This window comes from Dama dama, chromosome 23 (genome assembly GCF_033118175.1).
Source record: "Dama dama isolate Ldn47 chromosome 23, ASM3311817v1, whole genome shotgun sequence".
Taxonomy (NCBI): Eukaryota; Metazoa; Chordata; class Mammalia; order Artiodactyla; family Cervidae; genus Dama; species Dama dama.
Window position 1 is genome coordinate 2448217 of NC_083703.1, and position 257579 is coordinate 2705795.

A 257579-nucleotide genomic window follows, 5' to 3' on the forward strand; every position below is an offset into this window, starting at 1 on the left:
CGCACAGTAAGTCTCAGCATAATTGAAACAATGTTTGAATAAAAACTAAACAAAATTAGCATAATGGAAAAGTCAGAAATGTTTTTCATTTAAACTAAATGCCATGTACAAATTCTGGAAAAATAATTAAACATGACAAGTGGGAGGAACAATAATAGATTTAAGATTGAGATTTAGTGTAATACTACCTTAAGAAATTGAAAAATTATGTTTGTCATGTATTCTACCATATAATTTTAATAAATCATTTGTCACTATATGTGTGTGGATGCATGTTTATTCACATATGCCTAACATAAATACTTAAAGCCATTTATTTTTCAATTTTTCTAGGGCCTCTTTCACATCCTTGTTTCATAGACTGTAAATCAGAGGGTTTAACATGGGAATCACAAGGGTGTAAAACAGCTAGGTCATTTTGCTTGATCTAGATGATAGGAAGAACTTGGTCTGAAATACATAAAGAGCATAGTTCCCTGGAAAATTGCCACAACAGTTAGGTAGAGAGAGCTTTGAATCTCCCCTCAGGAGAGTGGATCTTCAAGACTGATAGGATGATATAAAAATAAGAGACAAGGACTCCTGAAATGGTACTCAGTTCCATGAAGCCAAAAATCATGAATATCACTAACTCATTGACCTGTGTGTCTGAGCAAGATGTCAACAAGAGAGGAGGAACATCACAAAAAAAGTGGTTAATCTCATTTGACCCACAGAAACATAAGCAGAAGGCTAATATCGTGTGTTATCAGAGCATCTGTCATTCCCACCAGGTAAATCCCAGCCATGAGCAGGGAGCACGCCCTGCTGGACATGCTGACCGCATAGAGCAAGGGGCTGCTGACGGCTTTGTACTGGTCACAGGCCATCACTGCGAGCAGGAGACACTCACAATCTGCAAAGGTACAGAAGACCAAGAATTGCAGAGCACAACCATAGAAGGGGATTGATTTGTTTTTGACTAAAAGGTCTATCAACATCTTGGGACCAATTGCTGCTGAATAGCAGAGGTCACAGAAGGAGAGGTGGCTGAGAAAAAAGTACATGGGTGTGTGCAGCTGGGGGTCCATCCTAATCAGGGTTATCATTCCAAGGTTTGCCAGAAGATTGATGAGATAAACAAGGAGAACCATGGTAAATAGGGTCACTTTGTTCACAGTGTTATTAGTAATTCCCAAGAAAATGAATTCAGTCACAGAGGAACAATTCTCTCCTTCCATTCTTTTTAGATCTTGTATCAAACTCTTGAGAAATTGATCAAGAAAAAAAATAAATGGCACATTCATGTGTAACACTTCTACACATCTGTGAAAAATCATAAGGCAGAACATGTTTTATTTTTGTTTGGCTATTCTGTTTTTATATTCAGAAAAATATCCAGTCATGCCTCCACAAATTAAGGAGGCATAGCCCTCTATTCTGAGAGAATAAAATGAATTTGAGAAAAACCTTTTTGAAAGATTGATATAAATCTAGATGCCATCCACAGGGTTTGTCACTTTCTACCAGCTCTTTTCTGAGCCTTACTTTTTCTTTTTTTAACCTCAGAGAGTAGATCTGGAGAAATATACCTTTTTTTCACCTCTTGCAAACCATATGAAAGAAACTCCAATGATAGAGAGGTTAGTCTCTAACACTTAGGATGAAATATTTTCAATGCTTGAAAATATTCACTTGAGTAAAAAACATAAGATTACAATTTTTGTGTTTCTCAAAAAAGCATGATTGGTTAAAGAGTTTTTGACTTAGTTCCCTACATGGTGAGTATATCAATGACTAGTAATAACAACAGCAACAAAAGAATTATGTTACTTATTTTAATTCACGTTGTGTTTAGTCTTTGGTGAGACATGAAATAATCATTACTGAGTTGTTTTCTAGAAATTTGCTATTGCTTTCCCACAATGCTCATTATCTCTTTGTGGTGTGGTTGTTGTCCAGGGATGAATTTTTTTACCAGTGGGAAAAAAGAGCTAAGAGGAAGTGAAAGCAACAAAATTAATCACATACATTTGTATCACTTTCGATTCTAAATGTCTTTTCTATATAATAAAATGGAAATGATAGGAGAGACAATGTTGTTCATTGCTTAGTTGCCACATCATGTCTGACTCTTCACGACCCTATGGACTGCAGCAAGCCACGCTTCCCTGTCCCTCACCATCTCCTGGAGTTTGCTTAAACCCGTGTTCAGTATGCCATACAGCCATCTCATCCTCTGTCGCCCTCTTCTTCTGCCTTCAATCTTTGCCAACATCAGGGTTTTTCCCCATGAGTTGTCTGTTCGCATCAGGTGGCCAAAGTATTGGAGCTTCAGCTTCAACAACAGTCCTTCCAGTGTGTATTCAGGGTTGATATCCTTTAAGACTGACTGGTTTGATCTCCTTGCTGTCCAAGAGCCTTTCAACAGTCTTCTCCAACACCACAGTTCAAAAGCATCAATTCTTTGGCACTTTGCCTTCTTTATGGTCCAGATCGGACAACTGTATGTGACTGCTGGAAAAACCATAACTTTGACTATACAGACCTTTGTCAGCAAAGTGATGAGTTTGCTTTTTAACACACTGTCTAGGTTTGTCATAGTAACAGAATTTATCACACGTATTTGTGCCACTTTAGATTCTAAATGGCTTTTTATATAATAAAATGGAAATGAGATTAGGGATGATACATATTTCTAAAATACATAGACTTCTCTCTCTGTTATACATTTGTATTTATGTGTGAACATATGTATATATTTAGGTTTATGGAGAAAGAGTAGAAGTTATGGACTTTGTCTTTAGACCTAAGTTAACATGGCATGTGTTCACATGGGGATACATTTATACATATTTTTATTTTTATTGTGGCACCTACACTATTTTTCAATACAACAAAACATATCTTAAGCTCATATATACATGCCCAATGCTATAGGGAGTAAAGGCTTTTGTGTAAACCAATAGTAAAATAAGATAAAATGTTGTATTGTGGATATTAACAAGCGCAGACAGATCTTTTCAATTATGAGAAGAAAACACTATTTCTAGCCATTAGATGCAGATTTTAGTGAGTAACCAAGCATAAAATGCTTCATTTACATATTTTTTTCTTTTTTTATCAAAAAGTTAAGTATTTTCTCTTACATTTCTTAAGATAGGATTTAGGAACATACCTGAAACAAGCAGGTATTTGTTAGCTGAACAATAGGCAGATGGCTTTTTTTTTTTTTTTTTTTTTTGGATGGCTTTTTATTTAACCAGATTCATTGGGATTTAAATCCCTGTGTTACTGTCCTTTGGCTTTGATGTTATTCAAATATTTCCTTTACTACGTTTCTGCTTCTGTATATTCCCACATGCATTCAGGAACAATTTAGCAAAGGCTAAGCTTTTTTGCTTCACTATTGTCAGCAAATTGATTCATGGTAGAATGAAAACTGCAAATTGTCTTTGTGGTGTGCCTCACAGTTAGCCTGAAACTATCTCCTTCTCTAGTCAAAGAGGAAACCTAATGAAACTGAAAAATATTCTCCCTCCATCATTTCCAGCTCCTTTTGATTGTTCGTTTTGTTTCTGAAACACTATCTTTTACTATCTCATTTTGGAGTATTATTACACTTTGCATTACCTTTTTAATTAAATTATAATGCATATAAAATAAAGTTCACCCTTTTAATGTATACTGTTCTTTAGCTTTTAGCATATTTTCAAGATTGTTCAGTTGTCACTTAAGTAGATACCACTATCTACTTCAGAACATTTTCATCACTCCAATAAGAAACACAAGCTTATTAGCTGTCATTCCCCGTTCTTCCCTCCCTGAGCCCTGGAAACCACTCCTTTCTGATACGGCATGGCTTCCTTTTCTTGGCCTTGTGTATAAACAGAATCATGTAGTATGTGTTTTTATTCTGTCAGGCTTCTTTTCTTCAGTATGCTGTTTTCAATGTTCATCTATGTTCTTGAACATATAAGTTTGTTTCATTAAGTGACAGAATAATAATTCATTTTCAGGCTATAACACATTTTATTGACCCATTTTTCAGTTAGATGATCATTGGGTTATTTCTATTTAGTTATGAATAATGACACTATAAACATTCCTTCCAATGCTAACTTTCTTTTTTTTTTTCCATTTATTTTTATTAGTTGGAGGCTAATTACTTTACAATATTGTAGTGGTTTTTGCCATACATTGACATGAATCAGCCATGGATTTACATGTATTCCCCATCCCGATACCCCCTCCCACCTCCCTCTCCACCCGATCCCTCTGGGTCTTAACTTACAAGACAGCCCTCATCACCAATTATCATCTTATTCCCATCCTCCAACCACATATCATCCAAGGATATTTCACTGATTTTGTGACTCTCTCACATTCTCTAAATTGTGCACTCTTTTTTGAGTTATGTTTATTTTGTTCATTTGAGAATCTCTCTACTACAATTAAGGCCTCAGAGATATGATCAATGCTTATTTTGCATTTCCTAAGCTCCCTGATACAAGAAGATGAAAAGTAGGGTTTTCTAAACAGTTATTATTAAGTATTTCTTATTATCAAAGTGATATAAAATAAATAAAATATAGCTGGTTGGGGGATTTAATATAGATATGGCTCATATGTGCAAAGATGACCCATTTAGAAAATTGCACAGGTATGACAATTTTTTCTAAATCATCAGAGTTCTATTTTATTCCTAAAATAATGTGTTCCCTGGGGACTCAGATGGTAAAGAATCTAAAATTTGATCTAACATCTTGGTATCTCTGATATGACTGGGCTATTTCCCAGCATCCCAGAACTAGTCCTCTTCACAATGAGCTGAATGACCAAAATGTCAGTCCCTCTCCCTCTATATGTGTGTTGTTTCAGAAGTGCTTCATAAAGGCACTTTGTGTACATGTATGCACAACAAAATTAAGAAGAGACTGCACACCTGCTCACAGATTTAATAACAATAACATTAAAAATCATCAATAGCCAAATCAGCACTTAGAAATTAAAAGAGTTCTACAATGAGCTCATTGATAGTTTGGGAAAAATAAAGCAAATTGTACACTTTTCCCATATTTTCCTCAGAGATACAGTACCTCTTTACCTTTTCTTTTTAAATTTTTGCCACACTCTAACCGCTTTTATGAATAAAATTTGTCAGAAATATTGTAAGTCACTTCTGAGTCAAGTCTTTAAGAAGGCAGTGTCTAAAAGTCATGACTTACAATACAGAAAGTCCGACAAATCATCTGAATAACAGATTTGACAAGTTCTGAGATAACATGGACTGGGAAGAGAAGAATTTGAGTCCATTTTGCTAGTCATTTACATCCTGTGCAGTTAGGAAAGACCTTGCAGTCTAACCCATCTTTCCATGAATATTTCATGTATCCTCAGTTAACACGAGAAAAAAACAAGATAATGAATCAATGGTCATTACTTTAAGTTATTTAGGTTTGAAATACAGTTTTATGTAGTGAGGGATAACAGGAACTGTGTGGGGAAATAAATCAGAGAGAAACAAATTTTAAATGTATTATGCTGTGCTTAGTCACTCAGTCATGTCTGACTCTCTGTGACCCCATGGACTGTAGCCTGCCAGGCTCCTCTGTCCATGGAATTCTCCAGGTAAGAATTTGGGAGTGGGTAGTCATTCCCTTCTCCAGGGGATCTTCCCACCCAGGAATTGAACCAGGATATCCTGCAGAGAAGGCAGATTCTTTACCATCTGAGCTACCAGGGAAAGTATATATGAAAACCATATATTTATCTGATGGAGAGATAATGTCTTTTGCAGTATAGGTCCATGAATGGACCCAAAGATTTTCATATTGAGAGAAGAGAGAAGTCAGACAGAGAAAGATATATATCATAAGATAGCACTTATATGTGAAATCCAGAATATGGCACAAGCAGCTTTTTTACAAAACAGAAACAGAGTCACAGTTGTTTGGGTTCCTTTTCTGATCACTTCTTTTATTCGTTTCTTGCTCTCATCTACATTATTTTCTCTAAAACTACGAAATTTAGCAGGTTAAAGTTCATTTAATTAGTCCATTTTTAATTTGGAGGAAAAGATACCTAGTGAAAAATTGTATTGCTTTTTTAATTGTTATTCCCATTCTTGGTATAATAATCCCAACTGTTGTTTATTATTTTAGTCATTGTGTCATGTCTGAGTCTTTTGTGACCCCATGGACTGAAGCCCACCAGGCTCCTCTGTCCTTGGGATTTCCCAAGCAAGAATACTGAAGTGGATAGCATTTTTCTTCTCCAGGGGATCTTCTCCCAGGTATCAAGCCTGTGTCTCCTGCATTAGCAGGCAGATTCCTTACCACTGAGCCACTGGGAAGCCAAATCACACCAATACTAAGGTATCAAGTATAGTACTCTATGGAGATATTTTTGAGGCAAAGATCAAACCACATAACTGTTAATAATTTCTCACTAAAATCAAGAAACTGATGCATTTGTATTACAAAATAGTCTTATTATCATTATTTACTTCACTCTCACACATATGGTATACATAGAATTGTTTTAGTCAAGTCATTCTATTCCTATGCATTTTAATTTTCCCTTCAGCTACATTCTTGTCTTCTGGGAAGAATCCCTTCTGTTGCATTTCATTCATCCAGAGCCCAGCTTTAGCTTTTTAACAGTGCTGTTATCAAGACCATGTTGACTAACACTTTTCAATCTACTCTCATCCAACAATTTAAACCTGAGTTTGGGTAGATAAAATTATTATTTTAAATTGAATAACATAAAATATCTCACAATGGGATTTGTGTTTCATTAAAAATGGAGATCTTACATAATTGAAAAACAAATCTTTAAAAAAAAAAAAAAGAAAGAAAAACAAGTCTTTAGAAGAAAATGTCTTCCTCATATATAAGCAAGTGGAAAAAAAAAATCTCTAGGATTTTCCTGGTACTCCTGGTAACATTAAGACAGTCCTCTATTGGTAAATGTGTACTGAGGAAGAAATTACTTTTTTCAGGATATAGTTTCTATTCCTCAAACCTAGAGTACTATGACACACAGTTCATTGGATGATACTGTACAAAATACATTATGTCTCACTGCAGCTAAGAGAATGACTGGGAGAGCCAGTGTGTGAATAAAGGCAGTGTTTTTCTATGAGTAAGGCAGCATTTCTAATAACATAAAAATGAATACTGCACTGAGATACTCTGTGGAATTATGCATTACACTAAAATCACATATATACACTGAACATTCATTTTGTACAATAGGCCTTTAGATTAAAAAATACAAACAAGATTTCTTACCGTTTCTCATTGAATCTACTTTGCTTAATGAAAATCAGAGTCTAATATGCATACAGAAATTTTCACCTACAAAAGTACACTGCAAGAACATTTTCAGAAATGAAACTATAACCAGATCCCCAAAAAAAATAATTTGTTGCTTCTTGGCAATTTTACTCATACCCATCACAAATTAATGTTCAATACCATATATCACTTAGCTTGTTTACTTTTGAGGTATATACCAGAGAAATCATATTGCCTTTACACTATTATGTCTGGCTTCTTTCACTCAGTATTATGTCTATGAAATTTCTCTACATGTTGTTGTATGCAGAGGTAGTTCATTCATCTACATTTCAGTCTACTTTTTCAACATACAAACTTGCCATAAAGTAATTTATCTAATCCAGAGCAGGAGTCAGTAAACTTGATCTATGACATTTTACCTAAACTAAGACATACCATTTCTATGTGTATTACAGATGGTTCCTTTTGTCATATAGCAAAAAACTGTTTAGGTGTGGCTAAGATTTTATGGCCTACAAACCCTAAAATATACATTAAAGAAAAGCTTATCAAGTCCTGTACTAATGTACTGGGAAAAATTGAGTTATTTTAAATGTTATAGTATTTCAAATACTACTATGGTGGATATTTCTGTACATGTCTTTTAGTGAAGATATTCATTCTTCCCTCTTGGGCTTAATTCCAGGCATGGTATTTTTGGTCCTAGGACATTTGTATAGCCAGCTATAGAAGACTCAGCCATGGAGTTTTACCAAGCACTGCGGCAATTTTCCATCTACTGTCAATGTGTGAAGGCCATGGTGCTTCACAACTTCACCAGTAGTTGACATTTCAATTGCTTATATTCTGCCATTCTGTAGGTGATAAAATATGACTTTACTTTTTGTTTCAGTTTTATTTACCTGAGCACTAGTAAGGTTGAATATCTACTTCTATGAGGAATCTATGAAATTCTGAATTTGAGTAACAGGCCACACAATTCTTTGTTTAAATATGAAGTGCTCTTTTTTCTTTCATTTTTCAAATCTGTTCTAATTATAGGGATGGCTTTACATAGAAGTAGAGTCATATTTTATAGGGGCAGGTTGTATCATCTGGAAAGGACCTTACAGGTAATCTGGCTGAAATCCCCACTTTACACAGGGGGATCTGAGGGATAGAAAGGAAGAGTGATGAGTTCCATTTAGAGTGGCATCGCTACCTGGTCTGGAGCATGTTTCTAACTAGGGAGAGAGATTTCCAGTGAGGATAAAAGTCATTCCCTCCAGCTTAAACAGAAACCCTCTTATGTATTGGTTTATTGAACATTACTACTGCTCTCTTTCTATCAAATGTAGTTACACAGCCTATGACCACTCTACATCCCTCTCTTCTCTGTCTTAGATAGATAACTGAGTCTACTATCATGCCACATTTACAGATAAGAATTCAAATTCAAGGATGGAGAAAGGGATTATAGAATGGAAATTTGACCACTGTCACTGGTAATACTGCACTTGAACAAATACATTTTCCATCAAGATTGGCGATATGTCAGAGGGATGTAATGTGGAGTAAAGGAAAGATAGTGATGAAGACTGAAGTAGACTGGCTAGAATACATCAGAGCCTTTGGATATGTTGCTCCCTATTTCTGTAAAATTCCATTATAGGAGAGTCTTTACACACCATGCCCAAGCTTCTATTTGAATTATATATTCCCTAAAAAATATTCCCATAATTTCATCTTTAACATCTGTAATTCCAAACATGAAAGCCAGACATTATCTAGATGTTGTTTGCTGCAATTCTATTTTTGGCTATCAATTAATGGGCTCAAATTTTCTTTCATTTTCATATCACTTACATTGGATCCAATAAAATGGACCAATATGCAAATCATGTCAGTCTTTAGATAATGTAACAAATATCTGTCATGTGAATGGAGATAGATTAATTAGATAATATGTTACATCACAATCCATTGATGCCCCATTTTTCTTAGACTTTAATTTTCAGACAGTGCTTTGATCAAGCTGCTTTTCAGAAGCAACAGTTCCAAAAGAGTTTGATAAAATGATAAAATATGCTAGGATTAGAAACCTATAAATCTTTTATCTAAAATAAAAATTCTTTGCAGTATTTTTCCACCATGAGAATTTTCCCTAATATGCCATGCATGTTTGTGAGCTCAGTCATGTTTGACTCTTAGCAATGCTATAGGCTGTAGCCTGCCAGACTCCTCTTTTCATGCGATTCTCTGAGCAAAAATACTGGAGTGGGTTGCAATTTCCTCCTCCAGGGGGATTTCCTGACCCAGGGATCAAACCCATGCCTCCTGCATCTCCTGCATTGGCAGGCAGATTCTTTACAACCGAGACATCTGGGAAGCCCAATATGCCATAAAGTCTCACAAACGAAATTTTGAATAACAGAGTAAGTTCTTTGACTTTACTTCCATTCTGAAATACATTCACATAAGGATATTGTAGAATGGGAACTAGAAAATTTAAGACAATCCTTGGCTTTTAGCTTTTAAAATTTTAATGGATAATGAACAGTCTTTCCGTAGCTTATGGCCCTTCAAATATATGGCCATATCTTCACTTTCTCAACAAACTGATTCAGTGCTTAACCTGCAGGAAACAAGAACAAAGGTAAATAGCAATAATTCATAGCTGTTTATTTCTAATGTAATCATTATGCATGTCTTTATAGATCCATTATTAGTGTCCACAACTAATTCATCTGCATTCCTCCCCCCCCCCAAAAAAAACTGTTGTATACATGTATAAACAATATGTATATTCAATTATGCTGTATATATATGTGTGTGTGTGTGTATACATACATGACCTTACATATATTAACATGGGCTTCCCAGGTGGCACTAGTGGTAAAGAACCTGCCTGCCAATGCAGGAAACATGAGACATGGAGTTCCAATCCATGGATTGAGAAGATGCCCTAGAGGAGGGCATGGCAACCCACTCCAGTATTCTTTCCTGGAGAATCCCCATGGGCAGAGGAGCCTGGCGGGCTACAGTCCATGGGGTAGCAAAGAGTCAGACATGGCTGAGCAACTAAATACAGAACAGCACTTGTATGTATACATATACATATACGTGTGTGTGTGTGTATATATACATATATATATATATATATATATATACACATATATCTTTCTTTTACAATAGTTTTGGACATTTTGCCTTTGGATTTACAGCTCTCAATTTTTATTTCATAATGATTTTAAGTCTTATTATGAATTGCTTGAATGTTTAGTTCCTTAATGTTTAATATTAACACTAACAACTTTTAGTACAGAATCTACAAGATGTACTACAACATATAAAGAAAATAAGTCCTGAAAATGCTCAGTAAATGCACAATAAGTCTTAGGGTAATTGAAATAACATTTTAATGAAAAACTGAAACAAAAATTACCATAATTAGAGAAGTCAAAAGTTTTTTAAAAACAGTTAGTGCCACATTTAAATTCTGGACACACACTAAGCAGACTTGTGAAGGGAATTGCAATATATTTTAAGACTGAGATTTAATACAAATACTTCTTTCTTTAGGAACTTGAGAAATTTATATTAATTTCTTAATTTTTTAATTAAACAAGTACTATATTTTTGTGTGGGTGTGTACACATACATATGATATAAATATTTAAAAATTCAATTTAGTTCTCAATTTTACTAGGGCCTGTTTCACATCTTCATTCCTTAGGCTGTAAATCAGAGGGTTTAACATGGGAATCATGAGGGTGTAAAACAATGAGGACATTTTATCTTGATCTAGAGAGTAGGAAGAACTTGGCCTGAAATACATGAAGAGCATAGTTCCCTGGAAAATTACCACAGCAGTTAGGTGGAAGGTACAGGTGGAAAAACTTTGAGCCTCCCCTCAGCAGAGTGGATCGTCAAGACTGAAAGGATAATATAACAATAAGAGACAAGGACTCCTGAAATGGTACTCAGTTCAATGGAGCCAAAAACCGTGAATATTACTAGCTCATTGACCTGTGTATCTGAATAAGATGGCAATAGGAGAAGAGGAACATCACCAAAAAAAGAGGCTAATCTCATTTGGCCCACAGAAACATAAGCAGAAGGCTAATATTGTGTGTATCAGAGCATCTGCCATTCCCACCAGGTAAACCCCAGCCATGAGCAGGGAGCACACCCTGCTGGACATGCTGGCCACATAGAGCAAGGGGCTCCTGACGGCCTTGTACTGGCCATGGGCCATCACTGCCAGCAGGAGACACTCACAATCTGCAAAGATACAGAAGACCAAGAATTGCACAGCCAACAGCCATAGAAAGGGAAATAGGTCTTAGAATCTTGGAAAATAGGTCTAAGAGCATCTTGGGGTGAATTGAAGTGGAATAGCCGAGGACACATAAAGAGAGGTGATGAGGAAAAAGTACATGGGTGTGTGGAGCTGCAGATCCATCTTAATTAGCAATATCATCCCAAGATTTGCCAAGTGGCCAATGAGATAAACAGTTAGAACCATGGTAAATATGGTCACTTTGTCCTCCGTGTTATCAGTAATTCCCAAGAAAATGAATCCATTCATGGAGGAGGAATTCCCTCCATCCATTTTTCTTTGTTCTTGTCTAAGCTTTTAGAAAATGATCAAGAAAAGGACACATGGATGTGTAACACTTCTGCACATCTGCAGTATATCATAAGATAGAACACAGTTCCATCTGCATTTGTCTTTATATTCAGAAAATTATACATTCATGCACCCAATCTTTAAAAAGGCAGAACTATTATTACTCAATAATAACAAGCACCTGGAACAGAACGTTGAGAAACTGAACCTAATCTAAATGTCATTTGTGAGGCATGTTACTTTCTACAAGCTTGTCTCTGAGCCTCCCTTTCTTTACTTCAGAGAATACCTTTGATGAATTTACCTGTCTTCTCCTCTTCAAAATAATGTGGGTGAGACTCTAATGTTAGAGATACCTGGCAGTAAGAGTCAGGACTAAGCATTTTCTTCGAATATTCATGTGGATACAAAACAAGATAGCAATTTTAATATTTCTCAAAACCATGATTGTTTTAAGAGTATCTGTATCAGTTCCAGGAATAATGAGCATATCATGTATTGAACATAATAAAATAATTATGTTTCTGGTTTTGGTTTATGTTATGTTCAGTATTTGGTGAGACATAAGCAGGTATTAATGAGCAGTTCTCTAGATGTGTATTTTTGTTTTGCCATAATATTAATTACCTTTTTGTGGGAATTGTCTCCTGCCAAAGAAAGAATCTCTTTACTCATTGAAGGGAAACATTTCTACAAACTTATTTAACACATGTATTTTTATCTCTTGAGTTACCATGTATCTCAGCTGGTAAAGAATACAGGTCTCCTGAAAAAAAAAAAAAAGAATACAGGTCCCCTGCAATACAGGAGACCCTGGTTCAATTCCTATGCCAGGAAGATCCCTGGAGAATGGGTAGGCTACCCACTCAATATTCTTGTGCTTCCCTGGTGTCTCAGATGGTAAAGACTGTACCTGCAATATGGGAGACCTGGGTTCGATCCCTGGGTTGGGAAGATTCCCCTGGAGAAAAGAACAGCTACTCACTCCAGTGAAATATAAAAAACTCTTTTTCTTTATAAAATGGAAATGAGATGAGTGATAATAAGTGCCGTGGGCTTCCTTTGTAGCTCAGTTGGTAAAGAATCTGCCTGCAATGAGGGAGACCTGGGTTTGATCCCTGGGTTTAGAATGAGCTCTTGAGAAGGAAATAGCTACCCACTCCAGTATTCTAGCCTGGAGAATTCCATGGACTGTATAGTTCAGGGGGTCACAAAGAGTCAGACACGACTGAGTGACTTTCACTTTCAGTTGTTTCTGAAATGTATAGACTTATCTCCATTGTGTTTACATGCATTTATGTGCGTATCACATGTTTACATGTGTGTGTGTCTTGGATAATATGTGAAAATTGGAATGTGAGTGATGTGTATATTTTTTAGACCTAAACAATATGACATATTGTTCACATGAAGTTCATTTTTTCACATGTTGTTATTTGTAAGATGGAATCTCAACTACCTTTGAAATAAAGCAACAAGAATCTTTTTTTTTTTTTTTTTCATTTATCTTCATTAGTTGGAGGCCAATCACTCTACAATATTGTCATGGGTTTTGTCATAAATTGACACGAATCAGCCATGGATTTACATGTATTCCCCATCCCGATCCCCCCTTCCACCTCCCTCTCTACCTGATCCCTCTGAGTCTCCCCAGTGTACCAGGCCTGAGCACTTGTCTCATGCATCCAACCTGGGGTGGTGATCTGTTTCACTATAGATAATATACATGTTTCGATGCTGTTCTCTCGAAACATCCCACCCTCGCCTTCTCCCACAGAGTCCAAAAGTCTGTTCTGTACATCTGTGTCTCTTTTTCTGTTTTGCATATAGGGTTATCATTACCACTTTCTAAATTCCATATATATGTGTTAGTATGCTGTAACGTTCTTTATCTTTCTGGCTTACTTCACTCTGTATAATAGGCTCCAGTTTTATCCATCTCATTAGAACTGATTCAAATGAATTCTTTTTAACAGCTGAGTAATATTCCATGGTGTATGTGTACCTCAGCTTCCTCACCCATTCATCTGTTGATGGGCATCGAGGTTGCTTCCATGTCCTGGCTATTATAAACAGTGCTGCAATGAACATTGGGGTGCACGTGTCTCTTTCAGATCTGGTTTCCTCAGTGTGTATGCCCAGAAGTGGGATTGCTGGGTCATATGGCAGTTCTATTTCCAGTTTTTTAAGAAATCTCCACACTGTTTTCCATAGCGGCTGTACTAGTTTGCATTCCCACCAACAGTGTAAGAGGGTTCCCTTTTCTCCACACCCTCTCCAGCATTTATTGCTTGTAGACTTTTGGATAGCAGCCATCCTGACTGGCGTGTAATGGTACCTCATTGTGGTTTTGATTTGCATTTCTCTGGCAATGAGTGATGTTGAGCATCTTTTCATGTGTTTGTTAGCCATCTGTATGTCTTCTTTGGAGAAATGTCTGTTTAGTTCTTTGGCCCATTTTTTTGATTGGGTCATTTATTTTTCTGGAATTGAGCTGCAGGAGTTGCTTGTATATTTTTGAGATTAGTCCTTGGTCTGTTGCTTCGTTTGCTTTATTATCTCCCAATTTGAGGTCTCTCTGCAACAAGAATCTTTAAACTAATGTTTATACTTGGTTGTTGTTGTTGTTTAGTCACTAAGTCACATTTGACACTTTAGCAACGCCCTGGACTGTAGCCCATTGGGCTCCTCTGTCCATGGGATACTGTATGGTTTGATACCATCTGATCATGGTCAACATGAAGAATAACAGAATACAGCCCAGTTATTTAACCTGTGCCATTTTGAGATAGTGTTTATATAGGGAAAGAAAACTGAAGCAGTATGAATAGAATATAAGCAGAGGGGAAAAAAATGTTTTGTTGATTATTAACTATTCCTGTCACATAATTTTATGAAATCATTTTTAAAGTTTTGTATTATTAGGTAATGTTATGTATTATTATGTAATATAGATAGATGTTAGATTTATAGATGAAGAAAATATTTGCAAAACATTTTTGCAACAAAGAATTTGTAGCTAGACTATACAAAAATGTTTATAAATAATAAAAACAGGAGGAGGAGCAAGATGGCGGAGGAGTAGGACGGGGAGACCACTTTCTCTCCTACAAACTCATCAAAAGAATAACTGAACGCAGAACAAACTTCACAAAACAACTTCTGATCGCTAGCTGAGGTCATCAGGCGCCCAGAAAAGCAGCCCATTGTCTTCGAAAGGAGGTAGGACAAAATATAAAGATAAAAAGTGAGACAAAAGAGCTGAGGACGGAGATCCGTCCCGGGAAGGGAGTCTTAGGCGGCATTGCTTGGGGTAGGGTCCGGGCCTGAGTGCCCTGAGGACAATCGGAGGGAGCTTCTGTGAGTTGCCAACTTGAACTGTGGGGGTCCAAAAGAGAGAGAGAAAATTAACTGGCCGGAACACACTGCCGGCGTTTGCAGAACAAAGGGACCGAGAAAGTCCAGAGAAGAGCTCGCAGGCTACGGACCGACCCAGCCCCGCCGGAGGCAGGAGGCAGGGGGGAGGGGAAGGTCGCGGCGAGACACAGGGCGCAGGCACCCGACCGGCGCGGGCGGGGACCGGGGCTGGGGACGCGGAGGGCAGAAGGTGCAGGCACCCGACTGGCGCCAGAGGAAACTGAAACTGGGTCCGCGGAAGGGAGTGGGTCCACCACACCTGGGGATAGTGCGCCCATCAAGCCCCTCGCTGCCTGGACCGCTCTGACGGGGAAGGCACAGAGAGCAGGCGCAGCTTTTCGTTCCGCGCTTTTGTGGAACACCCGAGGGCTGGAACCTCATGCAGCGCGGGGCGCGCTCCATATAGAACAGTCGGGAGCCTGAGCAGCGCAGACGGAGAAAGCAGCGTCAGCCCCTCCCGGCAGCGCCAGCCCCTCCCCGCGGCGCCAGCCCGTCCCCGCAGAGCGACGGAACTAGCTACCTAAATAAGAGTCCACCTCCGCCCGCCCGTGTCAGGGCGGAAATGAGGCTCTGAAGAGACCGGCAAACAGAAGCCAAATAAACAAAGGGAACCGCTTCAGAAGGGACTGGTGCAACAGATTAAAATCCCCGTAGAAAACACGGACTACACCGGAAGGGCCCTATAGATATCGAGAAGTGTAAGCTGGAACGAGGAGCTATCTGAAACTGAGCCAAACCCACACTGACCGCAACAGCTCCAGAGAAATTCCTAGATATATTTTTACATTTTTTTTTTTTCTAAGTAAGGAAGGAAAAAAAAAAAATTTTTTTCTTTTTTTTATTTTTTCTTTTTTATTTTTTCTCTTTTATTTTCCTTTAAAATTCCCTATTACTCTCCCATTACGCCTTCACTTTCATTTTCATAGATTTTTACGATTTTTTTTTAATTAGGAAAAAAATTTTTTTTTCTCTTTTTTTTTCTTTTTCTTTTTTTTCTTTTTTCTTCTTTTTTTTTCTCTTTCCTTTTTCTCTTCTTTATTCTATTTTTCTTTTTCTCTTATTTCTTTTAAAGTCCTCTAGTACTCCTCTACTACTCCTTAATTTTCATTTTCAATACACTATAACCTTACAAAAAAAAAAAAAAAAAAGGAAGAGAAGCCCTATTTTTAAACCGAAGATTATTCTCTCCCAATCTTGACTCTCTGTTTTCTACCTCAGGACACCTCTATTTCCTCCTTTCCCCTTCTCTTCCCAATACAATTCTGTGAATCTTTGTAGGTGTCTGAGATACGGAGAACACTCTGGGAACAGACAGCTGCATAGATCTGTCTCTCTCCTCTTTAGTCCCCCTTTTTCTCCTCCTGCTCATCTCTATCTCCCTCCTCCCTTTTCTCCTCTTCATGTAACTCTGTGAACCTCTCTGGGTGTCCCTAACGGGGGAGAATCTTTTTGCCATTAACCTAGAAGTTTTATTATCAGTGCTGTATAGTTGGAGAAGTCCTGAGACTACAGGAAGAATAAAACTGAAATCCAGAGGCAGGAAACTTAAGCCCAAAACCTAAGAACACCAGAAAACTCCTGACTACATGGAACTTTAAGTAATAAGTGACCGTCCAAAAGCCTCCATACCTACACTGAAACCAGCCACCACCCAAGAGCCAATAAGTTTTAGAGCAAGACACACCACACAAATTCTCCAGCAACGCAGGAACATAGCCCTGAACGTCAACATACAGGCTGCCCAAGGTCACACCTAACACATAGACCCATCTCAAAACTCATTGCTCTCCAAAGAGAAGAAATCAAGTTCCATGCACCAGAACACTGATGCAAGCTTCCCTAACCAGGAAACCTTGACAAGCCAATCGTCTAACCCCACCCACTGGATAAATCCTCCACAATAAAAAGGAACCACAGACCTCCAGAATACAGAAAGCCCACTCCAGACACAGCAATCTAAACAAGATGAAAAGGCAAAGAAATAACCAACAGGTAAAGGAACATGAAAAATGCCCACCAAGTCAAACAAAAGAGGAGGAGATAGGGAATCTACCTGAAAAAGAATTTAGAATAATGATAATAAAAATGATCCAAAATCTTGAAAACAAAATGGAGTTACAGATAAATAGCCTGGAGACAAAGATTGAAAAGATACAAGAAATGTTTAATAAAGACCTAGAAGAAATAAAAAAGAGTCAATTAAACATGAACAATGCAATGAATGAGATCAAAAACACTTTGGAGGGAACCAAGAGTAGAATAACGGAGGCAGAAGATAGGATAAGTGAGGTAGAAGATAAAATAGTGGAAATAAATGAAGCAGAGAGGAAAAAAGAAAAAAGGATCAAAAGAAATGAGGACAAACTCAGGGACCTCTGGGACAATGTGAAATGCCCCAACATTCGAATCATAGGAGTCCCAGAAGAAGAAGACCAAAAGAAAGGCCATGAGAAAATACTCGAGGAGATAATAGCTGAAAACTTCCCTAAAATGGGGAAGGAAATAGCCACCCAAGTCCAAGAAACCCAGAGAGTCCCAAACAGGATAAACCCAAGGCGAAACACCCCAAGACACATATTAATAAAATTAACAAAGATCAAACACAAAGAACAAATCTTAAAAGCAGCAAGGGAGAAACAACAAATAACACACAAAGGGATTCCCATAAGGATAACAGCTGATCTATCAATAGAAACCCTCCAGGCCAGAAGGGAATGGCAGGACATTCTGAAAGTAATGAAAGAGAATAACCTACAACCTAGATTACTGTATCCAGCAAGGATCTCATTCAGATATGAAGGAGAATTCAAAAACTTTACACATAAGCAAAAGCTGAGAGAATTCAGCACCACCAAACCAGCTCTTCAACAAATGCTAAAGGATCTTCTCTAGACAGGAAATGCAGAAAGGTTGTATAAACGTGAACCCAAAACAACAAAGTAAATGGCAACGGGACCACACCTATCAATAATTACCCTAAATGTAAATGGGTTGAATGCCCCAACCAAAAGACAAAGATTGGCTGAATGGATACAAAAACAAGACCCCTATATATGCTGTCTACAAGAGACCCACCTCAAAACAAGAGACACATACAGACTAAAAGTGAAGGGCTGGAAAAAAATATTTCATGCAAACGGAGACCAAAAGAAAGCAGGAGTCGCAATACTCATATCAGATAAAATAGACTTTCAAATAAAGGCTGTGAAAAGAGACAAAGAAGGACACTACATAATGATCAAAGGATCAATCCAAGAAGAAGATATAACAATTATAAATATATATGCACCCAACATAGGAGCACCACAATATATACGGCAAACACTAACGAGTCTGAAAGAGGAAATTAATAGTAACACAATAATAGTGGGAGACTTTAATACCCCACTCACAACTATGGATAGATCAACTAAACAGAAAATTAACAAGGAAACACAATCCTTAAATGACACAATGGACCAGCTAGACCTAATTGATATCTATAGGACATTTCACCCCAAAACAATCAACTTCACGTTTTTCTCAAGTGCACACGAAACCTTCTCCAGAATAGATCACATCCTGGGCCATAAATCTAGTCTTGGAAAATTCAAAAAAATTGAAATCATTCCAGTCATCTTTTCTGACCACAGTGCAGTAAGATTAGATCTCAATTACAGGAAAAAAATTGTTAAAAATTCAAACACATGGAGGCTAAATAACACGCTTCTGAATAACCAACAAATCATAGAAGAAATCAAAAAAGAAATCAAAATATGTATAGAAATGAATGAAAATGAAGACACAACAACCCAAAACCTATGGGACACTGTAAAAGCAGTGTTAAGGGGAAGGTTCATAGCGTTACAGGCTTACATCAAGAAACAAGAAAAAAGCCAAATAAATAACCTAACTCTACACCTAAAGCAATTAGAGAAGGAAGAAATGAAGAACCCCAGGGTTAGCAGAAGGAAAGAAATCTTAAAAATTAAGGCAGAAATAAATGCAATAGAAACTAAAGAGACCATAGCAAAAATCAACAAAGCTAAAAGCTGGTTTTTTGAAAAAATAAACAAAATTGACAAACCATTAGCAAGACTCATTAAGAAACAAAGAGAGAAGAACCAAATTAGCAAAATTAGAAATGAAAATGGAGAGATCACAACAGACAATACTGAAATACAAAGGATCATAAGAGACTACTACCAGCAGCTCTATGCCAATAAAATGGACAACTTGGATGAAATGGACAAATTCTTAGAAAAGTATAACTTTCCAAAACTGAACCAGGAAGAAATAGAAGATCTTAACAGACCCATCACAGGCAAGGAAATCGAAACTGTAATCAAAAATCTTCCAGCAAACAAAAGCCCAGGACCAGATGGCTTCACAGCTGAATTCTACCAAAAATTTAGAGAAGAGCTAACACCTATCTTACTCAAACTCTTCCAGAAAATTGCAGAAGAAGGTAAACTTCCAAATCCATTGTATGAGGCCACCATCACCCTAATTCCAAAACCAGACAAAGATGCCACAAAAAAAGAAAACTACAGGCCAATATCACTGATGAACATAGATGCAAAAATCCTTAACAAAATTCTAGCAAACAGAATCCAACAACATATTAAAAAAATCATACACCACGACCAAGTGGGCTTTATCCCAGGGATGCAAGGATTCTTCAATATCTGCAAATCAATCAATGTAATACACCACATTAACAAATTGAAAGATAAAAACCATATGATTCTCTCAATAGATGCAGAGAAAGCCTTTGACAAAATTCAACACTCATTTATGATTAAAACTCTCCAAAAAGCAGGAATAGAAGGAACATACCTCAACATAATAAAAGCTATATATGACAAACCCACAGCAAGCATCACCCTCAATGGTGAAAAATTGAAAGCATTTCCCCTGAAATCAGGAACAAGACAAGGGTGCCCACTCTCACCACTACTATTCAACATAGTGTTGGAAGTTTTGGCCACAGCAATCAGAGCAGAAAAAGAAGTAAAAGGAATCCAGATAGGAAAAGAAGAAGTGAAACTCTCACTGTTTGCAGATGACATGATCCTCTACATAGAAAACCCTAAAGACTCTACCAGAAAATTACTAGAGCTAATCAATGAATATAGTAAAGTTGCAGGATATAAAATTAAGACACAGAAATCCCTTGCATTCCTATATACTAACAATGAAAAAACAGAAAGAGAAATTAAGGAAGCAATACCATTCACCATTGCAACAAAAAGAATAAAATACTTACGAGTATATCTACCTAAAGAAACAAAAGACCTATACATAGAAAACTATAAAACACTGATGAAAGAAATCAAAGAGGACACAAACAGATGGAGAAACATACCGTGTTCATGGATTGGAAGAATCAATATTGTCAAAATGGCTATTCTACCCAAAGCAGTCTATAGATTCAATGCAATCCCTATCAAGCTACCAATGGTATTTTTCAAAGAACTAGACCAAAGAATTTCACAATTTGTATGGAAATACAAAAAACCTCGAATAGCCAAAGTAACCTTGAGAAAGAAGAATGGAACTGGAGGAATCAACCTGCCTGACTCCAGACTCTACTACAAAGCCACAGTCATCAAGACAGTATGGTACTGGCACAAAGACAGAAATATAGATCAATGGAACAGAATAGAAAGCCCAGAGATAAATCCACAAACCTATGGACACCTTATCTTCGACAAAGGAGGCAAGGATATACAATGGAAAAAAGACAACCTCTTTAACAAGTGGTGCTGGGAAAACTGGTCAACCACTTGTAAAAGAATGAAACTAGAACAGTTTCTAACACCATACACAAAAGTAAACTCAAAATGGATTAAAGATCTAAATGGAAGACCAGAAACTATAAAACTCCTAGAGGAGAACATAGGCAAAACACTCTCTGACATAAATCACAGCAAGATCCTCTATGACCCACCTCCCAGAATATTGGAAATAAAAGCAAAAATAAACAAATGGGACCTAATGAAACTTAAAAGCTTTTGCACTACAAAGGAAACTATAAGTAAGGTGAAAAGACAGCCCTCAGATTGGGAGAAAATAATAGCAAATGAAGAAACAGACAAAGGATTAATCTCAAAAATATACAAGCAACTCCTGCAGCTCAATTCCAGAAAAATAAATGACCCAATCAAAAAATGGGCCAAAGAACTAAACAGACATTTCTCCAAAGAAGACATACAGATGGCTAACAAACACATGAAAAGATGCTCAACATCACTCATTATTAGAGAAATGCAAATCAAAACCACAATGAGGTACCATTACACGCCAGTCAGGATGGCTGCTATCCAAAAGTCTACAAGCAATAAATGCTGGAGAGGGTGTGGAGAAAAGGGAACCCTCTTACACTGTTGGTGGGAATGCAAACTAGTACAGCCGCTATGGAAAACAGTGTGGAGATTTCTTAAAAAACTGGAAATAGAACTGCCATATGACCCAGCAATCCCACTTCTGGGCATACACACTGAGGAAACCAGATCTGAAAGAGACACGTGCACCCCAATGTTCATTGCAGCATTGTTCATAATAGCCAGGACATGGAAGCAACCTAGATGCCCATCAGCAGATGAATGGATAAGGAAGCTGTGGTACATATACACCATGGAATATTACTCAGCCATTAAAAAGAATTCATTGGAACCAGTCCTAATGAGATGGATGAAGCTGGAGCCCCTTATACAGAGTGAAGTAAGCCAGAAAGACAAAGAACATTACAGCATACTAACACATACATATGGAATTTAGAAAGATGGTAACGATAACCCTATATGCAAAACAGAAAAAGAGACACAGAAATACAGAACAGACTTTTGAACTCTGTGGGAGAAGGCGAGGGTGGGATGTTTCGAGAGGAATCGGGTGGAGAGGGAGGTGGGAGCGGGGACTGGGATGGGGAAGACGTGTAAATCCATGGCTGATTCATATCAATGTATGACAAAACCCACTGAAATGTTGTGAGGTAATTAGCCTCCAACTAATAAAAAAATTTAAAAAAAAATAATAATAATAATAAAAACACAATCCAGTTAAAAATAGGAACATGATTTGAACAGATATCTCACTGATAGATATATAAGTGGCAATTAAATAATGATATAATAAATAATGATGAAAATAATAATAAATAGCAAAAACATAAGTTATAGAAATATATTTTGCAATTATGCATGTCCTTTTATGTCCAGGCTTCAAGTAAATGTTCACTGTGGTGCTTCCCAATGTCATGTCAGTTGACCGGCTATTGAAAACACAGGTTATACACTCAGTAGCTCATTGTGTTTCTGAGATACCAGAGAAGGATGTTCCACACTTTCAGTAATACTTTCAGACATAAAAAATAAAAGATAGGGAGGAAAACAAATACTTTGCTTGCAATTAAACTTTAGTCTACAAGATGCCACCTAGAAAAAACTTTTCAAATTAATTTGGATTAGGTTGGGTATAGAAGGTTCTTGACTTGTTATTGGACAGCACTTAAGAAAAGGTACTTGGTACTGTACTATTGCTTTCCTAGCATCTCTGCCTCACACAATCTTGTTGCACTTTATGTATTTTAATTGATTAAAGAAATGTATGTATTTAAGACCTATCAAGTATTTAAAATGATTCAGGCATGATTCTCAGCATTTAGTCAAACATACAACAGCCACTGATGTAGGTACTATACTCTCCTCACTTTACAGGTCAGACAATTGAGACAGAAAAAATAAGTAACTGATCAAAGTGCAATTGACTAGTTGGGTACAAGAGATAGCACAGAAACCAAAGGAATCTGGCTTCCTCTCTAATCCAGTAATTTTGTAAATGCAATCTTCTTGAGGAGATATTCTACACATGAAAACACACACAGGCACAATCTCTAAGGTTTTTACTATATCTTTTCAGACAACCTAATACAATCTGTTCTAGTATTAACTCCCAGCTCCTAATGGTTGGACGTGATAGACTTTATTTTCTTGGGCTCCAAAATCACAGCATCTGGTGACTGCAGCAATGAAATTAAAAGACACTTGCTCCATGGAAGAAAAGGTATGACAAAGCTAGACAGCATACTAAAAAGCAGAGACATTACTTTAGCCACAAAGGTCCATCTGGTTAAAGCTATAGTTTTTCCAGTAGTCATGCATGGATGTGAAAGATGGACCACAAAGAAAGCTGAGTGCCAAAGAATTGATGCTTTTCAACTGTCACGTTGGATAAGACTCTTGAGAGTCCCTTGGCGTGCAAGAAGATAAAACCAGTCAGTGATAAAGGAATATTCATTGGAAGGAGTGATGCTGAAGCTGAAACTCCAACACTCTGATCACCTGATGTGAAGAACTGACTCATTGGAAAAGACCCTGTAGCTGGGAAAGATTGAAGGGAGGAGGAGAAGGAGACGACAGAGGATGAGATGGTTGGATGGCATCATCACCTCAATGGACATGAGTTTGAACAAGTTCTGGGAGTTGGTGGTGGACAGGGAAGCCTGGTGTGCTGCAGTCCATGGGGTTGCAAAGAGTCAGACACTACTGAGTGACTGAACTGAACTGAATAGTTGGAAATTTATTCAAATATTACTTTGCAGCAATTTTGAAACTTTTAAATGTTTCCTTTATCTTGGGGCTATGAAATGTGTTTGGTTCTGTGAAAACAAGTGTTTGATAAAATGTTTGTGTGAGAAATTGTGTATATGCTGGCAAGGTTGTTGCAGGTTCTTAGTTACACTTTGTCCCAGGCATTGCAAGGGTAAAGAATCTGCCTGTCAATGCAGGATAAGCAAGAGATACAGGTCCCATCCCTGGGTGGGCAAGATTCCCTGGAGGAAGAAATGGCAACCCACTCCAGTATTCTTGTCTGGATAATTTCAAGGACAAAAGAGCCTGGCAGATTATAGTCCATGGGGTTGCAAAGAGCTGGACACGACTGAGCATACACACAGCTGGAGTTTGTAATTGGGGATTTAGATGAATCCTGGAACCTTATGTCTCAGGAGGAATTTATCTTTGGTTTTAAGACTTTTTTTAGCAGTGTCTTTTACGTCTTTGTTTCTCAAACTATAAATCAAGAGATTCAGCACTGGGATGATGACGGTGTAGAAAACTGAGATGATTTTATCAGTGTTGGGGGAATACAGGTAGCTGGGTCGTGAGCAAACAAAGAGCAGAGTCCCCTGGTAGACGGCCACGGATGTCAGGTGGGAAGCACAGGTAGAGAAGGTCTTCTTCCTTCTGGTGGAAGAACGGATCTTTAAGACTGAGAGGAGAAGGTAAAAGTAGGAGATGATGCTGACGATGAAGCAGATAATTTCCACTGAGCTGCCATATGTGGAGAGAGGCCACTCATTAAGTGACGCGTCTGTGCACGATAACTTAAGCAAGGGAGGCAGGTCACAGAAAAAAATGATTAATGATATTTTTATCACAGTATTTCAGAATAAATGCAAAGAATGTGTGCACCAGGGAACTCATATTGCCTCCAAAGTATGACAAGACGATCAACCATATACAGATGCCCCGAGACATCACAGCCATGTATAGTAAAGGGTTACAGATGGCGACATAGCGATCATATGCCATGGCAGCCAAGATAAAGGATTCAGTATCTGCGAAAGTGCAGAAGAAATAGAACTGCAGGGCACAGCCGTGATAGGAAATTGACTTGTTCTGAGAAAGGAAGTTGACAAGCATTTTGGGAACGAAGACAGAAGAATAGCAAAGGTCTACAAAGGATAAGTTACTAAGGAAAAAATACATGGGTGTTTGAAGGTGCAGATCAACCCTGATTAGCATCATCAATCCAATGTTCCCCATTAAAATCATAGAGTACAAAGTCAGAAACAGGAGAAACAGGACAATCTGCAGTTCAGGGCAAGTTGAAAACCCTAACAGAATAAACTCAGTCACTGAGGTATAGTTTCCAACTATAAAGTCCATATCACATGCTGTTTTCTTCTTATGAGAATTCTAACATCCTAAGATGCTATGTTGATGGAAAGAGAAAAAAAATAGATATAATCATAAGGTTATTTTATTGTTTCAACAAACAAGCAATCAAGTCAGGAGTCCCAGATCAAATCTCCTTCCAAATACAAATTCTGAGAAGCATATTTCAGAATTTAGTAGCTTTATCTCTTGGTTGATAGTTTTATTGTATTTGTTTGATCAATAGCTAGTTCTTCCACTGGACAGACATGTGCAGATAACATCTCATATTGCTTACTTTTTTTTAATTCTCAAGTATAGGGCTATAGCTAGTACAGGGGATTAAATGAATAATGAAGTAATGAGTGAAATGATGATAAGAGGAAAAATATATCTGTTATTAAAAGTATGCTAACGAGTACATCTTGTAATGATAACTCTAGAAAAATGTACTCCTTTTGTCTAGTATTTAATAGATATTAATGTGTTGTACTAGAAAAGGCAGAGGAACCAGAAATCAAATTGCCAACATATGCTGGATCATCAAAAAAGCAAGAGAGTTCCAGAAAAACATCGATTTTTGCTTTATTGACTATGCCAAAGCCTTCAACTGTGTGGATCACAATAAACTGTGGAAAATTCCAAAAGAGATGAGAATACCATACCACCTGACCTGCCTCTTGAGAAATCCGTATGCAGGTCAGGAAGCAACAGTTAGAACTGGACATGGAACAACAGACTGGTTCCCAATAGGAAAAGCAGTACGTCAAGGCTGTGTATTGTCACCCTGCTTATCTAACTTATATGCAGAGTACATCATGAGACACGCTGAGCTGGAAGAAGCACAAACTGGAATCAAGATTGCCGGGAGATATATCAATAATCTCAGATATGCAGATGACACCACCACCACCCTTATGGCAGAAAGTGAAGAACTAAAAAGCTGCTTGATGAAAGTGAAAGAAGAGGGTGAAAAAGTTGGCTTAAAGCTCAACATTCAGAAAAGTAAGATCATGGCATCTGGTCCCATCACTTCATGGGAAATACATGGGGAGACAGTGGAAACAGTATCAGACTTTAAATTTTGGGCTCCAAAATCACTGCAGATGGTGATTACAGCCATGAAATTAAAAGAGGCTTACTCCTTGGAAGGAAAGTTATGATCAACCTAGACAGCATATTAAAAGCAGAGACATTACTTTGCCAACAAAGGTCTGTCTAGTCAAGGCTATGGTTTTTCCAGTGGTCATGTATGGATGTGAGAGTTGGACTGTGAAGAAAGCTGAGCGCTGAAAAATTGATGCTTTTGAACTGTGGTGTTGGAGAAGACTCTTGAGAGTCCGTTGGACTGCAAGGAGATCCAACCAGTCCATCCTAAAGGAGATCAGTCCTGGGTGTTCATTGGAAGGACTGATGCTGAAGCTGAAACTCCAGTACTTTGGCCACCTGATGCAAAGAGTTGACTCATTGGAAAAGACCCTGATGCTGGGACGGATTGGGGGCAGGAGGAGAAGTAGACGACAGAGGATGAGATGGTTGGATGGTGTCACCAACTCGATGGACATGGGTTTGAGTGAACTACAGCGAGGCCTGGTGTGCTGTGATTCATGGGGTCGCAATGAGTCAGACACGACTGAGTGAACTGAACTGAACTGAACTGAATGCGTTGTACTCTTGACTGTGATTAGAGTGATGCAATGAAATATATTTTAGCTATTAAAAATAATAAAAGCAAAAATGATATTAGTGAAATGAAAGCAAATGTCAGTAAACATCAGCTGAGAGCATGTTTTAGACAGGGATTTATGGCAAGTCCTTAAATCCTGTCAAGATACTAAGTCAAGGAGATTAAAGTAATTAACTGCTTTTCTTTTTGGCATTCTTTATCATTCTTGGCTTATAGTAAGCACAGCATAAATATTAGATGACTGAGTAAAGTGGGCAAAAAATTAGTATTAAGTTAACTTCTCATCTTTAAATAACACTCTGTATAGCCACCTCACTAATTATATATGTGACAAACACAAATAGCTTCATTTAATTTTTATCCTAGTATAATTCAGGATGTTGAGTCTAAGAATTTTGTCAATTTCTGATTCTGTAATCTTAAAATTTTTCTAGAAGCAAGGAGAATTTGAACATGAGTTTGAAATATAAGACTTTTTATTGTAACCTTGAAGGATGACTTGGAAATCTATGAAACATGCAAGTGAAACCTTCAATGAGCTTTGAGCTTTGTTACTACTGCCACAGTTGGCTAGAACAAATGGTTGGGGTCATTCTCTCACTTATATAAAACTATTGAGACAGCTGCAGGGCTAAGAACTCCGTTGTTGTAATATCATTTAACCACTAAAAGTACGCTATAACATAGGCACAGAGAAGTCTAAGAGAATTAGAAGGGTTAGGATGCTGTCTTATGTTCTTACCTCAAACAGTGTGAGTGAGATGCAGCGCCTTGTTAGGACAGTAGTTAATTTATACTTATTTTGCCTGCTTTCAAGGTAATCAGAGTGTTCAGGAATGATAAGACCTAAATTTAGAGTTAATAAGCATTTTATTAGAATCTCATATTAGCCACGTGGATTGTATGACCTTGTGTGGGGGGGGGGGGAGTGTATGAGAGAGAGAGGGAATCTGCTATACTTAATACATATACTATACATATATTATATATACCATTATATATATTTAAAATTTTACTATAATAATGACAACAGTATTTCACGTGGCTTCTCTGCCAGGTTAAATTAGGAAAACCCTCTATCTATAGTTTCTTGCTGTCTCACTTTAGATAGACCGTCACATAATAGGTAAAGAGAGAAGATTAGTTTCAATTACTCCACTGCTGTCTGCTCAGCAGTAAAGAATCCATTTGCCAAAGCAGGAGATGTGGGTTCAATCCCTGATCTGGGAAGATCTTCTAGAGAAGGAAGTGGGAACCCACTCCAGTTTCCTTGCCTGGAGAATCTCAGGGACAGAGAAGCCTGACGGGCTACAGTCCACAGGGTCACAAAGAGTTGGACACGATTAATGACGAAACAACAACAGAGACAATCCCAGTGCTCTCGCTCATCCCTAGCTAATAGTCAGAACTATGTCACTAGATTTTTTTTAAATAATAGTTATCATTTATATAATGATTGTGGTGTGAAATGCAATATTCTTAACCCTTTACATATAATTCATTTAATTGTCCCACAAAGTATACTAACAGAATTTCACAGCAGTTTCTGTCACTGTCATCTTTCTCTTACAGTTGACGGAGCTGAAGCAGAGAGCTGGAGAGCCAAGATGTGATGAAAATAGGATTGGAGCCCAGGCTGCTGCCTCCAAAACTTCAAGACTGATTGGCTGTGTAAGCTAGATTCTCATTATTGATTCTGTATGTTGCATGGGGACACTGAAGCTTAATGTTCTGAGTCACTCCACAAGTAGTTGACAGGTGTAATTCAAATTCATATGTGTGTGAAGTCACAGTTCATGAGGATAGCCATGAAGGTGGTTAGAGATTTAACAGTGTGGCCTCTGTGAGACAGGCTGTGGTGCAGACTTGCTGAAGGCAGGGCAGAATGACTCAGTTATTTCCTGAAAACACAGTCCATTACTCTCAGGGACTCACAGTGAGCATCCCTTTCTTTTTCTTTTTTTTTTTTTTTTTTTTTTTTTTTTTCATTCATTTTTATTAGCTGGAGGCCAATCACTCTACAATATTGCAGTGGGTTTTGTCATACACTGACACGAATCAGCCATCGATTTACATGTATTCCCCATCCCGATCCCCTCTCCCACCTCCCTCTCTATCCGATCCCTCTGGGTCTTCCCAGCGCACCAGGCCTGAGCACTTGTCTCATGCATCCAACCTGGGCTGGTGACCTGTTTCACCATAGATAATATACATGTTTCGATGCTGTTCTCTCGAAACATCCCATCCTCACCTTCTACCACAGAGACCAAAAGTCTGTTCTGTACATCTGTGTCTCTTTTTCTGTTTTGCATATAGGGTTATCATTACCATCCTTCTAAATTCCATATTCCTTTCAATAGCCTAAGAATGGTTTCCCTGGTGGCTCAGCCCTTAAAGAACCTGCCCTCAATGCAGGAGAATGCCTACAATTCAGGAGACCTGGGTTTGATCCCTGATCAGGAAGATTCCCTGGTGAAAAAAACAGCAACCCGTTCTAGTATTCTTACCTGGGAAATCTAATGGACAGAGGAGCTGGGCGGGGCCACAGTCCATGTGGTTGCAAAGAGTCGAATACGATTTAGTAACTAAATCACCTCTACCACCACCACCACCATGCATGTAGAGAAACGTGAGTGAGAAGAGAAGCATGAGGGGAAAAGTCGGATGAGAGTGAATCTTGGGTTCTTGCTTTCAATGGGAATGACCAAAAAGATTCAATCAAACTGAAGTGATTCACTATCTTTTCTTTCATAAGTATATAGCAAAACAATGTTAGAACAGAAAATAAATTAATTGGAACTATCAGGTAGCCAATTATGTTTCAGTTTACTTCTGTTAACAAAAAAGCTTATTTAAACAAGGTGAGTGTTTCAGATCCCTATAAAAGCTATAGTAGAATGACACAGGTTGATTTGTTTGTGGGTAATATGCTAATGCACAAAATTTTGTAACTATTTTGACACATCAATGGTCTCAGATCCATAAAAGTCTATTTTTGCATCAATAAAGCCAAAAGCCAACCTGGTAAACACAGAAGCGACTTACCAAAGAAGGAGACATTTTCCTATTACCTAGATGAATACTTTCACCAATACAACCAAGGACTTTTATATACATTCTCAAGTCATTAGGGACCTAATACCTGAAGATTCCAAACATGTTCATTTCCAAGATATCCCTAGGGAATAATTAGTAGGTTATTGTGAATTATTATTTTGAAACAACTTCATAATTATAATAACAATTCTGTTAGTGTTAGTTTGAAGAGGCAATTTTTACTCTCAGTAATATTGTGGTGGTTTTTTCCTGACACTTGAAATCCCACTAGAGTCCTACACTCCAATACTGTAGAGGTTCTTTCAAATAATTCATATATGTTAAAATGTAGCTCTCATTTAAATTATTTCAAAAACCACATGGAAGTTCCTAAAAATGCTACTTGACATCCTCAGCACTGAAATGTAATATTTTTTATTGAACTGAAGGGTGAGACCAGCGAAGGCTACTATAGAACATGTTATCAGTAGGTGCTTCCTGAGAAGATGAAAGGACTTTAGTTTTAAAAATTATCTAGCTACCTATCTGGTTACGTTGGCTACGCAGGGTCTTCCTTGCTGTGCATGGGCTTTCTGTAGTTGCAGAGTGAGGGGCTACTTTCTGTTGTAGACCATGGGCTCTAGAACTTGGGCTCTAATATCACAGGTTCAGCAGTTGCGGTGCACAGCTTAGATGCCCTTTGGCCTGTGGCTATCTTCCTGGACCAGGGATTGACCCCATGTCCTCTGCCGTGGAAGGTAGACTCTTAAGCACTGGACCACTGGGAAGTCCCAGAAGGACTTTTAAATAAGAGTCTTATGCTTGAGAGCATCAAAAGGAAGCAAAGCCATCCCAGTTAGTAAATACAGTTTTTCATCATCAACTTGATTGTTCTTATGTGCGTTTTGTATGACAGATTCACTAAAACAATGATATTTCAGCTGCTCTCAGAAAAAAAAAAAAAAAAAACAAAACTTGCAGAACTTTTGTTAATTACACAGTACTAGAGTATCCAAACTGGAAATCTGCATGGCTACAAACACAGAGCTGTCTTCCCTTCACAGCATTTGCCAAATTTCAAATTGCTTGGAGTGGGGGGTTAAAGATATGTCAAAAACCTCTGAAATACAAGAGTAGACAATTCTATATTACTTTTGTGCTGAAGAGACTAAGAAAGCTCAAGTACTTATGTGAAAATCCTAGGTCGTTATGCTCTAGTAAGAGGGGTGAACTGGAGATACAGTGCCTATTGCCAAAACCAAAAGAATCAGTGTTCTATTGAATGGAGCTTATCACTCTTAATTGCATCAGAAAAATAATGGAAGCTTCATTGATTTGAGAAATCCTATAGAACATCTTTGTAGTCTGTATGGCATGTAATAAACAGATTACTAAGCATGATAACAGGAAAGATTTTATACCCATACTAGAGGGGAAATGCCAAAAGCAAATGCACATTGAACCAAAATTGGAGTTAGTAAGCAAGAATTTAAAAATAATTCTAAAAACATCCTAGAGAAAATTTTCAAAAAAAAAAAAAAAAAGAAAGAAAATGACAAAAGTTGGGAGACATTCCGCAAATGATTGGAAACCTTAGAAAATAAAATGGAATTGAAAAATACATCTAAATTAGCAACTTATTGAATGGATTTATTGATACATTGAATTTTTAAAAGCAGAGAATTGGATGAAAAGTGGCAAGGGCAAAAGGGTTTGTATTAAGGATCTTTGGTTTGGAACTTGCAACTAATGTGGTAAAGGAGGTCATCAGGAAAATATATGTTTAATTCAGTTCAGTCACTCAGTCGTGTCTGACTCTTTGTGACCCCATGAATTGCAGCACGCCAGGCCTCCCTGTCCATCACCAACTCCCAGAGTCTACCCAAACCTGTGCCCATCGAGTCTGTGATGCCATCCAGCCATCTCATCCTGTGTCGTCCCCTTCTCCTCCTGCCCCCAATCCCTCCCAGCATCACGGTCCTTTCCAATGAGTCTACTCTTTGCATCAGGTGGCCAAAGTACTGGAGTTTCAGCTTCAGCACCAGTCCTTCCAATGAACACCCAGGACTGATCTCCTTTAGGATGGACTGGTTGGATCTCCTCGTAGTCCAGGGGACTCTCAGGAGTCTTCTCCAACACCATAGTTCAAAAGCATCAATTTTTTGGCACTCAGCTTTCTTCACAGTCCAACTCTCACATCCATGCATGACCACTGGAAAAACCATAGCCTTGACTAGACAGACCTTTTTTGGCAAAGTAATGTCTCTGCTTTTAATATGCTATCTAGTTTGGTCATAACTTTCCTTCTAAGGAGCAAGCATCTTTTAATTTCATGGCTGCAGTCACCATCTGCAGTGATTTTTGAGCCCAGAAAAATAAAGTCTGACACTGTTTCCACTGTCTCCCCATCTATTTCCCATGAAGTGATGGGACCAGATTCCATGATCTTACTTTTCTGAATGTTGAGCTTTAAGCGAACTTTTTCACTCTCCTCTTTCACTTTCATCAAGAGGCTTTTTATTTCACCTTCACTTCTGCCATAAGGGTGGTGTCATCTGCATATCTGAGGTTATTGATATTTCCCCCAGCAATCTTGATTCCAACTTGTGCTTCTTCCAGCTCAGTGTTTCTCATGATGTACTCTGCATAGAAGATAAATAAGCAGGGTGACAAGATACAGCCTTGAAATACTCCTTTTCCTATTGGGAACCAGTCTGTTGTTCCATGTCCAGTTCTGACTGTTGCTTCCTGACCTGCATACATGTTTCTCAAGAGGCAGGTCAGGTGGTGTGGTAGTCCCATCTCTTTGAGAATTTTCCACAGTTTATTGTGATCCACACAGTCGAAGGTTTTGGCATAGTCAATAAAGCAAAAATTGATGTTTTTCTGGAAATCTTTTGCTTTTTTGATGATCCAGCGGATATTGGCAATTTGATCTCTGGTTCCTCTGCCTTTTCTAAAACCAGCTTGAACATCTGTAAGTTCTCGGCTCACGTATTGCTGAAGCCTAGCTTGGAGAATTTTGAGCATTACTTTACTAGCGTGGGAGATGAGTGCAATTGTGCGGTAGTTTGAGCATTCTTTGGCATTGCCTTTCTTTGGGATTGGAATGAAAACTGACCTTTTCCAGTCTTGTGGCCACTGCTGAGTTTTCCAAATTTGCTGGCATATTGAGTGTAGCACTTTCACAGCATCATCTTTCAGGATTTGAAATAGCTCAACTGGAGTTCCTTCACCTCCACTAGCTTTGTTCGTAGTGATGGTTTCTAAGGCCCACTTGACTTCACATTCCAGGATGTCTGTCTCTAGGTTTGTGATTACACCACTGTGATTATCTGGGTCATGAAGATCTTTTTTGTACAGTTCTTCTGAGTATTCTTGCCACCTTTTCTTAATATATGCTACTTCCACTTAAATGCTCACCATTAACCAGCCTTAAGAAAACAGACTTTCTTAGCAAATGCTCTTTCACACGGCACTGCTTGAGAGGAATGAACTTAAAAAGTGTTTCTCATATACCATAGAACCTAGAATTCTTGCATCTTTCAGACAATAGATGGTACCAGAGACAGCTATCTGATCTTGTTAATATGCCTCTAAGTCAGTCCTGAAAAATAAGCTTTCAGTGTTCTTAAAGATTTTTATGTAATTGAAATTTCCAATTGTTAGTACTCTGTTTCTCACCAAGTATATATGCTTTTTCTTTTCAGATTTTTTTTAAGAAATTTTCCCACTAGTTGGCAAATTTATAACATTCCTCTCTGTGCAGGAAATTGTGACTCTCAGATTCTAGTAAACCATCATCAAACAAAAAGTCCTGATTCTTTTCATATTGGTATCAATATCCAAATATTCTTGTTGTTGTCTCTAAGTCATGTCCGACTGTTTGCCACCCCATGGACTGTAACCCACCAGGCTCCGCTTTCCATAGAATTCTCTAGGCAAGAATACTGGAGTGGGTTGCCATTTCCTCCTCCAGGGGATCTTGCTGACCCAGTGACCAAACCTGGGTCTCCTGCACTGTAGGGGGATTCTTGATCACTGAACCACTGGGGAAGCCCTGGTATCCCAATAAGCTGAATTAATTTTACAGCAGGTCAGTAAAATACAATTGAATTAAAGTTGAACTCAAGTTCTAGAATAAGCATCAAATTATTGCTTGTAGTCTCACATATAGGGCTTTTCATGGGTGGCTGTGATACAAGTAGATCTCAACACCCATCAGTCAGAATTTCAAGTATTTATATAGAGGTCTTAATTAGCTTCAAGCATGTATACTGTTCAGATGGTCTCAACAGTAATTTGCTCTCTCAAGACTGTTGTGTGGTCTTTGAAAATATCTCTCACTATAGGAATGATGGACAGAATGTACATTCTAAAGACAAGGGAGAGGGTGAGGAGCACGCAGATCTAGTTTGCCAGTCAACCAGATGTCACCTTCTCCAGATGACCTCCTCCAATGGTCCTAAATGAATCTGTCAAATGAATCCCTTTATGTGAGGGAGTCCTGAGTTGCTTCAGACACGTCCGACTCTTTGTGACGTTCTGGACTGCAGCTCACAGACTCCTCCGTCTATGGGATTCTCTAGGAAAGAACACTTGAGTGGGTTGCCATACTCTCCCCCAGGGGATCTTCCTGACCCAGAGACTGAACCTGCATCTCCACAGCTCAGCGGGCAGACTCTTTACTGCTGAGCCACTGGGGAAGCCCGAATCCATTTATACACAATGTCACACCCATATTTCCAGAAGGAGTTGAATGCAGTTAATATCTTGAAAAAATTGTATGAGATGGCAGAGCTACTGAGATACCTTATGAGCAGTCAAGTAAAGTATCTTGTGTCCCTTTAGAGGTGAAAGCAAACTTCTTCTGAGAGGCAATCAAAATAGGCACTGAGCAGAATATATTAGCTAAATCTATGGCTACAAAATACTTGATATTTGCTATTGGAATGAAGTCGGTAATTTCATTGTTATTGCCTATGGAGCCTTCATAGCTGGGGCCACGGCATTAAGGCTGTGATCATATGGTGCCATTCATTACTTCCATTTTACGGATCAGCCTAATTGGGTTGTAAAATGGAGAAATGCTGCAAGCTAATCCCCCCTCTTCCTGAATCAACTTGATTTGGAGAAAGGGGATGGTGAAGGTGGAAGACAAAGCAAGGACACAAGCCAAGGGCCCCAGGGCATTGTGCGGTTCCTCCGAGCCAGGTGGATGGATGGGTTGGTGGGGGGAAGGAGTCCTTCGTCCCTGCTCCCTGCAGCTCGTACCCCAGGAATGGGAACACGCTGCCTCTGGACCAGCCTATACTCTCTGAGCCCAGACAGCCTGACCAGAGGCAAACCAAAGGTCCTCCTGCTTTCCTGGGGAGGCCAGGGCTGCTGGGGCCCCCATCACCTCTGACTACAGGAGAGTCCAGCTTACTGCCATTCTCTCCCAGATGAACCCCAGCCTGAAGCTGGGGCAGTGGAAGGCCAGCCCCAAGGAGGGGGCGTGCGGTGAGCCTGCGGGTGGACAGGTCTGCGCAGGCTCGTCAGGCGTTGCTCTTTACACAGCCCCACTGACCACAAGCTGTGCATGACAGCCTGGAGGGTCTGGTCCCCAGGGACGGCCTGCAGAAGCTGGGGCGGGTACAGAAGGATGGGGAAGACGGGAAGAGGAAGGCACTTTCTGGCCCTAATTACGAAAAAAATTCCCCTTCTCTTTCAAATGGTTCTTGTATAATGAGTTCAATTCTTAGAGGATCCCATTTTATTTTACACTGGGCCATTTCAACTGTTTCAACTGTGTGCTTTAAAAGCTGTCCACAGTCAAGCATCAAATATGGAGTCAGACATCTTGTTACAAGTCTCTTTGCATGAAACGTAGCATACATGTGCAGCTGAGCAGTTCTATCAGCTTAATTCCTGACAGTAAAATTTTTGGATAATGGCTTTCTTTCATTTTGTAATCTGTCAATCAATACTGTTGTTGTTTAGTCCCTAAGTCATGTCTGACTCTTTCACAACCTCATGGACTGTAGCCCACCAGGCTCCTCTGTCCATGGGATTTCCCAGGCAAGAATACTGGAGTGGATGGCCATTTCCTTCTCCAGGGGATCTGCCCCACCCAAGGATTGAACCCTTATATCCTGCTTGGCAGGTGGATTCTTTACCACTGAGCTTCCAAGGAGGCCTGTCAGTGAATATAAATATATATGAATACATATGCATTGCATATATACTTTTTGTATTTACATATAAATATATAAAAATCTTAAAACTATGTAATAAAGCAACAGCACAAGTAAAATGTTAGAAAACAGTTTGAACAGATAATTCATCAAAGAAGATATAAAGATGACAAATTACACCATGAAAAACTCAGTGTGAAATTACTGAGTTTGATTAGGAAAATCAAAATTAAAAAATGAAATATCACTAGACACATTAAAGTTTAAAAAAAATCTAATGAAAACAAAGCAACAACAAAAATAATGCACAGATAATGCTGCTGATGATTTAGAACAAGTGAACTTCTGTACATTTCTCATAGGAATGGAAAATTGAGACAGCTTCTCTGAAGGTTGGTGGTTCATTATAAAGTTAATTGCACACTTACAAAACACATTTATCCAGAAGTCCCACTTTATAGAGAAAAGAAAACTTGTATTTACACAAAAATCTATTATCAAACATTCAGGGCAGTTTTAACAGTGAAATTCTGGAAATAGCCACGTGTTCTTCACCCAAGGAATGAGTAAACAAGCTCTGGTACATTACATAGTGTGAGACACTACTAAGAAATATAAATAAACAAACTGTATTGAGGCAGTAGCAATATGCTAAATGCTTTATGCAAAGTGAAAATTCAGACTTAAAAGGCTTTATGATTCCATTTATATGACATTTTGAAAAAGTCATATGGATAGAGGACTGGTCAGCTGGTAGTAAATTGGTAGGGTATTAACTAAAGAGACAAAACATGAGAATTTTGGAGATTGATCATGCTGTTCTGTATTTTGATCATGATTTTGGTAACAACTCTGTGGATTTGTCAGACTTCTCAAAAAGTTTACAAAAAAAGTGCATTTTAATTTGCATACAAATTTAAAATATTATAGAATATATTTTAAAATACTATCAATTAATGAAAGCATCTCTATGGTATTATACATGGCCATTCCCTTGAACCAGTCTAAAAAGGACCGTTTACTCTCATTTAACAATCAATTACCTTTGACAACTAGACTGCCATGGTCAGCCTATGGGTTGAAAAATAATCTCAGTTAGATGCTGGCAGGAGGTCTTTGTCGTTCCTGAGTTACTTGTTTGTCACAGACACTCTCATACACCTAATCGATACAGTTTGCAGACAGGGACACACAGATGATGACAGTAAAATTTAATGTTAAAACATGTCTATTATGTCACAGTTGTTTGGATGATACATGCACAATACTGTTAAAATTGTGCTATGTTTCAAATACCATAAAGTGATCCTTTCCAGACTAGAGAACAACCCATTCTTCCTTAAAGGCTATTTATAAATATTTAACTAATTTAATCTTAATGATAAAATTTTAGTCATAGGAACTTATTATCATGATTGGCTGAACATTCAAAGGAAAGATAGATTGAAACATAACTATAGGTCAGTACCAACATAGGTATTGTTAGCCAGAAGCAGAGCATATGATGAAAAAGTGGCACGAATACACAGAACTGTACAAAAAAGACCTTCATGACCTGGGTAACCACAATGGTGTGATCACTTACCTAGAGCCAGGCATCCTGGAATGCGAAGTCAGGTGGTCCTTAGGAAGCATCACTACAAACAAAGCTAGTGAAGGCGATGGAATTCCAGTTGACCTATTTCAAATCCTAAGAGATGATGCTGTGAAAGTGCTGCACTCAATACACCAGCAAATTTGGAAAACTCAGCAGTGGCCACAGGACTGGAATAGGTCAGTTTTCATTCCAACCCCAAAGAAAGGCAATGGTAAAGATTGCTCAAACTACTGCACAATTGCTCTCATCTAACATGTTAGCAAAGTAATCTTCAAAATTCTCCAAGCCAGGCTTCAGGAGTACATGAGCCATAAACTTCCAGGTGTTCAACCTGGATTTAGAAAAGGCAGAGGAACCAGAGGTCAAATTGGCAACATCCGTTGGATCATTGAAAAAGCAAGGGAGTTCTAGAAAAAAATTGACTTATGCTTTATTGACTTTGCCAAAGCCTTTGACTGTGCAGATCAAAACACACTGTGGAACATTCTTCAAGAGATGGGAATACCAGACCACCTGACCTGCCTCCTGAGAAACCTGTATGCAGGACAAAAAGCAACAATTAGACCTGGGCATGGAATAACAGGCTGGTTGCAAATTGGGAAACGAGTATGTCAAGGCTATATACTGTTGCCACCCTTATTTAACTTATATGCAGAGTACATCATGAGAAATGCTGTGCTGGATGAAGCACAAGCTGAAATCAAGATTGCTGGGAGAAATATCAATAGCCTCAGATACTCAGATGATACCACTCTTATAGCAGAAAGTAAAGAACTATAGAGCTTCTTTTTTTAAAAAAATTTTTTAATTTAAATTATTTATTTATTTTACCTTACAACATTGTATTGGTTTTGCCATACATTGATTTGAATCTGCCATGAAAGTGAAAGAGGAGAGTGAAAATGTTGCCTTAAAGCTTAACATTCAGAAAATTAAGATCATGGCATCCAGTCCCATCACTTCATGGCAAATAGATGCGGAAATAAAATCACTGCAGATGGTGACTGCAGCCATGAAATTAAAAGATGCTTGCTCCTTGGAAGAAAAGTTATGGCCAACCTAGATAGCATATGAAAAAGCAGAGACATTACTTTGCCAACAAAGATCCATCTGGTCAAGGCTATGGTTTTTCCAGTGGTCAATGTATGGATGTGAGAGTTGGACTATTAAGAAAGCTGAGCCTCAAAGAATTGATGCTTTTGAACTATGGTGTTGGAGAAGACTCTTGAGAATTCCTTGGACTGCAAGGAGATCAAACCAGTGAATCCTAAAGGAAATCAGTCCTGAATATTCATTGGAAGGACAGATGCTGAAGCTGAAACTCCAATACTTTGGCCACCTGATGCGAAGAGTCGACTCATTTGAAAAGACCCTGCTGCTGGGAAAGATTTAAGGCAGGAGGAGAAGGGGATGACAGAGGATGAGATGGTTGGATGGCATCACTGACTCGATGGACATGAGTTTGAGTAAGTTCTGGGAGTTGGTGATGGGCAGAGAAGTCTGGCGTGCTGCAGTCCATGGGGTCGCAAAGAGTCGGACATGACTGAGCAACTGAACTGAATTGAACTGAATCATAAACTGTGGAAATAGTTTTCCCAAGTTTGGTTTTACCGTTATTTCAAATAATGATGATGGGGTCATATTCTCTGTTAGCCTAATTGTAAATAAAATCTGCAAAGCCTGCATGTTCAATAATGCTTTTTAATGTTAAAATTATATAGGAGTAGCAACAAACTTGATGATAAAATGAAACACTTTTTTTTAATAGTAGATATTCATGCAAAAGTGCTGTCAAATATCTAGCTATGGGATTTTTAATTATGAAATCCACACCTACAGAAACATGGAATGCTCTTCTTTAAAATAAGACCTCTTTAACTACTCTCGCATTGATACCATGAGTATATTAAATCTTTGCAAAGTACTAATGAGGTGTGTCTGTAGTCACAGATGAGGTGTGTCGGTAGTTCACCGAAGTTCATATATCAGATGGAGTTGTGTTGAATACATACACAGCAGAGGAAAGCACTGTTTAAACATTGAAGTGCTCAGTCATAACACACACATTAAAATACCAAAACCTGCATTTCTGAGAAACATTTCCTACCACAAAAGAGCTTCTGCACCAGCTGAAAAGCCACTAAAAAGATACTATCTACCACCACCAAACACTGTGAAACATGAATGTGTATTTTCTTCTTTAGAATCATATTCAGGCCTGTGTAAGAAAACACATTTATTTATTTCACATTTATTTTGTGAAAATAAAACACATTTATTTTATTTATGGTATGGCTAGCCATGTGCTTTTTAATAAGCTTCATACTCATTTTAATTTTGTTCTTTAAAAGAATGAAAGGAAAAATAGTAGCTAAATGACTTGCTCTACATCTGGTAAAGAGAATATTAAAAACCAGTGATCGAACTCCTGAACAGCAGTGTTCCACGATTTTGTAAAATCTTCTTTATTAAGTAATACATATATATAGAATCTAAAAAAAATGATACTGATGAACCTATTTGTAGGAAAGGAATGGACACACAGATGTAGGGAATGGACTTACACAGGGGAGATGAATGGAGAAAATAGCATCAACATGCATACACGATCAGGCGTGAGACGTATAGCTGGTGGGAAGCTGCTGTTTAGCACAGGGAGCCCAGCCTCAGGTGATGACCTGGAGTGGGGGAGGGTGAGGGGAGGGAAGGGATATAGGGATAATTACCACTGATCTGTGGTGTTGGAGACTGCTGAGAGTCCCTTGGACTGCAAGGAGATCCAACCAGTCCATCTTAAAGGAGATCAGTCCTGAGTATTCATTGGAAGGACTGATGCTGAAGCTGAAACTCCAATACTTTGCCCACCTGATGTGAAGAACAGACTCATTTGAAAAGACCTTGATGCTGGGGAAGATAGAAGACTGGAGGAGAAGGGGACGACAGAGGAGGAGATGGTTGGATGGCATCATGGACTTGATGGACATGAGTTTGAGCAAACTCCGGGAGTTGGTGATGGATAGGGAAGCCTGGCATATTGGAGTCCTTGGGGTCGCAAAGAGTCAGACATGACTGAGCAACTGAACTGAACTGAAAATTATAGTACAAAAAGAAGTGGTCAACTTCGAAACTAGGAAATGTAGACATCTTTAAAAATTTCTCTGATAACCCTGTGGCCAGTATTTAAAGCATTTTAAAATAAACTCATCACACTACTTTTTTCAGTAACAATTTTTTCAGTGCTGCAATCACATCCTTGTTCCAAAGGCTGTATATCATGGGATTGAACATTGGAGTCACTATGGTGTGGAGCACAGAGAGGGGTTTGTCAGTTCCTGCAGAATGACTGGATTTGGGCCTTAAGTAGGTAATGGCAGATCCAAAGAATGAAAGCACAACCAACAGGAGAGGCACACGTGGCTTTGGCTCTTCCTCTGGCTGTTGGCGACCTCAGAATACTGGAAATGATTTTGCTGTAAGAGGCAAGGATCAGCATAAAAGGTCCAACAACAGACAACAGAGCTACTGCATAGACTGACAGCTCGTGGGCAAAAGTGTCTCTGCAGGCCAGCTTCAGAATGGGGGAGGGGGGAATGTCACAGAAGAAGTGGTTAACCTATTTCAAATGACAGAAACTCAGAGAGATCTGGCATGTTTGCCCTACCTGCACTGGGATTTCACTCACCCAGGAGCCCACAGCCAGCAGGAGGCACACCTTTGGGGTCACGACCAGGGGATAGTGCAGAGGGTCACAGAGAGCCACACAGCGGTCACAGGCCATCACCGCCAGGAGGAAGCACTCAGTGGCTCTGAGGATAAGGAAGAAGCACATTTGGGTGGCACAGTCCAGGATACATATCCTTCTGTCCTGAGTCCAAAGGTTCACCAAAATCCTAGGGAGAGTGATGGACACATAACAGATTTCCAAGGAGGAAAAGTTTGCCAGGAAAAAAATACATGGGTTTGTGCAGTGCTGGGTCAAGCCTATTTAGTATTATGAAGAGGCCATTTCCAATTAAAATAATGATGTAAGTGATGGTAAACACCCCAAATAATAACCCTTGGAGGTTTGGAAGATCAGAAAACCCCAGTAGTGCAAATTATATCCTGTGGACATGTTGTCTTCTGATTCCATCTCTTCATATTTCATCTGTGGGAATGATTCAATCAGAGGCACTGTCATTTCATTTTTATTGACTCTTGTTTTTTGTGTATAAACTAGATTATATGTCTTCTTACTTTTCATTTCCCTATAAAAACCAAACTTATAATGCCAGGTGCTCTAAAAGTACAGAGGAGTATACTTTTATTTGTCATTAAACCTATCTGTAAGAAAAAACTTCACTCTCTGTTTTCTCTACAGTATATTATTTTATTGCTTTATTATAAAAACATGCGATTGCAATTTTGCTATTCATTTGAACACTTAAAAATTCAAATGGAAAATTATGGTCAACTGTAACAATGATTGCATGTTTTGCACTGACATGCTCTTTCCACCTCTCTCTTCTGTTTTCCACTATTATCAATTCAAAATTAGTTTTATTGTTCCTGTAAATATTTTGTAAGCCACTTAAAATTGTTTTGGGGATAAAGATAGTTAATTTTTAAAATGATGATATTCCAGTGGTATTTCCAAATCTTGTTTGTCTTTTATGTTATGAATATTTAGCTCTTTTACTATAAATCCAAATCAATGAGCTAATCATTGAGTATTATGAGATACTATTTATTTTTTAAAAGTGTGTATTTCAATGTAATGTCTATAAAAGCAACAGTCATAGTTTTTTTAATATATAATTTCTGTTTTTATTCATTTATTTATTTTAGTTTGGCCACAAGGCATGTGGGATCCTAGTTCCCAGACTAGGGATCAAATCCAGAACCCCCTGTTGTGGAATCAGGGAAACTTAACCACTGGACCACCACCAAGGAAGTTCAGTAGTCATAAGTTTTATTCAGATTTTCCAACTTGGAGAAAAGAATCATTAAACTGATATTTCTGTCCAGGAACACCCAAGAGATAAGAAGTAAGTATATCTGGCACTTATGTTCCAGCTAGGAGTTTTGTACATCTAGTGGACATTTAGACTACTTCCGTGTCCTGGCTGTTGTAAATAGTGCTGCAGGGAACATTGGGGTCCATGTGTCTTTTTGAATTATGGTTTTCTCAGGGTATATGCCCAGTAGTGGAATTCTTCGGTCAATGGCAGTTCTTCTTTTTTAGTTTCTTAAGGAACCTTCATACAGGTCTGAACAGTGGCTATGTCAATTTAAGTTCCCACAAACAGTGCAAGAGGGTTCCCTTTTCTCCATACCTTCTCTAGTGGTTTTTGTTTGTAGATTTTTTGATGATGGCCAGAGAGCTAGTGGGAACCTGCTATAAAACACAGGGAGCTCAACTCAGTGCTCTGTGGTGACTGAGATGATGGTATGTCAGGGGTCAGAGGGAGGAGATGTATGCATACATATAGCTAATTCACTTCATTATACAGTAAAAACTAGCACAATAGTGAATAGCAATGATACTCCAATGAAGGAAAAAAGAAAAATCTTGTACATTGATGTTAGATTGCTTCTTTTCTTCCTGTTGATTTTGAGAGTTCCTTGCATAATCTTTCTGTATATTTCTTATTTGAAATGTGTGACTTTCAAATATTTTCCTTTTAGCTTGTATTTTCTATTTGGGCTTCCCTGATAGCTCATTTGGTAAAGAATCCGCCTGCAATGAAGGAGACCTTGGCTTGATTCCTGAGTCAGGAAGAATCACTGGAGAAGGGATAGGCTACACACTCCAATATTCTTGGGCTTCCCTTGTGACTCGGCTGGTAAAGAATCTCCCTGAAATGAGGGAGACCTGGATTTGATCCCTGGGTTGGGAAGATCCCCTGGAGAAGGGAAAGGCTACCCACTCCAGTATTCTGGTCTGGAGAATTCCAAGGCCTGTATGGGGTCACAAAGAGTAGGACACAACTGAGTGAATTTCACTGTCACTTGATATTTGTAAAGACGGTTAGCACAACTTACTCCTCCTTTAGAGACCTTTCAAAAACATTTTGCCGACTTTATCTTAATGATAAAATATTAGATGTAGGAGCTTATTAGGATTGTATGAATATCCAAAACAAAAATAGATTGAAAATAAGTACAGATCAGTACAGATACAGGTATTATTAACAATGTCTTTTGAAATCATTTTTATTTTTGGGCTACTATTTCAAGTAATGATGAAGGGGTCATACTTGTTATGAACCAAGTTATAAGAAAAGTTCAAGACCTGCAGGTTTAACAATGTTTTTACTTGCCAGAATTATACAACAACAAAGCTGATTACAAAATAAAACATTATTTAAAATGTAAGAGATGTGTCTGATAACTGCTTTCAGATCATCCAATTCTTAGCTGTGGAATATCATAATTATGAAAGCCACACTTACAGAAACATGCAATTCTTTTTTTTTTTTTTTTTTGAAATATCAAGAGGTCATTCCAGGGCCTTTCTTACTATTTTTCCCATTGACATTGTGGATATATTAAATTCTTGCAAAATGCTTATGAAATGTGTCTATATTCACAGCTGTCTACATCCATAGTTCAGTTCAGCTTAGTCGCTCAGTCATGTCCGATTCTTTGCAACCCCATGAATCGCAGCACACCAGGCCTCCCTGTCCATCAACAACTCCCAGAGTTTACTCAAACTCATGTCCATTGAGTCGGTGATGCCATCCAGCCATCTCATCCTCTGTTGTTCCCTTCTCCTCCTGCCCCCAATCCCTCCCAGCATCAGGGTCTTTTCCAGTGAGTCAACTCTTCACATGAGGTGGCCAAAGTACTGGAGTTTCAGCTTCAGCATCAGTCCTTCCAATGAACATCCAGGATTGGTCTCCTTTAGGATGGACTGGTTGGATCTCCTTGCAGTCCAAGGGACTCTCAAGAGTCTTCTCCAACACCACAGAAGTTGGATGTGTCTACATCCACAGAAGTTCAGAAATTGGATGAAGTTGTGTTGAATGCATGCACAGAAAAGAAGAGCACACTTCCCTTGGAACATCCAAAATGTCAGTCATAACACACACATTAAAAGTATTAAAACCTGATATTATTCAGCTGCTAAAAAGAATGAAGTGATGTCATTTGCAACATGGATGAATCTAGAGATTGTCATACTGAGTAAAGTCAGACATAGAAAGAGGAATATTGTGTGATATCATTTACATGCAGAATTTAAAAAAAAAGAAAAGATGTGAGGAACACACTGCTATATTTAAAATGGATGTTGAATGAAGACCTACATACTGCACAGGAATGCTGCTTAATATTATGTAACAGTGTAAATGGGGAAAGAGTTTGAAACAGAAAAGGTACATGTATATATATAGTTGAACCACTTGCTTTACACATGACAATTTGTGAATTTAGGGAACGGCACTATTTCCTTGACGCTGTGATTCCTGCTTTCCTAAATTTCCAAAACAAAACTACTATCATCATCCTTATCATCACTATTATAATCCTCATCCTAGATTACATTATGGACTATATATAAAAGTATATAAACATACTAAACATTTAATTAGAAGGTATATATGCATTTAGACACTATGAATAAGATGTATAAATAACTGAACCTAGTACATCATATTTACTGCCTAGATATTAAAGGAAGCAAATGGACTGCGAAGTGAAATATAACTAGCTTCACAACAAGAGCTAACATTGCCTTATGCACATGTGCACAATTACAAGTAAATCAACAAAAGAGCATAACTGTCAGAAGAACTGTCAGCAGAAGTATTCTCTAAATGAGTTGCTGATTGTGTTTATGTGTGTGTGTGCTCAGTCGCTCAGTCATGTCTGACTCTTTGTGTCTGCCTGGACTGTAGCCCACAAGGCCCCTCTGTTCATGGAATTTCACAGGCAAGAAGACTGGAGTGAGTTGCCATTTCCTGTTCCAGGGGATCTTCCTGACCCAGGGATTGAACTCGTGTCTCTTGGATCTCCTGCATTGGCAGGCAGATTCTTTACCATCATGCCATCTGGATGGAATTAGGAGGATACCTGTTAATGATTCTATTGACAGATGCTCATTTTCCTTGAGAATATCAGTTCAAAGCTTTAAAAATTATATCACTTAGAGAAGGTTAAAATTATGGGGGATTAGGCAAGGCACACTAATGTAAATGCAATTGTGGAAACTTTGTGTAATTCGGAAAAGAACTTAAAATATGAATTAGCATTGGGGTAGTTTGTAAGGCAGTGATGAAATAATTCAAAGCAGATTATATTGGGGTCAAAATTGCTACATAAAATATAGAAATATGTACAAAGTAAAAGGGTTGAGAAAAACAGGGAGATTCTTCTACAACATGCAGTTAGGAAGAGTACTCAGTACATGAAAGATTTTCTTTTGTTATGATGACTAAGGTAATTCTTCATGAAGGTACAGTGGGCTAAGTAAACATATTCCTAGTGTCTAATGATTCTTTGAAGTTTCTAGATTTTGCCAGAAGTCTGACATAGGGCAAGGTAATATGCATTTGTTCATTCACTCATTCAATTCCTCCTTCAAATAGTCATTACTTAATTGCTACTGGTCAGTTTCCATGCAATTGAATAAAAAAATGCCAACAATAGAAGTGGAAAAATAGAAGCTGTGATTTAGGTAAGAATCTTGCATGTTTTAAGGTATATTTAAGCCAAAAGTCTTAAGAGCTTGAATTCTATTTTGTTTTACCATAAAGTATGTCATGAACATTGTTTTTTATTCACAATACAGGATTATTTAGGTATGAAATATTGAAGACACTTTGACTAAATATACTGCCAGGCACCTCTGTCTGTGGGGATTCTCCCGGCAAGAATACTGGAGTGGGTAGCCATTCCCTCCTCCAGGGGATCTTCCCAAATCAGGGATCAAACCCAGGTCTCTCGCATTGCAGGCAGATTCTTTACCATCTGAACCACCAGGGAAGCCCAAAAAATATTTAAGCACAGTCAACTGTGGGTTATTTTAAAGTATCTAAAAGTATCTTATAAGCTAGAAATAGTTAAGTTTCTAAGGGGAAAATATAGATATTTAAAATCTTTCTCTGATAACTGTGTGACAAACAGCTAAAACATTTATAAATATATTCATCACACTATATTTATATGTTTTCAGTCACTCAGTGGCGTCCAATTCTTTGTGACCCCATGGACTGCAGCAAGCCAGGCCTCCCTGTCCATCACCAACTCCCAGAGTTTGCTCAAACTCGTGTCCATTGAGTCGGTGATGCCATCCAACCATCCCATCCTCTGTCATCCCATCTCCTCCTGCCTCCAATCTATATTTTGAGTAACAATTTCCTCAGTGCTGCAATCACATCCTTGTTCCGGAGGCTGTATATCATGGGATTGATCATCGGAGTCACTATGGTGCAGAACAAGGAGAGCAGTCTGTCAGTTCCTGCAGAATGACTGGATGTGGGCCTTAAGTAGGTAATAGTAGCAGATCCAAAGAATAAAAGCAGAACCAACAGGTGAGAAGAACAGGTGGAGAAGGCTTTGGCTCTGCTGGCTGTTGGCAGCCTCAGAATAGTGCAGATGACTTTACTGGGAGAGGCAAGTATTAACATAAAAGGCACTGCAGCAACCAGCAGAGCTACTACATAGACTGAGAGCTCATGTGCCAAAGTGGCTCTGCAGGCCAGCTTCAGAATCGGGGGAATGTCACAGAAGAAGTGATTAATCTGGTTCGAAGGACAGAAACGCAGAGAGAAGATCTGGCACATTTGCCCTATCTGCACTGGAATTCCGCTGACTCAGGAGCCCACAGCCAGCTGGAGGCACACCTTTGAGGTCATGACCACGGGATAGTGCAGAGGGACACAGACGGCCACACAGCGGTCATAGGCCATCACCGCCAGGAGGAAGCACTCAGTGGTTCCGAGGATAAGGAAGAAGCACATTTGGGTGCCACAGTCCAGGATAGATATTCTTCTGTCCTGAGTCCAAAGGTTCACCAGAATCCTAGGGAGAGTGATGGACGCATAACAGACTTCCAAGGAGGAAAAGTTTGACAGGAAGAAATACATGGGTTTCTGCAGTGCAGGGTTAAGCCTAGTTAGTATTATTATGAGACTATTTCCAGTTAAGATAATGATGTAAATGATGGAGAACACCCCAAATAGCAGCGCTTGGAGGTTTGGAAGGTCAGAAAACCCCAGGAGGACAAGTTGTAGCACTGTGGATACACTGTCTTCTGCTTCCATCTCTTCATATTTCATCTGTGGGAATGATTCAATCAGAAATACCATTATTTCACTTTTTTACTTTTGTTTCCTTATGTATAAACAGGATGCTATGGCCTTTTATTTTCTCAGTTCCTTATAAAAGCAAAACCTATTATTGATAAGACCTGTGAAAGTATAGTGAAATATATTTTTCATTAATATTAAGTACATTTTTAAGAAAATAAATCTCTTCAGTTTCTTTTATCTATCATGGGTTATCATATATTTTTTATATTTAAGCTCATGTGTTTATAATGTAAGTATGTGTCTTCAATTAAATAATAAAAAATGCAAAATATGAATTTGTATTCAGTTATATCAGTCATTTCCTTATTCTGGCTGATCTCTTTTGCTTCTCACCTCTCAATTCTGTTTTTAATCATTTTCAATGTGAAAGTAATTTGGCTGCACAAGTAAATTATTTGCAAGCCACCTAAGAAATGTTTAGGCGTAACTACCATTAATTTTTTAAATTTCTTTATTTTTTAATTGAAGTATAATAGCTTTACAGAATTTTGTTGGTTTCTGCCAAACATTGACATGTATTTAATTTTGAAAGTGATGATTTCCCTGCTGCTGTTTACTTTGGACATTTGCCTATTTAGGCCATTTTATCTGAAAACAAAATTGACAGGTTGACCAATCAGTATTATGGGATGATAAATATAATGTAATAATAGTTAAAGTGATGCATTTCAACATAGGGTATATAAAAACAGCAGTCATAATTTATATTCATATTTTTCAGTCAGAAGAAAAGAAACTAAACTCATCTTCCTGCTCAGGAATTCTAGATGTAAGAGGCATGTTCATCTATCACTTCTGTTCAAGCAAGAAATTCTAACAAGAATGTTCACCCCTCACACACTTATTTTAAGAGACATCAGCCCAACTCACCTCTAAAATCTTCCTAAATTACCCCCTTCCTCTGTAATTGCTGTTGTTCTGCTAGCCATTTAATACATTCATTCTTTTTGTTGTTGTTGTTATGAGTGTGTCTGTTAGTTCAGGCATGAGAATGTATTGACCTGAGATTGCCCATCTTTATATTATACTTTTCTAATAGCTATAATTAGATTATAAATTTATTTGAATATTCTCTATACATTTTTGTACAAGGCTTAGCATATCTCTTCCACAAAACTTGATATACTAATTGCTTGAATAAATTGAGTGAGTCAATTTGATTGTTATTTTTTGAGAAAAGTCCCCAAGGTGTAAGCAAAGGTTCCTATCCCAGATTCAGACCTTCTCTCCCCCTTTCTCCTGCTAGAGCTCAATCATGCCTTCAGTGGTGTGTGTGTAAGAGAGTTGCTGTTACTCAGTGGCTAAGTCCGTCTCTTTGTGACCCATGAACTGCAGCACACTTCCCTGTCCATCATTATCTCCCCGAGATCCTCAAACTCATGTCCATTGAGTCAGTGATGCCATCCAACCATCTCATCATCTGTCGCCCCCTTTTCCTCTTGCCCTCAATCTTTCCCAGCATCAGAGTTTTTTCCAATGAGTTGTATCTTTGCATCAGATGGCCAAAGTATTGGAGCTTCAGCTTCAGCATCAGTCCTTCCAATGAATATTCAGAGTTAATTCCTATAGAATTGACTAGTTTGATATGAGAGTTGGACTGTGAAGAAAGCTGAGGGCCGAAAAATTGATGCTTTCAAACTGTGGTGTTGGAGAAGACTCCTGAGAGTCCCCTGGACTGCAAGGAGATCCAACCAGTCCATCCTAAAGGAGATCAGTCCTGGGTGTTCATTGGAAGGACTGATGCTGAAGCTGAAACTCCAGTAATCTGGCCACCCAATGCAAAGAGTAGACTCATTGGAAAAGACCCTGATGCCGGGAGGGATTGCGGGCATGAGGAGAAGGGGACAACACAGGATGAGATGGCTGGATGGCATCACAGATTCGATGGGCACGGGTTTGGGTAGACTCCGGGAGTTGGTGATGGATAGGGAGGCCTGGCATTCTGCAATTCATGGGGTCACAAAGAGTCGGACACGACTGAGTGACTGAACTGAATTAAACATATATTTTCCTGATGACCTCCTTTACCACATTAGTTGCAAGTTCCAAACCAAAGATCCTTAATACAAACCCTTTTGCCCTTGCCACTTTTCATCCAATTCTCTGCTTTTAAAAATTCAATGTATCAATAAATCCATTCAATAAGTTGCTAATTTAGATGTATTTTTCAATTCCATTTTATTTTCTAAGGTTTCCAATCATTTGCGGAATGTCTCCCAACTTTTGTCATTTTCTTTCTTTTTTTTTTTTTGAAAATTTTCTCTAGGATGTTTTTAGAATTATTTTTAAATTCTTGCTTACTAACTCCAATTTTGGTTCAATGTGCATTTGCTTTTGGCATTTTCCCTCTAGTATGGGTATAAAATCTTTCCTGTTATCATGCTTAGTAATTTGTTTATTACATGCCATACAGACTACAAAGATGTTCTACAGGATTTCTCAAATCAATGAAGCTTCCATTATTTTTCTGATGCAATTAAGAGTGATAAGCTCCATTCAATAGAACACTGATTCTTTTGGTTTTGGCAATAGGCACTGTATCTCCAGTTCACCCCTCTTACTAGAGCATAACGACCTAGGATTTTCACATAAGTACTTGAGCTTTCTTAGTCTCTTCAGCACAAAAGTAATATAGAATTGTCTACTCTTGTATTTCAGAGGTTTTTGACATATCTTTAACCCTCCACTCCAAGCAATTTGAAATTTGGCAAATGCTGTGAAGGGAAGACAGCTCTGTGTTTGTAGCCATGCAGATTTCCAGTTTGGATACTCTAGTACTGTGTAATTAACAAAAGTTCTGCAAGTTTTGTTTTTTTTTTTTTTTTTCTGAGAGCAGCTGAAATATCATTGTTTTAGTGAATCTGTCATACAAAACGCACATAAGAACAATCAAGTTGATGATGAAAAACTGTATTTACTAACTGGGATGCTTTTGCCTCCTTTTGATGCTCTCAGGCATAAGACTATTATTTAAAAGTCCTTCTGGGACTTCCCAGTGGTCCAGTGCTTAAGAGTCTACCTTCCACGGCAGAGGACATGGGGTCAATCCCTGGTCCAGGAAGATAGCCACAGGCCAAAGGGCATCTAAGCCGTGCACCGCAACTGCTGAGCCTGTGATATTAGAGCCCAAGTTCTAGAGCCCATGGTCTACAACAGAAAGTAGCCCCTCACTCTGCAACTACAGAAAGCCCATGCACAGCAAGGAAGACCCTGCGTAGCCAACGTAACCAGATAGGTAGCTAGATAATTTTTAAAACTAAAGTCCTTTCATCTTCTCAGGAAGCACCTACTGATAACATGTTCTATAGTAGCCTTCGCTGGTCTCACCCTTCAGTTCAATAAAAAAATATCACATTTCAGTGCTGAAGATATCAAGTAACATTTTTAGGAACTTCCATGTGGTTTTTGAAATAATTTAAATGAGAGCTACATTTTAACATATATGAATTATTTGAAAGAACCTCTACAGTATTGGAGTGTAGGACTCTAGTGGGATTTCAAGTGTCAGGAAAAAACCACCACAATATTACTGAGAGTAAAAATTGCCTCTTCAAACTAACACTAACAGAATTGTTATTATAATTATGAAGTTGTTTCAAAATAATAATTCACAATAACCTACTAATTATTCCCTAGGGATATCTTGGAAATGAACATGTTTGGAATCTTCAGGTATTAGGTCCCTAATGACTTGAGAATGTATATAAAAGTCCTTGGTTGTATTGGTGAAAGTATTCATCTAGGTAATAGGAAAATGTCTCCTTCTTTGGTAAGTCGCTTCTGTGTTTACCAGATTGGCTTTTGGCTTTATTGACGTAAAAACAGACTTTTATGGATCTGAGACCACTGACGTGTCAAAATAGTTACAAAATTTTGTGCATTAGCATATTACCCACAAACAAATCAACCTGTGTCATTCTACTATAGCTTCTATAGGGATCTGAAACACTCACCTTGTTTAAATAAGCTTTTTTGTTAACAGAAATAAACTGAAACATAATTGGCTACCTGATAGTTTCAATTAATTTATTTTCTGTTCTAACATTGTTTTGCTATATACTTATGAAAGAAAAGATAGTGAATCACTTCAGTTTGATTGAATCTTTTTGGTCATTCCCATTGAAAGCAAGAACCCAAGATTCACTCTCATCTGACTTTCCCCCTCGTGCTTCTCTTCTCACTCACGTTTCTCTGCATGCCTGGTGGTGGTGGTGGTAGAGGTGATTTAGTTACTAAATCGTATTCGACTCTTTGCGACCACATGGACTGTGCCCCCCCCCCCCCCCAGCTCCTCTGTCCATTAGATTTCCCAGGTAAGAATACTAGAACGGGTTGCTGTTTTTTTTCACCAGGGAAGCTTCCTGATCAGGGATCAAACCCAGGTCTCCTGAATTGTAGGCATTCTCCTGCATTGTGGGCAGGTTCTTTAAGGGCTGAGCCACCAGGGAAACCATTCTTAGGCTATTGAAAGGGATATGGAATTTAGAAAGATGGTAATGATAACCCTATATGCAAAACAGAAAAAGAGACACAGATGTACAGAACAGACTTTTGGCCTCTGTGGTAGAAGGTGAGGGTGGGATGTTTCGAGAGAACAGCATCGAAACATGTATATTATCTATGGTGAAACAGGTCACCAGCCCAGGTTGGATGCATGAGACAAGTGCTCAGGTCTGGTGCGCTGGGAAGACCCAGAGGGATCGGATAGAGAGGGAGGTGGGAGAGGGGATCGGGATGGGGAATACATGTAAATCGATGGCTGATTCGTGTCAGTGTATGACAAAACCCACTGCAATATTGTAGAGTGATTGGCCTCCAGCTAATAAAAATAAATGAAAAAAAAAGAAAAAGAAAAAGAAAGGGATGCTCACTGTGAGTCCCTGAGAGTAATGGACTGTGTTTTCAGGAAATAACTGAGTCATTCTGCCCTGCCTTCAGCAAGTCTGCACCACAGCCTGTCTCACAGAGGCCACACTGTTAAATCTCTAACCACCTTCATGGCTATCCTCATGAACTGTGACTTCACACATATATGAATTTGAATTACACCTGTCAACTACTTGTGGAGTGACTCAGAACATTAAGCTTCAGTGTCCCCATGCAACATACAGAATCAATAATGAGAATCTAGCTTACACAGCCAATCTGTCTTGAAGTTTTGGAGGCAGCAGCCTGGGCTCCAATCCTATTTTCATCACATCTTGGCTCTCCAGCTCTCTGCTTCAGCTCCGTCAACTGTAAGAGAAAGATGACAGTGACAGAAACTGCTGTGAAATTCTGTTAGTATACTTTTGTGGGACAATTAAATGAATTATATGTAAAGGGTTAAGAATATTGCATTTCACATCATGATCATTATATAAATGATAACTATTATTTAAAAAAACCTAGTGACATAGTTCCGACTATTAGCTAGGGATGAGCGAGAGCACTGGGATTGTCTCTGTTGTTGTTTCGTCATTAATCGTGTCCAACTCTTTGTGACCCTGTGGACTGTAGCCCATCAGGCTTCTCTGTCCCTGAGATTCTCCAGGCAAGGAAACTGGAGTGGGTTCCCACTTCCTTCTCTAGAAGATCTTCCCAGATCAGGGATTGAACCCGCATCTCCTGCTTTGGCAAATGGATTCTTTACTTCTGAGCAGACAGCAGTGGAGTAGTTGAAACTAATCTTCACTCTTTACCTATTATGTGACGGTCTATCTAAAGTGAGACAGCAAGAAACTATAGATAGAGGGTTTTCCTAATTTAACCTGGCAGAGAAGCCACGTGAAATACTGTTGTCATTATTATAGTAAAATTTTAAATATATATAATGGTATATACAATATACATAGAGTATATGTATTAAGTATAGCAGATTCTCTCTCTCTCATACACACCCACACACACACACACACACACACATACACAGTTGTGCAAGGTCATACAATCCACGTGGCTAATATGAGATTCTAATAAAATGCTTATTAACTCTAGATTTAGGTCTTATCATTCCTGAACACTCTGATTACCTTCAAAACAGGCAAAATAAGTATAAATTAACTACTATCCTAACAAGGCGCTGCATCTCACTCACACTGTTTGAGGTAAGAATATAAGACAGCGTCCTAACCCTTCTAATTCTCTTAGACTTCTCTGTGCCTATGTTATAGCGTACTTTTAGTGGTTAAATGATATTACAACAATGGAGTTCTTAGATCTGCAGCTAACTCAATAGTTTTATATAAGTGAGTGAATGACCCCAACCATTTGTTCTAGCCAACTGTGGCAGTAGTAACAAAACTCAAAGCTCATTGGAGGTTTCACTTGCATGTTTTATAGATTTCCAAGTCATCCTTCAAGGTTACAATAAAAAGTCTTATATTTCAAAGTCATGTTCAAATTCTCCTTGCTTCTAGAAAAATTTTAAGATTACAGAATCAGAAATTGACAAAATTCTTAGACTCAACATCCTGAATTATACTAGGATAAAAATTAAATGAAGCTATTTGTGTTTGTCACATATATAATTAGTGAGGTGGCTATACAGAGTGATATTTAAAGATGAGAAGTTAACTTAATACTAATTTTTTGCCCACTTTACTCAGTCATCTAATATTTATGCTGTGCTTACTATAAGCCAAGAATGATAAAGAATGCCAAAAAGAAAAGCAGTTAATTACTTTAAACTCCTTGACTTAGTATCTTGACAGGATTTAAGGACTTGCCTTAAATCCCTGTCTAAAACATGCTCTCAGCTGACGTTTACTGACATTTGCTTTCATTTCACTAATATCATTTTTGCTTTTATTATTTTTAATAGCTAAAATATATTTCATTGCATCACTCTAATCACAGTCAAGAGTACAAAACATTCAGTTCAGTTAGGTTCAGTTCAGCACTCAGTCCTGTCCGACTCATTGTGACCCCGTGAATCACAGCAAGCCAGGCCTCCCTGTCCATCACCAACTCCCAGAGTTTACTCAAACCCATGTCCATCAAGTTGGTGATGCCATCCAACCATCTCATCCTCTGTCGTCCCCTTCTCCTCCTTCCCGCAATCCCTCCCAGCATCAGGGTCCTTACCAATGAGGCAACTCTTTGCATCAGGTGGCCAAAATATTGGAGTTTCAGCTTCAGCATCAGTCTTTCCAATGAACAACCAGGACTGATCTCCTTTATGATGAACTGGTTGGAGCTCCTTGCAATCCAAGGGACTCTCAAGAGTCTTCTCCAACACCACAGTTCAAAAGCATCAATTTTTCAGCTTTCTTCATAGTCCAAGTCTCACATCCATACATGACCACTGGAAAAAACATAGTCTTGACTAGATAGACCTTTGTTGGCAAAGTAATGTCTCTGCTTTTAAGATGCTATCTAGGTTGGTCATAACTTTCCTTCCAAGGAGTAAGCATCTTTTAATTTCATGGCTGCAGTCACCATCTGCAGTGATTTTGGAGCCCATATAGTTACAGTCTGACACTGTTTCCACTGTCTCCCCATCTATTTCCCATGAAGTGATGGGACCAGATGCCATGATCTTACTCTTCTGAATGTTAAGCTTTAAGCCAACTTTTTCACCCTCCTCTTTCACTTTCATCAAGAGGCTTTTTAGTTCTTTACTTTCTGCCATAAGGGTGGTGTCATCTGCATATCTGAGGTTATTGATATTTCTCCCAGCAATCTTGATTCCAGCTTGTGCTTCTTCCAGGCCAGCGTTTCTCATGATGTACTCTGCATAGAAGTTAAATAAGCAGGGTGACAATATACAGCCTTGATGTACTCCTTTTCCTATTGGGAACCAGTCTGTTGTTCCATGTCCAGTTCTAACTGTTGCTTCCTGACCTGCATACAGGTTTCTCAAGAGGCAGGTCAGGTGATCTGGTATTCCCATCTCTTTTGGAATTTTCCACAGTTTATTGTGATCCACACAGTTGAAGGCTTTGGCATAGTCAATAAAGCAGAAGTGGATGTTTTTCTGGAACTGTCTTGCTTTTTTGATGATCAAGCAGATGTTGGCAATTTGATTTCTGGTTCCTCTGCCTTTTCTAGTACAACACATTAATATCTATTAAATACTAGACAAAAGGAGTACATTTTCCTACAATTATCATTACAAGATGTACTCAAGTTAACACACTTTTAATAACAGATATATTTTTCCTCTTATCATCATTTCATTTATTACTTCATTATTCATTTAATCCTCTATACTAGCTATAGCCCTATACTTGAGAATTAAAAAAAAGTAAGCAATATGAGATGTTATCTGCACATGTCTGTCCAGTGGAAGAACTAGCTATTGATCAAACAAATACAATAAAACTATCAACCATCAGATAAAGCTACTAAATTCTGAAATATGTTTCTCAGAATTTGTATTTGGAAGGAGATTTGATCTGGGACTCTTGACTTGATTGCTTGTTTGTTGAAACAATAAAATAACCTTATAATTATATCTATTTTTTTCTCTTTCCATCAACATAGCATCTTAGGATGTTAGAATTCTCATAAGAAGAAAACAGCACGTGATATGGACTTTATAGTTGGGAACTATACCTCAGTGACTGAGTTTATTCTGTTAGGGTTTGCAACTTGCCCTGAACTGCAGATTGTCCTGTTTCTCCTGTTTCTGACTTTGTACTCTATGATTTTAATGGAGAACATTGGATTGATGATGCTAATCAGGGTTGATCCGCACCTTCAAACACCCATGTATTTTTTTCCTTAGTAACTTATCCTTTGTAGACCTTTGCTATTCTTCTGTCTTCGTTCCCAAAATGCTTGTCAACTTCCTTTCTCAGAACAAGTCAATTTCCTATCACGGCTGTGCCCTGCAGTTCTATTTCTTCTGCACTTTCGCAGATACTGAATCCTTTATCTTGGCTGCCATGGCATATGATCGCTATGTCGCCATCTGTAACCCTTTACTATACATGGCTGTGATGTCTCGGGGCATCTGTATATGGTTGATCGTCTTGTCATACTTTGGAGGCAATATGAGTTCCCTGGTGCACACATTCTTTGCATTTATTCTGAAATACTGTGATAAAAATATCATTAATCATTTTTTTCTGTGACCTGCCTCCCTTGCTTAAGTTATCGTGCACAGACGCGTCACTTAATGAGTGGCCTCTCTCCACATATGGCAGCTCAGTGGAAATTATCTGCTTCATCGTCAGCATCATCTCCTACTTTTACCTTCTCCTCTCAGTCTTAAAGATCCGTTCTTCCACCAGAAGGAAGAAGACCTTCTCTACCTGTGCTTCCCACCTGACATCCGTGGCCGTCTACCAGGGGACTCTGCTCTTTGTTTGCTCACGACCCAGCTACCTGTATTCCCCCAACACTGATAAAATCATCTCAGTGTTCTACACCATCATCATCCCAGTGTTGAATCTCTTGATTTATAGTTTGAGAAACAAAGACGTAAAAGACACTGCTAAAAAACGTCTTAAAACCAAAGATAAATTCCTCCTGAGACATAAGTTTCCAGGATTCATCTAAATCCCCAATTACAAACTCCAGCTGTGTGTATGCTCAGTCGTGTCCAGCTCTTTGCAACCCCATGGACTATAATCTGCCAGGCTCTTTTGTCCTTGAAATTATCCAGACAAGAATACTGGAGTGGGTTGCCATTTCTTCCTCCAGGGAATCTTGCCCACTCAGGGATGGGACCTGTATCTCTTGCTTATCCTGCATCAACAGGCAGATTCTTTACCCTTGCAATGCCTGGGACAAAGTGTAACTAAGAACCTGCAACAACCTTGCCAGCATATACACAATTTCTCACACAAACATTTTATCAAACACTTGTTTTCACAGAACCAAACACATTTCATAGCCCCAAGATAAAGGAAACATTTAAAAGTTTCAGAATTACTGCAAAGTAATAGGTGAATAACTTTCCAACTATTCAGTTCAGTTCAGTCACTCAGTAGTGTCTGACTCTTTGCAACCCCATGGACTGCAGCACACCAGGCTTCCCTGTCCACCACCAACTCCCGGAACTTGTTCAAACTCATGTCCATTGAGGTGACGATGCCATCCAACCATCTCATCCTCTGTCGTCTCCTTCTCCTCCTGCCCTCAATCTTTCCCAGCTACAGGGTCTTTTCCAATGAGTCAGTTCTTCACATCAGGTGATCAAAGTATTGGCGCTTCAGCTTCAGCATCAATCCTTCCAATGAGTATTCCTTTATCGTTAACTGGTTTTATCTTCCTGCGGGCCAAGGGACTCTCAAGAGTCTTATCCAACGTGACAGTTGAAAAGCATCAGTTCTTTGGCACTCAGCTTTCTTTGTGGTCCATCTTTCACATCCGTGCATGACTACTGGAAAAACTATAGCTTTAACCAGATGGACCTTTGTTGCCAAAGTAATGTCTCTGCTTTTTAGTATGCTGTCTAGGTTTGTCATACCTTTTCTTCCATGGAGCAAGTGTCTTTTAATTTCATTGCTGCAGTCACCATATGCTGTGATTTTGGAGCCCAAGAAAATAAAGTCTATCACGTCCAACCATTAGGAGCTGGGAGTTAATACTAGAACAGATTGTATTAGGTTGTCTGAAAAGATATAGTAAGAACCTCAGAGATTGTGCCTGTGTGTGTTTTCATGTGTAGAATATCTCCTCAAGAAGATTGCATTTACAAAATTACTGGATTAGAGAGGAAGCCAGATTCCTTTGGTTTCTGTGCTATCTCTTGTACCCAACTAGTCAACTGCGCTTTGATCAGTTACTTAATTTTTCTGTCTCAATTGTCTGACCTGTAAAGTGAGGAGAGTATAGTACCTACATCAGTGGCTGTTGTATGTTTGACTAAATGCTGAGAATCATGCTGAATCATTTTAAATACCTGATAGATCTTAAATACATACATTTCTTTAATCAATTAAAATACATAAAGTGCAACAAGATCGTGTGAGGCAGGGTGCTAGGAAAGCAATAATACAAAATCAAATACCTTTTCTTAAGTGCTGTCCAATAACAAGTCAAGAACCTTTTATATCCAACCTAATCGAAATTAATTTGAAAAGTTTTTTCTAGGTGGCATCTTGTAGACTAAAGTTTAATTGCAAGCAAAGTATTTGTTTTCCTCCCTATCTTTTATTTTTTATGTCTGAAAGTATTACTGAAAGTGTGGAACATCCTTCTCTGGTATCTCAGAAACACAATGAGCTACTGAGCGTATAACCTGTGTTTTCAATAGCCAGTCAACTGACGTGACATTGGGAAGCACCACAGTGAACATTTACTTGAAGCCTGGACATAAAAGGACATGTATAATTGCAAAATATATTTCTATAACTTATGTTTTTGCTATTTATTATTATTTTCATCCTTATTATTATATCATTATTTAATTGCCACTTATATATCTATCGGTGAGATATCTGTTCAAATCATGTCCCTATTTTTAACTGGATTGTGTTTTTATTATTTATAAACATTTTTGTATAGTCTAGCTACAAATTCTTTGTTGCAAAAATGTTTTGCAAATATTTTCTTCATCTATAAATCTAACATTTATCTATATTACATAATAACACATAACATTACCTAAGAATACAAAACATTAAAAATGATTCCATAAAATTATGTAAAAGGAATAATTAATAATCAACAAAACATTTTTCCCCTCTGCTTATATTCTATTCATACTGCTTCAGTTTTCTTTCCCTATATAAACACTATCTCAAAATGGCACAGGTTAAATAACTGGGCTGTATTCTGTTATTCTTCATGTTGACCATGATCAGATGGTATCAAACCATACAGTATCCCATGGACAGAGGAGCCCAATGGGCTACAGTCCAGGGCGTTGCTAAAGTGTTAAACGTGACTTAGTGACTAAACAACAACAACCAAGTATAAACATTAGTTTAAAGATTCTTGTTGCAGAGAGACCTCAGATTGGGAGATAATAATACCAAACGAAGCAACAGACCAAGGACTAATCTCAAAAATATACAAGCAACTCCTGCAGCTCAATTCCAGAAAAATAAATGACCCAATCAAAAAATGGGCCAAAGAACTAAACAGACATTTCTCCAAAGAAGACACACAGATGGCTAACAAACACATGAAAAGATGCTCAACATCACTCATCATCAGAGAAATGCAAATCAAAACCACAATGAGGTACCATTACACGCCAGTCAGGATGGCTGCTATCCAAAATTCTATAAGCAATAAATGCTGGAGAGGGTGTGGAGAAAAGGGAACCTTCTTACACTGTTGGTGGGATTGCAAACTAGTATAGCTGCCCTGGAGAACAGTGTGGAGATTTCTTAGAAACTGGAAATAGAACTGCCATATGACCCAGCAATCCCATTTCTGGGCATACACACCAAGGAAACCAGATCTGAAAGAGAAACATGCACCCCAATGTTCATCGAAGCACTGTTTATAATAGCCAGGACATGGAAGCAACCTAGATGCCCATCAACAGACGAATGGGTGAGGAAGCTGAGGTACACATACACCATGGAATATTACTCAGCTGTTAAAAAGAATTCATTTGAATCAGTTCTAATGAGATGGATAAAACTGGAGCCTATTATACAGAGTGAAGTAAGCCAGAAAGATAAAGAACGTTACAGCATACTAACACATATATATGGAATTTAGAAAGTGGTAATGATAACCCTATATGCAAAACAGAAAAAGAGACACAGATGTACAGAACAGACTTTTGGACTCTGTGGGAGAAGGCGAGGGTGGGATGTTTCGAGAGAACAGCATCGAAACATGTATATTATCTATAGTGAAACAGATCACCACCCCAGGTTGGATGCATGAGACAAGTGCTCGGGCCTGGTACACTGGGAAGACTCAGAGGGATCAGGTAGAGAGGGAGGTGGAAGGGGGGATCGGGATGGGGAATACATGTAAATCCATGGCTGATTCGTGTCAATTTATGACAAAACCCATGACAATATTGTAGAGTGATTGGCCTCCAACTAATGAAGATAAATGAAGAAAAAAAAAAAAAAAGATTCTTGTTGCTTTATTTCAAAGGTAGTTGAGATTCCATCTTACAAATAACAACATGTGAAAAAATGAACTTCATGTGAACAATATGTCATATTGTTTAGGTCTAAAAAATATACACATCACTCACATTCCAATTTTCACATATTATCCAAGACACACACACATGTAAACATGTGACACACACATAAATGCATGCAAACACAATGGAGATAAGTCTATACATTTCAGAAACAACTGAAAGTGAAAGTCACTCAGTCGTGTCTGACTCTTTGTGACCCCCTGAACTATACAGTCCATGGAATTCTCCAGGCTAGAATACTGGAGTGGGTAGCTATTTCCTTCTCAAGAGCTCATTCTAAACCCAGGGATCAAACCCAGGTCTCCCTCATTGCAGGCAGATTCTTTACCAACTGAGCTACAAAGGAAGCCCACGGCACTTATTATCACTCATCTCATTTCCATTTTATAAAGAAAAAGAGTTTTTTATATTTCACTGGAGTGAGTAGCTGTTCTTTTCTCCAGGGGAATCTTCCCAACCCAGGGATCGAACCCAGGTCTCCCATATTGCAGATAGAGTCTTTACCACCTGAGACACCAGGGAAGCACAAGAATATTGAGTGGGTAGCCCACCCATTCTCCAGGGATCTTCCTGGCACAGGAATTGAACCAGGGTCTCCTGTATTGCAGGAGACCTGTATTCTTTTTCTTTTTTTTTACGAGACCTGTATTCTTTACCAGCTGAGATACATGGTAACTCAAGAGATAAAAATACATGTGTTAAATAAGTTTGTAGAAATGTTTCCCTTCAATGAGTAAAGAGATTCTTTCTTTGGCAGGAGACAATTCCCACAAAAAGGTAATTAATATTATGACAAAACAAAAATACACATCTAGAGAACTGCTCATTAATACCTGCTTATGTCTCACCAAATACTGAACATAACATAAACCAAAACCAGAAACATAATTATTTTATTATCATCAATCCATGATGTGCTTGTTATTTTTGGAACTGATACAGATACTCTTAGAACAATCATGGTTTTGACAGTATGGAGGTCCCTTAAAAACTAAAAAAAAAAAAAAAAAAAATGGAACTAGCACAAGATCCAACCATCCCAATCCAGGGCATATATTCAGAGAAAACTGTAGTTTGAAAGGATATGTATACCCCAATGTTCACTGCAGTGCTGTTTACAATAGCCAAGACACAGAAGTATCCTAAATGTCTGTTAACAGATGAATGGATAAAGAAGATACAGTACATGTTTATAATGAAGGATTTGTTGTTCAGTCACTTAGTCATTTCCAACCCTTTGTTACCCCATGGACTGCAGCATGCCAGGCCTCCCTGTCCTTCATTATCTCCCAGAGCTTGCTCAAACTCATGTCCATTGGGTCACTGTCCAACCAATCTCATCCTCTGTTATCCACTTCTCATCTTGTATTCGACCTTTCCCAGCATCAGGGTCTTTTCTAAAGAGTCAGTTCTTTGCACCAGGTGGCCAAAGTATTGGAGTTTCAGCTTCAGCATCAGTCCTTCCAATATATATTCAGGACTGATTTCCTTTAGGATTGATTGCTTTGCTCTCATTGCAGTCCAAGGGACTTCATACTCAAAGTCTGCTCTAAGATCTTCATATCTGGTATGACTGGGCTACTTCCAAAGATACCAGGACTATGACTCATTGGAAAATGAGTGTCCAATGACCATGACTGTCATTGGAAAAGACCCTGGTGCTGGGAATGATTGAAAGCTGGAGGAGAAGGGGATGACAGAGAATGAGATGGTTGGATGGCATTACCAAGTCAGTTCAGTTCAGTTCAGAAGCTTAGTCATGTCCGACTCTGCAATCCCATGGACTGCAGGATGCCAGGCTTCCCTGCCCATCACCAACTCCCAGCACTTACTCAAACTCATGTCCATGGAGTAGATGATGTCACCTGGCCCCGTCACTTCATGGCAAATAGATGGGGAATCAATGGAAACAGTGACAGACTTTATTTTCTTGGGCACCAAAGTCACTGACTCAATGGACATGAGTTTGAGCAAGCTCCTGGAGTTGGTGATGGACAGAAAAGCTTGGCATGCTGCAGTCCATGGAGTAGCATAGAGTCAAACATGATTGTGTGACTGAACTGACTGACTGAAAGAGTTCCGTTGCTGTCTAGAAGGGAGAATTTGGGAGGATGTAATATTGAGACTTCTGTCTCATAGAATGAAAGTGGATAGTAGCAAACAAATAACTTTTAAAAAAATTATGAACTCTGTTTATTTAGAAAAATCATTTGTGTAAAAAATTTTAAATGAGTCATCTTTGCATATATGAACTTCATTGGTAGAAAATTCTGAACATGGTTACATTCTTATTTTTTGTTCCTCAGCCTCCATTTTAATAGAAATATTGGTACTATACTTAGTAGTAAGTAAATATTTAGATAGTATTACCTTTTCAAATTTTTGCACTAGAAATTGCAGGAAATGAAAAAAAATCATTGATTTTATTCCTGAGGTCTTAAATATAATATAAATGTTCTTATATAAATGAAATGTAATTCACAAAGAAGAAAATACATTATTTAGGAAATGTGAGGGAGTCATAAAGTCAATGAAATGCTTGTAAGAAATGTGGTAGGATGAAAATAAGACAATGTGTGGTGATGAAAGCTACCTTGAAAGGTAGCAGTTACTAGTGTTATAGCATCATTATTCATAATAGATAAAAAGTAGAAAAAACCTGACAGTCATTTAACTGAAGAGAGGATCAACAAAGTGTATTGTATCTTTAAAATGAAATATTATTTTCCCAAAATGATGAAACAAAATACTGACAAGCAGAGCAATGTGGATGCAACTTGAAAACATTATCTTCAAGGAAAGAAGGCTGACAGGAAAATAAAATAAACAAATGAACAAAACATATTAGAAAAAAAAAGGTATCACATGATTCTGTTTGTATGAGACATCCATAATAGGAAACCACATAGAATTAGTGGTTGCTATGGGCTAAGAAGGAGAACTGACAGGTAGCTGGTGAGGGTTTCTTTTTTTTTTTTTTTTTTTCTTTTTTTTTTTTTTTTTGCAGGTGAGGGTTTCTTATTGAAGTGATGAAAATATTCTGGATTTGGATACTGGAGATAATTGAACAATCTTGAAAATATAGTAAAAAGCAATAAAAACAAGAACTGCATACTCACATAAGAAAGATCAATTTTATGGTGTATGCCTCATATTTCAATAAAAAAGAAATGATGGTCAAAGTGTAGCGATAGTCCTAAATAATGTAGTGAAGGAGACTGTTTCAAAGACACAATGACCAATCCAGAGGAGCTGAGAATGATGGAGGGAGAAACTTTTTGAGTTTCATTAGGTTTCCTCTTTGACTGGACAAGGAGAAGATAGTTTCAGGGTAACTGTGAGGCACACCCTACAAACAAATTGCTATTTTCTTCTACCATAGGTCAATTTGGCAGCAATAGTGAAGCTTCAAAACTCAGCCTTTGCAAAGTTGTTTCTGACTTCACAGGTGAATACACAGAAGCAGAAACATAATTAATGAAATGTTTGCTAACAGCAAAACCTAGGGGCAATACCTCAAGGAATTAAGTCCCCATATACCTGGTAAAATAAAAGACCCTCTGCTTATTAGCATTTAGCTACCCAAGGCCTCCTCATTTCAGGTAGGTTTCCAGGTCCTATCTTAAATAATATAAGAGGAAATAACTTTTTGAGAAAGAAGAATTGTATTTGTAAGTGAAACGTTTATGCCTACTTACTCAATTAACTCTGCATTTACTTGCCAGAAGCAATATTGATTTCTCTGATTGGGAACCATCTTCCTGAATTTCTTAATAACCACAGTATAATTTCTTAATGATTTTATTTTCTTGTTGGCTCACAAAAACTCTTTTACTCCTTTTATCATTGGATAAGTGTACACATGAATTGAAGGTCTGTTTCATTTTGTTTAAAAAATAATACAACTACCACAGTAAAAATAAAAACTTGCAAATTAATTCTCATGTGAAAAAATACCATATCTATTTAGGCTTAAGGAAGAAGTTCATTAAATACATTCTATTCTCATATACATCAAAAACTTATACAAGTCAAGAAGGAGGTAATATATTTATAATTATGGCTGAGTTGCTTTGGTGTATGGCAGAAACGAACAGAAAACTGTAAAGCAATTTTACTCCAATTAAAAAAAAATAGGCATATCAAACATGACACACACACAAAGACACATACATAAGAGAGGGTATGTGTCTATCTCAGAAGAATTTATTGTCTCTCATCTCATTTCCATTTTGTAATATTCAGTTCAGTTCAGTTCAGGCGCTCAGTCGTGTGCGACTCTTTGCGACCCATGCATGAATCGCAGCACGCCAGGCCTCCCTGTCCATCACCAGCTCCCGAAGTTTACTCAAACTCATGTTCATCGAGTCGGTGATGCCATCCAACCATCTCAACCTCTGTCGTCCCCTTCTCCTCCTGCCCCCAATCCCTGCCAGCATCAGGGTCTTTTCCAATGAGTCAACTCTTCGCATGAGGTGGCCAAAGTACTGGAGTTTCAGCTTCAACATCAGTCCTTCCAACGAACACCCAGGACTGATCTCCTTTAGGATGGACTGGTTGGATCTCCTTGCAGTCCAAGGGACTCTCAAGAGTCTTCTCCAACACCACAGTTCAAAAGCATCAATTTTTCAGCACTCAGCTTTCTTCACAGTCCAACTTTAGCGCCCATTTAAAAGCCAAACAGATACAAATGTGTTCTATTGTTTTCAATTCCTTTTAGATCTTTTCTTTCACTCATCAAGCAACTTGATTTTTGACAACTATCTCTGCAAAGGGGTACTGAGTATCATGACAAATCAGTAATAAATTACCAGGAATAAAGGTTGATAATACTTAGATGTCTCACTAACTATTAAACACAACATAAAACCAGTAACAAAATAGTGATCATTATTATTAGTCACTGACATGGTCATTATTTCAAAAATTAATACAAATTTTCTTAAACCAATCATGTAATGAGAAACATTAAAACTGTAATCCCATTTTGTTTCCATGTAAATACTTTCAAGTGTAGAGACTCCTTAGCCCTGTATTACAGCTCAACATCTCTAATACATTAGAGTCTTGTTCATATTATTTTGAAGAGGAAGAGAGAGGTAAATTAATACAAATGTATCCATTGAAATAAAAAAAAGTCAGACTCCAACATGACCTTGTAGGAAGTAACATGCCTCATAAATGACGTAATAGATTTGGTTCAGTTTCTCAACAGTCTATTCTAGGTGATTTTTGTTATTTGGTAATAGATAGCTGAAGACGTGTTAGTCACTCAGTCATGTTGGACTCTTTGTGACCCCAAGAACTGTAGCCCACCAGGCTCCTATGTCCATGGAATTCTTCAGGCAAGAATACTGGAGTGAGTGCCATTCCCTTCTCCAAGGAATCTTCCTGACTTTGGGGTCAAACCTGGGTCTCCCAAACAATCTCTATCATCTCTCACCCAACAGAGAGACCTCATCATCCCTTGGCAGAGATTACCAAATGTCAATCATAAAACTAGATTCCTGACTTTGCTGCTACCTCTGAGAGAAACTCATCACACTGGCACAATTAAATTCTGTTTTTGTTCTTGTTGGGTTTTTTATTTTTATTTTTATTTTTCTGCTTCACGGCTTGTAGGATCTTGGTTCTCCCACCAGGGATTGAACCTGGGCCCTTGGTAGTGACAGTACAGAGTCCTAGCCACTGGATAGCCAGGGAATTTCCTGATTAACTTCTAGTATTAACAGATTGTCGGGAATGCAAGTCAGCCTGGCCTAGAGGTCTGGTGCCCTCCCTTCATGGACCAGCTATGGAAAGGGGCACAGCTCAAAAGACAAACTAGACAATTCACAGGCAGACTTGACCAGAAATCAAAACAAAGAATCAAAAGGAAGAGTGAAGAAGCACAGTTAGCATAGGTAATGTTCTAGGCTTCCCTCATAGCTCAGTTGGTAAAGAATCTGCCTGCAATGCAGGAGACCCAGGTTCAATTCCTGGGTTGGGCAGATCCCCTGAAGAAGGAAATGGCAACCCATTCCAGTATTCTTGCCTGGAGAATCCCATGGACAGTGGAGCATGGTAGGCTACAGCCCATGGGGTTGCAAAGAGTCGGACACGACTGAGCGATTAACACTTTCACTTTTTCCACTTCGAATTCCTTGTATCACAGCATGACCTGTGGGAGAGAGGGGAAGGGAATGGGGAAGAGGTTCAGATTAAGTTGGACTTGAGATGTCTTACTCCATACACATCTGTCTCTTCTGCCTCTTTTGTTCTCTGACTTGTCTCCACATCACTTTGAGAATGCCTTAACTCTCCTCTACTCCCTCCAACTTCCTATCCTGGTCCCTACCCTGAACTAAATACACCATGAACAGTGGAGAAGTTCTATCTGAAATCTAACTTGAGTGATTTCTTTTGAAGTTTCTCACCTGGACACTGAGGAGAAAACTTTATATGGAGGGATCATCAACTCTCATAGTCCCCAACATTCCATTGAACTTTTAGATTTCTTCATGAATCTTCCTCAATTTTCACCTTGGAGGAAGAGATGATGGGAAGGAAATGTATAAGAATAGGGACAATGAAAAAGAAAAAAAAAAGAACAGGGACAATGGACTTCCCTGGTGATACAGTAGATAAGAATCTGCCCACCGATGCAGAGGACACAGACTTGATCCCTGGTCTGGGAATACGCCTCGTGCTGTGGAACTAAATCTATGTGCCACAACTACTGAGCCCATGTACTTAGAGCCTGGGTTCCACAACAAGAGAGGCCACCACAATGTACCGCAATGAAGAGTAGTCCCTGCAACTAGAGAAAACCTGTGAGCAGCAACGAAGACGTAGCACAATCAAAAATAAGGAAAGAAATTTATAAATTATTTTTAAAAAAAGAGTAGGGATGGTGTGCATTGCAAATAAGATGGAGATGGCAATAAAGACAGATTCACCATCACCAAGGATGGGCATTGGAAAAGGGTAGAATATAAACCCTGGAAGAAGCAGGAACTGATGATAAAGATGAATGAAACTGAAGGCAAAAATTAAGATGGAGATGCAGATGGAATGAAGACAAGATAGAGATGGGGATGGGATAGAGTCTGAGGATATGATATGGATCAGAATGAGAATAAAGATAGAAAGAAGGATCTATAGGGATGGAGAATGGAGCTGAGGAGAGGAGTACAGAGATGGTGATAAGAGTGGAAGTAGAATGGGAGTGGAAACAGGAATAGGATGGAATCATGAAACTTCACTTGGTATCTCCAGCACCTTCAGCTTTCTGCGTCTTGTCTGTTTTGGCAGCTCGATTTTTTGTAGGGTTATTCCCATCCTTGCTAGCATCACTCTTTTTCCCTTTGGGTGCCTTCTCTTTCTTCTTTGCAAGTGCCTTTTTAGGCTTGGGATCTGGCTTTGGAGGAACAGGTTTAGCAGATAACCTTGTAGATCTTCTCTGTGGTTTGTCCTTCACCTTGGTTTTATCTCCTGTATCATCCGCTTCAGTCTTTCTCTTGGGCATACTGGTAGACACACATAATGGGCATAATGAGCATAATGGTAACACATAATGGTGTTAGACACACAGGGATGCTGTTATGTACAGGTTTTGTTTAGTCCACAGATCACTCTTCCCTCTTCTTCATTGTCCCTGTTATTAGTAATTCTTATCCAATTACATTCCCACAAATATTTTACCATATGCTTGTTATGCTGGCATTTTCTTTGGGATTGCATTGAATCTATAAATCTATTTGAAGAGACTAAATATATTACTCTTCCAATCCATAAATAAAACTTTCTATCTCTCTAGATCTTCTGCAGTGCTCATTTCGGCACCACATAAACTACTTTGATCTTCTGTAATGTCTATCATTAGAGTTTTACCATTTTCCCTGAAGAGGTCTTGTGCATATTTTGGTAGACTTATTCCTAGGACTTCATTTTTTTAATGCCATTGTGAATTTTTTATTTCAATTTTTGGTTTCTTACTGGAATGTAGAAATAAAATTAATTTTGTTAATGCTGGTTTCATATCTAGAACTGTGCTGTTTTAATTATTTATCTTTACATTATTTAAGGTTTTTAAATACCTAAAATCATAGGGTCTGCAAGTAATGCCAGTTTTGTTTGTTCCTTTCCAGTCCTTTATCTTTTCATTTTTTTCCCTTTTCATACATCACAGACTATGACCTCAAGGACAGTGCTGAATAGAAGTGATGATTGCAGGCATCCATGTCTTGTTCCAATCTCAAAAGGAAAGTTTTGTTGATTGCTACAGGGCTTTTGTAAACAGCTTTTATCAAGCTAAGGAAATGTCATTCTATTCTTAGTTTGTTAGGAGTTTTCATGAATATATATTAAATGTTATCAAGTGCTTTTTCTATATCTATTGAAACTGTCACGTGATTTTTTTTTTTTTTTATAATTTGTGAATGTGGTGAATCAAACATCAATATTTTGAATGTTCAAGCTAAAGGTATTTATTAGTTGGATTTACATATCTGAAATTCTGTCTTGGTTACTGTTGAAACAGCTTTCACACATTTCAGATTATATTTTTTAAATGTTGATGTTAGAGGAGGGACTCTCTTACATTCAACACCAAAATCTGTTTTCTGAAACCTCCAGCCAATCTTCTCCCACAGATTGCTTAACAAAAGGGTACAGATCAACATTTTAGTACTTTGACAATTAAATCACTTTAGGTGTTCCCTTTAAAAGTATTCAGTAAGATTGCAAATCAAAAGAGAAAATTAGAACCATTTGCAGTTTGGATGGATATAGAGCTTATTTCACCTTGAGTCAATACCTTTTAAAACATATTTGGCAGAATTTCTATAAGTCTCAGCAACTTAATTCCACTTACTAAAATTTCACAGAAAAATCCAGTTTTTGAGCATAAAGGGTAATCTTACCTTTTCTTTATTGGTTAGCACTTTTAAATTTTCTAAAAGAATAATTATTCATAATTTCTAGCAAGTACCATAGCTTTTTCCCTCTCTCATTAAAACTAAATCTCAATTGCACATTGTTTCTTCAGTTTAAATAAACAGAATTTTTGAAAGCAGAGATGAAAGCTTCTGGTTGTTTAGGTGAGCTGGCAGAGATCCTGATCCTTCATTCTTTTATACAGAAACCACATTCAGCAGCTGTTACCTAGCCACTGAAACAGCCTTATATCTCTTCAGCCTTGGAAAGACTTTGTATATCTCAAAAGCTTGGAGTCTGTGAAGGGATAAAATGTGGTATATGGCTGAACTATTGTTCAGCTTTAAAAAGGAAGGAAAAGGTGGGGGAATTGAATGAAGGTGGTCAAAAGGCACACATCCTAGTTGTAAGATAACGAGTACTGGGCATGTAGTGGACAACAGGGTGACTATAGTTAACGCTGCTCTGTGGCATGTTTGAAGGCTGCCAAGAGACTAGAGAGGAAATGGCAACCGACTCTAGTGTTCTTGCCTGGAGAATCCCAGGGACGGGAGCCTGGTGGGCTGCCGTCTATGGGGTCACACAGAGTCGAACACGACTGACGTGACTTAGCAGCAGCAGCAGCAGCAAGAGACTAGAATTTCTCAAGGGAAAAAACGTTTTTTTTAAACTATCTGAGGCAGTGAAATTTAACTAAACTTACTGTGGTAATCATTTCACAGTACATGTTTGTGAAGTTACTATGCTGTACAACTTTAAATTATTCAGTGCTACATATCCATTATATCGCAATAGAGGGGGGAAATTAAACTAAATTTTAAAATTCTATTAAATTTTGGGTTTCCTTCATAGCTCAGTTGGTAAAGAATCCACCTGCTATGCAGGAGACCTTGGTTCGATTCCTGGGTTGGGAAGATCCACTGGAGAAGGGATAGGCAACCCACTCCAGTAATCTTGGCTTCCCTTGTGGCTCAGCTGTTAAAGAATCCACCTGCAATATGGGACACCTGGATTCAATCCCTGGGTTGGGAAGATCCACTGAAGAAGGGAAAGGCTACCTACTCCAGTATTCTGGCCTGGAGAATTTATAGTCCATGGGGTCGCGAAGAGTTGGACATGACTGAACGACTTTCACTTCACTTCACAGAGTAGTCAAAGCCATAGAAACAAAAAATAGAATGATTGTTCTATTAAGGGCTGTGTGGGAAGAGGAAATAGGGAGTTGCTTTATGAGTATAGAGTTTCAGTTTTGCAAATTTTGAGATTGGTTGCACAACAATATGAATATACTTAACACTAATGAACTGTACACTTAAAAATAATGAGACAGTAAACTTTATGTTATGTTTTACCCTAATTAAAATTTTTTAAAAATGTAGAGTCTATATCTGTATCAATGTATCTGGCTACTAGTTAACAAAACAGATTTCTTTTTTTCCTTTGAGGAATCATCAGTGTTTTGCTTTTTAAAAGATGCTCATTATTTTTTAAATAATTCCAGCTACTTTTAACAGCACAGGAAATCCATTAGGGGTAGGAGTTTCACTACAGAAGAGGAGGATCTAAGTTCTTTGGGGGGAGCAAGACTGAAAAGATTTTTTGGAGCAGCTGGAGCTATGTTTCTTTAAGAACTGAATTATGGATTATGGAGAAATATACCATGTTCATGGATCAGAAGAATCAATATAGTGAAATTGCAATCTACAGATTCAATGCAATCCCTATCAAGCTACCATCGATAATTTTCACAGAACTAGAACAAATAATTTCACAATTTTGTATGGAAATACAAAAAACCTTGAATAGCCAAAGCAATCTTGAGAAAGAAGAATGGAACTGGAGGAATCAACCTGCCTGACTTTAGGCTCTACTACAAAGCCACAGTCATCAAGACAGTATGGTATTGGCACAAAGACAGAAATATAGACCAATGGAACAAAATAGAAAACCCAGAGATAAATCCATGCACCTATGGACAACATATTTTTGACAAAGGAGGCAAGAATATACAATGGAGAAAAGAAAATTTCTTTAACAAGTGGTGCTGGGAAAACTGGTCAACCACTTGTAAAAGAATGAATCTAGAAAACATTCTAACACCACACACATAAATAAACTCAAAATGGATTAAAGTTCTAAATGTAAAACCAGAAACTATATAACTCCTCAAGGAAAACATAGGCAAGACACTCTCCAACAAATCACAGCAGGGTCTTCTATGATTCACCTCCAAGTGTAATGGGAATAAAAGCAAAAATAAGCAAATGGGATCTAATTAAACTTAAAAGTTTTGCACAATGAAGGAAACTATAAGCAAGGTGAAAAGATAGCCTTCAGAATGGGAGAAAATAATAGCAAATGAAGCAAAGGACAAATAATTAATCTCAAAAATATACCAGCAATGCCTGCAGCTCAATTCCAGAAAAATAAATGACCCAATCAAAAAATGGGCCAAAGAACTAAACAGACATTTCTCCAAGGAAGACATGCAGATGGCTAACAAACACATGAAAAGATGCTCAACATCACTCATTATCAGAGAAATGAAAATCAAAACCACAGTGAGGTACCATTACACGCCAGTCAGGATGGCTGCTATCCAAAAGTCTACAAGCAATAAATGCTGGAAAGGGTGTGGAGAAAAGGGAACCCTCTTACACTGTTGGTGGGAATGCAAACTAGTACAGCCACAATGGAGAACAGTGTGGAGATTCCTTAACATAACTGAAAACAGAACTGCCATATGACCCAGCAATCCCACTCCTGGGCATACACACCGAGGAAACCAGAACTGAAAGAGACACATGTACCCCAATATTCATTGCAGCACTGTTTATAATTGCCAGGACATGGAAGCAACCTAGATGCCCATCAGCAGACGAATGGATAAGAAAGCTATGGTGCATATACACAATGGAATATTACTCAGCCATTAAAAAGAATACATTTGGATCAGTTCTAATGAGATGGATGAAACTGGAGCCCATTATACAGAGTGAAGTAAGCCAGAAAGATAAACACTAATACAGTATACTAATGCATATATATATATATATGGAATTCCATATATATATGGAATTTAGAAAGATAACCCATATAGGGTTATCATTAGACAGAAAAAGACACACAGATGTATAGAACAGACTTTTGTACTCTATGGGAGAAGGCGAGGGTGGGATGATCTGAGAGAACAGCATCAAAACATGTATATTATCAAATGTAAAACAGATTACCAGTCCAGGTTGGATGCATGAGACAAGTGTGCAGGGTTGGTGCACTGGGATGACCCAGAGGGATGGGATGGGGAGGGAGGTGGGAGGTTCGGGATGGGGACACATGTAAATCCATGGCTGATTCATGTCAATGTATGGCAAAAACCACTACAATATTGTAAAGTAATTAGCCTCCAACTAATAAAAAATAATTGGGAAAAATAAAAAGAATTTAAAAAATGAAATCTTAAAAAAAAAAAACCTTTGAGGTCACTGTTAATAATTTTCTGTGCACTCCTTTATGCCAAATCGATTTCAATTAAATCAATTAAAATGGCAACTATCAATCAAAATAAATAAATAAATAAAATCTTTGGGTTATTGCCATCAACTACTCCCACATCTTTCTTCTCTAACCATTTCCTGATTTCTGCATGGTGAAGTTAGGCAAAGCTTCATAGCTCCCAACATACACACACACACACACACACACACACACACACACACAGTGTTTCTTATGGGACTGCTTCCCACACACTCTGGAGACAAACCCCTTGGTTGAAAAAAAAAACAAAAAGCAGAAACCAATTTGCTGCATCCAGTCTGATATTGTGTAAATTCACAAGGTGTCCACTAGAGAGCACTATAACCTCACCTCTGAAGCCAAATTCCCCAAGGGAACTTCCTCTTCCTCTTCAACGCACTCACGTGCTTTCATCTGGTTATTCCTTATGCTAAGCACCTAAGAAGCATTAGGTGACATGAATAAGGATGTAAGTAGCACACCTATCTGTCTATGTCCCTCATCTCGCACCCTTGGCCCTAGGGCAAGATAGCTCTCCAAATGCAGGCATTCTTTCCCTCAAGATGTGTACAACTGACAGCAGATGTGTTACTAGTGAATTATTGATTTGACTGTGCCATATCCCTATCGGTGCTTCAGGAACAGTTGAAAGATTGAGTCCTGCCTTGGGTTATCATCCAAATAAAGAATCTGTCAACATGGCAGTCCTATCTCAGGACCAGGACAGATTCTATCTAGACTTAGTTCTGCTCATCACCAAGGTCCCTTCCTCCCTCCTACCACACCCTTCACCCCAGGACAAGCTCTTCTTGTTTCCTCTCACCAAGAAAAGCACAATCATTCTCTCATTAGCCCACTCAAAAAACCAGATGACTAATGACTAATGCAATTGCTTTATCTTAGAAAAAGAAAAACGAGCAATTCTTTGTAATGAAAATGCTTCTGTGATTGCATCTTATGAACAAATACAATGTTGCTTCTTATTGCACATTTTAAAATAAAATCTGATATATCTAAATATAAACATTGAAGATGGTTGCTGTGAAGGAAGGGTGCATCTTTTTAAACCAAACTGCCTTAATCCACTTTTGGGTTTGCAAGTTACTGAACCACTGGGCATCAGTTTCCTTAGCTGTTAAAAGAGGAAAGTAAGTGTTCTACTCTGGAGAGTTGCCATGAAAAAATTGTGGTTGTTGTTGTTTAGTCGCTAACTTGTGTCTGACTGTTTGTGATCTTATGAACTATTGCCCTCCAGGATCCTCTGTCCATGGGATTTCCCAGGCAAGAGTACTGGAGTGGGTTGCCATTTCCTTCTCCAGGAGATTTTCCTAACCCAAGGATCAAATCTTGGTCTCCTGAATTGCAGGCAGATACTTTACTGCTGAGCCACCAGGGAAGTCCTCTTGAAGAATAGAAGAGTTAATCTATTTATGTGGTGTTCTGCAAGACGTGGATGGTCAGGTGATCCAGGCTTAGCCAATCAGAGACATTTCTTTGGGATGTATAGGTATTAGTCTCTTTTCCTCAGAAATAACTATACCTGCATGACATGAAGAGACTAGCTGAGACCTGGGACCTTGGACCCTTTGCTGCAATACTTACATCTGGACAAACATTCCTCAAGCAACAAAAATACAAAGAAACAATAAGGCACGAGGAATAACCATGCACATGCAGTTAGGGCAAATTATGGACAAGATATAAAAAGGCCAGAAACCCAACTGCCACTTCCAAAGACCTGGGAACAAAAGCGGGGGTCAGGAACAAAAGCAGGGTGTTCCACATGCCACCTGCACTCAACAGAACCTTTGGGTGGGCAAACCACCCAAGCCACCCCTATGGCCCAACCCCTGGACACAGCCCTCACTTCACCCCATATACGGAACCAACTTGCCCTCCCCACTCAGCGAGCCAGCAAGGGAAACATTTGTTTTTGTTTCCCCTTGATGCAGTAGAAGCCCCAGTAAAGTCCTTGCCTGAATTTCTTGTCTGGCCTCTTATTATTTATTGAGTAAGGAAGGTCATTACTTTGGCCAACTAATGTGAAGGGCCGATTCATTGGATAAGACCCTAATGAGGGCAGGAGAGTGAGGTCAGGAGAAGGGACACTGGAGGATGAGATGGTTGGATGGCATCACCAACTCAATGGATGTGAGTTTAAGCAAACTGCAGGAGATAGTGAAGGATACGGAAGCCTGGCGTGCTGCAATCCATGGGGTTGAAGAGTCGCACACGACTTAGGGACTGACCCACAAGGAAGGCCAAGAACCCTGGTCAGTAACTATAAGACAGGAACACTTTTGGCCATGTGGTTTCCTGAGATGAAAGAAGCCTGTCTGAAGTAGAAACTGTAACGAGAAAGGGAGAGAACGTCTGAGTCACTGAATTTAAACCTGCCCTGTTCTCTCCAGGCCTGATCAAAAAACACACCTACTCTGTGCCAGGCCCAATTCCAAACACTTGACAAGAGTCAGCTCAGCAGTCCCAACACTCCATAAGGGTACCGCCTGGGTACTCCACGCTAGACATAAGAAGACTCACCCAGAGTCGCAGAGGGCAGGAGCTAGGATTTCAGCTTGGCAGTCAGGTGTCAGAGTAGGCCGCCACACTTAGGTCCTTGAGGACTGTGGAGGAACATGCTGGCTCTACACGCTACATGCTAATAGCACACCTTCCCCTCAGATGTGACGACCGAAGCTGTGTCCACACACAGCCAAGTGTCCCCGCAGGGGACGGACCGGCTGCCCTAGTCAAGACCCACTGCTGTCACTCGGCTGCCCAAGAACTCGCTTTGAATCGCTCTGAGTCACCAGACCCTGTGTTAGCCACACACTCAGAGTCACCCAATCTGTGTGTCAAGTACGAACAGCCCAACGTCCCTCAACCCTGGGCCACCTGCAATGCGCTGCCACCGAGACCCTGTGCTGTCTAAGGCCTCGTGTCACCTACCAGTCTGTGTCTCCAAAGACTTGCTGTCTCTCACGGCCCTGTCACTGAGGTCTGTGCAGCCCATTTCCTAGTGGTGTCTGTGCCCGTCTGTCAACCCCCCAGGGTTTCAGGGAGTCAGGGCCTCAGAGCTCTTCACAAAGACAAGGCCCGAAATACACGTGGAGTCGGGGAGACCAAAACACAGAGGCACCACACAAGGCCAGGTGGGCAGAGGAGTCCCAGAAACAGACAGACTCACAGAGATAGGGATGCAGAGAAGCCTGACCCCACGGGGCCACAGCTGGTGACGCTGCATGGGTCACTGCAGACCTGTCAAGGCCCTCCCCCGCTCACCTCTGCATTAGACTTAGGGGTGGGGAGGTTAAAGGTCCGAGGGTAAGGAGGTTAGATCCAGTCTGACAGATAATTACCTGCACAAGGCTCTGTCCAGGTCACCGAGCCCTGAGCAGCCCCACCTCGAGCAGACACTCCTCTACTCCTCCCATCAGGTACTCAGTTGATAAGGTCCTATCCCTAATGCATCTCAGCCCAGAGGGGCAGAAGCAAGGGGTCAGCCCCTCCCTGCCTCCCTTCCAGCTCTGCCACCAGAATGCCCAGAGGAGATGCTCACCAGCGTCCAGAGTGCTGGGGTGGGGCAGGCCCGGACAGAGAGCCTGAATTTCCTCCTGGACTGTGCTGGCAAGTCCCTGACTGAGACCACAGAAACTTCCTTCCCTGAGTTGAGAGACACAGTGGGGAGCGGATGGTCCCTGCTGGTCTGGACCCCCAAGTCCTCAGGGCCCCTGAACATGACCACAATGAGAGGAGCAGGCCTATATTCTGAAGCAATAAAAGACTTTAAAGCAGCCCCAACCCACTCCCATCCTGTCTGGCCTGGTTGCTATAGTGATGCCCCAGTTGCTCCAGAGGCGGCTGCTGGTCCTTGAAGTGGGAGTGGTGGGGCTGTGGATCCTGAGCTGAAGAGGGCTGGGGTGAGAGGTCAGCACTGTCTGGGAACATTCCTGGCTGTGGCCGGGGGCCGAGAGCCCAAGGCTCCTCTCCATGCCTGCTTCTCTCGGCTCACACTCCGTCTGTACCCACTCCCCTCACCCTCCAGCCCCCACTTCTGCTGCTGCTGCCTAGAAGGTGCCATTGGAGTCTGAACCCACCCAGATCTCAACTCCAGGAGTGAAGTTCTGGTGTGATGGTGGATCACAGGGCCCAGGCATACAGCATGCAGTGAGGAGCTCAAGCATGTTGCCCCAGGTGAGGTCTCAGAGAGACCACTGGAGAGAATGTGGGGGTGAGGTGGGGGTGAAGGCTCAGCGTAAAGCTTCTGGAAACCGTAAAGCTTCTGGAAACAGTCCAGACAAGACATCATCAGCAGGGCTCAGACATGCTCTCAGCACGGGGTTCTCATGGGCCAGGACCCAAACATCCTCAGGGTTTGGGTGCGGATCTGTGCTCGTGTCTCCCTTCAGTGGTAATTTATTACTAATAACAATTGTTCAAGTACCAAAATTCAGCTGGGCAGCTTTTTGAATGTATGAATTAAAAGGGCTTTCTAGTCATTTCCATTCCTAGAGGCTTCTCCTAACCTTTCTGAGGTTGAGTTTTCTTAACTATAAAATGAGAATCATAGTTTCTAGCCTGTAGAATCATTGTGAGGATTAAATGAGAAAATAAATATAAAGTTAACACTGCTGCTGCTAAGTCACTTCAGTTGTGTCCGACTCTGTGCGACCCCATAGACGGAAGCCCACCAGGCTCCTCCGTCCCTGGGATTCTCCAGGCAAGAGCACTGGAGTGGGTTGCTATTTCCTTCTCCAATGCGTGAAAGTAAAAAGTGAAAGGGAAGTTGCTCAGTCGTGTCCGACTCTTAGTGACCCCATGGACTGCAGCCTACCAGGGTCCTCCATCCACGGGATTTTCCAGGCAAGAGTACTGGAGTGGGGTGCCATTGCCTTCTCCAACTGGTAGTCCTAGTGGGAAGAAATAAGACCATACTCTACCATCAGTTATGGGATCCTCAAAAGGTAAATGATGAAGCCACTGACAGGCTCTAGTATTCTAAAAACAAATATGGTCATTTAAAGGTTTGTAAACAATAAAAAAAATAAAGTTCATCCAGAATTTTAAGATTCTAAGAAAACCAAAGCTGTTGACAGATGAGAAAGCTGTTAAGAGATGCAAAGTTAAAACTGAAATACTATGGTACAGTAATGTACAGCAGTACATCTTAACATCCTTCATATATAGTAAACTTCACTTTCTTTTTGGCTTGAAGTTAACACAGTCCTTAACAAATAATCGCTTTTTTAAAAGGGTCTTTAGAAACAGGAGAGATGGGATGAGAAGGTGTGCCAGTAATTATAAACAACCCAGCCAGACAACTGGCCGATGTCACCGCTTCTGAAGGCAGGAGCTACTGAGGGATCAATTTTTCTTCTCATGAAGGAAGACCAGGCTGTACAGGGCGAAGGTGACAAGGTGAACATTCCACAAGGGAGAGAAAATGCCACTAGGCCTATTGTGAAAATGAGGAAAACCTGTGACTTCTTTGCCTTGTGATGGAAGCAGTAAAATAAGTTTTTTCTCTAATAGTACATTAATAATGACAAGAAAAAATAAAGTCTCCTTTAAAAATAATGAGATATAATTAACATATAACACTGTGTACATTTAAGGGGACCACATATTAATTTGATACATCTATATATTGCAATGTGATAGCCATTGTAGCATTAGCTAACGCCTCATCGTTTTATGTAATCATTATTATTATAGGGACAAATAAGATCTTGTTTCTTAGCAAGTTTTTAAACACAGTTTTGTCCTTTTTTAAGTAAAACTCTAATTCAGTGGTTTTTAAGCTTTTTCGTCTTAGGAACCTTTAAGTAATTGAGGACCTTCCTGTATCGCACCTTAAAGGTGTGTGGCTCAGATGGTAAAGAATCTGATGCCTGCAATGGAAGAAACCCAGGTTCAGTCCCTGGGTCTGGAAGATCCCCTGGAGGAGGGTATGGCAACCCACTTCAGTATTCTTGCCTAGAGAATCCCATGGATAGAGAAGCCTGGAAGGCTACAGTCCACTGGGTCGCAGAGTTGGACATGACTAAGTGATTAACACGTTCTTTCACTGTATAGCACAGGGAAATCTGCTTAATGCTGTGTGGCAGCCGGGATGGGAGGGGAGTTTGGGGGAGAATGGATAGTATACATCTATGGCTGAGTCCCTTTGCTGTCCACCTGAAACAATCACAACATTGTTAATTGGTCACACTTAAATATAAAAAGTTTTTTTTTTTTAATTGAGGACACAAAAATTTTTGTTTGAGTTTTATCTATTGATATGCATATTTATTCATACGGATTCTCATACCTACTTTTCTATTCAATCTGTTGCACTAAGTGGTTTTGGTTGCAAGATGTGAAGGAAACTCAGCCTCACAATATATGTAGTTGGGAAAGAGAGAAGTTAATATCCTTTTCGGGCCTCCCAGGGGGCTCAGCAGTAAAGAATCCACCTGCCAATGCAGAAGACACTGGTTCGATCCCTCGGTTGGGAAGATTCCCTGGACAAGGAAATGGCAACCCATTTCAGTATTCTTGCCTGGAGAATCCCATGGACAGAGGAGCCTAGAGGGCTACAGTCTAAAAAAGTTCACAAAAGAGTTGAACACGACTGAGCCACTAAATAACATCTATAGTCTTTTAGTTTGCTGTGGCTATTCGTCTTTGATACTACACCAAAACTCAACAGATGTCATTTCTTAAACATTAGTGACAGTGTGGAATCTGAAACTATATCAATAAACTGATTATATTCTATTAAAATCCATTGGTCTGTCTTGCTTTTGAATGGCTCTTTTATCTGTGCGTGTTTCTGTAACTCGTACCCTGATCATTCGGAAAATATTGGTTCACTGAGTTAGTTATCAGGTCTTCCAAATGTTGACACATCTCATTACATATAATAACCAACAACCAACCAAACAACAAAACAAAAATCCAAACAAACAAAAAAAATCCTGTACATTCATTAACGTCATTACCAATCTCATCAAACTTGGGAAGCTTTCAAACTCACGGTAGCAGATGGAAGTTTCCCAAACTCTAATTTTCACTTGAAAGCTCTAATTGTATCACTGGCCACAAACACCAATAGTTTTTTTTTTTTTTCCCCCTTGAAGTGACAGGCTCATTTCATTCACTTGAGAAAATCATGCCAAAAACTCAAGTCTGAGTAACTATTTTTGTCATGTACTCTTTTAAGGGAAAGTAGCCAGCCAGTGAGAAAAGTGACTTTCGACTCACTGCTCAATCGTTTTGCGTGTTTTTCCTGGAGGTGACTATCATACTTCTACATGCACGGTTTCCCCTTGTCACACGAAATGTTGAAAAGATGTCCTCAAGAGTCGAGATTTAATAAAATTTATAATTTTGTTGTTTTATCAACAGCAAAATCAGCCTTTTCTTCTTTTTCTGTACTGAGCTCGCACAGTGGCAGAAAAAAGAGAGAGAGAGACTGAGACTGCTCATACAGTTGGGAGCCCTGCCCTGATTCCTATTTGGGTGCCAGCAGCTCTACCCGTTGCTGCTCTGTCATCACTGCAAACATCAACCAAGTGAAAATGGCAAAGAACAATGCAGCAGTATCATGAACATCATTCTGGCTTGTAGATCCCCTGGAAAGGTCTTGGAGACCCCCAGTGATCTGTGAACAAGACCTGGAGAATGAATAAGAACTGGCACTTGAATTCAAATGAAAGAATTGGAATAGCTCTGTTTATTTTTTTGTTGTTGTTTTTTAATGATTTTTAATGGAGTTATCACTCAAAGGTTTATAAAATGCTCACAAATAAAATGTTCACAAATATACTACAGAAAAACTGAAAGCCAATCCCACTGGCAGCACTATTTGCCTTACTTCCTCCAAAAAAAGTAGGGGAGAGGGGAGGATTAAGAACAGGGAGGCCCAAGGGAGTGTATCAGGCTTGTGGAGCCACCCATCAGGAGTGTCACGGTGAGCACAGACAGTGCTGGGGCCACAGAGGCCAGGGGTGCTGGGGACTCAGGGCCCTTGGTCAGCTTCCCCCACATACCCCTCCACAACAGTCACACACACACACACACACACACACACACACACACACACACAGCTGCACTTTGCCATGGCTAACTTCACACAACACAAACGACCAGCCTAACTACGGTTACACTCACACAATACAATCATACAGCCACGCAAAACGTCTCCGTAGTCGAACATCCAACCTCACTGTGCTCAGCACCAAGTCACACGAGTTTGTATTCACAGCTGAAGAATTTCAGTGCACACACACTCAAGATCACTGCACTCCAATTATCAGTACGGCACATGAAACTTTGACTGGGTCACCACATGACCATGTGTGTATGTTGTTCACAGGGTGAGAGCACAGGTTTTGGAGACTGGCCAACCTGTGTTCAAGCTCAGGTTCTACCTCTTATTAGTTCTTTCACCTTGGACACATGATTTAACCTGCCAGAGCCTCAGTTCTAGAAAATGGGGATAGTTGCCACCTTGGAAACATGCTGTGAGGAAGGCATAAAGACAGCACTTGTTTGGACAGACGTGCCCTAAGGATAGGCTGTAACGGCCGAGGATGGATTTTGTCACCAGAGGGCACCAGGGCTCCAAGATGCCAGTGCAGGCTGCTGGAAGAAACCCTGTCAGGAAGCCCAGGATTCCTGGGGAGTCTGCAGTCAAGCGCAGACTGGGCTGGGGTGGGGATGGGGCTGCACAGATTCTGGAAACCCCAGCAAGGCTCAGGCCAGCCAGGAGCTGCTCCTGGGCCAGGTGGGCCCCTGATAGGATCCTGGCCTTCCCTAGGAAGGAGGATGAGCACTTACTATGTACCAGGCCCTCTTCCGTGCCTACTTCACCCTATTTAATCCTCACAACAGTACTGTGATTGGTAGCCACTATTGATAGTCTTCTCTTGAGGAATATTTGAGGAAAGCGAGGTTCCAGTTTACCTGGCTATCAAGTAGAACTCCTGGGATAAGAATGCAGGCAGCCATGGCTGTCTTGGGGACGCCTCCCACCCCCTTTCTGGGGGTCTGCCAGGGCTCCCTGACTCTGGCTGGCTGCCCTGGAGCTCAGCCAGCCCCAGCTGACCCCTTCCCCTCTTCCAGCCTGATCCCAGTCTGCTCCCTGAGCTAGCCCAGGGGTAGGAGGCTATAAGGCATGTGGGGGAGACTGGTATGGCAGGCCCCCCAGTAAATCTTACCCAGCCTCGCCATCCTCAGCTGCTGGGAGTTGTGGGATGCTGCCAGCAGACAGAGATTTACACTCTTGGGCCGCCAGACACCCCCCACTTGGGGCCCGGTGTCTCTCTGCATCATGTCAGAGCTCCCTGTGATGTCATCATTGGCAGGCACATCATGGCTTTGTCCTCCTCGTGGTCTGAAAGGGTTACTCAGACAGGACCTGGGGAGGTGAAGTCAGACAGGAGCCTTACCCAGGCTCCAGGTCAGCCAGCTGGGTGGGCTGGACTGGGAGGAGGGGGTGGTGTCTCAGGATTTCCCCCAGGGTGGATGGCCATTTTTGATGTTGGCTGCTCCACTTATAGCCACTCCTCCCAATCCAAGGAGGCTCTGGGTTCAGCGGGGGCAGGGGCAGTGGGAGGAATCTCTCATCCCTCGACAGGATAGTTCTGGGTGTCAGACTCTAGCCCAGGACTAGCCTCCTGCTCCTCGCAGGGAGGCCCGATCCGACGGAATAGGGGCCTTCCCTCCACCCCTTAAGAAAGCAGCGAGGCAGAGATGGCCTAATGGGGAGACATAGTCAGACCCATCAACTTGCTGACTGTCTGTGCTCACAGCCTGACAGCCACACTCTCGCAGGCCAGCAGCCCTTCCTTCTCATAGCCGAGCCCTTGACTACACGTGGGCCTCAGAGACAGGCTGTCTCACCCCGACAGGGGACACAGGCACATGGTCGCGTTCCCATATAGGGAACAGGAGTTCCTTTCCTCTCAAGGCTGAGTTCCTAGAAGTCAGCACAGTCTCCAGCACAGAGCAGATGTGCATTCACACGTGGAGAGTTAGTGGCCATTCACTTACACAGGTCCTGTGACCTGGGGTGGGGAGGGACTGGAGAAAAGGTCACCAGTCTCCATCCCACTTCAGGACAGGATGAGAGCATCAAGGAAGCATCGCTTCTCCTTCCAGCACCACCCCTGGCCCAGCTTCTGTGATGGCCACTCCTCAGGCAATGCCAGTCACTGAAGGGACCTGGGTCAACAGGGCCAGCACTCCCCCCACTCCAGATTCCTTTCCAGTGAATTGGCACTCTGAGTGCTAAATGTTAGGAACCCCAGAGATCTAGACATGAGGTGCTCTGGGCATTTAGGGCCTCTGGGTGCTGGGAACTCTAGGCTTTGGGTTCCCTGTGGTGTTCAGAACTCTGGCACCTTTGGCATTGGGAATCCTGGATTTTGAGAGCTCTAAGGTATTTAGAAATCTGAACACTGAATGCTCTGGACATCAAGGCTGTACCCCAGACAGGCCAAAGTCAATGTTTCCCATCTCTCCTTCTAATTTTACCGTCAGCTGCTGAGATCCAGCATGGGCCCCTGCTCTGATTCCTGTCACTGGCTCATGCTGACCCTTGGGCCAGGGCCAGAGTAAGCACAGCAGGATGGCCTGAAGGGCACATGGAGCCCCAGAAGCAGCTCTTGGATCTGGAACCAACCTAGATCCTCCCTTGCACTGGGACAGGATAGGGAAGGTGCTAGGCACTGACCACTAGGCATCCAAGGGAGGAAGAATCTAAGAGCAGAGCCCAGGTGGGTTTCTGCAGCTCCTGAGGCCGGGGCTTCAAGCCTGGTCAGGCCAGGCTGTAACTCAAAGCTATGTCCAGCCTCCCCCAACTTCTTCACAGGGCCCCCCAGCACCCCTCCACCAACTGCCCCGTGTTGCCAGCTCCTACAGTGCCTTCCAGAAGTAGCCCACCCTGACCTGATCCCACATCCCACCAGACACACACCTAAGCACACTCTGTGCTGCCCGACAGAGGCCTTGCTTCTTCGGGCTGATGCTGACAAGTGAGACCAGTCAGCACCAGAGCATCTGATGTGGACCCAGCCCTCCCAGGAAATAGCACTGCAACGGGAGGCTCCTGAGACATGCCTTAGACCACAGTGGGTGGGGCCCAGCTGCTGCCTGTCCTCTTGCTGCCCTGCCCAGGAAGAAGCCAGCCAGCGAGATGTCTGACCCCACCGGTCTTCCCCTCTGTCCTCTGGCCTGATCCCCCTCCTCTCCCCATGGTGGCTCAGGCTGGCCATGCCCTTCCCATCCTGTGGGCCAGAGGCCTAGGCCACGGTGGGGGTGAAGCCATCTCGGCTCTGACCTGAGCTAGGCCCAAACCTGCCTCCCTTGGGGCCTTATCCTGGTTGGAAGAAAACAGTCACTTTAGTCTCTGACTCGTGGAGACAGGCAATTTTTCAAACCAGAATCTTTCTCCTAAGCTTTTCCTCAGTACTCACCTCATTGTGCATCTGCTTGAAGCCCTTTCTAGATCAAAATGGGTAAAATGCACAGATCTATAAGTCTCTGTATGTATGCAAATGTAGTTTGTGTGATGTCATCACTCTAGCAAAACCCATGTGGGCAACATCTCCAACTTTCCCAAATCCCCAGGGAGAAAGTGTGAGACTGTCTCCCTGTCCTGGGATTCATCCCAAATGCACCTTCTCCCTGACTCAGGGCTGAGTCCTGAGTACTCCTCCCCTTTGCTTCTTCCAACCCCAGCCCACTCCCCACCCCCACTTCACGTGGAGCCCTTAGAGTGGGGTGGCCACGTTGGTCCCAGAAGCTTCACTGACATGCAGTGCTCTCTTCTCAGAGACCCCCAGCCCCAGTCTACCCCTTCAAGGGGAATGGAGGCCATTGTCCCACCCTCCTCCACTCCATGGAGGACCTTCCAGCAGCCTCCATCCTGTCTTCCCTGTGTAGTGGCCCTTTATGACAAGCCCCAGCGGGAGGGAGGGAGGGAGAGACCAGAAAGATCATTTATGTCCCAGCAGGAGAGGCAGAGGGAGGGAGGCTTGGACCACAGGGGCCCAGTCCCCAAAGTTGGGCACACACGCACACTGAGACCCAGAGCTGCTTCAATGCACAGTCACTCCCCCCCAAACACAGATCCATCTAGACAAGTCCGCAAGGGCGGGGGGCATGGGAGCCACAGTCAGGAAGAGGACGCGCACACGTGAGACACCTGCGGTTCGTTCGTAGAACACAAATCACAAACAAGCTGCAGAACACAAATCACAAACCTGCAAGACAGGGGACAGAGTTAAAACAAAAATAATCTTGCTGATGAGAAGAACGTCTCCAAATCTTCCCGGTTCTGACCAAGCCTCTAAAGTGAATAGGTTGTAAGTTCTGAGTGGTTGGGCCCTGGAGAAGCCTGGTGGAATGGACTGGTGCTCCTCGACAGGAAGTGTCTATGCCTGATACCTGCTTTCTTGCTTAGAGCCTCTGTAAATTAATCAAGTGGAATCTCACTTGTCAACTGATCTTGTTTGAGTTTGTCATGTGTGAATCAGCTTCTTGGAGGCTGACTATCCCAGGGATCAAAGAAAACTGGTTTCCTGGGCAGACAACAGTGAGGACAGACTCAGGGTGCAGAGAAGAGACTGGTCCCTTTCCTGAGCACATGACGGGGCGACAATAGTCCCCTGACAGCCAGTACTAACTGGCCCTTCTCCTTGAAAGCTGGTGGCCTCAAGACAAGCAAATATGGGAGCCCCTTTCCACCAACTGCCAAGCTTTTCTGCTTAGAGGCAGCCTGGAGCAATGTGTTTTGTTTATTTTGTAGAACAGCAAACTGAGGCTCAGCCTTTGCCAAAGGCTACCTTTGGCAAAATCTCCTTTAGCTAGGATTGGAACCTCCGCATGTCTCCCCAGGGTGAGAACAGGGGGCCCAGGTTGGTGTCTGCAGCCCTTGTAATACAACAACCCCTGTGCATGCTGAGTCATTTCAGTAGTGTCCGACTCTTTGTAACCCTAAGGACTGTCGCCCACCAGGCTCCTCCATACATGGCATTCTCTAGGCAAGAATACTAGAGCGGATTGCCATGCCCTCTTCCAGGGGATCTTCCCAGCCCAAGGATAGCACCCGAGGCAGTGTAGCTTTGACCAAACCAGTGAGAGGGTCAGTGGAGAAAGGACCCCCAAGCCCTCCAGTTCCCAGGCCTTACCCAGCTGTGCCCACAGTCCCCAGAGGCACTGATCCAAAGGGAATGGAATTCGCTCAGACTTCTCTCTAGGGTGGAGGCAGTTGCAGAAGGCGGGGGCCTGGCAGGCTAACTCCAGCCCCAGTACCCCAAGTGCCCCAGGCCTTTCTGGCTTCATTCCAGCCTAGCCCAAGGGGAGACATCTACTTCCTCCAAGGGCCCCAGCTGGAGGGCAGCGAGGATGAGGCAGAGCAGTGGGCTCCTTTGTGGAGTCCACTCCCAGAGGTTCATGGGGCCCAATCTTTGGAAAGCTTGGAGCAACTGGTAAATTTATTCCCTGGGAGGAGGAGCCTGAGAAGTCGGCCATGGGTGGGGATGAGAATGGCAGGGTTGGCGGGGGTGGCGGGGGTGGCGGGGGTGGGCAGGGAGGCCGGGGAGCTGCTCGGAGAGGGGAAGGATTTGGCTAGGTCTCCCAAGCCTTCTTCACTCTCCAAACTTTCACCAAATTCTTGTCCCCCGCCTGCCCAAAACCAAAACACAACAAGCTCAGGAGGAGCTAGGAGCAGATCCGCGGGGAAGGCAGACTCGCGGCGGCACAGAGCCTCAAGAGGCTGATGGAACTTTCCCTTTAAGAAAGCCACCTGGGCGCACCGCGGGGCGGATGCAGCTCGCCTGGGGGCCGGGAAGAGGGTAGGGGAAGGGGACGCTGCACCCAAGCCTCTCTCCAGGCTGCCGTTGGTCTGGGTGTTTGGTGGCTCCATGGGGCTGAGCCCCAGGAAGAGCGAGAGAGAGCGCGAGTGTGTGTGTGTGTGATCACGCATGCATGCGGGCATCTGTGGATGAGTGTGGGTACACGCGTGGGGATGTCTTTCTCGCCGGAAAGGTTGGGTAGGTGCATGCGTCTGGGTGTCACCGCGGTCACCAAGGAGCTGCAGTGGGCGGAACGGCAGCGGCGGGGGGTGGGGGGCGGGTCGCGGGGGTCTGCTCCTGGAGGAGGAGAGCTGCGTGCCGAGGACGGTTTGGACCCAAGCGGCAGGCCCGTGGCAGTACCGGCAGCGCCAGAACCAGAGCGTCCGTTAGAGCCGCCAGTTGGGTCTGCGCGCTGGGGGCCTGCAGACGCCAGGAACCTCCAGCCGACCTGCCTCCCTATCTGCCCGCCGACTCGCCGGTCGGGTGCGGGTTCCTGCGCGCCCAAAGGTCCTGGGAAGACGCGCCCGGGAGTCTGGGTGCCCTCGGGCCCTTGTCTGCGGCTCCCGGCTCTGGGAAGGGGCTATGGCCGCGGTGTTCTCCGGCTGTTGTTCTCCCGGGAAGAATCCGCGCCCTCCCCACCCCAACCGTCACTCCAGGTGCGCTTAGGGCGGGCCCGGGCGGCCGCAGGTGAGGGGAGGGGCCCACAGTCCGGGGCGTCCACCCCAGCCGGCGCCCCGCACCCCGCAGACAATGGCCGGAGGGAGCTGATTGCAAGTCTGGGGCCCGGCGGGAGGGGGTGCTTTCCCGAAGGGCCGGGAGGGCCCGAGCCGGTCCGGGGGCAGGGCAAGGGGCCGGGACTTGGGCGCCCCGGTCTGTTCCAAGGCAGGGGCCGGGGGCGGGGTCATCACCCCCACACCCGCTGAGAGGCCCACACGTGGCGGTTGATGTAATGGCCGCTCCCGACACCTCGCACCTGAATTCAGGCGAAGATGCCGGCTTCTAGGAATCAGGGCTCTCCAGGCGGTGCTACAGCTTCGAAAGCGACCTCGCCTTTTCCTGCGGTTCTGGGGCCTCTGCTCAGTGGACTGGCCGCTTCTTAAAGGAGCCGCGCCCCCTTTCGGGCTAGTTCTCTGCAGGCGACGCCCCCTCCCCCTCGCTGGCCACTGTTAAAGGAGCCGCGTCCCTGTCTCTCTGACAGCTCTCATAAGACCTAGTTCTGTTTCTTTGCTGAAATAAGCTGGATGCTGCAGCTGCAAGAAGAAGATTGGGGGGCCAAAGAGTGGAGGAGAGAAGGGCCTGAGAAGTTAAGGAAGCCCAAAGTGAGGGAGTGTCAGAAAACTGGAGGGTAGTGGGGGAGGGGGACTGATTCTAGGGACTAATGCGCGACGCTGAGCATGCCCAGGGGTTTCCAAGCACCGCGAGAAAACGCCCTTAACTCGGCCTACACTGACTGAGGCTCCGTGCCCAGCTCTGAGGATGCAGAAGAATCACACTTCTGCCCTGGGATCTCTCCAGCTGGTGGGGGAGGCAGATTTGGACACAACTAACCATGCTACAATGGCTGCGGGTGAGGAACGTGTTGATCAGACGCACACTGCGTGCATTGGGTGTAACCGGGGGTGCAGTGGAAAGACTGCAAATGCAAGAGAAAGGAAGGCTTCTTGGTGGTAATGACTTTGGAACAGGTTTTGAAGATGGGTGGGGTATATACAGATGGAAATGGGGACAAGGGTGCTCAAGGAAGAGGGAATTGCCTAAGCAACGGAATGAAGGCAAGAACCCTCTGGGGATTCTGGATAGTCCCACACGGCCCGCAGGTGACCATAAGTGGCTGTAGGTAGCTGATTTGGGCTCTAGGCAGAACTAAGGGCCCTTCCCCACTCCCACAGCCCCTCCCCTCCCTCCGTCACAGTGAATGGGAAATTATGCTTCCTCTTCTATCTTTTTCCTAAACTGTGAGGTTCTTGAAGGCAGGGAAAAAACCTTGTCACCTTTCCATCCCCAGGAAGGACTTCAAGGCTTGGCCCAGATGGACCCTTAAAATTGATAGACCTGACAGTCCTGTTTGGAGGAGAGGAAGACTAAGCAATGAGACAGTAAAGATGGACCAGGTCCTGTGACTGTCCTCTCCCTGTCCTCCCTTGGGTGGCTCACTGGCAGCTTGAACCCAGCTCACCCAACCTCCTCATCCTCTCCCCACTCCAGACCTGCAGCATCCCCAGCGTTTGTGTCTCTGGTCTCTGGGACGGGCACTGGCTTCTTCCTGTTATACCATTAGAAACCAGAGACCCCTCCTCATCCCTCACCCCCAAGTCCAGTGGATCACCAAGTCCTACCAAAGTTACCTTCTGTATTTTCCCTAAATCTGTGCACCTCTCCCCACCCCATCATCACCTTCCTAAACCAAACCCCTCATTCCTGGCCTGGCCTAGTCCTAATCAATTTCCTTTCTTCCCCTCTTCCCTCCCTCCAGTCCTTTCTCCTTACTAATCTAGGTTGGCGTTTTCAAAATGCACACACCACCAATTGCTCCTCCTCTCAGTTACAACTCTGGTTTAAAGCCTTCAGTGTCTGTCATTGCCCTCAGGGTAAAGATCAAAACAAGGCCCCAAAGACCCTGACCCTGCTTTTGCATCCACCTTCATCTTTGGACACTTTCTCCCTCACTCTCTGAGCCCCAGGCTGCTGGTCTTTTTCTGTATTATTTCATTTGCTTGAATCTCTCTTCCTCTTCTGTGGCTCACTGTTGCCTAATCATCCCCCTCTGACTCTTAACCAGCACTTCCTCAGGAAAGTCCTCTGTAACTCTCAGACAAGGCCAGGCCCCACTGGTGTAGACTCTGATTAAAGAGGCTCTTTCACTTTCCCACCCTTTATCATAGGCTCTAATTTTATGCATTTGAGTCACCTGTTTCACTGGTTTCTGTTTCCACCCAGTCTGTAAGCTGCAGGAGGCCAGAGACTGAAGAGTTCATGGTGCCCAGCACAGGTCTGGCCCAGAGCAAGCCCAAAATAAATATTTGTGGAATAAATGAACTGTGGTCAGCCCTAACTGCCTGCTGAACGATTTAGGCCATATCCTGTTGGCTGTGGAAGACTATTGGAGTGAATCGGGGTTTTAGGACTTTGGGAAGATGAATGGATTGGAGGGGAGTAGAAAGTGGAGGACCTGTAGAGTTGAAACTTAAACAGGAACTTCAGAAGGTACAAAGGAAGTATAATTAGCCCCATCTTCCAGACTGAGAAAACCAAGGGTCAGAGAGGTTAAGTAATTTGCTTGAAGTCACATACCTAGTGAGTTCACAGTCAGTTCCTGCTTCCAGGCCCCAGAGTCCAAGCTCTTCATCACAAGCTACCCTGATTCTGACCCCCATGGCACAGACAGCTTGTCAACAGTGGTCCATATGTGGGTGAGAGGCAGGCCTGGTTCCTGGGTGATGTGGATGCCCAACCCCTATCCGAGGGCCTGACCTATCACAGGCTTTCAGGTGGTACTTTTTTAATGGATGGATGGGACCTTTTCACAGAAACAGCAGGGGCAGGAGAAGTAGCAAAGCTTTGCACCCAACTCATTGTCCTGGAAGCAGCTGCCAAGCAGTCTTTTTCCCACCAAAAAAGAGAAGCACCTTGAACACAAGGGCCATATTTGCATTGCTCAGGGCTATCACCCTGTAGCCGAAGCTCCAGGACAGAACATCCTCAGTTTACTCCTCTGGCCAGAAGGCATGATGTCCAAGCTTCATTACTGTCATCATTGTCATTATTATCTATTAGCCAGAGAATGGCAGCTTTGAAGACAATAAGTCTAGAGTTTATAGCTTGGAGAGAGGGATGTGGTGAGTGAGAACAGGGGTATGATCACATTCCCTCTTCTCCTGACTGCCCCCAAAAGACCAAAGCCATGAGCAGGGACTTCCTAGAGAGGCAGAAAACCTGGCCTGGGTGACTAAGTGAAGGGAAACGGTCACAAGTCACACACTTGCCTGGCCCTGAGGAGGTTATGCAGGACACCTGCTGGCCAGGGGAAAGGCCAAAGGTAACCTAAGGTGGGATCTGATTTAGGTCATATCTGAATGGTCTAGTGGTTTTCCCCACTTTCTACAATCTAAGTCTGAATTTGGCAATAAAGAGTTCATGATCTGAGCCACAGTCAGCTCCCAGTCTTATTTTTGTTGACTGTATAGAGTTTCTCATCTTTGGCTGCAAAGAATATAATCAATCTGATTTTGGTGTTGGCCATCTGGTGATGTCCATGTGTAGAGTCTTCTCTTGTGTTTTGGAAAAGGGTGTTTGCTATGACCAGTGCCTTCTCTTGCCAAAACTCTATTAGCCTTTGCCCTGCTTCATTCTATACTCTGAGGCCAAATTTGCCTGTTACTCCAGGTGTTTCTTGACTTCCTACTTTTGCATTCCAGTCCCCTATAATGAAAAGGACATCTTTTTTGGGTGTTAATTCTAAAAGGTCTTGTAGGTCTTCATAGAACCGTTCAATTTCAGCTTCTCCAGCATTCCTGGTCGGGGCATAGACTTGGATTACCGTGATATTGAATGGTTTTTCTTGGAAATGAACAGAGATCATTCTGTCGTTTTTGAGATTGCATCCAAGTACTGCATTTCAGACTCTTGTTGACTATCATGACTACTCCATTTCTTCTAAGGAATTCCTGCCCACAGTAGTAGTATAATGGTCATCTGAGTTAAATTCACTCATTCCAGTCCATTTTAGGTCACTGATTCCTAGAATGTCCACGTTCACTCTTGCCATCTCCTATTTGACCACTTCCAATTTGCCTTGATTCATGGACCTAACATTCCAGGTTCCTATGCAATATTGCTCTTTATAGCATCAAACCTTGCTTCTATCACCAGTCACATGCACAACTGGGTGTTGTTTTTGCTTTGGTTCCATCCCTTCAGTCTTTCTGGAGTTATTTCTCCACTGATCTCCAGGAGCATATTGGGCATCTACCACCCTGGGGAGTTCATCTTTCAGTGTCCTATCTTGTTGCCTTTTCTTACTGTTCATAGGGTTCTCAAGGCAAGAATACTGAAGTGGTTTGCCATTCCCTTCTCCAGTGGACCACATTCTAGTTTGTGACATGGTACAGGAGTAAGGGATTGAGACTATCCCCAAGAAAAAGAAATGCAAAAAAGCAAAATGGCTGTCTGAGGAGGCCTTACAAACAGCTGTAAAAACAAGACAAGCGAAAAGCAAAGTAGAAAAGGAAAGATATACCCATTTGACTGCAGAGTTCCAAAGAATAGCAAGGAGAGATAAGCAAGCCTTCCTCAGCGATCAATGCAAAGAAATAGAGGAAAACAATAGAATGGGAAAGATTAGAGATCTCTTCAAGAAAATTACAGATACCAAAGGAACATTTCATGCAAAGATGGGCTTAATAAATGACAGAGATGCTATGCACCTAACAGAAGCAGAAGATATTAAGAAGAGGTGGCAAGAATACACAAAAGAACTGTACAAAAAATATTGTCACAACCCAGACAATCACAATGATGTGATCAGTCACCTAGAGCCAAACATCCTGGAATGTGAAGTCAAGTGGGCCTTAGGAAGCATCACTAGGAACAAAGCTAGTGTATGTGATGGAATTCCAGTTGAGCTATTTCAAATCCTAGAAGATGATGTGGTGAAAGTGCTGCACTCAATATGCCAGCAAATTTGGAAAACTCAGCAGTGGCCACAGGACTGGAAAAGGTCAGTTTTCATTCCAATCCCAAAGGAAGGCAATGCCAAAGAATGTTCAAACTACTGCACAGTTGCACTCATCTCACACACTAGTCAAGTAATGCTCAAAATTCTCCAAGCCAGGCTTCAACAATATGTGAACTGTGAATGTCCAGACATTCAAGCTGGATTTAGAAAAGGCAGAGGAACCAGAGATCAAATTGCCAATATATGCTGGATCATCAAAAAAGCAAGAGAGTTCCAGAAAAAATCTATTTCTGCTTTTTTGACTTGTCCAAATCCTTTGACTGTGTGGATCACAATAAACTCTGGAAAATTCTGAAAGAGATGGAAATACCAGACCACCTGGCCTGCCTCTTGAGAAACCTGTATGCAGGTCAGGAAGCAACAGTTAGAACTGAACATGGAACAACAGACTGGTTCCCAATAGGAAAAGGAGTACGTCAAGGCTGTATATTGTCACCCTGCTTATTTAACTTCTATGCAGAGTACATCATGAAAAAAAAAAAAAAAACTTGGCTGGATGAAGCACAGCTGGAATCAAGATTGCTGGGAGAAATATCAATAACCTCAGCTATGCAGATGACACCACCCTTATAGCATAAAGTGAGAAGGAACTGAAAAGCCTCTTGATAAAGGTGAAAGAGGTGAGTGAAAAAGTTGGCTTAAAACTCAACATTCAGAAAACTAAGATCATGGCATCTGGTCCCAACACTTCATGGCAAATAGATGAGGAACAGTGACAGTCATGACAGACTTTTATTTTGGGGGCTCCAATATCAGTGCAGATGGTAACTGCAACCATGAAATTAGAAGACGCTTGTTTGCTTCTTGGAAGAAAAGTTATGACCAACCTAGACAGCATATTAAAAAGCAGAGACATTACTTTGCCAACAAAGGTCCATCTAGTCAAGTCTATGATTTTTCCAGTGGTCATGTATGGATGTGAGAGTTGGACTATAAAGAAAGCTGAGTGCTGAAGAATTGATGCTTTTGAACTGTGGTGTTGGAGAAGACTCTTGAGAGTCCCTTGGACTGCAAGGAAATCCAACCAGTCCACCCTAAAGGAAATCAGTCCTGGGTGTTCATTGGAAGGACTGATGCTGAAGCTGAAACTCCAATACTTTGGACACCTGATGTGAAGAACTGACTCATTTGAAAAGACTCTTATGCTGGGAAAGATTGCGGGCAGGCTGAGCAGGGCACAGAGGGGTCAATAAAACACATCCAGTCCCTCAGGGAACTGCCCACCCCACAGTGGACAGACATAAGCAAACATGTCTCGAGTGTTTATAAGAACACTGGTAGCAGTGTTATAAGCTCTGGTAGCACAGAGCACAGAAGAGGAGGCACTTTGTTCCTCCTGGAGGAGAGGGGGCCGCGTCAGGAAGAGCAGCAGAGGAGAAGGGACGCTGAAGCTGGGTCCCAGAGGGTTTGTGGGATTTCACCGGGGGAGCAGGAGGGAAGGTGTTCGGCAGGGGCCCACCTGAGCAAGGGCATGGAGGCGTGCATGCACATGCTGTTTGCTGTGCCCAGAGCTTCTGTTCCAAGTGAGTGATGTAACTCCAGATGCCGGGAGCCCAGGCTGAGCAGCATCAGGATAGGGAAGGCCCATCCTGGCCGCCGGGCTGGGGCGAGGTGGGGGAGCAGGTGCTGATCCAAGCTGACTCCCCTTCAGGGGAGGGTTGAGGCCATTCACACAGACGATGAAGGGATTAGACCCTGTCCCAGTTCTGTGTTCTTTATTTTTTTTAAATAGAATTGGGCATCTGGAGAGTCAAAAGTAAACCTTTGCATTGGGACAGGAAGCCTGGAGACCAAGGGTTTCAGGGGAAGGGTTGGGAGGAGAGTGAGGTAGGCACTGGACTGAGGGTCATTCAGAAAGGAACAGGACGGGGTGGGGGGGTGGGGGGTGGAGAGCAGCAGGGGGTCTGGGGCCTGCACTGGAGAGCCTGTCCTGGAGAGCCACACACGCCCTGCCCTGCCTTCCCCAGGCCACGTCCTAGCCTCATTCTCTGCTTTCTCCACTGCCTGCTCTGGAGCCACACACGCCCTGCCCTGCCTTCCCCGGGCAAGTCCTCGCCTCATTCTCTGCTCTCTCCACAGCTCTGGAGGCCTATACTCCGAATGGTGCTAGAAACAAAGCCTGTGAGTGTGATCTGGGACTCCAGAGCCCCTCATACACCACCACCATGGCAGGAAAAGGTGCCAAAGGGATGCTGGTGAGTACAGGGACCAGACAGCAGCAAAGGGGTGGGGGTCATGAGCACCGCCCGTCCCTTCTGGGGCCTGCTGTCAGCTGCTGGCCCCGACAGGAGGGCCTAGGAGGCTCCATAGGGCCCCAGGTCTGGCACTGCCAGGGCTCCTGAGTGCTGGGGCTATCACAGGCCCAGGCAGGCAGCCCCACTCCCAGCAGGTTAGATGCTAACGCTGTTCGGAGCCCACAGCAGGCAGATTCTGCTGCAGAGCCCAAAAGGCATGCTGGAGGGCAGGAAGCACACTCCCCACCCTCATCACAAGATGCCCTGGAGAGCAGGCTGCAGTCGGTCCTGCTGGGAGGGCTGTCCTGTGGCTGACACCCCACACGTTCGCTCATTACAAGATGCCCTGGAGATCAGGCTGAAGTCGGTCCTGCCAGGAGGGCTGTCCTGGGACTGACACCCAGCACCCTCATCCTGTACTCTGCCTGCTGTGGGGGGCATTCAGTAGGGGATGCTCAAGGAGTTCTCAGAGACGGATTTTTCTCTTCTTCCACTCGAAAAAGAGCATACAACATTTCATGTTGAATCCTCTTGTGAGATCTTTCAGGACACATCTCTCTCCCCTTTCCCCAAGTCATGGCTCTTCACTGCCCACTGCCTCAGAGCACAGGAGAGGTGGTGTGAAGCAGAGGGCAAAAGCAGGGCCAGCTCATGGATGGACGGAGCAGGCCAGCTCTGGAATCAGAAGCCAGGGAAATACCCAAGGGCGGTCGTTGTATTCCTTCTCTGGGGATATTGCCTCAAGAAGCAGTGAGACTGGGCAGCCACCTGGAAGGAAGCCAGTGGCTGAGCATGGCCCGCCCTTGGCTCCTCCCTTCCCCACGTGGATTCTCCTGTCACCGTTCTCATTCGGTGAGAGACTGACGACCTCGGGTCTCTTGCTGAGCCCTCCCCAAACAAGCCCTGTCTCTCACCAGGGATTTCTGGGACCCTTAAGTCCTCAGTCCAGAGAAATGCTGTTAGGGAGGCAGCCACACAGTTGTGCCCCAGGCTCAGGACCCTCTCTCCTGCCTGGTCCTGAACTTCCAGTATCCAGCCCCTCAGGCCCACTCTGGTCTGGCCCACTTCTGATTGGACCAAGTCTGAATGAGTAAGCCTTCTTCTCAAAGTATTCCTGAGCCAGCCTGAGCTCTTGAGTGCTCAGGTGTGGGCAGAGATGGAGGTCTCTAGACCCGCATACTTGCTAGGGGGGAGTAGATGCCATGATAGGATCAAGTCTGGCTTCCTTCTTGCCAGAAGTGTTGGAATTGCCATGGGCCTGTAACGGGAAGTGGAGTGCGGATCTGCCCCTCCCTCATGGAGATTCTGAATCCTGTGAAACTTAAGAAACCCTCTGAGGACTCGCTGGCTGCTCTGCTTTTTCTGGAGTGACCCTGAAAGGATGGGGGCGGGCAGGCAGGGATGATGTGGAACCCACCTGGGGAGCACAGAGAGCCTGAATCCCAAGGTCCCAGAACCCCTGCTGCGACTGAGCTTCCCAGACCCCAGGCTCTGCTGGCTAGCCCGTCTGTGGAAGGGAATGCCACCTTGGGACACCTGTTCCCAGCACCAGGATGTGCCTGAGCGTAGTTTCCTTCATGCCCTTTAACCTTTGACATCTGCCCACTGCTGCTGCATCTGAGGCTCCATAGCAGGTCCCCTGGGCACCCCCAGTGTTTGCTCGAGATTCTATTCCTGTGTCTTTCTCAGTTCTGCTTATGGCCCTGGGCTACACTATTCTCAGGACTCAGTTGGAACCAGTGCTGCCTCCATGTAGCGCTTGTCTCTGAGGAGCGTGGTCCCTCTTAGCTAACCTGGGCAGCTGTACCTGGACTTCATTAGCTGCTGGGGTCCCCAAAGGGGAGATCATTAAGATGCTCCTTCTCTAGAGACCACGGTGGGGCAGAACAGAGGGAGCTGAGGGCCATGCGTGTAAACCAGGGGCACTGGGGCCCTCCCAGGTCTGTGACTTCTGCTGCCATTTGTGTCCTGGGATGCAGGAGTGGGCAGCTGGCCCTGGCCACGAGGTCCTCCCTTCCATCCCCCTTTGCCCAGGCTTGGGCGTGAAGCCATGGGCCCCCTGAGTCTCCTCGGTGTCTACCATGTATCAACCTTGGAGCCTCTGCAGGGCTGTCCATGCAGCAGGTGCCCTGTGGAGGGCAACTTCCCAGCACATGCCCAGGCCCACATGCCCACTGCACATGTTCCTCCCTCCACTCCTAGCCCAGATGGTCTCTGCCAGGCCAGCTCAGCTGCCTCCCTCATGCCTCAGCAGCTTCTAGGACAGGGCCATGCAGGAACCCAACTGGCCAGGGTGTTTCCAAGCCTGGGAGCAACTGGGATGGTTGGCAGCACCAGGGATGGGGGTGGGGGTGTTTCCTTTCATGGAGACCTAGTGCCTCTATTTATACACATGTAGGGTCAGTTTGCCTGGGGCTCAGAGGATGGGGAGCTGGTAGAGAGGAGCTCAGGACAGGAGAGCCCCACTGCTGCTGCTAAGTCGCTTCAGTCATGTCCGACTCTGTGCGACCCCATAGACGGTAGCCCACCAGGGTCCTCTGTCCCTGAGATTCTCTAGGTAAGAATACTGGATTGGTTTACCATTTCCTTCTCCAATGCATGCATGCATGCATGCTAAGTCGCTTCAGTCGTGTCCGACTCTGTGCGACCCCATAGACGGTAGCCGACCAGGGTCCTCTGTCCCTGACATTCTCTAGGTAAGGATACTGGATTGGTTTACCATTTCCTTCTCCAATGCATGCATGCTAAGTCGCTTCAGTCGTGTCAGATTCTGTGCGACCCCATGGACAGCAGCCCACCAGGCTCCTCTGACCACGGGATTATCTAGGTAAGAATACTGGAGTGAGTTGCCATTTCCTTTGCCAAGAGCCCCACTGGGTCAGCTTTAATCCCACAGTCTCACATGACGTCCTACTGAGTCCCCTCCTCTGTGCCTGCTCCCCACTGGTATAGTATCTTGGGCAGATAGGCCTTGGTGAGTCTTACTGGTCTCTCCCCACATCTCTGCTGCACTGGGTGCCTCTGCTACTGGGACGTCTCATGATGAATAAGAGCCGAGTCACCCAGGCTAGGTCTCTAGGTGCTGGGGCATCTAAATCATCCAAGAAGGCTTTGAAAGCACCACAGGCCGCCTGGGCCTGTCCCACCCTGACCTGTTCTGTTATTTGACTAAGGTGTTTAGCTGCTTCTTGTCTGCAGCAGCCGTCAGCGCCTGGGGCACAGTGGATGCTCACCCAGCCCGGGTGTGGGCTTGACACATCCTGGGAGCTCAGCAAGCACAGAGTTTGGCGTACACCAGGGCCTCCCCTGGTAGAAGGCTCATCACTTACCAGGTGTCCTGCTAGCATGAGTCCTGGCACATGACCAGGGCTCGCCCAGCGTGACACGGCACACCCTGGGCACCCACCTGGCACAGTGCCAGGCGCACAGTGCCGCTCACCCCGCTCGGGGCTGGCCGCATCCTGGGTCCTCACCTGGCCCGGAATTTGGCACACATGGGAAGACCGCATCCTGGGTCCTCACCTGGCCCAGAATTTGGCACACATGGGCACTCGCCTAATGCAGGACCCAGCAAACCACCAGGGCCCCCTGGCATGGGGCTGGCACACACTGGGTGCCTTCCTAGTGTGGTTTGACACACAGTAGGTCTTCTATCTTAGGCACCAACACACAGTGGGCACTCTCCTTATATGACAAGGACTCGCAGAGGAGGTTCTCTCCTAGTCAGGCCAGCCTGCACAATGACTGGATGATCCTAGAATCACAACTACAGCCTCCCCAGTGAAATGGATAATATCTAGATCCAGAGGGAAAGGCCCAACCTCCTCAGGCTTCCTCTCTGGACCTAGGGCCTGCCCTCCATTCCACTTGGCCTCCCTCCCCACCCTGGCCTCCATGGAGCCCACCGACTCAGCTCTGTGGCCTCCCCTCCCCTCACACAGCTTTCCAGCAGCCCCACCACCCCAGCACGTTGCAGTCCTGCCTCAGCAGGACCTACCCTCGGAGTCACAGGTCACAAACAAAGCCCCTCGACTCCTCGGCCCTCTGGAGGACTGCCCACTCTTATTAAGAAAAGTCAGTAGGCCGCCTCTCCCTCAAATCTTCTCCTAGGCTGCCCTTCATATTGTGACCTGCAGAGGGCGCTGACCAACACATGCCTCTTCTGCCAAACTCCTGCCTCTGTGTTGGTTCGCTCAACAGGCATCAGCGTCAGAAACTTGCCAGGCTCTCAGTCCATGGGGGACCAAAGATAAAGGGATGAATAAACTCCACCCCCTCCTCCCTGGAGTGGCTCCTGGACCCTTGCGGCTGTGCTTTCCAATCTTTTTCCCTTTGGGACATGCAGAAAAAAATTTGGGCCCATGGGGCAAATAGACAAGGTCACTCAAAGCTGAAGACAGCAGGGCTGGAGATTCTGGGCTGCCCAAGCCCGACCGGATTGGCACACTATTTAGGGCACATCGTGTTGGGAGGCTCTGCCTTCCAGAATAGCCACCGGGTCTTACTGCTACAGCTGAGAAGTGATTTACTTTAAGCACCAGCATTCAAAATAAGGAACCCATTCCTTGCTCAAAAGACTCTAAAAACTTCGTTTAGTTACGTATGTTAAACTGGTAGTGCTTTGTATTATTTTTTTATTGCAAGAGTTCAGCATACGATACAAGGGTTTAAAGAGTTTGGAAGGCTAATCTTCTGAACTCTAACTTTCTTTTGATGGCACCTTATTTAATGTTTGGTTTTGGTTTTGGACCATGTGCTTTTGAGACCAAACAACTAACTGAAAAGCTTTTGGAACCACACATAGTTACAAGTTGGCTTTCACATAACGTCTCTGGACTTACTCTGCATTATTTTTTAATTTCCCCAACCAGATGGTAAACGCCTTGAGAACAGGACACTCTCATCTAAATCACTGCATCTCCAGCCGTGGCTCCCACTGTGCTTACTGAGCACCCGTCCCTGTTCTTAGTGATTTCTGCTACATCTTCATAATAACAAGAGTGATGTTGTAACCACTCCCACTTAATGGATGAACAGTTGAGACGGAAAGAGTTTGGTGACCTCACAAGGCCAAGCTGGTATGTAGCACAGCCAAGATCTGAGTGAGGTCTGTGTGGGTCTAGAGCTGGTGTGAAGACACTGAGAGCGGGGTGCTGGGATCCAAGTCCCATTGGGCATCAGGTGTCTGCTGGGAGATGAGGGCATGGTCCTGAGCTTAGGGCCTGCCTGGCAGGCCTCAGACCAGCTCTCAGAAAACTGTGAGGTCATGCTATAAAGACGTGGTGAGGACAGGGAAGGCTGGAGCCCAAAGGGCAGGCAGAAGGCAGACATGGGCTCAGAAATCTGCCCTGGGAGCTCTTCTCCCTTTAAAGGAGTCAATCTTTGTCTTGATTTGCTTTGTTCACTTGTAAAATGGGAATATTTTATAAAACCAGCACACACTAATAGGGTTGCTGTGGGGCTCAGATGAGATTGTGCAGCTTTCCAAAGGGTCGCTGGAGCCTGTGGGCCCAGAATGCCTGCACAGTATCATCGGCCTAATTCACATTAGGCACCAGGCACAGTGGGGCATGCGTATCCTGACACAGCATTGCGGCCTAGCTCCTCAACATCGGGGAATCAGACTGAATCTGAAAATTGGGGTGATGTCATATAATATGCCTAGCATATAGTTCCCTGGTGTCTCAGGGGTAAAGAACCCACCTGCCAATGCAGGAGACTTGGGTTTGATCTCTGAGTTGGGAGGATCCCCTGGAGAAGAAAATGGCAGCCCACTCTAGTATTCTTGCCTAGAGAACCCCATGGACAGATGAGCCTGGAGAGCTACAGCCCGTGGGGTTGCAAAAGAGTTGGACACGACTGAGCAACTGAACCACAATAAGCACATAGTGGGTGCCCAGAAATGGGGGTGCTTGCTCACCTCGTCTTGCTGAAGCCAGCTCGGGCAGCCCTCTCAAAGGTCACTTCCCTAGGCTCTCCAGGAGGGGGCAGCAGGGAGCCATCCTGCCTGGGACCGCCTGCTCCTCAGGGAGGCCTGGCTCCAGCCCCGGACAAGGAGTGGAGTTCAGCGGGCCATCCTGTGGACCTCCTGACCCATGGCTAGTTTTCTTGGAGGGAAATTCCCCTCTAATTGCACTGGATAAAATCTCCTGAGCTTTGCCAAGCAGTAGCCCCACCCTGGAAGACAGCCCCCGGGGTGATAATTTCTGGAGCATCTCCAGGTTTTGTGCTTTTGAAACCTTCCAGAAGGCTCTCCCTAGTCTAGATCAAGTTGCCCAGTCCACACCATGCCCCAAATGTAGCAGAATACCTAAGTAGGTGGAGTCTCTTACTCCCCTCTCTGTCCCTGCTCTGAGTACAGTTCTCGGCACCTACTTGGTGCTCAGGAAATGACCCGTCCAATGACTGAACGACTGAATCTGCCCAGAGGTAATTTTGCCCAAACCTCAGTGGGAGGCAATGGCTCTATGGTCTCCACCATGAGTCTTGAGGACGGCGACCACATCTTAACCGTCTTTGAACATCTATAGCACCGCACAGGGCCTTCCCAGGTGGCTCAGTGGTAAAGAATCCGCCGGCCAGTGCAGGAGGTGCAGGGAACACTGGTTCAATCCCTGGGTCAGGGAGATCCCCTGGAGGAGGAAATGGCAACCCACGCCAGTATTCTTGCCTGGAAAATTCCATGGACAGAGGCACCTGGCAGGCTGCAGTCCATGGGGTTGCCGAGAGTCAGACACGACTGGGCACGTACGCAGCAGCAGCAGCCCAGGGACACTGGGCCCCGAGGCTTAGAGGACGTGGACCTGCTAGGACTTCGAGTGTCACTGGGACCTCTGCCACTCAGCCCCGACTCTCCATCCCAGCCGGGAGAAGGCTCGAGCCCTCTGACCGGCAGGGGAAGCCCTGTGCCTTTTGATGTCCTGGCCTCCTCTGTCCCAATACTCTGTCCTACCTGCTCCCAACCCCAACTCCAGTCTGCCACCTCCTGGCTGCAGCTCATCTGTCCATGTCTCCCAATCCTTCTATACTTCCCTTCTCCCTTCTCTGGGAAGTCTTGTTTTTTGGGTTGTTTTTTTTTTTTTTTTTTTTTTTTATTTTTTGACCATGTCATGCTTGGCATGTGGGATCTTAGTTCCCTGAAGAGGGATTGAACCTGTGCCCCCTGCAGTGGAGGCACTGGAAACTTGGAGTCTTAGACACCGGACCTTGAGGGAAGTCCATGGGAAGCCTCCTCGATCACCTGTTCTTGCCCTCACCACACCCCTGCATACGACTGCACTGAGGCCCCTGCCCCAAATAGCACCAACAACCCATCTCCCTTCTAGACTGTGACCTCCTCGTGGCAGGGACTCAGGGCCGTTCATACCCCATAGGCACACAGGGCCCGGCAGAGCGGACACCATAAATGTTTGTGGAATGAATGAACGAGGCCTGCCCCCCAGCCCAAAAAGCCCTCTTCCCATGAGCTCCCCAACAGGACGTGGGGAATTTCCTCCAGGATGTCCTGTTGTGCCCTCACACCCAAGATGTTCCAAACACCCCCAGCAGCGGCCTCGCTTCAGGCCAGCCCCGGGACTCTGTTCTCTGTCAGCACAGAGCGCAGGGGTGCCAGGCTGCCCTTCCCAAACGCAGCTTGATGACGACAGCCCTGGGCTCAGGGAACTGCCACGGCTCTTCTTTGGTTCTGCAGGGTTAGCTCTATGCTTCATTCCTGCAAGCCCTCCGAGAAGTCTCGTACTCCCTGGAGACTGCCACGTGGCTGGTGAGCTCCCCTCACACCTGTTACCCTCGTCACAACAGCTTTCCCTCCGGCTCATCTGGAGCTAAGGGCCTCTGCTGGCGCTCTTCTGCTCACCAGGAAGCCACCCCTCTTTGCCCCGACCCCCCTCATCTGACCTGCCTGACTGCTGGAGCCTCAGTGCTGCGGTGTAAGGACACACACACACTCACTAAGCCTGTGCGTCAGCCTCTCCTGAAGTGGACCGCGAGCTCCGTGTGTTTCTTCCCACACCCCTGCCCTGCTCCGTTCCCGGCGCCCTCCCTAGACTGCAGACCACTGCCATTCGGGGAATAGGGAGGGCTGAAGATAGGCTCCCAGGGTAACCCCCTAGAAGCCCGGGTCCCATGGGGGCCTCCCCTCCTAACTCCTCGCTGGGGCTTGTCCTGGGGAGGGTCTGGTGGCGCCTGAGAGACGCTGCCAGACAGGGCAGGAAGCTGCGAGCTCTCGGTGATGTTGGGTCATCCAGCACACTCACGCAGCCGGGCGTGCTCCAAGGGTTATTGCAGTAGGGGTCTCGGTGATTTGGGGTCACCCAGCATGCTCACGCAGCTGGGCCTGCTCCAAGGGTTATTGCAGTAGAGCTCTCGGTGATTTGGGTCATCCAGCACACTCACACAGCTGGGCCTGCTCCAAGGGTTATTGCAGTAGAGCTCTCGGTGATTTGGGTCATCCAGCACACTCACACAGCCGGGCGTGCTCCAAGGGTTATTGCAGTAGAGCTCTCGGTGATTTGGGTCATCCAGCACGCTCACACAGCCGGGCGTGCTCCAGGGTTATTGCAGTAGGGATCTCGGTGATTTGGGGTCACCCAGCGCGCTCACGCAGCCGGGTGTGTTCCACGGGTTATTGCAGTAGGCATCTCGGTGATTTGGGGTCACCCAGCACGCTCACGCAGCCGGGCGTGCTCCAGGGTTATTGCAGTAAGCATCTCGGTGATTTGGGGTCACCCAGTGTGCTCACACAGTTGGGCATGCTCCAAGGGTTATTGCAGTAGGGGTCTCGGTGATTTGGGGTCATCCAGTGCACTCTCGCAGCCGGGCGTGCTCCAAGGGCTATTGCAGTAGGGTATTGGTGATTCGGGGTCACCCAGGGTGCTCACACAGCTGGGCATGTTCCAAGGGTTATTACAGTAGGGGTTTCGGTGATTTGGGGTCATCCTGCACGCTCACACAGCTGGGCATGTTCCAAGGGTTACTACAGTAGGTCCAGAACGTCATGGATGAGAAGTAGTAGTAGAAGGCGATGCAGACGACCATGTTATAGTAGATTCCGATGTATGTGGACACCAGCATCATGCAGTAGCCCACACCTAGGGGAGGGGAAGGGCAGGAGCAGCCTCACACCTAGCTGAAGATGCGAAGCTAATTTTGAAGGGGCTAAGGGGCAGGCTTTCGTGGAGGGCCACAGAAGGGGGCAGACCAAAACCTTGGCAGGAGCAAGCTAGAGGCTGAGTGGGGGAGAGGGCTAAGGGCTTTGTGTATGCCTGTGGTAGGAGGAGAGGGTGGAGGCCAAGTAAACAATGGATCCCAGCATGGGTCCCTGGCCTTGGCCATTGATGTGGGCCTCCGGTCAACACCTGGGTTCCATAGGGGTTGGCAGTCTTTATACAGATGAGTGAGTCAGCATGGCCCCCAGAGGCCCTTGTATGTGTGTGTGTGTATCACATCCGGGCCTCACCTTTGAACATGGGGCTGATCCTCCAGAACCCCAGGCAGCCCTGACTTGCAAACTGGCCTAAGGTGAGTTCCATGAAGAAGAGGGGCATCCGGCAGAAGATGGGAATGATGAAGAAGGGGATCATGCAGTCTCCTGGTGGGCAGGGAGAGGGCTGGCTCAGGGCTGACTTTGGGGGATCCCACCCTCTTCCTGCTCAGAACCCGACAGCAGAACCTTTGCAATTGACTGGGCTTCCAGGAGGGTGTGCCATGCCCTGGACTAGAGCCTCAGTCTGAGGCACACTGCTCATGGCATATTTGAACGTGACAGGGGTTCCCAGGAAATCTGCTCTGAGCTGGACCCAGGTCCCAGAGCCACCATGTTTGGGTGGGAATTGATGACTTAACCAAGCAATTTCACACACATTAGCTGATAGGGTCCTCAGATATCCCCAAATCATTTTGGGGTTGGCTGGTGAAATGTAGGGGGTATAAAACTGAGACTTGGGAGGTTGGGTTGCTTTCTCCCTGAGGGCTCAGGCTGCCAGGCTGATCACCCCTAAGCCAGGGGTGGGGGCAAAGGAGATTAGGGCCAAAGGCCAGCCTGTCTGGAGTGGGGTCTGTGCCGGAAGGGGCTGGCTGGGCCCTGGTGGCTGGGCTCTATCCATGTGGGTGGTCCCTGCCCTGTGCCCACTGGGTACCTCCCCCATTGCAATAGCAGAGGTATGGGAAGCAGCAGACACTGCCCAGGCCCACGACATAGCCCACGCTTCTCATCAAGTCGATCCGGCTGCCCCAGGTGCCCCGCTGGCGGCTGTGGTCCTCCTCGGTGGCCTCGCTGGGCACAGCGCCACTCTCTGCAGACAGGAGAAAAGCCATCAGCAAGGCACTGGCATGAGGGCCCTGACCCTTCAGGCCACCCCCAGTGGGGACACCGTGGACCCTCCAGGCCCCCACCCCCACCCCGGGCTTCCCCTCTGCTGGCAGGAGCTGCAGGCAGGCCTGGCAGAGGAATACAGAGGGCAGAGTAGCTGCCAGAGGGTGCCAAGCAGGGCCTCCCTCACCAGCCCCCCAGCACCCCATGCTGGGGGCACCAGCCCACCCGAGGAGCTGCTGCCAGCATCTGAGAGGTGGGACACTGAGAGGGAGCTCGAGTTGAGAGCCCCCAGGCCCAGCCCCTCCAAAGCCTCCCCTCTCCTCTTTGGGTGAGAATCTGGGAGCAGCTGAGCTTCATACCAAGCAGCCAAGCTGGGCTGGGCACAAAGGGGCCTGTGTCCAGACAGCCGCCAACCCGCCACCACCATATCGCCAGGCTGAGCACGCTGCCCATGGCAGGTGGCTGTGGGGGAGGGGGTGCTGGACCCCTGCAGCAGCGAAGGCTTTTTCTAGGGGGTACCTGGTGGTCAGGGCTGTAGGGTATAAGAAGGGGAAGCAACTGAGCTGAGCCAGACCTGAGGAAGGCATTCTGGGACTCAGGATGGGAAGGCCAGGGGAGCCACCTCTGACTGCCCCTGACTGGGGAGGGGATCCCTGGGGAGGCTGACCTGGGCTGGGTGGGAGGGGAGACCAGAGTTGTAGGCACCATGCCTGACTTGGAGGACAGACTCTGGGCAGTTCTAGTTCCAGTTCCCTCGGGGGAACTGGAGGGGGTGACTCCAGAAAAGGGTCTCTGAGCTGAGAGAGCATGGACTGCAGAAGAGGGGGCTGGACAGGAACGGCTGATGAGGGGGTTCGCCACAAAGGAAGGGTGCAGGCTTGCCTGGGGAGCTGTGGGGCTGGACTGGGTGGCCTGAGGCCCCACTGAGGACCCCAGCCCCACAGTTGGGACTAACCCAATAAGTCTGTTTATACGTGTGAGCAGACGCATCCCCCACGAGTCAGCCACCCTGAGCCAGAGCCTGAGGGGTCAGAGGAGTCTCACTAAGAGGCAAGGGAGGACCCTGAGAGTCCCTGAGTGGCAGAGGCAGCCTCCCAGAGGTGGGCTGTTCTGCGAGAAATGGCCAGGGATCCCTGAGGACACCCAGGATCAGAGACACAGCCACACGACCTCGGGCCAGCACGGTTGTGACACTGACCCTCAGTTTGAAGGGGACAAAGCACAGCTGGCCCGCTCAGAGCGCGAAGTCCCCGGGAGGGAGCCGTCCCGGGCCGGCCTGGGCGCTGGCGCACATTCCGCAGGGCCTGTCGCCTCCCAGCTGAGACGCTTGCCCGCCCCCCCCATCCTCACCCACTCTCCCCATAGGAGTAACTGCCACGGCAGACAAGGGGGCTGAGTTGGTTAGTACGATGCCTGGGCACCTCCGGCCATCTCGCCGGGAGCTAGGCCAATGACACAGGGCAGATTCTCAGCAGGCCCTTGGGCCGAGGTGGGGGGCCCTCACACCCCCATTCTCCTCTCCCGTGCCCCGCCACACAGCCAACTCTTCCTGCCCCTTTGCACCCTTGCAACTTTCTGCGTCACTTTTGCTGGTGTTTGCCTCTGGCTGGCTGTGCCTACCCCTCCCTGGCACAGACCACTCAGCCCCTCTTCCCACCCCCAGTCCTGCCTCCCAGTCTGCCTGGCACCAGAGAGGGGGTTCGACCTCCTGGAAAATAACTGACCTGTTCTGGGGAGGAGGGGTCCACAGGTCCCTGAGCCGCCGCCATCCTGGGGTGAACACTTGTAATGGAGTGCGTGCGTCTCCACTCATTCACACCTCTGCCAGCTCCGGGCGACACTGACGCATCCCCTGCCTCTTCCACTGTCTGCTGGGCAGCATCAATTACTCTCACCTCATCTCCTCCCGAAGCTCTGCCTACCCCCTGTCCTGGCCCTCCCGCTCCGGCCGTCCCCATGCCGCCCAGCGCAGGTGCTCCGCAGCTAGAGTGTGGTGTGGGGCTTGCTGTGTTTCTCCATGTTCCCACACACAACCACAGGGTGAGGCAGAGCAGGCAGAGAAAGAGAGATAGGGCGGCTCATTCCCATTCTAGAGTGAGGCGTGGGGCTTGTGTTTCTCCCTCATTCCCACACACACACACACAACCACAGGGTTGAGAGGGTAACAGGCAGGAAGGCCAGGGGTCTCCAAATGGCGGAAATAGGCTGCAAGTGCCAGACGTTTTTATCTCTCTTAAGCGGCAGGAAGAAACAAACTGGTGATATTTTTTTTTTTCCGTCTCTATACAAATTTAAAAGGAGGTTTCTCTTAAAATGTGTTGCCATGACACCTGGTTTCACCTGAAGCTAACTATTCTCAAACCTTGAGTTAACCAATACATTTCTTTTTCTTATGGAAATGTTTGTCTTAAGCTATGTTAATGTACCCCAAACTTTGTCTTCAAGTTCCGCCAAATGGCTCAGAACCTACTTGACAAACCAGTATGTTATACTCAGATATTGTTCCCCTAATCTACGTAAATGAAACTATTTGTATGGTAATCTGCCCTTCTACAAGATTCAAGTCAATCATTTTATGGCCTGGGATGAATTATCTGGTTCCATTCTGAGTTTTAAGACATTCCTTTCTTTTCATTAACAGACTGCTAGTGACTATATAACATCCAGCTGAAGACTAGCAGGAGGGTACTCTTTCTGCCCTCTTCTGATGCCTATGTCAGAAGCTTTATCTCCTTGATACTTTAATAAAACTTTATTACACAAAAGCTCTGAGCAATCCAGCCTCGTCTCTGGCCCCGGATTGATTTCATCTCCTCCAGAGGCCAAGAATCCCGGCTTCTTGTCGTTCAGCAACAACCTTTCAGGGTGAGGGAGAGCAGGCTCAGAGAGAGAGAGAGAGGGCGGCTCATTCCCACTGTAGAGTGGGATCTGGGGCCCAGATGCTTCTGAGAGCACAGGCCTGGCACTGGGTGGGCTCCCGGTAGCGAGGCTGGGTACCACTGGGCAGTAGAGATGGTGAAGGGACAGGAGAAGGGGATGCAGCTACAGGGCCACCAGAGCCTCTCAGACTTTGCAGAGAGCTGTGGTCAGAGGGGTGATGGGCCCTGGAGCAATCCCCCCAGGACTCGGGGATCTCCAGCCAGCTAAGACGGTTAAAAGAATGTGACTGACTGTGCAAAAGAGTTGTGGCCTGGTGAACTACGCTGTCACCTGTCTGAAGACAGATGGCATTAGCCAAGAGGGGAGCTGCAGACCACGTACCCCTGAGGGTGAGCACTGCGTCAGCTGAACCTGAGGAGGGCCCTCTGAGAGAGTGTGCTGAGTGATCTGCGTAGACTGTCACTCAGACCCTCAATCCCTCTTCTCCGAGGCAACACTCACTGGTCAGTCTCCAGAGGGTGCTGAGACACCACAAACCAGTGACCAGGAAGGTGGGCACGAGTGTTCTGGTGCTGGGAAGACACAGCTTCCAGTTTTTGGAAACTGATGGGTGGGCAAAGGGTCTGGTACAGAGTAGGATCTTGATCTAAGATCAAGCATGAATTCTGATGTAAAGGACAGTTTCCCTGTGAGTTTGGTAAGTGTGCTGACCCCAATGGGAACATGGCAGGATGATACTATTTTAATCTTTTTTGTTATTATTATTTTAAAAATATTTACTGGGCTGCGTTGGGTCTAAGTGGAAGCGCATGGGCTCTTTAGTTGTGGTGCAACAGCTTAGCTGCTCCGCAGCCTATGGGGTCTCAGTTCTCTGACCAGCGGCATTGAACCCGTGTCCCCTGCAGTGCAAGCTGGACTCCTAGCCACTGGACGACCACTGGAGTCCCTGCATTATTATGGCAAAGTCTTCAGAGTCAGACAGGCCTGGGTTCCAACCCCAGCCCTGGTGGATCTCCCTCCATGTATCTCCTTAGGCAAGTTACTTTACTTGTCTGGTCTTACTTTCTTTATCTCTAAAATGGGGATCATATCTACTCATCTTTGAAGCTAGTGAGCATTATAAATAATAGTAATAGATAATATATATGAAATGCTTACTGTGAGCCAGATGCTGTCCTAAACACTTCATATTAATATATATTAACTCATTTAATCCTCCCAACAGCCCCTCGAGTTGGGTATGCTACTATGCCCATTTTGGGAGAGAAGATGGGGAGTGATCTTGGCTCAAGCAAGTCTCCCAAGAGAATGGCCTCAGACCCTAGCGACTGAGCTGCTTCCAGGCCAGCCTCATGCAGCCGGGTCCCCAGACACACTCTGCTGACTTTTGCTGACTTCCTGCGAGTCCAGACTGAGGGCCAAGCCCCTGTCTGGGCCACTGGCTCCAGGAAGGCCCAGTCACCCATGATGCCCAAATGTTCACTTCCACCCAGGGTAGGCTCTGGGCTTTGGCTGCCCTGGCCTGGGCCAGGTGCCCAGAACAGGCAGCCCTGGCTGGACAGCTTTCTCTGACTCTGGCCATGGAGACAGCAGGCAGCAGCAGCCCTGCTGAGTCCTGGCCGTAATGAGGCCTCATTAGTGGGATCCAGCTGCTCTAGCCCCACTCAGGGAGGCCGGCTCCCCCCGAGGACATCCAGATGATGCTGGGGTTCCCACCGCCCCGCTTCTTCCAGATATGCTGGCGCTTCATCTCACCAACTATCATCTTTGTAAGTTCCTCGCTGGCCCCTCCCCTGCTGTCCCCGTGGCAAGCATCCTTCTCTTGGGAACCAGCCAAGGAAGAGCACGAGCCCAAGCATTAGGCCAGAGCTCCTCCTGGGGGCTCCGCACCTACAGCTCTGGTCACTGGAAGTCTGAGCAAAGATGTATAGAGTCAGACAGGTGTGGAGACTCAGAATCACCCAAGCCCCGGCCTTGGGTTAGGAAGGGAGCACAGGACCCTGTACTTGACAGAAGACAGTGCCCAGCTTCAGAAGGGGAAAATAGGCTAGCAGCAGCTGAGAGCCCACCCTCCTTCCCTGGTATTTCACCTGGCATCTCCCCAGAGGAGCCCCACGGGAATCATGACTGACCTTGGCATTGGTCTCTGACAGCCTCACTGAACTCGTGTCTCTAGCCCTCATAGCCGAGGTGCTTGGAGTGCTCAGGATATGTGGTGTGAATGCATGTTCCAGAAGCAGGCTGTGGAAGTCAGGTATCAGCTCAGGATCCAGGACACCATCCTAAGCCACCCTGGAATAGGCTGGCTTAGGAGGGGAGTTCTGGGTTTCCACCAGTATTCAACACCTGGAAGACAGACGCCCCAGCACGGAGTAGAAGTGGTGGAGGGAAAGCCCACCATGACCAGGAACAATATACTAAGTCTCATGATACAACTCTCCATGGTTTCATTATTATCCCCACTTTACAGATGAGGAAACTGAGGCCCTGAGATGTTAAGTAATTGACCCAAGGTTATATGGCTTCTAAGAGTCAGAGCCCTCATGAGAAGCAGGTGCTCTGATCTGGAGCGTGCATGTGTGCTGGGCCCATGGTGCACTAGACACAAGTTTAGGAGGAGGAGTGGTCTGTGGACTACAAACCTTCTGATTGTGTTCCTTTATGACCAGGGTGAGAAGGCGGGGGCGGGGGTGAGGGGTGGGGGGAGGGACTTGCTACCGTAATGGTCCGTCCACAGAGAAGAGTCGGGGCTGTCTCTGAGTGACAGAGGGCTCAGCCCGATGGTCAGGGCAGTGTCTGGAGTCATGCCCCGCGTCATGCCAGTTCCTCTGGGCCACAGAGAGGTCAGCACTGGATTTCCACATTGGCTCCTGTTTCTGGGGAGAAAAAAAAAAAAGCCCCTGAGGGCTGAGACCTCCATCACATGGGGTGTGGGATCTTCCTGAGCCTGCACAGGCACCAGCTCTGGCCACTGGCCCAGCTTTGAACCAGGAGGAGCGGAAATGTCCTGAAAGTGGCGGGAGGCGGGGGAGGGCAGTCGCCACCGCCAAGCGCAGTGGCCTCGGGGGTTGTGGCTTTGGCCCAGGACCTGCCCTGGGGGAGCTCATCCTCCAGGGCTCCGAGGAAGCTGCCGCCCTGTGGGGAGACCCAGGGCGCCGCCCAGGCAGGGCAGGAGGCAGCAGGCAGCCTGGGTCCGGTGTCTCCAGGAAACTGAGGCAAAGCCTGCAGCATCCTGTCTGTGCTCAGAAAGCCAGGCTGGAATCACCTTTGGGTGAGGATGCCAGGCTCGGTGGACCGCGTGCTTCTGGGCTATTAGTTTTCTTTTGGAGGCTTTACTTCATAGTGCTGAAACTATCTTTTTTTTTTTTTTTTTTTTTCTTTTTACAAACTCCATCATTCTATCAGCTCAAATAAAGAAAATAATTTGTCCACATGTTAGATCAGGCTCTAGTTCCATTCGGGAAACTTTCTATAAGCTCCTCTAAGTGCAGTGTCCCCCAGATGCAGATCTTGACTTCTAGAATTTAGTCACTAAAATGGCTGGAGGGGTCTTAGCTCCAGGACGTGGCTGAAGGCTTGGGAGATGTATGCTGAGGCCTCCTGGCAAGCAGCACCTATTGTCCCAGGCCCTCCAAGTGGCCCATGAATCAACTGCCCATCTTTCTGCTTCCTATAGTATTTTTGTTACTGCAGCCCTAGGATTTATCTCTGGTGCCCCTCAGCTCTTTCCAAAGTGGTTTCTGAGAGCACCCCCAGCCTGACACGATTTCTAGGCTTCGGAGCCTCCCCCCGGCTGTCCATTGCCGTCTCTGCAGCCATAGACTGGCAGGACTTCTCCCTTTCCTTTCCCCAATTGCTCCCACCTCCCTGCATAAGTCAGTTCAGATCAGCACACGAGATTGTGCCAGGCGCTGTGCTGGGCACTGGAGACCTAGAGCTGATGCAATCCCAGGAGCTCCCAGGTCTGGAGAAAACATTCAAAAAATGCTTCAGTTCAGTTCAGCCGCTCAGTCGTGTCCAACTCTTTGTGACCCCATGAACTGCAGCACGCCAGGCCTCCCTGTCCATCACTAACTCCTGGAGTTTACCCAAACTCATGTCCATTGAGTCAGTGATGCCATCTCATCCTCTGCTGTCCCCTTCTCCTCCTGCCCTCAATCTTTCCCAGCATCAGGGTCTTTTCAAATGAGTCAGCTCTTCACATCATGTGGCCAAAGTACTGGAGTTTCAGCTTCAGCATCAGTCCTTCCAATGAACACTCAGGACTGATCTCCTTTAGGATGGACTGGTTGGATCTCCTTGCAGTCCAAGGGAATCTCAAGTCTTCTCCAACACCACAGTTCAAAAAATGCAAAATGCTTAGTAGATGGAAAATGCCATTGAAGCCTTAAAGGCCACAGATTCGGCCTTACTTCAACAGGCGGGGCGGGGGCGGGGGTGGGGGGGGCACTGCAAGTCTTTGAGTAGAACTGACTTCCAAGGGCCATGGCAGCTGAACAGTTTCTTGCCTGCTTCAGGATTATTCAGAAGCCAGACCCCTCCCCTTCCACAGTGCCCACCTGCCCATCATACCCTGGACCCCTGGTGCCATCAGCTTCTTCCACTATGCAAACGTTGATGTCACCCCTACCTTCCCTGAAATGCCTCTTTCTAGTCTGGAAAACTGGAGAGGGAGGGGAGCAGTGCTGATAGGAGGCCTAAGGCCTGGGTGGGGCTGGGCAGGACTCATGCCCACTCCCAATCCCCACTCTTTACAGTTTATGCTCATCTTCCTGGTGATCGAGTACCAGCCAACAACAGAAATATCCAAGGTGGGCCGAGGCCATTGGCTTCCTCATGGCTCTGTCCTCTGTAGTGGGCATTCCACTCTACGCCCTGTTCCACTGCTGGAGGACAGATGGGGACACCCTCCTCCAGGTGAGGGGTGGGGGCAAGGGAAGCCAGGTGAATCAGAAGGGGGTGGATGGATGGATGGCACTCCAGGGTTCCCTTCTGATGCATTCTGCCCGCCCATCCCTTCTCATGCCTACCTCTCCTGCAGCATTTGAAAAACTCAACAAAGATGAGTGGAGACTGGGGCCCCGCACTCCTGGAGCACCGAACAAGGCACTACGCCCCCGCTATTCCACGCTCCCCTGAAGGTGGGCTTGAGTCCCAGCCGCTGTCCCTGGACAATGCCCAGATTTCTGGGCAGTAATGGCTCCAGCCGTCTGCAGGACTCCCAGGTGCCAGCATAGCTGCCGGAGGAGTGCCCCACCCCCACCCTATGCTGCCAACACAGAGACTGGGGAGACAGCGGATAGGTGTCACCACCTGCCCCCACCATGCCCTGGCCAGGGGTGGCACCTGTCACCTTGGCCACCACTGCTAGCATGGCCATTCGTGTTCGTGTCCCTAGTGTTTACAGGTCCTTTAGATGCCAAGATGGCAGCTGGGGGGTGTGGGTGATGTGGGGGTTGCTGGGGGGCCCCAGGTCAGGCCCCCAGACGCCTGCTGGGCTCCACGTGGCCTCGAACGCCCCCACACTCTGCCCTGGGCTGAGGTTCTGGGTGGGCCCCTACCTGTCCCTGAGCCTTTGGCCCCCTGACCAGAGTTCCTGCCCTTGGGGTGGACCCCAGCCTCCGCCCAGGCTAATTCAGATTTTCCTACCTGGAGGCAGGGTGAGGGGCTGGGGGCGCTGTGCAGTGTTACGGGTTAGGCTGTGTGGCCCGGCCCTTTTGTCTGATTATTTTTGTAAAAATTGTATTATCTGTGGTTGCTACCCCCTCACCTTCAGCTTCAGGCCCAATCTGTCTTCCAGGCCTGCCTGCACATCCCTCGGCAGCTCTGAGGTCTCTGCGCCTCCTTCCAGCACTGGCTGTCAGGGCCAGCCCAGCAGAGGCCCATGACCCAAGAGCCCGCCCAAAGAACTCGTTTCTGGGGGGTAGGGATGGGGTGATGCTCAGCAGGAGGTTTGAGCCCAGAGACCAGGGGAAGTGGACCCTACACGACACCCCCTTGCCCTACCACCGCCAGGCTAAAGCCCAGTCTTCCCGAACTGGGCTACCCTTGTTCAGGTGCCAAATTGCCCCAGCCCGTGTGCCCCAACCACTCTCTGGAGCCAGAACTCCTTTCCCCAAGCCCTGCAGTGTCTGTGTGTCTGTCCTCTGCACCCCTCCATGCAGTGACAGCCCCGGAAGAGCTGCCTCTAATCCTCTGTAGCAATAACGGTGCGCCTCCCACCCCCAACCATCTGCGAACCACTAGGTTTTTAAAGTCCATAGATTTTAATGAAATTTCTATTCCTGTCTCTGAGCTGCTGCTCTGCTTTGTCTGGGTCCTCCAGCGGGACATGCGTCAGAGCTGGGACAAGACCTCCTCCTGCCAGGCCTTTGGGGGGATGCCTGGGAGGAGAAAGGCCAGAGGCTGTGACAGTCAGGACCGGACACTGAGGACCTGGTGAGAAGGTAGGGTGAGGGCCAGACAGACAGACAGATAGCAGTGGAATCCTGGGGAGGGCCCATCCTAGACTAGATCCAAAGTGGGCTGGACCCTGGCAGCTGAAAGAGAGCAGGAGAAGACAGGATGAGTTCCAGCCGAAGCTGAAGCCTCCTTCCTGAGCAGCCCTTCAGGTTGGGGCCTGGGGCGCTGCACTGGACGTCAGAGTGGAAGATGGCCTTTTCCCGGGGCAGGACTGAATCTTCTGTCCCCAGCGGCAGGTGACGGCCAGGCCGCGAGGTTAGGGGCACCACTCCAGAGGGGAGCGGGCAGGCAGCACTGGAGAAGCCTGGCCCAAACTCCAGCAGCCCCGTGGAGGCAAGGCAGAAGTTCAGTGCCCTGGCTGGAGGACCCCAAGGGCTGTGGCCTGAATGGGAGGGAGCAGCTGTGAGGGGGCCGTGGCCTGCCCCTCAGCCTGCCCCATCCAGCTGTCTGCCTGCTCTGGGTTACCTGTGGCTGGGGGAGACACAGGAAGGCCTCAGGGGTGCCTGCAGCTCCTGTTGCCTGGCTGCCTTCTGTTCCTTTAGCTCTGGAGGAGAGGTTCTGCCTGAGACACAGTCTTCCAGGGTGTGTTACAAGAGCAAGGTGGGATGGGTGGGGGGAGTGGAGCGCTGGGTGCTCTGGGACCTGCTAGGGTCCTTACCTGCCAGGGTGGGCTCTAGGCTTGCCTCAGAGGGCCGGGGGGAGTGGATTCGGCCTGAATACTCATCTTCCAGGCAGCGCTGCAGGGAAAGCTGGCTCAGTGCCTGGCTTTACAGCAGGGTGCCCAGGCCAGGATCCTCATGGTGGGGCGCAGGAACCAGCCCATGCAGTCTCTTCCTCCCAATCACCTGGGGGCACTCCTGAGAGGAACACCAGCCTCTCCCTGAAAAGCTGAGCTTGGCAAGAGGGTGGCAGGCCTGAACCCAGACTTAGGGAAGAGAAGGAGGCAAAAGACCTAGGCAGACCCAGCAGTTGATCTAAAAGTGCTGACCTCGGATTTAGGGACTCAACTGGAATATGAATTCATGTACTTAAGGATCACACACATAAGAAGTGTGCACACAGGTAAAATGGACCCAGGGTTCACACAACCTCTGCAGGTGTGTGGATCTCATGCCCTGGGTGAGAGACGGTGTTGTCTACGCTCAGCAGAAGGGCTGGCAGCGGGGCGGCCAAGGACTGCAGCTCAACTGCAGGATGGGAATCTCCCTCTCCAGAGCATGGCACTCTTCCTCCAGGAGGGCCCTGGGACATGGACAGTGCAGCACCGGAAGCAGCGCTACAGGCCCAGGTCTCAGCAGAGCCCTCCACGTGGTCCCAACCTCCGGCCTTCCCCAGGAGACTCCTATAGGCCCTCCTATCTCAGTCCACCTCTCCCTCTTCTGCCTTCATGCTATTCCAGCACAGCCTTGCAGCCCTGCCAGCCTCTTCCTGGGCAGGATGTGTCCTCTGTCCTTGCCCACCTCCCAGTGCCCACCCTCAGAAGCATCAGTCTCTCTTCTACATCATAAGACTAGACTTGCAGGTCCTCCTGCTTCCATCCTCTCCTGCATGACAGCCCTGCCCCTGCTTTAAAAACTCTTCTGTGTGTCATCTCTTCCCCACCTCCCAGGATAAAAGTCCTCAGGCCAAGGCCCATGTAGGCATCTGTACTTGACTGATTCCTGGCAGCAACCTCATCAGCATCCTGCCCTTTCCACCTCTCAGCCCCACTCTCCTGGGTCTCCCAGCCAGGTGTGTTCCCTCCCTTCTCCTCCCAGTAGTCCCAGTATATCAGGGTCCATCTGCAGTCCCACCCTCCCTGTCCCCACCCCAACTGCACACACCTGGGGGCCTCACTTCACGTGTCCAGAAGGCTGATCAACGTGGGACACATTCAGCTGGTCCTTGATGATGCTGAGGTCCTGGTGACAGCTGCTGGCAGATGAAGTCAACCTCACTCTCTCATGCTGCTTCACCCCAGGCCTTCAGGACACAAACACCATTTCTCCTAGACAATTTTGTGCTTTCTCACAAAGGCAACACAAGATGGTAGTAAAAGGAGGAGATCTGGAGCCTGGGATTGCACATGGGTTCTGCAACCCTTTACTATGTGTGAGTTTGGGAAAGTCAATCATCCCTTCTGAGCTTTAGTATCATCTGCAAAATGGGGCCATCACCCCCCTCATAAGGATGTGTGAGAAATAAGTTGCTACCATTCACGGATGAACATGCTGCTGCTCATTTATCTCATTCAGTCCCTAGCCCTCTCTAACCCAGTCCTCACAGCCTGGCTATCCCAGCCTGAGGGACAATCGGCCACTGGGTGAAGTCTTTCCTTCCACTCCTATCTGCGTGTCCTTCTCTATCTCCCTGCAAAGCGGTTCTTTTTGTATCTGTCTGGAAGTCTGTTCCTCGTACTCTACAACCCAGCACGAACCAAGCTCCCAGGATTGGCACGTGTTTCCTGGGCCTCTGCAGCCCTCAGGGACTGACCTCTACCACAGGTGACTGTAGAAGTGTCAGCCCCAGACCAGGAATTTCTCCATGCCTGCAGGTGGGACCTACCAGCTGGCTGGGGTCCTTTGCCCAGCAAGGACAGATCCCTCCTCTCCTACTACTACACCTGGGTTCACCAGCTCTCATCTGGAACATCTCCTGTTCTGGCACATCAGGCCTGGGCTCCTCCAAGGCAAAGTGCAGGACCCTGGGGCTATACTGGACCCAAACATGGGTCTGGTCCCTGCAGAAGATGCATAAAGGCAATTCAGGGGCTCCTTCTAGGGAACCACAGGAAAGGTGATCCTGGACCCTTGTCAGTTGCCAGGCTAGCCCATCTGAGCTCTGGAGACAGAGCCCAGACCCAGGTCTGGAGCTCCAACCTGCCCTCACAGATGGTCTTCCGGCGGAGACCTTGAAGCAGCTGCCACAGTTCCTGGCACACAAGATCTCTTAGGAGGGGCGGTGGTGCCAGAAGGGAGGAGAGGTCAGAGGTGGGGCGCGATCCTGAGGCTTGGCTAGATCGAGCCTCCAGGAGCAATGATCGTAACATCACTACCTGCAAGGACAGCTGGGGCACCTCGGCGACTGCGGAGGGAAGTGAAGGGAGGCAGGGGAGCTGGGGAAATGAGGGGCAGGGCAGTTAAATTGGAGAGAGTTGGGAGGACAATGAGATCCGACAAGAGCTCGAGAGTTACTGGGCAGGGCTAGGGACCCGTAGAAGGTGAGAAAATCATCCGAGTCCTGGGACAGGTCTGCCGTGGGGCTCACCTTCCTACGCCCCACCTCTGCCCGTAGCTCCAGGCTCAGATCCGCTGTCGTCTCCCCTAGAATCCTCTTCACTTCGGGCCGCTCCGGGAGCGGAACGTGCTCTTCCACCAGTTCCCACAGCGACTGGGAGTCCCCAGGCATGGCCCGCCCGCGCCGCTGCCCCACCCAGACGCGCGGCCGCACACTTGGACCTGCGGGACCACAGGTCGGAGTGCTGGGTATACTGCTAGTCGCCCAAGGCCGGGCACCCCAACTCACGCCTGGCACGCTTCCGGGTCTCACAGGCCACGCCCCCAGCCTGTCACTCAGACCAGCCTCTCCCAAGCCTCATTCCGTTCGGCCGCCCGTCCCCACGACTAGAGTTGCTCGGTCCAGAGCCGCTGGCCTCTGGCGCTCTCTTCTGCCCTACTACTGATCGACTCTCAGAGGCCACGGTTTCAGGTCGCGGCCCGGGGAGCCTGGAGGCCCGAGTCCCGCCTCTTCCGTGCGGCCGTCACCCGGGAAACGGGGCCCCGCTACCCCCAAGCCCCGCCCCGTCCATTCCGGGGCGGTGCCAGCTAGCAAAGCCCAACCCACAGCCGCGGTAGGTGGTTTCGCAGTCTCAACCATGCACATCACCCTGACTCCAAGCATCTTTCATCCCTGGGCACCTTTAGACTCCAGGGCAGGTGGAAGAACCGAGAAATATGAGCCCGGTGGGTTTATTACTTCCGTGCCTTTTCTGGGGCAGGAACGGACTAGGCTGGTCAAGGAAGACAAGTAAAGGGTGGAGTGTGGGAGAAACAGGAGGAGGGGAGGAAGGCGGTAGGTCGAGGGGGACCAAGGGGCCAGATGAGCAGCGTCTCACGGAGACTGCACTTTTCCTACCTGGTTCTGTTTTCTCAAGGAGAGCTGCAAAATGGGTTCATTTCCTGGGTTTTCCTCTCCCGAGGAGCCACCTAGAAACCCGGCCCCTCCGGTCCCACTGGAGCTGCTGAGTCAGAGTCTGAGCAAAACCGTATCCTCGGGTGGTTCACATGCGTGCTGAAGTTTGACAAGCGCTCTTCCAGATGAAGTGGGTTTCAGTTTACACGTTTTATTTTGTTTTGGAGGACTGGCCACGCCTGTTAGACCTTTAATCCGTGGGAAAGTGAGCTTGTACTGAGCTTGTAAGTAAGTTCGCTTGTAAATAAGTAAGCAGCTTGTGGCTGCTTGTGGGTTCTCACAGCTCTTAAAGTGAAGATGAGGAATCTCTTTTCATTTTCCTACCTTAATTTTGACTTGTCCTGCTTTAATATATAAATAGCGTTTCTCTGAAGTTATTTTACTTAAGTGCCAGTGCACACAAACACACACATTTTAGCTATCAAAACATATATGTAACTCTACTGGTCAGAAATCAGGAGAAAATTAAAGTGCCATAGTGATTGAATAAGATGAAGGAAACCCCCCCCCTTCATTATTATCACATCTTATCTATTTAGTCCATGTTCTTCTTTTTACTACTTTTTCATGCTAACTCAGTAAAGTATGAAGAATGTACTCTGAGTTGCACATGTTAGTCCAGGGATGGCAGTTTTTATTTTCTGAGTTTCTCATCTTTCTACTGCCTTGGGTCGGGGGCTCCGCTAAAGGCTGATTTCCGGGGGTGCTGATACAAGCATCAGGGGAAGGGGTTCAGTTGTCACATCCTTCTGTGGCTTAAAGATTCTCTGCTGACAGACAAACAAACCAACAAGACAAATACAACTGGGTTCACCGTCTGGATTCTCCACTGCTGCATCTATGTCTGAAGGGAGAGGGTGGCTGGGTTTCCTTGTGACCGTATCTCTGACCACAGATCGCGGCCCTGGAACAAGCCATCAGAGATGCCCAAGAGTGTGATGATGGCGAGATTCAGCTCTACAACGAGCAGATCGACACCCTGCGGAAGGAGACTGAAGAGGCAGAGAGGAGCCTGGAGAGGTCATCCTATGACCGTCGGCGGCTGGTGATCGCCCAGCAGACCCTGAGGAACGAGTTGGACCGGTGTCATCGCATCATCGAGAATACAGGCAACAGGTGGGGTCGGGGTGGGCAGAGTCCGTGGGCACAGAACCACTTACTTGTTTCACGTTTTTCCATGTGCCAGTTCCAGGCTGTAGGGAATGTGGCAGGAAAGTGAGAGTGTTAGTTGCTCAGTCTTGTCCGACTCTTTGTAACCCCCTGGACTATAACCTGCCAGATTCCTCTGTCCATGGGATTCTCCAGGCAAGGATATTGGAGTGGGTAGCCATTCTGTTCTCCAGGGGATCTTCCTGACCCATTGCAGGCAGATTGTTTACTGTCTGAGCCACCAGAAGCAGACTCCCATATCCAGGACCTCATGGGTCTGGAATGGCAGTGGGGGAGGCAGAGGATGAATGGGTTTGCAACAGAGATATGGGCTCCAGTGTGAGTGATGGTGGGAGGAGGGGAGAGGTGATGAAGATGACCATGGGAGTGTTTGGATGTCAAGGTGCTTTCAGCTCCACAGGTCTCTGGGGATAGGAATGTCTTAGCTGAAAGGATGACCAGGTATGGTTATTGAGATGCTGTAGGCGAGATGCCTGCACAGTACCTGGAATTGGACCAGAGCTCAGAGCAGTTGATATTATTACTGCTGCTGCCATGGTGACTCTGAGCACCTGGCCAGTCAGTTCTGTGGCTGCCAGCAGGCTGTCTGGTCTTCTCTGAATGATGCATTGGGATGTGAACTCTGCTGGCAAGTGTCTCTGTCTCTGTCTCAGCCTCATTCATATCTACACCTGCATCAGCTACTCTCCGTTTCCTCCATGTTCATCTATGTGACCATGTCTGCACCTACATGTATACTTATGTCCACATCTGTGTCTACAGCATCTGTATGTGTACATCTACACTACACCTACATTCTCTACATCATCTGGAGCTACACCCACATCACCTAACCTACATCTGTATCATCTACACCTACACCTGTCTCTACATCACCTACACCTACATCATCTGTATCTACATCTGACACCTACTCGGCCATCTATGTCTGTCTGGATCATCTACATGTACGTCTACCCCACATCTGCATTTTCTGTACCTGCACCATCTTCTTCAACACCTCTGTTATTTATGCTGATGCCTGCATCACCTACATTTACACCTGCACTTACCTCTATGTCTACATCTGCATCTCTACCTCCACCCACACCTACATCATCTGTATCCACGTCTGTATCACTTACATCTGTATCTACATACACCTATATCTACATTATCTATGGTTACACTTACATCTTTATCACCTAAGCCTGCACCTCATCTACACATAAAGTATCTAAATCTCCATCATCTTTATGTACATGCATAAAGTATCTATACCTCCATGGTTTTTATGTACACGTATAAGCTGTCTACATCTCCATTGTTTTTATGTACAAGTATAAAGAAAGCTGAGCACCAAAGAATTGATGCTTTTGAACTGTGGTGTTGGAGAAGACTCTTGAGAGTCCCTTGGACTGCAAGGAGATCCAAGCAGTCCATCCTAAAGGAGATCAGTCCTGGGAGTTCATTGGAAGGACTGATGTTGAAGCTGAAACCCCAATACTTTGGCCACCTGATGTGAAGAGCTGACTCATTTGAAAAGACCCTGATGCTGGGAAAGACTGAAGGCAGGAGGAGAAGGGGATGACAGAGGATGAGATGGTTGGATGAGATAACTGACTCAATGGACATGAGTTTGAGTAAACTCTGGGAGTTGGTGATGGACAGGGAGGCCTGGCATGCTGCAGTTCATGGGGTCGCAAAGAGTCGGAGACAACTGGGCCACTGAACTGACCTGATAAACTGTCTACATCTCCATTGTTTTTATGTACATGCATAAACTGTCTACACCCCCACTGTCTTTATGTACATGTATAAACCATCAGTACCTGCATTGTCTTTATACACACACACACACATCTACAGTGGTGTCTCCATTATTCCTATCTGTACCCATGCCTACATATATGGCTGTATCTACCTGTGTCGGAGAAGGCAATGGCAACCCACTCCAGTATTCTTGTCTGGAAAATCCCATGGATGGAGAAGCCTGGTAGGCTGCAGTCCATGGGGTCACTAAGAGTTGGTCACGACTGAGCGACTTCACTTTCACTTTTCACATTCATGCATTGAAGAAGGAAATGGCAACCCACTCCATTGTTCTTGCCTGGAGAATCCCAGGGACGAGGTAGCCTTGCCGGTTGCATCTATGGGGTTGCACAGGGTCGGACATGACTGAAGCGACTTAGCAGTAGCAGCAGCAGCAGCAGCCACCTAGAACTAAAAGCCTGCCATTTGGATGAGACAGGGTGAAACTTTGTGTTTTCTGAAACTTTAAGTTTCTCCTCTTGGCTGGTCTGAAGCAGTGAATGTGGCCTCTGGCCCAGGGGATTCCCATTCTGGGTTTAAGGGCATAGTTTCCTCTTGTTTCACAGGAGGAAGGGAATGGTAAGCAAGGAGTGGTGGTGTTTATCTGGTTTGGGGTGCAGGGGGGACAAGGGTGTGCCTGGAGGCTATTCCAAACCCATTAGAGGAAGGTGGGGTGACTCTGAGTTGCTCCTTTGGGGAAGCCTGAGGTGACAGTGGCTCTCTGGACTGGATTTCCTGGTCTGGACTGGATCCAAGTGTCCCCTGTGACCTCGAGGTGAGGGTGCTGGGGTGGGACAGAGGCCCTGCTCCCAGAGTGTCATTGCAGGAGAAACACGGATCTCAGTAAGTTGTACCCAGTGTGAAGGGAACTGTGGGGGTCTCCCCTCCACTCTGCAAGCCCAGAGGGGCCAAGTGACTTGTCCTAAAGTCACACAGCAGCCTGCAGGGCTGGGTCCTCAGTGTAGGTCATGAATGCTTAGGACCCAGGGATCCTACCTTGTTGCCAACCAGCCAACCAGTAAACCCCACCCCAGTGCTAGGCTTGTATTTTTCAACAAATACTTTTTCTTCCTCTTTCATTGGCCTCGACTCATTGCACCCGCCTCTTTTTTTTTCTTTTTTCAAACATCTTACCAGAGATGTGCAGGATATAACTGCAGTGAAACCAAGACTCAAAGGCCTCCCCAAGAACCTTCCGAGGAAAAAGGACATGGTAGTGAAAGACAGAGCAGATGAAATTCTGGAAGAGACACCACTGAGAGGCCCAGAGGACACAAAGCCGGGGAGGGTGGTGCTCAAAGAAGAGGGCAAATCTAAGCTTGAACCGGGTGATGAAGAAGCAAGTCCCCCGACCTAGGAAGGGGCTCTGGAGGATGTCCCAGATGGAGGCAAGATAAGCAAAGACTTTGAGAAACTAGGCAAGATGATCAAGGAGAAGGTGAAAGGCCCCAAAGAACCCGAGCCCCTTGCCAACCTGTACACCAAAAGCGGTACATGACAGTCTCTGGAGACGCCAGTCTTCATGGGTTCTGGCTTCTGTGTCTTCTCCATCCCAGCAAAGGGGGCGTGGTGGTTTCTAAGGGGGCGACTCTGTGCGTCCTGACAGCGGCGTGGAGCCCTCTCCCCAGCAGCCTGAGCACCCCCTGGAGGATGGACAGGGTTCCCCCAGGGGAAAGAAGATGGTCTGAAGGAGGAAGGGGGGCCCCAGGGGAAAGAAGATGCTCTGAAGGATGAAAGGGGGCCCCCAGGGGAAAGAAGACGGTCTGAAGGAGGAAGGGGGTGCCCCAGGGGAAATAAGACGGTCTGAAGGAGGAAGGGGGGCCCCCAGGGGGAAGAAGATGGTCTGAAGGATGAAGGGGGGCCCCCAGGGGAAAGAAGACGGTCTGAAGGAGGAAGGGGGCCCCCAGGGGAAAGAAGATGCTCTGAAGGATGAAAGGGGGCCCCCAGGGGAAAGAAGACGATCTGAAGGATGAAGGGGGCACCCCAGGGGAAAGAAGATGCTCTGAAGGATGAAAGGGGGCCCCCAGGGGAAAGAAGACGGTCTGAAGGAGGAAGGGGGCCCCCAGGGGAAAGAAGATGCTCTGAAGGATGAAAGGGGGCCCCCAGGGGAAAGAAGATGGTCTGAAGGATGAAGGGGGCGCCCCAGGGGAAAGAAGATGGTCTGAAGGAGGAAGGGGGACCCCCACAGGTGAAAGAAGATGGTCTGAAGGATGAAGGGGGCCCCGAGGGGAAATAAGACGGTCTGAAGGAGGAAGGGGGGCCCCTGAAGGGGAAAGAAGATGGTCTGAAGGATGAAGGGGGCCCCGAGGGGAAATAAGATGGTCTGAAGGAGGAAGGGGGGCCCCCAGGGGGAAGAAGACAGTCTGAAGGATGAAGGGGGCCCCTGAAGGGGAAAGAACATGGATGCCCCCCCCCCCACACCCTGCAGACAAAGGGGATGAGAAAAATGCCAAAGAACTGAAGGGCCTCCAGGGGAAACAGGATGGCCAGAAGGAGGAGGGGGGGCACAGACGGCCCTGTCCCATGGTGGCACCTGGTCCAGAGGGGCTGTCTACACCCCGGTCTCAAGAGCCTCAGGTCACTCTGGGTGGGTCCAAGGGGCATGGGGCTCAGAGCAGCAGCCGGCCAGTGAGAAGCCCTCCCAGGAAGCTGGCCTAAAAGAAAGTGGAGGTGATGCAATCCATAGAGAAGTTTTCCACCGGGAGCATCCAGATGTATGAAGAGACTGTTGTCATTGTGGAGACCACGATTGAAAAGACAAGGCAAACGAGAAGAAACTGGGAGAGAAGGGATCCTCCAGTGCCTGAGCTAACCAGGAGGAGGTGCCTCTAGGCCCCTGCAGACATGTGTTTCGATGTCTTAGAACAGAGGCTGCAAGGGTGAGGATACAAGGTTCTTGTTTGGATTAGACCATGGTTGGCCTGTCTGGCTTACCAATGAAGCCTTAATTAAAATGTTTTCTTTGCTTGCACATCGTTTGTCTGATTAACAGGGGCCTTGGGCTTGCATGTGGGCCAGCCTCACTCAGGACAGGGTTGCCCTGCTAACAGCCACTGAGCTGAGCTCATTTAAGAAAGTAGACGAGCCCTTTGTCCTGGGGCATCGCAGGGCTCATTAGAGGCTCAGAGTCTGGATTTCACACCTGAAACGTGTCAGGTGATGAATCAGCTTGTTTTCACCACGTTTCAGGCACAAGCACACGATTGCACGATGGGTGCTTTGTTAGAAGTCAGATGATTAAAGGTGTCTGTCTCAGTTTGGATTCCCCAAGAAGCTGACCCTGCAGCAAGGATCTGATGTCATTTCTGGGGATGTGGTCCCAGGAAGTGCTAGGAGGGCAGGAGACGGAGGTGGGGGCAGCAGGGCATCAGAGAGGAGAGGTGCTACCAGGTGGGTTGGCACTGTGGTTGGCTGGTGCTCAGCCCCCATCCCTGGGGGCTCTTGGAAATGGGGTAGAATTCAGTCTTCAATTACCTTGTCCGAGGATGCAGGGGCTGGGTGGGTCAACACCCAGCCAGAAGGGAGGGCCCAGGACAGCCCTCAACTGAGAATCGCATGTGCAGGCAGGCATTTGGACACCAGGCGTGGAGATGCATGGAAGCAGTAGGGGTCATGGAAGCAGTAGGGGTCATGGAAGCAGTAGGGGTCATGGGCAGGAAGCAGGGCGCCAGGGCCACCTGCATAGCACACGTACCTTGTGTCCTTCTGGCTGAGTCACTTAAGAGTTTCTCACTCAGAGATTGCACTCCTGGGTCGGGCTTCAAAAGCAAAATCAAACGTCACCACGCAGTTCCTTGTTCAGCAGTTAATTAATGAACTCACCTAACATTTACTGAGGGGCTTCCCTGATGGCTCAAGTGGTAAAGAATCTGCCTGCAATTCAGGAGACATAGGAGAGGCTGGTTCAATCCTGGGGTTGGGGAGATCACATGGAGATGGAAATTGCAACCCACTCCAGTATTCTTGCCTGGGAAGTTCCATGAACAGAGGAGCCTGGCGGGCTACATCCATGGGGTTGCAAAGAGTCAGACATGACTGAGCGACTGAGCACAGACACACATATACTGAACATACTGTTTGCCAGGCATAGTGCAGTGCTGATAAGGAAGAGTTTACAAGTTTATTAATGATCTTAATTACCATAATATAATGTCCCATAATACACATATGTGTATTCTCCTGTGCATACATGTGCACTCAGGTAACTACAGTGTCACATCCTAGGAAACAGAAATTACTTGAAACCAGAATCTTTACAAACATTTTTATGCTGCCTATAGGCATCTCTTTTTCTCTACTAACAGTCCAAAAGTTTTTTTTTTTTTTTTTTTTGCTTAGCCAAATAAGAAACTACTTCTTCTCCATGTAGATGCTCCAAAATACATTATGGGCAGTGAATAAATGTGCTGAAATGGATTACTGCATCTCCCTAAACAAAGGTATCTGGCAAGACAACCACACATCATTAGAGAAAATTAATAGTGTCATAAATTACATTCTAGTATTTCTTTGTTAGAAATCATACAAAGAATACTAAATGGAGTCACCTTTCCTTTCTGTGTAGAGCTTTAAAAAAATCTCTCTCTGAATTCATGTGAGGTTTGGATTTCAAGATAGACATATGCTTTTGTTGTTCTTTCTATAAGATGAGTGAAAGACCTACTCCATGGCACATTTTAAAATATGTATCATTTAAAAGCTTAAGGGAGAATAATGGAAACCTTTACCTGGAGCCCAGACTGTGCTGGGAATTTGGACCAGTGTATATATTAGATTCAACAGAACCACTCCTGCAAACCTTGTCTTTTCCCCAGTAAGTCTTTTAATTTTTTGGGTCATGTGTTCAGATAATTATTTTAAAAGGTGGGGGATATCTTTTTGGAAAGAAATGTCATTTTTATATTTTATTCAATCAGTGATCAAAAGTGGATTGGGGGCCTGTTCTGATCATTCAAGGCTTTGGCGGGGAGACAGCAGGGGACACTGAATGTGTTCAGCTGTCACAGTCATGACTTTCTGGGCAAGGGATGAATTGCACTGGCAGGAAGATAACTAAATAAGAAAAAATCATGCAGAGAAGGCACCACAGGGGCATGTGCTAGACAGAAAGGGTGTCTCTTCTGGGGTGGACAGTCCAGTGAAGACCCCATGGATGAGGTGATGACCTGATGACAAGACGGGCCCATTGTGTGCAGATCAGAGGGAAGAGCATGGTAGGTAGCAGGAACGGCTGGTGCAGAGGTCCTGGGGCAGGAATGGACTAGGCTGTTCAAAGAAGACAAGTAAAGGGGGGCGTGTGGGAGAAACAGGAGGAGGGGAGGATGGTGGTGGGTTGAGGGGGACCAAGGGCTCAGATGAGCAGCATCTCCCAGAGGCCCCCTTGCTTGAAGCCAGGCTTGCAGTGTGATGTGCAGGGCAGCCTGTGGTGAGCGCCTTGGGGTCTGGGAGGGCTCTCTGACCCTTGCACCTCCCCGCTCCCCCTGCCCCAGTGCCCCACCCACTCATTTTCCTGGCTGCTCCTCTGCACTTTTCCTACTTGGTTCTGTTTCCCCCAGGAGAGCTGCAGAACGTGTTCATTTCCTGGGTTTTCCTCTCTTGAGGTCTCTGAAAACAAGCACTTAAGTTTGCATAAAAAGGATAAACACAGGGGCCCAAAGCAGGTTCCCCAGCAACACGGATGACAGGAGAACGCTGGAGCTTTGCCAAACACTGAGAACCCCACAGTGCCAGTGCCCAGATGACTGGTCCAAACTGCTGTGTCGGGGAGCAGGAGGAGGCTGGGCTCCTCTTGGACTCAGCCTCAAGCCCAGGACCGAGACTGTCCAGAGCCACCTCCTCCATAAAGAAACTGCCTCCCAGTTCCCAGGAGCCCCCATTCTCCAAGCATTGGAGTCACGGTGACCAGTGACCACTGTTGTTTCAGCCGCAGTTAGGAGCTGGCCCCCAGATTGGTCCTCCCGCCCCCGCCGGTCTGGTTCAGGCCCCCATGCACAAGCAGCAGAGCAGGTACATGTGACTCTGCGGGGGTTCCTGCAGCCCCAGGAGTGAGCTCGGTCCACACACTGGGCAGGCTGGCAGTACTGGGGCTCTGGGAGCGGCCCTCATCTAGAATGGAGAGGCCCAGGTGCATGGACACCCCAGCTCTCTTGCCCCTCCGTTGGGACCACCCCGAGGCTTGTTGTACACTGTCCCCAGTGGATGTCAGCTGCAGATGCGGGTGGAGAGACCCGCTCATCCCTGTGGCCCGAATGGGACCCCTCCTCTCCTGTCCCACTGCCTGCTTCCCTACATAAAGAAGCTTCCTTCCAAATAAATGACTTGACCTTGGCTCCTGTGTCAGAGTCAGCTTCTGGGAGGAACAATCTGAGATGGCTGGTTGTTGTCCGCCCAGAAAACACCCCTCTCTCCCCACTGCTGGGTGGGGGCAGCCCTGATCTTGTCCTGAGGAGCTGCTCCTTCACACAATTTACAGCCCTGATCAGACCCATGAGACATCCCGCCTTCCTCTTCCTGTGGGTGGACAAGTGTCCCAAACCAGTCCCACTATTGGAATAGGAGATCCAAGTCCAGCAGAGCCAGGATGAACATGCAGGAGCCGCCCTGTGATTGGGGAGTCCTGATGTGGTCCCCACAGTCCCCACTGTGCCTCCCGGTCCCAGGGCTCGATACAGCCTCTGTCCCTTTTGAGGCTGGTTCAGGCTGGCTCCTTAGACTTCCCTTCAGTTCTGAGTGCTGCACTGCCTGTTTTAGATATGCAGCTTCCATGTCTTCATGAGTCAGAGTTGGTTTCTGTTCTTGCAACCCCAGAGATCCCCACGAAAACCTCCAGTGAAGGAGGTTTGGTATCAAGGTGGGGATTGATGGAGGTTTCAGTTAGGTGGGATTGCCCCCAGAGCAGACCCTAAACAAGATCTCGGGTGCCAGTGGTTTGTAGAGTGGTGATCACAGAGACTAGGCCTGCCATTAGAAAGCCCAGGCTCTTAGCTCCAAGCCAGCCTGTCTACACTGCAGTGGGTGCCAGGGTTGTGAAGCTGTGGTCTCGTCCCTGATACGCCATCATCCCCCTGGTTGGGGAGAGGGAGGGCGGGAAGAGAGACATTGTGGTCCTTGTTTGCTACTTCATCCTGGTCATGGCACTTCCTTCCCTGAGCAACAGCTGAGGCCAGTTCCCAGTCTTTCGAACATCTGCAGAAGCAGCCTCACTACAGTCTCCTCAGAGATCTGGGTCTTCCAGGGCGTCCTGCCAGGGGTGCTCACACTCCACCTCTGGGCAGGGAGGAGGGGGGTTGTTGTCCGTCCCACACATCCAGCAAGCCTGCTAGTTTGATGCAGGTGCTTGGTGCATGTGGTACATTAATGGTCTCTTCTGCTTTTCTATTTAAGAAGGTAATGCTTCTTTAAACTGTTTTATAGTGCTTTTGGAGAAGAAAAAGGCTACCCACCCCAGTATTCTTGCCTGAGAAGTCCCATGGGCTGAGGAGCCTGGTGGGCTACAGCTGGTGGGATCGCAGAGTCAGACATGACTTAGCAACTAAACAACAACAAATAGTGCTTTATACTCAGGTCTGTCTGTTAAAGTCACCAGTGGTGTTTCAGGCTGCACTGATCGGGGCTATTGCTTTGTGCTTCACTCGCAGGGAAGAGGCCAGTTGTCCCTGCAGGAGGTGAGGAAGCTGGGGTGTCTGTGGACCAGCCCCCCGCTTCTCCAGGTGAGCGTGCCTCTGGGGCACTGATCCCCTGGCCTTTCTGCCTGTCGCACGTGAGGTCCTGTGCACCTCTGCAGCCAGAGGACACCCCGACAGAGAGAGCATGCCTGGTGTGTGTGGTGACCTACGGGGCTGTCCAAGGAGAGAGATACAGGGGAAATGTTGGAAAACTTTTTTTCTGCCAGATTATAGGCTGTTCAGGCTCTTTTGTATTAATAACTACTCAACTCTGCCATGTTAGCATCAAAACAGCCGCGGACAACACAAAAGCAAATAGGTGTGATGGCTTCCAATAAAATTGTATTTAAAAAACAAGAATATTTGCATTTATATACCAGGCAGGGGGCTAGACTGGGTCCTGGGCTGTAGTTTGCTGATCCCTGATGTAAGGCACACACACCAACAAGGTCTCATACAAAATCCAACTTACATCAGAAGACACTTCTTACCTGGCATCACTGCTGGCTTTTCCCTTCCTTTTTCATGTTAGAAAATTCCATTTAGGCCTCTCCTTGACTTGAAGCTTTATTATAAGAAGGAATCTCCAAGCAACCATTATGATCAAGTTTATCCTAAAGCACTATATCCTGGACTTGTAGTTGGACCGTTGGTGATGAGTGAAGTCACCTCAAAACTTGTGTGGCACTTGGCAGATTGATGATGAAGAGCATCATTTAAGTACCACAATTACTGCAAATGCTTGACTCTGATCCCTCGTGCTTGGATGAAAGCAAATAAATGCCACAGAGGAGCCATGCTGACCTATGTTTTACTCAAAGAAATGGGGTTTTGAGTGGAGATGTATATTCTATCAGGAGATACATCCTCAGTCAATAACTCACCTTCACCTGCATGCTAGCGTCCTTGTGATAGGGAGTTACCTGACAGCTTATCTGTCACCTGTGACCAGTTCCAGGACATAGGGTCAAAAGAGAAAAAGATAAGTTGCAGTCTCTGTCTTCCATCCAGCTTGGAGTAGCCTAGGGCTGTCCTCTTGGGTGAACCGGGACATCTTTCAGGGCACTATGACATGAGACTGCCATGCTGGGATGATGAAGGTGGGGTGGCCTGAAGCCATCCAGGTGGGAACTGGTGACAGTTCACTTTAGAACTAAGGAGTTCCCAGCCTCATTCGGCTGTTTGGGCATCTAAAACCCTGTGGGCTGAGATTTCTAATCACCCCCATCCCACACCAAACCTCCCAGGACTGAATATTAGAGTCTTCATCTCTGGGGCCGAGCGCATTTGTCCATCGTCAGTTTATTCTATCCCCAGGTTGACAGTGCATGTCTTCTAAGTTCTATAAGACAAATGAAGCTGGCAGGCTGGCTTGGGAAATTTGCCTCAGGTCAGATTTTGATTCCTGGCTTATAAGCTCAAAACCAAATTCAACAGAGAGGTGTTTGAACCCAAGGAAAGGGCCTCTTGGCAATGAAATGCACAAGAGACTAGTGGACCAACTCAAGCAGGAGTTGATTAATTTGTAAAGCAGAGAGGGAGCCTCTCTCTTAGACACCCAGGTGCTGGTCACTCTCTTTCTCAGTGCCAGTGTCCTTGGGAAGCTGAATAAGGTGTTCGGAGGCTGTGCGTGGGCTTGGACTCACCATTGGCAGGTGGAGGAGTTTCCAGGAGCGCACCTGGGGCTGGCCTCCCTGTGCCCGGTCCTCAACTGACGTCAGCTCTTCAGAGGCTAGAATCCCCCTTTACACCGGCCTCTGTGTTCCCCTACACTGAGCACCCAACTTCCATCATGACTCTGCATTTCCTAAGCTCCCACGTGCTGCATGCCCACTCCGCCCACCCCTGCAACTCGGTCCTTCTTTGACAGAAGACCACATGGCAGCCACAGTCAAATCACCTTCGCTGGCCCAAGACCCATCCTGTGCTCATGTTTGCTGCAAACTCCCAGTGTTTTTCAATCCCCTTTTCCTCTCCCACAGCCAGTGTCTCTAATCTTGGCATTCTGAGTTCTAGAAATTTCTATCAAATTAGACTCTTGGCATCCAAAAACTTACTCTGTCTATGAGTTCACCAATCCTCCTAATGCTTGGCTGCTATGAGTTCACCAATACTCCTAATGCTTCGCTGCGTGTCCTAAAGGTTCTGTAATGTGTGGTTCTCAGGTGATGCCAACCCACGAAGGGATCGCTCTCATGAAAATCGCTCTTCATAATTTATAAGTGATGGCAACAATGACACATGGTAGTGACTCTGTAAGAATTATCAGGTTTTTAAAAAATATTTTTTGATGTGACTATTTTTAAAGTCTTTACTGAATTTGTTACAATATCACTTATGTTGTATGTTTTGATTTTTTGGCCCTGGGTCATGTGGGGTCTTAGCTCTCCAACCAGGTCGAACCTGAAACCCCTGCACTGGAAGATGAAATCTTAATCACTGAACCACCAAGGTAGTCCCAAGAATTATCAGTTTTTAAACTTTATCTTTGGGAAATCATTCTTTAGACTTAAGTGTTGAAAAGCAGTGTTCAGTCTGTCATGAGATCAGGTTGGACCTTATGCCTTTCAGTATGTGTTTTCAGCCACAGGCTTTTTTTCAGATTTTACTAGTTGGGTTTTGTAAGTAGTGGATCACAGGAAAAAACCGAAAATTGTTTTTACAACAAATATGATAAATGTAAGATATTTGTAATTTAATGAATAACTCTCCAGATTTGCTAAAATAGTGTGTGGTCACATGGGTGGAGCCAGTTTGAGACACTTTTCATGAACAGGTTGCCATGTAAATCAGTATGTAAGAATATGTTTTAAGGGATTATCAAGTCCTCTCTGTGGCAGAGACCCCGGTGCTCACCGAGGATTCTACTAGCGGTCCTGTTATCTCTCAGCTGCTTCCTGTGTAGCAGCGTCATTGACCAGGACTGGCCAGCACACAGTAGGTCAAATGACTTGTGTGTCTCCTTCGTACTGAATGTAGAAGAGGGTGTGAGTCTTCATGGGTTCTTTCTCTTGCCTACTGACCGTCACAGCCTCGTGCTGTGATGACAGACCTAAGGGTGAAGGTCGGAGCAGCCTGAATCTCTGAGCCACTGCATGGCAATCTGTGGTCTTGGGGAGTTACCCAGATCCTCCATGAAATTTGTGTAAATGATAAATACACCTTTGTTGTGTGAAACCTCTGAGATCTGGGGGCTGTTTTACTACAGTAGAACTGGTCTAGCTTGGTGAATATATTCTAGAAGAGCATTCTGAAAGATCTTCGACCGTGACTCCAATGAGAAATGTATTACACATTGTGAGACAATACACTCAGACACGTACACACACACATTTCTCAAAAAAAAATCAGGAAACAATTATCATTAATGTGCATGATTTCTTGTTATGCTATCTTATTCTACCCAAAATGCTTGTTTTAACTCCCTAAATTTATATGACAACTGCCAATGGGGTATAACCTGAATCTAAAAATGCTGCTGTAGATCATAATTTGTGTATGATTTATTTGTTAATTCTAAATCTTTCATTCATATTTATGAAAGCAAACTTTTTAGCTCTTTCTCTGGCAACTTTTAATTTTCTCTCCCAGAATGGATGGAAGTGTTTCTATGTAATACATATCACATCCCACATAATTTCTGGAAGGTAATGTTTTATTGTTGAATCTCCTAATTTACATCATGTATTTTTTAATTTACTTATAAAATGTTGTCACATGTAATAACAACATTAATGTGATTATTATTCACTTATTTTCTTTTTTTAAAAAAATAAATGACTATAAATAACTATCTCTTGCATTAGAATCAGGATATCACAAAACCTCACTAGCTGAACATATTTTAGTGTTAATACTTGTGTAAAAAATGAAATAGAGACCAAATATTTTTAAATAGCACTATATATATTTTATGTACTGTATACTCATATCAAAACTTGCCATTTCTATTAAGAAGCTGATAAGTTACTCTCTAATTTCATAAATTAGGCCACAACTGTGAAAATATGGACAACTATTTTGTATCTGTGCTGCTATATAAGAGACTTAAAGTTTATATAGAAAGGTGCAAAATTAGAGAGGTAAAGTAATGGGAATTCATGAACATTTCACCTGAATTTCCACTGGCCTTTTTCTTCAGCCAGAATCATTTTGATATCCTCTGAATATACTTTTAGAAATGAATGTGGTATCTGTTTCTTCAGTAAATACACATACACACATTTTAGGTATATGTGTGTATATACAGTTATACAAGTGTATATAAAGATATATACACATATATACACATGTGTATTAGTCTACACATGTATATATATTTCTGTGTGCACTTAAACACACATGCACACTTAATGTCCTTTGGTTTATTTTCAGACTGTTAGTGAGAAATGAAATTTTGATGATTTCCATTTATTTTTGCTTTAAGTCTAAACTGGTTTAGAAAGACCTTTGCAACATGTAATAAATTTCTTTTAAAAATCATAAATATATGACATCATAAAGCATTCTATAGAGGAGATCATATGGTGTTAGAGAAGGTAGAAATCCATGCCAACATGGGAGAAAAGAGAAAGAACACAGGTTTTCCAGGCTTTTCTGCCTTTAAGGAAGGGCCCTCTGGCTCTGTGTTGCCAACTTAGAGGTGAGGAACTCCAGGCTGCTCCCACAGGAAGGGAGAAATGTAGCCAGAAGGGGTGGATCAGTTCTTGGGAATCAAATCAAACCAGCACATCAGTTTGGGAGGTCGGGTGGGCACTGGTGAGCTATTCCTTGGGTAGGAGAACAAAGTGACAGCCTCTCGGAAAGCCTTTCTACTTGGTGATGAGATGCTGTCTCTGGGGGTGACCGGGGGGGAAGGGGGCATGTCACCTTTGGGGTGCAGGTTAAAGCCCCTCCTGGACTGCTTGGCTGCCACAACTGTAGCTGACTGTAGTGTTTTCCATGCGAAGGGCTTCTGCCTCCTTTGGATCTCAAGTTACGGGGAGATGAGCTGGCTTTTCCTCCTTCAGTGGGAAGGGCTCCATACAAATGGGGGTTCCTGTGAAGTGGTTGCCCACCTCTCCAAACCTGACCCCTCGCCCTCATACACCTCTTCCAGAACAGAGGCCATTTCCCCAACTCATCAACTACAGAAGCTGTTTTCCGCCAATCGTGTATGGAAAGCTCTCAAAAATGCTCACCTTCTCCCCGCCGCCCCCCTCCTCCGCCCATCAGATTAATAAGCCCCAGAGCAGCATCAGAAAGGAACATCCCTGTTCTAAGAACTACTAAGCTACTCTTTCCTAGATGTGTCGTCATCCTGCCTTTCAATTTTTTTTTTTTTTTGCATAACTTTGGGAGGAGCCCCAGAAAACTGGGACTGGAGAAAGGCTAGGCACATGGAGAGTGATGGGGGCATCTCCCAGAGTTTACCGTAACTCAGAGCAGTGGCTGATGAAAAGGGAGCCAGGCCACTGAGATCTTATGCCTATTACACTGGCAAGCCAAACAAGCTACGACACTGACGGTGGTGGTAAGATTTCCTGTGTTCATGCTTTTGGACTCTCTCCAACCCATCTGGTAACTAGGGGACTTTTTGATTCATGCCACCTTCCTTTACATCCCTGAAAAATCTTGCTAAAAGTCAATACATCTTTCCCCAAAGGATTTACAGCATCTGGGCTTTAAGAGACTCAGAGCTCACCTCTGTCATAAACCTGGCTCCTCCTTTTACATAACGGGTCCTCCCTTGAGGTCGTGAATAAAACATCCTTGGAGTCCCCAGGCCTGGCTTATTTAAATGCATTCTCTTCTCTTCTGTGAAAGAAATGGAGGGGAGAGCTGTCCTGGGTTGGTTAGCACGATATCACCTATCTGAAGGACAGAAATGAAGAGCTTGGAGTCACAAACAGGATAGAGATGTGGGTGGGAGCACTGTATTGGGGGCACAGAATAGAAAAGGTTGCTTCCATAGGAATGAAAAGAACCACTGACAGTGAGTGAAGCTTCAGATCTAGACGTGGGCGTCGCTGGTGTGGGGGAAGGGTCACTGCTACGCTCTGGGAGGAGGCGGTGGGGATGGGGGAGGGGGCCGGGTGCTAGTCCTTGCCAAGGATGCTCTTCAGGCTTCTCTGCTTGACTTCGTCCAGCTCTTCCTCCAGCTCCTCCTTCTTGGACATGGCCAACTTGGACTGGTGATCCCGCACCACTTGGTCAATGTAGGGGGCACTCTGTGTGCCATACAGCATCAGCATCCACTCCTTCAGCACCCCCTTCTGGGGTGTGCTCCCCATGAAGCCCAGCTCCAGGGTCCAGGTGCCCCGGGTGTCCTCCCCCCAAGTGTGGGTGGTCATGAAAGGCCACTTGTCGAAGCCCACCTTGGCGGTGGCGTCTCGGGGGCACTGGCTCAGCAGGATGGACTTGGTGCCCACAGGGGACATCATGTTGATGTTCAGGTCCCTCTCCTGGCCGCGCTGACCGTGACGACTGCTTGGACGTGCTCCAGATAGTGGACGAAATTTTCCTTCCCCTCACATGCGTCGGTTGTGAGTGTCAGCACCAGCTTGCCAGTGGTCAGAATTTTCCTGAGGGCAGAGTGGCGAGGAGACACAGTGAGAGGTGGGGACACTATCCCAGGTTTGTTTGTTGTTTTTTTTTTTTTAATTTTTGGCTGCATCCAGGGGCATATGGGACCTTTGCTTCCCCACCAAGGATCGAACCCATGTCCCCTGCATTGGAAGTCAGAGTCTTGATCACAGGACTGCTGGAGGATTCTTATCCCAGGGGTTTTGAAGGCCACTCTGGGGAGAGGGGAGAGCACGGACTCTGGGGTTTATTATTATACCAGCTGTGTGACCCTGAGAATGTCACTTGCAGTCTCTAATCTGTTTGGACGGGGGATGCAGCTAATGCAGTTGACCCCCTTCCCACTTCTCCTAGGTCTCTGCTGGGTTCTCTTGCAGCTGAGGCCCCTGTGGACCCTGATGGCAAAATGTCAGGGATTTGATCCGGAAGGAAAAACCCTAACCAATGATTGACAGGAGGATGTGAGTCAATACAGCCTGGGTTCCTCACTGCTGGCGGGGACAACTCAGTGTCCCCGGTGGGGTTGAGCCTAGTTGCCCAGGGCAGCTAGATGCCAGTCAGCACATCCTCTGTGTCTTCTCTATTGGGTTGCTCTCTCTCCCTGTCTACATCGCCTCCTCCTCACCTGTGTCTCCTGAGATCATCTTTCAGAAAAAAAACTGTCAGCACCCACGTTCCAGTAGGGCAACTGAGAGTGGGACAGGAGCTCAGATGTCTTTCTTTTACAGCACTAAGTACTTTGATAAAGATAAATCATTGCTGAAATGATTGTTATGACTATCGTAACAATATGATTGCAGCTCAGAAGTGACTGGTCATGGCCACACCTGACCCGTATGAGGTTGAGCACACTCTCCCCTCTCTACTGAGCTTCTGCTATTCAGGTCAAGTGTTAATGTTGATTTCCAAATTCACTTAAAATCCAGAGTTTGCCACAGCCTTCAGGGGCTTCCCTGGTGGTTCAGATGATAAAGAATCTGCCTGCAATGCGGAAGACCGGAGTTCAGTCCCTGGGTGGGGAAGATCCTTTGGAGCAGAGAATGGCAACCCACTCCAGTATTCTTGCCTGGGGCCATGGACAGAGGAACCTGGTAGGCTACAGTCCATGGGGTTGCAAAAAGTCTGACAAGACTGAGCAACTAATACTTTGCTCAAGGAGCTGAGTGGGCAGGGGAGGGTGGGGGCTGAGCCGGACTGGGTGCTCTGGGAACATGATGGCGGGGTGGGCCAGGCTGCCTCTGCTCACTGACTTGGATGGTCCAGTGCAGATGCCTCACAGTCAGTTCTATTCTTCCCTTTTATTTTAGTCAAGCACCCTTCATGGACTCTCCTGATAAAGTCTCTTTAGAAAATTGCTTTTTGAGCTGACTGCTTCTCCGAGAAGATGAGCGCTGAGGAGACTCATAAACTTGACAGTTGCCACTCAGCGGCTCCCAGCCCGTTTCTGTGCAGCCCGGGGTAGACTTGGCCGCTGCCAGGGGGCCGTGGAGCCCTGCGGCCGGCCTGCAAGAAGCTGGATTCCTGGCAGTAAGGGCTGCTTCTGCCAGAGGCCCAGCCGGCCTGGGCGCTGCCCTTGGAGCCTCCCTGCCCAGCCTCTGAGCTCTTCCAGCATGGCATCTGCCCCAGACCTCGCTCATCAGAACCTGAGATCAAGTTCGGGTGGGCAGTGGGTGAGGGGGCAGAGGGCACCCAGGAGACCAGAGTCCTTCCAACAAGGCCCGACTTCCCCCACCCCAAATTTCCCTGACTGGTCTGACCACCCTATCGCCTGTCACCACTGTTTAGATGCCTTCCTTGTGCCCAGGTGAAACTGGCTGAATAGTCATTCATTCATTCATTCCACAAATATTGATCCCATGACTGCTAAGTTCTAGGCCCTGAGGACACACCAGCAAATGGGACAGGCTAGGTTCCTGTTTTCAGGGAGCCCAACTGAATTAGTTCTGAAAGTGCTCTCGAGGGAGGGGCTATATACGTATAGTTATGACTGCCTCGGGGCTTCCCTGCTGGCTCAGATGGTAAAGAACCTGCCTGCAATGCAGGAAATATGGGTTTGATTCCTTGGTGAAGGGAATGGCAACCCACTCTAGTATTCTTGCCTGGAGAATTCATGGACAGAGGAGCCTGGCAGGCTACAGTCCACGGGATCTCAAAGAGTCGGACACGACTGAGTGACTAACACTTTCACTTTTCATGACTGACTTGCCTTGTTGTATGGCAGAAACCTACATGACATTGTACAGGATATATTATCCAATTAAATAAATTAAAAAAAAAAGAGCTCTCAACTTTCCTTTCATTTAAATAATGCTTCTGAGACCAGCCACAAAATTCAGTCTTCTGGACCTTATCCAAAATCTCAGAAATGAGAACCTCTGAGGAGTGGGGCCTTGAGAGATATATTTTTACACACAAACCAACACATTTGTATGTACTTTCTTCTTCTATTATTTGGGCACACTGTGTGTCTTATGGGATGTTAGTTCCCCAACCAGGGATAGAAACTGGGTTCCCTGCAGTGGAAGCACCAAGTTCTAACCACTGGATCACCAGAGAAGTCCCTCCCTTTTTTTTCTAAGAAATTTCTATATATTTTAAAGTTTAAAATTGCTGTCATAGTATATGTGTACATGTGTATTCTGCTGAGAATAAAACTGTCACAACAGAAGATCATTTGGGAAATGTAAATTCTTGATGAATTTGTAGAAAACCCTGTAAGAAACATATAGGCAAGAACATCTACATATATAGTGAGAGGAATTTAACTTGATCAACTGAAACATAATAAAGACTTTTTCCAGATTAAAAAAATAATGCTGCTAACACTGGGTAAGCTCCCAGCTGGGGTGAGCCGCTGGGACGGTCACACTTCAGAGCTTCAGATTCCCTAACTAACATGAGGGCATCAGATGGCCTATTTCCAGTGTTGCCTCTGGCTCCAAATTCCAACAAGTATCTGGATTAGGACAGAGTGCTAAGTGCACTTGGAACTAGGAAGGAAACGGTCATTCCTCCTGGCATACGTTCTCCATCTCCCTCCCCCATCCCCCCCCAAAAGCACAGAGCATGAGGATCAACAGAAAGCCAGTCTTCCTGTCCACGGCCATTGTGGAGAACAAGGTCTGATGTCAACACAAACCACGACTAAGCGGAGTCCCAGAGCTCCTTCTCCTCAATACTGTGGTTGTACCACCTTTCTGCTAATTGGGAACGTAAGCCAAGATGCAGCTAACTACATCCTGCTCTCGTCACACTGCCCACAGCCCCCACCTGCTGTGGCCCAGAGCCTGCAAAGGCACAGATGCTATAAGGCTTCCCCTTAGCAAAGTCCCTCTTTGTAAATCTCTCCCTCTTGGCAATAAGGGATGGAAGTTCCAGGCCCCAGGGCTCTGGAGATTGGATACTCTGAAACTGACTAATGATACAGCTCTGCCTGGAAGCTGTCTGTCCCCGAATCAAATCCAGGGCGTCTCAGAAGGCCACAGAGAGGCATCACAGTGCGGTGGTGGCATCTTCAGTGTATTTTCCACGACTAGCAGCAGAGCTTACTGTGCCCACTTACTCCAGGTCCTGCACAGAGCCGCCCACACAGTGGAACCTCTCAGGCACCGTCTTCCAGTCTTTGGCCATCTTCACCATGGCACCTGTGTCTAGGACCCCGTAGCCAAAGAGGTGATCAAACTCCAGGCCAACCCAGTTCCTCCGCCACTGAGGGACCTCGTTGTGAAGCTGGTTCTGCTTGGAGGTGAGCACAGTCAGATGCTGCATGTCTCTCCAGGTCAGACCCAGGCTGTGGACCGGAGGCAGGGCGTTTGAGGACAAGGGCATGGGACAGGGATGAAGGGAAGGAAAAAGAGACACAATGACTAAGATAGCACCTAGACCTCCAGTAAGATTTTGGAACATCTATGAACCCCCGAGTCAAGGGAGGATTATCCATGCATTATTTATAACATAGGTATAGCTGTACATCAATTAAAAGTCTTGCCTTTCTTACTTAAATATATTTCAAATGCAAAAACTGACACACACTGGGATGGCTAAAATGAAAAAGGCAGACAATACCAAGTGTTGACAAAGATGAAGGACAACTGAGTACTCTGCAGATGGGAGTATAAACTACTGCAAACACTTTGGAAAACAGTTTGACTCTTATCTTCTGATGTTGCCCAAGTGCTTAAGCTGTGGCCCAGAAGTTCCATTTCTAGGTGTGTAGCCAACAAAAATGTGTGTATATATTCACCAGACATATATGTGTACTGGAAATGTCCATAAGCCCAAACTATCAAGCCCCCAAATGCCCATCCACAGTAAAGTGGATAAGCCAGCTGAGATGTATTTATTGGACGTGGAACACTGCACTGCAGTGAGAATGAAATATAGCTACTCAGAATAACTGGGATGAAGAGAATGCTGATTCAAAGAAGTCAGACACAGAGAACAAACTATATGATTCCAGTCACTTAAAGTGGAAACACAGGCACAGCCACTGCGTGCTGTCGAAGTCAGGCAAGTGGTGGGTCTCGGGCAGGCGGTGCTGGAAGGACGCGGAGGCTGCCGGGCGCGCGCCGAGCTCTGTTTCCGGGTCCGAGTGTTGGCCGCGTGGAACCGTTCCGTTTGGGAACACGGCACAGCCTCTGCATGCTGTCGGAAGCCAGGCTGGTGGTGGGTCTCGGGCAGGCGGTGCTGGAGGGACAACAGAGGCTGCCGGGCGTGCGCCGAGCTCTGTTTCCGGGTCTGAGTGTTGGCCGCGTGGAACCGTTCCGTTTGGGAACACGGCACAGCCTCTGCATGCTGTCGGAAGCCAGGCTGGTGGTGGGTCTCGGGCAGGCGGTGCTGGAGGGACAACAGAGGCTGCCGGGTGAGCGCCAAGCTCTGTTTCCGGGTCTGAGTGTTGGCCGCGTGGAACCGTTCCGTTTGGGAACACGGCACAGCCTCTGCATGCTGTCGGAAGCCAGGCTGGTGGTGGGTCTCGGGCAGGCGGTGCTGGAGGGACAACAGAGGCTGCCGGGTGAGCGCCAAGCTCTGTTTCCGGGTCTGAGTGTTGGCCGCGTGGAACCGTTCCGTTTGGGAACACGGGCTGTCAGTTCTTCAAGAGCAGAGATAACAGCCACAATAGCTGGCTCCCCAGGGCCCAGGACGGCCCTCCTTGGCACTCTCTTCATTCAGCAAATAAACAAGTTGGCTTGCAGAGGTGTCTCTGGAAGTTAGTGTCTACTATTACTCAATGTCTGTGTTTTTCAAAGTGTCAGTCATGACCCATTTGTGGGCTAGAAGGTTGACTGACTGCATGGGCTGTGTATCTGGGTTGCACAGTAAAATCATTTGTGGGACATTTAAGACCAAACCGCTCCAGCCTCATCTCAGACTAAGTAAATCGGAATCTCTGGGAGGGGGACCCAGGCTTGGGAAATTGTTAACACTTCTCAGGTCATTCCAGGAGACAGCTGAGGTTGGGAAGTAGGTTCTTTATGAATGAAGCGGTCAAGAGTGGAAGAGAACAGAAAAGAATAACAGTGTGACTGTAAAATGGGGAAAGTGTGTGTGTGTTATGTGTTGGGTTGGAATGCAAAATGTATTTCTCACTGAGAGTCATGGTCAAAAAAGTTGGAAAAACTTTGCACTAAAGTTCTTCTCAGAATCAAATGATTCAAAGAAAATCACTCATTTGATAAAATCTCATCATGGGCAGGTTTCATTGGTTCAAAACTTTGAATGAGAGTCAGAAGATGCTAGTGATTCATATGCTCTTGAAATATAGACTTTCAGTTTTTAAGGAGAAAGTTTCAAGGAAAGTCAATGCTTATTTGAGAAATTTAAGAACATATTTATTTAGGACATATGGTCCCCTGGACATACAGACTAGGTGAACAGTGTGAAATTTCCTGACATTGATTGTGGCTGAAAGCTCATTGTTTTGGTAGAACAGGATTCTGAATCATTTAACCCAAAAGTGTTGATAAATGAGGATCTGCTAACTTCAAGGTGATCAGAAGGCTAGCTGGCAGGTGGAGTAGCTCTCACCTTTGCAAGGGGTTTTGCCACAATAATGTGCTATGCTTCCTGAAGGACCTCCATGGATTTACTCTCATGGGGCACGTGAGAGAGAAAGAGTGTGTCAGAATGAGGATGTTCTCATTTCTAAACTAAATCAGAGCAAGGTCCATAGTCCAGCATCAGAATTTGTGACACTGGTTGAACAACCATTTGCTTATGCCTGAAAAGTAACACTGAGTCCCTCCTAGTTTTATATTCTGAGCAACTTCTGAATTGATCAAAGACATGCATATGTGCTAAGTCTCTTCAGTCATGTCTGACTCTTTGTGACCTCAGGCTCCTCTGTCCATGGAATTCTACAGGCAACAATACTGGAGTGGGTTGCAATGCCCTTCTCCAGGGGATCTTCCCAACCCAGGGATCGAACCCACGTCTTATGATTCCTGCATTGGCAGGCGGGTTCTTTATCACTAGCACCACCTGGGAAGGCCTGACAGAAGACAGTGTGTTAGTGTTAGTAGTCCAGTTGTGTCCAGCTCTTTGCAACCCCATGGCCTGAAGCCTGCCAGGCTGCTCTGTCCATGGAATTCTTCAGGCAAGAATACTGGAGTGGTCTGCTATTCCCTTCTCCAGGGGATCTTCCCAACCAAGGGATCGAACCTGGGTCTCCTGCATTGCAGGCAGACCCTTTCCTGTCTGAGCCACCAGGGAAGCCCCATTGTGTAAAACAGGGATCTCACAACCTGCTTAAAGCTTTAATCCTACTACGGCAGCTCAAGGGTTGTAGGTGACACCTATTAACTAACACAAAATAAATGTACAGAATATCTACAGTATGGAAATCACTCTGTTCAGTGTTAAAAGCAAGGAATAGGTCATGCTCTTAAATAGTTTATATAAGAGTTGGGAAAGTAAGACAGATCTATGGAAAAGCACTGCACAGTCAAGTGATTCTATGAACATCTATTGAGAGTGTATCATGTCCAGGCTCTACACTAGTTCTGAGCAGGCTGTAGGAAGGTCCCAGAGCCTGCAGTCCGGGAGGCAGACAGACAGCTCAATATTTAAACAGCGGGGAGCCGAGCTCCCTCCCTGTCATGCCAAGGGAGTCAGCAATGGGGACCTGGAGTTATCCCAAGGAGAGCATCTCACAGAATGTGGACCAGCATCAGAACCACGTGGGGACCCATGACAAACATGGATTCCTGGTCTCAACCTCAGGTCTCTGGCATCGGACCTCCTGGAGGCTGTGGGCCTGAGGATGCACACTTAGGACTGTGCCCAGGTGATGCTTCTGCACACAGGGTTTGAGAACACCGGTCTGAGACGGCGGTTCACAACCTCGGCTGCACGTGTGGACAGCATGAACACAACGATGACGTCAGACAGGACCCAGAATTGTTGCTTCCACAGACCTGTCCATACCTCTGCCAAAGGCTTGAAGGATCCAGAGGCGGGGGAAGGCAAGCATTATGCAGGTGATAAACTTTAAAAATCACAGGAAGTCCAGAGCCCCGAGTGTCAGGGAGAGAGCTGGGGACTGAGGCAGGAGAGAACCACACTTTAGGAAGTCGGAATTTTATCTGAGGAATAGATACGAAGGCAGAGGCACTTGAGCTGGTCTTTAGAAACATCATCCAAAGAAGGAATTAAGACGTGTGGGATTGGAAGGCAGTAATATTTAACAGCAGTATGGAGGAATCTCTCAGACATAATGCTGAACCAAAATGCCCATACTGATACTTAGGTGATGGTCTATTTCCTGATTTGGGTGCTGGCTGAACCAAAATGCCCATACTGATACTTAGGTGATGGTCTATTTCCTGATTTGGGTGCTGGTTACATTGATGTTTAAGGCTTCCCTGGTTGCTCAGATGGTAAAGAATCTCCCTGCAATGCGGGAGATCTGTGTTCGATCCTTGGGTGGGCAAGATCCCCTAGAGAAGGAAATGGCTACCCATTCCAGTATTCTTGCCTGGAGAATCCCATGGACAGAGGAGCCTGGTGGGCTACAGTCCACGGGGTCTCAAAGAGTTAGATGCGACTGAGTGACTAACACCAATACTACATGGATGTGTTAACTTTATAAGAAGTCTTTGAGCTGTCCCTAACATGTGTACACTTGTCTCTATGCCTATTATACTTTGATGGGGCTTACATGACAAAATCCATCCTTGGAAGGTCACTTTCAGAAACACTGTTCTAGCCTAGAACATGGGCCGCTTTACTGTGGATGATTCTCCTGAGCCAGAAGTTTGCCTCGTTATGACCCCCTCAGACCTGGCTTGGCCCTCTAGAACCCCACAGAAAGTCTGGGGTAATGGAGAAAGCCCCACATATGGGAAGGTAACTGTGTGTGTGTGTGTGCTAAGTGGCTTCAGTCATGTCCAACTCTGTGTGACCCTGTGGACTGGAGCCCTCCAGACTCCTCTACCCAAGAGATTCTCCAGGCAAGAATATTGGAGTGGGTTGCCATTTCCTTCTCCAGGGGATCTTCCTGAGTCCGGGATCGAACCTGTGTCTTTTACATCTCCTGCATTGGCAGACGGGTTCTTTACCACTAGCACCACCTAACCTCCACTAGAGGTATCCTGCGAAACTTCTCTAATATTGGACTCCCTGGGAAATGTGAGCAATGATCCCTGGGGAATCAAGAAAGTGTTTTCTAGCATTTGGCAGAAAAGCATTTTATGAGATTAAACAACAGGGTGATGACTAATCAGGACAGAAGAATCGGTTCCCTTTGTCCCCTGGAGCCACAGGGATGGTCCTTCTACCTCTTTCATGGTCCTGATGGGCGGATGTTTTAGACAGGATAATTTGTTTACTGCATTCAGGTTGCTTTGGAAAAGCTTTCCAGTTGGCCCTCAGAGTGGGAAACAGCCCTGACTGCTGCCACATATGTCCCCAAGGACTCCCAGGTGCCTCGTCTGAACACAAAGAGAGGTGAGCTGCAGAAAGTGTTCACAAAGAGAGCTTCCTCCCTCTGGGCTCTCTCCCGGGGCTATTTCATGCTGATCAGAGGTTTTAACTCCTGGTTTTGTTGTTGTTCAATCGCTCAGTGGTGTCCGACTCTTTGCGACCCCACGGATTGCAGCATGCCAGGCTGCCCTGTCCTTCACCATCTCTGGGAGTTTGCTCAAACCTATGTCCATTGAGTCAGTGATGCCATCCAACCATCTCATCCTCTGTCACCCCCTTCTCCTCCCACCCTCAATCTTTCCCAGCATCAAGATCTTTTTCAATGAGTCAGCTCTTCGAATCAGGTGGCCAAATTATTGGAGCTTCAGCTTCATCCTCCCAGTGAACATTGGAGCACTTTTGCCCACTGAAAAGCCTTGGACTTTACCATCCCAGGAAGGGTTTATGCAGCCCGGCTCCCTTGCCTTGATTTGGAATAAACTCTGAGGCATGATTTACACTCTAGAACTCCCCCTGGGGTCAGGCTGAGGCCAGAACCTCTGGAATCACATCCTTGATCAGATCCTTTCCCACCTCTAACCTGCTTCCTCTCTTTCCCAGTGATTTCGCTGGAAGCACATTCTTAATGAATCACACCAAACTCTAATCTCAGGGTGTGTTTCCAACCCAGGTGGCTGGTGTTCTGAGAAATTTGAGGACTGGCTTCCAAGATGGGCTTGAACCACCTCCTACTGGGTATCATTTTCCCCCCTGTTTACGGCAAGAGAGTGCTCAGTTGATGACCACTGCTCCAAAATGAAGTATGCCTAAACAGTGACTGCATTCTTTTCTGTAAGGAAAGCTGTGAGTGTGGTAAAGAATGAGGAATAATTGGTGCAGAGCCCATGAATCTGTTGAAAGTTCCAGCAGCCTGTTCCAGCACTTTGATTGATCTAGATGTCACTTTGTTGGCATATAGGTAGCTTAGTGGTAAAGAACTCGCCTGCTAATTCAGGAGACGTAAGAGATGTGAGTTTGATCCCTGGGTCGGGAAGATCCCCTGGAGGAGGGCATAGCAACCCACTCCTGTATTCTTGCTTGAAGGATCCCAGGGACAGAGGAACCTGGTGGGCTAAGTTGTTGGCATATACACCTGGGCAGGTGACTTTTTGCTTGCCAGAATCCAGGGAGACTTTGAGTCGAGTTCTGCCCTCTTCGATTTAAGGGGAGACCAGGAACTCCTTCTTGTTCCCTGTCCTCTGTGAGACTCTGTGGCAGGAGCAGCCTCCCTCTGCTTGTCTGGTCCCAACTAGAGTGAACGAGACCAACTCAGACTCTAGGACCCAACAGGTCCTGAGGAGAACACTTGCATTTTTAGGAAATGCACATAATATGTAAGTTTTTTTGTTTTTTTTGTTTTTTTTTTTTTGTCTTGGTGCTTAATAGGAAGAGAGTGTCCATCTCTTCTTTCTTAAATTTTCCACCTGAGTTTTGTTAACAGAATCAAAGTTTGGCTTGGCCCAAAGACAGAAATCATTCCCAATTTGGGGCTTTATCTGTAAAAGGAGGATAATGATGCCTTTTTCTGCTTAAAGGCATAGGGGTTGGACTAGATAATCTTTTGAAGTCCTTTCCTATTCAGGGAATCAGCTCTTACCTCCTTTGCAAGTCAGAAAATGCACTGCATCTGTGGAGAGTCAAGCAGGGATGCCTGAAGATTGATGATAGAAGCTCTGGTTGCCCAACAACAGCTGACAAGGATGGGAACTCAACTTCCCTTCCCCAGGAGCCAGAATCCAACTTCTTACAAGTTGCTGGTTCTGTATTCTCTGATAATTCCTTGCATAGTGGGCATCTGCATTTACACCACATGGATGTTGCCTGAAGCCACAAGTTCATTGCTCAAACCAAAGGTGAGTCTCTGGTTTGCACTAAGCCAGGGGAGCAGGTGAGCAGGGACCTCTGCTGATGCTCAAATCCAAGGTGGGTCCAGCAGCAGTGACGTGTGGCCTCTCCGTGGGATGGTGAGAACAGAGAGGGTGGGCTCCTCTCACTGGTAGCTGGAAGGTAGCAGCAAAGCCCATTTCTTGGACTACACTGTGTGACTTTGCCCACATTGTCTCAGTATTAAAGTGAGTTCATCATATAAGTTAACAAATCTGGAGCAAGAGCATCCTGTTTCTACCACATGTTCTGAAAACCTTGCTAGATAACCAGCTTGGCAATGATCTTCTTTCATTTAGCTGATTGGGAATATTACTAGAGTGAAACGGCCATGAAATCCACAGATGAAAGAAAATATCTATGTACCCCCATGTGTGACTGGGTGTTGGGCTCTCGTGCTCTCTCAGGGATGTAATTTTGTGGGATATGTGTGTGTGTGTGTTTCATTAGCAATGCCCGCCAGAGTTCATTGGCCCTGACTTTTTACTGACTCTCACACCCACTTTTGCCTCCATGGACACTTGGTGTTGGGTTGGGAGACTTGTGTTAGTTCACCCTGCAGAGCTGGCTCTTGGTCCCGAGCTGCAAACATACTTAGCCTCTAAACCTAGTGCGAACACTCCAGCTGCTTCAGGAGCAGCCGCGGATGTTCCAGAATGCCTGAGGGTGCAGTTGCCATATAAATCTGGGGTTGCCTGGATGGGGAAAGAGTGAGGAATAAGTGAAGAAACCCCACTGCTTTAAACCCAAAACAACACAGAGCAGAGGATCTTCTGTTTCTTTACTTAAAGTCTGCCTGTTCTGAAGACGATTTAGATAGAGGTAAGAATAAGCTTAGCACTCATGTATCTATTTTGCCAGACATTTTATCTGAGCTTCCTAGTAGCCTATGCAAAAAGGGAAACACAATCAGTTATAGTGTCCATAAGATACAAGCAAGTCAACTGTTTAGAAAGGCAACTTATCAGCTATTCTAATAAAGAGATATTTATTTTCTGGACCCTAAAAGGAAACAGTATAGGTGGAAAGTGACAAGCCAATACCACCACCATATTTAATGCAATGCTGGGGTTTGTTACACTCAGATTCGCTCAGAAAGCTCAGGGCCATTTCATCAACAATCTCTTTTCCCTTCAGGAAAAATGGGTGGCATTCCCAAAGAGGAAAAATGAAACAAGTTCAGCTAAAGTTTACCTAGAGGGACAGCCATTAAAGAGAAAATGTTACATTCTCTACATCTAAAATCCACCAAGAGATTCTGGAACACAGTGAAAAAGACAGCTGCTACATCAGTGATCACTCCAGGACTCTTCTTAAGTGGGGAGGCTGAAAAGCTGAGTTTTAAAGGATGAAAGAGAAAATCCTCATCTTCAATGTTTGTGAGAGACAGGGTTTTCATTAAGATTGTTTATAAACCATGAGAATACTCATTTCTCCTGTTTGTCTGTAGGCTCCTTGAGTGGGTCTATTATTTTGGGGAATAAAGCATCAGGGAGATTTAACATCATCTCCTGGGGAAAGTGACCATATTCAAAGCGAATTCAGTGCCCCTCCCCAGCTGTAGTAGAAAGAGTCACAGACAGGGGCTGAGGACAGAGTGATCCCACTGGAAGGCCCTTGGGGCAGGGAGGGGAGCTTCTGGGGGAGTGTATGGGGAAAGGTTCATAAGCAGAATGAGTTTGGGACCACCCTCACTTGTCCCTTTCTGCCCACACAGCTCAGAAGATGAGAGAGTGAAACCTCTTTCCACTTGGGAGGAGCTGACACATTTTCCATCCTCCCCAAGACTAAGGGGAGCTGAGGGGGCTCATGGGAGAAATCAGGGGGCCTCATGGGGGAGCCAGGCTAAGGCCTGGGTCTCTTGCAGGCAAGGAACTTCTGCTAGCTCATGTGAGAACCTGGCCAGCTGGATGGGTGGAGCCCAGGCAGGACCTTGTGACTGAAGGGCTAGCTGGTACTGATGACTGCATTCTTGTTCCTGCCTTACTCCCAACCCTGGAGAAGGTGGTGACAAGGCAGGATGCAGCCCAGCAGGACTATTGAGCCACCCAGTAAATGCCTGGCTTGGAGGACTGAGAAAAGGCTGTATGTCTAGCAGACTTGGAAAATTCACTATTAAACCTAAGTGCCCAGGAAGGAAGAGTTGCTCAGAAGAGTGCAATAAATGTGTGTGATTCTTAATCTTTTGGTTTTCTCAATTGTGGACCTGGTTTAAAAATATGAAACACACTACTCTTCCTTTGTAAAAACACACATGTGCCCACTTCTAGGGAGGTCTAGGGACCAGGAAAAGTCCATCCGTGGATGCCATTTCTAAATTACTCTAATAAATGGATGTGTTCTTGGCTCAGATGGGGTGCATGTTTGATGCTCCAGTTCTTAATATTAGTTACCTTATAAGCAATGTGCTGGGGCAACATCTTGGCAAACTAGAGTTCATCATTATTTGTAAGCCAGAACAATGAACAGGAAAATCTATGGACCATGAGCGGGAAGGAGGTCATGGCGTTCTTGTTTTTCATGAGGTCTCGACCTTGATAACAAAGCATCACCAGCCTAGAAGAGGGGGCATCTCCCCTCGGAATGGGGGGCTGACTCTTTGAAGGAGGGCCCTCCTTCCAGGATGTCACCGTGTCTGGGTATGACGTCACGAATGTCTACACGCACCCCTGGCCCGCACTCACCACACTGGCCTCGGGGTTCCGCTTGCGCCCGTTGTTGAAGGTGAAGGCCAGCGTGGAGGAGCAGCTCTTGTGGTAGAGCGTGGTCCTGCCATCGTTGATGGCCGAGTTGATGGAGATCGTCCACATGCTCGATGCGTAACCATCGCAGTTGCAGTCGTCATAGCTGCCGCCGTCGCCATAGCTGCCGCCGTCGCCTGAGGCCCACACGTAGATGCTGCCTGTGCCCCCGCGGCCCTGGGGGTGGGGGACAGAGAGGGATGCGCGGGCTGCAGGGTGGTCCGCCTGGCCTCTTAAGCAGTTGAACCCAAGGACTGGCTTCGTTTCTGTCTGTTAAAAACCACTGTCCTTCTGAACAGGCACCCTGAGAATTTTTCTTTGCAGGAAGGATTCAGTATAAAGTCACATCAATTTACAATATAATCTGGGAATAACAAGGTGGGAAAGACTGGAAGAATCTCCTTAAAACTGACAAATGAACTGCTTTTAAACATAGAACATCCTCATGGTAAAAAATCAAAGTATATGGAAAGGAAAATGACAAAAAAAAATCCCTCAACATGTAATATTTACATTCTTTCAGGCATTTTTCAGCAAAAATGCAAATGTACTTGTAAATTTATACTTAGCTATGTAAGATGGAAAAGATATTTATATCTAGCTTCTGTTTTATACATATTATGTATATTTTACATAGGTTTACATGTGTATGTAGATATTGTAAGTATTAAATACACATTTACTTACAGATTATACATATATATATGTGATATATGTATATATATATGATACATATATATACATATACATATATATATATGACACATATCCCTGGGAAGATCCCCTGGAGGAGGGCATGGTAACCCACTCTGGTATTCTTGCCTGGAGAATCCCATGGACAGAGGAGCCCGGAGGTCTGCAGTCCATGGGGTCGGAAAGAGTCAGACAGTCTTAGCAGTTGAGCATGCACACACGCCAGAGGAAAAGAGATGTCTGAATTACCTCCAAGGTCTCCTGCCTCCTGACAATGAGAAGTGACATTTTGATTGCTTCTAATAGGACTTGGAGTTAATTAGCCTGTGACTGGCTGAGTTGATACACCAACAAAGATTGATTTAGCCACTAGCTGGGAAGTGTCCTCAGTGTCTTGGTAAATCTGTCTTGGAAAACTTCATCCAAACTGGCAACTGCCCGCAGAAACCAAGACCCAGAGGGAACCGTAGCATCTTTACAACTGAGAGGGTGCAAGGCTCACCCTCTCAAGCAGGCTCAGATTAGGGCTCAATGTCAAGGATGGGGCCCTTGGTAAGTGAAACAGACGTGAATCAGCATCAGTGAGTGAGGCTACCTGCTGGGGAAACTTCCCCTGAACCAGCCCACAGGTGGGCTGCTAGTGAGACAGGCAGACTCTGCTAAAAGGAAACCAATGCTGAAAGCATCCTCACCTTGATGTAGGGAGACTGGCTGTGACTCTAACCTGTCAGGTTCCTCTGTGTTCTGACCCCTTTTTATTATAGTTTGTAGCCCTGCCCACCAAGGGGGGGAGGGTGCTGTTTCCCACCCTTGAGTCTGGGTTGGCTTCCTGCCTTGCTTCAGCAAATGGGATGTGGTGGGCAGTGGTGCTGGGTTGATTCTGAGCATAAGTCTCAAGGAGCCCAACCCATGCCCGCTTTCTCTCGGAGACCATTGGAACCAACCTGAGTTAACGTGCAGGTGATGACAGACAGCCCGGTCGGGTTCGCTGCCACAGCTAACAGTGACCCCACATGGGAGGCCACCCCAGACCAGCCAGTCTGTGGCTCACCTTCCAGCTGACCACAGATGCGTGAGTGAGGCCACCTGAGATTCGCCAAGGATGGCCCAGGTTGGCAGAGCAACCCAGCTGACCTGTAGACCCACGATCGGAGTTAATTGGTTGTTATTTGAAACTACTGAGTTTTGGGGGAGTTTGTTATGTGGCTTTGCTCACTGATACACAGAGAGCAGTATCAGCATGTTTCTGAAGAGTCGGCAGCAAACATTAGTTTTGTTTTGGACTGTAAGACTTAACCCACAGGAATATTTTGATTGCTAGGAATTTTAAACTTCATTTTCCTAAGCTGTTTGTGTGTGTGTGTGTTCATGAGGGTGATAATAATTACATTCTTGCTTCTAATGATTGGATATCAGTAGCAAATAGTCCCTGACTTCTGGGCAAGATGGGCCACTAAAGAGAAGACCCTAGTTCTGGGGTAGACGAGTGGGGAAGGGGCATCTATAAGAGGGCTGAGAACTGACTGTGGGATGGGTCTGTTACCAGCACACCACACTGTCCTGTTAAAAATGACACCCCAAGATCCAGTCCTGCTCCCCACCTTCACCTGAACTGCAGCTGGGATGAAACTGAAACAGAACAACTGACTCACATTCAAACCACCATTTGGAGGGTACAGGGAGAAATCAGATGATAACCACAGCACACACTTATAGGGCACTTAGTGTGAGGCAGGGACCACCCTGAACACCTTACATGGTCACTCACTGCATCCTTACAGCCGTCCTCTGCAGCAGTACCATTCAGACCAGTCACATGGAAGACAATATACATAGGAAGGAGCACAACAAACAAACAAAAGAGCTAAGTAGGACTTTGAAATTCTGGGTAGGGTCACAGATGAAAATATGACCACTGAAGAGAAAGACAGCATCTCAGGGTTGTCAATTTTCCCCAAGTTAACCTACAAATTTAACGTGGTCCCGACAGATGCACTGTGTCATTTGGGATTCAATCAGGCAGATTCTGCCATGCTGGGCAGTTCACTACAGGGAGTTTTATCCAGGAAGATAGTAGTAAAGAACCAAAACCCCAATTGGGGTGTGGAGGTCACCCAGAGATGAGGGAGGAGTTGGGCCAGGAGCCTGCACTCTGCTCAGGGTGGGCTGCCTGCTGGGGTCCCCCATCCTTACTCTGCAGCCCATACTTGAAGGAGACTGACTGTCTACCTGCCCTCCATGTTTATCTGGTTTAGGCTGCAATTACCTTCTCTGCCTCTCCTACCCTTCCGCTCTTTTATTTTTTTCCCTCATTTTTTTTAAGGCAAGTGCACTTAGATGAAATTTAATATGTGGTGCAACTCCACTTTGAATTCTCTCTTTGTATTAGTCTTTGGAGTTTAGCAGGATTAATTTCTCTTAAAAGATTTCACAAAATGAGAATTTGTCAACAAAGCACTATTGATGGTATTTAACCTCTGGTGTTCTCAACCAGGGGTGATTTTGTGCCCCAGGGGGCATTTGGCACAGTTGGAGGCATTTTGGTGTTCACTACCAGCATCTAGTGGGTGGAGGCCAAGGATGCTAAACTTTTAACACAGAGGACAGCCCTCCGCCCCTGCCCCTACCAGTGACAACTAAGAATGAGCTGGATTAAGTGTCAACAGTGCAGAGGCTGAGTCTTTCCTCTAACCTATTGGTAAAGGCAATGATTTTAAGAGCATAGCCTAAAGCAGCCTTTCACAGACCCCAAGTTTCTTAAAAGTTCATATGGATTTTGTAGTTTGCTTTTGAGAGAGTAACAGGCAGGGAGGCTAGGGGTCTCCAAATGTAGGAAATAGGCTGCAAGTGTCAGACATTTTTTTTTTTTTTTTACCTCTTTCTTAAGCGGCAGGAGGAAACAAACTACAAGTGTCAATTATTTTTCCCTTCTCCATACAAAATTAGAAGGAGGTTTCTATTAAAATTTTGTGTTGCCATGAGGACACCTGGTTCCACTTGAACTTAACTTTTCTCAAACCGTGAGTTAACCAATGCATTTTTCTTATGGAAATATTTTTCTTAAACTATGTTAATGAACTAAGTATTTACCCTAGACTCTGTCTTTCTTCAAGTTGGTTCTGCTTAACACTCTCAGAACGGATAAGGGCTCAACAAAACATTTTGTTTTACTCACACATTGTTCTCCTAATCTATGTTAATGAAGCTATATGTTTACTTGGAAACCTGCCTTTCAAGAGTCATGTCAATCATTTTATGGCCCAGGACGACTCACCTTGTGTCAATGTTATCTCAAAATGCATGTTGTGGGTGAGGGGCCTGGTGCCAGTCTCTAAGTTTCGCAACATTCCCTTTCGCTAATTAGCAGCCTAGCTTCCCTGGTAGCTCAGATGGCAAAGCTCTGCCTACAATGTAGGAGACCTGGGTTCGATCCCTGGGTCGGGAAGATCCCCTGGAGAAGGAAATGGCAACCCACTCCAGTATTCTTGTCTGGAGAATTCCATGGACCAAGGAGCTTGGTGGGCTTCAGTCCATGGGGTCACAAAGAGTCGGACACGACTGAGCGACTTCACTTATAGTAGTTGTATAACATCCCGCTAAAGACGAGCAGGGAGCACTCTTTCTGCTCCCTTCTGATGTCTATGTCAGAAATTTTCTCTGTCTCTTTTATACTTTAATAAAATTTTATCACACCAAAGCTCTGAGCTATCAAGCCTTGTCACTGGCCCCAGATTGAATTCCCCTCTTCTGGAGGCCAAAAACCCCGGCGTCTTTCACAACTCAGCAATGACCTTTCACTTTTAATATAAAAATAATGGCACAAATTGCTTACCATTGGCTAATGTAAAGTTCCAGCTCAAGGCTAGTACCTTGGCTCCGTACACTCTCAGCACGTATACTCTCTTCATATTCTCCACTTCCTGTCCCAGGAGGTGGAAATCCTGCTTTGAGAGGCTTGGGGCTGAAGTGAAGTCAGTTGGTCCCTTCATCCTACCTGGTGCCTCGTGACCCAGACTAATGACTACCCACCCCCCTCCCCCAAGCCCCGACCCAGTGGTGATATCTGCTTGCAGATACTGATGAAGCCAGCCTGATATAGTTTGCCTTTTTCTAGATACTGAATTACACTAATTTTTATTTTCCAGTCACCTTGACATCTTAATAGAACACTGATATACTTTAAAAAGTCATTGTATTTTTATTATGAAAATCATATTCTTTGTAGAATGACTGGAATCTAGACTATGAAGAAGAAAATAAATATTCTTCCTTGAATAGAAAGCCACTGGCAATATTTGGTGGATTCCTGCCAGTTTTATATATATATATATATATATATATATAGCATAAGAGCAGGTTTAAGAATGAAAATGAGATCATAAAATCTATCTACTTTGTGGCCTTGCTTAAAATGTATTTCTCACTTACCATTACATTAATATTTCCTCACATAATCAAATGCTCATCTACACTGTAAGTTTTTCTCAGTCTTCTTAGATAGCCATTCCATAATTTATTTACTCTTTTTCTTGGATGTACATAGAAGACTGTTTCTAGGTTTTAGTGCTGATGTGAACATGATTCTATATATGTCTTTGTATCTCTATTCATTTCTTCAACCAGAGTTTTTAAAATACGAAATGTGGGGTGAAAAGGAATGAATGTTTGAAGATTCTTGACCCATGGTGCCATATTATTGGTTTTATACAGCTTAATAATAATCTATATTTTCAGTATTCAGTCCATCTGGGTCAAGATTTAGAATCATTAAAAAAATGATTTTGCCAATGTAGCAAGCAAAAACAAAACTCATTGTTTTGAGGGGTTTTTTTTCACCATCAGTTGAATTTATCTTTCTCTACATTTACTGCTCATTTGTCAGTCATTCCGTCAGTTCAGTCACTCAGTCCTGTCTGACTCTTTGAGACCCCATGAATCAAGCAGCATGCCAGGCCTCCCTGTCCCTCACCATCTCCCGGAGTTCACGCAAACTCATGTCCATTGAGTCAGTGATGCCATCCAACCATCTCATCCTCTGTTGTCCCCTTCTCCTCCTGCCCTCAATCTTTCCCAGCATCAGGGTCTTTTCCAATGAGTCAGCTCTTCGCATCAGGTGGCCAAAGTATTGTAGTTTCAGCTTCAGCATCAGTCCTTCCAATGAACACCAGGACTGATCTCCTTTAGGATGGACTGGTTGGATCTCCCTGCAGTCCAAGGGACTCTCAAGACTCTTCTCCAACACCACAGTTCAAAAGCACCAATTCTTCAGTGCTCAGCTTTCTTTATAGTCCAACTCTCATATCCACACATGACTACTGGAAAAACCATAGCCTTGACTAGATGGACCTTTGTTGACAAAGTAATGTCTCTGTTTTTTAATATGATGTCTAGATTGATCATAACTTTCCTTCCAAGGAGTAAGTGTCTTTTAATTTCATGGATTCAATCACCATCTGCAGTGATTTTGGAGCCCAGAAAAATAAAGTCTGACACTGTTTCCACTGTCTCCCCATCTATTTCCTGTGAAGTGATGGGACCAGATGCCATAATCTTAGTTTTCTGAATGTTAAGCTTTAAGCCAACTTTTTCACTCTCCTCTTTCACTTTCATCAAGAGGCTCTTTAGTTCTTCTTCACTTTCTGCCATAAGGGTGGTGTCATCTGCATATCTGAGGTTATTGATATTTCTCCTGGAAATCTTGATTCCAGCTTTGTGCTTTCATCCAGCCCAGCATTTCTCATGATGTACTCTGCATATAAGTTAAATAAGCAGGGTGACAACATACAGCCTTGACGTACTCCTTTTCCTATTTGGAACCAGTCTGTTGTTCCAAGTCCAGTTCTAACTGTTGCTTCCTGACCTGCATACAGGTTTCTCAAGAGGCAGGTCAGGTGGTCTGGTATTCTCATCTCTTTCAGAACTTTCCACGGTTCATTGTGATCCACACAGTCAAAGGCTTTGGCATAGTCAATAAACCAGAAATAGATGTTTTTTTCTGGAACTGTCTTGCTTCTTTGATGATCCAATTTGGCAATTTGATCTCTGGTTCCTCTGCCTTTTCTAAAACCAGCTTGAACATCTGGAAGTTCATGGTTCACTTATTGCTGAAGCCTGGCTTGGAGAATTTTGAGTATTACTTTACTAGCGTGTGAGATGAGTGCAATTGTGCAGTAGTTTGAGCATTCTTTGGCATTGCCTTTCTTTGGGGTTGGAATGAAAACTGACCTTTTCCTGTCCTGTGGCCACTTCTGAGTTTTCCAAATTTGCTGGCATATTGAGTGCAGCACTTTCACAGTATCATCTTTCAGGATTTGAAATAGTCAACTGAAATTCCATCTCCTCCATTAGCTTTTTTCATAGTGATGCTTCCTAAGGCCCACTTGACGTCACATTCCAGGATGTCTGGCTCTAGATGAGTGATCACACCATCGTGATTATCTGTGTCGTGAAGATCTTTTTAGTACAGTTCTTCCGTGTATTCTTGCCACCTCTTCTTAATATCTTTTGCTTCTGTTAGGTCCGTACCATTTCTGTCCTTTATTGAGCCCATCTTTGCATGAAATTTTCCCTTGTATCTCTAATTTTCTTGAAGAGATCGTTTGTCTTTCCCATTCTGTTGTTTTCCTCTATTTCTTTGCAGTGATCACTGAGGAAGGCTTTCTTATCTCTCCTTGTTATTTTTTGGAGCTCTGCATTCAAATAGGTATATCTTTCCTTTTCTCCTTTGCTTTTTGCTTCTCTTCTTTTCACAGCTATTTGTAAGGCCTCCTCAGACAGCCATTTTGCTTTTTTGCATTTCTTTTTCTTTTGGATGGTCTTGATTCCTATCTCCTGTACAATGTCATGAACCTCCATCCATACTTCATCAGGCACTCTATCTATCAGATATGGTCCCTTAAACCTATTTCTCACTTCCACTGTATAATCATAAGGGATTTGATTTAGGTCATACCTGAATGGTCTGGTGTATTTCCTACTTTCTTCAATTTAAGTCTGAATTTGGCAATAAGGAGTTCCTGATCTGAGCCACAATCAGCTCCCAGTCTTGTTTTTGCTGACTGTATAGAGCTTCTCCATATTTGGCTGCAAAGAATATCATCAATTTGATTTTGGTGTCGACCATCTGGTGATGTCCATGTGTAGAGTCTTCTCTTGTGTTGTTCAAAGAGGGTGTTTGCTATGACCAGTGCGTTCTCTTGGCAAAACTCTATTAGCCTTTGCCCTGCTTCATTCTGTACTCCAAGGGCAAATTTGCCTATTACTCCAGGTGTTTCTTGACTTCCTACTTTTGCTTTCCAGTCCCCTACAATGTAAAGGACATCTTTTTTGGGTGTTCATTCTAAAAGGTCGTATAGGTCTTCATAGAACTGTTCAGCTTCTTCAGCATTACTGGTTGGAGCATAGACTTAGATTACTGTGATAGTGAATGGTTTGCCTTCTAAATGAACAGAGATCATTCTGTCGTTTCTGAGATTGCATCCGAGTACTGCATTTTGGACTCTTTTGTTGACTATGATGGCTATTCCATTTCTCCTAAGGGATCCTTCCCTACAGTAGTAGATATAATGGTCATTTTAATTAAATTCATCCATTCCAATCCATTTTAGTTCACTGATTCCCAGAAGGTAACATTTACTCCTGCCATCTCCTGTTTGACCACTTCCATTTTGCCTTGATTCATGGACCTAACATTCCAGGTTCCTATGCAGTATTGCTCTTTACAGCATCAGACCTTGCTTCTATCACCAGTCATATCCACAACTGGGTCTTGTTTTTTCTTTGGCTCCATCTCTTCATTTTTTCTGGAGTTATTTCTCTACTGATCTCTAGTAGCATATGGGCACCTACCGACCTGGGGAGTTCATCTTTTCAGTGTCCTATCTTGTTGCCTTTTCATACTGTTCATGGAATTCCCAAAGCAAGAATACTAAAGTGGTTTGCCATTCCCTCCTCTGATACTTGAGTTTATGTTAATAAGGGGTTTCATGGTGATGATTCACAGCAGAGAGGGGTTTGGTACCTTCAGCCAGAAGAACCAAACCACCTTCTCAGGGCATTGGAACTCTCAGCCCCACCCTCAACCTCAAGAAGTGGAGAGGAACTGGAGATTGAGTTCAATCACCAAACTGATGATTTAAAAACTCAGGGCCGGGATGCTAAGGGAGCTTCCCCAGCTGGAAAACATCTTAATAGGCTAGGAGCGTAGTATCTCTTCCTCTGGCTGTTCGCTAATATCTTTTGTAATAAAATGGTAAATGTAAGTATAGCACTTTCCTGAGTTCTGTGAGTGGGTCTAGTGAATTTTTCACTTGAGGATGTTGTGGGAAGTCCCAAATTTGTATCCAGCTGGGCAGAAGTGTGGGTTGGTTGGGGACACACAGGGCCTGGTGTGGGGACAGGCTTGTGGGACTGAGAGCCTTAACCTGTGGAATCGTCACTAACTGTGGGTAGCTGGTGTCAGAACTGAATTGAATTGTAGGGCACAGAGCTAGTATCAGACAAATAGTGTTGGAACTCATTACAAATATCATAAAGAAAACAAGGATGTCCACTATTTGAATAGAAGAGAAAACAATTAGAAACATAAGAATGGAAAAAGAAGAGATAAATATATGTTCATGTGCAAATGATATAGTTCAAGGAAACATAATAAATGGAAAACCTCTTATGAAGAATAAATGTATGTTGTCAAGTAGTATGTTATAAAACTAGCATATAGAAATAAAGAGCTTTGTAACCACTTGGAAGAAATAGTAATCACTTGTAAGAAATAAAGGAAGAGGAGAGTCCTGATTCCATTTACAACAGCAAAAGCAAAATGAAATAAAATGCAGGCACAAATTTAATGAGAATTGCATAAAACCTACATGAGGAAAACTATAAAATATTCCTATAGGACAAAAAGTTGATTTGAACAAATGAGAAAACATACCATATTATTGATCAGGAGACTCAATATCAGAAAGATATTGATACTTTACAAGTTAAAATTTGTGATCCCAATAAAATTATCTTCTCTGCTGTGCTTACTGGTGTCTGACTTTTTCAGACCCCATGGACTATAGCCCACCAGGCTCCTCGGTCCATCAGGATTCTCTAGGCAAGAATACTGGAGTGGGTTGCCATGCTCTCCTCCAGGGGATCTTCCCAACCCATAGACAGAACCCAGGTCTCCTGCATTGCAGGCAGACTCTTTCCCATCTGAGCCACCAGGGAAGCCCAATAATATTGGAGTGGGTAGCCTTTCCCTTCTCCAGGGGAACTTCCTGACCCAGGAACTGAATCAGGGTCTCCTGCATTGCAGGCGGATTCTTCTACCAGGGAATTGTCTTCAGGTTATTAATTTTTTTCTGGAGCCAGACTGATTATATATTATTTTGGAAAATAAATACAAGACTAACCAGAAATCTCCTAAAAAAGAAGAGAAACTTCTTTTTGAAGTGTCTCATTGAAACTTCACATTGAAACATTTATTAAAACTCTCTTATGAATGAAACAATACCATTTTCAGCAACATGAATAGAGCTAGATGTGCCTAGAGCTGGTCATGTTCTGCAATGAGAAGCTACTGCAATGAGAATCTCATGCTCCACAACTAGAGAGTAGCACCCAATCTCTGAGCTAGAGAAAGCAGCAACAAAGACCCAGCAGAGCAAAAAAAAAAAGAAGATACAGACTCACAGATATAGAAAACAAACTTAAGGTGACCAAAAGGGAAAGGGGATGGGGGAGGGATAAATTAAGAATTTGGGAAAAGCATATACAAACTGCAATGTATAAAATAGGTAAACAAAAAGGTCCCACTGTATAGCACAGGGAAGTATATTCAATATACTGTAGTAAACCATAATGGGAAAGAATATATTTATTCATATAGTATATAATCACTTTGTTGTACATTAGAAACTAATACAATATTGTAAATCAACTCTAGCTTTTAAAAACTCTTTTATTAAAACATGGTATTGGTGCATAAATAGATATATAGTTAATTGAACAGGATATAAAATCTAAAGATAGATTCCAAAAGTATACAGACATTTAATGTTTGATAGACAAATGGTGTTGGAACAACTGATGGTCAAGTGGATAAAGATAAAATTGGATCCATTCTTCATGACTTGCACTTGGATAAATTCCAAGTGAGTCAGATATCTAAATGTAAAAATAGAAAGTCATACAAATACTAGAGGATAACATAGGTCAATTTTTTTACAACTTAGAAATGAGGAGGACTTTCCTGTGATTCCATATCTGGATTCACTAACAGAAAGATGGGTAAATTTATCTACCTGAAACTTTCAAAAATTAAAAAATTGCATGCCTGAAATACCATGAGCAGTGTCAAAGTTAAATAAAAACCAAGACAAAATTGCAACTAATATCACACAAGGCCAATATCCCTAATATGTAAAATTTTTCTAAATATTGAAAAGAAATTCAAATCTTGGTCTAACAATCCAGTAATATATGCAAAAGTTAAAGAAAAGTAAATGCAAATAGCTCTTAAGTATATGAAAAGATGCTTAACTTTAATTTGCTACTTGTATAGTAAGATAAATGTATATTAATACTAAAATAAGATAACACTACATATCTATCAGATTTGCAAAAATCGCAAACTTGATAACACACTAAGCTGGTGAGACTGTGCAGAAACAGGTACTTTCATGTATTGCTGATGGAGATGAGAAATGGTACAACTGTGGAGGGAGATTTGACATTAGCTAGCAAAATTATGTGTGCATTTATTCTATGCCCAAGAAACCTCCCTCCTAGGTAAGACAAAATGGCAAAAACTTGAAATGATGAATGCTCAAGGCTATTTATTGCAGCAGACTTTGTAATAATACAAGAGTATCAACAGTTCACATGTCTATCTATAGAGGACAGGTGAATAAACAATGGTAAATACATGCAGTGGGGTATTCATCAATGTAAAAAGAAGACTATTTCTATGTATTGCTAAAGAGTGACTTCCAGGATAAAAGTGCAAAAAACCAACATGCAGGAGAGTATGTATAGTAATACATTTTTTGTATAAGAATGGAAAAAGTATATATATATATATATATATACACATACATACATATATATATATACACACACAAACACACACACACATATATACAAAATTTTAAAGTGCATAAACCAAAAACTAATAAATAAAAATGATTACCTATAAGGAAAAGGGTATGGATGTATCTCCCTGAATGTACCTTATTTTATCCTTTTGATATAATAAAACATACACACAATTAAAAAACAAAACTTAACCACAAAGAAAAAAGCAATAATTCCTTACTACATCCATCACTCTGAAGGTTGTCAGGCTTTGTGCCCAAACTTTTGCCTTAGAGTCATATGTTTGCCCTATACGAAGTGAGGGCAAAAACAAAATACCATTAATAGGTATAAGGAAGACTTTAAAATAAAGGGAAATTCATATGCCATTTATTTTTTATTAGGAAGCTTGTATTTACTTTATTATTTATTTATTTGGCTGCACAGCCTGTGGGATCTTAGCTCCTTGACCATGGATTGAACCTGTGCCCCCTGCATTGGAAGTGCAGAATCTTAACCACTGGACCTCCAGGGAAGTCCCAGGAAGCTTGTATTTTAGCTTGGAAATGCACTTCATGCAATATCAAGATAAATGCAAAATGGGAAAAATACAGTGTTGTGTGTATATATATATATACACACACACACTAATTGGCCTTAAGCTTGGCAGATTTTTGCCTTTGGTTCGTATGTTTCTGACCAAAACGGACAATTCTGTTCTTTCTATCTCTGGCTGTGCTGGGTCTTCGCTGCTGGGCAGGCTTTTCTCTAGTTTCGATGAGGGGGGTGGGGTGCCACCATTCAGTTGCTATGCACAGGCTTGTGGTGCCCCCCGCCCCCCTTGCAGAGCAGGGGCTCCAAGGCACCGACCTATGTAATTGCAGTGGGTGGGCTCAGTGGTTGCTATTCCTGGGTTCCAGCGCACAGGCTCCATAGTTGCAAGCACAGGGGCCCAGTCGCTCTGTAGCATGTGGCGTCCTCCTGGACTAGGGATCCCATCCATGCCTCCTGCATTGGCAGGCAGAATCCTCACCGCTAGGTCCCCAGGGAAGGCCTACAATTCTATTCTGATGTGCGCTTTTAATCTATTCAAGTTCATTTACTCAATTTATTAGTTTTCTTAGACTAGTCTGAATAATATGTGACTCCTTGGCTAAGGCTTTTTCCTTCTATTTAGAAACCTGCTGTCTATTTTGGGAACTAGAAAAAACACAAATTACTTCAATAGAAAAGACTGTATTTAACTTAGAAAATGAGAGAGAGAGACTTAAGAGATCTTAAGTCTTGCAACCAAATGCAATATGTACATCTTGTTTAGATCTTGATTTAAATAAATCAAATATAAAAAGGCATTTTGAGACCATTGGGAAACACTGAACATGGACTGATTATTAGATGATATTAAGGAGTTAATTGTTGATTTTGGGGATAAAGATAAGGAAATTGTGATTATGTTATGTTTATAAAATTAGTCTATATTACTGAAGAATTTACAAAGTGGAACTATATGCTGTCTTGGATTGTTTTGGAATACTCCAGCAAAAGAAAAAAGGTAGTAGTAGGAAGGATAGAGTATAAATAACAAGAATAGAATGTTGATTACTGATGAAGCTGGAAAATAGGTGCTTTGAGGCTTATTATACTATTCTCTCAGCTTTATGTGTATTTGAAATTTTCCATAATAAAAAGGTGTGAATTCTGTCACTCCTATATCTCCCTAGGTGAAGCCATTGAACTTGAAATAGCAAGATCAAATGTTAGACCAAACAAAATTTTTATAACATAAATTACTTTCTTAAAGTTGCTTTCTTTGGTCTTGAAAGCCTTTTAACAGATAGAAGTTAAAATATTATGGAAAAATAAAAGACCATTGTCACAGTCTGTTAATCTCATATGCTTCCCATGAGAAGGATAAATAGTTATATGGCAGTTTTAAGGGATTCAGGACCTAATATAGAAAATTTTCCTAAAGGACTCTCTAACACTCCATCCTTCCTTTTCTTCTCTTTAAATTTTTAAAATCGGGATGGGATGCAGATAGGGGAAAAAAGGATGCATGAAAAAAATCTCCTATTTGACTAGTTAGAGCAAAGTAAAGAATGGGGCTGGTGGCCTTTGGTTTGAGATACTCTGGTGTGATAGAAACAAACATACAACAAATCTGCAAGTACAATCATCTGAAGTTGTCAGCTAACTTTATCCTAATAGACTATCGTTTAGAAAGCGTGTCAGATTCAGCAAATGGCTCTTTTGGGAACTAGCACTTGGCTTGCTCCTGGACTCCAGCAGAGTACAACAACACTTAACCATGAAATACTTGGTGATTGATTATACATCCCCAACTGATCTCAAACCATAAAACAGAGGGCACTTCACCCATCAAGTGGAAGTGGTCCTACAAGACCAGGCTCAAGTCTGAATATGCATGAAAGTTGCATGAGCTAACTGTTTACATTCCTAATGTGTCCACTCTCATCACATGCCATCCATCCCTCAGCCAATGTCAGTGACCTCACAGAGAGTTTCCTATGATCAGTGAGCCAGGAGAGGAAACATTTCAACTTTTTACAGAATACTCAGCACAAGATACTGGTAGTGGCCAGCAGTGTACTACTGTGTCATATATTACTTTCAGAGTGTCCCTGACAGACTACAGAGAGGGGAAATCCTAGTGGGCAGAACTCAATACCACAGCTTGTTGTCCACTCTCCCTATTAGGGAAGATGTTCCGAGGTAAGGCCCCCCAAGGACATACAAAAAAGTGGTTAACTATTAACTCTATGGTCAGGGACTTGGAAGGGACAAGATAAGAAAATCGATGACAAGGAAGTTTGGAGAAGGGGTATGTAGGTAGATTTAAGACCCTCTTAAAATGGGTCTAGATTATGAAGGTATTTATTCACCTTGAGAATCTTCAGAATGGAGGAGACGCTCCATAACCTGTTGAACAAGAAGACCTGTTCCGTGGATGTCAGTCAGCCTCCCTCCCCAGTCACTCCAGTACTTGCCCCATGGATTCATAAATTAAATTGAGCCCAGCTGAATCACATGGACTTCGCCTTCCCAAGGTTGACATGTTTATTGCCATTGAAGTGAAGGATTAGTCACTCAATTGTCTATTTGTGACCCCATGGAGTATAGCCCACAAGTTTCCTTTGTCCATGGAATTTTCCTGGCAAGAATACTGGAGTGGGTAGCCATTCCCTTCTCCAGTGGTTCTTCCCAACCCAGGGATCGAACCCAGGTCTTCCACATTGCAGATTCTTTTCTGCCTGAGCCACCAGGGAAGCCCGTATTGCCATTACTGAGGCCTGATTTATCAGCAAGTCACAAAATCCTTAGCCCTCTGCCCTTGGGGACAGTCAGGCACCTGGAGGTAGTCAGGCTCTACAAATCAAACATAGTGGTGATTTAACTCCCATGGAAATAGAGACTTATTCTGATTTGGGTTTGATTCCCCTGCTCACCATGTCTCTGGCAGCACACTGCTCCCAAGGTTGTTCAGTGCCTTATGCTGTTATTCTAACTCATACATGTGAATCATGTTCATTTAAATCCACAAAGAAACCCAACACATTTTGAATATGGAATCCCATTAGCCATAGGTCTATCTTATTCTTATGCATGAAAGAAAAGAGAAAATTTCCAGTCATGTCCAATGAAGAGTACATCTCTGAAACTGCAATATGTCTGGAGTCCTTGAAAATAGTTTTTTCTCAGTTGTTGGAAAGATGCTGTTCCCTTGAAGATGTGTTATGTTCTAGGTAGTGGAGCCAGAGTCCCCTAAAATTTTGTAATAATTTTCACAAAAGCATTGCAGCTCTCTTAGGCTACATAGGAAAGACAGTTGCTCTGTTTGCAGGCATCTACTGAAGAACAGAAGAGCAGTAGGTCATCACTGTGTCAGATGAGACTAAACAACCAGGAAACATAATATTTAAACCCTTTCAAAGCATTTAGAAAAAAATGGATAGTCTCTGGAATGTTTTCCTAGTACACTGGAACAGAGAAAAAGGTAGAACCCAAGGTTGTGACTGTGAAATATTTAGCAGCATTATGACTGGAAATGAAGGCAGCATTGCTTCATTAACAGTGGACATCTTTGATTAAAAAACATATTTTGACTAACTTTGTGACCGTCATAGAGGTATCCAGGTACAGAAAGGCTCTTGTTTGAAAAATACTTGCCTTTAAAAGTGATATAATTACAGAAAGGAGACCTGCTTCCAGATGCAATAGATTCTATACTAGTTTGCCTGGGCTGCCATAACAAAATATTACAGACTGCATGACTTACAAGATAGAAATTCATTTTCTCACAGTTTTGGAGGCTAGAAGTCCAAGATCAAGGTGTTGGCAGGGTTAGTTTCTTCTGAGACCTCTCTCCTTGTCCTATAGATTGCTGTCTTCTCCCTGCATCTTTCCTCTATGCATGTCTGTGTCCAAATTTCCTCTTCTTATAAAGATAGCAAGGACTTTCCTGTGGTCCAGTGGCTATGACTCTATGCTCCCAATGCAGGGAACCTGGGTTTGATCCCTGGCTCCGAGAACTAGATCCCACATCGCAGCCACTAGAAAGATCTCACATGCTGCAACACAGCCAGTGAAATAAATAAATAAATAATAAACATACCAGTCATATTAGTGACTAATACCAAGATTAGGACACACCCTAATCACCTCCATTTTAGCTTACTTCTTTAAAGATCTTATCTCCAAATACAGTCATATTCTGAAATAACTGGGAGTTAGTATGTTAATACACTGTCTTCTTGGATTTAAAGGGAACACAATTCAGCTCCTAGCAGGTACTTGGAGAAGAGATTTATGTACAAGAAGTGGTCACTGCAGGGCCTTAGCCAGACAGTCTTGTTTTCCCTTTATCTGCTCTGTGTGCCTTCCCCCAAGCTTCTGCATGCTTTGGTGCTAAAATCTTACATTTGTGGCAAAGCATGCATTGCCCTACCTTTACCCTACCATACAGAGGGCTAGAAGTGCCTGGGAGTCTTATAAGTCCACCTGCTTCCCTCCCCTCCTTTCCTGGGGGAATGTGGTGTCATCCAGAAACCCTCTCCATTCGGTCTACATCAGGTTGACAGGAAACGAAGGATTTAATAAAAAATGCTGAATAGCCCTAAGGTAACATTTGCAGGGAGAGAGTTGGAAGAAGTCACACTTTGATTAGTAATCCCCACAACATTAGATATTTTTGAAGAGAGGAATAAGCCAAAACTTGCCTGAGCTGAACATGGTGACAAGCCCTTGACTTGGGTGTCACCTAGTATATGGAAAACAGGAAGACCTGAGTGATGTAGGAGTTCCACCCCATGTAGAAATGACCTTCTAATGCCTTGGCTATCATAAGAGGAGGGCAGATTTGGGGGGTGTGTCTTGATTCTGAGCCCACTAAAGAGGTGGCCCCCAATGAATTACTTCTGACTGAGGTCAGTATGGGTGCTTACTTTTTCCAGAACTCTCTGCCTGCAGAAAGGTAAACTTTTCCACTCAGAATCTTTGGTAAAAGTCTGTCCTACTCTTTCCTTTGTAATTTTTTTGTCTTCTCCCATTATTTCAATTTTCTTTCTTTTTTTAATTATTTATGTTGGCTGTGCTGGGTCTTCATTGCTGCTCATGGGCTTTCTCTAGTTGTGGTGAGCAGGGTCTACTCTCCATTGCTATGCTCAGGCTTCTCATTGGGGTGGCTTCTCTTGTTGCAGAGAAGGGGCTCTAGAGTGTGAGTCTGCACTCTTTAAAAAATGTCAAGATGATTAAAAGCAAAGAAAGACCAAAGAGCTGTTGCATATTGAAAGAGAATAAAGAGACATAACAACTAAATGCATGATTCTGGGTTGGATCCTGGACCTATAGAAAATATCAGAATAATAGTGATGTGAGTGGGGCATATAAATTACATAGTCAAATTGCACTAATGTTAATTTTCTGATTTGTTGATTGGTTTTACTGTGGAGCAAATTGACACTATAGTATTAAAGGATAGTACTGATGTATTAACGGAGCATTGTGTGCAACCTAACTTTTAAATGGTTCAGGAAAAAAACAAGTATGTCTACATATATACAGAGAGACAGACAGAATTACAATAAGGATGATAAGGTAGATGTGGCAAAATACTAAAACTTGGGGAATCTGGTTGGACATATAGGAGTCCTGTGTACTATTCCTGCAACTTTTCTGTAAGTTTGAAATGATTTCAAAATAAAACTTTTTTTTCAAAAAGTAATTTTGGGGTTCCATAGTTTTCCTAAAATCTCCACTCTCCATCTCTCAACCAACTCATACTTTCTTTCAGAAGGAAAAAACAGATGTCATGCACTCAGAGAGTTGAAGATCTTGCTAAACTCACAATCTAGAGACTTTAAGAAAATCTTCCTCTAATGTAACATGTTCTCTTTCCCCAAAGCCAAGTGTTGGTGAGTATCTCAGTCAAGGCATTGAGTTTTTAAGCCGAGAAACCCCCATGTGAGGATTTTATTATTGGAGAATATTTATTCTTATTTTAATACATCTGCTGCTTCCATTGTCCAACTGGGTTGAGAGATTAGCTTAAGCTTAGCACAGGAGCTAATATCCGCAGATAAAAATGCCTTTTTTCTGTTACATAAGCTTTTGTCTACTTCCTCATTTGGCTTTGGTAATAGATTGGATCAGTGCTTCCATTTCTTTTTCTTTTTTAAAAAAAATTATTTATTGTAATTGAAGTCTAATTACTTTACAATATTGTGGTGGTTTTTGACATACATTCACACGAATCAGCCATGGGTGTACATGTGCTCCCCATCCTGACCACCCCCCTCCTCTTCCCTCCCCATCCCATCCCTCAGGGTCTTCCCAGTGCACCAGCCCTAGGCACCCTCTCTCATACATCGAACCTGGACTGGCGATCTATTTCACATATGGTAATATATGTGTTTCAATGCTATTCTCTCAAATCATCCCTCCCTTGCCTTCTCACTCAGAGTCCAACAGTCTGTTCTTTACATCTGTGTGTCTTTTGCTGTCTCATATATAGGGTCATCGTTACCATCTTTCTAAATTCCATATATATTTCTTAATATACTGTATTGGTGTTTTTCTTTCTGACTTACTTCACTCTGTATAATAGGCTCCAGTTTCATCCACCTCATTAGAACTGATTAAAATACATTCTTTTTTTTTTTTTTTTCCAGTGGGTTTTGACATACATTGATATGAATCAGCCATGGATTTACATGTATTCCCAATCCCGATCCCCCCTCCCACCTCCCTCTCCACCCGATTCCTCTGGGTCTTCCCAGTGCACCAGGCCGGAGCACTTGTCTCATGCATCCCACCTGGGCTGGTGATCTGTTTCACCATAGATAGTATACATGCTGTTCTTTTGAAACATCCCACCCTCATATTCTCCCACAAAGTTCAAAAGTCTGTTCTGTATTTCTGTGTCTCTTTTTCTGTTTTGCATATAGGGTTATCGTTATCACCTTTCTAAATTCCATATATATGTGTTAGTATGCTGTAATGTTCTTTATCTTTCTGGCTTACTTCACTCTGTATAATGGGCTCCAGCTTCATCCATCTCATTAGGACTGGTTCAAATGAATTCTTTTTAATGGCTGAGTAATATTCCATGGTGTATATGTACCACAGCTTCCTTATCCATTCATCTGCCAATGGACATCTACATTGCTTCCATGTGCTGGCTATTGTAAACAGTGCTGTGATGAACATTTGGGTACACATGTCCTTTTAATTCTGGTTTCCTCAGTGTGTATGCCCAGCAGTGGGATTGCTGGGTCATATGGTACTTCTATTTCCAGTTTTTAAAGGAATCTCCACACTGCTCTCCATAGTGGCTGTACTAGTTTGCATTCTCACCAACAGTGTAAGAGAGTAACTTTTTCTCGGCACCCTCTCCAGAATTTATTGTTTGTAGACTTTTTGATAGCAGTCATTCTCTCTGATGTGAGATGGTACCTCATGGTGGTTTTGATTTGCATTTCTCTGATAATGAGTGATGTTGACCATCTTTTCATGTGTTTGTTAGCCATCTATATGTCTTCTTTGGAGTAATGTCTGTTTAGTTCTTTGGCCCAGTTTTTGATTGGGTTGTTTATTTTTCTGGAATTGAGCTACAGGAGCTGCTTGTATATTTTTGAGATTCATTCTTTGTCTGTTGCTTCGTTTGCTATTATTTTCTCCCATTCTGAAAGCTGTCTTTTCACCTTGCTTATAGTTTCTTTTGTTGTGCAGCCTTTAATTTTAATTAGGTCCCATTTGTTTATTTTTGCTTTTATTTCCATTACTCTGTGGGAGGTGGGTCGTAAAGGATCCTGCTTTGATTTATGTCAGAGAGTATTTTGCCTATGTTTTCCTCTAGGAGTTGTATAGTTTCTGGTCTTATATTTAGATCTTTAATCAATTTCAGGTGGCCAAAGTATTAGAGTTTCAGTTTCAACATTGGTCCTTTCAATAAATATTCAGAACTGATTTCCTTTAGGATGGACTGGTTGGATCTCCTTGCAGTCCAAGGGACTCTCAAGAGTCTTCTCCAATACCACAGTTCAAAAGCATCAATTCTTTAGTGCTCAGCTTTCTTTATAATCCAACTCTCACATCCATACATGACTACTGGAAAAACCATAGCTTTGACTAGATGGACCTTTGTTGGCAAAGTAATGTCTCTGCTTTTTAATATGCTATCTAGGTTGGTCATAACTTTTCTTCCAAAGAGCAAGTGTCTTTTAATTTCATGGCTGCAGTCACCATCTGCAGTGATTTTGGAGCCCAGAAAAATAAAGTCTGACACTGTTTCCATTATTTTCCCAACTATTTGCCATGAAGTTATGGGACCAGATGCCATGATCTTAGTTTCCTGAATGTTGAGCTTTAAGCCAACTTTTTCACTCACCTCTTTCACTTTCATCAAGAGGCTCTTTAGTTGTTCTTCACTATCTGCAGTAAGGGTGGTGTCATCTGTATATCTGAGGTTATTTATATTTCTCCTGGCAATCTTGATTCCAGCTTGTGCTTCATCCAGCCCAGTGTTTCTCATTATATACTCTGCATATAAGTTAATATACAGACTTGACGTACTCCTTTTCCTATTTGGAACCAGTCTGTTGTTCCATGTCCAGTTCTAACTGTTGCTCGGGACAAGCTTAGGAGTAAGGATAAGCTTGGAAGATGAGCCCTTTCTCTGAGGTTGGGGTTCAGATCTTATTGAAGAATATAGTTGCAGAAGGTGGATAGCAGACAAATTTGCAGATTTGTAGTCATTGAGGAAGCAGAGCTGGTCCACAGTCACTGATCAAGCAGCAAGGAACCCTGCAGGATGCAGGTGAGCTGTCGACAGGGGCTGGGTGCCTGAGAGGGAATGGAGGTACTAGTGTGGGCCTGAGGCACAGAATACACAGTGTCCAAGGTGGGAGGGCTGTGGTGTTGGGGGAGTCACAGGAGACAGCCCTGAGAGTTAGCAGAGGGACTGAGGGTGCTCTGGTGACCCAGTGGTTAAGAATCTGCCTGCCAGTGTAGGGGACACACATGCGATCCTGGGTCCGAGAAGATTCCACACGCTGTGGGGTAACTAAGCTTGTGTGTCACGAGTTCTGAGCCTGTGCTCTGCAACAAGAGAAGTCACTGCAGTGACAAGCCCGCACTGCAACTAGAAGGTAGCCCCTGCTTGACAGAACTAGAGAAAGCCTGCGAAGCAACAAAGACCCAGAGTAGCCAAAAATCAATCAATCAGATTTTTTTTTTTTTTTTAAAAGAGGGACTTCCCTGGCAGTCCATTGGTTAAGATTCTGGACTTCCAATGCAGGTGGCATGGGTTCAATTCCTGGTTGGGGAACTAAGATACCACATGCTGTGCAGAATGGCCAAAATAAATAAGTAAATAAGAAGAGAAATTGTTCTGGGATAGCTGCTTAACCTACCAGCAAAAGTTGATATTAGATCTATAGCTGATTCCATGAGTAAAACTAATCTCAAATGGATCAAGAATCTAAAGTAAAATATTCAAGATACAATTACTAGGAAAAAAAAAAAATAGGTGAATTCCTCTCTAACCAGAATTTAGACAAAGGGTTCTAACTATGACTCAAATCCAGATTCAATAAAAGTAGGTGAGGAAAATTGAGTGCATGAAAATAAAAATCTTTTACATGGCCATAAGTATATAAACAGCTGATAGATAGAATAAAAAGACAACTCAACCTCTAAAAGTGAGAGGAAAATACACCAAAACCGAGAGGGAAAAAATGGACAAAATCATGAACAGATAACTCACACCAAAGAATAATAGCTCATAAATATATGAAAAGAAATCTAGTTGTTATTCATTGTTTGAAAGTTCAAGTGGCAGATTTTATTTTCTTGGGCTCCAAAAATCACTGCAGATGGTGACTGCAGCCACAAAATTGAAAAACTCTTGCTCCTTGGAAGAAAAGTTAACAACAAACAAATATGGCCACTTTACAAAGAACTGATGCTTTCGAACTGTGGCACTAGAGAAATACTCTTGAGAGTCCCTTGGGCTGCAAGGAGATCAAACCAGTCAGTCCTAAAGGAAATCAGCACTGAATATTCATTGGAAAGACTGACGCTGAAGCTTAAGCTCCAATGCTTTGGCCATCTGATACGAAGAACTGACTCACTGGAAAAGACCCTGAAGCTGGGAAAGATTGACAGCAGGAGAAGAGGGTGATGAAAGATGAAATGGTTGTATGGCATCACCGACCCAGTGAACATGAGTTTGAGCCAACTCCAGGAGATAGTGAAGGGCAGGAAAGCCTGGTGTGGTGCAGTCCATAGGGTCGTCAAGAGTCAGACACAACTGAGTGACTGAACAACAACAAAGGGAGAAAAATAGTAAGCCTCAAAGAGATCCAACTAATTCCAAGAAAAATTCATGCCAGAAATAAAAGCTAACACCACACTTAAAGGAATAAAACAATCCAACAATCAATAATGTAAATTCACAACTTTCTGACATCCAGGAAAAAAACTGTCAGCCATTCAAAGACTGAAAAAAATGTGAATATTACTGATCTTTGGGACAATGCTTCCCAGGTGGCACTAGTGAGAAAGAACCTGCTTGTCAATACAGGAGATGCTAGAGATGCTGGTTCAATCCTTGGTTTGGGAAGATCACCTGGAGAAGGGCAAGGCAACCCTCTCCAGTATTCTTGCCTGGAGAATCCCATGGAAAGAGGAGTCTGGTGGACTACAGTCCAGACGGTCACAAAGAGTCAGACATGACTAAAATGTCCAACTTTAGCTGGACTGTGTGTCAGACTGTGTGTCTGTGTGTCAGAAGGAGAGGAGTGGAGACAAAATATTGACAAAACGATGGCCAAATTTTTTCAAAATTTTATTAAGACAATAAAACTTTAAAGAAGCTTAATGAACCCAAATAGAATAAACACAAAATTCAAAGCTATATAAAACCAATCATTATATTGTTTAAGAATACATATATAGTAACAACAAAGAAAAGCAAAGACAAGATCAACCAAAATCCAGGATAGGATGAGGAGTGTACAGAAAGGGGAACTCAAAAGTCTCCAAATGTATTAGTGTGTGTTCTTTTTCTCAAGTGTCATAAAAGCAAATAAATTTTTTAAAATTATTAAATTGTATATGTATACATATATATATATATAAGATTTTTTGCACATATTAAATATCATAATAAAAATAAATAAATTATTTTCATCCAGTTCTCTTTCTGTGTTACTTACAACACAAGCCAGAAACCTGGGTGTAAGTCAAACCATTTTTGAATGTGATTAACTCTGTCTCTCTTGAGCTTGAATCTATTAATCTGGCCTCACTGCTATTTGAAGCAGAGATAACTAATTTGCCTAAGGGCTTCCCTGGTGGCTCAGATGCTAAAGAATCTGCCTGCAATGTGGGAGATCCATGTTTGATCCCTGGGTTGGGAAGATCCCCTAGAGAAGGGACCTGCAACCCACTCCAGTATTCTTGCCTGGAAAATTCCATGGACAGAGGAGCCTGGCAGGCTACAGTCTATGGGGTCCAAAAGGATGGACACAGCTGAGTGACTAACACACACACACACACACACACACACACACACACACACACACACAGAGGGTATGGCAAAGGCAGGATTAAAACCTAGACTTACTTGAGAGCCCACAGTGTCTTATCCATCCATTATCCTGTCTTGTGGCAGGATACCAAGGTAACATTGGGAGATGCTTAGCCACGCCTGCCATAGAATAATCACTGAATATAAAGGATAGATTTATTTCTTCTCCAATCATCCTCTTACCTCCTTTATCTTCCTAACTCCTCCTTAATCCTTAACTCTGAGATCAAATTACACTTCCTATGGAATGCCTTCCTAACTCCTTTGGCCTAGTATAGTCACCTTCAGATACTAGTCCTCACAGCATGCTGTACATTTCTTACATCCCTCCTCTATGAGACTGTGACCTCCAAGGGGTGGAGGCCTGTCTTTCCCACCGTTGCAGCATATATGGCACACTCTTGCCAACTTTGATTCCTACCTGCTCCCATTCCTCAGTGAAAGTGATGGGTCACCAACAGATCTCTCTTGTATCCCAACAAACAACCTACCAACAGGGCTGCCAATAAAGACCAGCCCTGGCCCACGGAGTCTGGGATGCCCCATTCCATGGAAAGGACCCAGTGCTCAGGTGGAAACCAAAGGGACTTCGAATACCTAAGACTCCAGTCCCTGGGGCCAGAAATTGGTCACAAGAGATTGCCCTCTGCCCCCATTTTTTAAAATCAGATCCACCACCCTGGCTCACATTTGGAGATGGAAGCCACCAGGATGCAAGTCACCTAGAAAACAGGGCCTGGAACATGAACTAAGTATCAATGTTTTATTTGGGTGACAAAAACCTAGGACATTGAGGATGAGAAAAGGGACACAAGGTAAGGAACAATGGGAGGTAATGCAAGGTGACAGCACACTGAATCTGCTTCACGACAAGCCTGGAAGAGGCACAGAAGCTGTATACACTGGCTGCCTGGGAGGTCTCCCCACTGGGAGAAATGGTCTCCCTGCTGGGAGAAATCTTGCACCAGTTCAGGGAAGGGAGGGAAGAAGAGGTAATTTAGCTGCTTGGATTTTCCCCAACTCCCAATCATCAAACACTACACCTGGAGCATTTACTCTCCCACACTCCTGGGTTGCTAGTGGCTGCTTCAGATGTCAGATCCCATGTCCTGTGGAGAGCATTTCATCCAAGTTTGGAAATTATGGGAGGAGACAAACTGGATATACGGGTAGTGAGTGCCAGAGTGTATCTGATATTGTACATAAGACGTGTTCAGAACAGTCTGATACTGTTTTCCTCATTTATCAGAAGAGGAAACTTGGCATAATAGTCAAAAACCTTTCCCAAGTTCACATGGCTAGTAAGTGGTAAATTCAGGATTTGAACATAATCTGGCTCTGGAAGTCTGAAAGAGATGGGAATACCAGACCACCTGACCTGCCTCTTGAGAAACCTGTATGCAGGTCAGGAAGCAACAGTTAGAACTGGACATGGAACAACAGACTCGTTCCAAATAGGAAAAGGAGTACGTCAAGGCTGTATATTGTCACCCTGCTTATCTAACTTATATACAGAGTATATCATGAGAAACACTGGGCTAGAAGAAGAACAAGCTGGAATCAAGACTGCTGGGAGAAATATCAATAACCTCGGATATGCAGATGACACCACCCTTATGGCAGAAAATGAAGAGGAACTAAAGAGCCTCTTGATGAAAGTGAAAGAGGAGAGTGAAAAAGTTGGCTTAAAGCTCAACATTCAGAAAACTAAGACCATGGCATCTGGTCCCATAACTTCATGGCAAATAGATGGGGAAACAGTGGAAACAGTGTCAGACTTTATTTTTCTGGGCTCCAAAATCACTGCAGATGGTGATTGAATCCATGAAATTAAAAGACACTTACTCCTTGGAAGGAAAGTTCTGACCAACCTCGACAGCATATTAAAAAGCAGAGACATTACTTTGCCAACAAAGGTCCATCTAGTCAAGGCTATGGTTTTTCCAGTGATCATGTATGGATGTGAGAGTTGGACTGTGAAGAAAGCTGAGCACCAAAAAATTGATGCTTTTGAACTGTGGTATTGGAGAAGACCCTTGAGAGTCCCCTGGGCTGCAAGGAGATCCAACCAGTTCATCCTAAAAGATATCAGCCCTAGGTGTTGATTGGAAGGACTGATGCTGAAGCTGAAACTCAAATACTTTAGCCACCTCATGGGAAGAGTTGACTCATTGGAAAAGACCCTGATGCTGGGAGGGATTGGGGGCAGGAGGAGAAGGGGACGACAGAGGATGAAATGGCTGGATGGCGTCACCGACTCAATGGACATGGGCATGAGTAAGCTCCGGGAGTTGGTGATGGACAGGAAGGCCTGGCATGCTGCTTGATTCATGGGGTCGCAAAGAGTCGGACATGACTGAGCGACTGAACTGAACTGAACTGGCTCTGGAAACTGTCAAAGACCAAGATAAGGAACTTGGATTTTGTGTAACAGGCAAAGTAGAGTCGCCAAAGGGTTTCAAGCTGGGAGTGACATAAGATAAAGAGCTTTTGAATAAAGCTCCCATTCTTTACTTTGCTCCATCTTCCCATGCGGCTGAACTTGGCACAAGTAGGTGGCCCCAGAGATGTGAGGACATCCAATAGTTTCTGAGGAGCCCTGACTGGGTCCAGCGCGCATATGGGCTTCACCATTGCCTCATAATCTTAGTGTCTTCATCAAAGCCTACACCCACCAAAGAGACTAGCTGGTCAGAGGCAGGCAGGATCTGGGTGGAGAAGCCAAAATGAGGGGAAGAGCAGATTGACCTAAAGGCCAGGAGTAGGAGGAAGACCAGCCATACACCCATTGTCAGCTGGTGGGTCTGGAGATCTTGGCATCCGCATATGAGTCCTTTGCCTGAGATGGTCAGATCTCATGAACTGTCAGCAGCATTGGTCATATTTTTGTGGTCGATGTTTGGTGTGTATCCGAGGGTGTATGTCTTCCAAGTTCATCAGAACAGAAGAAGGACCATGTACAGGCTTCCCATGTGCATTTATAGGGCCGTTCATCTGGGGAATGACAAGGGAGAGAAGGAATTTAGAGGAACAGGCTAGCAGGTAGGAAGAAAGGGGTCTGACTTGTTAAAGCAGAGCCGTCAGTGTTGATGAATCAGAAGGAAACATGTAGGAAAGCAATGAGGAGATGGCATAACTAGCAGTCTCCATCATATCAGCACAGGCATACCAGACTGTGGGAAAGGAGGTCAGTGGGGCCAACAGAGTTTGATTCCAACCTTTAAGGATGACAGGCTAATTCCAAACCATTACAAACCAGGGGTCCCCCAGAAATCTAAAACCCAGAGATTTCTCCACCCACCCCACATGTCTAATACCTCATTTACCTGTGTGTTTGCACTGGTGACTCATGAGGTGGGAGTGCTTAGGGTAAGCTTTCTCACAGTTCTCAAGTCGCAGCAGTAAAGCCTTGAAACTGGGGATCTCCTCCTGGGAGCCTTTTCCTGGGCTCCAGAGTACTGCTGCTCTGCTCTTTGTGGAGCAGGTATGGGTTGCTTAAGTAGGAAGGGGTCTTCCTGGGAGACTGGCTGGTTCACAAAGGAGCCCTGGGATTCCAAAACCAGCAATAATGGAGATCCACCAGGGGGCATCCCAAAGTCGTGGGGCTCTCTAGGAGGCAACATCTGAGCTATAGAAGGGAGCATTTCTTGGGCCTCAGGGGAAGGCACGGTTGACTTTGTCAGGTGAGTGTAATCTCCTCAGTTCTGTCTCGTCTCAATAAAAATTTGAAGCGACGGACAGTGTGTCACAGCTCTTAGACAGACCGTGTTATAGCTCTCGGGTCTCGAACAGACTGTGTTATAGCTCTTAGACAGATCAGTGTTACAGCTCCATGTTACAGCTCAGTTTTATTTAGAAAATAGCAAGAAAATACATCCTTGAGGCGTGAGGGACCCAAAGACGCGAAGAGAAGAGAGAGCCCCGGCCCTTTGGCTCCTCTTTTTTATGTTTTCTCCTCCCCCACTGGGCCTGCCCTATGCAAATTGGGCTAGCCAGGAGTGCTGTTCTTTGTTCTATTTTCACAGGACTTTTCCCTTCCTTGTCTTTTAGCCACTGCCATTTTGGACTCCTGTTTCCTATTCTAACTACCTGACAGATTTAATAACGTTTTAGGTGATAAAGGGTCTCTGTTAGAAGATACTGTTGGGAGGACAGGATAAGACATTGTTCGCATTCTAATGTAGGACATCATTGGGATTCCACTGGGAGGTGAGGCTGGTGGCATCCTTAGATTCCCACCAAAGGTCAAGGCCATCCCCAGAATATTGGGTTCTCCTAAGGGCATCATCAGGGGTCCCATGAAAATCATCATTCCTGGCTGCAAAGGAGACATTCCTTGAGTGAAAATCATCTGGGAAGGGGTGAAAGTCAGCTGGGGGCAGTAGCTCACACAGTGGTCAGGCAGTGCTGTACTGAACTGTGGGCCCCATTTCACTGGAATTCTGCCTGGGTGCTTCAGCAGAAGCCAAGGGGATCCTCTGCAGCTCTGTGCACTGAGGGATGTGTTGAATGCCTAATGGACTATGGTTCCAAGAGGTGTGCATTTCACTGCTTCCGGGAGATGAAGACATGGTCAAGTTGGACACTGACTTCTCAGCATTCTTGGAGAAAGAAAGTCAGGAGAGATTCACCATAGCTTACACCACACTTCCTCATGTCCCCATTTCCAGACCCCACCTTAATCCAAGCCCTCATTATCTCTTGCCTGAATCACCCCACCTTCAGGCCATTCTCCAGTTTGGGTTTTCGAAAATGGAAGTCTGAGAGACTTCCTGGTAATCCAGTAGTTAAGACTCCTAGCTTCTACTGCACGGAGCTTGGGTTCGATCTCTCTTCAGGAAACTAAGATTCCACATGCCATGCAGTGTGGCAAATAAATAAATAAAATTCCAGTTTGACTAACAGAAGCATGGTGGAAGCCTAGAAGTGACTCATGCCACTCTACCTGCTTGGCATGCTTTTAGTTTTATTTCCTAATGTTAGGTAGTTAGAATAGGAAACAGGAGTCCAGAATGGCAGTGGGTAGAAGACAAGAAAAGGAAAAGCCCATGAAAACAGAACAAAAGAAGTTCAAAGGAAGGTCCGAGGAGTGGAATGAGGACCTCAGGTAGAACAAACAGCACTCCTGGCTAGCCCAATTTACATAGGGCAGGCCCAGAGGGGAGGAAAAAAACATACAAAAAGAGGAGCCAAATGGCCTGGGCTCTCTCTTCTCTTCACATCTTTGGGTCGGCATGCCCTCACACCTCAAGAATGTATTTTCCTGCTATTTTCTAAATAAAACTGAGCTGTAACATGGAGCTGTAACACTGATCTGTTTAAGAGCTATAACACAGTCTGCTCGAGACCCAAGAGCTATTAACACTGTCTGTCCAAGAGCTGTGACATGCCGAGGGCTTTAATGTCTGTCGCTTCAAATTTCTGTTGAGACAAGACAGAACTGAGGAGATTACACTAGCCTGACAATAAAAAGTACAAAGAGCAAATTAAATAGTCCACAACCTGTACTTTCAGCTAAGACTCTGAGAAAACTCTCAAATTCCAGATTATGTTTAAGTGTGAGGGTGAAAGATCATCCCAAACTAGCAGAACAGGTTCAGAAAACCATAAAGGTAAGAAGAATGGAGGATTCAGAAAGGTTCTTGGCTTTGCAAAACTTAGAAACTATTCACAAATATTTTCCTACAGAAGAGGCTCTCAGGACTTCCCTGGTGGTTCAGTGGTTAAGAATCCGCCTGCCAATGCAGGGGACACGGGTTGGATCCCTCGTTCAGGAAGATCCCATATGCTGCAGAGCAAGCAAGCCTGTGCACCACAACTACTGAAAGCCCTATCTCCTAAAGCCCGTGCTCCAACAGAAGTCACTGCAAGGAGGATCCCACTCACCACAACTAGAGAAAGACTGTGTGCTGCAACAAAGACCCACCACAACCAAAAATAAATTTAATAATTTTAGAGGTACTAATTTGCGGCGGGGGGGGGGGGGGGGGGGGGGGCGGAGAGGCTCTCGTTTGAGTAGGAATGCAGTGGTTAAGTCTGAGATCAAGCACTGGAGGAAGTAAAGAAAAGAGGAAGACTTTTAAGAGCACCGTTTAAAAGTGTCAGGGATTGTCTTGGAAGTCAGGGGCAATATTCCTTGACTGACTGATATTAAGGTAAAAGAGAAGAGATTGGTGGTAGAACTTCTTGAAACAGGACAAGATCCAAGAATCACGTTTTTTAAAGATGTCAATTATAGTTCCAATAGAGAGAGATCTTGAGCTGGGAAGCTGGGAACCAAACCACAATATCTCTCCAGAAAAAACCAACCCATTCAAATATGAAAACCAAAACATGAGTAAAACACAGTATCCACAGAAGGTACTAAAACACCAAAACAGAAATGGAAGATTGTAACTTCTCAAAAGAAATAGAAAATTCACTAGAAAAGTGCTATTGAAGATCAAGGAAAAGTTAACAACATTCAAACACAAATTATAAAGAAAAGGGAAAACAAAACTTAAAGTAAGTAATTGCAGCTTTTACCAATTACAGGAACACCACAGGGCAGACAGAGGAATTCAAAGAAGTTATGTCCAGACAATAGGCTATGAGTAATAATAGAGGGGAGGGAGGCGAGGAGACAATAAGGGAAACTATAAGGGCTTCCCTGGTGCTAACAATGTTTCAAAGGTCTTTATTCTGTAATAATCCATTAAACTGTGTGCTTACATTCACTTTTCTGTTTGAGTGCTATTTATCACAATAAAAAGGTTTTAACACAATATTGTGAGAATCTGGATTTTCAGCATAAGTGAAATTATAAAAATCAGAAACAAAAATAATGCTATATTGAAATATGAAATGTTTTATACAAGCACAAATCCCTCATGCTCAGATTTTTGCCTTCAATTCCATTCCTTACTAAAAGGAAGAATTAGGAGAATTTCCTGACTTCAAGTCTGGAACAAGGAATGAATAAGTGAACCTGGTGCTTCTTATTGTGCCAGAAAATAAGGGAACTTCCCAAGATAATTAGGACTGTGTCAAATGGACACAGCTGAAGTGACACCAGGGAAGATAGTTGAGTAGGAAGCACCAGGAATTCACATCCCTGACTGCAGAACTTGCCTGATGTTATTACTTGGGAACAATGGAGTCTATTAAATGCTTGTGACTTCAAGGGAAGCTGGGAAAGGCATACTGCAGTTAATTACAGTCAGTTTCAGCTCTGAGGTAGTTGGTGGCTATCCCCAAACATCCGGGTCCCATACCAGGAAGCTGTGCACACATTTCTGCAGCAGCCTGCCTCAGCTTGTGGGAGTCAGAGTGGGCAGTGAAAACCTTGGGCTCCAAACCATGGGTAACCTGTGTTCTAATCACTAATCGCTGCTTCTGATCATGTGCAGACAGCGGTGGGAAGCCATTGTTGCAACTCCCACTGCAATCGTCACAAACCTCTCCCCCTCCAAATGACAGAACCTACAGGGTATTTCAAAGAACTGGCACCTGTTTCTCTCTCTCTCTGGCCATGTTGCATGGCTTGTGGGATCTTAGTTCCCAGACCAGAGATGGAAACTGTGCCCCTTGCAGTGGAGGCACAGTCTTAACCAGTGGACTGCCAGGGAAGTCCCTGGCATCTGTTTTTTTCTCCCTTCATTTTTCTCTTTTTCACCTTTTGGGAACCATACATTTAAGAACTAGTATACTCAGAAGCTTCTCATGTGGCTCAGTGGGTAAAGAATCTGCCTGGAATGCAGGAGACACAGGAGACAAGGGTTCAATCCCTGGGTCGGGAAGGTATCCTAGAGGAGGAAATGGCAACCCGCTCCAGTATTCTTGCCTGGAGAATCCCATGGACAGAGGAGCCTGGTCTGCTACAGCCCTTGGGGTCGCAAAAAGTCAGACACGACTGAAGCGGCTGAGTACACACACAAAGACACACACACACACACACACACACACACACACACACACACACACATACTCAAAAGCAACAACATATATAGAAAACTTAGAAAGTCACCATACATATGTAAGAAAAGATCCAGACTCATAAAATATCTGGGAAACCTCAAGCTTACCTCTCAGGCTGATGCTGTCACAGAGACAACATACACCAACTTAAATAAACTGTAAACAAAATCAGGAAACCCTGAGGAAGAAGAAGAATTTGATTTCCAGAGTTCCTACATCATAAGATTCAAATGTCCTGCTTTCAACAACAACAACAACAAAAAACTCATGAGTCATAAAAGGACAGGAATGTTATGACCCATTCAAAGGGGAAAAAAATAAATAAATGTCTAAGAAAGGCCAGATGGTGAACTTCCTACACCAAGAATTTAAAACAGCTTTCTGTCTTAAAGATGCTCAAAGAGCTAAAAGAAGATGTGAACAAAGTCATAAAACTAATGTATGAACAAAATGGCAATTCTGATAAAGAGACGGAAAACCTAAAAATAAACTAAAAAGAAATTTTGGAGCTTAAAAATATAGTTAAAATAAAACTGACTAGAGGGATTCAAAAGCAGATTTGAGTAGGCAGAAGAATCAGCCACTTTGAAGATAGGACAATTGAAGTTGTCAAGTTAAGTAACAAGAAGAAAAAAATATTGAAGAAAACTGAAATGAAGGCCTAAATGACCTGTGGGACAACATCAAGCAGATCAACATATGCATTGTAGGAATCCCAGAAGAGAAAAAGGAGCAGAGAGACCGCTTGAAAAAATAATGGGTGAAAACATCTCAACTGTGATGAAAGACATGCACATAGCCCTCCAAAGAGCTCAGTGAACTTCAAGTAAGATAAAAGCAATCAAGGAAATCCATACTGAGATACATTATAATTAAACTGTCTAAAGACAAAGAGAATCTTGAGAGCAGTAAGAAAGTAAATCATCACATATAAGGGATCCCAGATAAGATTCTTAACAGATTTCTCATTAGAAACCTTGGATGCCAAAAGGCAGTGGGTTGATATATTCAAAACGCTGAAAGAAACTGTCTAACCACAAGTCTCATAACTGGCAAAACTGTCCTTCAAATATGAAGGAGATATTAAGTCATTCCCAGATAAATGCTAGAAGAGTTTATTACCATTAGAGCATCTTTCATTCTAATGAGGTGGTGACTCTTGGTGACTTGGATAGGGGCTGGTCACCAAAAAGACCAAGTCATCATTAGAAGCTTGGACTTTTGGGCCCTATCCCTCATTCTCCAGAGACAAGAGAGGGCCTAGAAAATGAATTAATAATTGATGATTATAAATAATTAAGATAATAATTGATGATATCTACATGATCAAGTCTCATAAAAATCCCCAAAGTACAGAGCTCAGAGAGCTTCTGGGTTGTTGAACATATGGAGGTGCTAGGAGGGAGGGAGGAATGGAAGCTCTATGCCCCTACCTAAGAGAGGGAATGGAAGCTCTATGCCCCTCTTCCATACCTCACCCTCTATGTAGCTCTTTACCTGGCTGTTCAATTGTATTCTTTAAGGTATCATTTTGTAATAAATCAGCAATAGTAAATAAACTTTTCCTGGGTTCTGTGAGCTGCTCTAGAAAATTATCAGACCTCAGGAGGAGGTCATAGAAACTGGTCCCAATTTACAGACAGTTGGTCAGAAGCCAAGGTGACAACCTGGACTTGTGATTGGTGTCTGAATCAGGGGGTAAGGACTTCCCTGGTTGTCCCATGGCTAAGATTCAATGCTCCCAATGCAGAGGGCCTGGGCTCCATCCCTGGTGAGGAAACTAGATGCCACATGCTGCAACTGAGAGTTCCCATGCCACAAATCAAGGTCCCACTAGAGGACCTTGCTGTAACTAGAGGCTCTTGTATGCCTCAACTAAAAATCCTGCATGTCACAACTAAGACCCAGCACAGCCAAACAAATAAAAATAACGGGGCTTCCCTTGTGGCTCAGTGGTTAAAAAAAAAAAAAAAAACCCACCTGCCAATGCAGGAGACATGGGATTGACCTCTGGGCTGAGAAGATCCCACATGCCATGGAGTAACTAAGCCTGTGCACCACAACTACTGAGCCTGTGTTCAAGAGTCCAGGCGCTGCAACTGCTGAGTCCATGCGTCACCACTGCTGAAGCCTGAGCTCCATAGAGCCTGTGCTCCACAACAAGAGAGTCCGCTCAATGAGAAGCCCTCAAACTGCAACTAGAGAAAAACCCACACAGCAACAAAGACCCAGCCAGCACAGCCAAAATTAAATAGCATAAATAAATAAATTTTTTTTAATTTAAAAATAAATATTAAAGAAAAGAGGAAATAAATGGTAGGGGACAGTCTATGGGATTAAGCCCTTAACCTGAAGGACTGGGCACTAATTCCAGGTAGTTAGTTTCCTGCTGCAGAAAACCCACATATCTGATGTCATAAGTGTTGTGAGAGTGAGGATGAAGGAAGACAGTTTTCTTAGATACCAATGCATAAAAAATGTGACTACTTTGTACTTTTGGACTCAATACATAAAGATGTAACTTTGTGACATTAATAACTGAATCGGAATGGGGACAGTACTGGATCAAGCTTTTATTTTAATCACATTAAAGTGGTAAAAATTCAAATTAGTATGGTATAATTTGGGGATGTCAAATTTAATCCCTACAGTGAACACAAAGAAAATAGTTAAATGATACATACAAAAGGAAATGAGAAGGGAATTAAAGTTTCACTACAAAAAACAACAAAACAATCAACTAAATACAAAAAAATATAATACAGGAAACAAGGGCCAAGAAAGCTAAATGTATTCTGAAAACAAAGTCAATATGACAGAAGTCCCACCTTATCATTAATACTTTAACTATAAACAGCTTAAACTCTCCAATCAAGACAGAGGTTGGAAGAATGGATTCAAATAAACATGGTATAATTATATGTTGTTTACAAGAGACTACTTTAGATCCAGAGATAAAAATAGGCTGAAAGTGAAAAGATGGGAAAAGATATTCCATGGAAATAGTAAACAAAAGAGTTGGCATGGCTATACTAGTGGCTATCAAATATAATAGACTTTAAATCAAAAAAGGTTGCAAGAGACAAAGGATATTATATATCAGTATATTAATAAAGGTTCAACACAGCAAAAGGATGCATAATTATAAAGATTTACACCTAATGATAGGTCAAAGTATCTGAAACCAAAACTGACAGATTTGAAGGGACAAATAAACAGTTCTAAGTAACAGTTGGAGATTTCAATATCTCACTCTAAATAATAAATAGAACAACCAGACGGAAGATGAGTAGGGAAACAGAAGTTGAACAACACATAAACCAACTAGATATAACAAACATATACAGAACACTCTACTCAACAAGATACACATTCTTCTCAAATGCACATGGTACATTCTTCTTCAGAATAGATCATATGTCAAGTCACAAATTAAGGCTCAAGAGATTTTAAAAGACAGAAATCAATAATGGCAAGAATGCTGGAAAATATTCAAATTTATGGAATTAAACAACATACTCTTAAACAACCAATAGGTCAAAAAAGGAATCACACGGGAAATGAGAAAATACTTAAGACAGACGAAAATGAAAACAACACTAAAAAACTTGCAAGGTTCAGCAAAAGCAATGCTAAGAGGGAATTTATAACTGTAAATGCTTATAATTTAAAAAGATCTCAAACCAACAACCTAGTTTTATGCCTTAAGGAACTAGAAAAAGGATAAAATTAACCCAAAGTTCAGTTCAGTCGCTCAGTCGTGTCTGACTCTTTGCGACCCCAAGAATCACAGCACGCCAGGCCTCCCTATCCATCACCAACTCCTGGAGTTTACTCAAACTCATGTCCATTGAGTTGGTGATGCCACCCAGCCATCTCATCCTCTGTCGTCCCCTTCTCCTCCTGCCCCCAATCCCTCCCAGCATCAGGGTCGTTTCCATGCATTACTACCAATTATACAGAAATTGTCCACTGGCTAAGAATCCACCATACAATGCAGGGGACCCGGGTTAAGTCCCTTGTTAGGGAATTATCTATACTCTGTAGGGCAACTAAGCCTATGTACTGCAACTGCTGAGACCACGCTCCACAACTAGAGATCCTGTGTGATGCAACAAAGATCCCAAGTGCCACAACTAAGACCCAGTGCAGCTAAAAAAAGAAAAAAAAAAAAAAAAAAAACTGAAAAAGGGGGATTACTTCTTAATCTATTCTATGAGCTAAGCATTGCCCTGATACCAAAGCTAGACAAAGATATCACAAGTAAAGAAAACTATAAACCAGCATTTTTATGAATATAGATACAAAAATTCTCAAAAAAAAAAAAAAAAAAAGCAAACCCTAGCAAAACAAATCCACCTGCATATTAAGCAGATTATACAAAATGACCAAGAGGAATTTATCCAGGAATGCAAGGCTGATTCAACATACAAAAAGCAGTCAATGTAATATATTACATAAGTAAAATAAAGGTGAAAAAAACCACATCATCTCAACTGATGCAGAAAAAGCATTTGAAAAATCCAATACCCTTTCATGATTTAAAAAAAAAAGAAAAAGAAACTAAAAGAAACTAGGGATATAAAAAAATTCAACATGAAAAACCCACTGCTAACATCACAGTAAATGGTCAAAGACTGAATGCTTTCCCTCTAAGATCAGAAAAAAGACAAAGTTGCCTGCCTCTATCACTTCTATTCACATAGCAAAGGAAGTTCCAGCCAAAGCAATTAGGCAAGAAAAATAAATACAAGGCATCCAAACGGGAAAAAAAGTAAAACTATCTCTGTTCCCAGATGATACAACATTACATGTAGAAAATCCTAAAGATTATAGACATACAGACCTGTTAGAACCAATAAATAAGTTAAACAAACTACCAGGATACAAATTCAGCACACAAAAATTCACTGTTTCTATATGCTGCAATGAATAACCTAACAATGAAAGTAGGAAAACAATGTACAATAGCCTCAAAAATAATTACTTAGGGACTTCTTTGGTGCTTCAGTGGTTAGGAATATCTGCCTGTCAACGCAGGGAACACAGGTTTGATCCCTGGTCCAGGAAGGGATGTGCCACAAGGCAACTAAGCCCAGAAGTCACAACTATTGAAGCCTGAGTGCCCTGGAACTGGTCCTCTGCAACAAGAGAAGTCACTGCTATGAGAAGCCCACACACTGTAACTAGAGAAATACCCAGTGCAGCTAGAAATAAATAAAATTTCAAAAATAATTACTTAGAAATAACCAGAGTTCAACTTAATCACTGAAAACAAAATACTGCTGAAGGAAATTAAAGACATAGAAAAAGAGTGAAGAAATAATATAGCCAAAGCAATATACAGTTTGAATACAATCCCTGTCAAAATCTACTTTTTGCACAAATAGAAAAATCCATCCTGAAATTTATACGGAGTCCCAAATATCCAAAAACAATCTTGAAGAGAAAGAACAAAATTGGAAAATTCACACTTCCTGACTCAAAACTCACTATAAAACTACAGAATCAAAACAGTATTTTTGGCATTAAGGATAGACCAACAGAAAGGAAGAAAACCAAGAAATAAATCCTTACATGTATGGTCAAATGATTGTCAAAAGATGACAAGACCATCCAATAGGGGAAAGGACAATCTCTTCAATAAATGGTGCTGGTATAATTGGATATCCACATGGAAAGAAATGAAGTTGGACCCTTACCTAACACCATGTACACGGGTTTCCCTGGTGGTGGACGCAGTGGATAAGAACCCACCTGCCAAGGCAGGGGACTTGGGTTTGACCTCTGGTCTGGGAAGAGTCCACATGCCTCAGAGCAACAAAGCCCATGTACCACAACTACTGAGCCCGCAGTCTGGAGCCCACAAGCCACAATTACTGAAGCTTGTACGCTCCAGGGTCCCCAAGCCACAACTACTGAGCCCCTGTGCTGCAACTACGGAAGTCAGTAGGCCTAGAGCCTGTGCTCCACTACCAGAGACGCGATCGCAGCTGGAGAGTGGCCCCTGCTCTCTGCAACTAGAGGAAGCCCACATGCAGCAGTGAAGGCCCCGCACAGTCAAAAATAAATAAATAAATGATATAAATAAGTAAATATAGCAGTGTGTACATGTTGATCTCAGGCAAGAGTTTAAAAAATTTTTTAAAAAACATACAAAATTAACTCAAAATGGATAAAAAATCTAAATGTAAGAGCCAAACTATAAAACTCTTGGGGAAAAAAAACAGAAAAATTTCATGATATTGGATTGGCAATAATTTCTAAGAGATGATACTGAAGGCACAGGTAACAAAAGAAAATATAGACAAATTGACCATCAAAGTTTAAAACTTTTCTGCATCAAAAGAGCCTAAAGGCAACCCATTCAAAAGCAAGAACCGGAATAAATACTTGTACACACATATTCAAGCAGCATTATTCACAATAGCCAAAATGTGGAAGCAAGCCAAGTGTCCATCAACAGATAAACAAAATATGATATATGTATACAGTAGAATATCATTCAGTCCTAAAATGGAAGGAAATTCTGACACTGGCTTCAACATTAAGACATTAAGCCAAGTGAAATAAGCCAGTCAAAAAAATGATATATGATTCTATTCATGAGATACTAAAGGAAGTCAAATTCAAGAAGACAGAAAGTAGTAATGAGAATGTGTCTAATCCCACTGAACTATATCAACATCACTATGTATAATGATATTTTTATGTTATACAGATTTTACCATAATTTTTTAAATGTTTAAAAAGTGGCACAGAAGGGGTTCCCACTGGCCAAATTTGTAACAGTTTGAGAATCAAAAAGAACAATTGTTGATTTTAATAGATTAAATCTATGAAAATTCATGAGCCAAAAGTGACAATGGGTCAGCTATTATCCCAGCTCTGAACATTGCGAACTGAAGTGAAAAATTAAGCACATGTTCTATCTGAAAGGAAACTATTATTTCAAATTCACCAAAAAATTCCAGTTGTTTAAGAAAAATCCTACTTTACAGAAGAGTACAAACTAATACATACAGAAGGAATGGTGGAAATGGAAAACCAAGGTACAACGTCTAAGAGAATTTTGATTAGGGAAAAATTAGTATTTGTTTAAATGAAAGTGAATGATTAGTGGGGAGGGGGACATTTGGATGAATCCAAGGTAAAATTACAAACTACTTTCTGACAATAAAGCTGAAATATAAGTTCAAATAGATCAATGAGGCTTTTCTCTCCCCTAATTCAAGGGCCACACCTAATGTCTCCAAAGGTGGGAGCCAGATGTATCTTCGGATAGTACCTTTGAGACATCCTTTCCCTAAATCAAGGATCCAATTAGCTTTAAGATCTTTAGAGAGAATCAGTATATAATAATTTAGATCAAGCTAAATCATAATGAGGAAAGTGAAAGAGGAGAGCGAAAAAGTTTGGCTTAAAACTCAACATTCAGAAAACTAACATCATGGCATCCGGTCCCATCACTTCATGGCAAATAGATGGGGAAACAATGGAAACAGTGACACCCTTTATATTCTTAGGCTCCAAAATGACTGCAGATGGTGACTTCACCCATGAAATTAAAAGACGCTTGTTCCTTGGAAGAAAAGTTATGACAAACCTAGACAGCTTATTAAAAAGCAGAGACATTACTTTGCTGACAAAGGTGTGTCTAGTCAAAGTCATATTTTTTCCAGTAGTCATGTATGGATGTGAGTGTTGGACTATAAAGAAAACTGAGGGCTGAAGAATTGATGCTTTTGAACTGTGGTGTTGGAGAAGACTCTCAAAAGTCCCTTGGACTGCAAGGAGATCCAACCAGTCCATCCTAAAGGAAATCAGTCCTGAATATTCATTGGAAGGACTGAGGTTGAAGCTGAAAATACAATACTTTGGCCACCTGATGGGAAGAACTGACGCATTTGAAAAGACCCTGATTCTGGGAAAGATTGAGGGCAGGAGGAGAAGGGGGCAACAGAGGATGAGATGGTTGGATGGCATCACCAACTTAATGGACATCGTTTGAGTAAACTCTGGGAGTTGGTGATCGACAGGTTGGCCTGGTGTGCTGCAGCCCATGGGGTCACAAAAAGTCAGACATGACTGAACAACTGAACTGAACTGAACTGAACTGAATACCAGAAGAAAGCAACCCAATTAAGTCCACAAGGAGGAATAGTCTACAAGGCAAAAGTTAATATGAAGAATGAAAGATCAGTCAGGGAAAAAGAAAACTCTAATTTCAAAGAGACTTAAATTGAATTTTGGTTTGGACACACAACTGGAAAGGGCATTTTAGGAGCAACTAGATAATTTGAATAAGAATTACATCTAAGTAAATAACAAGGTGCTACTATATAGCACAGGGAACTATATACAATATCCTGTGATAAACCATAATGGAAAATACAAAAAAGAATATATATATATATATATATGTGTGTGTGTGATTAAATCACTTTGCTGTACAGCAGAAATTAACAGGACATTGTAAATCAACTGTACTTCAAAACAATTTTTTTAAAAATTCTGAAAGAATTGCATCTAAGACGATATTTAGAAATTATCATTCATTAACTCTGAAGATGTTTTAATGTGTTTTGACTATGGAAGAAAAGAAATTGTCATCCTATCTGTTTTATCAAAACTCCATCCATTTTATTCACCACTTACACTCAGTAACTAACATAAAGTCGGCACATAACAGGCACCAGAGGTCTACCTACTGGATAGGTATTTCTGGGGTACACAGCCCCTTTTCCCTACCTGTTCCTTTCCTGATTCTTCACAGACAAAGTACTTTGGGGATGTCTACAACACTTTACCACCATCTCAATTGACTATTCCTCCAAGTTCGGTCAGGCTCCCATTTTTCCACAGAAACAGCTTTCATAAAGGCCCCTGAAGATCTCCATGTTATCAAGTCCAAACACGGTCAGAGTTCTCCCATGCTTGACCTTTCACGAGTATCTGAGACTACTGGCCATTGTTCTCTTTCTTTTTAAAAACTTTTATTGGGGTATAATTGATTTACTATGTTGTATTATTTTCTGCTATATAGCAAACTGAATCTGTTATACGTATACATATACATATACCCACTCTTTTTTTCAGATTCTTTTCCCATAAAAAGAATAATGGCCATTGTTTCCTTAAATGTTCCTTAAATGGTTCCTTCCCCTTGGCCTCTGGAACAAATGGACACACTGGCCAGGTTTTTCTTCTTCCCTTATCACTCTGGCCTCCCTCCTCAGTCCCCTTTTGCATTATGCTACTCTCTGGGCAAACCTTTCTCATGTTAATAAACCCACTTCTGTTTACAGTCAATTATTCTTAAATCAATAGCTCCAGGGCAGACCTGTTCTGAATCTTCCAGTTGCTTAATGCTCAGTCTATTTGGATAGCCCAAAGGCACTTAGTTTTTGGACTAAGTCCAAAATCTAGGATCTGCTTTATCCACTCACCCACCCCACAACCTACCCCCAGGAGAAAAAAACTATTATTCCTGTTCCTTCTCATCCTCTGCTCCCAGAAAATGTCGCCAATTCAAGTTAATTACCAATTCTTGTGGTGTCTACCTCCAAAACGTCTCCAAGATCTATTCCATCTTCTCCACTCTCACCTTTCTAGTTTGGACACCACTTTGACTGGATTATCACCATAGCTTTCTAATTATTGCCTTGAATTCTGCCCATGCCCACCAGGACATAAATCACGTGTCATTTATTCAGTTAATAGTCTCAGCATTGGGTGCTGGGGTTAAAGAGATTCCAGGTAACTTTGATAGAGACTTTTGAGTACTCAGGGAAGAAGACAAAATTATAAAGTCAGCAGGAAGCAGATAGGGAGGGAGGAAAAAATTACTGATTGGCAGGCCTTTGACAGACACTAGAAGTACAATGATAAGTTTACCATTATATATTTTACCATTTATTAATAAATACTTTTTAAAAAAACAAATTCAATTGTGACTTATCATACTTAAACTCTTCAATGGCTTTCCCCTGCTCTTGAAACAACCAACTCAAGCCCAGCAGGCCTTAGGTGGTTCTGGAATCCCTGCCTCCCCTCCCCTTGACCACTCTCCCATCACTCTCTTGGCCTTGGTCTCTTCCTGCATCTTTACTACCTCCAAGGTGGAGGCATTGTCTCTGGTCTCAGGACCTGCCAACCTTTCACCTAACCATTTTCCTCTGGTCCTGGAATGAATATTCAGCTGTCTTCTCCACATCCTAAATCAGATCAAACACTCTACTCTTTGTTCCTGTGGCCCCTGTATTTTTTTCTTTACAGTTATTTCTACACTTCCAATCACTCAGCTGCTGCTGCAGCTCAGTCGTGTCCGACTCTGCGACCCCATAGACGGCAGCCCACCAGACTCCTCTGTCCCTGGGATTCTCTAGGCAAGAATACTGGAGTGGGTTGCCATTGCCTGCCTTCTTCAGCTGCTACTGCTACTGCTGCTAAGTCACTTCAGTCGTGTCCAACTCTGTGTGACCCCATCCAGCTACTTATTAATAAAATGATCAATGAAATATCTGATGGTAAACTCACTGTCCTATTTCTAGGGTCTGCCAAAGGTCTGCCAATTAGTAAATTTTTCCTCTCTGTCTGCTTCTGCCAACTTTCTCTGTCTTCTTTCCAGAGTACTCAAAAAAGTCTCTATCAGAAGTTACCTGAAATCTCTTTACTCCCAGCACCCAACACTGACTACCAACAAAACAAACGACACATGATTAATGTTCCCTTCCTCGCATCCCTTCCCTTCCCAAACTATTCCCTGGACCCCTAATCCTCCAGATTTCTGCTTTCCTCGACTTCCCCAACCTCCATGCTCTCAGCCCCCATGCAGTGTCCTGGGTGACGCCCTACTCACCTCTGTGAACTGGTGTGAAGCCACATGCCACTGGTTCAGGCCCTCAGCCCCCTGCTCCATTTGAACTTGGGATGGGTTGCACATTGACACTGCGCTAGGGTCCAGACCCACACCCGGGCAAAGCTGAGACTCACTGTGCATCGCAGGTCTGGTCTACCTCGCCACAATCAGCTGCCCAGCTTCAGCTTCTCACCGCTGCAGGGGGTAGGGGGGAGGTGGGTGGAGCGGAGCCAAGGGCCGCACCCATCGACCCACCCAGCACACACTGCCCCACCCTGCCGCCCTTCCGCCCTTCCGCCTGGCGCTGATCCTGCCCTAAGGCAGCAGGATCACTAACCGGGGACCTCAAGACTTTGATTACTTGTGCCTCAGTCTTTGCCATCTACCTACCCCACCCACCTTTCTGAGCATTTCTCTTTGGCCTAAGTGAGGGTGGGGACCCCGAGGTTTCAGACTTCGGTCAGGCCATGTTGACTTTATAGAGGGACGAGGAAAGGAGGCTGGAGAGAACAGCAGGTCAGGATGTAGGGCGTCTGCAGACAGGAGAGCTTCCAGCACCACCCCACCAGCTCGGGGTTCTTGCCGTGAGCTGGATCTCCTCCACTATAGGCCAGGTACCGATGTCCCAGCTGAAGACTGGGAGCTCTGGGAAACAAAAGTCTTTTTTTCTATGGTACTTCGGGACTTCCTACTGTGTGTTGGGCGCTGTCTTTTGGAACTAGGGTTACAATGACAAACGAGACAGAACCAAGTCCTTCCGCTCAGGGAATTTTCATCCTAAATGGGCAGACCGGAAAAGAATATCATAAAATCAGTAGTCAACATAATTTTAGATGGGGACGAGCACTGTGGAGAAAACAAAACAGGACAAGTCAGCTATTCTGTTTCAGACACTAGGTTCTCAGGTGAGCTGAGAACCTAGTGCCTGAAGGGAACCAGACATAGGAAGATTGGAGGAAGATGGAAGAAGAAAGAGCTTGGTAGGCCAGTTGGGCAAGGGTGGGCCAGTGGACCTCAGTGATGTGAATAAAGGGGGAGGATGGAATGACATGACAGCAGAGATGGGCAGGGAGTTGGAGACTGTGGAAAGTAGTTTGGATTTTATTCTAAGGGTGACGGGAAACCACTGAAGGATTTTTAAGCAAGAAATTGGTATGATCTAAGTTTTTAAAATAATTATCAGACGGGGACCTACTGTATAGCACAGGGAACTATATTTAGTGTCTTGTAATAACCTATCGTGGGAAGGAATCTGAATCACTTTGCTGTACGCTTGAAACTAACACAACATTGTAAAGTAACTGTACCTTGATAAAAATAAAATAATCCTTCCATTCCTTTGAGGCTTATGGACACCAGTTTGAAAGCTAAAGAAGGTCTCCAAGAAAGAGAAGTCACTGTTCAGTGGCCAGGGGGAGGGTGGTGGTGATGGTCATTAAAGAATATTTTATAATTTAAAAAGATGGGACTTGGTAGTATATTTGAATGGTAAGGGACTGGGAAGAAAAGAGGAATTAAAGGTGACCCTTAGATTACTGGGGAAGCAACCAAATGCTGACTGCACCATTTGATAATAGTGAAAGATAGGAATTTGAGAAGATATAGAGGCTGCTGAGACAAGAATTCCACTTTAGACATGTTGACTTGGAGGTGACTTTCCTGGTAACTCAGAGGTAAACAATCCACCTGTCAATGCAGGAGATGTGGGTTCAATCCCTGGGTCGGGAAGATCCCCTGGAGAAGAATATGGCAACCCACTCCAGTATTCTTGCCTGGGAAATCCCATGGACTGAGGAGCCTGGTGGGCTACAGCCCATGAGGTTGCAAAAGAGTCAAACATGACTTAGCAACTAAAATAAATAGCAAACAAATTAAATATGCTCAGAGAGAGATCAGGGGTGTAAATGTAAATTTAAGTGTTGTCAGCATAGAGATGGTGGTTTTAAGGTCATAAGAATGGATGATATCGACTAGGGAGATAACAGGATAGAACCCAAGTTCCCCCTACATTTAAAATCAGGTATAACAGTGAAGTCATCCAAAGACACTGAGAAATAACCACCAGATAGAGGAAAAGTCAGGAAATTATATTTCAAGAAGCCAAGAGAGAGAATTCGCTGGCAGTCCATTGGTTAGGTCTCTGGGCTTCCATTGAAGGGGGCCCAGATTCCACAAGCCATGGGGTGGGATGGAAAAAAAAAATCAAGAGAAACATGGATGTAAAAGAGGAAATGTTAAACTACATCAAATTTTGCTAAGAACCAGGTAAGAGCCTTTTAGATTTGACAGTGTGGAGATCCTTGGAGACTTTGACAAAAGCTACAGAGGAGATGGAAGCCTGACTGGAGTGGGTAAGAAGGGAACAGGTGCTGATAAGGTAGAGACAGTATGATAAACAACTTTTCCCAAGGAGTCTGAAACTGACATTTAAGCAGAGAGAGGGTTTAATTGTAGGAGTGACAATGATAAGGGAAGAACAGACAGGACCCAAGGTCCAGATAGAGAAGAGAGCTTTTGATGAGAGCAGGGACTTCTGCTCTATTGTAACAGGTAAGATAATAAGTCTTAAGAATCAGTGTCTTCACTAAGAAGACAGGCCCTTGAGAAGCAGTGCTCCAATGCTTCCATAACTAACACCTGCTCAGGTATCAGCTCTGATATCACCTCTTTATGGGCCTTCTCTGACTCCCATTTGGTGCCTCTTCCAGTTACCATACACCTAGTGTTTCTTCTAACATGGCACTTAGAAACTATTTGTGGAATGAATCACATTTGACAAACAGAGTCCATCATTTTTTAACACCTCATTCCTCTATAGGACAAAATTATTTTCATAAATCAAATGTATTAATTAACTTCATGTTAATTTCATATCACTCTGGCTTTGAGATTTGGGATCTCTTACTTAATCTTCCTGATTCTATCAGCAATCAGCACTTGAGAGGATTAGCTCTGTGATGTATGAACAATCCATTCATGTTTTTATTTCATCAGCCCCCCTTCTCCCAGGGCAAGGCATGACAGGACAGAGACAACCCACCCTTCAGTCTTTTAGCATAGAACATATTTTTGTTGTGGACATCTGGAACACCAGGGACTGGAGAGGAAGAGATTACCCTGGGGTCTTTCCTCCTGCCCCCACCTAAAACTACACTCATGGTCTGCTGACTGTCCTAGAGAAACATGCCTCAGGCCTGGGAATGACTCAGGGGCAGGCATGCCCCTCTATTTCGCCTCAGCTTGGGTCATTCTGGACTCCAGTCTTGGGTCAGTGACCTGTACCTTCACCCATCTACCCCACCATCCAAGGTAGCTCTGATTCCTGTGAGTATTCCAAACACACAAAAAAACATGGTAGCAAGCACTGGGCATTTTTACATTGTTACTTTTTCTTTCTTTTTAAAAAAAATATTTTTAACTTTAAGGTCATACTTTATTTAATCTAATATAACCATATTATTATTTCAAAATGTAATCAATATAAAGATTAAGATATTTTACATTGCTTTTCATATCATGTCAAATATGAATATCTTACAATACCTCTCTGTTAGACTAGCCTCATTTCAAGTGCTTGATTGTTATATGAAGCTATGCCTACCCTATTAGATAGTGCAGATCTAGACTAGGAAATACATGATTATTAAACTCAGTAGGGGGATTAGGGGAAAGTTCTAAGAAATATAAAATTTTGTGTGAAGTTTCAATTAAAGAACTTGGCATTGGGAAAAACTATTTAGGAAAGGAGAGGATAATGAAATATAAACTCTCATTGGTGGAATGGGAAAGGTTTCTTTTTAAGGAAAGGTAACGAGAAATCAGAGTGGAGAAAGACAAGAGTAGTTTTCATTCCTGATATATATATTACTCCTATGTTGTATGTTGGGGTCAGTAAGTTCTACAAGTAAAAATGTGTGTAAATACAGTCTTTGTTTTTTTTTAAAAAAATTAATTAATTATTTTTTTTAATTGGAGGCTAATTACTTTACAACGTTGTTGTGGTTTTTGCCATACATTCACATGAATCAGCCATGGATGTACATGTGTTGCCCATCCTGAACCCCCCTCCCACCTCCCTCCCCATCCCATCCCTCAAGGTCACCTTAGTGCACCAGCTCTAAGCACCCTGCCTCATGCATCAAACCTGGACTGGCGATCTATTTCACATATGGTAATATACATGTTTCAATGCTATTCTCTCAAGTCGTCCCACCCTTGCCTTCTCCCACAGAGTCCAACAGTCTATTCTTTACATCTCTATCTCTTTTGCTGTCTTGCATATAGGGTCATCATTACCATCTTTCTAAATTCAATATATATGCGTTAATATACTATATTGGTGTTTTTCTTTCTGTCTAATAGGCTCCAGTTTCATCCATCTCATTAGAACTGGTTCAAATGCATTCTTGTTAATAGCTGAGTAATATTCCATTGTGTATATGTACCCACAACATTCTTATCCATTCATCTGCCGATGGACATCTAGGTTGCTTCCATGTCCTGGCTATTGTAAACAGTGCTGTGATGAACATTGGGATACACATGTCTCTTTCAATTCTGAAAAAGAGGGTAGGATGCCTAGGATTTTCGCATGGTTCATTCTATTGGTGAATTCAAAATGTAAGAGTGGGAATAGGCATGCAGGAAAGGAGGAAACAATATGTCAGGGAGGGAAGATGGAAGGGATAGACCTAGGTGACGTCCGGTAAGATTGTTCACCCCATAGTACTCAGCCAATGGGGAACTGGGGGAGGGCCTTGCATCCAGTGATAAATTGCTCATTGTAATGATTCTGGGTGTTCCTGCCCACCAGACACCCAATCTTGCAAGACCATCATTAAAGCCTTTCTTCCAACTGCACTTCAAGTCTCCAAGTCCATTCTTTGAGTTTGGGCTGGTGAGCGTGTTTCTCACATTAATTAACAATAATCTTTTGATGCTCAGAAGACTTGTTCCTTGTCACAAACTTCTACATAACCTAACTCCCCCCCCCCAACCCCAGAACAGTTCTCTCAGGGTCACTTGAGATGCTGTCTCCCGGGCTTGAAGTCCTAAAAATTGTCACCAAATAAAACATAACTCTCAACTTCTAAGTTGTGACTATTTTTTTTTTTTTAAGTCAATACTAGGGAATTAAAGAGTGAGGAAGAAGGGGTGAGAACATTTTAAATGACATCCAGGCCTGAGTCTAGGATAGCAGACTCTCCAAACTCTCACAGCCCCCTGGATCCTCAGTACTATTCTTCCTTGCCAACCTTGGGCAAAAGGTCACCATCCCATCTAGTCCTTAGGACCCCGCTTCCTATCTTTAACCCTCTGACCCTCCCCAGTTAGAGCCTCCTCATGCCACCCTTTGGGTGACTTGTCCTAAATATCTAGCCCCTAACTTTTCCATTTCCCCTATCAAATGAAAATAACATGTCTGATATCTATAAAAGGAGACTTTATTTGAAAGGATTATTGAAGGGAAAGTACTATTGAAAGGGAAAAGGGATGGAGCAGAGGGAAAGCAGTCTGACCATAAAATCTCTGTGTCTCCAGAAGTACAGAACAGACTTTTGAACTCTGTGGGAGAAGGTGAGGGTGGGATGTTTCGAAAGAACAGCATGTATATTATCTATGGTGAAACAGAACACCAGCCCAGGTGGGATGCATGAGACAAGTGCTCGGGCCTGGTGCACTGGGAAGACCCAGAGGAATCAGGAGGAGAGGGAGGTGGGAGGGGAGATCGGGATGGGGAATGCGTGTAACTCTATGGCTGATTCATATCAATGTATGACAAAACCCACTGAAATGTTGTGAAGTAATTAGCCTCCAACTAATTAAAAAAAAAAAAAAATCTCTGTGTCTCGATAATTAGACAAAGAGGGGTTTGTCTTTAAAGGCAGAAAGATAAAAAGAACACGGGTAGGGACTTAGGATGAAGGGGAGTGACAACATCGGGCATGTATTAGATGATATTTTACCCTGAGGCCAGGATGCTGTCAGGAGGGGCTGTTGAGGAGGGGCTGTATGCTGGTACAGGCTGAGCATGGGTCAAAGTTCAGGGAATTGAGGGAAGGAAAGAATCTTAAGCAAAGTTTGGTTAACAAGCATTTTGATGATTGGGGGCTAGCAGGGGTTCTGGTGGGGTCTGTGTCTGCTCAAGGTGGAGGTCGCATCTGTGATTCTTATCTCAGTCTTATGGAAAAGGGATCATTGGGGTGTGTCTGAAAAAAAAAAAAAAAAGCACAATCTAAAAGTTGAGAATTCTGTCTTATTTGGCATATTTTCTGAGGACTGAAGCCCAGAAAAGAACCCTCCTGTAGCGCCTGCCCATGTTGGTAAGAGTTATGTGTTTGATCCCTGTGTTGGGAAGATCCCCTGGAAGAGGGCATGGCAACCCTCCATTATTCTTCCTGGAGAATCCCATGGACATACAAGCCTGGTAGGCAGCAGTCCATAAGATTGCACAGAGTCAGACATGACTGAAATGACAGCATGCCCTCATCCAAAACCCAGAAAATAGCCTCTCAAATCACTCTGAGGGACTGTGCAAAAGAGATAAAGGAAGAAGAGCCAGAATACATAGGAGTTTTGCAACTAAACTAAGTAGTCAGAGTATTAAAAATATATATATATCTTATTGCTAATTAAAGAAAATCAGACATTCTCAGTTGTTTAATTTGGTGTTTTTCTATGTATGGGAGAATGCAAGAATCTGGGCTCATTGAAATCATTCCTTTGATATGCACCTTAGTTATCAAGGTGAATATCCTGCTTCTCTCCATCGTGAATCCTTATAGGGTGCACAGCTGGGGGTGACTGCAGTGGCTGAGAGCTTGGCAACAGAGAGCTTGTTTGTCTCCATCCTGAGTTCCCTCAGGGTTCACCATCAATAGTGGCTTTAGTGGTTGATGACTTGATGGACTGCTCATATGCCTGGTAAATTTTTTCATCCATAGCTGCACCTACAGGTCAGCAAGCTCTGTAGTTGTCCAGACTCAAGACATAAGAAAGAGCCCACAGACAGCAACAGAGACATCAGTGGTTATTAGACATGTCCAAAGCAAGATCCTGAGCAACAACTCCCAAATACGGCATACAGCAGGCCAGGCAGGGCATAGTAGCAATCCATGCTATGGGAGTGAGTGTGTCACAGTTATATTCCTTTCATATGCACATCGCCTATCTGGGACTAGTATCTGTTTTTTACATTCTGAGCTTCCTCAGGGTTCACCACAGGGAGTGGCTGGCTGCAATCTGATGGCTGTTAGATGGCAGGTATTCTCCTTTCTGAGTGCTTTTAGGAATCACCAGCTCATATTTGAGGGTTGCAATCACTGACAACTGTGACATTCTTGTTTATTGATATTGCAGGAAATATGTCATTTTTTAACCCTCACCACTTAAACTATGATGCCCAGAACCACAGCAGTTCCCTCTGGGAATGCAATAGAAATTCCAGGCACCACCTCAGACCTGCTGAAGTGAATCTGCATTTGGATGAGATCCCCTATGCACAGTGTAGCTTGAGAAGCACTGTTTTTAATGAAGAGCACAGATCTCACCCCTGGGGACACATTAGAATTATCTGGGAGGTACATTTATTCTTTCAGGGAAGAAGACATTTTCCTCTACCTTTCTCGGTTCTTCGGCTGGTCTAAGAATCAAGCTGACATGAGACAGATCCAGGAAACAATCAAACAAAATTTTAACAACATTTTAAGTTGGACAGACCTAGAAGTTAACAACTAACCAAAATGGTCAAAACCCTCACTTTAAACACCAATCCAGCCCTACTAACCCCTAACTTAGCAATTCAGTAGAGTTAAGTAGGAGGCGGGGAAAAGAAAAATGGTCTGGCACCTACAGCCATGCTGCAGTGAATTGGTCACCTGAAGGCCAGATTACCTGAAGAAAACAGCCCCTTACCTTCAGAGTTGCAGAAGGGGGGGCAGCAAAAGCCTGCATAGGTGAAGCTGCTGAGATTGGCATCTTACCCTTCCATTTCTACTAGTGGCTCACAGTTGACCTGGGAGCTGGGTCTTTTCAACCAAACCCCCAGGAGATGTCAAAGCTCCTCACATAGTATATTAGAAATGAAATAATTTCTACCATATCCGTAAACATGGATGTCACAGTCATCAGTGATTGCAGCCCTCCAATGTGAGCTGGTAAGCCCTGAATGGACTCAGGAAGGAAGGAAAACCTGCCATTAACTAGCCATCGAATTACAGCCACTTCTCAGGTGAACCCTGAGGAAAGAAAGCTCAGAATATGAAAACAGGATACTGGTTCCAGATAGGTGATGTGCATATGAAAAGAGTGATTTCAGTGGGCAAAGACTCTTGCATCTTCCCATATATAGGAAAGTGCTAACTTCCTTAACTTGGGATATCTGGTTTTCTTTAATCAACAATAATCTTTTGATGGTCAGACTTACCTGCCCTTTGTTGCAAAACTTCTATATAACCTGGCTCCTCTCCTTCCCTCCTTGGGGCAATTCTCTAGGGGGTCACTTGAGATTTTGTCTCCTGGGCTTGAAGTCTTAAAAATTCTCACTGAATAAAGCATATCTCTTTAAGTTGTGAATATTTTTTAAGTTAACAGGGTCTAAAAAAATGACTCCACAGCAGAATCCCATGGGAGCTTTAAAAATTATGATGGCTAAGCCCATCCCTAAATCTGAAGTAATTGTTAGCAAGGCCTAGGAACTAAGGATTTTAAGGAAATTTAAATGCTCCCCAGGGGATTTCAATGTGCAGCCAGAGTTGGGAATTGCTGATCTAAAATGATGGGATGCTGGGATATCCCTGGACATCCAGTGGTTAAATCTCCACACTTTCAAAATGGCAGAGGAATAGGTCAGGAAGACCAATTGCGCACCCCCCCCCCCCACACACACACAAATATATCAAAAGATTATCTACATGCAGAGCAGCTCCCACAGAACAACTTCTGAATGCTGGCGGAGGACCCCAGATGCCCAGAAAAGCAAACCAATCTCTTCAGAATAAGGTAGGATAAAGGATGAAGAGAAAAAGGGAGACAAAGGATTTCAGGATGGAGATCTAGCCTTTGGAGGGAGCCGTGGAGGAGAAGTTTGCACACAATAGGAAACCCTCTTACAGTTGGGGTCAGTGGGGAGCTTAGGAGAGAAGCATAACCAAGAAAATTTGCCACAGAAGTCATGCCAAATGGCAAACACCAGCCAAAAAGCAGCTCACAAGCTCATATCCACCAGCATTGAGTGGGGGCCAGGAGGGGAGACTTGGGCTGTGTCATTGGTCCACAGGTAAAGAACCAGGGTTGAACGCCAAGAGGACACTCTGGGGGTACTAATGTGACATAACACAGGCGGGACAGGGAAAACCCAAACCGTGGGATCTTCAGAGAAACAAAGAAAAGCAAAGGATCATTCCTTCAAGAAAGCTCTAGCACTGCACCCTGACCCCTGGAGTGCTCATAGAACAAAGGATTGTGCCCTAATGAATACCAAAGGAGGTTGAGATGGTTGCCATTTATGGCCCTCCTCAGAGGCAGATGTGCCACAGACAGAGGCAGCAGACAAGAGACTGCTGCAATCTCGGCCTCAGAGGCTGCATCTGCCAAACTGTGAGCTGACTGCCAGTCGCTGCCAACATCTTCCTGGGATCCTGGATGGCTCATATCTGCTGGGAGTGTCACAGCCTGAGACCAGCTTCCCTGAGGAGATGCACAGCCCACCTGGGACAGTGCCCTTGTGGTGCACACAGGAGCCCGAGCTCCTTGGACCTGGGAGGTGCACACCCACATTGGGCTGTGGCAACCCCTGTGTGGTCCAATCCTGCCAGTGCTCCTACGCGTGCCAGCAACAATTGCTTGCAGTGTCCTTCCCTCTCCACAACACAGCTGAGCAAGTGAGCCTAAATAAGTGGTTAGTTTCACCCTCTCATGTCAGGGTGGAGATCAGACACTGAGAGAGAGACTTGCAAGTAGATGCAGCCAACCTAAGCAAAGAAAAGAAGGAGGAATAGCCCCAGATGTGGCAGATGCAACAGATTAAAATTCTGTAGTTAAACTAAGACTATGCACTTGAGGGGCAACTGTAGACTTTGAGAATAAGTACAAGCCAAAATAAGGGAATATTTAACACCAAACTCACTTCTACACTGCCCACAACAGCTCCTAGAGACCTTCCTAGATATACTGGAGGACCTTCTGAGTAGGAAATTCGACTGGAGCAGGAAAATGGAGGAATTATAAACATTCATCTCACTATTAACATATATATCTCCCTACCTCCTCTAAGTTTTTTTTCTTATTATGATTTCTTAGTTTTTCAATTTTATTATTTTTAATTATTTTTTTTTCATATTTTTCATTGTTTCTCCTTTCTTCCCTTCTTTTTTTCCTTATTTGCCTCACACTGTCCTAATATAGTTCTTTATTATTCCTTTAAAATTTTTTATAGCCTACTTTTACTTTTCTTAAAAACAAACAAACAAAAAAAAACTTTGTTTTAAAAAGAAATAACATTTCTTAAAATTTTTGTGTTCGATTTTGGTTTTTTATATTGTACTTTTAAGAGTTTAATTTTTATTATAGGTTTTTAATTTTTGCTTCTGGATCTTTTATTGTTAGTTTTGTATCTTTAAGGCTTTAATTTTTAGTATCTACTTTCACTTAGGGATTTGATTATTGGCTTGATTGCTCTCTTTCTTTTTTTAAATATAAATTTATTTATTTTAATTGAAGGCTAATTACTTTACAATATTGTATTGGTTTTGCCATACATTGACATGAATCCACCATGGGTGTACATGTGTTACTCATCCTGAACCCCCCTCCCACCTCCCTCCCCATCTGATCCCTCTGGGTCATCCCAGTGCACCAGGCCCAAGCACCCTGTATCATGCATCAAACCTGGACTGGTGATTCGTTTCACATATGATAATATACATGTTTTAATGCCATTATCTAAAATCATCCCACCCTCGCCCTCTCCCACAGACTCCAAAAGACGGTTCTATACATCTGTGTCTCTTTTGCTGTCTCACACACAGGATTATCGTTATCATTTTTCTAAATTCCATATATATGTGTTATTATACTATATTGGTGTTTTTCTTTCTGGCTTACTACACTCTGCATAATAGGCTCCAGTTTCATCCACCTATTTAGAACAGATTAAAATGTACTCTTTGTAATGGCTGAGTAATATTCCATTGTGTATATGTACCACAGCTTTCTTATCCATTCATCTGCTGATGGGCATCTAGGTTGCTTCCATGTCCTGCCTATTATAAATAGTGCTGTGATGATCATTGGGATACACATGTCTCTTTCAATTCTAGTTTCCTTGGTGTGTATGCCCAGCAGTGGGATTGCTTGGTCGTATGGCAGTTCTATTTCCAGTTTTTTAAGGAACCTCCACACTATTCTCCATAGTGGCTGTACTAGTTTGAATTCCCACCAACAGTGTAAGAGGGTTCCCTTTTCTCCACACCCTCTCCAGCATTTATTGCTTGTAGACTTTTGGATAGCAGCCATTCTGACTGGCATGAAATGGTACCTCATTGTGGTTTTGATTTGCATTTCTCTGACAATGAGTGATGTTGAGCATCTTTACATGTGTTTGTTAGCCATCTGTATGTCTTCTTTGGAGAAATGTCTGCTTAGTTCTTTGGCCTCTTTTTTGATTGGGTCATTTAATTTTTTGGAATTGAGCTGCAGGTGTTGCTTGTATATTTTTGAGATTAATTATTTGTCAGTTGCTTTATTTCCTATTAATTTCTCCCATTCTGAAGGCTATCTTTTCACCTTGCTTGTAGGTTCCTTTGTTGTACAGAAGCTTTTAATTTTAATTAGGTTCCATCTGTTTATTTTTGCTTTTATTTCCAATATTCTGGGAGGTGGGTCATAGAGGATCCTGCTGTGATTTATGTTGGAGAGTGTTTTGCCTATGTTCTCCTCTAGGAGTTTTATAGTTTCTGGTCTTACATTTAGATCTTTAATCCATTTTGAGTTTATTTCTGTGCATGGTGTTAGAAAGTGTTCTGGTTTCATTCTTTTACAAGTGGTTGACCAGTTTTCCCAGCACCACTTGTTAAAGAAGTTGTCTTTATTCCATTGTATATTCTTGCCTCTTTTGTCAAAGATAAGGTGTCCATCGGTGTGTGGATTTATCTCTGGGCTTTCAATTTTGTTCCATTGATCTATATATCTGTCTTTGTGCCGATACCATACTGTCTTGATGAATGTGGCTTTGTAGTAGAGCCTGAAGTCAGGTAGGTTGATTCCATTCTTCTTTCTCAAGATTGCTTTGGTGATTCGAGGTTTTTTGTATTTCCATACAAATTGTGAAATTATTTATTCTCGTTCTCTGAAAAATACCATTGGTAGCTTGATAGGGATTGCATTGAATCTATACATTGCTTTGCATAGTATACTCATTTTCACTATTTTGATTCTTCTGATACATGAATATGGTATATTTCTCCTTCTATTTGTGTCCTCTTTGATTTCTTTCATCAGTGTTTTATAGTTTTCTATATATAGGTCTTTTGTTCCTTTAGGTAGATATATTTCTAAGTATTTTACTCTTTTCGTTGCAATGGTGAATGAAATTGTTTCCTTAACTTCTCTTTCTATTTTCTCATTATCAGTGTATAGGAATGCAAGGGATGTCTGTGTGTTGATTTTATATCCTGTAACTACTGTATTCATTGATTAGCTCTAGTAATTTTTCTGGTGGAATTTTTAGGGTTTTCTATGTAGAGGATCATGTCATCTGCAAACAGTGAGAGTTTTACTTCTTCTTTTCCAATCTGGATTCCTTTTATTTCTTTTTCTGCTCTGATTGCTGTGGCCAAAACTGCCAAAACTATGTTGAATAGTAGTGAGAGTGGGCACCCTTGTCTAGTTCCTGACTTTAGGGGAAATGCTTTCAATTTTTCACCATTAAAGATACTGTTTGCTGTGGTATAGCTTTTGTTATGTTGAGGTATGTTCCTCCTATTCCTACTTTCTGGAGGGTTTTTATCATAAATGGATGTTGAATTTTTTCAAATTCTTTCTCTGCATCTATTGAGATAATCATATGGTTTTTGTTTTCCAATTTGTTAATGTGGTATAGATTAACATAGATTGATTTGCAAATATTGAAGAATCCTTGCATCCCTGGGATAAAGCCCACTTGGTCATGATGTATGATCTTTTTAATATGTTGTTGGATTCTGTTTGCTAGAATTTTGTTAAGGATTTTTGCATCTATGTTCATTAGTGATATTGGCCTGTAGTTTTCTTTTTTTGTGACATTTTTTGCCAGGTTTTCATATTAGAGTGATGGTGGCCTCATAGGATGAGTTTGGAAGTTTATCTTCCTCTGCAATTTTCTGGAAGAGTTTGAGTAAGATAGGTGTTAGCTTTTCTCTAAATTTTTGGTAGAATTCAGCTGTGAAGCCGTGTGGTCCTGGGCTCTTGTTTGTTGGACGATTTCTGATTACAGCTTCAATTTCTGTGCTTGTGATGGGTCTGTTAAGATTTTCTATTTCTTCCTGGTTCAGTTTTGGAAAGTTATACTTTTCTAAGAATTTGTCCATTTCTTCCAAGTTGTCCATTTTATTTACATATAGTTGCTGACAGTAGTCTCTTATGATCCTTTGTATTTCTGTGTTGTCTGTTGTGATCTCTCCATTTTCATTTCTAATTTTATTGATTTGATTTTTCTCCCTTTGTTTTTTGGTGAGTCTGGCAATGGTTTGTCAATTTTATTTATCTTCTCAAAGAACCAGCTTTTGGCTTTGTTGATTTTTGCTATGGTCTCTTTTGTTTCTTTTGCATTTATTTCTGCCCTAATTTTTGAGATTTCTTTCCTTCTACTAACCCTGGGGTTCTTCATTTCTTCCTTCTCTAGTTGCTTTATGTGTAGAGTTACATTATTTCTTTGACTTTTTCTCTTATTTCTTGAGGTATGCCTCTATTGCTATGAAACTTCCCCTTAGCACTGCTTTTACAGTGTCCCACAGGTTTTGGGCTGTTGTGTATTCATTTTCATTCATTTCTATGCATATTTTGATTTCTTTTTTTATTTCTTCTGTGATTTGTTGGTTATTCATCAGTGTGCTGTTCAGCCTCCATATGTTGGCATTTTTAATAGTGTTTTCTCCTGTAATTGACATCTAATCTTACTGCATTTTGGTCAGAAAAGATGCTTGGAATGATTTCAATTTTTTTTTTTTTAATTTACCAAGGCAAGATTTATGGCCCAGGATGGGATCTATCCTGGAGAAGCTTCCATGTGAGCTTGAGAAAAAGATGAAATTCATTGTTTTGGGGTGAAATGTCCTATAGATATCAATTAGGTCTAGCTGGTCTATTGTATCATTTAAAGTTTGTGCTTCCTTATTAATTTTCTGTTTAGTTGATCTATCCATAGGTGTGAGGATATTAAAGTCTCCCAGTATTATTGTGTTATTGTTAATTTCCCCTTTCATACTTGTTAGCATTTGTCTTACATATTTCAGTGCTCCCATGTTGGGTGCATATATATCTATAATTGTTATATCTACTTCTTGGATTGATCCTTTGATCATTATGTAGTGTCCTTCTTTGTCTCTTTTAACAGCTTTTGCTTTAACGTCTATTTTATCTGATATGAGTATTGCTACTCCTGCTTTATTTTGGTCTCTATTTGCATGGAATATCTTTTTCCACCCTTTACTGTCAGTCTTATGTGTCTCTTGTTTCGAGGTGGGTCTCTTGTAGACAACATATATAGGGGTCTTGTTTTTGTATTCATTCAGCCAGTCTTTGTCTTTTGGTTGGGGCATTCAACACATTCACATTTAAAGTAATTATTGGTAAGTATGATCCCGTTGCCATTTACTTTATTGTTTTGAGTTTGAGTTTATACACCCTTTCTGTGTTTCCTGTCTAGAGAAGATCCTTTAGCATTTGTTGGAGAGCTGGTTTGGTGGTGCTAAATTCTCTCAGCTTTTGCTTGTCTGTAAAGCTTTTGATTTATCCTTCATATCTGAATAAGATCCTTGCTGGGCACAGTACTCTGGCCTGTAGGTTATTTTCTTTCATCATTTTAAGTATATCCTGCCATTCCTTCCTGGCCTGAAGAGTTTCTATTGAAAGACCAGCTCTTATCCTTATGGGAATCCCTTTGTGTGTTATTTGTGGTTTTTCCCTTGCTGATTTTAATATTTGTTCTTTGTGTTTGATCTTTGTTAATTTGATTAATAAATGTCTTGGGGTGTTTCACCTTGAGTTTATCCTGTTTGGGACTCTCTGGGTTTCTTGGACTTGAGTGATTTCTCTGTTTCATTTATTCCTACCATTCTGTCTTCTACCTCACTTATCCTATCTTCTGCTTCCGTTATTCTACTGTTGCTTCCCTCCAGAGTGTTTTTTATCTCATTTATTGCATTATTCATTACATGTTGACTCTTTTTTATTTCTTCTAGGTACTTGTTAAACCTTCCTTGCATCTTCTCAGTCCTTGTCTCCAGGCTATTTGTTTGTAACTCCATTTTGTTTTCAAGATTTTGGATCATTGTCACTATCATTATTTGGAATTCTTTATCAGGTGGATTCCCTATCTCTTCCTCTTTTATTTGGTTTGGTGGACATTTATCCTGTTCCTTTACCTGCTGGGTATTTCTCTGCCTTTTCATCTTGTTTATATTACTGTATTTGGGGTGGCTTTTCCTTATTCTGGCAGTTTGTGGTTCCTCTTTATTGTGGAGGTTCCTCACTGTGGGTGGTGATGGAAGGGTGGCTTGTCAAGGTTTCCTGGTTAGGGAAGCTTGTGTTGGTGTTCTGGTGGGTGGAGCTGGATTTCTTCTCTCTGGAGTGCAATAAAGTGTACAGTTATGAGTTTTGAGGTGTCAATGAGTTTGGTGTGATTTTGGGCAGCCTGTAGCTCAGGGCTATGTTCCGGTGTTGCTGGAAAATTTGTGTGGTATGTCTTGCTCTGGAACTTGTTGGCCCTTAGGTGGTGCTTGGTTTCAGTGCAGGTATGGAGGCATTTGATGAGCTACTATTGATTAATGTTCCCTGGAGTCAGGAGTTCTCTGGTGTTCTCAGGATTTGGACTTAAGCCTCCTGCCTCTGGTTTTAAGTCTTATTCTTACAATACTCTCAAGACTTCTCCATCTATACAGCACCGATGATAAAACATCTAGGTTAAAGATGAAAAGTTTCTCCACAGTGAAAGATACCCAGAGAGGTACACAAAGTTACATGGAGAAGAGAAAAGGGAGGAGAGAGATAGAGGTGACCAGGAGGAGAAGAGGGGGAATCAAAGGGGGAGAGAGCAAGCTAGCCAGTAATCACTTCCCTATGTGCTCTCCACAGTCTGGACCCCTCAGAGAGGTTCACGGTGTTACACAGAGAAGAGAGAAGGAAGGAGACAGAGGTGTCCAGCAGGATAAAAGGGGGAATCAAAAGGAGAGAGACAGATCCAGCCAGTAATCAGTTCCCTTAGTGTTCTCCACATCCCGGAACACAGAAAGAGATTCACAGAGTTGGGCAGAGAAGAGAAAGGAGAGGGTGGAGATAGAGGTGACCTGGTAGAGAAAAAGGAAAGTCCAAAGGGCGAGAGAGCAGTCAAGCCAGTTATCTCGCTCCCAAGTAAAAATGGGTACTGAAGATTGGGTTCTTAAAGGTACAAAATTGATAACAAATACCAAAAAGAAAAGTTTGAAAATCTAGAGTAGAGGTTGGATTCTCAAAAATACAATATTAAAGAAAAAAACAAAGTCACAAAAATTATAAAATACATATATATATGAAGTTGGCTTTAAAAAATAGGGTCGTTTTTCTTGCAAAGTAATAGTAGGTTATAAAAATGAAAATTAAAGGAGTAATAGAAGACTTAAAAATTAAAAAAAAATTTTTTTAATAAATTTAAAAAATGGTAATAGCAAAAAAAATATATCTAGGACTTTCTCTGGTGTTGTTGTGGACAGTGTGGGGTCAGTTCATTTTCAGATAGTTCCTTGATCTGGCTTATACTTCTCAAGATCTATAGGCCCCTTCCTATGTAGTCGGTGCTAACTACAGGGTTTTAATCTATTGAACCTGTCACTTCCAAGGCGTTCCCTCTCTTTGTTTCAGCTTCTATTTGCTGGTCTCTTCAGTGTCTAATTTCCACCCTGACACAAGGGGCCGGTGGTGGTCACGTTTTTAGGTTCACTTGTTCAGTCGTGCAGTGGGGAGGGAGGAACACTGCAAACAAACATCACTGGCATGTGCTTGCAGGGTCTTGGCCACACTGGGTTTGCCCCCGCTCACGGCGTGTGTGCTTTCCCAGTCTACACTGTTTAGGCTCTAGGTTGCTCTGCCAGGAACTGTCTGAGGTGGGCCCTGAGTTGTATGCACTTCCCAGGTCTAAGCCGCTCGGGTTCAGGTTCTCGGGTACTCTCCAGAGGCGCAGACTTGGTTGGGCCTGCATTTTGTACCCTTCCCAGGTCCAAGCAGCTCAGGTAACCAGGTGCTTGGTAAGCGCGGTCATCCCCAGGTGGGCGCTGTGACTTATCACCTCCCCCATCCCTGCTGTTTGGTTTTCTTGGTGTACAACCAGTGCGCCTTCTGAAGTGTGCCGTGTGTCTCTTCTGGGGAGCTGATCTCTGACTGTGACCCTCCCGGCGGATGTCAACCATCCAGAATGCCAAGAACTCTTGGTTAGCAATGAAGCCTGCTTGCAGTTTGGTAGAGGATGCCTCTCTGGGGCCGCAATTGCCCTCTTCCAGCTCTGGCTGCCCTCACCTGCCTGTCTCCAGCGGGATGGGGCAGTCCACAGCTGGCTAGCTCTACTCAGTCCTTTGTTCTGTGAGCGGGCCTGGTGATGTCTTAGGTTAGGGCTTTTCGCAGGATAGCTATCCCACAGTCTGGGTTGCTATCTCAAGCTAGTTCCCTCAGATTGCCATCAGGGCATTCAGGCCCAGTCCTTACCCTAAGCAATGCAGCCTGCTCCTCCCTGTCTGGCCCGTGCTTGCTAGTGGCTGATGCGAGCGTCTGCACTGCTTATCCACTAGAAGTTGACCTTAGGCATGTAATCTGCGGGGTTTTGTTACTTATTTATTTTTCCTTCTGGTTATGTTGCCCTCTGAGGTTCCAAGTCTCGCCACAGACTTGCCAGTGAGAGAGTTTCCTGGTGTTTGGAAACTTCTCTCTTTTTTAAGACTCCCTTCCTGGGACAGATCTCCATCCCTACCTCTTTTGTCTCTCTTTTTATTTTTTATATTTTTTCCTACCTCCTTTTGAAGACAATTGCTGCCTTTCTGGGTGCCTAATATCCTCTGCCAGCATTCTGAAGTTGTTTTGTGGAATTTACTCAGCATTCAAATGTTCTTTCGATGAATTTTTCGGGGAGAAAGTGGTCTCCCCGTCCTATTCCTCTGCCATCATAGGACCGCCTCCCAGCTGCTCTCTTTCTTTCTGACTCTCCCTTTTCTCCTCCTGGTCAACTCATTCTCCTTCCTCCCTCTCCTCTTCTCTATATAACTCTGAATCTCTTTGGTTGTTTCTGGCTATGGAGAGCTGTTTCACCATTAACCTAGGGGTTTTGTCTTCTGTGCTGTGTGGACTGATAAGTCTTGATGCTACTGTAAGAGGCCAAGACTGAAACCCAGAGGAAGGACACTCAACTCCAGAACTTTGTACCATTATAGAACTCTTGACACCAGGGAACATTAATAGACAAGAGCCCATCCCAAAGCCTCCATACCTACACTGAGACCAAGCTCCACCCAAGAGTCAGCAAGCTCCAATGCAAGATACACCATGCCAATCCTCCAGCAAAACAGGAACACAACCCTGAGCATTAATAAATAGTCTGCTTAAAGCCATGCCAAATCCATAAACACCCCAAAACTCACTACTGGTACTGTACTGCCCTCCAAAGAGATGAGATCCAGATCCACCCACCAGAACACAAACACAGGTTCCCTAAACCAGGAAACCTTCACAAGTCACTGGTCCAACCACACCCACAGGGAACAGACCCTGCAATATAGAAGAACAATGACCCTCCAGCCTGCAGAAAGGAGATCACCCCAAAAGCAAGATAAACAAAATGAAAAGGCAGAGAAATACCCAGCAGGTGAAAGAACATGTTAAAAACCCACCAAACCAAAGAGGAGATAGGGAGTCTACCTGAAAAAGAATTCAGAATAATGATAGTAAAGATGATCCAAAATCTTGAAAATAAAATGGAGATACAGATAAATGAACTAGAGACACAAATTGAGAAGATGCAAGAAATGGTTAACAAGGACCTAGAAGAAATAAAGAATAATAATCAGCAATGGGCAATGTAATAACTGAGATTAAAACCACTTTGGAGGGAACCAACAGTACAATAACTGAGGCAGAATAAATGATAAGTGAGCTGGAAGATAGAATTGTGGAAATAAATGAAACAGAGTGGAAAAGAAAAAAGAATAAAAGGAAATGAGGAAATATTGGAAGAACTCTGGGACAATGTTAAGCACCCCCATATTCGAATCATAGGTATTCCAGAAGAAGAAGACAAAAAGCAAGAACATGAGAAAATATTTGAGGAGATAATAGTCAAAAATACTCTCTAAAATGGGGAGGGAAATAGCCACCCAAGTCCAAAAAGCCCAGAGAGTCCCATAGAGGATAAACCCAAGGAGAAACAAGCCAGGACACGTAATAATCAAACTAACAAAAATTAAACAAAGGACAAATATTAAAAGCAGCAAGAGAAAAGCAACCTATAAGATACAAGGGGGTTCCCATAAGGCTAACAGTTGATCTTTCAACAGGAACTCTGTAGGCAAGAAGGGAATGGCAGGATACACTTAAACTGATGAAAGGGGAAAATCTACAAAGAAGATCACTCTACCCAGCAAGGATATCATTCAGATTCAAAGGAGAAATCAAAAGTGTTACAGACAAGCAAAAGCTAAGAGAATTCAGTCCCACCAAACTAGCTCTTCAACAAATGCTAAAGGAAATTCTCTAAACAGAAAACACAGAAAAGGTTTATAAAAATCAAACCAAAACAATAAAGTAAGTAGTGACAGGATCATACTTATCAATTATTACCTTAAATGTAAAAGTGTTAAATGCTCCCACCGAAAAACATAGACTGGACAAAAAAATAAGACCACCATATAGGTTGTCGATAAGAGACCCACCTCAAACCTAGGGACACACATAGACTGAAAGTGAGGGGCTTGAAAAAGATATTTCATGCAAATGGAAATCAAAAGAAAGTGGAAGGAGCAGTACTCATAGCATAAAAGATAAACTTTAAAATAAAGGCCACCGTAAGAGACAAAGAAAGACATTACATAATGATCACGGGATCAATCCAAGATGAGGACATAACAATTACTAATATACATGCATCCAGCGTAGGAGCACTTCAATATATAAGGCAACTGCTAACAACTATTAAAGGAGAAATCAGCAGTAGCACAATAATAGTGGGGGACTTTAATACCCCACTGTTGGTGTCCTTTAATGGACCAGAACCTGGTGGTCTGGAGTCAACGATAGGAAAGTGAAAGAAGGAAAGAGGCTAATATTCCCTGGGTTATGCAGCAGGCCTCCGCACTCCAGGGAACCAGGCAGAAAGAGAGAGAGAGAGAAAGAAGGACATGGGGACCCAAGTCTCTGGTGGAACAAGGGTGCTTTATTGAAATCTGTGTGAGTATATATATCGTATTATAAGGTAGCTTCTTCAGATAAAGATCAAAAGACCAGACTTTACAAGTTACCAAGGGAACAAAGAGCAATAGAGGCCATAAGGTCAAAAGGCAATCCATATCAAAAGAGGGTCGTAAATAATCCCTTTCACCAAATGGAAAAGCTAATGAAGGAAATCCTATGCAAGCATCCTGTCTCTATGATCTCAGTCCTGGGAGCCACTTGCCGCTCCTCTAGCCCCTGACAGGGACTGATAAAGAACAGAGGGCTCAAGAGAGTTAGGAAACAGCACACAGGAATCCTACTGTTAAACATCACCTGACACCCCACTCACACCAAAGGACAGATCATCCAGACAGAAAATTAACCAGTAAACACAAGTTTTAGATGACTGTTTTTAAAGAGTTAGACCTAATTGATATCTACAGGGCATTTCATTAAAAACCAATAGATGCTACATGTTTTCTCAAGTGCACAAGGAACATTGTCTAGGATAGATCACATCTTGGGCCACAAATCAAGTCTTGATAAATTTTAAAAAATGAAATCATTTTAAGCATCTTTCCTGATCACAACGCTACAAGAGTACATATCAACCACAGGGAAGAAAATTACTAAAAACACAAACACGTGGAGGTGAAACAACATGCTTCTGAATAATCAACAGATCACTGAAGAAATAAAAAAGGAAATCAAAATATGCATAGAAACAAATGATAGTGAAATGAAACAAATGATAATGAAATACCTTCTCCAGGAGATCTTACCAACCCATGTATTGAACTCAGGTCTCCACATTGCAGGCAGATTCCTTACCAGGTGAACCACAAGGGAAGCCCAATAATGAAAACATGATATCTCAAAACCTATGAGATTCAGTAAAAACCTTGCTAAGAGGGGAAAAAAAAAAAAAAAAAAAAAACCTTGCTAAGAGGGAATGTCATAGCAATACAAGCCTACCTCAAAAGACAAGAGAAACATCAAATGAACAACCTAAACTTACACCTAAAGCAGCTAGAAGAACCAAAAAAATCCCCCGAAGTTGATAGAAAGAAAGATCATAAAGACCAGAGCAGAAATAAATGAAAAAGAAATTAAGGAGACTATAGAAAAGATAAATAAAGCTAAAAGCTGGGCTTTTGAGAAGATAAACAAATTAGACAAACCATTAGCCACAGTCATCAAGAATAAAAGGGAGAAGACTCAAGTCAATAAACTAATAAGTGAAACAGAAGTTACAACAGACAACACAGAAATAGAAGCAATAATAAGAGATTACTATGAGCATATGCCCAAAAAAAGGAACAATTTGGAAGAAATGAACATATTCTTAGAAAAGCATAACCTTACAAAACTGAGCCAGGAAGAAACAGAAAGTAGGAACTGATGACTCACAAGCACAAAAAGAAAAACTATTTAAAAAAAAAAAAAAAAAACTTTCAACAAAAAAAGGGAGAAAAAGAAAAATACAGCCATCTGAATGCAGAGTTCCAAAGAATAACAAGAAAAGATAAGAAAGCATTCCTAAGTGAACAATGTAAAGAAATAAAGGAAACCAGTAGAATGGGAAAGACTAGACAACTCTTCAAGGCAATGCGATGCCAAGGGAACATTTTATGCAAAGATGGGCACAATAAAGGACAAAAACAGTATTGACCAAACAGAAGAAGATATAAAGAAGAGGTGAGTGAGTGAGTGAGTGAGTGAGTGAGTGAGTGAGTGAGTGAAGTGGCTCAGTCGTGTCCGGCTCTTTGCGACCCCGTGGACTGTAGCCCACCAGGCTCCTCCGTCCATGGGATTCTCCAGGCAAGAATACTGGAGTGGGTTGCCATTTCTTTATCCAAAAGAAGAGATAGTAAGAATAAATAGAAGAACTATAAAAAATATCTTAATGACCCAGATAACCACGATGGTGTCATCACTCACCTAGAACCAAACATCTTGGAGTGTGAATTCAAGTGACCTTAGGAAGCATCACTATGAACAAAGCTATGGAACTCCAGCTGAGCTATTTCAATCCTAAAAGATGATGTTATGAAAGTGCTGCACTCAAAATGCCAGCAAATTTGGAAAACTCAGCCACGGCCATAGAACTGGAAAAGTCAGTTTTCATTCCAATCCCAAAGAAGGGCAATGACAAAGAATGTTCAAATTACTGCACAACTGCACTCATCTCACATATGAACAAAGTAATGCTCAAAATCTCCAAGCTAGGCTTCAATAGTATGTGAACCGAAGACTTCCATATATACAAGCTGGATTTAGAAAAGACCAGAGATCAAATTGCTAACATCTGCTGGATCATAGAAAAAGCAAGAAAATTTCAGAAAAACATCTACTTCTGCTTCAGTGACTATGCCAAAGTCTTGGACTGTGTGAATCACAACAAATTGTGGAAAATTCTTCAAGAGATGGGAATAGCAGACTACATTACCTGCCTCCTGAGAAACCTGTACGCAGGTCAAGAAGCAACAGTTAGAACCAGACATGGAATAATGAATGGACTGGTTCCACTTAGGAAAGGAATACATGAAGGCTGTGTACTGCCATTCTGCTTATTTAACTTATATGCACATTACATCATTTGAAATGCTGACCTGGATGAAGCACAAACTGGAATCAAGTTTGCTGGGAGAAATATCAGTAACCTCAGAAATGCAGATGACACCACCCTTATGGCAAAAAGCAAAGAACTAAAGAGCCTCTTGATAAAGGTGAAAGAAGAGAGTGAAGAAACTTAACATTCAAATAATGTTAAATAAAATAAAAAATAAAATAAAAAAATTCAAATAATGAAGATCATGGCATCTAGTCCCATCACTTCATGGCAAATAGATGGGGAAACAATGGAAACAGTCAAAGACCTTATTTTCTTGGTTTCCAAAATCAATGCAGATGGTGACTGCAGCCATGAAATTGAAAGAGGCTTGCTTCTTGAAAGAAAAGTCATAGCCTAGACAGCATATTAAAAAGCATAGACATTACTTTGCTGACAAAGATCCGTCTAGTCAAAGCCATTATTTTTCCAGTAGTCATGTATGGATGTGAGAGTTGGACCATAAAGAAGGCTGAGTGCCAAAGAATTGATGCTTTTGAACTGTGGTGTTGGAGATGACTCTTGAGAGTCCCTTGGACTGCGAGGAGATCCAACCAGTCAACCCTATATGAAATCAGTCCTGAGTATTCATTGGAAGGACTGATGGTGAAGCTGAAGCTCCAATATTTTGGCCACCTGATGTGTAAAACTGACTCATTGGAAAAGACGCTGATGCTGGGAAAGATTGAAGGCAGCAGAAGGGGACGACAGAGGGCTGAATGGCATCAATGACTCAATGGACATGATTTTGAGCAAGCTCCAGGAGAAAGTGAAGGACAGGGAAGCCTGCATGCTGCAGTCCATGGGGTCACAAAGAGTCAGGCGGGACTGAGTGACTGAAAACAACACCAACCAGACTGAAGGCTGAAATCTTGAAATGAGACTCTTCTCTGAGGCCTCTTTGTCCATATGTCTGTGTCTTTGTCTTTGGATATCATTGCCCTGTTGATTTGTAAAAGAACTCTATTTAATTGGCTTACAGAAAACTAAGTGCTAATAAATCAAGTAATTCTAAATACAAGAAAAATTAAGGTAAAATGAGATTCAGGTCACATGAACTAAAAAATACTTAATGTTAAATTAGTACCTGGTATTAATATTTATTTGTTTTTACACATTTGTCAGCAAGGAAAGTAATTGTGATGCGAAGAAAATTTATGGAAAGAAAATACCAATAAGAGTTTTGAGTGAACTTTTAGTGATAATTATCTCTCCACATATTCTACAAATTGAAAGTTAAAAATTGTGTTAAAATAAGTTAAGCGATCAATCAAGATTAAGTAAGTTTAAAATATGTTTAAGTGAGTAAATGAACTTTAAAAGTAAGCTGGTGCAAAACTTCAATTTGACTTCTCTGTTAGAAAGACAAGTTCTTTTAAGATGCCTTTTGTAACAGATTTGAAGTTTCTTTACCTTGTAAGTGAGTTGTCCTGCATTTGCCTTTGAAACCTTTTATTGTTACTTTGGCTTTGTGACCTATGATCCTGTTGTGTTTTAAGATCTTTTGATGTTCTTTTGACAGAACTTCCCAAATCAACTTGTTTCTTTGACTTCTAACTAACTTTGGGCTGCTCCAAACAGTCCTTGAAACACCCAAAAGATATATTAATTAATTACATTCACTTGTTATGTTAAATTACAAGGGAAGAATGATCAAATAAGCAATACATTTTCTCAGTTTATATTGTATGGTAAATTATACAGATATTCTAGAGATTATATGAAATTCTGATAAGTCACATCAGTAACTGGATTGCCTTGTCAGTTGCTTTGTTGCTGTTCAGTCACTAAGTCATATCAGACTCTTTGTGACTCCATGGATTGCAGCATGCCAGGCTTCCTTGCCCTTCACTATCTGCTCTCAATCTTTCCCAGCATCATGGTCTTCTCCAATGAGTCAGCTCTTCTTATCAGGTGGCCAAAGTATTGGAGCCTCAGCTTCAGTCCTTCCAATGAATATTCAGGTTTGATTTCCTTTAGGATTGACTGGTTTGATCTCCATGCTCTCTAAGGAACTCTCAAGAGTCTTCTCCAACATCAGTTTGAAAGCATCAATTCTTTGGTGCTCAGCTTTCTTTATAGTCCAACTCTCACATCTGTATTTGACTACTGGAAAAACCATAGCTTTGACTGGGTGTAACTTTGACTGCAAAGTGATGTCTCTGCTTTTTAGTACCTTGTCCAGATTTGTCATAGATTTTCTCCCAAGGAGCAAGTGTCTTTTAATTTCATGGCTGCAGTCATCATCTCTCTTGATTTTGGAGCCCCCCAAAATGAAGTCTGTCACTGTTTTCAGTTTTTCCCATATACTTGCCATGAAGTGATGGGACCAGATGCCAATAATCATAGTTTTTTTTTAATGTTGAGTTTTAGGCCAGCTTTTTCACTCTCCTCTCTCACCTTCATCAAGAGGCTCTTTAGTTCCTCTTCACTTTTCCATTAGAGTGGTGTCATCTGCCTATCTGAGGCATTGCTATTTCTCCTGGCAATCTCGATTCAGCTTGTCATTCATCCAGCCTGGTATTTCACATGATGTACTCTTATTACACATTAAATAAGCAGGGTGACAATATACAACCTTGAAGTAATCCTTTCCCAATTTGGAACCAGTCCATTGTTCCATGTTAGGTTCTAACTGCTGTTTCTTGACCTGCATACAGGTTTCTCAGGAGGCAGGTAAGGTATTCTGGTATTCCCATCTCTTTAAGAATTTTCCACAGTTTGTTGTGATCCACACAGTCCAAGGCTTTAGTGTAGTCAATGAAGCAGAAGTAAATGTTCATCTGGAATTCTCTTGCTTTTTATTATGAGCCAACAGGTGTTGGCAATTTGATCTCTGGTCTCTGCCTTTTCTAAATCCAACTTGTATGTCTGGAAGTTCTCGGTTTATGTAATGTTGAAATCTAACTTGAAAGCTTTTGAGCATTACCCTGCTAACATGTGAGATGAGCACAATTATGTGGTAGTTTGAATATTTTGGGGCATGGCCCTGCTTTAGGTTTAGGATGAAAGCTGACTTTTCCAGTCTTGTGTCCACTGCTGAGTTTTCCAAATTTGCTGGCATATTGAGTACAACACTGTATTTCAGGATTTTAAATAACTCAGCTGGAATTCCATCACCTCTACTAGCTTTGTTCATAGTGATGCTTCCTAAGGTCCACTTGACTTCACACTCCAGGATGTCTGCCTCTAGGTGAGTGGCTACACCCTCATGGTTATCGAGGTCATTATAACCTTTTTTGTACAGTTCTTCTGTATATTCTTGTTATCTCTTTTGCTTCAGTTAGGTTCTTGCCATTTCTGTCCTTTATTGTGCCCATCTGTGCATGAAATGTTCTCTTGGTGTCTCTAAGTTTCTTGAAGAAATCTCTAGTCTTTGCCATTCTATTGCTTGTCTCTATTTCTTTGCACTGTTCACTTAAGAAGGCTTTCTTATCTCTCCTGCTATTCTTTGGAACTCTGCATTCAGTTGGGAATATCTTTTCCTTTCTCCTTTGCCTTTCACCTCTCCTCTTCTCTCAGCTATTTGTAAGGCCTCCTCAGATAACTATCTTGCTTTCTTGCATTTTTTTACTTTGAAGTGATATTGATCACTGCCTCCTGTACAATGTTAGGAATCTTGGCCCATAATATTTGCATTGTAGTCATATTTAAAGGTGCTTTCTTAAGTCTTTGTCACTGTAGATAGTTATAGTTACATTCTGAGCCCTTCACAAAATTCTTTCCCTTCGAGATTTATGAAAAGAACTTTTGGATAAATGCAAGTAATTCTAATGGGAAAACTGATGGCTTCATAAAGTTGTTAATGAAAAAGATTAGTTACAGGAGACTGAGTGAACTGGTAGATATATGTGTAACTTCTATGGTTTCCATCTGAAAAATATGGCCGGTTTAAATCTGTGCTTTCCAGGGGTAAGGGGAATCTTCCCCTTAAACTAATTAATAATTGTTTTAATTTGTTCCTTGTTTCAGATTGTTTGTGTTTTGTGCATCCATGCAGCACTATATCCTTTTCAATATCACTAGCTGTATTACTTGTATCTTGTCTAATTTATAAGATTGTTGTGTCTCTTATAGTACTCAGTGTATAACCAAGCCTCCAACAAAACATGTGGTTAAAAAAATAACATAAAATAATTTTAACAATGTAATTCTACATATGGGAAGAAGCAACAAGCAATGTCTCCTGGATCATAATTAGGTATCAGATCTAGAGAGTCTTTAGATTCAAAATTTAGCATCTCTATTGTCATATTCATTTTCTTCTGATCTGAGATGAGGCTTCCAGCATTGTACTCCCAAATATTGGTCAAATTGCTTATCAAGAGAGGAGGACCTGAGAATTGGAATATTTCCTGCCACACCAGTCACCAGCAAATTCAACATGAGCTAATGAGCCTGAGGAAACTCAGTAGAATACCTGTCATCTAGCAGCCATCACACTGCAGCTACTCCCTGTGATGAAACCTGAGGAAACGAGACATGAGAATAGAGAATTATAGGCCTCAGATAGCTGAAGTATAATTTTACTGAACCCTGACTCTTGCCTCTTCCCATACATAGAAAAGCACTCAGTTCCTTATGCTGCCTCCTGGGTTTGACGTTCAATATTTCTAAGTGAAGTAGACACACTTTCCAAAGAGGAGAAAGGAAGAAAAATCTCAGCATTTGGAACACTGGGCCAATGGTAAACACTGCCAGAAAGATCTATCTGATCAAGTAGTTAGAATAGCTATCACCCACTTTGCCCACAACTGTGGATTGGACATTGATATTGGGGAATTCTTGCAAGGAAGAGTCAATTCTGACTCCATGATGGATCTATCTCTTTGACTTTAATATTTGTTTTTCATTGCTTTTGTTTTTATAATCATACATAATGACCTGCCTTTGGTAACAAATTTGATACTGAGTCCAAGCTCGGGCTTCCCTGATGGTTCAGATGGTAAAAAATCTGCCTGCAGTTCAGGAGACCTGGGTTTAATCTCTGGATCAAGAAATTCCCTAGAGAAAGGAATGGCAACCCACTCTAGTTTTCTTGCCTGAAGAATCCCATGGAGCGAGGAACCTGGGGGGGTTACAGTCCACAGGATTGCAAAAAATCAGACACAACTGGACGACTAACATTTTCACTTTCCAAGTTTCAACTGCTTAATGCATGACAGGCCAGTTCAGTGAGAGACAAGGTATTGAGGCAAAGAATATAACTTTATTAGGAAAGCTAGCTGACCAAAAAGATGTCAGACTAATGTCTCAAAATTAGTGACCATCTTGTCAAGGTCTGGATGCCAGTTTCTTTTACAGGACAGACAGGGGGAGAAGTTGAGGAAGACCATTACCTTGCAACTATCTCTTGGTATGGCCAGCCTCTGGGTGGGGAAAGTGTTAATCTCTTCAAGCAGAGGTGCAGGGTTCCCCTAGGCACATGATTATGTATGATTATAATAACAAAAAGCAGTGAAAAACAAAGGTTAGGGCGGTGGAGGAGTAAGACATTCCTGTCTTACGGGCATAACCAGCCTCCCAACAAATACACCAAAAACTCGTCAAGATATGGAATGACTCCTACAAAGCAACCTCTAGGCAACAGCAGAAGACTCCAGGCCTCCAGGGGAACAGGCAAAACTCCCTAAACTGAGGTAGGAGAGAGGATGGAGACATAAAAAAGGAAAAGACTGAGAACTTCTGGATGGGAGCTTGTGCCCCGAGTGATGGAGGGAGTCCTGAAACAGGAAAAGTTCTGGTGCACAGGGAATCTGCCTTGCAGGCGGGCCCAAGGAGGAGCTGTAGAGTCTAGGCAAAGCAGGGACTTAGGGGGCAGATAGCAGAGAAAGTTGCATTTCTCAGCCCGTGAACAGCTCATGGACTATGGCCCCAACCAGACGGTGGGCTCAGGGAACCGAGAGAAGTCCATAGAAACCCCGTGGCACAGAGGGCAGGCCTGGGTAGTCGAGAGAGGGGAGGCATACAAACCTCTGCAGCACACACAACCCTCGCAGCACAGGGGGATGGCCTGGGGAGCCAAAAGAAGAACACACAAGCTCCGCAGTGGGGCGGTGAGATGAAACAAGTGCACACAAGCCCTGCCACACAGAGGGCGAGCTCTGAGGGAGGGCCACACAAGTCTCCGTGATTCAGAGGACATGATCAGGGAGCCAAGAAAAGATCCACACAAGCCCCTACCTAGCAAGTTTTGGACAGCAATTCAGGGTGGGACCAGGAACAGAAGCACCAGCCTTGATTTTAGGGAGAAGTAGGGGGCTGGTGGCAGTGAAGATATGCTGAGAGGGCTACTTTGAAGTGGCTGTAGAAATAGATGCGTCTAACACTTCCAATACGTGAACCGTGAACTTCAAGATGTTCCAGCTGGTTTTGGAAAGGGCAGAGGAACCAGAGATCAAATTGCCAACATCTGCTGGATCATCAAAAAAGCAAGAGAGTTCCAGAAAAACATCTATTTCTGTTTTATTGACTATGCCAAAGACTTCGACTGTGTGGATCACAATAAACTGTGGAAAATTCTGAAAGAGATGGGAATCCCAGACCACCTGACCTGCCTCTTGAGAAACCTGTATGCAGGTCAAAAAGCAACAGTTAGAACTGGACATGGAACAACAGACTGGTTCCAAATAGGAAAAGGAGTACGTCAAGGCTGTATATTGTCACCCTGCATATTTAACTTATATGCAGAGTACATCATGAGAAACGCTGGGCTGGAAGAAGCACAAGCTGGGATCAAGATGGCCAGGAGAAATATCAATAACCTCAGATATGCAGATGACACCACCCTTATGGCAGAAAGTGAAGAGGAACTAAAAAGCCTCCTGATGAAAGTGAAAGAGGAGAGTGAAAAAGTTGGCTTAAAGCTCAACATTCAGAAAACTAAGATCATGGCATCTGGTCCCATCACTTCATGGGAAATAGATGGGGAGACAGTGGAAACAGTGTCAGGCTTTATTTTTTGGGGCTCCAAAATCACTGCAGATGGTGATTGCAGTCATGAAATTAAAAGATGCTTACTCCTTGGAAGGAAAGTTATGACCAACCTAGATAGCATATTAAAAAGCAGAGACATTACTTTGCCAACAAAGGTCTGTCTGGTCAAGGCTATGGTTTTTCCAGTGGTCATGCATGGATGTGAGAGTTGGACTGTGAAGAAAGCTGAGTGCCAAAAAATTGATGCTTTTGAACTATGGTGTTGGAGAAGACTCTTGAGAGTCCCTTGGACTACAAGGAGATCCAACCAGTCCATCCTAAAGGAGATCAGTCCTGGGTGTTCATTGGAAGGACTGATGCTGAAGCTGAAACTCCAATACTTTGGCCACCTCATGCAAAGAGTTGACTCATTAGAAAAGACCCTGATGCTGGGAGGGATTGGGGGCAGGAGGAGAAGGGGACGACAGAGGATGAGATGGCCGGATAGCATCACCGACTCGATGGACATGGGTTTGAGTAAGCTCCGGGAGTTGGTGATGAACAGGGAGACCTGGCGTGCTGTGATTCATGGGGTCACAAAAAGTTGGACGCGACTGAGTGACTGAACTGAACTGAACTGAACTGAACACTTCCAAAGCCAGGACTGCCCAAAGACATTCTGAACACCCCAAAACCTACCACTGTACACTGCACTGCCCTTCAGAGAGACGAGATCCAGCTCCATCAACCAGAACACACACAAGCCTCACCCCCTGCCCCCAACTAGGAAGACATCAAAGGACACTAACCCAACCCCATCCCTGAGGGCAGACTCCACAACCAAGAAGAACGACGACCTAGAGAACATTTTTTTTTTTTCTTTTTTCTTATAAATCACACTGTTTACTCCCCCTACTCTTTTTGCCTTTCATGGTGCTGTGGAGTTTCTCTCTTTTTTTGTCTTTGCTTTTCTTGTGAAAACAATTCAAGTTTTTTTTTTTTTTTTTCTTCTTTTTTTGTTCCTTTTTCACCCCTCTCCTTTGGGTGATTTTTCTTTGGTACATTCATCTGCTATTTTTATAGCTCTACACAAACTAGCTATTCCTGAATATATAAAAATCTTTTCCACATGCCTCTATTTATCTTTGCTTTTCTATTTTTTTCTTTTCTCTCTCTTTTTTAACCCTCTTTTCCATCCCCTCCATTTCTCTTTTCCTTCCCTTGTCCTCTTTTTTCCCTATCTTTTTTTTTTTTTTTTTTTCCTCCCTTTTTTCCTTGCTGGAGCGATACCCCACGTCCAAGGGCAGAGAGGCCCCAGCAAGACGGTAGGCACTGGAGCGGCATCCGTGTGGCACTAGAGTGGTGACTGCATGGTGCTGAGAGACTTTGAGGAGATATCCTACATCCAAGGGCAAAGGAGAAGCCCCAGCAAGAAGGTAGGAGGGGTGAAATTGAGTTTAGAATCAAACCTCATATCCACCAGAGATGCTTAGAGGGCTCAAACATACCTTGTGTGCACCAGGACCCAGAGACTGAGACAGAACTGTGTTTGGGTGTCTTCTGAAGAGGTAGGGGTCAGTAGTGGACTGCTTTGGGGTCAGAGGCTCTGGGTGCAGTAGACTTGGGTATGACATAAGCCATCTTGCAGGAAGCTGCTATTAACCCACCATAGAGCCACCAGAACTTACACAGGACTGGGGAAACAGATGCTGCAAGGGCACAAACAGAACCTTGTGCAAAATAGGACCCAGGAGAAAGGAGCAGTGACCCAACAAAAGACTGACCCAGACTTGTCCTTGGGTGTCCAGGAATCTCTCATGGAGGCTTGGGTCAGTGGTGGCCTCTGCAGAGTTGGGGGCACTGAGTGGAGCAGTGCTACATGGGGCCTTCTGAAGGAAGTCTTCATTACCTCCATCAGAGTTTGGCCTCAGGTCAAATAACAGGGAGAGAACACAGCTCCTTCAACTGAAAATTGGATTAAAGGTTTACTGAATGTGTCCCCACCCATCAGAACAAGACCTAGTTTCCCCCTCAGTCAGTATCTCCCATCAGAAAGCTTCCAAAAGCCTCTTATCCTTCTCCATCAGAGGGCAGACAGACTGAAAACAACAATCACAGAAAACTTATCAACCTGATCACATAGACCACAGCCTTGTCTAACTCAATGAAACTGAGCCACGCTGTGTAAGGCCATCTAAGACAGACGGGTCACGGTGGAGAGTTCTGACAAAACATGGTCCACTCGAGAAGGGAATGGCAAACCACTTCAGTATTCTTGCCTTGAGAACGCCATGAACAGTATGAAAAGGCAACAAGATAGGACACTGAAAGATGAACTCGCCAGGTCGGTAGGTGCCCAACATGCTACTGGAGATCAGTGGAGAACTAACTCCAGAAAGAATGAAGAGATGGAGCCAAATCAAAAACAACACCCAGTTGTGGATGTGACTGGTGATGGAAGTCAAGTCTGATGCTGCAAAGAGCAATATTGCATAGGAACCTGGAATACTAGGTTTATGAATCAAGGCAAATTGGAAGTGGCCAAACAGGAGATGTGAAGAGTTAACATCGACATTTTAGGAATCAGCGAACTAAAATGGGCTGGAATGGGTGAATTTAACTCAGATGACCATTATATCTACTACTTTGGGCAGGAATCCCTTACAAGAAATGGAGTAGCCACACTAGTCAACAAGAGTCTGAAATGCAGTACTTGGGTGCAATCTCAAAAAAGACAGAATGATCTCTGTTCATTTCCAAGGCAAACCATTCAATATCACAGTAATCCAAGTCTATGCCCCAACCAGTAATGCTGAAGAAGCTGAAATTGAACAGTTCTATGAAGACCTACAAGATGTTCTAGAACTAACACCCAAAAAAGATGTCCTTTTCATTACAGAGGGCTGGAATGCAAAAGTAAGAAGTCAAGAAATACCTGGAGTAACAGGCAAATTTGGCCATGGAGTACAACATGGAGCAGGGCAAAGGCTAACAGAATTTTGCCAAGAGAATGAAACGGTCATAGCAAACACACTCTTTCAACAACAAGAGAAGACTCTACATATGAACATCACCAGACGGTCAACACTGAAATCAGATTGATTATATTCTTTGCAGCCAAAGATGGAGAAGCTCTATACAGTCAGCAAAAACACCATCAGGAGTTGACTGTGGCTCAGATCATGAACTCCTAACTGCCAATTCAGACTTAAATTGAAGAAAGTAGGGAAAACCAGTAGACCATTCAGGTATGAATGACTTGAACGCTGAGCAAACTCCACAAAACAAAATCTGATCACTAGCAGAGGATGTCAGACACCCAGAAAAGCAGACTATTGTCTTTGAAAGGAGGTAGGACAAAATATAAGATAAAAAGAGAGACAATAGAGTTAGGGACGGAGATCCATCCTGGGAAGGGAGTCAATAGAGGAAGTTTCCAAACACCAGGAAACCCTCTCACTGGCGGGTCTGGGGGAAGTTTTCGAATCCCAGAGGGCAACCTAACTGGGAGGGAAAATAAATAAAACCCACAGACTACATGCCTAAAAACAACTCCCAGCAGAAAACTACCCCAGACACTCGCATCCACCACCAGCAAGTGGGGGCAGAACGGAGAGGAGCAGGCGGCATTGCTTAGGGTAAGGACGGGGCCTGAATGCCCTGAGGGCAATTGGAGAGAGCTAACGTGAGATAGCAACTTAAACTGTGGGATTGCAAGAGAGAATTAACTTGGGAAAAGCCCTAAACTTAGGCACTACCTGCCCATTCCCAGAACGAAGTACTGAGTGAATACAAGCGAAGAGCTAGCCGGCTGTGACCTGGACCATCCCCTGCCAGAGGCAGGAGGCAGGGGGGGAGAGGAAAGGGGCAAACTCGGCCCCAGAGATGGCATCCCTTACCAAACTGCAAACAGGTTTCCAGCCTCTAACCAAAGACTTCCGGAAATTCTGGATGGTTGACATCCACCGGGAAGGTCCAGACAGAAATCAGCTTCATTGAACAGACACAAGGCGCACCCGACCAGCGCGCCCGGAAACTGAGGCTGAGACCGCAGAGGGGATAAGGCGCACCGCACCTGGGGAGAGTGCGCTTGTCAAGCTCCTGGCTGCCTGAGCTGCTCCGACTGGGGAAGGCACAAAACGCAGGCCCAACCGAGTCTGCGTCTTTGTGGAGGACCCGAAAACCCGAATCTGAGTGGTTTAGGCGTGGGAAGTGCATGCAACTCAGGGCCTGCTCCCTGTAGAGCAGCCTGGAGCCTGAGCAGTGTAGACGGGGGAAGCACACACACCCGCGAGGGGGCGCAAACCCAGTGTTGCCGGAACACTGCGAGTGCTCCCCACACAGGCCAGTGACATTTGTCTGCAGCGTCCCTCCCTCCCGGCAGCACGACTGAACAAGCGAACCTAAACAAGAGACCACCTCCGCCGGCCTGTGTCAGGGCGGAAATTAGACACTGAAGAGACCAGCAAACAGAAGCCAAATAAACAAAGGGAACTGCTTCAGAAGTGACAGGTGCAACAGATTATAATCCCTGTAGTTAACACCGTCTACCGAAAGGGGCCTATAGATATCGAGAAGTGTAAGCTGGAACAAGGAGCTATCTGAAACTGAACTGAACCCACACTGCCCACAACAGCTCCAGAGAAATTCCTAGATATATTTTTACTATTATTATTTTTTTTAATTAAAAATTTTTTTCTCTTTCTTTTTTTCTTTTTTTAAAAAGTCCTCTATTACTCCTCTATTACTTCTTAATTTTCGTTTTTACAACCCCACTATAACCTGGCCAAAAAAAAAAAAAAAAAAAAAAGAACCCTATTTTTAAAGCAAACTTCATATATATTCCTTAAATTTTTTATGTTTTTTTATTATTGTACTTTTAAGAGTCTAACCTCTACTCTAGATTTTTACTCTTTGTTTTTCAGTATTTGATATCAATTTTGGACATTTAGGAATCCAACCTTCAGTACCCATTTTTACTCAGGAGTGTGATTACTGGTTTGATCACTCTCTCCCCCTTTTGACTCTCCTTTTTCTCCCCCAGATCACCTCTATTTCCTCCCTCCCCCTTCTCTTCTCAGTCCAATTCTGTGAATCTCTGTGGGTGTTCTGGGATGCGGAGAACACTTAGGGAACAGAGTACAACCTAGATCTGTCTCTCCTCCCTTGAATCCCCCCTTTTCTCCTCCTGCTCATCTCTATCTCCTTCCTCCCTCTCCTCTTCTTCATGTAACTCTGTGAACCTCCCTGGGTGTCCCTCACTGTGGAGAATCCTTTCACCATTAACCTAGAAGTTTTATTATCAGTGCTGTATGGAGGGAGAAGTCTTGAGGCTACTGAAAGAATAAGACTGAAATCCAGAGGCAAGAGGCTTAAGCCCAAAAATTAATAAGAGATCATCCAAAAGCCTCCATACCTACACTGAAACCAACTGCCACCCAAGAGGCATTATTTCCAGAGCAAGACATACCATGCAAATTCTCCAGCAATGAAGGAACATAGCCATGAGCATCAATATACAAGCTGCCCAAAGTCACACCAAACCCATAGACCCATCTCAAAATTCACTACTGGACACTCCATTGCACTCCAGAGAGAAAAAAATCCAGCTCCACCCACCAGAACACCAACACAAGCTTCTCTATCCAGCAAACCTTGACAAGCCAAACATCCAGATCCACCCACTGAGAGAAACCTCCACAATAAAAAGGAACCACAGACTACCAGAATACAGAAAGCCCACCCCAAACCCAGCAATCTAAATAAGATGAAAAGACAGAGAAATACCCATCAGGTAAAGGAACATGAAAAATGCCCACCAAGCCAAACAAAAGAGGAGGAGATAGGGAATCTACCAGAAAAAGAATTTAGAATAATGACAATAAAAGTGATCCAAATTCTTGAAAACAAAATGGAGTTACAGATAAATAACCTGGAGACAAGGATTGAGAAGATGCAAGAAATGTTTAACAAGGACCTAGAAGAAATAAAAAAGAGTCAATTAAAAATGAATAATGCAATAAATGAGATAAAAAAAAAAAAAAAACACTCTGGAGGGAACCAACAGTAGAATAACGGAGGCAGAAGATAGGATAAGTGAGGTAGAAGATAAAATGGTGAAAATAAATGGAACAGAGATGAAAAAAGAAAAAAGAACTAAAAGAAATGAGGACAACCTCAGAGACCTCTGGGACAATGTGAAACACCCCAACATTTGAATCATAGGAGTCCCAGAAGAAGAAGAGAAAAAGAAAGGCCATGAGAAGATACTCGAGGAGATGATAGCTGAATACTTCCCCAAAATGAGGAAGGAAATAGCCACCCAAGTCCAAGAAACCCAGAGAGTCCTAAACAGGATAAACCCAAGGTGAAACACCCCATGATACATATTAATCAAATTAACAAAGATCAAACACAAAGAACAAATATTAAAAGCAGCAAGGGAGAAACAACAAATAACACACAAGGGGATTCCCATAAGGATAACAGCTGATCTTACAATAGAAACTCTTCAGGCCAGAAGGGGATGGCAGGACATACTTAAAGTGATGAAAGAGAAAAACCTACAACCCAGATTACTGTACCCAGCAAGGATCTCATTCAAATATGAAGGAGAAATCAAAAGCTTTACAGACAAATAAAAACTGAGAGAATTCAGCACCAACAAACCAGCTCTTCAACAAATGCTAAACAGTCTTCTCTAGACAGGAAACACAGAAAGGTTGTATGAACGTGAACCCAAAATAACAAACCAAATGGCAACGGGACCATTCTTACCAATAATTACCTTAAATGTAAGTGGGTTGAATGCCCCAACCAAAAGACAAAGATGGCTGAATGGATACAAAAGCAAGACCCCTATATATGCTGTCTACAAGAGACCAACCTCAAAGCAAGGGACACATACAGACTGAAAGTGAAGGGCTGGAAAAAAATACTTCACGCAAACGGAGACCAAAAGAAAGCACGAGTCTCAATACTTATATCAGATAAAATGACTTCAAAATAAAGGCTGTGAAAAGAGACAAAGAAGGACACTACATAATGATCAAAGGATCAATCCAAGAAGAAGATATAACAATTATAAATATATATGCACCCAACATAGGAGCACCGCAATATGTAAGGCAAATGCTAACAAGAATGAAGGGGGAAATTAACAATAACACAATAATAGTGGGAGACTTTAATACCCTACTCACACCCATGGACAGATCAACTAAACAGAAAATTAACAGGGAAACACAAACTTTAAATGACACAATGGTACAGCTAGTCCTAATTGATATCTATGGGACATTTCACCCCCAAACAATCAATTTCACCTTTTTCTCAAGTGCACATGGAACCTTCTCCAGGATAGATCACATCCTAGGCCATAAATCTAGCCTTGGTAAATTCAAAAAAATTGAAGCCATTCCAGTCATCTTTTCTGACCACAATGCAGTAAGATTAGACCTCAATTACAGGGGAAAAAAAAACTATTAAAAATTCAAACATATGGAGGCTCAATAACACGCTTCTGAATAACCAACAAATCATAGAAGAAATCAAAAAAGAAATCAAAATATGCATAGAAATGAATGAAAGTGAAAACAAAAACACAACAACCCAAAACCTATGGGACACTGTAAAAGCAGTGCTAAGGGGAAGGTTCATAGCAATACAGGCTTACCTCAAGAAACAAGAAAAAAAATCAAATAAATAACCTAACTCTACACCTAAAGCAACTAGAGAAGGAAGAAATGAAGAACCCCAGGGTTAGCAGAAGGAAAGAAATCTTAAAAATTAGGGCAGAAATAAATGTAAAAGAAACAAGAGACCATAGCAAAAATCAACAAAGCTAAAAGTTGGTTTTTTGAAAAGGTAAATGAAATTGACAAACCGCTAGCCAGACTCATCAAGAAACAAAGGGAGAAGAACCAAATCAACAAAATTAGAAATGAAAATGGAGAGATCACAACAGACAACTCTGAAATACAAAGGATCATAAAAGACTACTACCAGCAGCTCTATGCCAATAAAATGGACAACTTGGAAGAAATGGACAAATTCTTAGAAAAGTATAACTTTCCAAAACTGAACCAGGAAGAAATAGATCGTAACAGACCCATCACAAGCATGGAAATCGAAACTGTAATCAGAAATCTTCCAGCAAACAAAAGCCCAGGACCAGATGGCTTCACAGCTGAATTCCAAAAATTTAGAGAAAAGCTAACACCTATCTTACTCAAACTCTTCCAGAAAATTGCAGAAGAAGGTAAACTTCCAAACTCATTCTATGATGCCACCATCACCCTAATACCAAAACCAGACAAGGATGCCACAAAAAAAAAAAAAAAAAAGAAGAAAGAAAGAAAAAGAAAACTACAGGCCAATATCACTGATGAACATAGATGCAAAAATCCTTAACAAAATTCTAGCAAACAGAATCCAACAACATACTAAAAAGATCGTACATCATGACCAAGTGGGCTTTATTCCAGGAATGCAAGGATTCTTTAATATCCACAAATCAATCAATGTAATATACCACATTAACAAATTGAAAGATAAAAACCATATGATTATCTCAATAGATGCAGACAAAGCCTTTGACAAAATTCAACACCCATTTATGATAAAACGTCTCCAGAAAGCAGGCATAGAAGGAACATACCTCAACATGATAAAAGCTATATATGACAAACCCACAGTAAACATTATTCTCAATGGTGAAAAATTGAAAGCATTTCCCTTAAAGTCAGGAAAAAGACAAGGGTGTCCACTCTCACCACTACTATTCAACATAGTTTTGGAAGTGTTGGCCACAGCAATCAGAGCAGAAAAATAAATAAAAGGAATCCAGATAGGGAAAGAAGAAGTAAAACTCTCACTGTTTGCAGACGACATGATCCTTTACATAGAAAACCCTAAAGACTCTACCAGAAAATTACTACAGCTAATCAATGAATACAGTAATGTTGCAGGATATAAAATTAACACACAGAAATCCCTTGCATTCCTATATGCTAACAATGAGAAAACAGAAAGAGAAATTAAGGAAACAATACCATTCATCATTGCAACAAAAAGAATAAAATACTTAGGAGTATATCTACCTAAAGAAACAAAAGACCTATACATAGAAAACTATAAAACACTGATGAAAGAAATCAAAGAGGACACAAACAGATGGAGAAATATACCGTGTTCATGGATTGGAAGAATCAATATTGTCAAAATGACTATACTACCCAAAGCAATCTGTAGATTCAATGCAATCCCTATCAAGCTACCAACGGTATTTTTCACAGAACTAGAACAAATAATTTCATGATTCGTATGGAAATACAAATACCTCGAAGAGCCAAAGCAATCTTGAGAAAGAAGAATGGAACTGGAGGAATCAACCTGCCTGACTTCAGGCTCTACTACAAAGCCACAGTCATCAAGACAGTATGGTACTGGAACAAAGACAGAAATATAGACCAATGGAACAGAATTGAAAGCCCAGAGATGAATCCACGTACTTATGGACACCTTATCTTTGACAAAGGATGCAAGGATATACAATGGAAAAAAGACAACCTCTTTAACAAGTGGTGCTGGGAAAACTGTTCAACCACTTGTAAAAGAATGAAACTAGAACACCTTCTAACACCATACACAAAAATAAACTCAAAATGGATTAAAGATCTAAATCTAAGACCAGAAACTATACAACTCCTAGAGGAGAACATAGGCAAAACACTCTCCAACATAAATCACAGCAGGATCCTCTATGACCCACCTCCCAGAATATTGGAAATAGAAGCAAAAATAAACAAATGGGACCTAATGAACCTTAAAAGCTTTTGCACAACAAAGGAACCTATAAGCAAGGTGAAAAGACAGCCTTCAGAATGGGAGAAAATAATAGCAAATGAAGCAACAGACAAAGGATTAATCTCGAAAATATACAAGCAACTCCTGAAGCTCAATTCCAGAAAAATAAATGACCCAATCAAAAAATGGGCCAAAGAACTAAACAGACATTTTTCCAAAGAAGACATACAGATGGCTAACAAACACATGAAAAGATGCTCAACATCACTCATTATCAGAGAAATGCAAATCAAAACCACAATGAGGTACCATTACATGCCAGTCAGGATGGCTGCTATCCAAAAGTCTACAAGCAATAAATGCTGGAGAGGGTGTGGAGAAAAGGGAACCCTCTTACACTGTTGGTGGGAATTCAAACTAGTACAGCCACTATGGAGAACAGTGTGGAGATTCCTTAAAAAACTGGAAATAGAACTGCCATATGACCCAGCAATCCCACTCCTTGGCATACACACCGAGGAAACCAGATCTGAAAGAGACACGTGCATCCCAGTGTTCATCGCAGCACTGTTTATAACAGGCAGGACATGGAAGCAACCTAGATGCCCATCAGCAGATGAATGGATAAGAAAGCTGTGGTACATATACACCATGGAATATTACTCAGCTATTAAAAAGAATTCATTTGAATCAGTTCTAATGAGATGGATGAAACTGGAGCCCATTATACAGACTGAAGTAAGCCAGAAAGATAAAGACCAATACAGGATACTAACACATATATATGGAATTTTAAAAGATGGTAACGATAACCTTATATGCAAAACAGAAAAAGAGACACAGATGTACAGAACAGACTTTGGGACTCTGTGTGAGAAGGCGAGGGTGGGATGTCCTGAGAGAACAGCATTGAAACAAGTATACTATCAATGGTGGAACAGACCATCAGCCCAGGTTGGATGCATAAGACAAGTGCTCAGGGCTGGTGCACTGGGAAGACCCAGAGGGATCAGATGGGGAGGGAGGTGGGAGGGAGGATCAGGATGGGGAATACATGTAAATCCATGGCTGATTCATGTCAATGTATGGCAAAAACCACTACAATATTGTAAAGTAATTAGCCTCCAACTAATAAAAATAAATAAAAAAGAAAAAAAAAAAAAAGAAAAAAGAAAATTTAAAAAAAAAATGGGGGAAAAAAAAGAGAAAGGAAAGACCTATAAATACAAACCCAAAACAATCAAGAAAATGCCAATAGGAACACATATATCAATCATTACCTTAAATGTAAATGGATTAAATGCACCAACGAAAAGATAAAGACTGACTGAATGGATACAAAAACAAGACCCATTTATATGCTGCCTACAAGACACCCACTTCAGAGCTAGAGACACATACAGACTGAAAGCAAAAGAATGGAGAAATATATTCCATGTGAATGAAAACCAAAAGAAAAACAGATTGGCAATCCTTATTTCAGACAAAATAGACTTTAAAGAATATTTTAAGAGACAAAGAAAGACACTACATAATGATCAAGGAATCAGTCCAAAAAGAAGATTGTAAATATTTATGCACACAACATAGGAGCACGTCAATACATAAGGCAACACTGACAGGCATAAGAGGGGAAATCTACAGTAACACAATACTAGTAGGGGACTTTAAAACCCCACTTACAACAATGGACAGGTCATCAAAACAGAGAATCAATATAGAGACCTTTGGGGGGTGAAGGAGCCCTATTAGAAAATATAAGAAAAAAATGTTATAAAAGTGGTTATTGGGTTAACGTTTGCTTGCTGTGTTTTTGCTTTTAGTGTGCTAAGGCTGTACTATGGAAACCATTGTTAATATAGTTACAGATCTAGAAAAATAAGAGCTTAGCCCTAGTGTTGTAACAATGAAATAGTTGTTAATTATTAGCCAGGAGAGCTAGGCAGAGGCTGCCTTATTAGAGCCACAGAGTCTGTATGGGGTAAAACTTTTAGATAAATTTAACTGACAACTTTTGCAGAAGAATTGATGTTGGTATTAACAGGGTCATATTTTTACTATGTTGTGACATGCTGTACTGTTGCCCTATGAGACTGTAACTCTTCTGTTAAGATCACCACAGAAACAGAAAACAGGCTTACATTCACCTGACTTACATAAAATGTTAATAAGCCCTAAGGCCAAAAGATAATGTGTAAAGATTTATTATAGAAAAAAAAAATGCAGAAAGCATCTTGTTCTTCCTTAAGGACAAACTGATGTAATGTAAACTAACCCTGTATAAACATGAGTAAGCATCTTGTATCTTGGATACATTCTGAGTGAGGGTATATAAACTGTTGTCAAAAAATAAAAGACAGACTTGGCCCTATCAAGGCTGGTCTCATGTGTCTTCTATCTCTCACCGACGCCATTCATCCTGAGGGTACCCCCTGGATCCTGCTGGGGCTGGACTCCAGCAAGAAAACAAGGCTCAGTTGTGGATGTGACTGGTGATGGAAGTAAAGTCCGATGCTATAAAGAAAAATCTTGCATAGGAACCTGGAATGTTAGGTCAATGAATCAAGGCAAACTGCAAGTGGTCAAATAGAAGAGGGCAAGAGTGAACATCGACATTTTAAGAATCAGTGAACTAAAATGGACTGGAATGGGCGAATTTAATTCAGGTGATCATTATATCTACTACTGTGGGCAAAATCCCTTAGAAGACATGGAGTAGCTCTCAGTCAACAAAAGAGCCTGAAATGCAGTACTTGGGTGTAATCTCAAAAACAACAGAATGATCTCTGCTTGTTTCCAAGGCAAGCTATTCAATATCAGGGTAATCCAAGTCTATGCCCCAATCAGTAATGCTGAGGAAGCTGAGGTTCATTGGTTCTATGAAGATTTACAAGACCTTCTAGAGCTAACACCCAAAAAAGATGTCCTTTTCATCATAGGGGACTGGAATGCAAAGTGGGAAGTGAAGAGATACCTGTAGTAACAGGCAAATTTGGCCTTTGAGTGCAAAATGAAGCAGGGCAAAGGCTAACAGAGATTTGCCAAGGAATGCACTGGTCATAGCAAACACCCTCTTCCAACAACAGAAGAGAACACTACACATGGACATCACCAGATGGTCAATACCAAAATCAGATTGATTATATTCTTTGCAGGCAAAGAAGGAGAAGCGCTCTACAGATAGCCACAACAAGACTGAGAGCTGACTGTGGATAAGATCATGAGCTCCTTGCTGCAAAATTCAGACTTAAATTGAAGAAAGTAGGCAAAACCACTAGACCATTCAGGTATGACCTAAATCAAACCCCTTATGACTATACAGTGGAAGTGACAAATAGATTCCAGGGATTATATCAGATAGACAGAGTGCCTAAAGAACTATGGACAGAGGTTCATGACATTGTACAGGAGACAGGGATCAAGACCATCCCTAATAAAAGAGATGCAAAAGAGCAAAATGGTTATATGAGGAGGTCTTACAAATAGAGGCCTTACAAAAAGAAGAGACAGGAAAGGAAAGGAGAAAAGGAAAGATATACCCATCTGAGTGCAGGGCTCCAAATAAGAGCTAGGAGAGATAAGAAAGCCTTCTTCAGTGATCAGTGCAAGAAATAGAGGAAAACAATAGAATGGGAAAGACCAGAAGTCTCTTTAGAAAAGTTAGAGATACCAAGGGATCATTTCATGCAAAGATGGGCACAATAAAGGACAGAAACAGTATGGCCTAAAAGAAGAAGAAAATATTAAGATGAGGTTGCAAGAACACACAGAAGAACAATACAGAAAAGATCTTCATGATGCAGGTAATCACAATTGTGTGATCACTCACCTAGACACCCTGGAATCCAAAGTCTAGTGGGCCATAGGAAGCATCACTATGAATAAAGCTAGTGGAGGTGATGGAATTCCAGTTGAGCTATCTCAAATCCTAAAAGATGATTCTGTTAAAGTGCTGCACTCAATATGCCAGTCATGGCATATTGGAAATATGGAAATTTGGAAAACATAGCCATGGCCACCAAACTGGAAATGGTCAGTTTTCATTCCAATCCCAAAGAAAGGCAGCGCCAAAGAGTATTCAAACTACCACAGAATTGCATTCATCTCACAGGCTAGCAAAGCAATTCTCAAAGTTCTCCAAGCCAGGTTTCAAGAACATGAACCGTGAACTTCCCAATGTTCAAGCTGGATTTAGAAAAGACAGAGGGACCAGAAATCAAATTGCCAACATCCATTGGATCATCGAAAAGAAAGAGAGTTCCAGAAAAACATCTACTTCTGCTTTATTGACTATGCAAAAGCCTTTGACTGTGTGGATCACAACAAACTGTGGAAAATTCTGAAAGAGATGGGAATACCAGACCACCTGACCTGCCTCCTGAGAAATTTGTATGCAGATCAAGAAGCAATAGTTAGAACTGGACAGGGAATAACAAACAGGTTCCAAATTGGGAAAGGAATACATCAAGGCTGTGTATTGTCACCCTGCTTATTTAACTTATATGCAGAGTACATCATACAAAATGCCAGGCTGGATGAAGCACAGACTGGAATCAAGATTGCCAGGAGAAATATCAGTAACTTCAGATATGCAGATGACACCACCCTTTTGGCAGAAAGTGAAGAAGAACTAAAGAGCCTCTTGATGAAAGTGAAAAAGGAGAGTGAAAAAGCTGGCTTAAAACTCAACATTCAAAAAATGAAGTTCATGGCATCTGGTTCCATCACTTCATGGCAAATAGATGGGGAAACAGTGACAGACTTTATCTTTTTGGGCTCCAAAATCACTGCAGGGGGTGACTGCATCCATGACATTAAAAGACGCTTGCTCCTTGGAAGAGAAGCTATGACCAACCTAGACAGCATATTAAAAAGGGGAGTCATTACTTTGCTGACAAAAGTTTGTCTAGTCAAAGCTATGTTTTTTTCCAGTAGTCATGTATGTATGTGAGTGAGAGTTGAACCATAAAGAAAGCTGAGTGTCAAAGAATTGATGCTTTTGAACTGTGGTGTTGAAGAAGACACTTGAGAGTCCCTTGGACTGCAGGGAGATCAAACCCATCAGTGCTCAAGCAATCTGTCCTGAATATTCATTGGAAGAACTGATGCTGAAGCTGAAACTCCAATATTTGGGCCACCTGAAGCAAAGAACTCACTGGAAAAGACCCTGATGCTGGGAAAGACTGAAGGCAGGAGGAGAAGGGGATGACTGAGGATGAGATGGTTGAATGGCATCACTGACTCGATGGACATGAGTTAGAGCAAGCTCCAGGCGCTGGTGATGGACAGGGAAGCCTGGTGTGCTGCAGTCCTGGAGTGGCAAAGAGTCAGACCCGACTGAGCAAGTGAACGGAACTGAACTGTGTCAAAACTAGAATGTTTCACACACAGATCCACCTCGGAAAACTCCTTGGGTTATGCTTCTGTCAGCAATATAATTAATACTAAGTGGAAGCAGGGGCCTTCTGTGAAAGAAGCACAATGCTTGGATCTTCTGCCTAAGAGTGCATCTCTCAGAACACTTAGGTTCTTAATGCCACCACCAACAGAGAACTACCATTTCACAGCACTTCCTTCATCAAAAGCATCAGCTAGTCTCTGGCATGTATTTACAGTGCTGGGACACTGCAAGAAATATGCAGGGTGTGAAAATGCGAATTTGGGTCTGAGGTCCAAATGGCTGTTCTCAACATGTGAAAGCTAGCATGTTTCACTCTGAAACACACCTCTGAAAACTCCCTGGGTTCTGATTCTCTCCACACTATAGTTAATGCTTGGTACAAGCAGGGGACTTCTCTGTAAGAAACACTGTCCTTGGATTCTTGCCTAAGAGGGGACCTCCTAGAACTCTTTGAGAAGTACCAGTTCACAACATTTTCTTCATGGAAAGCATCAGTTTGCCCCCCATGTGTAGTTACACTCCTGGGACAAACAGAAAATATGCTAGGTGTTAAATGCTAACTTGGGGTGTCCTGACAAAAACACAGTTCACCCCGTTTGAAAGCTAGAACAATTCACTCTCAAAAACAGCTAGGAAGACCTCCTAGGTTCTGATTTTCTCTTCACTATAGTTTATTCTGGGTCCATAAATGACTTTTTAAAGGAAACATTGTGTCAGGAATTCCTTACTGAGAGCTCATCTCCAAGAACATTTATGTTCATAAGGTGTCATATGGGTAGGCCACTGGCCGCATAGTGAATTACCAGCTCTCACCACTTCACTCACAGAAAAGACCAGTTCTTTCCAAGTGTGCATTTTTGTGCTGGAACACTGCAGTGAAACATGCTAGGTTTGAACCTTATTGGGGTCCACTGGCATTAAGAGTGTTCTCACCATGTGTCAGCTAGAATGTTTCCCTGTCAAACCTGCCTCGGAAAACTCCTTGGGTTCTGATTATCTCCACGCTATAGCTAATTTTTGGCACAAGCAGGGGAGTTCTCTGAAAGAAGCACTGCCCTTGGATCTCCTGCCTAAGAGAGCATCTCCTAGAATTTGGGGATGCCACTCACTAACAGAGAACTACCAGTTCACAGCACTTCCTTCACGGGAAGCATCATTTTGTCGCGCATGGGTCCTTTCAGTGCTGGGACGCTGCAGGGAAATATGCTGGGTGAGAACCAGCCAACTGCGGCCTGCAGGTATAAAAAGTGCTCTCATTCAGGAAAAGCTAGCATGGCTTACTCTCAAACACACCTCGGAAGTCTCCTTGGGCTCAGAGTCTCTCCACACTGTAGTTAATGCTTGGCACAAGCAGGGGTGTTCTCTGCAAGGAACACTGCTTGAATCTCCTGCCTAAGAGCTCATCTCCTAGAGCTCCTTGATCCCTAATGCATTTTAAGGGTATGACACCACAATGAAAAGTACCAGTTCATAACACGTCCTTCACGGAAAACATGTTTGTCCCCAGTGTGTATTTTCTCTCCTGGGACGGTGCAGGGAAATATGCTGGGTATAAAAATGCTAATATGTGGTCTTCTGACAAAAACAGAGTTCACACCGTCTGAAAGAAAGTTTCACTCTCAAACCCAGCTAGGAAAACCTCCTAGATTCTGATTCTCTATTCTCTGTAGTTAATTCTTGGTACAACAAAGTCACTTTTTTTAAAGGAAACACTGTGTCTGGAGCTTCTTACTTGGAGCTCATCTCAAAGAACATTTAGGGTCATAATGCATCATATGGGTAGGGCACTGGCCAAACAGTCAATTACCAGCTCACACCACTTCCTTCATGGAAAAGACCAGTTCCTCTCAAGCGTCTATTATTGTGCTGGAACACTGCAGGGACTCATGCTGGGTTTGAACGTTCTCATTGGGCTCTCTTGAAAAATAGAGTGTTCTCACCATGTCAAAGCTGGAATGTTTCACTCTCAAACCTCCCTCAGAAAACTCCCTGGGTTCTGATTCTCTCTGCACTACAGTTAATTCTTGGTGCAAGCAGGGGACTTCTGGGCTTGGATCTCCTGCCTAAGAGCACATCTCTTGAGCTCTTAAGTGTGCCCCTCACTAACAGAGAACTACAGTTTTCAGCATTTCCTTAGAGGAATGCATCCGTTTGTCCTGCACATGTAGTTTCAGTGCTGGGACACTGCCAGGAAATACACTGGGTATCAAGCTGCCAATTCGCCCCTGCTGGCAAGACCAACATTCTCAGCCTATAAAAGTCAGAATATTTCACTCTCAAACCCACCTAGGAAAACACCCTGGGTACTGATTCTCTCTTCACTACAATCCATTTTTGGTGCATCAAATGACTTTTCTGAAGGAAACACTTTGCTTGCATCTCCTACTAGGAGCATATCTCATAGAGCACGTAGGTTCCTACTGTCTTGACTGGGCATGCCATTCACCACACAAATAACTACCAGTTCACACCATTTCCTCCATGGATGAGACGAGCTTTTTCCAAGTGTGTATTTTCAGTGCTGTGACACTGCAGGGTAATATGCTGGGTGTGAACCTGTCAGTTGGGGTCTGCTGGCCAAAACAGTGTTTTTGCCTTGTGTCAGCTAAAATGTTTCACACTCAAAATATCTAGGAAAACTCTCTGGGTGAAGACTCTGTTCACTGAAGTCAATTTTTGCCCAAGCAACTCACTTTTCTGAAGAAAGAATCATTCAGGATCTCTTTCTTAGCAGTCATCTCATAGAACATCTGGGTTCATAATGCCTTGTACTATTCAGAAAATAAGTCTGGGAGACTATTCTGCGCGAGTGGACAGCCATGCCTGTCGTTACCCTGATTGGGTGAAACTGTACTGTCAGATGTTTTCTCACCAAAATGTGGCAAGCAACCTGTTTCTTACAGAAAGCTAATAATTAGTTCAAAATTTTTGTTGTAATTAAGAGAAAAAGAACCCATGTGTTTGTCTCACAGGTTTGAGGCTGCCAGTATCCACGTTTCACAGTTGGAAATACTTTTTTGTCATCCAGCTACCATTCTCAGGTTCACAAAACATGTTTTCCTGACTTTTCAGACCTTTGTAATGGCAAACCTAAGAAACTCTGTACCATTCCATGAGAAAAGCAGACAGGGGAGAGTATTCTTTGAATGTTGCCTGCCATACCTGCTGTTACCCTGATCAGGTGAAGTGGTAGTGTCAGATGTGTCCCCAGAGAGAAGTAGGAAGCAGCATGTTTCTTTCAGAAAACTCAAAAACATGACTAGAGTAGTTGTAATAAAGAGAAATTGAAGCAGTGGGTTTTTCTGGCAGGTTTGAGGCTTCACAGGTGGAAAATATTGCTTTTACCATAAGGGCCCTATTCACAGGTTCTCAAAAGCATGTTTACTGGCTGTTTTAGGGTTGTACAAAGACACACCAGGGACACAGTGGACCATTCCATGAGAAAAAAAATGTCAGGGGAGAGTGTTCTGTGAGTTTTGACTCCCATACGTGTTGTTCCTGATTACGTGAAACTGTACTGTCAATTTTACTTTTAAGCCAGATGTAGGAAGCATCCTTTTTATTTCAAAATCGTGACTACAGCTGTTGTTGTAATGCAGAGAAAAAAAACACACTGTTTTTCTGGCAAGTTTGAGGCTGCAACTCTCCAGTTTTCACCTGGGAAAAATAAATCTTTTGCCATCAGGTCCCAATTCCAAGGTTCAAAACTATGCTTCCCTGCAGTTCCAGAGCCATATAAAGACACTCATTGGACACATTGTACTATTCCATGAGAAAATATGTTAGGGGAGAATGTTCTGACTACCACAACATTTTTAACTCTGATTAGGTGAAACTGTACTGCAAGATGACTCCCCAGCAAGAAGTGGCTAGCAACCTGTTGTGTTCAGAAAACCAAAAACTTGACCAAAGCTGTTGTTGTGATGAAGAGAAAAATGAACCAGTCTGGTTTGAAGCTGCAATTATCCAGGATCCAAAAAAGAAAAACATTGGTTTTACCATAAGGGCCCAATTCCCAGGTTCACAAAAACATGTTTCCTGGTTGTTTCAAAGTTGTGTAAAGACACACCTAGGACGTGCTGTACCATTCCATGAGAAAAAAATGTCAGAGGAGAGTGTTCTGTGAGTTTTGACACCATAACTGTTGTTACTCTCATCTGGTGAAACGGTACTGTCAGTTGACTTCCAGCAAGAAGTCAGAGGCATCCTTTTTATTTCAGAAAACTCAAAATCATGACCAAAGCTGTTATTGTCATGAAGAGAAAAATGAACCAGTGTGTTTTTCTGGCAAGTTTAATATTGCAACTATCCAACTTTCACTGGGGGAAATACTTTTTTTTTTTTTTTGCCATCCAGCCACAATTCACAGGTTCACAAAAGCATGTCTCCCTTCAGTTTCAGAGCTGTGCAAGACACCTCTAGGGCACACTCTACCATTTCATGAGACTTCCCAGCCAGAAGAAGGAAGCAGCCCATTACTTTCAGAAAGCTCAAATACTTGATCAAAGCTGTTGTAATGAAGAGTAAAGTGTTTTTCTTGCAGATTTGAGGTTGTAATAATCCAGCTTCCACAGGTGGAAAATATTGCTTTTACCATAAGGGCCCAATTCCCAGGTTCACAAAATCATGTTTCTTGGTTGCTTCAGAGTTCTGTAAAGACATACCTAGCACACACTGTACCACTCTATATGAGAAAAAAGGTCAGGGGAGAGTGTTCTGTGCATGTTGACTGACATACCTCTAGTTAACATGATTAGGTGAAACTGTAGTGTCAGATGACTTCCCAGCATGAAGCGGCAAGCAGCCTGTTTTTTCCAGAAAACTCAAAAAGTTGACAAAAGATGTTGTTGTAATGCAGAGAAAAATGAACCAGTGTGTTTTTTTCTGGCAGGTTTGACGCTGCAATTATCCAGCTTCTACAGGTGGAAAATACTGCTTTTACCATAAGGGACCATTTCCCAGATTCACAAAATCATGTTTCCTGGCTGCTTTAGATTTACATAAAGACACACCTAGGACACACTGTACCATTTCATGAGAAAAGAACTCTGGGGAGAGTGTACTGCGAGTGTTGACTACCGTACCTCTAGATTAGATGAAACTGTACTGTCAGATGACTTCCCAGTAAGAAGTGGCAGCCAGACTGTTGCCCTCAGATAACTCAAAACCTGAACAAAGCTGTTATTGCAATGAAGAGAGAAATGAACCAGTGTGTTTTCCCTCCAGGTTTAAAGCTGAAAATATCCAGCTTTCAAGGTGAAAATATCCAGCTTTCACAGAAGGAAAATACTTCTTTTGCCATCAGGCCCCAATTTCAGGTTCACTAAACATGTTTCCCTGTACTTCCAAGACTGTGTAAAGAGACTCCTAGGACACATTGTTCCATTCCATGAAAAAAAAAAAGTTCAGGGGAGGATTTTCTTTGAGTGTTGACTGCCATACCTCTTGTTTCCTGATTAAGTGAAAGTATACTGTCAGATGTTTTCCTAGCAAGAAGTGGTAAGAAGCCTGTTTCTTTCAGAAAACTCAAATGCTTTAACAAAACTGTGGTTGTAATGAAAAGAAAATGAACCAGAATCTCTTCAAGACAAACACAACCTCGGTCAGGGATTTGAGTTTTTTTTAATGAAACAGGCTGCTTGTGACTTTTAGATGGGATGGATGTCATCTGACAGTACACTTTCACCTAACCAGAGTAACAACATGTATACAGTCAGTACCCACAGAACACTTTTGACTGGTCTCTTTTCTCACTGAATGGTACAGTGTGTCCTAGGAGTGTCTTTACAAACCTCTGAAACTGCAATAAAGATGATTTCCTGAACCTGGGAACTTGGGCATGATGGCAAAAGCAATAATTTCCCCCTGTGTAAGCAGGATAGTTGCACCCTCAAACCTGCCAGAAAGACACACTGCTTCATTTTTCTCTTCAACAACACATTTGGTCAAATATCTGAGTTTTCTAGAGGAAAAATGCATGCCACATCTTGCTTGGAATTCATCTGACAGGACAGTTTCACCTGATTGGGGTAACAATAGGTACGCCAGTCACACTCACAGAAGACTCTCCCCTGACCTCTTTTCTCGTGAAATAGTACAGGGTGTTTATGGGTGTCTTTACAAGGCACAGAAACTCCAGCGAAGCATGTTTTTGCGAACCTGGGAATTGAGGCCTGATGGCAAAAGAAGTATTTTCCCCCTGTGAAAGCTGGAAAATTGCCTCCTCAAACCTGCAAGGAAAACACGCTATTTCATTTTTCTCTTTATTACAGCAAAAACTTTGGTCAAGCATTTAAGTTTTCTCAAAGTAATAGGCTGCTTGCCACTTCTTGCTGAGAAGTCATCTGACAATACAGTTTCATCTGATCAAAGTAAGAACAATTATGGCAGTCAACACTCATAGAACATGCTCCCCTTACCTCGCTGCTCCTGGAATGGTGCTGTGTGTCTCAGGAGTGTCTTTACACACCTCTGAAACTGCTGGGAAACATGATTTTGTGAACCTCGGAATTGGGGCCTGAGTGAAAAGGCAGTATATTCCACCTGTCAAACCTGTATAGTTGCAGCCTCAAACCTGCCACAAAAACACTCTGGTTCATTTTTCTTTTCATAACAATGACAACTTTGGTCAAGTGTTTGAGTTTTCTAAAACAAACAGGTAGCTGCCACTTCTGCTGGGAAGTCATCTGACAGTATCTTTTCACCTAATCATGGTAACAATAGATATGGCAGTCAACACTCGTTGAACACTATCCCCTGATCACTTTTCTCGGTGTGTCCTAGGAATGTCTTTATACAACTCTGATGCTGCAGGGAAATTTGCTTTTGTGAACCTTGGAATTGAGGTATGATGGCAAAAACAGTATTTACCCCTGTGAAAGCTTTATAGGTGTGTCCTCAAACCTGCTGCAAAAACACTCATGTTAATTTTTCTCTTCAAAACAACTTTCTTCATGTATTTGAGTTTTCTGAAAGAAACAAGGATGCATGCCACTACTTGTGGGATGACATATGACAATTACATTTCATTTATTCAGGGTAACAACAAGTATGACAGTCAATACTCAAAAAACACCCTCCCCCTGATCTATTTTCTCATGGAATGGTACTGTATTTCCTAAGAGTATATTTACACAGCTCTGAAATTGCAGGAAAACATGTTTTTTTTTTTTAACCTGGGAATTGGAGCCTCATGGCAAAAGCAGTATGTTCCCCCTGTGAAAGCTAGATAGTTGCAGCTTCCAGCCTGCCAGAAAAACAATCTGGTTCATTTCTCTCTTAATTACAACAACAAATTTGGACAAGTATTTGAGTTTTCTGAAAGAAAGAGGCTGAGTGCCATTCTTGCGGGGATGTCACCTGACCGTAAGGTCTCACTTAATTAGGGTAGCTGCAGGTGTGGTAGTCAACACTTACAAAACACTCTCCCTTGACCTCTTTTTTCATGGAATGGTACTGTGTGTTCCAGGTGTTATTTTCCCAGCTCTGAAACTGCAGGGAAATGTCTTTGTGAACCTGGAAATTGGGGCCTGATGGTAAAGCAATATTATCCCCCTGTGAAAGCTGGAGAGTTGCAGCCTCAAAGCTGTCAGAAAAACACCCTGATTGATTTTCCATTACAGCAAGAACTTTGGTCAAGTTTTGAGTTTTTGAGTTTTTTGAAAGAAACTCTTTACTTGGTACTTCTTGCTGGGAAGTCATTTGACAGTACAGTTTCATCTTATCTGGGTAGCAATTCTGGGAGTCAACACTTACAGAACACACTCCTGTAACTGATTTTCTCACGGAATTGTACAATTCCATATATCCTAGGTGTGTCTTTACACAGCTTGAAACTGCAGGGGAACATGTTTTTCTGAACATGGAATTTAGGGCCTGATGGTAAAAGCAGTATTTTCCTTCTGTGAAAACCTGCAAGAAAAATACATTGATTCATTTTTCTCTTCATTACAACAACTTTTTCAAGTATTTGATTTTACTGGAAAAACAGACTGCTTGCCACCTCTTACTGGGAAGTCACTTGACAGTTTGGTTTCACCTAATTAGCATAACAAGAGGTATGGCGGCCAACACTCACAGAACACTCCTAACCTCTTTTCTCACGGAATGCTACAGGTTATCCTAGGTGTGTTTTTTCACCACTCTGAGAATGTGAGAATGTATCACATGTCTTTGTGAACCTGGGAATTTGAGCCTCATAGTAAAAGCAGTATTTTCCTCTGGTGAAATCTGGATAGTTGCAACCTCAACCATGCAAAAAAATATACTGGTTCATTTTTCTTTTTATCACAACCACAACTTTTATCACATAGTTTAGTGTTCTGAAAGAAACAAGTTGCTTGCCACTTGTTGCTGGGACATCTGACATTGCAGTTTCACCTAATCAGGGTAACAACAATTATGCCAGTCAACATAACACTCTAACCTCACCTTTTTTCTCATGGAATGGTAGAGTGTGTTTTAGATGTGTCTACACAGCTCTGAAACATCAGGGAAACACGGTTTTGTGAACAGGGAACTGGGGCCTGATGACGGAAGCACTATTTTCTTCTTGTGAGAGCTGCATAGTTGCAGCCTTAAATCTGCCAGAAAAAAAATACTCAGGTTCATTTTTCTCTTTATTACAACAACAATTTTGGTATATTATTTGAGTGGTCTGAAAGAAACAGGTTGCTTGCCATTTGTTGTTGGAAAGTCATTTGACAGTACAGTTTCAACTAATCAAGGTAACAACAGGTATGGCAGTCAAACACAGAACACTCTCCCCTGATCTCTTCTCTCATGCAATGGTAGAGTATGTCCTAGGATTATCTTTACACAGCTCTGAAATGGCAGGTAAACATGCTGTTGCAAACCTGTGAATTGGGGCCTGATGGAAAATTAGTATTTCTGCTTTGGAAGCTAGATAATTGCACCCTCAGACCTACCAGAAAAACACATTGGTTCATTTTTATCTTCATTACAACAACTGGAGTCAAGTTTTAGAGGCTGCTTGCCACTTACTACTGGGAAGTAAGCTGACAATACAACTACACCTAATTAGGGTTACAACAGGTATGGCAGTCAGTACCTGCAGAACACTTTTACTGAAAGGTTGTTGCTGAACCACGAAAGATGATGGGATTCTTGGCCTCCGGAGGAGGAGAATTCAATCCAGGGCCAGTGACAAGGCTTGATCACTCAGAGCTTTTGTGTAATAAAGTTTTATTAAAGCATAAAACAGATAAAGCTTCTGACATAGATGCCAGAAGGGTACCCCCCTACTAGTCTTTAGCTGGATGTTACATAGCTACTAGCAGTCTGCTAATTAGAGAAAGGAAATGTCTCAAAACTCAGAGACTGGCACCAGGCCCCTCACCCACAACCTGCATTTTGAGACTGCATTGGCACAAAGTGAATTATCCTGGGCCATAATCTGATTGACATGTATCTTGAAGAAAGGCAGGTTGCCAAGCAAATACAGTCTCATTAACATAGCTTAAGAGAACATTTGCATGAGTGAAACATACTGGTTTGTCAAGTTGGTTCTGAGTCTTAGGCAGAACTGAAGATGGAGTCGAGGGTAAATAACATAGGGTTCATTAGCATAGCTTGAGAAAACCTTGCCATAAGAAAAACACATTAGTTAGCTCAAGGTTTGAGAAAAGTTAAGTTCAGGTGGAGCCAGGTGTCATCATGGCAATACAGACTTTTTAAGAGAAAACTCCTTTTAAACTTGTATAGAGAAGGGGAAAAAATCTTAACACTTGTAGTTTGTTTTCTCCTGCTGCTTAAGAGAGACATAAAAAATGTCTGACGCTTGAGCCTATTTCCTCTGTTTGGAGACCCCTGGCCTTCCTGCCTGTTAACCTCTCATGACTTGATATTTTTTCTCATGGAATGGTACAGTGTCCTAGGGGTATATTAGCTTTGCAACTGCAGGGAAACATGTTTTTGTGAATCTAGGAACTGGGGCCTGATGGTAAAGCAGTAGTCTCCTCCTGTGAAAACTGGATAGTTGGCGCTTCAAGCCCGTCAGAAAAACATCCTGGCTCATTGTTCTCTTCCTTTTCAACAACAGTTCTAGTCAAGTATTTGAGTTTTCTGATTGAAACGGCGGCTTGCCACTCCTTTCTGGGAAGGCATCTGACACTCCATGTTCACCTTATCAGGGTAACATTATGTATGGTCGTCAATGATTACAAAACACACTCCCCTCACATCAATTCACATGGAGTGGTACAGTGTGACCCAGGAATGTCTTTACACAGCTCTGAAACTGCAGGAAAAAATGTGCTTTTGTGAACCTGGATAAAGGGCATGATGTTAAAAGGCATATTTTCCTCCTGTGAAAGTTGGTTAGTTGCAGCCTCAAACCTGTCCCCAAAATATACTGGTTTATTTTTCTCTTTATTACAACCATTTTAGTCACGTATTTATGCTTTCTGAAAGAAACTGCCTGCTTGCAACTTCTTGCCGGGAAGTTATCTGAAAGTACAGTTTCACCTAATCAGGGTAACAACAGGTATGGCAGTCAACACTCACAGAACACTCTCCCTTGATATCTTCTCTCATGAAATAGTACATTGTGTCCAAGTGTGCACTTACTTAGCTCTGAAACTCTAAGGAACCATGTTTTTGTAAACCTTGGATTTTGGGCCAGATGGAACAAGCAATATTTTCGCCCTGTGAAAGCTGGATGGTTGCAGACTCAAACCTGCCAGGAAAACACAGTTTCATTTTTCTCTTTATTAAAACATCAACTTTGGTCAATATTTGAGTTTTCTAAACATTTTTCTAAAGAAAGAGGCTGCTTACCACTACTTTCTGGAAATTTATCTGACATTGCAGTTTCACCTTATCAAGGTAAACAAAGTATGGTAGTCAACAATCACAAAACACGGTATCCTGACATAATCTCTCATGGACTGGTACAGTGTGTCCTAGGAGGACCTTTACACAGTTCTTAAACTACAGGGAGACATACTTTTGTGAGTCTGTGAATTGGGGTCTGATGGCAAAATTGGTAATTTTCCCCAGTGAAACCTGAAAAATCATACCCTTAAACCTGCCAGAAAAACACAATTTCTATTCATTAAAACAATAACTATGGTCAAGTATTTGAGTTTCCTGAAGGAAACAGGCTGTCTGCCACTTTTTGCTGGGATGTCATCTGACAGTACAACTTTACCTGATCACAGTAAAAATAGGTATGGCAGTCAACACTCACAAAACACTCTCCCAACTTCTTTTCTCAAGAAATGGTACGGTGGGTCCCAGGAGTGTCTTTATACCACTATGAAACTGCAGGGAAACATATCTTTGTGAACCTGGGAATTGAGGCCTGATGCAAAAGCAATTTTACCCCTGTGAAAGCCGGATAATTGCCTCCTCAAACCTGCCAGAAAAACACTCTATTTCATTTTTCTCTTCATTACAACAACTACTATGGTCAAGTATTTGAGTAGTCCGAAAGAAGCAGGCTGCTTGCCACTACTTGTGGGAAGTCATCTGACAGTACAGTTTCACCAAATCAAGGTAACAACAGGTAAGGCAGTTAAAACTCACAGAACACTCTCCCCTACCCTTTTTTTCTCATGGAATGGTACCGTGTGTCCAAGATGTGTCTTTATATAGCTCTGAAACTGCAGGCTTGCTTGAGTGCTTGAATGTTGCTCAGTCGTGTCTGACTCTGTGAACCCATGGACTTTATAGACCATGGGATTCTCCAGGCCAGAATACTGGATAGGTAGCCTTTCCCTTCTCCAGGGGACCTTCCCAATCCAGGGACCAAGCCCAGGTTCCCCTGCATTGCAGGTGCGTTCTTTACCCGCTGAGCCCCCAGGGAGGCCCTTCTCATCCTTATGGAGTGGCAGTGTCCTGTATGCACACGCAGTGTGTCCTGTGTCCTGTCCTTACACAGCTCCGAAACTGCAGGGAAACATGTTTTCTGTAAACCTGGGAATTGGGCCTGATGGTAAAAGCAGTATTTTCACTGGTGGTGAACGGCTTTATTCTGGGTGACCTGGCTTCTGGCTGCTGCTGTGGAAGTTGACTTCAGAATTTTGAGCCACCAGAACAAAATAATTGCCCCCAGAACATTGAGAAATCCGTGGGAAATATCATGCCAGGGAAGGGTCAAGTAAAAAACATAGTTGTAATTTGACCATCCTACTAAAATGATACAAATATGCACAGACACAGAATAGTGAGATGTTATAGCATCTAACATCTGACACCATGATTGACTTAGGAAGTCAGAAGCTATACAAGCTGCAATTAATGTAGAATGGTTTTGAGAGGATGTGCCCATATGTGGCAGAAAGCATGCCCAAGGTGGTCTGTCTGTCAAGGGTGATGGAAGGAGGCTTGGCAAACCTCCTGGTTGGAACAATTAAGTGAGAGAGCAAAAATTTGCTGGGTTTTAATCTTGAAAAGCCTCATGAATTCTCACTACTGGTAAAGGAGGCCTAGGCTGAGGAGGATAAAGAATGCATAGTTACAGCTTTCAGGATCACCCAGGGGGGCTCATGCCAGAGGCCTGGAGCAGAATTAGGGAACTGGAAGTTACAGCAGGGATACTCCCTCTCATTGAAGATTTCTCAGGGAAGTGTAAACAAGACCCAAGTCCCAATCAGAGACCCTGAAAGACAGCTCTTCTCACAGGGTGGGCACTAATGTGCTTCCAGTGCAGTAGTTTTCCAACAACAGGTGGAAACCAGAAAGAAGTCAGCAGTGGTGAGTCCACACAGGGCTCACATCTGCCTCTGCAGTGGGACCTGGAAGGCCAGGTGTGCCCCTGTCCCCATCTGCCATGGAGGAGAGGGGCATCTGGTGAGGCCTCTGCCCCGAGGAGGTTTGTCAGATGAATCACATTTCCCTCTTTGAAGAGCAGGCACTGGAGCCGAGGGCCTAAGACACTCTGGGCAGGCAGGGGGATTGGTCACTCAGTCTCATACTCTTCTAGAAATTCCATTAGTGAATTTTGCCATTTTCTGCCTCCATGAATGCTGGCAGAAGCTGCTGAATTTGACAATGTCTCCTGACAGAGACCCCTGACAGGGGTTTTGATCTTCCTTGTATGAGCCAGGGAAGTTGGGGGCAGCAGATGGAAAGTGTAATCAGCACAGTTTCTTTAGACACATGTCCTTGCATAGCCTCTCTCCCACTTCCCCTCACAATCAAGCAAAATTCTGGCAATGTCACTTTGGTATTTACAACTTTCCTGGGTACATGGCCTAATTGTACAGTGAAAAAAACTTAGGAGCTGAGATGGGGTATCTCTATCAGAAAGGATCTGTAGAGAAAGGGCCTTTCTCCAGAAAGGGTAAGAAAGGAGAGGTGGTAGGTGACAGGAAAATGGAGGTTAGGTGAGAATGATTAATGCTCAGTCTTTGGGAATGCCACTTTCATATGTATACATATGCATGTGTGTATATGTACATGTATATGTATATATAAAGCAGCTTTTCTAGTTGTCCTCATTAGGAGGATTGGTTAGAATTGTCTAGAATGTCATCAATGGATGTGAATGTCCCTTAATATACCCACTGTAAAGATGAGGCACAGAAAAGTTAGATAACTTGCTCAAGTTCAAATCATGGCAAATGGTGGACCTGGGATTCACCCCAGAAGACCTGCTCCAGTATCTGCTGCCTGCAGGGGTAAAATACATTGCCTTTTAGTGACATAAGAACAAATCTTAGAAAATCCTAAGGAATATATTTCTGGTATTCATTCCAATATTTCTATCAAAGATAGTTGTTGTTCAGCTGCCCAGTCCTGTCTGACTCTTTGCGATCCCATGGACTGCAGCACACCAGGCCTCCCTGTCTCTCACCATCTCCCTGGAGTTTGCCCAAGTTCATGTTCATTGTATCGGTGATGCCATCTACCCATTTCATCCTCTGATGCCGCCTTCTCCTGCCCTTGATCTTTCCCAGCATCAGGGACTTTTCCAGTGAGTCGTTTGTTCGCATCAGATGACCAAAATACTGGAGCTTCAGCTTCAGCGTCAGTCCTTCCGGTGAATATTCAGGATTGATCTTGCTTAACATTGACTGGTTTGATCTCCTTGCTGTTCAAGGGACTTTCAGGTCTTCTCTAGCACCACAGTTCGAAGGCATCAATTCTTTGGTGTTCTGCCTTCTTTATGGTCCGGCTATCACAACCGTATGTGACCACTGGGAACACCATAGCCTTGACTATACAGACCTTTGTCGGCAGAGTAATGTGTCTGCTTTTCAACACACTGTCTAGGTTTGTCATTGCTTTCCTGCCAAGAAGCAATTGTCTCCTGATTTCATGGCTGCAGTCACCGTCCCCAGTGATTTTAGAGCTCAAGAAGAGGAAATTTGTCACTACTTCCACCTTTTCCCTTTCTACATTACATGTAGTAATGGGGCCAGATGCCATGATCTTAGTTTTCTTTAATATTTAGTCTTAAGCCAGCTCCTTCACTCTCCTCCTTCACCCTCATCAAGAGGTTCTTCAGTTACTCTTCGCTTTCTGCCATTGGGGTGGTGTCATCTGCATATCTGAGGTTGTTGATGTTTCTCCTGCCTATCTTGATTTTGGCTTGTAACTCATCCTGCCCAGCAGTTCTTGTGATGTGTTCAACGTACAGTTTAAACAAACAGGGTGACAGCAGACAGCCCTGTCATATTTCTTTCTCAACCTTGAACCAATCAGTTGTTTCATACCGGGTTCTAACTGTTGCTTCTTGATCCTCATACAGGTTTCTCAGAAGACAGGTAAGACATAAGAACAAACCTTGGAAAATCCTGAGGAATATATTTCTGGTATTCATCCCAATATTTCTACCAAAGATTACTATAATAGTAAAGTCAGAAGATAACAGGGGCCAGCCAAAAACTAGAAGTACTCTGCATGTCTGTTAACAGAAGAATAATGTGTTGCATATTCATCAAATGAAATGCTACACACCAATAAAAACGATTGAACTGTTTATAGCTGCAGCATGGATGAAACTAAAATATATTATTATAAGGGGAGAAAAAGTGCCCTCTTCTTTTATGTCTTAAAAGTTTAAAGTTTTTATCTGATATTATCTCAGGGATTAGGGCAAATCTAATCGTTGTGTCTGGTGAAAAGTCTCCTTATGTAGTTTGTAATTTTGAATTGTGAATTAATCTTTAAGTGGGCTTTATCAATGGAATTTTTATGCCAGGTCAACAGCGTTTTTAAGAGTATTTAGTTTTGTCCTCTTTTGCTAGTATACCCTCCTGCCCCAAATTTATGAAAATTTTTTGATTTGGGGCCTTTTGAGACTATGAAGCTTATGTAAATCCAAACTTAAATTTATAAAAGTCAGGCCTGTGGTTTTGATTTCCCAAGGAAGACTACTGTTTTCTACACACAGATGAGGCCAAGACAGATAAACTTTCCCCATGTGCTAGTGAGTAGTTTTTTTTTTTTTTGTTTCACTGAGGATGTAATTGGGAATTTTATACCGTTTTGGTTCCAACTTCCCACCTTGGTATAGTCAAGACTTTGTATCCCATAGCTTTGTGGTCAAAAATCCACACACCATCTGGTTACCTAGGGCCACAGCTTCCAACACTAACATCACCCCCACATCACCACCCCTACTAGGCCGGTCCTAGTACCAGGTCATGTTTACTTACTTCATGATTTTTGACCCCTGTGAATTTTTCCTTCTCTAATGGATAACTTTGCCTTTAAAAAGATGTCAGCTACAGTTTAGCCAAGATTTCTAGTTTTTGTGGTGGGAGAGTTTTCAAGTTTTCTGTTCCCTCAATGTTGTTTATCAAATAAGTTTTAGAAATGCTAAACTCACCGCTTCCTTGGAGATTTTTTTCCCTTCCTGTTCCTTGGAGATTTGCATCATTAACCTGCAAAAGACAACAATTTAAATTTAAACCTTTTTTGAACAATGTATGCTAACACTTCTCCTCTTGTGGGTTTGCCCCTGAATCACTGTGTTGTTTGCATAATATGAATGAGGCAGTTCATCTCCTGAGAAAGCTCATAGACGGTCATGGGCTTAACTGTTTCTTGAGGTCACTACTTTAACCTGTCAGTAGGATTGTGCTGTACTCACAGGATGGAGGTGGGTAGGGAGGTTGCTTTCTGCTATAGCATTAAAACAGGTAGCAGTTTTAAAACAAATGTCGACACTATTCATATGTGTTTAGAAGCACAGAAGAAAAAATCACCTTATTTTGTGCCATTTAATAGGACAATTTGACCCTGTTAGGAGGTAACACTTTTCCAGAGTCAGTGGAATAAAGGCTCTGAAGGAGGGTCAAAAAATCTGATGCCACAGTATAGCTATAGCTTTGCCCACAGCTGCTTCCCATCTAAGAAGGAGTTAAGGATGTGAAAAGTCTTAGAATATCCTGTACAATATTTTTATTAGTCAAAACAGTTAAAAGTCAATGGTTAATCCATAACTTGCTGGTTTCTAATGCTATTTATTAGATCAAGACTCATGCTTAGAATTTATTTTACAGAGATCTAGAGATTGAAGGACAATTCCATAGAGTATCAGCTCTGTAATTTTGTAAACTTGGCAGGCTGTTCCTCTGAGTTTGCGCTTTATCCTCTGAACTCTACCAAAGTAACTAATCATAATTTTAGGAATTATATGTCCCAACAGGGACAACAAAACACAAAGAATTATGGTATAAAATTTTCCAAAGTATAATTTTTAAGGTTAACATGATTAAACATCTATTAACTAGAAACCCATTTAGGGAGATTTATAAATTACTGATTAGATATCAAAGATATAGAAATGGGAGAAAAATCTCATGCAAGGGTTAACAAGAAACTTCCTCTCTCATTTCCTAAAAAAAAGGAAAAAATGAAGTCCAGAACCCACTCTGAATATTTAATAATCTCCCATTGAGATAAATGCTAATCCTGTTTTTCAATATTTGCAGCTTAAAAGTTGCTTGTGTTCATCAGAGGGGTTCCAAGTCCATATCTGCCTTAGAAACTCCTAATCTTTCCCTCCTGGTCACACATACCATTCAAACTCTCCACCCAGACCAGGTTCCTTTCTTATAAACTCACATAGAATCTCTTAATTCTTTTATTTGTCATTCTTATTGCACTCATTGATTTCCATCTCTCCAAACATGAACTCCATGAGAACACACCTCTAACATTCTGAAAACTCTGGTATCCTGAAGATCAATGATAGGAATGTTCAGAAGGAAGCCAGCCCTGGGTCCGCATGTGTTCTTCCCTCTCCAGTGATGTGACATTCATATTACTAACATTTCTCAGGAGCTTACCTTTCGTGAGGCACTTGAGTTACAGAGATAGGTAAGATAAGTCACTGTGGCAGAGATGCTGGCTCGCAATCCTCACTTTTCTTAAGCACATGGCAAGACAACACAGCCCAACCCCACTGCAGGTCGGCCGTGAACTCTCCCAGGACGTGTGCACAGAAGGGACTCAGCCAGGCTCTGACAGCCCCTGGAAGCACTCCTTGTGCTCCCACCTCCACAGTGATGGGGCAGAGTGAACACAGCTGCCTCAGAAGCCACACATTACCCAGCCAGAGTCTCCCTTGACTGCAGTCATGCAGAGGAAAACCTGCATGACAGCCTCTGCTGTCTGGGATGGCTGAACTCAGAGAAACAATAATAAAATTATCCTTGTTCTGAAAGCCCCTGAGATTTGGGAGTCTGTTAACACAGGCTGTCTAGGATGGTCATAACTTTCCCTCCAAGGAGTAAGTGTCTTTGAATTTCATGGCTACAGTCACCATCTGCAGTGATTTTTGAGCCCCCCCAAAATAAAGTCAGCCACTGTTTCCACTGTTTCCCCATCTATTTGCCATGAAGTGATGGGATTGGATGCCATGATCTTAGTTTTGTGAATGCTGAGCTTTAAGCAAACATTTTCACTCTCCTCTTTCACTTTCATCAAGAGGCTCTTTAGTTCATCTTCACTTTCTGCCACAAGGATGGTGTCATCTGCCTATCTGAGGTTATTGGTATTTCTCCTGGCAATCTTGATTCCAGCTTGTGCTTCTTTCAGCCCAGGGTTTCTCATGATGTACTCTGCATATAAGTTAAATATGCAGGGTGGCAACATACAGCCTTGACATACTCCTTTTCCTATTTGGAACCAATCTGTTGTTCCATGTGGTTTTTCCAGTAGTCATGTATGGATGTGAGAGTTGGACTATAAAGAAAGCTGAGCACTGAAGAATTGATGCTTTTGAACTGTGATGTTGGAGAAGACCCTTGGACTGCAAGGAGATCGAACCAGTCCATCCTAAAGGAAATCAGTCCTGGGTGTTCGTTAGAAGGACTGATGCTGAAGCTGAAACTCCAATACTTTGGCCACCTGACGCAAAGAGCTGACTCATTGGAAAAGACCCTGATGCTGGGAAAGATTGAGGGCAGGAGGAAAAGGGGACAACAGAGGATGAGATGCTTGGAGGCATCACCGACTTGATGGACATGAGTTGGGTAGACTCCGGGAGTTAGTGATGGACAGGAAGGCCTGGCATGCTGCAGTCCATGGGGTTGCAAAGAGTTGGACACGACTAAGCAACTGATCTGAACTAACACAGGCTAGACTGCCTAATCCTATCCTAAGGCTCAAGAGGGTCACATGTCCTAAGAAGACATAACCTATTATAGTGGAATAGGTTTCAAAGAACCCCCAAGATTGGAGCAAAGAAGGGGACTGCATCTCAGTGTTGGTTTCAAAAGCTGCAGGCTTTGCTCCCACCAAGGATGCATGACCAAGTTCAAGTAGGTCAAGATATCACATAGTGGATGTTCTTTCACTAGCATGCTGAGTGAGTTTCTCTAAGGACTTGGTCACATGGAAATTTAATCATTTTGTTCTTACTACACATCCCTGTGTGCTTAGTTGCTTAGTCATGTCCAGCTCTCTGTGACCCCAAGGACTGCAGCCCGCCAGGCTCCTCTGTCCATGGAATTCTCCAGGCAAGAACACTGAGTGGTTTGCATGCCCTCCTCCAGGGCAGCACCTTCCCAACCCAGGGACTGCATCCAGTTCTCCCACATTGCAAGTGGATTCTTTACCATCTGAGCCACCAGGGAAGCCCAAGAATACTTGAGTGGGTAGCCTATCCCTTCTCCAGGGGATCTTCCCGACCCAGGAATTGAACTGGGGTCTCCTGCATTGCAGGCAGACTCTTTACCAGCTGAGCTACCAGGAAAGCCCACACATGTCCCTGACATCTTTCAAAAGTGAAAACTCTAATTCCATTATTTCACCCCAGTCTCTGAGGGAGTTTGTCCTTTGGGCTTTTCCACTGCTATACTGACAAGGAAGGATCAGTGCAGTCCTCTGTATGTCCCAGGAGACCAGATCAGCTCAGTGTCCTGCAGGGTTAGCAGCATCCCTTGCCATCTGCTCCAGCACCGGCCACTTCCAGGCCTCAGGAAAGAGGGGACCTGAAGGCAGCGAGTTTCCACAGGCAACACAACTATGATGAGGAGGAAGCCTTGGATCTTTGCACTCATTCCTGAGTTTTTGTGAACCTGTCAGAGAAACTAAAGCAAGGGTTCGGGATTCAAGTCAAGGAGGAGGAAGAGAGGAACAATGAACAGACAGGATGGAGGATGGACACATGAAAATTACTTT

At 43.3% G+C, this 257579-nt stretch overlaps 3 protein-coding genes and 7 pseudogenes across 23 annotated transcripts; 2 read left to right on the forward strand and 8 right to left on the reverse strand.

Moving 5' to 3' along the window:
• Window positions 1–303: 303 nt before the first annotated feature.
• On the reverse strand, window positions 304–1220 carry LOC133045261 (olfactory receptor 5W2-like; annotated as a pseudogene).
• A 23054-nt stretch (window positions 1221–24274) lies between these two features.
• LOC133045262 (olfactory receptor 5I1-like) lies at window positions 24275–25247 on the reverse strand (annotated as a pseudogene).
• A 15688-nt stretch (window positions 25248–40935) lies between these two features.
• Window positions 40936–41887, reverse strand: LOC133045263 (olfactory receptor 10AG1-like; annotated as a pseudogene).
• Window positions 41888–47051: 5164 nt separating this feature from the next.
• Window positions 47052–48002, reverse strand: LOC133044209 (olfactory receptor 10AG1-like; annotated as a pseudogene).
• An 8536-nt stretch (window positions 48003–56538) lies between these two features.
• Window positions 56539–57512, forward strand: LOC133045264 (olfactory receptor 5I1-like; annotated as a pseudogene).
• Window positions 57513–65050: 7538 nt separating this feature from the next.
• Window positions 65051–88442, reverse strand: LOC133044539 (non-histone chromosomal protein HMG-17-like). Of its 4 annotated transcripts, none has more exons than XR_009689980.1 (3): window positions 88330–88400; window positions 67497–67602; window positions 65051–67240 (listed from the first exon to the last, which is right to left on the reverse strand). XR_009689980.1 is itself a non-coding variant. In XM_061125920.1 (2 exons), exon 2 carries the CDS (start codon window positions 68585–68587, stop codon window positions 68321–68323), a length of 267 nt encoding a protein of 88 aa, XP_060981903.1. In that variant the 5' UTR covers window position 68588; window positions 88330–88442; the 3' UTR covers window positions 68010–68320. The 4 variants fall into 4 exon arrangements, 2 of the variants coding, with proteins under 2 accessions (XP_060981903.1, XP_060981904.1); XR_009689981.1 differs by lacking the exon at window positions 88330–88400 and adding an exon at window positions 68341–68472; XM_061125920.1 differs by lacking the exons at window positions 65051–67240; window positions 67497–67602 and adding an exon at window positions 68010–68588 and having other exon boundaries at window positions 88330–88442.
• LOC133044536 (filensin-like) lies at window positions 87413–125045 on the forward strand. 4 transcript variants are annotated; one of them, XR_009689964.1, is made up of 4 exons: window positions 88812–88923; window positions 95170–95285; window positions 98021–98151; window positions 100196–102308. XR_009689964.1 is itself a non-coding variant. In XM_061125916.1 (4 exons), the coding sequence occupies exons 1-4, from the start codon at window positions 88833–88835 to the stop codon at window positions 123464–123466; spliced, it is 648 nt and encodes a 215-aa protein (XP_060981899.1). In that variant the 5' UTR covers window positions 88818–88832; the 3' UTR covers window positions 123467–125045. The 4 variants fall into 4 exon arrangements, 3 of the variants coding, with proteins under 3 accessions (XP_060981901.1, XP_060981900.1, XP_060981899.1); XM_061125916.1 differs by lacking the exons at window positions 98021–98151; window positions 100196–102308 and adding exons at window positions 120044–120264; window positions 123247–125045 and having other exon boundaries at window positions 88818–88923; XM_061125918.1 differs by lacking the exons at window positions 88812–88923; window positions 98021–98151; window positions 100196–102308 and adding exons at window positions 87413–88012; window positions 108278–108332.
• LOC133044537 (uncharacterized) lies at window positions 102457–118687 on the reverse strand. Of its 15 annotated transcripts, none has more exons than XM_061125919.1 (5): window positions 118225–118687; window positions 111235–111392; window positions 110649–110757; window positions 107361–107504; window positions 102457–105616 (listed from the first exon to the last, which is right to left on the reverse strand). In XM_061125919.1, exons 1-5 carry the CDS (start codon window positions 118363–118365, stop codon window positions 105536–105538), a joined length of 633 nt encoding a protein of 210 aa, XP_060981902.1. In that variant the 5' UTR covers window positions 118366–118687; the 3' UTR covers window positions 102457–105535. The 15 variants fall into 15 exon arrangements, 1 of the variants encoding a protein (XP_060981902.1); XR_009689979.1 differs by lacking the exon at window positions 102457–105616 and adding an exon at window positions 116802–116889 and having other exon boundaries at window positions 106337–107504; XR_009689973.1 differs by lacking the exons at window positions 102457–105616; window positions 107361–107504; window positions 110649–110757; window positions 111235–111392 and adding exons at window positions 114770–115055; window positions 115444–115522; window positions 115637–115715; window positions 116802–116889.
• Window positions 125046–135850: 10805 nt separating the features above from the next.
• Window positions 135851–176420, reverse strand: LOC133045265 (neuroendocrine convertase 2-like; annotated as a pseudogene).
• Window positions 175780–192744, reverse strand: LOC133045266 (Krueppel-like factor 17; annotated as a pseudogene).
• Between the last annotated feature and the right edge of the window lie 64835 nt (window positions 192745–257579).

Coding starts and splice junctions, on each gene's coding strand:
- LOC133044539 (XM_061125920.1), bottom strand. CDS start 68,587: ATGCCCAAGAGAAAGACTGAAGCGGATGATACAGGAGATAAAACCAAG.
- LOC133044537 (XM_061125919.1), bottom strand. CDS start 118,365: ATGCCTGGGGACTCCCAGTCGCTGTGGGAACTGGTGGAAGAGCACGTT. Junction 110,758..111,234: donor TCTGTGGACGGACCATTACG/GTAGCAAGTCCC, acceptor TGACTTCCACAG/CCTGCTTCTGGAACATGCAT. Junction 105,617..107,360: donor ACCCCTCCTCCCCAGAACAG/GTCAGTTATTTT, acceptor TCCTGTCTGCAG/AGAGTGGCGCTGTGCCCAGC.
- LOC133044536 (XM_061125916.1), top strand. CDS start 88,833: ATGCAGAAGAATCACACTTCTGCCCTGGGATCTCTCCAGCTGGTGGGG. Junction 88,924..95,169: donor CCATGCTACAATGGCTGCGG/GTGAGGAACGTG, acceptor CTCTCTCCACAG/CTCTGGAGGCCTATACTCCG. Junction 120,265..123,246: donor ATCGAGAATACAGGCAACAG/GTGGGGTCGGGG, acceptor ACATCTTACCAG/AGATGTGCAGGATATAACTG.